Below are 288,358 nucleotides of genomic sequence, written 5' to 3'. Positions count from 1 at the left end.
GAATGTCCTCAGAATGAGTGCCATTGTGAGGGGCATCTGATGAAAGAACCTTGCCCTCCTCACTGGCAGCCACCACTCATCATGTCCCTGAAGGCTCCTTTGGATAACACTCATTCTGAGGGTATTCTAGGACGTTTCACTTCATGACTGTAGCTACAAGAACATGGGAGCAGCACTGGCGAGTTTCAGGCCCCCTGCCCTTGATATTCAGGAACAAAGGAAGCTGCCTTTTACAAAAGAAAACCAGTTGTCCATCCAGCACAGTGCCAGTCAATTTCACAGATTGTCAGTCACTCTCTAAGGACCTTTTGCAAAGCATATGCTATGGTCACCCCCTGAGCTATTTGCCCCACCTCTCACAAAATGCAGTTCAGTTTTGCTACCCAGTTCAGTCATGAACCTTCCACTAAACATGGGCCAAACTTCTGAAACCTCTATTAATACTTTATCCTTCAAGCTACTGGAAAAATAAGAAATAATCTCAATTTCCCTCCTTTGAGCAGCAGAGTTTGTCACATATCACAAGTGCCAAAATCAATATACCAACGGGGGAAAAAAGTTAATGATGTCATAATTCTTCCTTAACTGCATCACTAGAATTGAAAAGTTGCAATAGTCAAGTTCACCTTTTGTGTTGGGACTTTTAAAAAACAGTGCCCTCTACTGGTATTTTCTTGAAATCATGATTTATCAATAATCTAGAAAATAAACTATAATAAAACTAAAGGCATCGTTTTCAAACGTTCTTACAGTCTGTGATCTATAGCTCATTTAACTGCTTTGCACAAAAGAGGTACAATTTAATATTCAAATTTCAACATTAAGCAAAATACTTTAACATCAGACCTACCTAAGCTGTTGTGTTCTTTAAGAGCTTTCTCCTGAAGATGTTCTAACCGGACTGCAAACAGAATTCCAAAAAAACATATATTTCACAGTTTTAAAGAAAAAAAAATTATGATAAAAACATGTTTGAACTACTGGACTGACCTTGTAAAGCAGTTAGCCGTTCATTGGTGAAGTCATTATCTGCTTGCAAAGCCTCTATTTTTGCTTGAAGCTCTTGCTCTCTCTCTTCCATCTCTTCTATTTTGTGCTGCAATTCCTTTTTCTCAGCCTGTCCCTTTTGCTGGATTTCTTCTTGTCTCCCTTCAGCTGCCTGTTCAACACCATGAAAAACAACCCACAGATCAGTACCTATGGATGGCGATTCCAGAAAAAGAATGAATGCAAAAGTCATGTTAGTTCTGGAACCAAAACGTGCAGTTAGAAAGACCAAATGTACCTTTAGTTTGTCAGTGAGATCTTTAATTTCATTTACAGCCCCATTGTATTTGTTGGCCAATTCCCGCAATTCTTCCTGAGTCCGTTCGTTCATTTCTTTCAAGTGAGTACATTCATCTTCGGTGTTGCTTAAGCTTCGCTGTGAGAAGAAAAATTGCACATTGAAGCCAAAAATCTATTGAAACCAGAAACTTTTCTGTTACTCTGTTTTTAAGATTTATTATAACTGTGCAATGTATGAGAATTATAGCAACCATTTCCCAGAGAAATGTGCCAGACATCACTCCAACGGCTCTGCTGAGACAGGCCAGCCCCATCAGGCCTCCTCTCCTTCAACTGGGGACAGCCATTCCAGAAGTGGGGGAGCTGGGAAGCAGAGCTCACTACATCAGCTCTGCTATGGTAAGCCAGCTCCATCAGGAACCTCCTTCCACAGCTGGTCATTATAGGAACAACTGTTTAGAAACTGGTGCCTGCATTTTCATTTTCATTTCCTTCTTCCCTCCCTATCCCTTTCCCCTTAGGTGTCGTGCTTTTTTAGAATTTGCTTTGATTGTATGTAAGCTGCTCTGGGAGTCTTTTTGGCTGAAGAGTGGAGTACAAGTGCTCTAAATAAATAAACAAAATTACTCAAAACATTATTTTGCTAAGCATGCTGCCCTTGCCCACTCCCCAATCCCTGCGGTATTCCCTCCAATCTGTTCTAGGGGTGATGCACGGGGAATATCTGTTGCACAAGCAGAAGACATTGTGCAAGCTCAGGGTCTCCATTGGATTCAATCCTACTCTTCTAATCCTAAAAACAAGGGGCAATCAGTTTGAGTACAGTTTAATTTTGAACAGAGGTGTGCATAGTGTGAATTCAACTTTAATCAAAATAGCCCCGCCATTTTATTATCTTTATGCACATGCAATTTTATGGTGTATTTTTTTAAAAAAAAAATATTGTTTTTTTTAATGAATATTTATTGGGATTTTCAATAACAAAACAAAAACAAAAATAGACAAAAAAAATGACAAAAGTACAAAAATACAAAACTTAAAAACAATTAAAAACACATAGAATTTCAATTGCTTATTTTCCTTTAACTTGTTTCTCAGACCTCCTCAAACCTCCCCTTTTTATATTCCAATTTAAATTATTAGCTCAGCAAATCCTTATTACTTATTTCTCAGCTTTACTTAATAATTTATTTTAACATGTTATTATTTTACTGTTTCTCTTTCTTCCATTTCCTTAATTTATTTTTGCAAACCTTATCTTCATTTAGTTTAGACCATTTTAGAGACCAGTTTTAACTTATCCAAACTTAAACATCAATACTTATACATTAGTACTTATTCTTAAACATTTTTCCTAATTTTTTTTTTAAAAAATAAAGTGACAGTTCAAGTCATTAGTACGAGCATACAAAACAAAAACCTGAACACATACCTGAGAAAAATGCACAAGTCAGATACATACATTCCAAAGAAGAGTTGTTTGAGCAGGGAGAAAATACCTCCCTAACTTTGCAAGATAAAACCCTATTTTAAAAAGGGTTAAATCTCAGAGTCAGGAAATAAATCTCAAGACAAGCAAAAAACAGCAAATAATAATAAAAATGTTGACATATTGATGTTTTATTTTCATGGTATGGTGGCAAAACCCAGTTTCAGGAACATGGCTAAAATGCAAATGATAAATACCTCCACTTCAGAGAGTTTTCTGACCACTTCAATTTTTTCCTGAAGGACCCGCCTCAAGGACTCTTTGGCAGTTGTCTCATAGTTATGCTTGTCTTCCTGTAATGCTATAAGCTCCTTTCGCAAACTATCTTCTGTTTGATTCTGTAAGCAGAAATGCAACATGGTGGAAATCTTAAAGCCACATGCTCATATTACCATTTACAACAGTATTACATTAAGTTATGAAAATATTTCATCCATTTTAGGACTTCACTAGGGTTTTATCCTAGTAAAACAAGGGTTTTATTCTAGTAAATTTGGTATTCCATTAAAAGTTCCCCACCTTGTCCCTCATGATGTCTGAAACATTCTTACCCTTTTTCAAATGCTACATTGTCTACCATTCTTGAAGGCAGATTTACTTCTAAGAAGTCATGTCAATATACCATTTCAAACTGAAGCTACTATGCTTGTGCTATGCAAAATTCTAAGATTTTTCCTCATTAAAAAGAGAAAAGAAAAGGGGGAATGTTTCAGGGATGTAAGAGAGAGGTGCAGGCATAACACTGACTCCTTAACCATAGTTAACAGCTAACTTTGGTAATGCATACTCCCTTCCTTTTCAGGAAATACAGTCAAACCTCGGCTCCCAAACAGCTCCATTTTCAAACGATTCGGCTCCCGAATGCAAAAACCCCGGAAGTAAATGCTCTGGTTTTCAAACGTTTTTTGGAAGCTGAACGCCCGACATAGTTTCCGCTGAGTGCAGGAAGCTCTTGCAACCAATCGGAAGCCATGATTCGAATGTTTCGGAAGCTGAACAGGCTTCTGGAATGGATTATGTTCGACAACCGAGGTTTGACTATATTAAAGACACACGCATATGTAAACTATGGTTAAAGAAACATCAGCAGAGACCTTAACTGCAAGGTGTCTGCTGATGTTTGCTCAACTGCAGATAACACTAACCAAGGCTCCAGCTTAATCAGGATTTAAATCAAGCATTAAAATGTAATTTTAGACCTTGATTAAACAAGAATCATATTAACATTAACCATACTAAAGCTCTATGCTTATGTTTCACTTAGTTCTTAAGGCAAAATTAAGCAGGTAATTCACTCCCGAGGAAGGAAGGGGGAAGAGAAGATGCTATCATAGCAGGTGCCCAATCTCTTAACCAATGTTAAGATGATGACAATGCCACATTTGCAGCAGCCCAGATCTGTGAAGCAGAATTTGAGAAAACATGCAGTGAAACCACAGAAAGCAACAATGGAGTTACAGGATTCTGTGAGATGGTTACATCTCTCTTAATACCTTTGCATTTTTTCTTTCTTTCCCCATTCATCTGTGGTAATTCTTGGATACAAATGAGGACCAGAAAGGTGTACAAAGTCTCTGGATAGGCCTGCTCATAAAATCCTGCCTCACGCAGCTAAGCCACTAGTTGACACCCAAGATCTTTGGCTATCTCACGTTGATTATAAAAAACTGCTCTGCTCTGGCTATTTTAAGAAAGCACTGAATGACTATCCCAGATAAGCTCCCGCTGCTCTCATGGCTGCAGTGAAAATAACACTTCATGCACAGATTGCAGAGTATAAAGTCTGCATATAAAGCAGTCATTTGACTTGATAATTTATATGATGATTTAGAATTGTTTTAATGTGAATCAGTCAACACTGCTTTTGAGGAACAAAGATTAAAATAACTTATCTAATCAGAGTAAAATGCACACTAAATTTAAATATTTATTTAAATACTTTAAATGATGGATAATTTAAATATTTATCCAAATAATGGATACAGTGGTACCCTGGTTCCCAAACGGCTTAGTTGACAAACAAATCGGCTCCCAAACGCCACAAACCCAGAAGTAAGTGTTCCGGTTTGTGAACATTTTTGGAAGCCGAATGTCTGTTTCAGCTGTTGGCATTGTTTCCAGGGCCAATCAGCCAATCAGAAGCCGTGCCTTGGTTTGTGAACGTTTTGGAAGTCAAACGGACTTCTAGAATGGATTGAGTTTGAGAACCAAGGTACCACTGTACTCTGATTTTATGAGCACCTCAAGGTGGCTTACATTTAAATGAAGCTTCATCATGAAAACAATAAACTGAACGCGAAAACAGAAGGAACAGTGAGTGGCAAGACGAAACACATTTTTTCAGAACTAACATGATCCTGGTACTGCCACACTGAATGGAAATGGCCACTGGCTTAGAATGCTTTTAAAATGTCAACCAGGACAAATTTCATTATACAGTCATAGACCCAATAAAAGCAAACACCAAAATCATACAATTCCTTGAGTACACAGAGTTCGTTTCCTCCCTATCGCTGGCTTCTAGGTATCATTGCTACATGAAACCTCCATGTCTAGAGGAAGTATGTCACTAAATTTAAAGGTGATGAGGGGAGGTGGCAACAGTGGAGCAAATGGTTCCCTGCCCTGCTTGTAGGCTTCCTGTTAACATGTGCATGGTCACTGTGAGAAACAGGATGTTGACCTAGGTGGACCTTTGATCTGATCCAGAAAGGCTCCCTCTTATATTTGCTAAACAAATAATACATGTTTTGATATTATCAAATACTCCAAGTTCTCAAACTCTAAATCCAAGCAAACTACCTACTTTTGAACATGCTTGTAGTTGGTTTCCCATAACCTCTAACCTTGATAGTAGTCTATCTTCATCTATCAAAGCCTGTTAGAAAGAAATTCAAGCACATTCGTAAAATTAGCAGCATCTAATACAGTAAAAACACACAGTGAGTATTTAATAAGAACATGGGTTTTATGCAATACTATACTACCGGGGAAGCCAAGTGGTGTCCTCCAGATGTCGTTTGACTCCAACTCCCATTGCCCCTAACCACTGGCCATGCTTTACAGCATTGCTAACTACACTTCAGATTAGTTCACAGTAATCTATAGTTATGACAGATAAGTAGGTGCACTATCTGAAAAGGTCCAAAATCAACATCACACAAAATACCTGCCAACTAGTATCTGATGCCTCTTGTGTGACAGCAAGCAATCGCTGCAAGGTGGCCAATTTCTGTTCCAACATTTGTTCCCTATGTAAGGCTTCCTGCATTGAATAAGAACCAAAAAAAATCCTATTAGTACAACACAGTAGCAATAGATATCAGCACTTACAAAGTAGAGTTAAATGGTTTAAAAGGGTGAGAGATTTCAACACACTGTCTTTTGTACCTCAGTGTTTATAACTAGATACGATTATTTTGGCTGAGCTGAGACATCAATGAACTCAGGTTCCCATATATGCTTAGAATGTGCTCTGGCCTCTTACAGATGTTGGGGCCCATCTCACCGTAGGCTTTGTATGAGTTTTAAAGACAAAAACACTTCAAGGACTACTTCTGTTTCAAGGAAAAGAAAGCAGCTCAGCAGCTATCAAAGTTCAAAGAAACTGAAAGAACAAGGCCAATTTCTCACCAAAATGTTCAAAGTTATCTTTACCGAAAACCACTAGGTGGCATACTTTACCCTTCTTTTTTAAAAGGGCTTGGTAGTCAATAGGAATACAGTCAACCCCCAATTACGCAGGGGTTGTGTTTTGAGTAACCACGCACATACATGAAATCATGTATAATTGGAGCACCCATTGGAAAAGCCTGCAAACATCCTCTAAAACTCTGGAAACCCTAGAAAAATCCTTTAAAAAACCAGCAGCCCAGTATAAGATGGGCAGAAATGGTGGCCATGGTGGCACTCAGTCTTCCTCATTGATAGAGGATGATTTTCAAAAAAAAAGTGGGGTAGACCAGTACCCCAAGGTGCTCGGCTGTGGGTCAAATTCACTGGGTAGGGCTGGTGGTGTCTTGCAGAGGAACATGGTGATGGGCAGCTGGTGCTTCTGTCTCTTCAGCTGGTCAGGGCACACTTGGGCAGCCTCCTGGTCCATGGATGCAGCTTCACCACAGGGGCCAACATTCTTTAAATTGAAGTGACTTTGAAGCAGGCCAGCCGACCGGAGCTGGCTTGGAGCTCCATCACAGGAGTGCGCATACAGCCTGAGTGGCTTGTTGTGCAAGGTGTATCTGTCGACAAGGATACACTTGCAGTTCACGTCATCTAGCCACAGGTCCAGGGCCTCATGTACCTTCACCAGGGCCTCATCCCGCGCCTGGCTGGGACCTTGGCAGTTGTAGGTGTACAGGTACTCACTGCTCCACTGCCTGGATTTTCTTCTCCCGTATCCTAAAGGCACATATGCTGGGCTCATTCTTGCCAAACTTGCGTGCCACGGCACACACACTCATGCCATCCTGGAAGCAGTCCAGCACTTGCAATTTCTCCTCCAGCGTGGGCACCACTCGCTGCTTCTTGAGTTTATCGTCACCCAAGGAAGGTGATGGCGCCTTGCATTTAGGTGCTGCCTCAAAGAATGGCTTGAACACTCCGCCCCAAACTCTGCCAAACTCCGCCACAATCGTTCCCTCTCAACCTCCTTCCTCAACCTCCAACTCGCTACAGGCCTCAACAGTTGGTGCAAGGGCTCTCGTGACTGCAATTGCAAAGGCTTGTGAGACTGCTAGGTGCTGTTTTTGCACCTTTTCCTGACCTTTCTTGGCTCTTCTGAGGCAAGTTTAGCAATTTTTAAATTCACTTCTCTGTTCAGCACAACGTGCATATACATGGTAATGCGCATACTGAACACGTGTAAAGGGGGGGTGCCTGTATATCTTCTCCTTAATCAGCTCAAAATACAACTCCTTTACCACTACCCAAAAAAATTGGCTGCACTTAATAATTTTCCACACAATACTACTACAATCACCTATAACTATCCGGTTGTTTTTATGAAATGCTGCATTTTGATGCATTATTCCCCAAACCAGCTTCAATCCTAATTGAAACCTAGATGTTTTAAGCTGGTAATGTGTACGTAGGCCAAGAGAAAAGAGAGATTTATATGGCTCACTCTTGTCCACAGTCCAGGAAGAAATGGATCAAAGGGAATACAAAAGGGGTAATGCCAGATAGCCCCTCTGGGAGATCTGAAGTGCATTTAATTTTATTCCTTGTAGGCTAAGTATACTAGAACTCCCCAGAGATACATTTTACTAGGATACAAAGGGGAAATGCCAACTGAGAATGGGGCTTAGGAGACTTGCAAGAAACATGTTCACTCCTGCAACTTGGTGTTCCAATCTACCTTAAATTTCATTGGGTATCTTGCCCAAGTGGGTATCAGATATCGGGGGACTGGTTGGGGAGATGCTACAGCAGTTTGGGGGCAAGACTGAAAGATGCTGCATGTCCCATCTACTCTCCATCCCCCACCCCAGACCATTTCCCCATACATACTTGGGAGACAGAAGTTAGGAATGCTAATCATAACAGTGAGCTGAGATTAGGTTAATACTAGCATGCTACGGATACTAATTATGACTATAGTGCATGCAGGGCAGGGAAAACACTTGGAACTGCTTTCTAGAATTTCAAACATTATAACAAGAAAGTCCATTATATGCATGATGTCACTAGCTGATCCAGTCTCAGCCTTACTCCTAATATATTTGCCACACAGAAGCTCCTAACTGATTATGTAGAAGAACACTCAGTCAAACCTATACAATATAAAGGAACAGGAATTATACATATGCCCAAAAGAGAAGTTACCTGTAGATACTGAGAAAGCTGAAACAGTTCCTGAGAGTACATACTGGGAGTGTTAGCAGCAACCTGTAAAATTGAAGAACATATTTCTCTGAAACCCATAATACTTTCAATGTATATAAAATAAAATGAATCAACACATTCCCTTCTTTTCTTATTTTGGTTGTTTAATTCTCCTCTTAATCCATTCAAACACTTATGCAAACAAGTGAAGGCCTGTCATCAGTAGTTCACTTGATTTATGAAGTTAATAGCAAAACTGCAACAAAAAAAGGCTTTTATCCTCTAAAACTTTTGCAAGGACTTCCTTAATATCAGCATAAATGCAAGCTACTGTAATAAAGAAAAAAGGACACATGTATACATTTACAGAGCATCCTTATTTTGAGCTAACAGTTACCCCTATATTTCTTTTTATCATTGTTTGCTGGCCACCCTCAAATTATAAACTATTTGAAAGGTAAATAGAATTCCATTTTTTGTATACAGAACAGTTAGTATGAAGCAATCTGCTGGGGTTTTTTTTATATATATTTCAGCAAGCCTACCCAAGCCTAATTAAGTTGCCCATTTTTTAAAGATGTTTTATTCAATTTTCTTTCTTTTCATTTTTTGACATGCTGGTTTTATGTATATTTGTCTTATTTCTCTAGATTTCTGTTACCTTTCTTATGTTGAAGAAATTAAGCTAGTAAATTGCTTAGCAACTTGATAGAGCATATTAATATGATATTAGTCATGGTACTGGAATGTCCATTGTGCAAGAAACCGTACGCACCCAGCCAATTGTAAAAGAATATATGTATGTACCTGTAAAGCACAAGCCAGCTTTTCAGTCAGCACTGGTCTTTAATCTATATTTACAACAAGATTAGTTAATTAAGGATATCTATAATTAAATTATTGGGTACTGCACCCTTTAGGACTGTATACAACTATAGCACAGTATTGGAGGCTAAACATAAAAAACTCATGGTATTAAACATCCTACCTCTGACTTTTATATTTGGGTTGTCTGAGAAATCTTATGTTAAAAAAAGCTTTCAAGCCCTAACTGGATAGCCAAAAAACAACTTTGGCTTATCACTATGGTTTGTTTGGAGTAAAGCAAACCATGATTTTTGGTTCAGAATGCAATGCTAAGTCAGCAATCATTGTCTGTTTTGCCTCAGCATAAGAAGGGAGAAACAAAGCAGGTGCAGGCTTCTTGTACATTGTAAATGTAGCTTTTACACAAATTCCTACAATCACATATTAACTTTTAAAAATATATTCTTGGTTTTGTTTGTTACTATGTTATGTATTTTTTTGTTTGTATATTGTAAACTGCCATGCTATCCTTGGATGAAGGGTGGTACAGAAATTTAATAAAGAATAACAAGACTCATTTAGCTGCCCAGAGTGGCTGGGGCAATCCAATCAGATGGGTGGGGTACAAACAAACAAGATTTATTTTTCAAAAAGCAATTCAAGGGGCTGGGAATTATCGAAAGATGGGTTTTAGAATATATTGATTTGTACTGATGATTTTATAATGTATTTCAATTAATTGTGATTTCATGTAAACTGTGCTATTTTTACTGTTGTTAGCCACTCTGAGCTCGGCTTTGGCTGGGGAGGGTGGGATATAAATATATTATTATTATTATTATTATTATTATTATTATTATTATTATTATTATTATTATTATCATCATCATCATCATTATTATTATCATTATTATTATTATTATCTAGAACAATTTAAGACTGCTGATCTGTATGTGTCCTCCTAAGTCTGTACACATGTCCCTCATAAGTTTTGCTGTGTTGAATTTATCTTATATTGCTTTTAAGGCTTAAAAGGTAACATTTTTCACTATCATAACAAAAATTAAAAAGCAATTTGAGATGGCATAAATTTGTGCTTGTATAAAAAATGGAATGCGTGCAGCCCTCAGGCACATTTCTGTCTCAACGCTTTCTTCAAACCAATTTGCTGCATCCCACTTTTTGACTGACATCCTCAAAGCAGGACGCCCACACTTTCAAACAGTTTGGAAGTTATTGGGGGGGGGGTGAGGAGATGTACTCAGGAATCAATATTCACTTCATATGTCTTTCAAAGCACTTGGCTCTTTTTAAAAGTGTTGTTTTCACGTCTATGTGTCAGAAGTAAAGAAATGTTCTAAGACTTACCTTATCAACAGGACTTGGTAAGGGAGCATGGATGACACTGTAGAAGAAAAACATCACCGTTTAAAATATTATTATCCTTCTGTACCCTGAATAGGGTTTCATTGTCCCTGAAGGAGGAGATTTGCAACCTGTGGGTGCTTCTGGATCCAGCTTTGTCGCTGGAGGCTTTGGTAGCCTTAGTGGCTAGAATTGTCTTTTGCCAGCTGAGACTGGTATGGCAGCTAGGACCACTCCTGGATCAGTCAGGAAAGCCCAGCCACAGTAATTCATGCATCGGTTACTTTCAGACTGAATTATTGAAATGCACTCTGTGTGGGGTTCCCTTGCACTTGGCCTGGAAACGGCATGCAGTGCAGAATGCTGAGGCACAGTTGCTGACAGCCGTCGGATCCTGTCAGCATATAACACCTCTGCTCAGGCCTGCCCTGGCTGCTGATTTGTTGCTGGGCCAAGGCCAGCGTGTCACTTTACTATCAGTATATAAGGCCCTTAACAGCATGAGACCAGTTTAATTGAGAGATCGCCTTACACCACATCCAGCAACTCAACCACTTCGATCTGCAGAACTGGCATTGTTACAGGTGCCACATAAGACACTTCCCTCATTTTGAAGCTAATGAACTTTTAGCATGGTGGCACCCACACTTTGGAACTCCCTGCCTATGGACATCAGGCAGGTACTCTTTTCGGCACCTGCTAAAAAACATTTTGTTTAGGCAAGCCTATCTGGACGTGTAGAAGGCTGACATGTGTTTTAATCTGGTTTTTAACTTATCATTGGTGTTAATTATTTTTCGAAAGTTTTAAATAGTTGTTTTTGTGGGAGATTACAGTCAAACATAACTATGCATGAGTGCTAGTTAGTGCATGACTGAGTAAAGGACCAGAGCTGCATTGCTAAATAGACTCAATTAGGTCATGCCCCCTCGCCCCCAGAGAAGAAGTGAAGCTGCTTTCCTCCTTTCCCCTTCTTGCTGCACTGTGTAACCAACTAAGGAGGATGTGTGTAAGCTTGCTCCCAAGCTTACAGCATATTCTGCATTTTCTACGCAAATGTGTTTTTGCCTGTATTATCTTTGTTGCTGCATGGAATAAGGCATGACTGAGACTTTGAATCTGTAAGTAAAGCATTTTAAACTTAATGGCATGTGGTCTGCTCATTGCAAGGGGGGTAAAAAGAGGCCAGTTGCTGCGTGCAGCTGAATGGGTTAAAAAGGTCTAACATCCTATATTCCTAACATTAATGTGCCGCTTATTTTTATGAGTTTAATACTCTGCTACTGGGGTTCTCTGTATACTAGCCCCACTTTTTGAATATAGGCACCCAGACGATTCTTTTCTTGTTCACCCACACACATGGGTCCACAGGGATTCATATAGTTATTTTCCCGATTTTTTAAACTTTTTTTTTACTGGTAATTTTATTGTTCTTTCTTTTTGTAAGCCACTTTGAGGCTTTATTACAAACAAGCAGTATATAAATCTTGTGAAATAAATAATAAATAAATAAATCGGATGTCTCGAAACAGATGAGCACTTAGGGTCTTATACCAAAACGGGTGGTGATGTCCCTAGCTCTGCAATATTAAGGTCATTGTATTAGACAGCAGTTTTAGTCCTGGTATGTAGAAATTCTTAACCATCTGAAACATGTTTGATATTAGAACAACTGCAAAGTTACACTTACTCTGACCGTAGCCTAGCTTCCATACCATCTGGGAGAAATAGTTTTATTGTTGAGACAATGCATCCATGGGTGACTGGAAAGAACATTAACATTGTAAGTTCTAAGTAAGTATTCAATAAAATTAGTCACTGAAAAGTGGAAACAACGAAACATTCAATAACACTGACGTAATTCTGTCTGACAAAGAATAAAACAGTCAAGTGTACAAGCAAAGTTAAACAGAGGATGATGGGGTGTTGGTATCAAAAAGCTCAGACAGACTTAAGGCCCATGCCACTCTGTGATGTCAATCCAATTCTGAATTGTTCAGACAGCAGACACCAGAAAACTGTTTAAGACTTGGGCAACATTTCAGACAACTCTTGAGGATCACAAAAAACCACAAGCTTGAAAACCACAAGTTTTCAAAAGTTATGCAAAAACAAGTACATGAAAATTAGATCAGTTGCCTAACTGTGCAAGACCAACCTTAGATCACAAAGAGTAAGACTAAGAAACCCTATACTATTTCAGGCATGTTGATGAATTAATTTGGGGAACAAAAAAAATACTTTGCAACAATTAGAGGAGTCTGTAAAAAGCATAGTCAGAGATACATGATAATATGTGCTTGAGAAGAGCATTTCCACCTCAGGTAAAAGAGATCCGAAACACCAGGAACAGTATTTTACACACTTATAGTTTTTTGGTTCCTCTTCCAAAAGCAGCCCTCCTGACTCAAGCTCAAATGTCATAGAAACCTCTCTAGAGCATCAATCCATAAGATGTGAGGAGATGCCACTGAAATGTAGGTAAATTCCTTGTGCACAACAAGTTTTTGCATAAGCACACTGGCTTCATGCATTGTGGCAAAAGGAAGCTAAATAGAAAAGGTGGTTTTTATCCTAAGTGATATATTGATTTGAATTTAAATGCTGAAAAGAGAATTACCTGCCAAATTTGTTCAAATGGTGGTCACTACTTTCATGAGTAAATACATTTTGAAATACATCTAACCCAGCTAAAAGAAAAGCATACACTGTATGTTCCAGACTAGCCAGTTTAAAAACAAACAAACAAGTGTTAAATAGTGAGTTTATTGCCAATGTGCTATAGAGTGCTGGGCTCAGCTATGAAGCATGCTGGGTGGTCTTGGACAAAACATATTCTCCCATCCTAATTTCTTGTGGCTGCTGGAAGCCTGCATTGAAATGTTGATCTTGGAGAAGGGGCAAGAAATAAATAATAGTAAATAAAGTATCACATAGTAGTTCTATTGCACTGAATTCTACTTCTCCCTCTCATGCAATGCACTAACTTAAGAAAAACAAACAAGATGGGTATTTAGAGATAAATATCATCAAATACAACACCCAATGTACAAAAAGAAGTGTTGAGATTAAAACATGTTCAGACGTCCATGAAGAGCCAGTCATCCTGATGAAAAAGCTACAGGTTTCATTTTAAAACAATTGGGAAACATATCAAGTTTCTGATAGACTGCTTCCCTTAAATCACATTTTATAAAATGTGAAAATTATACAAGTCCACCGGTTTATTTTTCAGACGTTGCTGATTTCTGTAATGTTTTGACACTCGTCTGGAATTAAAAGCATTATCTGTTTGCAAAAAAGGCACCACAGGAATAGGCAACATGCAGAAAAGTAACAGCAAATCCAATGCTTATACAGAAGGTGTTCATTTATTTTTCTTTTATTTAAAGGACCTCTGTGCTCCCCTTCAGTAAAACTATTAGGGCTAACTAATAACATACCCTAAGTATGTAAAGGCGCTGCCACACTACATGGTTTCTTAAATGTGTATTTGCATTTGTGTGTGTTGTTCTTCTAATCAGCACTCATAAGGGAGGTGCAGTTTTGATTGGGACAGCAGCACAAATGGTTCTGACAAAAGCTGGAAGGGTTAAAAGCATCTCCACCAGCACCATAATACCAATCAGGTGGTATATCTGCCTGGATGCATGAAGATACTGCTTTTAAGAAGATACTGTAAAATACCAAATCTAAACTAAGTGCTTTGTTTTTCTTTAAAGCTTGCTTATGGATAGAACATACTTGAGATTCTCAACTTAAAAACAGAGGAAAGAAATTGATCCGTACCCTTACCTTTCCGCGTGTTCTCTGTCACATCTACGCCAAATTGAATGATATCACCAGACAGAATTTCACATGGTGGGCTTTCCTCAGATCCTCTGCTCAATCTCTGACTATTTATAAAGGTACCATTGCTACTCTTAGTGTCTTGAAGATAGAACTGTAAGAAAAAGAGATAAATTTAAGTCACCTGCAAGAAAAATGGTACATTAAAGACTAAAGGCAAATCCAATTTTAAAATGATCGTCAGTCCACAAATGGGTAAATAAAAATAGCATATGCATAATTATCCCACTACACATTAAGAAGTAATGATAATAACAATAATTCCTATTATCACATACTGTATTATATTATTATTATTACTACTACTACTACTACTACTACTACTACAGCACCATGAATGCTTTCAGATCAAACCAAATGTAAAGAGTTGCTTCCTCAAAAGGTTTAGAGTCTAATTTTGAGAGTTGTAGAAAAACAAAAGGGGGGGGAGAGAGGCAAGGAATGAAAGGAAGAATGTACAAGACAAGCGTAATATGGGATGAAGGTGAGCAAGCACAGTTACATATAACTGGGGTGACAACTAAACCATTAAAGCTAAATGCTTAATGGGTAAGGTGGGCTTTGAAAGAGATAGCAATATGTACTGGGTGGAGCGTCCTGGTTCAAGGACAAAAATGGGATATGTAATCATTTCAGAGAGCAGAAGACCCTTGGGTGACTGTGAGTGGTAGAGTTGGAGGAATGTAGGGATATGTCAATAAATAAACATGAAAAGATAGTTTGGGGAAGGCTGTGGGGAATGGAGGCAAATAGTATGGGAAACCAATGCAGATATTTAAGGAAGTGCATTGTATAGACTGAGAGATGAGAGAGAGAGGGTATGAGCTGGGAGCAGAGTTCTGGATGGAGCTGAGAAGACTAAGACAGTGTTTTACATGATACTAGCATTATACAAGGTGCCATAGTGTGGTAAGATAAAGTTAGGGCAAATAGTTAAAAGGAACAAAATAAAAAGTGATGGCTTCGTGGAGGTCAAGGGGAAGTGGCTTTAGTTGCTTAGTTTCCAAGTAAATCTATTAACACAAGTTCCTTCCTTTCTCTCCAGAAGCATCAATTGTAAAGGTTATGGGGATTCTCCAGATAGCACATAAAATAATGTTTTCACACCAAAATATATTTGCATACACTGGTTGCTAGGTGAGTGAATGCTTTTCAGTACGCTTTGGAATCTTTTACATACCCCAAACAGTAGTGGATTGAGAATAGAAGAATATATATTTTTAAAGAAACATAACAATGAATAACATAAAGCCGAGGTGGGGTGCCTTTGGTCCCCCAGATGTTCCTGAACTACAACTCCCATCCATACCACCAAGCATGGCCAACAGCGAAGGATGATGGTAGTTGTAGTTCAACAACATCCGGCATGCCAAAGATTCCCCGCACCTGACATAAAGTGCTGCATCATCCAAGTGAAAGAAATAACTTCTTATTTAACTGCCTGTTAAAAAGTTATGAGCTGCAATAATGGACATATTGACATACATGTAAATATCCTAAATATAAATAAATGGTGTTTAGGGATGCATAATTGAGAATCACTGCTACTCTCCTACGTCAGCACAACAATCAGATACAGTTCTTTTGAAGAGATTACTGGTTTAGATTTCTAAAAGATTTTTTGTGTGTGCGATACAATTATTTTTCTAGGAGTTTTTCAAGCAGGCTGGCACATGACCATTACAAAAACTTGCTCAAGTGCCACTCCTGACCCTTCTCCTTTGACATACTCTCTTCACATTCAGTGTTTTTGTCCCCAACACACACTTCCATAACTAGATCTCGCCCCATGGCAATAAATTAGTCATGTCATCACACACAGGACAGGAAATACCTATCAGACAAGCATAAACACAGCAGCTGTATCAAATGAACCAACAGGAAATTGAAACATCAAGCAAATTAAATTTACTTCCTTTCATTAGGAAAGAATAAAATACCTCAACAGAACAGTTTGTAGAGTTTGCTTATAATTTCTTCCTAGATTACACTACACCAGTGACCAGCAGCCTTATTTCTAACACAAACACAGCTAGTTTTCTTTAAAACAATAACAACAGTGATATAGATAGGTTCCATCACTTTACATCAAGCCTATACCATAGCTTCATTCAACTGTTGCCAAACATCCATTGTTTTAGTTGAGCTCCTCTCTTGTGTCTTAATCTTCTACTCAGTCTACTCAAATGCAAGTACTCTGAACATAAGCCTACCAGTGTTTATGGGGCTTAAGAGAAGAATAAATATTTTTACCAAAAAAGGAAAAAATGAACGAAAGCTAATTGTGGAATAGTGATTTCTTAGCGTCTGATTTGGAAACACCAGGTTCCTTGGTTTACCAGATTGCTGAAATCTTGAATATAAGTGGCAGAAAATCCTAGTGGAATCTGACTAAATAACCCATAGAGTCCTGTGATGTGGAAGTAATGGCAATGAATAGCTTTATTTTTCACCCTGATGTACCAGTAGTGTCACTCAGCAGAACTGTCACAGGTGGACAGTACACTGTAATATATTTGTTAAATACTTTGATCATAAGATTGTTCACATTCTGCCTGACTTTGGCCTAGTTCCCACAAACAAATGAGGTGGTAACTGTTCCTGAACTGAAACACTTCGACTGCAGGCAGAGGAATCACAGGGCTAAATGCCCCTCCATATGCACATCAGTGTGAACTATTCTAGTCTAGCTTTTTCCTCAATTTCGGATGTACAGAAAGTTTCATTATTTAGGATTTTTTTAAAACTAATGTATTTTTATCCCACCTTTCCACTATTTAAATGTGGCTTGAAACATGTTTGATGAAGTTGTTTATTTATTTACAGTATTAGATTTCTTACCCGCCCTGTACTACAAGGTCTCAGAGCTGGTTACAACAATAAAATATGTGCATATAAAACAAATAAAATAGTTACAACCACAAAACACAAAAAGTGCAAAAACATATTATCAGTCTCAGCAGGCTTCTACATAAAGATATCCCACCCTAACTCAGTGTTGTTGGACTACGACTTACATCATCCCTGACCGCTGGTCCTTCTAGCTAGGGATACTGGGAATTGTAGTCCAACATCAGCTAAGGACCCAAGTTTGAGGAACATTGCCCTAACTTTATGCCCTGATCTGCTTGAAACCTGTAAGCCAAGGGTAGGGAAACTTGCCCTGCACCAAGGCCACCTTCCCTTGGTGTAAGCAACATACCAACAGTAGGCAGTGCCAAACCCAAAGTGGACAGAGCCAGTATGTGCACACACACATTACATTCAGCTCTCTTGGCTTCCATGCTGCTTGCTAGAAAAGGGTTCCCTTTCTCACTGCTCATGGAGGAAGAGAGTGATCTGCTTCTCTCTCAACAGCTCCAGAGGTTAGAAAGGGTTGTTGTTTTCATACTGCACCACATGCATACTCAACCTCTTCCCCATTGCTGAGCTACAATATCTGACGGGCCAAGCTCTCTGAACGTTGTTCAATTGCCCATAGATAACAGCCCAACAGCAGGGAAAAGGTGGATGGGGAAGAGTCTGGAGTGCAAGATTGGGAAGCCCTGAGAGCAGCAATTGGCCTATGGGCTAGATGTTCCTCCTCTCTGCTGAAAGCACACACAAACGCTCTGTGCTGGCAGGCCAAGTGAGGTCTGGCAATGTATATTTGCTGACACCGCTGGTAGTTCCCACCTTAGGAGAAGTTCAAACCTTGGGCTATGTCTGCAAGTGTGTGAGGCAGAGCTTCAGGTGATTAGCCACTTCACATTCAGCAAAGCAACACAACCGCCAACAGCAAACGTATGCAAATTAGTTTAATTTGCATACTGTATGCACGTCAGAATTGGATTATTTATATCTAGTCATCAGACCATCACAAAGTACAGTAAAGGATTAACAGAATGAATGTAACACTAATAGAAGTTAACTCTGGCCCAAGTAAACTACAGTGGTGCCCCGCAAGACGAATGCCTCGCAAGACGAAAAACTCACTAGACAAAAGGGTTTTCCGTTTTTCGAGGTGCTTCGCAAGACGAATTTCCCTATGGGCTTGCTTCGCAAGACAAAAACGTCTTGCGAGTTTGCTTCCTTTTTCTTAAAGCCGTTAATACCCGGGGAATCCGCACTCCGCAAGACGAAAAGATCGCAAGACGAAGCAACTCGCAGGATGAATTAATTTCGTCTTGCGAGGCACCACTGTACAACATAAGCTAACTCAAAATGCTGCATTTCTTTGGCAGAGCAGAACAAATACAGTAGTTTAAAACAAATAGTCAAATGAAATATTGAAAACAGAAAAAATGAGATGAAATAAATCAATTCCTGCAAATCTGAATAAACCTAAATGAATAAAATGACTTAAATTTCTTAATCTCCCTGGCAAGATACAGAACTTTCTCTTAAAAATTTTCTCCACTAATTAGTTACTGCAGATAGAAAATCTGTAGTCTTTACAGCTGCAAACTGTATTTAACTTGTCCACCCAGTGGGTAAGACCCAGTGGGATCAGACCTCTCCCTAAGATTTATCTCCAGTATTGCTTTTTCAGTGCATTGTGTGTCAAAAAAAATCAGCTTTTCTTGGCACAAAATCTGAGTTTCCATTGTGTAGAATTTTGGTATTTGTTTTCAACCCACAAAGGTTGAAACCTTTAAATCAGACACAGAACTAATTCAATATACTTCAGGAGATGCACAGATGTTTTCTACTTTCAACACAATTATTCATCCTTCCATTCCAGCTGACCTATAGTATGTCTCACTTTTATTAGTTTCCAGCAAATGAAAGCTAAAAGTTGAATAACCTATACTGAAAAGAATGAAATATTGAAAACAGACTTTCATTCTAAAATAAGCATGCTAATTCTACCCAAGAGAATATTATACTAGTGCTGGTAAAGGAACAGGCTTCTAGTTCTGTTTTATTCTGACACACCCATATCACTGGAGCTTAACATTCCAGTGAGGAAAGAGGTAGTATAAATTTCCCTACCCTACCCTCAGGGGCAAGTGACTAAGTTGTGGATCTTGAAGATACAAAGATCTTGTGACACCTGGAGCAAGGAACACAAATATAATATAATTTATTGTAAATATAATTTCCCAGGCTGTTGAATACCTTGAAGAAAGCCTGGATGGCCACAAAAAGTTGGACCCCTGAAGTCACTGTACTTGAAGCAGAACATTTTAGATCTCTAGCAGCACTGAAGAGATCCATTAAAGAGATAATCTCTGAAAACCTGTGTTTTCTCTTTAAAAATAATGATGAAGAAACTGCAAAGATGACCCTGTTAAAGAACATCTCTACGTGGCAAAATAAATAAAAATCATCATATAATGATTGTATAAACTGGTGCTTTTAGGCAAGCAACTTGTATTATGAGACTCAAAATAAAAAGGAAGAAGAGTTAAAATCCTTGGTTTTTATACCACATACATTTTATCTCAGTGTTTTATTATGATTTCTCATTCCAAAATACAACCAGCCTTCTATTTTCTCAGCCAATTCTATGTATTATCAGTCTTCAATTATACCACATCTCTACATGTGAAAGAATGTTATAGGGCAAGGTGACTGTATAACTTCTGAGTAGAGTAGTGAGAATGCTACATTTAAAGCTTCCCCATACTACAAAATAAATAAATTCCTGCAAATACATATGATCCAAAATTTTCACGAGTTTTAACTTTAGGAGAGCATTCAAAGACAGAATTCTCCCTCCCCAAAGAGCGGAGTAGTGCAGTCCATCCTATCACCACATTCTACTACATGTGTAGACAGAGGCCTTTGGTAATTCCTCTTTCCATTAATCAGTAAGGGCCTTGAGGCATCATATCTGAATTAGGCTGCATATTTGCTCAATCAAACTCATCCAATGGGTCATTAGAATCTGATTTTCTGCTCGTTAAACTGCCCTCATTCAATAAGTGAGCAGCAGACACATAGTAGATGTTTTTTGAGTGCATAGCAGACTTATTACAACATGGCTTGTATTTTGCAATGTGACCTGGCAGTCCACTGTTTTTTAAAGGCTTAACATGCTCACAAAGTTAATCAGCAACACAGAATATTCTTGTCTACCTGAACATCAGTTTATAATATCTTTGGAAAATACCCAACTAGAAACTAACATTGAATTTAATGGTCTTCCGTTCTCCACAATTAGGCTGCAGTCCTTTATCTGAAGTCCTCGGAGTAAGTCTTTTTTAAACATAGTGGGACTTCTGGGTAAAAAGGGGCAGGATTGCATTTTAAGTGTCTGTCTCTATTGAATGATGCAGGTGGCGCTGTGATCTAAACCACTATGCCTCTTAGGCTTGCCAATTAGAAGGTCAACAGTTTGAATCCACACAATGGTGGTGAGCTCCCGTTGCTCTGTTCCAGCTTCTGCCAACCTAGCAGTTCGAAAGCATACCAGTGCAAGTCGATAAATAGGTACTGCTGCAGCGAGAAGGTACATGGCGTTTCCATCATGGACGAGTTGCACCAGAAGCAGTTTAGTCATGCTGGCCACATGACTGCGAAAGCTGCCTGTGGACAAACACCGGCTCCCTCGACCTGAAACATGATGAGCAACACACCCCATAGCAGCCTTTGACTGGACTTAACCGTCCAGGGGTCCTTTACCTTTATGTCTATGCTTTCGTCTTTTACTATGTTTCACCTCTTTCCTCTTTCACTTTTCCTTCCCTCTATTCAGCAGCTTCAGTTAGCATTCAGACTATTTTTTTCCTAAACATTTTTCTTAGTGCTCGTCCTCACTCTTATTTATCTTAATTCATTGCTCAATTGTCTCTTATCTGAACCTTCTTTTTAAGTTCCACTTATCTACCATTTCAAAACTCTGCCCTTTTCTTTTCTCATAGAACCGGTAACTCTGTTCCCAAATTTTTGACATGCTTTTTAAAAAACAATACACACACAAGATCCTGATACACATTTTCTGTTTTCCCCTTCCTTCCTAATATAACTCTTATAATTATTTAGAAACTTTGTATAAACTATACCTAATGCTTGGATTCCTTATTTAAACACTTGAAGAGCTGTAGTAGTTTAAGAATATGTTGAGATCTTCCTTCCCTCCCCACTGTCCTATTCAAATCTTACCTTCACCAGAAACCCACTTTGTGGCATTAATTAAGGAACCCACTATTGTCTTAGCAGTCTTGTACCCTCCCTGCCTCCATCTATAATATGAGACTGATAGTGCGGGCCTAGTCACAAGTCACAAAGATTATATTTTTAAACCTTCTTGATATATTAATTCATTCATCACTTCCCTTGTACAACTTTTCTTAAAAAGTAACTGCTATAAAAAATGAACAACAAAAGTAGCATTCATGTGATTACCACTCATTTAGCATTCAGGAATCTCAACAGCTGCTTAGCACAGGGAGAAAGGGATCTAGAATCACATTCTAATTCATCAGAACCATATTCAACAGCAATGAAATCATAAATGCAATGTAAGATACTTGAAGAAAAAATAAAGAAAACAGATCTCAGAGAAATGTTCCCATAAACCAGGGCACCCATTATGCAACACATACAGAACAGGGCGTGTTTTTTAAAAAAGCTTCAGAAGCCAATCTTAATAAGGAATGAAACTATGACTAGAAGCAGCCTTCACTTTTAACAAAAAACAACAACAACCAATAAATGCTACCAAGATGGAAATGTGTATGGAATCATGGCCTGGGGTGAGCAAGCTAATGTGTAAAAATGGTAATTAGATTTACTGTTATTTGCCTGTGTACACCCACATTCAATCATGACCATTTGTTTCCACATCTGTTACAAGCAAATAATTTCATCTTAAGTAAGGCCAGCCAGTTGCTAAACAACTTCTTGATTTAGCAGTAAGGAATGCAGAGTGACAAGCTTGCAAATTAGTGATGCGGATTGTAAACATCAAAATAGATGTGAGAGAGGAAAACAATTGGTGCAATGCTTTGATCAGCAGCTAATTTTTAAGAGAGACCATCTTTTGAACTAAGTAAGAACTGAAGGGCTTTGTTGCTTTTGGCCACTAGTCACTTCCATGCAACTCAGGACACAAGGAACTCTTAAATCCCCCTCCCCTTTCTTCTTGTGTGAACAGAGGCTTTGGCAAACCTCTCCCACCATGGGGGACATGATAGAGGTGTATAAAAGTATGCAAGGTATGGAGAAAATGGATATAGAGAAGTGTTTCACCCTTTCTCATAATACTAAAAGCAAGGGCCATTGAATGAATGAAGCTGAATGCTGAGTGATTCAGGACAAAGAAAAATAACTTCACAAAAAAATTGTCCAGTTGCACCTTAGAGACCAACCAAGTTTGTTCTGGGTCTAAGCTTTCATGTGCATGCACACTTCTGTATCTGAAGAAGTGTACTTAGAGCCAGAACAAACTTAGTTGGTCTCTAAGGTGCTACTGGACAATTTATTTATTTATTTATTTATTTCAACTGCATCAGACCAACATGACTACCTAACTGAAAAAAAGAACTTTAACACACATGATGGCCATCAATTTGGATGGCTTTAAAAGGAGTTGACACAAATTTATGAAGGACAAGGCTATCTAGTATCTGAGGCAGTATGTCTCTGACTACAACTTGCTGGTAACCTCAGCTGGCGGGTGCTGTTACTCTCACGGCCTGCTTGTAGACTTCGCACAGGCATCTGGCCAGTCACTGTGAGAACAGGATGCTGGACCAGATGGGCCTTTGGGCTGCCAGCAGGGCTCTTCTTGCATTCACCTTTTTCCTTGGACTCAACTCAAACCCCTGATGACCAGCGCAAGGGTGGAGAAAGCTCAGCTGACCTCCACTCCTGAAATGATTACAGGAGAAATATCTGGACTGACTGAGAAGAACTATCCAAGAGCAGCTTACTAATGTCAATGATAAGACAATCCCTATTCCCAGACTTACAGCATAAAAGACACAACACAAAAGGAAAAGAGATTGAGAGGGGAAATGAAAAAGCAAACACACAGACTAGTTCTTAGTTACAGAGTTATGATCATGACCAGCTGGAATGCAAGGAGTTCAGAGTACAGGAGTCAAAACTGCTGATCTCAGCTGAGCTGATGGAGAGGGCCAGGACTACAGTTCTGTCTCTCCTTCTGCTGTGGGTTGATTTGATTCCAACACACAATAGGACAGGAAGTGTCCATAGCAATCCTCTACTGCCCTGCTCCCATCATCAATTTGCATTCTCTGTCATCCACACACACAAGCCAAGCAAATTATCAAGAGTTATTAATATCTCACGTCAACTGATTTACTTTGCTGATTACAAAACAAAATAAAAAAAATCCTTCCAGTAGCACCTTAAAGACCAACTGAGTTAGTTCTAGGTATGAGCTTTCGTGTGCATGCACACTTCTTCAGATACAGGTATCTGAAGAAGTGTGCATGCACACGAAAGCTCATACCTAGAACTAACTCAGTTGGTCTTTAAGGTGCTACTGGAAGGATTTTTTTAATTTTGTTTTGACCATGGCAGACCAACACGGCTACCTATCTGTTTGCTGATTACGTCATTTAAAAGTGCTAAATTGGGATGGGCATAGAAAAAAATTGTTAGTGTATTTTCTAGCAATCATTCAGTACATAACCTTAGAACTTGAAATATACCAGTCATAACAACAGTATGTAGTGTCTTTTTTCCTTCTTGTAAAGTACACAGTTTTCTTTACTTGAAAAGTACACTTTACAGATTCTCTTATCCCTGTCACTGATTTTTCAAGGAAAAAACTGATATAAAGTTCTAATTTACAAGTAATTTTATATATCTGGCTGACTTGCAGCAAGACATTTGTCACCATAGCTACAAATTACTACCTAGACATTTTTCTCCTCCTAAAGTTTGTCATGTTGTCTCCATTAAGAATTGACAAGTATTCTTATGCCACGAATTCTGGACGGTTCCAACACAATTGCACTTTCAAGATTTTTCCATACCAGTTTTAAACATCTTCACCTTCAAAATCCACCAGCTTTCTTCATCAGGTTTTTGTTTTATTAAAAAAACACACCCTAAAATGTGGCTATAATTCCAGTAAGACAGAGTAAAGTACTATTTTGAAAGATTCCATCTTAAAGTGGACGTACTGCTAGCCGGGCATTTTAAAATCCCCAATTGAAAAGCAATTCCATGTCATTCCACTGCCTTGAGCACGTCTTTTTCCTAAAAAATTAAATATAATACAAATATGCATAGAGTAGTGTTAAGTTCTATTAAGAAAATAATTCACAAATTTTGGACTAAAACTGTGAATGGTTATAATCATCCATTACATCAGCCCTAAACCAACCTGGTTCCCCCCCAGATGCTTTTAACTACAACCCTCATCATCTGTGACCACTGGTCACACTTGCTATAGCCGATGAGAGCTGTAACTGATTCAACATACAGTGGTACCTCGGGTTACAGACGCTTCAGGTTACATATGCTTCAGGTTACAGACTCCGCTAACCCAGAAATAGCACCTCAGGTTAAGAACTTTGCTTCAGGATGAGAACACAAATCGTGCTCCGGCGGCACAGCAGCAGCGGGAGACCCCATTAGCTAAAGTGGTGCTTCAGGTTAAGAACAGTTTCAGGTTAAGAACGGACCTCCGGAACGAATTAAGTACTTAACCCGAGGTACCACTGTATTTGAGTACTGCATTATGCAATACAGGTTCTAAAGATTTGTTATAAAACTGCACACTTCATCTCTCTCCATCCTGTATTTTGAAACATGAGCATTCAGTTGGGAATATGAGCAATTAATTGGAAAGAGGGCCAAGTGCAGTTTCTCCAAGTACAGCAATTACAATTTTACTGCAAAAGTGCAACTTACTACCAATCTTGAAAATATGATCTTTTGCCTTGGGCAAATAACACATGTAATAAGCAAGAGCAAAATAATTTAGTAAATGAGAATAACCTCCCCTGTAACAAGCCTTTCTAGAAGCAAAGCATGGAAGAGAAGAAATGTGATTTCCAAAATATACAGCCAAGGCATTATCACATTTTCTTTAGCATCAACAAATAATAATATATATGGTTGACTGCTGTGAACTAAGCTGCATATACTGACATACACAATATGTTAGGGTGAAGCAGCTATGCAATAAAGTTCCAATTAGGTTTCCCCCTTGTAATATTACACCTCTAGGATCTCTGCCAGCCTTGCAGCCTTCCAAAACTGCTAAACGTGCCAAACCAGTATGGTGATGCAGACAGGTGCCTTTCTGTTATAAAGCAAAAGTGTCACTGCTTAAGCAGCAGCTGGCCCCCACACTCACAATTCCATTGAATAAGATGACTTGACTAGCCACTTTTTACATCATTTGGCACTGAAGACTTTTTTTTAGCAAGTCTGCATAATGTGACTGTTCCAAGGCTGCCAGAAAAGGTTTCATATGCCATTTAGCAGCAAAAAACAAAAACTACAAACTTATTCTTACCGTTGTTATGGCTCTTTATTAAATTTATATCCTGCCCTTTCTACTAAAGGAACCTAGAACAGCAAATCACCAAGTGGTAAAACAGTACAGTTAAAAATAAAACATATTTTAAATATTTTTAAACAATTAAAGAGCATCTAAAAATACATTAAAATGGGTTCGTATCCTCACAGCTATGTAATTTCAAGGTGCCTGGTTACAGTCTATTTCAGCCAGCAAGTGGATGGGTAAAAAGGGAAGTTTTTTTAAAAAAATTCCTGAATGTTAATGAGTGAGGGAGACACCGCACTGCAGTGAACATTCCACAAATAGGGAACTGCCACTGAGAAGTCCTTGTCATGGGTCTATCCCAGGGGTCAGCAAACTTTTTCAGCAGGGGGGCAGTCCACTGTCCTTCAGACCTTGTGGGGGGCCCGACTATATATACTGGGGGGGGGGATGAACGAATTCCTATGCCCCACAAATAACCCAGAGATGCATTTTAAACGAAGGCACACATTCTACTCATGTAAAAACACACTTATTCCCGGACCATCCGCGGGCTGGATTTAGAAGGCGATTGGGCCGGATCTGGCCCCCGGGCCTTAGTTTACCTACCCATGGTCTATCCTCAGGCTGCAACAACTGAAATGACTCTGTCAGGCTATAACTAGATGGTGCTGCAGGGACCTCCAATGGACTTGAAATCATTGTGACATCTAGTTCAGAATGGATCCAAAGAATAAGAAACAGTTTCTAGACATCTTCAGCACTAGAACAGTGTGTGTAGGTACTCTACATTAAACTCAGTTTTTACAACAAGCACTTGATTATGCCTGGTATTTTCTACTCCAGTTATTGACTCAATTCAAGTTACTTTTTTATTATGTCAATTCATTTGCCTAGTTTACATGCAACAATGCAACACAGAGCCATGGTTTTGTTGTTGACTTATGAACCTTGGCTTATGCTAATAATGATTTGTGGTTCCTTAGCTCAGCTGATTCAAAAGTGCTTCATAGCAAGCTTCACTGAACTACAGTCCCTGCTTAAGTCTTTCTTTATTGTAAAGAGCATTCAAATATTACCATGGTCAGTATTAATTCCAGCTTTAATATGTTTTTCTTTTTCTTTTCTTTTTTTGATGGAGCGCTTATGCTTTAAGAAGAGTGCCCTAACTCTAAAGGTCACTTCAAGCACTTTAAAGATTTAACTGGCAAAGATTAAATGAGGCATCACCTCTTTTCCTCAGCTATTCTAAAAATGGTACAACCATCAGAGAAAGGTTAAATATATAGTACAGAAAGGAGAAGAAAAAGGAGAGCTCTTTCTGTCTGCTCCAGAGAAGTGACTCACAGCACTGGTAGGCCTTGAAGAATGCCGAAGGTTGCATGATTAGGTTGATTAGCCTTATCATATTTGAAGGCCAGTATGCACCACCAGAAAGACTAAACAAGGCCAGAAGAGCCTACTGGACAAGAAAAACAGTTTTAGGAAATAAGCTTGTCATATTTTTGCAACTATGTATCTCAAAACTTTCTCTTCTGAAGATCTGCCTTCATGCCAGATGAATTTATAAGCCAGTTGCAAGTGGATAGAGCAAGGCTTGCCAAGCAAAATCAATCTCAGCCCTCACACTATAATACTGAGCTTAATGGAAAGATGGGTGGCTGGAAGGGGGCTACAACAAGCACCAAGCATATATGGCATGCAAGCCATCTTGAAACAAGAGGAGAGTAGCACCCATGCCTTGCCCCATGCCACCTCCAGTTCTGCCCAAATGTGGTCCCACAGGTGAATGCAGCCCTCGGCAGCAAAAAAGGTTCCCCAGCAGTATCCTAGGATACCTCCACTAAGTGCAAAAAAAAGGTTTTCCTTCGCACAAAATGTGCTGCCAATCTCTGGATATTTACTCCATTGTGAACCAGCTTGGCTTCAGAGGCCCTGCTCTGTGTCCCTTCACCATCAGACAAACAGTTGGCAGGCGCATCCTTGGGGAGGTCTGTCGGGTTCCTTCCATTCCCACATTTGAATAGGCACATGAAACTGTTTCAGCAGATTTATGACTATTGAAAGCGATGCATATGGATTGGTTAACTGATGCTACTATGAGACTGGAATGCTGCAGATTATTATGGCTCTTGATGTTGAAAGTTCGACAAATGTTAACTATATACTTTGACTATATGTTTACAGTAAAGCAGGATGAACATCTATTAAACAAATAAAAAATAAAATGTCATAGGAAAGTCACTTTATAATTATTTTCAGTCAAAGTTGGGGATACTGTAGAGGCCAACCTACAATGATATTTCCAGTCGTATGCCTAGAACTTTATTCCATTCGGTCATATGATTGCTTTCTCTCTAAGAGATCGGATCTAGTAACAGATTATATAGCTTGGAATGCATACTTTGCATTTTTTTCAGTGCTGATTTTTTCAAGCTTAGTTTCTTCCTACAATAATACATCTGTGTGTGATATCATTCCCTCTAATAGCAAACTCGGGCAGTTTGAGTGTTAGCAGGACTGATGCTAAAGCAGAGCCTCTAGGAAACTAGAGGGAGGCCTCAGCATGTACTGTACAGCTAAACCTCAAAATATGCAGGTAGAATATATGTTTTAAAACCCAAAGGCAGCAATCCCCACCCACCCCCACCAAGAAATAGCCCGCTAATGTCTAAACACTCCAGAAGTCAAGGAATATTGTGTAAGATGTTTTAAAAAAGGAAAAAGTGGAAGGGGACAGAGAATTGGACTTCTTCTGTTCCTTGCTGCTTAAATATTCTCAAGAAAAACAGCTAGCTGACTCCCTGAAAGCAAGAACTCCTACTAGGAGGCAAGGATATACATTTTGTTGTTGCAGGTCCCATTCATGACTCTTTATCTAAAACTATTGGAAAAGATTTGGCTGCTCATTATTCGTTTTTTGCTACCATTGGTTGATAGGATAAAAGAGACTAATTTTAAAAATACGTTAAAATAAATTTTCTTTCTTTCTTTCTATATGCACCACTTACTGTATTTTTTGCACCATAACACTCACTTTTTTCCTCCTAGAAAGTAAGGGGAAATGTCTGTGCGTGTTATGGAGGAAATGCCTACGGGTGACATGCCCACGGATTTTCCTCCTCTAAAAACTACGTGCGTGTTATGGTCGGGTGCGTGTTATAGAGCGAAAAATACGGTACCATATTTTTCTGTCTGTAAGACACCCCCATGTATAAGACGACCCCTATTTTAGGGGACTCAGATTTAAGAAAATGGGGAAGAGATGTATCTGTGTATAAGATGCCCCCTAATCTCTGACATTATTTTTTAGGGTGGAAACGTAGTCTTATACACGGGAAAATACGGTATTTGTCAAACTGGATTCTAAACAGTTTACAGCTATAAAATCAATTATAAAATCTTTCCATAAAGCAGGCTCCTTCACTGTATTCTGTTCAACATCTGCTAAAAACATTCTTGTTTAGACAAGCCTAGATGCTTAGAAATGCTGATGTGAATTTTAATGTGTGTTAGTATTTTTATTTATTTTATGTTTTATTGTCTTGTAAATTTATCTCTTTGTAAACCGCTTTGAGGGTTAGTTTTTTAATACACAATCAAGCAGTGTATAAATTTTATGAAATAAATAAAACATATGAAGCATTAAGGCAGTGTTTCCCAACCTTTTTTGGGCAAAGGCACACTTGTTTCATGAAAAAAATCTCGAGGCACACCACCATGCCAGATGGGGAAAGGTCACTTTTTACTTATGTAAAAAAAAATAAAAAAATAGTAACAGCATAGAAGGTAATGATTATCTCTTTGATGTCTGATGGGAGGGCATTCCACAGGGCGGGCGCCACTACTGAGAAGGCCCTCTGCCTGGTTCCCTGTAACCTCACTTTTCACAGTGAGGGAATTGCCAGAAGGCCCTTGGCACTGGATCTCAGTGTCTGGGCTGAACGATGGTGGCGGAGACGCTACTTCAGGTATACTGGACCGAAACCGCTTAGGGCTTTAAAGGTCAGCACCAACACTTTGAATTGTGCTCGGAAAGGTACTGGGAGCCAATGTAGGTCTTTCAAGACTGTCGTTACGTGGTCTCGGCGGCAGGTAGCAGCGCTCACAGCTTACGGACTGCACCGTGTAACAGGTGTCTGGCCCAGCAGCCTAAGGCGGACAAGCCACTGAAACAGGCATTCAGAATCCATTCATTTCATAAAACCTGCAGGGCTCAATCTCTGTGTTTGTGTATGTGTGTGTTTCTGTTTTGCCCAAGGGTCTGGGGGTGGGAGAGAGCTCTTTAGCATGATGCTTTTAAAACAATTAAATTATCAACAAACAAACCTGATGATACGAATAGCAACGTCAGGTGCTACCGGGGGGGGGGAGGGGGCCTACTCGGAAGTAAATACTGCGTCCAGGCGCAATTAGCGCTGATTTAAGGTGCACCAAGACTGCCTAAAAACCTCACCAAAGATATGCAACAAAGCGCTTCGTTGCAGAGGGGAGAGTTTGTGCACCGTGGAGGCTGGAGGGCTTCTATTCTACATGCGGGGGTTGGGGGGGCGAGGAAAATGTGCTCCGTGGGGGGGGGCGGGGAAGGCAAGAAAAGGAGCTGAGCTCTAACTATAGGCTCCCACGCTTGAGCACGCCCGACTCGGTGGGGCAGACCACCCTCTCTCCTGGAGGAGGAGGAGGAAGAGGAGGAGGAGATTCCCATCCACGGCGTGGCCTCCCGCGCTCCTGAACGGGAAATCTCTGCAGCCCAAGACTCTCCGCGAGGCAGCTCCTCCCTTCCTGCCTTGAGCCGCCGCCAGCCGCGCCCCCTCCCCAGTTATCTGCTGCCTGCCAAGCCCCGCCCCTCTTCATTGTCCTCCCCTTCTGTTTATTCCCCTTCCTCCATCCCTCGCTTTTTTCCCTCTCTTTCCTTTTTTTAAAAAAATATTTTCTCTTCCCCTTCTTTTTTCCCACCCTTTCTCCCCGCCCTCCTGGGTTAAAGGATTTGAGCAATGGGTCTGGAGGTGGAGCTCGTCGGAGGATTAGCCCGACTCGCCCGCCTCCCTCCCACGGCACACTAGGCAACGTCCGGCGGCACACTAGTGTGCCGCGGAACACCGGTTGGGAAACACTGCATTAAGGCATCCTTAATTAAAATATACAATGAATCAAGGCAGTTAAAAAGCATGACAATGAAAAAGTTTTAAAAACTGTTAAAACAATAAGATCAGAAGTTCAAGTTCAGGGGAAAGTTTGCCTTAAACAAGGGAATCCCCACACAGAGTACTTTACAATAATACAGGTATGAGGTCACAGTGGCCACACCTTGGCTTAGCTCAGCATGGCACAGCAGTAAAAGAGACCAAGGTGGAACAAAACAGCTGATGCTTCTCATTGGCAGCCTACCCACTGGTGCTATCTTGATGTGGCACAGTTTGACCTACAGTGTTTATTTATTATAGCAATTTATATAGAACTTAACTATCATAGTTTCTAAGCAGTTTACAAAAAAAAAAAAAAAACCCAGAAAAGGTAAAAATCAATCAAAACTATGAAATGAGACATCAATTAAAATGCCTGCTGAAATAAGAAATTGTCAGTAGGCACCATAAATTCAACAATAATGGGGTCGCTCTGATCTCAACTGGAAGGGAGTTCCATAAAATTGGGCCCACAATACTGAACACATGGCTCCTGGTGGCTATGAACCATAGAGCACAGCCAAGAGGGACTTCCCCCAACAGCCTCAGTGAGCAGGCACGGATATAAAGGATAAGACGGTCCTTGTTATGAGAACCACCTCATACAATGTGTAGTAAGTAGTAAGATTATTCACATCTCTAATAATTACTTAGCCCAAACCATTATGAAGCCCTTGTATCCTGAACATGTGGAAAAGTCTATTATTACGTTCTATTTAATTCTGTCTCTTGCATAAGCCAAGCAGGAAGGTACAGCTGAGTATGTGTTCTTAGTTGGTGTACCATACAGCTATATAAATTATATATAGCTTTATCTATCTCAGGCATAGGCAAACTCGGCCCTCCAGATGTTTTGCGACTACAACTCCCTGACCACCGGTCCTGTTAGCTACGGATGATGGGAGTTGTAGTCCCAAAACATCTAGAAGGCCGAGTTTGCCTATCTATCTAATAACCAAGGAAAGTCTTATGTCAGCTACTGGTTCTCCTTTGTAGAACATTTAAAACTGTCCTTTGTTCCCTGAAAAGTGAAAGCAACAGATGTCTATAACTAACTAAATGCTTTTATCTAGGCCTGCTATAGACATTTTCTCACTGTATTTATAGCTGTTACATTGAAGATTTTTCCCCTTGAAAATTTGTTGTACATGTGACCAAGAAATAAACTTAAAAATAGAATGGCAGTAACTAACTTTTACCACATACAGTACAGGTCTTAAAAACACTCGTATTGTTACCCTGCTTCACTACAGCTTTACTATACGTAGACAAATCTGGATGCAGTGAAGGATGCATGGCAAGCAACTTACTTTGTTTTAGCTCCTAATTTAATACAAGGACTATTATGGGACATTCATGATACAGAGGATCATCAAAATACCACTGTCATGAAGCCCAAACCACCACAATGTCATCAAGCACATGAAGCTGAAAGGATATCCGCCCTTGTCTTGTGGAAAACCTTTCCTAAAAAGTTGCAATATTGCTGCTTATCTGTTTCAACTACCCATATGGATGTGTGATGCACAATGAATCCAAGCAAGAGCCCAAGAATACAATATTTTTGGGGGGAGGTGGGGGTGGATAGAAGGATGTATGCCCATTATCTAAAGAATAACCTAACAGATTTATTAAATGAAACAGCCGAGTCTTTGTTAATATTGATCTGCCTTTAGGTACCAAATATACATTGCAGCATCTTATTTGCTTGTGCCTTACATAGCTCAGTACGTAATCTGTTAATGCCATCCCTAGCCTTCTTAAAATAAGTAGCTTTATGTTTAGCCGGTTCAGTAAACACTTCTCTCTTTAAAATGTCAAATTCTTCATTTATTTTGCTTCATATTTCCTTTCTTTCTTTCTTTCTTTCTTTTCTTTCTCTCCCTCTCTCTCTCTCTCTCTCTCTCTCACACACACACACACACACACACACAGTGCCCTGCTACTGCATCCACTTTGTATGGTGGTACATACCCTTGGTGCCACAGCCTCTAGTTTGATAGAATTTTGACAGAACATAAGGGAATTTTAAGTAATATTTCAGCAGGCACATTCAACTCATAAATTGAATTGTCCTTGTAGTCAATTCCTGATCCCAGCCTGTTGGGCCACCTTACACAAATCCTACATCTCCTTAGAACAGTTTCCTTATAATCTATATTTCACATGCTTACGTAAGTGCTTCAAATTCATTACAGTTGCTCTAGACCAAAAATAATAATAATCACGTCGTCCTCATATATTCTAAAATTAGAAAGACAATCTTTTTTCTTCTTGCTCCACTAGTAGTAAGGATTCAACTAACGATACCCTCTCTTCCTTCTGCGTTCCACCCCTGCCTCCCCCAAAGTTGGCTCAGGGCACAGATGGAGCAATCTGCTTAGCACTACAGTGAATTCCTCCCGTCATTCTTTTATTTTTTATAAGAGTTAGAGATGTTAGAACATAAAGAAAATTTTCTAAGGTGATAAAAATAGGGTTTTTGTTCATTTATACGAATTGTTTCATTGCATACATAAAGGAATCCTGTATTCGCAACAGTCACCCAGAGTCTGGACAAAATCAACTACCGTACATTTCATGATGCTTTATTTTGCTTTTGCTTGTTGTGTTTTTTGCTTCATACTGGTTTTTTTTTTTGTGTGTGTGTTTTTGTAAACCACACTGTGACAAACTTGGAGAAAACTGTCATCTCCATAGTCAGTTCTACCTTATGGATATACTTCTGGCAACTTAAGCACTTTTTGATCCAATCTACTACTATGGACAATTTTAAGCACATGCTCAACTCTTTCATTTTGATAAATCGGTAATAAAAATGGTTAAGTTTCACTGTATGTGTGAGCAATTTCATGTACAGTACTTCAAAACGTCTGCAAAAATTCAAGTAGTTATCTGTTAGTTCCACCTAAAATTACCATAATTATGAACCACAGGTAATTTCACCTGCTTTTTGATCCCGCTACTGCTCTTAAAACTTCACTACATAAAGAAATGCACCTACCCATACATTAAGGTTACCAACAGAGGCACTTCCTCAGGCTCCTTCATTCAGTATCCAGAGTATGACCATGAGAGAAGGGGCCTTTCCGCTGCTGCCTTCCTGGTTATGGAATGCTCTCCCTAGAAAGCTTTGTGATGTCCATATTGTGTTTCCAGCATTAAATTTAAGAACTTTCCTATTTCCCTGGTCCTTCTGTGATGTTTTATACCTTGTAGTATCGTTGGTGGTTTACTTCTTGCATATCTGTTACTTTTAGATGTTTCTGTTTCAGCAAGCCTATCCAGACACATGATTTAGTTATTTTGTTTTAAACACAGTTTTAAACATTCTAATGTCATAGTTTTGTCATTCTCAGTGGGACTACATAGAAACTAACCTTTGACCAGCTCTGCCCATAGATCTTTCAAATTACACTTGTGGGTTGTATCCAGTGTTAGTCATACTCACGAGCAGACTCACTGAAATTAATGGACACAACTAACTTAGATGCATTAATTTCTGCGGGCCTACCCCAAGTAGAATTTAGTTAGATGCAACACATACTGTATAATCTGGTGCTGCAGCACATCAAATAAAATTAACTCTGCAGATTTTCAAGTTTAATTTTGTGGGAGTAATTTGAAGATATTTGGCCATTTGCACGAAATGCTGCACCCACCATGAGTCAAAAGTTCAGAGAAGTTCAACAGGAAACATCTCTGAATCTTAGTGCCTGGGGCTAATTCACTCAGTGGGGAGAATTGGACTAATTCAATGTTTATTCATTAAAGCAAAAGCTTTTTTTTTTTATTCATTAAAGGAAAGGAAAACCTTAGGCCAATATGATTGAAAGCAAAGAAAAACTACATTTCTTAGATACTTAAAATTTATTTTTAAATTTATTTTATCATTTAGTCCATAGTCACCTTAAATGATTCATTGACCTCTTACATGGATGTATTCCAGGTTCATGCAACTACACCTATTTAAGCAGTCAACCAAAATTTATAGCAAGGAAGATATCAGATCATGAAGAAATACTGTATAGTAATGTATTTTTTAAAACAAGGTTACTACAGTTCCCATCATTCCTGCTGGAAAGGGCTGATGGAAATTTGAATAATCACCACTCTCCCATGTCCATTTTATTATTATGTTTTTTATTATTTTTCTTATCTATCCCTTACCAAGTTACAATCAACAGAACAGACAAACTCCTAAAATGTTTATCTCAGATCTCAGAGGCTAGGGTAGAGAGGTGTAGATAATGTGTTCACTAGATAATGAAAACTACATAACGCAAGTGCCAGGCACACCTCTGTGAAAAAGAACTTCCACAGCTCAGAGGTTGCAGCAGAGAATGCTCTCTTCTGGGGTGCCACCCTCAAAACCTCCAAAAGCAGTGAAACTACCATCTTCAAACTGAAGAGGGTCTGGTCAGAAGGCAATGGCCTTTCTGATACATGTGCTTGTCATTTAGGGCTTCAAACACTAATGGGATCACTGATGATACTGATTTTATTAACAATGCACAGAATTATTCATTGTTGGTTTGACTTATTACATAGATGAAACCTGTGCTTACACACTTAATGCTCTCAATTCACTTCTGAATTAGAAGGAACACTACAGTTTGCCATTACAACTGAAGCAGGAATATGGTTTGTATATGGTCTATACCAGGCATGTCCAAAGTCCATTTTGGGGGCCCAATCTGGCCCCCAAAGGTCAACAACTTTGGGGGGAAATCCCCCCAAAAATTTCAACAACTTCAATCAGCCCTCATGCATGTTCACTTCATCAAATCTGGCCCTCTTGGAAAAAAGTTTGGGCACACCTGGTATATACAAACCATAGTTTGTCTGCAAAGGTAGTTCACAAGCTGCAGGTTTACAATCCTGGTATGTGGGCAAACTACAGCAGCAGGGAAGAAGAAATGGGAAAGTGCAAGCACTGGGCTCATTCACAGAGTGTCAAACCACAGTTCAGCATTGCATCTCAGCCACCTTAGTATATCCCATTGAGAAGTATTACTTCAAACAAATACGGATCAAAATGATTCCTGAATGCTTGAAATTCTTTTATAAATAATGAAATTACTAGCCAGTGTCTTCAATCAGATATGAATTCTCTTAAAAGTTGCAAGGCAATTTTTCAGCAGGTTTTGAACAACGAAAAGCACATCTTTGAAGAAAATCTAGAATTTAGATTTACCTTCTAAAATAAAATAAAAATTGCCAGTCATTGGCTATAGCTCTCATGGTTGTTACATAGTATTTTGGGGGTACAAATAATAAAATTATTTGAAAGCCTCAGGAATTGGCAAAGCTATGCATTGTGTTGCAGGCACTAATCACATTATTCTTATCTAACGCTCCAGAAAGAACAAAGCCAAAATGGCAAATACAATTTGCAATACAAAATAAATTTATATGCAAGCAATACCAGCCTCTAGGCTTAGTTTGCAATTAGTTGGCATCACACACAGACACACGTTCCTGTGAAGTAACAGTATTGAACACTGGCCATCATCTTTATTAATGAGATAATCAACTATGCAATGGATTGCATCCAATCCTCTGCTGGTGGAATAGGACTTTCATTTCCTTCCCTGCATGTCCCAAAAATCAAATCTTGGGATCCCCCAACCCTCTAATGCTGATTTTGAGGGTGTACAAGTGGCTGGAGGGAACAGGAGAAGAAGCAGCTCTGTTGTATGCAGAGAAGTCCACTGAGCCAGCAGAACTACAGTGTTAGATAATACCCAATATCCCTAATTCAATAACCAATTTGTTCTCTCATTCCTCCCCACAAAAAATGGATAAATTGGAATCATCTCTTCCCTTTTTTCACTAGTTCATGCTAGTGCTCTTACAAAGCTATTCAGATTTCAAGCAAATTCTCAATCATAATGTATGCAAATTATACCTGTCACCAAAGCGGAGACAGCTAAGGAATTATAGCACAAGTACAACTTATTTTTAGATGGAGCAAAAGCATTTTGTAACTCTTGACTCATTTTGAATACTAAATTTTAAACTTACTTTTTTGAAGTACTTCTGATGTTTACTTTAAGACATAAAATCTTTTTCAATAACGTTATAAACTAATCAGATACATTTTTGTTTAAAAACAAATCATATACTGTACTTCTGAAAACAATTTCCTTAGACAATATACAATTCATAACAGAAAAGTTAAATAAAATTTTAAACTGGGCCCCAGCATTTGTGTTACTTATTATGAAAGTATAATTAGAAAAGACATGTGTATTTACTGTTGAACAGTTATATTACTACTGAACAAGGTTTGAAGCTTGGTAAAAAAAAAATACATTTCAAAGACAATCTCTTAAGTATCATAACAATAGTATAAGAATGCACCTTGAGAGATCAGCTAGGCTGCTTTCTGTATAGAGGGACAGTCTTTTGTCAGCAGTGTCACATAGGATGCAGTTCTATGCACATTTACCTGGTTGTTTTTGCTTTTTTACTGTTTATTTTAATTGAGTCCCACCAGGGATAAATATATAATAATAGTAATAATACGTAAATCGCCTTGAAATGGTGGTTTAGAAGGTGATCAATCAAATTTAATAATAATAATAAGCAGCTAGACACACACAGTGGGACTTACTGCTGAGAAAACAGAACATGCATACAATTGTGATGTCAACCACATTTCTCATTAAGAAACACAATTTTTCTACAGCTTGAGATAACACCCCCCAAAAAAACAAATTGCACCACACACACACACACAAACACACACATTTCCTACTTATTTTTTTGCAGACAAATGTTCTTAAATGCTTTTCAAAAAAAGACTTTACCTGAACAATGAAGTCTGAACTCTCAAAATTTTCCATGTGAAGATGGAACTCTGCTACTTACGCACCTAAACTTGTTAGGTGTTTAGCAAGCGTTGAGTTAAAATGAGGAAGTGATGGTGCATTTTTTTAAAATGCTGTGCAACCAAGTATGTGCAACAACTCCTTCAATTACAATTGTGTAAGCAAGAGATTCTCAGACTTTATAGAAGTGAGCCTTTGCAAATAAAGATCCAAGTGAAGTCTCCTGAAGGTACAACATATCCTGACGTTTCCTGGCCTTCCATTTTTCTGCAACCAGCATGGCTAGTAAAAAGCTTTGCAGCCTTACTTATAAGACTGAAACCCATAGCTAGCTAGCTGGGGAACATTCAGACATACAAACTAGCCAGACAGAGCAATCTAAATAAACCATGTTTTAGTGTTATATCTAAAACTAGCCACTGGTAATATGTAAAAGTTTAAATCATGTGGATTTCTTGTATGATTTCCATCAAAGCTATTTACATAGGTGAGAGATGTACCCACCATAAATCCAGATGACAGTGTGATTCACGCTTTCAAACACTGTAATTGAGATACAGGAAGCTGACCATGAGGAAGCATTTCTATACAGTGGTACCTCAGGTTAAGTACTTAATTCGTTCCAGAGGTCTGTACTTAACCTGAAACTGTTCTTAACCTGAAGCACCACTTTAGCTAATGGGGCCTCCTGCTGCCGCTGTGACGCAAAAGCATGATTTCTGTTCTCATCCTGAAGCAAAGTTCTTAACCTGAAGCACTATTTCTGGCTTAGTGGAGTGTGTAACCTGAAGCGTATGTAACCTGAAGTGTATGTAACCCGAGGTACCACTGTAGAAGCAAAGACACCACAAAAATAACACAGGCAACAAACTGACAATATGCAGTGTCAAAATTGTCTTGGAAAAGCTAAGCTGAGACAGGAGATTAGAAAAATTGGCATTCAAATTCAAGAAATGCAGTCCGATCCAAATAACTTTATTGTACTATCCATTGGTCATGACAAATCTGAATAAAAAATAAATACAAGCAAAAGGGGTGTTGCACCACAAGCAATGGTCTCTATTTAGGTATCTGTGGCTCCCTTGCAGTTCACTGGGTCTTCTTTCTGATCTTTTTGGCCACCAAAGCAAAAAGGGCGACTGAAGTGACTGAAGAGTCACTGAAGTGTTTACATCGCTAAGAAGCCATAGAAACTTCTCTGCCAGGGGAGACATCTTTCATGTATGGGTGGTGAGAAATTGCCTCCTGGGTCCCATGTATAGTGGGCAACATAGTAAATAGTGCAAGATGTCTTCCGCCTGCGCTTGCCCACATATACAGAGTCTGTTTCCGTCTAGGATATCAGAGGGCATTGGATTGAATTGGATGGGATTGGAAAGCAAAACTGTTCGACAACTATGGCTTTAAAACTATGCTGCATCATGAGATAATAAAGAGGAATTAAGACCTCTAAAAAAGCTGAGAGGATACCAGCCAAACAATGAGATGCCCCAATTGATCATGGGAGAATCAATATCTGATGAGCCACAAAGTCTGCTGTGCAGCCTTGGCCAAATCATTCATGGCCTGAAACCTACACAATCCTACATAGTTGTTTTCAAAATAATATCTAATTCCATATATTGACGAGTACCTGCTCGCCATCCGTAAATAATCAGTCTCACACCAAGATGGGTTGCAGAAATCTGGCCGCAGCTCTCTCAGAAGCTGCTGCTGCCCCAACCTTTATTGAGAGTCCCAGAAAAGATACAAATTCAAGGAGAGAGCTTTGCCTCCGTCAGCAGATAAAAGACAATACAATACATTAGTCTCATGTTCTCACACCAGACCACGCAGTTGATCATGTTATGCTACGTGGACCAATCATCGGATGGCATGAGCTGTCCACGCGTTGATCATGCTTCCAAGCAATGCTTTCTGCTATGAAATCATCCTTGCACTAATAAACTTTTGCCCATGCTCTTATGGACAAATGACCATATTCCCACAATATATGCTACCCTCAACTCCTTCAAGGAAAAGCAGGACACAAAAGGGTGTAAATTAATATTGTATTTACTCGATTCTAATGCTCACCTTTTTTGGCCAAATTACGTTGTGAAAATTAAGGTGCACATTAGATTCGAAGGCACATTTACATTCGCCAGCAAATACTTTCAAGGTTCTGAAAATTGAAGTGCACATTAGATTCGATGGCACATTAGACTTGAGTAAATACAGTATTTTCGGTTAGACCTCAAGGTCCCATTATAATCCCAAGAATACCTGTTATAATGATCAATATATTTCCATCCTCAACAGAAACAGAACTATGAATCTTTATCATATCAGAAAAGTTAAGGAGCTCCAAGGCAATATCCTACACATAGGGCAAACTGATCCACTAAAACAAAGAAGAAAAACTGGAGATGCATTAAAAAAAAATAAGAGTTCATTTCAAACTGCAAGATGGTGTTCAGTATGTGTAATTTCTGGCAAAGGAACTGAGATGCCTTTTTTTCCTGAAAAAAATGCACCACCTAGGACCACCAACAGAATCGCTGCTGAGAAAATACATCATGCAGCTTGTTGGATCAGAAATGGAACAAACAACAAAATGTTAAACAAGATCAAGAGAAAAACTTTTCTTCTCTTCCAGCATACTACTGTAGAAGAGATGTGCATAGAAGTTGAAGTTGCAGACATTATAATATATTCACTGCAATATACACAGTATATAGCATATTATGTGCCGTATAACACGGGTGAGCCAAATGTCTGCATTCCAAATGCCAATCAAAGAATGCAGATTTGTTGTGTTTACCAAATGCTGTCTGGGTTTTCTTCCTGGTAAAAGTTCTATTATTCTATGATTGGGTGATGCTTTGAAGAAGCCTTTAAGGATAGTCTCAGGAGCACTTCGAAGAAAGAAGTGAAAATTCCCTATGCATGTGCCAATCATCATGCACAGTCTTCAGATTACAACTACAGCCACTCTGCTGTATTTAAAAGCTACCTGTTATCTTAACATTAAGGCTCTCTCTCAACTGATGCTTGACATCAACACCTTCACTGTGACCCCTCCATCCAACTGATTTTATCCTCTAAAATCACACTTATTCAAATGTTTATAATGTACTTTATAATGAACGTTTTTTTATTAACTGGTCAACAGTAAGATGCCATTCACTGCTGCAGTTGCCAAGTTTCCAAACAAGGCAAAAGGCTTCCCACTGTCAACGATTTCAATAAAATAATTGATTTACAAATCAAGCAGTGAAAAAGAAGGTAGAATCTATGGAGGTAAACTTACAAATGTCAATACAGCTTCAAATATTTTAAAGGGCAAAATCCAAGTTGTCAATGAAACACCAGCAGAAGTCATTCAACAAAACCATTGCCCCTTGAGAAGACTCGCTATGTACAAGTGAAAAGAAAGAAACAACAGGAGATCCCTGTGACTCAAAATGCATTGATTCAAGGAATAAAAGCAAGCAAAATTAAAAATTCCCATAATCTAGAATAAAAGTTCATAGTTAAGTAGAACTTTACTTTCCCAGAAGTCATTATTAAATGTGATCAATCAGCAACTACAACACATACCATCCCTGATCATTGCCCCATGCTAGCTGGGATTGAGGAGACCTGTATTTCAGCAACATCTGAAGAGCCACAGCTTAGCCACCCCTCTTCTAAACAATGACAGTCTTAGGGCAAATCATGATCTATAGTAATCAGGTCAGTCCCCAAGATTTACACTGCAATAGGGTTTCCACTTACAAAAACAAACAAATATTTTATTTGGAAAGTATCAGACAAGCCTTTCGACAATCTTATCTGGTGTGTTAACTTTTCCATGAAAGCAGGTTCCCAAATATGGTGGTGCCAAGAGTTTAAGCAAATGGGTCACAAGCTTTCCATTGGCAATTTCCAGTAGTTATGAGTGACATCTCTTTCATGCAATAACCTTTTCAACTGTTAAGGAAAAAGCATAGTAAAGACACCAACACAGCATTAACAATTATAAAGTTGTTTTGTTAATTGTTTGGCCGCTCTGTGCTCAAAATCTGGATATAACCCCATGGGGGCTATCATATGATAGAATTAACCTTGTATATTGTAACATTACCACCAACATGCTGGACACATTTTAATTCCACCACATATACAAAATTGCCTCTTTAATTTTAGAGGAAATTGCAATTGAAAAGGCAGTGTCTCATAAATACAACTGGACCAACACCTACAAAGAAGAGCCTTTTTGACTAAGAGATTAAACACAGCCTTATCCATGAATCGGAAAGGGAAACTGGAGCTCAGCTGCTTCCTAAGTGTTTTATCAACTTGGAACTATACCTGATCATTCCCTAGGTATTCATAGTAGTCAAGATAAATGAGTGTGATCCAACAGTCACTCCATCAATGAAAGGATCTTCTGTTTATAGAAGGAAACAAATGAATTCCATTCCCTGAACGATTACATTGGATCCCACTCTACAAGACTTTTATCAGTTTGTACTGTCAAGATTGGAGCCAGGAATGCATCTTCTTTTAATCCCATGGATTCAGGATTATGTAACTAGATAATAGAAGTAATAGCTTCTTCTAAACAGGGTGTCTTTTTTATTTTACTACTTTTTAAAATCAATGCTTATTGTTGTAATAAACTTATGACTGTTTTTTGAGGTCTGCTTGAAAAGCAATACATAAATACCTTCACACACACACACACACACACACACACACAGTTTGTTCTTTGCTATGAGTCATGTCTTTGTCATGGATATTGAAAGCACTTTCATATAAGAATGCAGACCTCCTGGATTGAAAGCCAGTTTGCCCCAACCCCAGTGAAGAATTATTGGCACTGCCTTTAGGTAACTGCTACACCTGTGCTACGAAGGTGACAATCTGGTTTATTTTTAATCTCAACACTGAAACAAAGAGAAATACACCAAACTGGTGAACTTTTATCTTCGCATAACAACCCTATTGTGTGTTTAGCAATTCTTTTTACAGCAGTCACAAACACTGCAAGTAGCCTATGGCATGAATGTTTTTATACCGATACTGACAAAAGGTTTTACATTGAAAGAGAAGTGTAGAACCCTTTTTCTATATAGGGCCACCCCCAAACAGTGGCCAGAGGGCAATTAAACATTGACAGGGCCACCCCTTTGTTATCCCTTTCTACCATCATCTCATTTATCTCTCTCTTTTTCTTTCTGTTCCCCGCCCCCAAAAGGGATCACAAAGTGGGGGGGAAATACCTTCTAACATAAAAAAACCAACCTTGTTTGGTTGTTTCTTGCCAATCTCAATTTAACAATAAAACCACTGTGGATATCAAAAAGAATCTAAGTGTGTGTAAAAATATCTTCAGTGGCATCGGATGAATAAAGACTGAGTGAAGAACTTCAGACAATGCATTCATCACCGCATAGGAAATCTGCTTTGTCCTGGGATAAGCATGGAGATTAAAAAAAAACTGACCCTCAGCCACAAGCCAGGCCTGCCTACTGTCCCCAGCAGAGAGACTGAGTGTTTCTTGTTCTAGTGGTGTCCCATGCTTGCTTTCCTGTCCACCAGCCATGGGACACTTTGGGTGGGCTTCACCAAGGGGGGAAGCCCTGCAGAAGGCAATGGTGCCAGCAGGCCCAGCGACAGAGCAGGCAGCATGACCAGGGACCCCTTCCTGTCTCCAAGGCAGCTTTGCTCACTGCCCAGCTTGCCACTGCCTGTTTGTACATTTGCATACAATCCTTCAGTTAAATGGCTCCAAAGAAGCTGACAATAAAACAAATAATAAAATTAGCATGTTCTTTTATTTTTATTATGTTCTTTTAATGCTTTAAAAACGTTTAGTTGAAAACTCAGGCCTGCAGTTCATTCAGTGGATACAACCTGGATAGATCATTGCTATTTAGTGAGAGGTCCCCTGTACTTACATCTCTACAATCCTATGGATGTTTAACAACATCAAATAGGTACATTCTGAAATGGTAACAGCAGGAAACAGACTGAGCTAATTCTTCACTGCTGTTTTCCACTGTGTTGTAAATATAGTGTTTTAGCACTCCCGACAGTCAAAGAAACAGAGATTTCCCTTCTGCTCTATGCTTGCAGTTTCAAAAGGCACTTACAAACTGGGTATATCAATGTTTTCTACATATTCTTTCCTTGGTGTTGAATCTGACCCAGTTTATAGCTGTCCTTACCAAAATGCCACCCCCACGTATGTTATGATTAGCTTAAGAACTAATTAAATTATACCTCTTTTACATTTTGTGCTCATCCCAAATGAGTCATAGTAATTAACAAAGAACCACTTCCAATATCTGGTTAAAGTGGTGGGGCAATGGGGCAAATTTGCCACCCTGCAATTAGGCAGCAATGCTACACAAACCTTCATGTGGCTGAACCAGGCCTTAAGAGATTCAAGTGTACACTGAGAATATCCAAATACCTGTGTGTACTCTGCTGCTCACTTTTCTCTACCCAATATTTATGTCAAGAAATGATTCACTTCAAACATAATCAGCATTTAATTTGTGAGATAATTAATGGCTTTTTCTTTCTTTTAACACCTGGATTTCTAAGCCAGTTTCTTTAGAACAATCACATGTTCAAATTAAGGCAGACAGTAACTCACTTGTGTCTAGTAAACAGTGGTAAAGAAAATCATAAACGTGTATACAATATCAGCTTCAATTTTAATATGATACCCTAAGAGTGAAGTTAGGTGCGATATTTTAAAAACAGAAGTATACAATTGACTGCCTTAGCATTGTGTGCACGATCCTCAGGGTCTGAGATGAGAAACATCCATTTTCATTTTTAATTAACCACAATTAATTAGTTCATATAAACCCTACTTAATCATAAAACTATGGCTTTGTAAAAGAAGCCAACCTTCTAAATCATCATTTGAAGCTGGTTTCTTCCCTTAAGCCAGGATAGCCAATATGGGACCCTCCAATTGTTGGGATTGTAACTTCCATCATTCTTGATAACTTGCCATGCTTGATGGGACTGATGGGAGTTGGAATCCAACAACATCTGTAGGGCACTATGTTGACTACTCCTGCTCTAACGTCTGAGGATTATTCATTTAACATTAATCCATTGTCTGAGCAAAGCTAAAATGAAAGGACATCTTCCTAATCTATTGTGTCAAAAGTATGGAGATGGTGACATTGAATTCAGTAGTCCTAATGTGGGTGCCTTGGAGAAGCAATGTTTTTGCCTATTCTTCTAATCATTTATGTTACAGCCGAATATGAACTTTTGAATACACAGTGTCAATCTGTAATTTTGTTATGGAAGAAACTAGCTATCAAATACAACCTTATGTAAAATGTGAAATATTTATACGATCTGGAGGTAAACCAGAGAAACTAGCTATCAGCCAGAGAACTGTCAACCCACAACAGTTGGCCTGTTTCATTTTTCTTCTACTAACAAGAATGAAGGAAATAAAAACTGTTTCATTGCTATGAGAATGAGCTGCAGTGAACCTCAGGCTACTGTCACCGGCTTTCCCCTGGCTCAGTCAGAGATTGGAAGTGTTCACTTCCATTTTTTATTAACTGCACTTTAGTGTTATGTTCAACCCCTGAACGTAGTTAATCTTAACCACTTTTTGTTGAAATAAGTCAGTTTCACAATCCTCTTCTGCTCCTTTGCACCACAATAAATCAAGGTTTATCATGATGTCTGAAATGTAGTCATTATGTTAGATCAGGGCTGCAGAACCTTTGGCACTCCACATGTTGCTGCTCTCCAACTCCAATCATCCCTGAACACCTAGCCGTGTCATCTCCTGCTAGAGGGAATAACTAGATCTTCACAGATCTAGCTAAACTACCTGCACTATAAAACTAACCACTTGAAACCATGGGCACATTTGGAAATCTGAGAAATTGCTATGGGAGCTACCACAAATTGGCTGCCATGGAGCCTAGCTAGTCACAAAGAAGAAGTACGGTAATTTCCCTCACTATGGTCCTAGGATGGCCAAAGACATAGAACAGTACTGCATGAACTGTGCTAAATGCATCCAGAAAAGAACTTCCCTCACTGAGCAGCTAACCTTCCTTATATAACAGGCTTCCTCAACCTCAGCCCTCCAGATGTTTTGAGACTACAATTCCCATCATCCCTGACCAATGGTCCTGCTAGCTAGGGATCATGGGAGTTGTAGGCCAAAAACATCTGGAGGGCCAAGGTTGAGGAAGCCTGTTATATAACTACAGAAGCACTCTTGGAGTAAAGCCTGTATGGATTTCATTGCAATACAGTATCCTTGCAATGAAAGATCACTTTTCTCACTATGGCCAGCCAGGGACCTTGGTCTAGCCAAGGACCAACATGGCAGTCCTGCAGCAGAGATGCTATGCGAGAGAGTCTTGGCTTATTATTGATTGCTCAAAATGTATTCAATCAGATGAGGTTGAAGGTCCTTTTGCACATGGTAAAGGATGTTGTGTGACTTCCAAATTCCTGCAAGCCTTGCAGGTATTAGGAAGCCATACAACACTCCTTACCATGTGCAAAAGGCCCATCAACCTAAGAGGTTCAATAAAATTTTACTTGATATGCTTGGTTTATTAGAATCCACAAGAAAGGGAAAATGGAGTCAACACCTTATGCATGCATTCAATTGTACAATAAATTATGCCACAGGACTTTCCCCTTACTATATCTGGGCTACCTTTGTGTTTAGAGAAGCTGCTTGCTGCCCTATGGAGTCTGCAGATTTTATATATTCTGCACTGATGAAAGAACACTGGAAGAGGCCTATCAGCTAGCCTCTAAAACAGCAAGTCAATTTAGCATCCACAACAAACTTGGATATGATCAGCAGGTTCAATACTGGGACAGACAGGAGACCAGATTGTCCTCCATAATTTAGGAATGCCTGAAAAGCACAAAATAGTTGCCCAATAGAAATCTGAGCCATATCTGATTCAGAGAAAGTTCCTGAACGACTGATATACAAGGTGGTATCTAAAGGTGGGTGTGGTCCTGTGAAAATATTTCATAGGAATAATTTACTGCCCCCCAAAACAACTTATTGGCCAACCTCTTTAAACCACCCAGGGCAACCATAATTGTGCAAAGATGCAAGGCAGACACAATGACAAATATCTTCCAACGTCATGTCAAGCAACTTACCTGTAGACTCTCCAGGAACTCCACAGCTACTCCACTAAGAAAAAACTGTTTCTGATTAAGATGAACTGAGTTAACTGATAGTTTACCACCATTACTACTTGGATATTAAGCCTCAGTTTAAATCCTGAAGCAGAACCCTTTCAATCCTACACATCTACCTTCCTGTCATTTGATGACCCAAGAGGAATTGGTGCCTGAGGTTCCTGACCTGAAGGAAGAAGATTAAGTGCTAAAAACAACTGCTTATATTAAGGAAGAAAACAGTGCATCAATCCATGGACAGAGGGATAAAATGCTTTGTGAGCCTTCACCCCAAGCAACCTTAGTTGATCTACCATTTGAGAGAGGGCCAGTAACAATTTAAGAGTTATGAAACCTGTTATCAGGTTAATTTATGATGAATCTGCAATTTTACACCATACTTATACACCAGTAGCAGAGGGGTTTAGCTTTTAGAGTCATGTTAAAACAAGAAGTACCAAAAGACCCAGAAATGCCAGATTGCAAGTCTGCAAGTATAGTATGTGAGAGTTAAAGGAACGCGTAAGCTGTATTTCAGGTAAAAGAACATGTATGTATATCAATCTACCAGTTGTGCTATAGTTAAGCATATATACGGAATTAAATTGCTATACTTTGTTATGCAGCATAACTATCAGTTACTGATATATTTTCCTTGCCAATATCTTTGCTCATTGGAGCTCTAGAATCTGTCTGACTTTGATTGACTGAAAACAATGTCCTCAGTCATTCCAACAGCAAACTCAGGTACTAAGTGCCAACAACTATGTAATCAAAACGGGCTGCTAAGAAACAGGAGAGAAGTATCAGAATGCTTAGGAGAACCCTGAGGTTTGCTGAAGTAGAAGCCTATAGGAAAAACCTTAATGGGAACTAAACTAAACAAACAAACAAACAAACTCAAAATGCTCAAGGAGGATTGAGCATGCTCAGTAGCCATAAAATACTAAGTACAGTGGTACCTCGGGTTACATACGCTTCAGGTTACAGATTCCACTAACCCAGAAATAGTAGCTCGGGTTAAGAACTTTGTTTCAGGGTGAGAACAGAAATCGCGTGGTGGCAGCGCAGCAGCAGCGGGAGGCCCCATTAGCTAAAGTGGTGCTTCGGGTTAAGAACAGTTTCAGGTTAAGAACGGACCTCCAGAACGAATTAAGTTTGGAATGCACAGGAAGCAGCCATGGCTAGTTCTGAACCCTGAACAGAGGACCTTGCTGCAACATTTTGCTGCAGGTTCCATTTGTCTTTCCTAACTTACACTTCACTTGTATGTTAGCAAATGATGGCCATCAAATTGAAGTTAATAGGGGGAAATTGCCCATTTGAAGCCTAAGTCAAAAGTCATAAGGTAACATTTTGAGGTTTGGTTAAATTTAATTTTAAGTACTGAAGCGGTTCGAGTTCAGAACCAAGGCTGTGTGACTGTACTGGATCAGCTCCAACAATTACAGTATTAGCTCTGCAGTAGTAGCTACATTTGGTATCACTGCAGGAAAATCCTGATCAGTAGGCAGTAACATCCCTCAGCTATTAACTGCTGGCATCCACTCTCTTCCAGTTTCTTAAATAAAGTATTTTAACAGTGAAGTTTATTTTAGTTTAAGGTTACAGGCACAATTCCCTCTTCATTGCGTAAACCACACAAACAAAAAGTATCAGTTTCATTCCAACTGGGTGTTCTCTCAGTAAATTATAAACCAGCGTCTTGTTTGGTGTCTTCAAACTGAACAGGTTCAATGTCTGGAGGGGGAAATGCCTAAACACACAAGAATACTTCATATTATCAAAACTCTTAACTTCATTAACCCAAGGAATTGTATCAACTTCAGATTCTATATTTCACTGTTCCTTCCCTGCTTCTGATAGACAAAAGCTGACTAGAACAGGAACATGAATTATTTTACTAACTTTTTGCACTGGAGGATATTAGTCTGTCATTTTAAAGAACTAGTTATAAAGTTCTCTTTGATATAAATATCTTTATTGTGTTTCATGCTAGTTGTTTCCTTTAATACAGACAACGTCAACTTTTCAAAATTTTGTCGTTATGAATTTTCATATCACATACCGGTATTTTACTACACATGGGTTTGCCCTTCATCAGCTGACAAAGAACAGAGCAATGCTCAGTGTTAATTTACTATGCTTAAGTTGGGAAACACAACAAGTGACATTACAGGACAAGTGACATTTCAGGATCACCACAATCATGGTCATGAGCAGCTGGCTAAAGGTCACCTGTACAGGTATGCAATCTGTATTAAACTTTTCTATATGCTCTTTATTCTTTCTTCATTCTATGATGGACACTGCAGCACATAAATAGAAGTTCAGCAAGAGTAACTGAGAGCCAGGTATAAGAATCATCCTCCCCCTTACAGCCCTAGTCCACAAGAAAGCATACACATTGTATAACCTATCGTAGTCTCATCAACCACAAGGGCCAGCAGGAGCCAAAACATCCCACAGACTCCCAACCACAAATGAAATCTAGCTGGGCAAGTTTTTTTCTGAAAGTCAAACATCTGGGAATCAAAAGTTGCCCGTTTACCCACAGCAAGTCTGTCCCTAAGTGTATATTCCAACTACTAAGACAGTCAAGCTGAATGCATAGGTTTTATAAACGCATACAACTTTTCTGAACAACTTAGCCAAGACCAGATTCCTTGTGTGGTACACCTACCAAGCAAGGGCAAGTTCCCAATTGCCTCTAAGCAAGCAGCTTCTAATAAACGCAAGACAAATGAATTGCCATGGAAGACAAATCCACTACCCATGTGAGGAATTAGGGGTCTTGCATGGAGGGGCCTGGCAATGGAACCCAGGCACCTTATGCTTTAAACCACTATGCCTGAGGAAGGGAATACTAGCCTAGCCTCTGCTATCTTTCAGTTTCAGAACTGTGGGTACCAACTCCAAAGGCATGATAGAACAGGACCCATAGGGTTTGAAGCGGCCCTGTGATACTGCTGACATGGGTCTGGCTCCTAAGTCTGAGCAGCTCTTCAGGTCCAGTTGAGCAGCTCTGAATCCCCTCTTACCTGCAGGCTCAACTAATAGTTTAGCCCAGGCAGCTCTGTTTAAAGATAGGTCAATGTTCCAGCAACTCTACATGTTGCTCTATTGTTCTCCCTTATCTAACCTTATCCAATCAAAGACTGCCTCTCCCCATATACACCAATCTGGACATCTGTGTTCATCATCTGAGGCCCTTCTTCATGCGTCTCCTTCACAGTGTGACGCGGCAGCTAAAAAAGCCAATGCAATTCTGGGCTGCATCAATAGGAGTATAGCATCTAGATCAAGGGAAGTAATAGTGCCACTGTATTCTGTTCTGGTCAGACCTCACCTGGAGTACTGTGTCCAGTTCTGGGCACCACAGTTCAAGAAGGACACTGACAAACTGGAACGTGTCCAGAGGAGGGCAACCAAAATGGTCAAAGGCCTGGAAACGATGCCTTATGAGGAACGGCTAAGGGAGCTGGGCATGTTTAGCCTGGAGAAGAGGAGGTTAAGGGGTGATATGATAGCCATGTTCAAATATATAAAAGGATGTCACATAGAGGAGGGAGAAAGGTTGTTTTCTGCTGCTCCAGAGAAGCGGACACGGAGCAATGGATCCAAACTACAAGAAAGAAGATTCCACCTAAACATTAGGAAGAACTTCCTGACAGTAAGAGCTGTTCGACAGTGGAATTTGCTGCCAAGGAGTGTGGTGGAGTCTCCTTCTTTGGAGGTCTTTAAGCAGAGGCTTGACAACCATATGTCAGGAGTGCTCTGATGGTGTTTCCTGCTTGGCAGGGGGTTGGACTCGATGGCCCTTGTGGTCTCTTCCAACTCTATGATTCTAGGATTCTATGTGAGATCCGGAGGGTGGCAACATGAGAGCGGGCCTTTTCTGTAGTGGCCCCCCCATTTGTGCAATGCTCTCCCCAGGAAGGTTTGTCTGGCATCTTCCCTATTTATATTTAGGCACTGAACAAAAATGTTCCTCTTCAACCAGACCTTTGGTTGATTAATATTCTACAGCCTTTTAAATGTATTTTAAAAGTTATTATTTTGTTGTTTTTGTTTTAACTTCAGTAGTACCTCGGGTTACATACTTAATTTATTCCAGAGGTCCGTTCTTAACCTGAAACTGTTCTTAACCTGAAGCACCACTTTAGCTAAAGGAGCCTCCTGCTGCCGCCGCAGCACACTGTTCTCATCCTGAAGCAAAGTTCTTAACCCGAGGTACTATTTCTGGGTTAGCGGAGTCTGTAACCTGAAGCGTATGTAACCCGAGGTACCACTGTATTTGTTTGTGCTTTTACTTTGTATTTTTATCCTGTGAACCACCCTGAGATCTTGTGATGAAGGGCAGTATATAAAATAACCACCACCACCACCTCCCATCTGCTACTAGCTCTTAGACTGAAAGGATGAAAGAGAACCATGTGGGCATAATGCTGCAGTATGTTAAATGCAGCAGTGCCATGAAGAATGCATGTATAGCTCTATCCCATCTCCATTTATAGGATAAGAAGCAACTGCTCAGACAAGTAAAGCAGAGGGTAAGTGATAACTCCAGAATATTAAGTTGAAAGATTGTAGTAACCACATTAAGCCTGTATCCTTATTAAACAACAATAAATCTCACCAATAATGCCAACATTCAAAGGCATATATATTCAAAGGCATTCAAAGGCATATATATGCAATCATACATACCCAGTTAAAACACATTTTAAAAATATGTGTTGCCACAAGTTGCCAAAAGCTAAAAATTCGCAAGTAAAGACTGAAATCTTTGGCTCAATTTTCTAATTTTGTTACTGTTGGCCTGTCATTGATATCTCTTGGCAGATAACTTATAAAACAATAATAGTTAACAATAAGTATTCTTAAAAGGACCTGGAAATATTCTGAAAATAATAGTATGGAATATACCAGTCAGAAGGCTGACAAAATACTTTAGACCATTTCAGTCTACTCCCTCAAGCTAGGAAAACTATCTTTCAAGGTTGAAGACTTCTGCAAAGAAGTAAACCAGGCTGTTACACTGTTATGAGAATGAATGCCAGACAATGCATTTTGAAATGGTTTATTTTCCTTTCCACATAAAAGTGCTACACTATGTTAATGTTCTTTAATTCACGCTTCAACTTATGAAACTTATTTTGACTTGTCCCATCGTGTTTCACTACTGCGCAAAATATAGTAAGACTTTGAACAAACATTCTTAATGCACCCATGCTGTGCCAAATTAAGCAGCCAGCTGGTAATTTTGCTAATATATTAATTAGTAGAGCAGTCTTCAGCAAAACATAAATACTAAACATAGATAACATAAACAGCAGGTGATAAAGATTTACAAAGAGTAGACACATGAGAACATAGCAAAACATTTTGTTTTTTTATAGTTACTGAAAGCACTAGTTAAACCGAAGTCACTTAAGCTATCCCAGCTTTAAATTCCTTTCTTAGCATAAAACACTGATTTGAGTTTCCAGTTCAGTCCCTGCTGGACAAAATCAGGCACTACAAAGCCTCTAAACGTTTAAGCAGCAGATGTCCTCATTGGAAATACCTAGTAGAGGATAAGATGACATGTAGTGTATAGGTACCAACTTCATCTTACTTGCAAAAAAGAAAAAAATACCTTAGTGTATAAAAAAACTAAATTCCCCAATTCCTCTTGATATGTCCATATACACAGTCAGGAAATATTGTACAGTTCAATACTATACCAAGGTAAACCACAACAGATAGGAAAGCTCTACCTATATTTATGCATCAGCTGCTTAAAATCAAATTATCTATCACTAAAGCTGAAATATTCTTGCCAGAATACATAAAAACCAAATAAACCACAGAAACCAAATACAGCCACATTGCTTTAGATAACCATACTTTGGAGGGTGGATAGTTGCTATATAGAACAACTTTCTAATGCTCCTTTGGTTCCCATAAAATGTTTGAGGTTTGAATTACAATTCAAGAATACTAAGAGCTACAATTATTTCACTAAAAAAAACAAAGCAAGTATTTCAGTTAAGTACTGCACTCCCTGGCATGGCAAGCAAGAACTAGTTGCAACATTAGCTGTACCACTTGATCTTATCAAACTAGAATACCACAGAATTTCAAACCATTGTCATCCAGTGGACCAACAAGAGTTTTGGTATTTGGAGGCAGAAATCAATTTCCACCATAGTTCTAGACTCAAGACATACTGAACCAGGAAATAAATACTTAGGAGTAGGAATAAAAACTACTGAATATGCTGTTTGCACACCACAAAATATGTGTTATAGCAGTGTTGAGGGTCAACGGTATCAGCATTAACAATTGGGGTGGAAGTCCAAGTATCCTGAAGCCACTTCCCAGCTTTGATTATATGTCAGTACAATGACATCTCTCAAGAATGTTGGATGAACAAATGTAATCATTATTTTAAAACACTTTGTGCACGAGTGTTACAAATATAAATAGTAGCCAAAAATCTATCCTCTTATGCAATATTCCATTAGCTGAACTAAAAGAAAAGAAGAATGTAATTTGCCTCAGGTTGAATAATCATTTTGCTGTACAATTTCAGGTCAATTACAAAGACTTACTAAAGTCAACCAACCATTGATCAAAATAATAAACATCAAGCTCATTATACTTCTCCTTAGAAATATAGATTGCCTTACCTTTCCTGTCTTGTGGTCAAACCAGACAAGCGCATGGTTCCTAGACAAAACCTTACAGTCAAAGGTAGCGTTATTCTGAGCTGGTCGACATCGAGCCACTGAACGGCCGATTTTGACAGGTTCATCCAGGTAGACATGACGTTCTTGAAATGGGTGAGAGTTCGGGCGGCAAGTGAAGATAGCCAAGGCTGAAGGCATTGAGGATAGATATGTGGTGCCACACCAACCAGGGCAGAAGAGGAACTCTTCTTGATCCAAGCCACCCTCCACAGTTGATAAGCAAAATTTCCACAGCACTTTACATTAAAGCAGGGCAAACATTACCTGCAAGTGAGCTCTAACAACTCATACCTTCAGTGTGTGAACTAATGCTGGCAATAATCCAGTAAAAAAGCCCCATTGTTTCTTTTAATAAGGCCGGTAGTAAATCTAAGATGTTCCACTTCAATCCATCTCTCTCAAGAATATGAACAAGCATCTGAAGACTCAGAAATGAAACAGAACTTGTTAAATTAAGGTGGGGATGGCTATAGATCCAAGTGGATGACTCACACACAAAATACTTGTTCGGGATGCAATTGGCTCTGCTCTCTTCCGTAAACACTGCCCAAGATTTTCCTCAATAGAGAGAAACAATGGAAGATTCAGAGAGTGGGAAACAGAAGACTGGAGATTTACAAGACTGGAGCAAAAACTGGAGAGCCACCGGGAAGACTTTGCAACAAAGGCAGTTCAGCTGATCCAGAAGTAAGTCTGCGGTTCATCTTCTTCACCCATCAACTCACAGTCGGCAATGTGGGAGGATGCCCAACTAATGAGTAGGCTCTCTTCCGCCCCCCTCACCAAGATTGCACAGGCCCAGACTAGAATTTTTTCTTTCTTTCAGGGAGCCAACTGAGCCACCGATCTGATCATTCAGGAAGTGGCAGTTTTATTATTCCCCCACGGAGCTATACGGGGCTTAGTACACCTGGAGATGCATGCCAGCCATTGCACGGGGCGGTCTTCTCGAGGGAAGTGGGGGGGGGGATAAACTGACAGCAGGTTGGGGACGCCTGACGGAAGCCAGAAGTGCCGCGATCGCCCCGACGACGGTCCCGAGCAATGCAGATGCCTTGTCGGCGGAGGGAGCCCGGGGTTGTCGGGATGCTGCCTGGCGGGACTGGCGGAGGGTGGCTCCCGGAGCAAAGGCTGCGGACAGCGAAGGTGGCGCCTGCCTGACGAAGGCCGGTGGCAGCTCCCTCCGTGACTCTGCAGGTGGCTGCTGCGAGCGAGGACCGCGCTCCCTCCTTCCCTTCTCCTGAGGAGGGGAGGGGGGGAGAGAGGCGCCTTTCCGCCCTGCCCTGGCGGGGCTCGCCGCCCCGTTCCCGCCGACGGAGAGGCCTGGAGGCCGGGGCGCCTTCCGAGCGGGGCGCCTCCTTCTCTCTCTCTCAGGCGGCCGCCGGCAGCGAAAACTTTCCCTCGACCTGCGGAAATCAAAACAAACCCGGTCAAGAAGCCTCGGGGGCTCAGGCGGGGCCCGAAACCCCGACGACGACGCCTCTCGCCCGGCCCCGGGGGCTCCGCAGAAGCGCACGCAAGGCGGCCGGGAAGGGGCGGCTGCGGACGGAGCAGGGCGCCCAGCTCCCCTCCCTCCCCTCCCACTCTTACCTTCCCAGCAGCAGACGGAGCCGCCATAGTGACTGGAAACCTACCCGGTGTAGCAGCAGCAGCAGCAGCAGCAGCCGCGCTGCCGGGGAGGGGGGGGAGGGAGTTGGGAGGGGGGAGGAGGAGCCGCTCGGCGATGGGCCTGGCCAAACCGAGGGCTGACGGCCGCCCATCCGCTACTACGCAGGCGCCTGCCCGTCAGGTGGCACATGCGCACGGAAGTAGGTGAAGGGTTTTTTTTTTTTTTGCGCTCTCTCCTCCCTCCCCCGCCCCCGCCGTTGGCTCGGCTGGCATTTGCTGCCCTTAACCTAGCGTGGCCCGGCGAATCCGCTTCCGGGTACCCTATGTGGCTCTCTCTCTCTATACTGTATATATCTTATAAATAAGAAAGATGATGTAAAAGCCCCTTAGAGACCGAAGAAGAAAGTGCTGCAATTTAAATTTTGCAGATTTTACTTTTTGTGGGGGAGGGAATGCAGATAAGAGATCGCATTCAATATGATCGGGGTCGGGTGGGGTTGAAACAGGGTGGTTGTTTTCCCCCGGGGGTGGGAGGTCGAAATGAACGCGTTAGTGCCCGAAGGAGCAAGGGAAACTGACGCGACCTCCATAGGACTTAAGGAGATATCCTTGCTTCATATCATCGCGGCTCCACAAGTTATGTAGAGCAGGTGCTACGATTCCGGTAAATCTAGTGCAGCAGGAGCCGAAGGCTGCAATCTGGCACTCACCTGGGAGCAAATCCCATCAGTGGTGCAGTTAGCTAATTTTAGACTTGGGACTTAATGGACTCTCTTCTCCTCCTCCCCCCCCCCACCTGTTTTAGATGGTAATGTTATTTACTACAAACTTACTACAAATTCTGGAAACCAGCCCTGCCACATTTGGGGTCCCTCCTGCTGAATGGGGAACTTAACGTCTGGGACAGAGGCCTGGATTGGCAGCACTACTGAGGCCTATTGAACTCAATGTTATTCTTGTTTTCTCAGTGGACATGTACAGGATTTACTCAGAAACCGCATTTGCATGGACTCCAATCTAAGCGTGCACAGGCTTGTTGTTTGTACACTTGTACACATCAACAATCAAATTAGAAAGGACAGAGGCAAACTGTTACACTGAAGAAACCCAAACCCAAAGATGGAAGATAACTAGCTATTGACAGTGGCACTTTCAAAAATTATACTGTGAGGTTTATTTGGAACTAAGTGCAACTGAAATGCATACATAAACCCACTGGTGGCAAATACCTGCTCCCAGGTTACCTGTGAGGGAATGTGGCTGAAAAGAGTTCCTTCCCCACGCCACCTTGAGGAAGTTGGACACTTGAGGGTGCTTGAGGAAGTTTATGAAAGCTTACAGTATTTCCCTGTAGCTATATAGAGTTTCCAAATCTTGTAAGATTTGCTAGAGTCAATCAGAAGCTGCATTGGAACATAAACAGGGAGCTGCTATCCCAGGCTATCTTCCAGGAGAGAATGAGAGCACAAGGTTGCTTGGACAGGAAACACTCAGGGTTGTAGTTTTAAGGGACAGAAGTGACAAATCCCTCTTTGTGTAACACATTCTGTCGAAAACCACAAGTCCTGGAGAGCCTTAGTTCTTGCTTACATTTCCAGTGCACGGACAGGAGAAGCCATCAGAGTGCAATAGCAGCAGGAGGAAACAAGCACCATAATAATCAGGGACATGAGATCCCAAGGACAGTGGGAGGCAGTACTGCTGATAGGATTTAAGATGTATTTTCGGCCCTTTGCTATAAGCTCCCAGGACAGGTTACAACAATGTAACATACAATTATAAAAACAAGTGAAACAGTTATAATTATAAAACAAGTAAAACCATTCCAGCTAGAACAGGCCAGTATAAATTCCACAAAAGAGGTGGGTCCCACAAAACAAAATATCTTAACTGTCAAAGGCCAGGGGAAAGATGTGAGTAACAGCGCAGTCCTGTACATGTTACATAACAGTGCAATCTTGTACATGTCTAGTCAGAATTGTGCCCAGTGAAGAAACTACTTCTGGGTAGGTGGGGTAAGATTGCAGTCTGAATGAATTAGGCCTCTGATCTTCAGCATGCACAGAAGAACTGACAATAGAATCATAGAATTGTAGAATTGGAAGGGACCCTAGTTGTCATCTAGTCCAACCCCCTCCAATGCAGGAACAATGCCTAAATCAATGCAATAATGTATAATTAAGCAACAAAACAGCCTAACATAGATAGTTCTGTGGAACATTTTACTTCCCCAATTCCAATATATAATATGGAATAGTAAATCTCCCTAACAAAGAAAAAGGGCACTTACTTCTGCTTCCTTGGATTCATTTTTGTTTGAAAAACCTCATAGGGTGTATTATAGCACAACACTTTCTATTGTCTAGGATAGGAGTCAGAACTGGACCTGGCTAGGGGCAGAGTGTGTGTAGCAAATTTGACAGGTAGGTGGGACTGGCCACCTGTCAGCTACCTGACAACACGATGGTGATGTGGGGTGACCCGTTGTCAGTGTTCTGAAATCAAAGGGCAATGTCACAGCACTTTGCAAGCACCCACAAGCAGCTGATTGGTGGCACTTCAGAGCACCACTTTCAGCGGCCGCATCTGACGCCATATTTGACATTATTCATTTGGGATATTTTGTGTTCCAGGTCCCTTGCTCAGAGGTAAGCACAATTATGCTCATGGGCTTTATAACCTGGAAGTATATTGAACACCATAATTTTATCCTTGTCTACTCAGTAAACACCACAGATATCAGTGGGACTTACTCCCAAGTAAGTGCCATACTTCCATTAATTGACCTCAGTTTGGCAATTAGGCTTAGGAAAAAGCTCCAAGTCTTGTAAATGGGTGGGGTTTTTTTTGGTAAAATTAATCATTATGCTGCTGCCGGGCAGATCCTCCCCACAGGCCACTAGTTCCTCACCCATGCCATAGGCAGTACACCATCAAATACTTCATTTAGGATCACTCCCCTTTTCCTATTCCAGTATCCTGTCCTTGCTCTAGATTTCAAGGTTGATGCAAATACCCATGGCTCTAATGTGACAAATTCCATGCAAACTACCATTAAGGGAAGTGCTTTCTATTCCATTTACTATTGTATGTACATTGTTTCTATTTTCAAGTACTCATATAATTGCTAACGTTTGTTATTAATCTCAGGCACTTGTGTGTCATGATGGCACATTTTGTACTGTGTGTTTTTGTATTCTGAATTCCTTTCTGTCTTGGTTAAAGATGTTATCGTGTGTAAACATGGGTGTGTTTCTATGTGTGGCGAACAGAGAGGCCAGTTCTGCAAATTCTTACATGCTAATTGCCTGACTCTTACTGCATGTACAGTTCTCCTAATTTAATGGATCATATAATGAAGTTAAGCTACTCAAAATCTTTCTGCAGGTGTGTAGCTGTAGCAGTATGGCTTAATTATTTAAGCTGCAGCCTTTTTAGTAATATTTTTAAGCAACATTAAATATTAAGAATAAAATAATTACATATTGTAAACAATTAACTCAGTAAGGGAGTTCAGAATAATTTGGATGTGATCCAGTGAAGTAAACTAGAAAAGGGCTTAAATGAACTTATTCAGTTTGCGGAAACTGCCATTTAGAAATGGTTGGTTTTTGACAGATGTTGCCTCTTTTGCATCCTTACTGGTTGTTTGCCATGGTACACACCAGCTCAGGTAGAGTTGCCACCATAGACAAAGGAAAGGCTGCCACACATCTCTGTAATTCTATGATAGTCATCATAAGTAAGAGCCTAATTGCTCTTGTTTGTTATATTTACCATATATAGATGTATAATTTCATCTGCGCTATACATTTAAAGCAGGGGTCAGCAAGGTTTACCGACCATGGGTCAGATCACTCCCACAGAGATCGTCCGTGGGCCGGAATGGCACAGCACGATGCCAGAAATGGCTTCTGCGCATGTCTGCAGCGCCAGAAACTGATTCTCTGCATGCCCAGACGTCAAAAATCGCGCCTGCACAGAGGCAATTTTTGGCATTTGGAAATGTGCACACGTGATTTCCAGTATCTGGGCATACGCAGACGTGATTTCTGGTGCCACTTGGTGAGTCGCTGTGCTGCACTGATTTAGTGCAGCACACGGGACTCGCCAAGTGGGAGGCTCAGTTCAGGGGTGGCTCATGGGCTGGTAAAACTGTCTTCGTGGGCCGCATCCGGCCCATGGGCCGCATGTTGCCGACCCCTGATTTAAAGCAATATAATAGAATGGCATTCTGCAAAGGATCCTGGGAAATGTACTTTGTTAAGAGCGACAAGTATCAGAGTTTCCTGGGAAGAGGGGGTTGATTATTAAACCACTTTGGGAATTGTAGCTCTGTAAAGGGCATAACAACTAGCAACTCTCAGCACCTTTGACAAACTACAACTCCCATTATCCTTTAGGAAAAGCTGATAGTTTAAAGAAATATGATACTGCCAGATGGGGCCTAGGAAATCTTGAAGATGGAAAGGTTGAAGAAGCTTCAGGAAAAGGAAATGTGATATTCAGGTTGGGTTTTGTTTTCTTCTTCCTGGAAGGAATCTGGGGGGAAAACACATTTGTAGGAGCCATAAGACAGAAACAGCCTGAAGGCTTCTAGCAAAGGAAGAAATGAACGAGAGGATGAGGACGAAGGGAAAAGATAGGTCAAGGTTAATGGAGCAGGCTGCAGGACTGCAGATGGAGTGGAGAGAATCTACTTCAGGAGCAAGAAGCAGGGAAGGAGGTATGTGTAAGAGACTGGGTATGCAATGTGAGGAAAGCAAAGAACAGACTGGAAGGGTTAATAGAAATTCAATGCAGTTCTTGACTCCTTTTAAAAAAAATTACAAAATATTTGGCTGAGGCAAAAGTAAGGGCTAAGGAGTAGGAGTGAGGATCCTAAATGATGAAAGGTTCACAAATAAAATTAATATTAAGTATTTAACCCCACTAGTGATCAATTTTTTATCAATCATATCATTTTTTATTACTGTATTTTGTGTGTGCAATTTTGTAACAGAAAAATAAAAAAATAGATATTTGAAAAAAAGGAATATAACTATCATCTGGTATATCTAAGCATGCTTGGAATTATCTAGCTAAAAATAATATTAATTGCAAGGAAATATGTTTATGGTCAAGGTGTCATGTGTGTTTTAAAAAAAGGAATAATAGTCTGTTATTTTCAGTGTTCAGATTCTAAAGTTAAGGCAATATTTCAAAAGACTATACACAAAAAATTGGTAGCTGACATATCATGATACTTGACCTGCAAAATGACTTGAGGCTAATCAAGGGTCCAGAAAGTAATGTAGAATTTAGATAATAATTTATGGAAAGTTACGCAATACAGACAACCAGTTCTGACTACACTAATCTACTTAGACTTTGCTGCTGCCTGGCAGGTTGCCAATGATTATCAGCATTTTTTTGCCAGGAAAGCTTCCCATCATCCTTTCATAAAAACAAACTAGCTCAAATGCATCAGTTAAAATGCTTTAGGGAGAAGACAAAGCTGTTTGGTTTACAAAATGTCAGCAAATGTCCTCTTGTGCTGGCATATAGAAGGAAAGGGCAGTTCAAAATGTTTTGGTAAAGTACACGTCCAAAGTTTGCAATAAAAATGCAAGACACTAAGTAGATCGTGGCTCTACTTCAGAATAAAAAAATTAAGACATTTTGTAGGCTGCGGTTCTATAATTAAATTTAGTTGTCAGCTCTGTGTGAGAATAGAACTATGAAAGCTTGAAGGGGGTTGTCGCTATTTTACTGAAGCTTGAAATGGAGATTGGGGATTTAAAAGCATGTTTGCTTTTTCAGAATGAGTGAACATTTCAAAACAGTGTTTTAAAATTAATAGCTTCCATAGGGATGTGAAACCTGAGGCCTAAGACCCAAATGACGCCCTCCAGGCTTATCTCTATTTGCTTCCCTGTGACTCTCCCCAGGCCCACACCTCTCCCTGTACCTGATCTGCACCTTCCTCAAAGGCTTGTAAGATGTCATTGAACTGTGATAATACCTCCTGCTTGGCTGAATGGACATGTGCATGTGTAGAAACCCCCAAATTTTGTGTGGCTGAAATGCAGCTTCACAATCAAAAGTCAGCATCACAGCCATTGCTTCACCCAGTTTTTGCCTCTGGTCCCATGCATTACCAGGATGAACCCAGGTCTTCTTGTGCCCACAGCCAAACAAAATAGTCTGTGCATGGACAGCAGTGAGCCCTCTGCAGCAATTAAGCTTTCCTAGAAAGAAAGAAGGAGAGAGATTTTTGAAAGACAGGATTTTAACTAAGGGCCAAATGACACACTGCATACAAATGTGTGATCGCAACATCCAATATCTACCTTGTTTGAGGAAAAGGAGATTTAGAAGAGGGAGACCCAGGGTCAAACCATATTTGGCCCCTTAAGTAATAGTAATAGTAGTGATTTGTGATTTTGTAGTGATTTGTGATTTTGATGACTACATCTAGCTACAACCCGATCCCTCCCACCTGCAAGTATAATCACTAAAGAGAATTTTGTAGTTTGGGAGCAGTCATAGGTCAGTGGTAAGAATGCATGTTTGTATGCGTACTGTTATGGGCTTAGGGGCTGCTTGTGCGTAAATGGTTGAGTTCTCCACTCATGCTATCTGTTTCTAAACTCTCCCAGTCCGCGGAGCCATGGACGCATGGCTACCTCAATCGCTGGCAGAATCCGTCAGTGGGCGCTTCCGGAATTTACGCCAACATAAGAGTTCCTTAACGGAAACTCTCCTTCTGGATTCTCTGCGTGACAGTTTCCTACGCGGAGTAGGCGTCCCCACTGGAGGTCCTGAGACCTCTCCGCTGTTCTCACTGGAAGTATCTTGGAGCCATCCCTCCGAATGAGTTTCTGCGGGAACTCTCTCTCTCCCCCTGCTGGTTCCTTCCTCAGCATCCTAGGCTCTCCTTGAGCCCTTCCACCACCTGACTCTCCGATGGCAGTTCCCTGACACGTACATTCCCAGGTTGAGTCTCTAGCACAGGCTTCCTCAAACTCGGCCCTCCAGATGTTTTCTTGAGACTACAATTCCCATCATCCCTGACCACTGGTCCTGCTAGTTAGGGATCATGGGAGTTGTAGGCCAAAAACATCTGGAGAGCCGAGTTTGAGGAAGCCTGCTCTAGCATATCCATATTGTAGGATCCCATGTAGCAGGGCTGAGATAGTTCCCACCATTAGCCATGCTACATCTGAAGAACCACAGGTTCCCAACCACCACCATTTTACAATCACTGAGTGAGGCTTTCTAGATAGATTATATCTGGAACCAAGGAAACAGGTCCTTTTTGTTGGTTACCCTGCACCTATGGAATTCCCTCTCCCAGGAAATACACATAGGCCCCAATAGGTAAAAAGGTAGCATGACTAAACCGCTTTGGCGCAACGGAACACTGTGACGGAAACCAGAGCGCACAAAGCTCACCCCATTGCGGTGATTCGAACCATCAACCTTCTGATCGGCAAGCCCAAGAGGCTCAGTGGATTAGATCACAGCACCACCCGCTGTGACCCCGTTATTTGGACATGAACATGGAAGTTATTTTGGTCTGCTTTTTATTAATTGCTATGATAAATTAACTGCTGCTTCTCAATTTTCAGCAGGTATATTGCAGTTTTAAATGGGTGGGTAATATTTTATTTAGCCAGATACAGCTTGTCACGCTGGCCACGTGACCCGGAAGTGTCTTCGGACAGCGCTGGCCCCCAGCCTCTTAAGCGAGATGGGCGCGCAACCCCAGAGTCGAACACGACTGGCCCGTACGGGCAGGGGTACCTTTACCTTGACTTTTTAATATTTTATTTACATGCTGCCTGTTATCTGAAGAGCTGAGGGCGGTTCACAATATATTTTATGATGTTGATGATATGGTGGCAGTGCTCTTATGATATGATATATTGAATATGATATAAGAGTGCAATTGTCCTATGATGGAGTGGAATATACACAAAAAATGGATTCAGGGCAGCTAAATTATTTTATGGCAACTATGACAGTTGCAGCTCAAACCTGTGTATGCTTATTCAGAATCCAGTGCACAAAGGATTGGAGGCTTTTGTTTGTGATGGTATATTTTTATAAACATAACTGAATTGCCTTCAGCTGCATTATAAATATATAAACTGAAAACAACCGTTGTAGGGGTGCTTGTTTCTTGAGCTCTTTAGCGTGACATGTTTGTTTCTTCTGTTTCTGAATGATAACCCTGAAGTCTACAAAGTGGCAGGGATCCAAATAGATATGTTAGGCTGGGGAACTCAAGGGTTTGGACATACCCAATCATTTGTTTTGTTTTGAACAGCAGACCCCAATGCCATATCACAAACTGCTTTAAAATTCAAAAGAGATTTGCCATAAGCAAGAGGGATCTTGTTTGAGAAACACAATTACAAAGCCTTTATGAGCATGCAGAATAAATTAAATGATTACTTCCATACAGGGTTATCTTTTCTAGACCCAAATAATAAAAGCTTCCTTTTTGTAAGCAAATAAATAAAATAGTGAAGCTATTAAAATAAAATTTTCAGCTATTTTCCTATTTGGAAAAGCCAAATATATATACATTGCAATTTACCCAGAAGCAAGTCCTACTGAATTCAGTAACACTTATTCTCGGGTATCTTAGGGTTCAGTTCAAACTATAACACTGACTATATTTGTAATTCTTGTTTGAATAAAATTAACACAGGAATGAATACAGAGCCCTGCTGGACCAGACTAAAGGCCTATCTAATTCAGCATCCAGATGCCTATGGGAAGCTCACAGGTACAGTGGTACCTCGGGTTAAGAACTTAATTCGTTCCGGAGGTCCATTCTTAAGCTGAAGCTGTTCTTAACCTGAGGTACCACTTTAGCTGATGGGGCCTCCTGCTGCTGCTGTGCTGCCACCGCACAATTTCTGTTCTCCTCCTGAAGCAAAGTTCTTAACCCGAGGTACTATTTCTGGGTTAGCGGAGTCTGTAACCTGAAGCGTCTGTAACCCGAGGTACCACTGTATGGCATAAGAGCAATAGCTTCCTGCTGTTGTTCCCCAGTGACAGGATATTCTGATACACCCTGCCTCTGATTCTGAAGGTAATTTATAGCTATCAGAATTAGTCACTGCTACTTATCCCCCATGAATTTGTCTTTTCAAGGCATTCAGTTAGTGGCCATCACAACAACAAGTGAATAATATGTACCTTTTGCAACTGCCAATTTTTGTAATCAGGTTTATACACCCAAATAAAAAACACTGTATGAGAAGCCTGGCTCAGGCTGCAACACTAAATGCTCTTACTTTGAGCAAGCTTCATTGGAGTTGTGAGTAAACATGCTTTGGATCACAGTCTCAGACACAACCTTAGCACATTCTGTAGGAGTTAAAGGTTCTCATAGTCGAGAGTAGCCCCCTATAGGCAGCTTTAATTTCACACTGTTCCATCGCTTATACAGTATAAGTAATTTAATTGTAAAACCTACAAAAGCTAGAATGTACATTTGATTAAAATGCATTTTCTATTTGCAGTAGAAACATCTACAAGGGACACATTCCAGATAAAATGTTATTAGCATCATTTGTGAAAGCTTCCCTAGAATATAAGTCTAGATTGAAGAGAGAGAAAACATAGATGTGTGCTTCAAGGCACTAATCTAACTAGTTTTAATCTAGCTAATAATTAGAATGCAATTAATGGTTACATAATGCTAAAGGTTGACAGTACCTTTATCCCCAAGAAATAGACCTACCAGGAGACATAGTGAGGTGCAATTTCCTGGTTTGTTTTCATGTGCATGTTCATTCCTGGAAAATACGTCAAAGCTCTTTTTTAACCTTTACCATGTAAAATGAAAGAAATCAATAAATTATTAGAGCTCTTCCTCAGAGCTAACTATCAGAGCAACTATTCAATGTTTAATTCAATCATCTGTTTGTTGAAAAATTGATACAGCTAATCTTTGAAGCTCCAGATGAAAGTTCTGTAACGTGATTGTAAAACTTACATTAGTTAGTGTAGAATTAAAAAAATCACTTTACAGAATATGCATGGGGGGACACACCCTCTTTTTGGTGCCTTGTGAAACTGCCCTAACACCTTTACATTGGTGATAAGCAAAATGCCCCCCCCCCCTCATCTGGCTCTCAGAGCAGGTCTATATAATCATGTATGTGCTTGGCTAGCCAATCATTTATATTAGTTAATAACCCAATTTTGCACTGAGGAAAGCCAGAAGTATTGGCTCTGTCTTAGGGAAACTGTGCAGCTATGTGGTACGGCATCGGGTTTGCATGCAGAAGCTCCCAGGTTCAATCCCTAGTATTATTTTTTATTATTACTATTATTTATTAAGTTTTTATTTCACCCCTCACCCGAAGATCTCAGGGTGGTTTACAACATAAAAATACATACCATAATAACAAATAAAAACAATACCCCTCTATAGTTTAAAAGGCCATAGATTATTTAATTAGCCAAAGGCATGCGATAAGAGGAATGTTTCTGCCTGGTCCCTAAAGATGTGTAATGATGGTGCTAGGCGTGCCTCCCTGGGGAGAGCATTCCAAAGTGGGGAGCCACCACAGAAAAGGCTCGTTCTCATGTTGCCTCCCTCTGGACCTCTCATGGAGGAGGCACACAAAGAAGGTCCTCATATGGTGATTGCAGTTTCCAGGTCAGTTCATACGGGGAGAGGCGATCTGAGGCATCTCCAAGTTGGTTTGGGAGAGACCTCAGTCTGAAACCCTGGACAGCTCTACATCACAAAATTCAGAGAAGTGCAGATTTTGAAGGATGGCTATGTTTTGGTTCTCATATTCCTTTGAGAAGTGCAAATTAGGTAGTATCTCGCTAAAATGCAAACAAAGTTAAATTTCTCCCCCCATCCCAAATCCTAGTGCCTGCTATTTGTGTCAGGAGAAAAGCTCCCATTGGTGCCAGATCAGATACAATTTCAGTGATACTCTAGGCTTGGGTGCAGATCTGTGACAGGGATGTTATGGAGTGTAGAAAAAAAGTTCATAGCAGTTGCATAGATACATCCCAAATCAAAGAGAAGTATAGCAGCGGGAAGGATGGAATTTACCCATCCCCACATGAGTATTAAAAATTGCACCTTCAAATTGGGGAGGGAAATATATAGGTGTCGATATATATTCAGGATCAATTCCTGCAGATAAAGATGTAACGTATTTTATAAACCACCCAGAAAGCTTAAAGGGTAATAAAAAGCTTTGTTTGCTGTTATTTTGAAAGTTCCTTTGTAAGTTGCTTTGGAAAACCCTTTGAGAACAGAAGAGCAAGGTAGCAAATACTGTACCCTAAATAAACAAATGTGGGTTGTACATGAATTATGCAGTTAGAATTCTGCTTAATGTTCCTGGCTGCAAATATAGAAGAGAACTGTAGTTATTCTGGCTTCATTAAGGCAAAATCAAAATCGTTTGTGTGTGAGTGTGAGTGTGAGTGTGAGTGTGTGAGAGAGAGAGAGTGTGTGTGTGTGTGTGTGTGTGTGTGTGTCTAGAACACCAGAATGGGGAAGAGAAGCCTGCCTCAGTGCATGGGACTGGATCAGATGTCATGACCTTAAAGTGCTTCCCAGCCTTACGCCAACAAAGTTGCCGTTTTAAAGGGCCTTGAGCTAAATATAACCGGAGAAGCGCCTGGAACGCTCTATGGCTGGGTATTCAGGGTGGGGAAAAGGCAGATTTGAAAGTATGCGTAGGAAAACTCCTTCCCCTGAGGGTCTGTACCACCAACCCAGTGAACATAGCATATTCTTTGGGAGGGTTGTTTTAAAAAAAAAAATCCTTGAAGAAGCTTCCTACACCCCCTCCAAAGACGGACTAAATACTCTTCCCTCCTCCCTGCGGCCGCCAAAGGGCTATTCTCCTCCCCTCTGCTTGTCTCCACCCCTATGATGCTCATTTGGACTCTTCCACCTCCCTCTTCTCGGTCTGCTGTGGACGTTCCCATAGCGGAGCGGGAGGGGGGGAGGTTAGGGGCGGCCGCGGCCCCAGAGACCCGCGTCACGTGGCCCTCCCTCGGGGTTTCTGGCAGAACCGGCTGCACGGCGGCTTAGGGCGAAAGTGAGGGGGAATCCGGCTGCTGCTCGGGTGCCGGCGGCCGTTTCGGTGCGGCGCCGCCAATCGCCATGTCCCTGCGGAAGCCGGGCGATGGCGGCGGCGGAAGCGCGAGGCGGGCGGGCTCCCCGGAGGAGGCTCGGGAGCTCCCGGAATGCGCGCCGGGCGGGCGCCTGATGCCGCTGCTGCCTTGGGACCGCTTCTCGGCCTGGCTGCACTGCGTGTGCGTGGTGGGCTTCGACCTGGAGCTCGGGCAGGCGGTGGAGGTGAGCGGGGAAGGGACGGGGAAGCCCGCCTGTCCTCCCACCAGGAGAGATGCGGCGGGTTCTGGCTGCAGGTGGGGAGGAGGGCAGGCAAAGGCGGGGCTGGCTCGTTTCCTTTGCCCGGGGGCTGACACGGGTCGTGGGAACGCCGCTCCGCAAGGATGGAGTGGAGATCCTCCCGGCATCTCCCCGGGGCGCTGCCAGGCTGTCTTTGTTGATACGGCGGCTCTTAATCGCTTTTTTGGAGCATTATTCAGGATAATAGTACTGCTGTTTCCCGAGAAGAGGGTGCCTCTATTCCCCCCCCCCCCGTTTGCTGGTCTTGCTCCGCGTAATAATAGCAAAAGCAGACGCGTGTAACGTGTTTTGAAATGTGCGGAGTTTGGGCGGCTCTCCTTTTATCAGCTGCTGCTGCTGCTCTCAAGAGCCTCTACTTTCCTTATCCAAGAGGCTCCGTTGTCTGGAAAGCGGGAAAGGCGGCTGCTTCCTTAACGAAAGTGATAGCAAAAGAAATAAAATAAAAAACAGCGCTCTTGTTACAAGTTCCTTCAAGATTGGCTTGTTTGAGAAAAGTAGCTACTGTATTCCGCCCAGATTCCCTTCCCAAGTACCTTTTTAGTCCAAGATTTGTTTTTCATGTATCAAATGTAATACGTGACTGGAGGCAAAATACAAGGTTAATTGTGATATTTGGGTCTTATAATTTTCCTCATCAGTTCTCCAAAAAACTCAGTCATAAAAATTAGATAACTCTAAACCACCCTAACAGCTCTGTGAGGCAAGTTAAGCTTGGGAGACATGGGGTGGACTTCAGCATGTGCAAGCATTGCATCTTTCTGGATGGAATGATCCCGGTGCCTTTTTTCTCATGACCCAGTCAATTTTGGGGCACACAGGAGGAAGAGAAAAGGGAGGCTGTGTTGTGCAAGTGAAAGTCCTTGGGCTTCCACTGATGGGGTGCATTAGGAGAAGGCAGCTAAGGGTGATAAGCCCAAGGCTATACTTCATTGCTGAGGATCATTACACTGTGAGCTTCATTGTAAAGGGCCACTACAGTACAGTTGTCACAGCATCATGGTATATTAGTGTTTGTTCAGTGAGCCTGGGAAGTGTAAAAGCCATATCTTAACTCAAGTGAGGGGCAGGCCTGTTCTGCAATAGTTTTTGTTGGAGTTCGGTTCATATCCAGTGCACATAAGACACTGTCATCTATCTACATGCACCCTGATCTTCAGTTTTCATTGGCCTTCACCAATTTGGATTAACTAAGGGGGTGATTATTTAACTGTTTATAATCCACACTTTCATAAAATATATCAAGGCAGCTTACAATAAAAAAAATAGAATCATAGAATTGTAGAGTTGGAAGGGACGCTGAGGATCATCTAGTCCAACTCCCTGCAATGCAGGACTATGCAGCTGCCCCATACAGGAAGCAAGCCTGCAACCTTGGTGGTATCAGCGCAGTGCTGTAGCCAGCTGTGCTATCCAGCTACAATAAAGGCAGTCTACAAATATCCATAAAATATAATGAAACGTATCAATAAAACATCAGTAGATACTGGCTGATTAAAAATAAAAAAATCATATTCTGAAGGCTTGTCTAAAGAGTACAGTTGATAGAAGACTTCTGAAAGAAGGTAGGGACGGATCTTGCCACATCTTTAGAGGTAAGGAGTGTCACAGGGCACATAAAAGACTTAATTCCTATGTGTGATTTGTGTTTTCTGAACTTCAATCATGTTGATTTACATAATAGATTACAGCTGGTCCCAAACTTTTTACTCTAGGGGGGGAAGTATCCTGTAAAATAATGGATTCTATAACTCTAATGTATTTGGAATAGATTAAGTATGATAATCCAGTTTAACAAAATTGTGCGTGTCTTATGATCATAGACCACAGTCCCGAGTTCCAAATCTATTCATGTAGCAGCCCCGCCCCCCCGCCTGCCCGCCCGCCCGCCCACCAATTAACTTAGGGTATTTTCATTTGTTTATTTTTTACCTCTTGCTAGCAGCGTCTGAAAGAGAAAGAACCTCCAGTTGTTTGTCTCCTCTTGAGAAAATTAGCGTGCAATGGTCATTGGAGTGTTAAATTTGAATCTAGAAAACCCAAGATGTGTATTCCTGCCCCGCTATGAAGCTCACTATTTAACCTTGAAACAAGTCTATAAGAACAGCAAGAAACAACAAAAAGAGTAGCTTTGCAGGTGGTGGTCTAGATTGGGTCCCTTCCAACTCTACAATTCTATAATTCGAGTAGTATTGTATATTTAAAAAATCATAAATAACTAAAACGTGATAACTGCATATATGTCTCTCTGGCTCCTTGAAGGAATAGGTGATTCAAATGAACTAAATTAGTGTGTTTCACACGTCAGAAATGTAAACCTGTGGCTGTATTCAAAAGTAAGTTTTAGATTCTTCAAACATTTTAAAAATGCACTGTGGCACTTTCCATTTAAATACTGGTATCCTTTTAGATCCTTCTGTATAATTGAAAGCTGACAAATTCCAAAGCAAACACACTTTTAGCCTTAGCTAGCCTATATACATCCGGCACATTATCTTGAACTCCTTAAAATGATAATGTATGGTAAGCAGAGTTGAGGAAGTGGATGACCTCCCCCAACCACTGTAGGCAATTTTGACAGGTGGGTGCAGCCACTAACCTGTCAGTTACCTGACATCAGGTGAAGCTTTTTTCTTTGCCTGTGCTGTTTGAAATCAAACGGAACAAATTTTGCACATATTCTTGATCAGCTGATGGTCAGTTCCTGCAAACTCTGCTTCCTTTGCCATTGCACTTTGAAACCACATTTCATGGGCAAAGGCACAATGGTTTGTAGGCACAGAGAGTCAGCTGATCAGGAATGGCTGCAAACCCTGCAATCATTAGGTCTAGGGCAGGTGAGTGTCTAGCTAGGCTCATGGACTGGAAGTTCCCTAGAACTAATGTTAACTAATGAACATCCAAAAGACAAAATGCTTGCAAGCCATTATTCTGATCGATAAACTGAAATCTTGCAATGCAATATGGTCTTTTTGGTTCAGTTTAGAGTGACTGTCTTTGAAACTATGGAGGTTTGGAATGTACACAATCTCTTTGATGTTAATCCCTTCCTCCATTTCTAGGTTGGTCTAACTGTGATAGCTGAATCAGGCAAAAGGTTAATGGTAACCTCCAAAAAATTATTTATAACTATTATTTTAAATCGGTTTACAAGGCATTTGTAGGATAGCACTAACCATCGTTGCCTTCTTTCGAGATCATGGAGAGCTATGGCTTGAGCAACTTGCAAATTAAGGAGGGAAATGGTAAGCGAGAGGGGAGTCTTTGGCACATTCCTCATCCCTAATCTGCAGTTGAGCTATAGCATGTATTATCAGTTTAAAGTTTGCTATAATATAAGAAAGATATAAATGGATATAAGTATAACAGGTTCAGCTCATCTGCACAGAGCTATAAATAGCTGGAAAGAGTTCTTTGTGTTCCAGGTAATACCATGTACCTTGGAAGGTATTATGATTTATTAACAAAAATGGATGATATAAGCAGGAATGAACAGGCCAAAAATGTTTGCAGGGAAATGCATGGAGTTTGTTCCTGATGTTCCCTGGATATCGTTGCTGCCTTTATGTAATGGATTGGATTTTGAACTTTCCAAATGCTGTTTGCAGTGTAAAGTGAAGGGACTGGTCAAGAAAAAAAATCTATTGGATGTATGCAAACCCTTGCAAAGCTGCTGTGAATAAACCTTGAAATCTCTAGATGGGGGCTACTGTCTATAAGTGCATACCCCACCATTTATGAGAATATGTGGTCACAAGTATGCTAGTGCATATAACTTTGCACAATTCGTAATGCTGGTAGATTGCACCATCTTTTTGTCGACCAATGCAAGTTTTCTCATTTGCAGGTAATACATCCTCAACATGCAAAACTTACAGATAAAGAGGTGAGTAGAAGTTTTAAAATACATTTACGATGGCGCTTTTCTCCTGCCAAAATGTAACTTCTATTTTTCTCCCCTAGAAAACCAATATTTGCTATTTGTCTTTCCCAGATTCCAATTCAGGTAATTATTTATTAGATATTCATGCTGTACGCATATGAAAAATGAAATGCTTCTGTTAACTGTACTGTTAATACCATTGTCATTCTAATTCATGTTCAGTTTTATTAAGTGCATGTGATAGGAAAAAAACTAAACACTTATTCAAATCAAGGCTGGCATAGCTGAGGGGTCTGAGTATCTGGCCCTTCAGGGTATCTGCAGGGCTTTGGGTCCTTTGGATTCAAAGTTGCTGTGGCACTACCCCATTTCAGGACTTTCCACTAGCTGCCACCAGCAGCTGAATAGCCAGCGGTAGCTCTCTCAATGACGGGGTAAAGCAGCCATAAACATCCTGGGGTGGGTTGGAAGGTTACGATTGCACTGTAGAACTCCGTACTGCTGTTGGCGGGGGGGACGGGACTCCAAAATTAAGCACTTTGAAGTCCCATTGATTTTAAACACTTGCTTAAATGTCTGAATGGAATCAATGGGACTTCAAAGTGCTTAACTTTGACTGGATTACGTCCAGTATGTAGAAGGATTTGCAAGCGTTAAAGTGCTTTTGAGATATGAATTAATTAACGCAGTCTCATGTATAGGTATCAAATACATGTTCAGCTCTGATCTTTCTTTTTGTTAAAAAAAAAGTAACAAAGTAAATTCAAGCAAAATAAAACATTTCAAACTGGACGCCCCATGGATAGGATTTGAAAAAATAGCACTCAGTAGTGAACAGCATTTTTTCCCTTTATCACTTTGCAATAGTCTGTGATATTTTCAGTGTGGTTGGTTTTGGGCAATTCCAGACTCCGATTGCATAACTAGGTGCTTATCTACAAGTACATTACAGAAAGCCAGCAATTTACGCACATTTCACTTGTGCACGTTTAGCTTTATGGCAATTTTAAAAATGAGAAAAACTGGAAAGGGGGCAAGATTCTGGGAATAATGACTTTGACAATCCCACCTGCCATTGCACTCAGTGTGTTTTGACTATACATGATTTTGGCTTTAGGTGCGATCTCCAGAACATAAGCCCTGCGTAAGTTGGGGACTACTGTACATGCTTTTCATGTTGGAACATCAAAAAGAAATAAATTCTTTTAAATTATGAGGTGGTTAAGTTTGGCTGTTTTATTTATTTGTTTTAAAATGTTCAGCACCTATATTATACTTGCTTTTTCTTTATGAAAACAGGTATCACCAACCTTAGTCATAATCTCATTGTTGTTCAGAATCAGCACTGTTGATTCAGTTCTCACATTTCTTTTTATGTTTTTGGTTACATAATATACGTATGTCTGGAGGTTCCCTGGGTGTGGTGGTAGGACATGGCAGAGCACGTTGATGACAAAAGAGTATGGATCTGGAATTCCTAGGTATGAGCAGAAATGGGCCGTGAATCTGGTGGAAACATAGTCCGGCCTGTGCATCAGCCTGCCTCCCCATGCTGTGCTGCCTAATGGACAACCATTCCAACGAATGTGTGCTTTCTATTTTAGAGAGCAATTTGGTATACTACTAGCTACATTTGTGCTATTATTTCTTTCTAAGCAAATGGGCTAGAGGCCTATTTTGTCGTTGTTTTTTTCTAAGCTGGTTTTCTTTTCTTTTTATAAAGGAAAGGGTTGAGAGACACTGGCCTGCATAGGTCCTTCCATGATTTTGGCCCTGGCCAAACCAATAATTAACTTTTATAATTTTGTATTTTATTTCACCTTGTGTAATCCTGCACTCCATCACATGGAAAGTTTTCCTCTTTATAGTCTCTAAGCACTGAAGTTGCTTTTTGCCTTAGAATTGGATAATCAGTTCCCTGTGATGTAGTAAGTAGCCAATTTGTATGATACTGCATTAACAATGTTCTGGGGAATCTTGATCAAATTACATGTAACTCTCCTATTCAATTTATTGTTGAATAGTTCTTTCAAGACACATTATTAGCTACAGCTTTTTATACCAGTATTGCAACAAAAATCAGTTAGTTACAACTTGTGTTTCCCTTTAAAGTTGATTTCCCACCCCAAGAATCAAGGTCTCTATGATTGCTCTTTAGCAAAACAATAACCTGTTTTGGATCAGCATTTTACTGAAGGAAGAGCCTGGTTTGCTGCTGCTATAATTTCTTAATATTGAGCTAATGTTACAGTTAAATATTAACTGGAGAACCTTAGAGATGGAAATTTGAGTATGAATATGGAATTTTGGGAATCAATTTGTAGTGTAAATAATTGTAACCTTAAATGATGAGCTTTTACCCTTATGTGTACATTTTTGTTGTCCCGTAGCTTTTTTCTGAATATTAAAAAAAATAAAATCAAATGTATTTTTTTAAAAATGCCTATACACATGCCCCAAAGATTGCCCAGCCCATTGGATAAATGGTTCAAAGTCCAGCTCTTGTACTAAGATAGTGTATATATATCCTTGCAGTTCTTAATCAATATCTTGTTTAGCTTAGCATTATCACTATATAAACCAGCAAGTACTTAATACTCTTTGTTCTGCTTCTGAAGTGTAGAGCATGGAAAACAGAATGGTCATTATTCTGAGCCACTGGCAATAAGAGATGGGAGAAACAATCATGTTTTTTTGTAGACGTTTAAACAGTTTATCTACTTCTGTTTTATTTGTAATTACTCCATTATGGCATATCTGGTATAGCTCCAGCTCTGGCATATGAGATACAAATTTGTTGGTATTTCCTAAACCTTGTTCAGGTAAAATTTTCCCGTGCCACTGGATCCACAGTGTTAAATTGCATGGATTTAAATATAGTGCTTCCTAGTTGCTGCAGAGAGTGCAAGTTTAGTTGCTTTAACACAGGGGTCAGCAAACTTTTTTGCGAGGGGGCCGGTTCATTGTCCCCCAGTCCTTTTGGTGGGGCGGGCTGAGTGCGCAGGGTGGAGGGGGCTTCTCTCTCTCCCCCTCTCTCCCCCAGCCCTCCCCTCCCCCTGCCTACCTTCTCCGCCGCTCTGCCTGCCATTGGGAGCCAGCGCCAGCGCCTCTCCTTTCTGTGCCAGCTTTCCCCAGGTGGGTGTTGAGGCTTCCTATTAAAGTCCAGCCCCCTTCCTCTGCAGGGCAGGGAGAAGCCAGCAAGAGTGAGGGAGGAGGTGCCGGTGCTGTGTGCGTGAGGGAAGGAGGGGGGAAATCGTGAAAAAAATGGCAATCACGCCGATCCAAGTGGCAACTCCAGAACCGTCTGCAGGCCGGATCCAGAGGGCAATTGGGCCTGATCCGGTCTGCGGACCTTAGTTTGCCCACCCCTGCTTTAACAGGTAATAATACCGTGGCAGCTCTCGACGATCTCCCTTTAAGCACAGAATGTAAGCCGGGCAATGGGACAGGAAGCCACACCACATTAATACTGCCTGTGGAAACTTAGCAGAACTAAGACAGGAGCTTTATCATGACTCGTTTTCAACTATTCAAACCATTACCCCGTTTTCCTGTGGTTTGGACAGCAATGGTAGGAACTCCAGTACTGTTCAACCTCTAATGCATATTAGTGTAGACAGGCAGGAATGGACCCACTCTTGGTGTATACTAAGCATGTGTATTGTGTGTGCACTCTCTCTTTCTGCCAAGAGAGGAAAGTTAGAATTTGCAAAAACCATAGTATGCTGCTATATTAGTCTAATGGAGAAGCACAGCATCCTGCTTCAGCTGTCCCAGTATGGGTGCTCTCTCTGTCTTTCAGCTACACCAGACCTTTGTCTTTCTCCTACTGATGCACTCTAGCTGCTGTTAGACACAAAATGACGGGACATTTCAGTAAATGTATTTATTGATTGTATTTACTTTGTGTGTGTCCCCCCCCCCATTTCCTTTTGGCTTAGGTTGCCTTGGAGACACACAATTTTGTTTTAGATTTCGACAGTCTTCTAGCAGAAAGCTTTCATGGCATTGTCTACTGGACCAGTTTGACAGAGACCTACCCATTTACTTGAAGGTTGGGAAAGTAGCTTATCTTCACTTGGCCAGACATTATACTGTAGTGCTTTTCTGTAACTGGCAAGCAAGTATTGCGTTGATACTTCATAATGAAATTGTGAGGTCCATTCTGAAACTTGTTCTTCAAGAGGCACCGCTCAGCAAATAGCTGGTGTACTGAGTCATGTAACTTCTAATGATCAACATATTATTTCTGGTGGCATGGAAATATTAACTATTATAGCATATTTAATCTTCCGCAAATACTTCCATCCTTTGGAAATTTGTTTTCAGTGTTCCTATGTACAGTGTTTTCAAATGTTCTGTTTTGGGGAAACCCTTACTTTGTCAGTTTGTCTGCCAAATAATTCCTGATTATTGCAGGGGAGTATCTATGGTGAACATTCAGTTGTGTATCAGTTGACCATAAAGCAGCAATGGGGAACCTGTGATCCTCCAGACATTGCTGGACTCCAACTCCCGTTATCTCTGAGTATTGGTTATGCTGGCTGGGGCTGAAGGGCCACAGGTTTCCTATACATGCCCTAGAATACATTCAGCACACCCCTACGGTTGCAAAATGCAGAGGGTTCCAGGAACACCAAGTTGTAAACCATTACTGTTTACTATTGGTAACCTATTCAAGCCTTTAAGAGAATTTAAATCTCAGTAGTTTGAATGATTAGTATATTTATTTGAAAGTTTATTTTATTTTAAATATAGTTAGAATCACAGCCCAAGTTAGATGGAGGCATTTTTTATTTCATAGCAGGCTTGCTTTTATTTGCCTCCTTTCTGTGTTCAGATTCCTAGTTATAAAAATATAGCTAAACTATGCAAAGATGTTTTCAACAATCTCGGAAAACATTTGCTTCTAAGTTATAACAATGGATTTTCTTACCTTTCATATTCAGATGAGTTGAAGACTTAAGTATTTTTACAGTGCCATATATAGCATTAAGTAAAATGAAATATGAAAACTGATTCTCTTATGAGAAGGAGGCTTATTCTCATTTTATTTTTGTACATAATTGACTCATCCCTAAAGTTGAAATATTGCTCAGAAAGTATAAAGTATTATGGAATGTATTTGTTTTTTAAAAACAGTAAAGGTTTTGGTTTCTTTACAGAAGGATCCTGCATATTTTTATGGTTATGTATATTTCAGACAAGTACAAGACAAAACCTTAAAAAGAGGCTACTTCCAGAAGGTAATCTAGTTTTGGAAAGAAATAAGTTCTGTTGAAATCATATAATGTGTTTAAGAATGAGAGGTGAATGCCCTTAGTCTTGGCTGTTAATTTTCAGACTAAAACCAGCATGCATAAATGCAAAGTAATATATCCAATGTACAGTCTTGGAGATAAGTAAGTAAAGGAATCATTGGATTACAAATTGTGTAGTTGATTCGCTGGATTTACTGTTGACAATCTGGTTTATTTCCATATTTGCTTTTTGGCCCGCCCGCCCCCAATGCAGTGAACAACATATTTAATCTCTCCCTTTTTTAGATCTAGTTATGCACAAGTTTCCAAATGCATGTTAGTAGAAAAACCTTGAATCCCCAGGGGGAAACACGGGGCAGGGGGATATTGCAACTTGACATGGGGGACAGTGGCATTGCAAGGGGGGGGGCATGCGCCCTGGGTGCCATGTCTAGGGGGGTGACAAGAAGACACCCCGCGGGCAGAGGATCCTGCCACTTTCTGTGTGGTTTTCGAGTGGCACCAGCTGCAAACCGCTACATACAACACATGTACGGTGTTGCATGCATGTGCTGTATGTAGCGACGCCGCACATGCGTTGTACGTAGTGGTTTGCCGCCACCGCCGCCCCGAGCACCGTATGGACAGTGGTGGGATCCCTCTGCCACTGCTGCAGCTGCAAGCATAGGATCCTGCTACCATCCATACGGCGCTTGGACGGCGCTGGCAGCAAACTGCTACATACATCGTACGTAGCCACGCCACGCATGCGTCGTACATAGTGGCACAACGCGTGCGCAGCCAGCGGTTTGCCCCACCCCGGGTGTCGGTTAGCCTTTGTTCGCCCCTGATGGGGGATTGGTAAACAGGGAGAGATTAGCACCCATCCCTGCTGATGCTTTGCTCAAAATCACAGTCTTCCCAGTTTGCCCCATGGACTTTCTCCGCATTTAAGACATTGTCACATAATAGGTGCATCATGTTGGTTAGGAACAATGTTACTGCTTGTAGCAGAATAAAAAATAACAGCTAATTATAGGCATTATAAGTATTTAGTGAGGAACTGATGCTTAATTTATAACTCTAAATACCAGTACTGGCATGAGGAAAGATTAATTTCAGATTATTTTCTTTCTCTTGTACTAGTCCTTGGTTCTGATCAGCAAGTTGCCTTATAGCCACATTTTTCACACTGTGCTTGGAAAAATTGCACCTGAATATTTTGAAAAAAACGAACCTTTCTTGGAAGCAGGTTGGTAATATTGTTGCAAATTACAGTTAACTGCACATTTGTGCCGTTCTGGGGACCTTTTAAAGTTGCAGTGCACTATGAATATATGACATTCAGATGTGGGGGGGGGGGATGCAGCCGAGAAGATCAGTAGGTTGGAAGGTGTTTATTCATGTGTGGGATGCCAGTTTGCCCGCTGAGAAGCCATATGGCATAACAGAAGCTGTAGCCTTGGTCAGGGTGGGTTGTTGGTAGGTCTCATAAACCACAAATCTTAAGAGATATTTGTTAAGGGAGGGTTTGTTGTTGTTTTTACATGCAAATCCTATTGCTTTATTATTATTTTTCAGCATGTAGTGATATTGATCGATGGCCACCACCAGTCCCAGGAAAAACCTTACATTTGCCTATTATGGGCATTGTAATGAAGGTAATGCTGAGCCTCTTCCCTTCTTGTTTGCTGTATGAATTCATGCTGTGGCTTTGTAACAATGCAATGAACATTTTTCAAAACCGTAGTCCCTGTATGTTTGCGTTGATTTTATGCTTGTGAGGTTCACATAATGGATAGGAGCAGAGGGTGTATTTGTTTAGAAGGGATATGTATGAAAATTCTGGTATTCTAGAACTTGAATTTCCTCCATCATATTTAGACTTGTCAGCATGTGTTTCTTTATTCTCCTGAAGCTGGATTATTTCAGTGGGAGTAATTTAAACATGTAATTTACACTGACCTATTGAAATCCATATTACTGAAGAGTATTTATTTAGACCAGGCCCATAGCTGCACTCATGAAATGGACATTGTGTTAGTATTTACTTAATTTAAAAAAACAGATAAGTAAATTAACTTCTCTGTTATTGCTCTTAAGTACCGTATTTTTCGCTCTATAACACGCACCTGACCATAACACGCACGTAGTTTTTAGAGGAGGAAAATCCGTAGGCATGCCACCCGTAGGCATTCCCTCCATAACACGCACAGACATTTCCCCTTACTTTTTAGGAGGAAAAAAGTGAGTGTTATGGTGCAAAAAATACGGTAATTAATAGTGGCTTCAGTATGTCTCCCTGTTTGTTCTTTGCATTATTTCTTTAAAGACTTCAGATGTTCACAGGGCTAGTACCTATAGGTTGGGATGTTGAGATTGACAAAGGTATAGCTCTTGGTCATTTCAACCATTTAAAAACACCACCACCACAATGGTTTTTAGGGAAGAATATTTTAGTTTGTTTGTTACAATGCTGCACATTTTTGTGTTTTTATATTGTAAACCACCCTGTGATCCTCAGATGAAGGGTCATCTCAAAATTTAATAAATAACATTAATAATAAATATTTGTACCAATATAATTCTAGCTAAGTATTGCTTTCAGAAGTGGCTGGTGCCTCTATTAACTTGTCAATTTAGCATATTAGGTTGTTTGTATTATTCTTAATAATAAATGAAGCATATAATACTGTTTCCTAAGGTGCGGATTCCTACCTGCCACGACAATCCTGGAACAACCCAAGTATTACAGTCCACACAGCAGGTAGTGAATGGTTTACCTGCCACTTAAATACTCCATCAAAACAAGGGGCTGACTTTCAAATGTCATTTCCAGACCTTAAGTATAAAGGAATGTGTGTTTTGTAAATGAGGACTAGCTGTAGAGTTGCAAGTACAAAACTGTAGCATAGGAATTGGAAAGTGGAAATCTGCACAAACATTTTTTGCAGACATAGATTAGATTCCATAAGCTTTTCTGTCTGTTAAAGCTGAAGCATAGTACGGCTTGCCTCCAAGCCCTGTGTCTTAATTTAATCCTTAATACCTTAAGAAGTTATTTGAAGCCCCTTTAAATAATAAAATTCATATATTAACATATCATCCCTCCAGCACAGGCTTGGTCTGTAGGCTTGGTCTGTAGCCAGTGGCTAATTGAGGCCCTCTAAGCCTCCCTATCTGGCTCTTATGACTCTTCCCATACTCCTCCCTGGCCCTGTTGGTTTTTTCCCCCTTGCTCAAAAGTTTCATTGAACTCTGAGAAGGCCTTTGGCATGCCTGGATGGGAGATAAGAGAGATGTGTGCAGGAAGTAGCCTACTTTAGAAAAGTAAGGTGTGCTTTTCTACCGTAGCTGTAATGATTTAGAATGAGGGGTGAGTACCGTATTTTTCTCTCCATAAGACGCACCTAGTTTTTAGAGGAGAAAACAAGGGAAAAAAAATATTCTGAACAAAACAGTGGGTGTATGATTTTTGTGGTTCATGCTATGGCCACAGACATGTGATTTGACAGTTAGTTTGGGGTAGCCCAATGCAAAAAAGCCTGAGGATCCACGTGGCTCCGTTTTTGCACCATTGCGGCCCCACGCAACAGTGGGTGCGTGATTTCTTTGGTGCAGGCTGTAGCCATGGACATGCTGTGTGATCTGATGGTGAATTTGAGGTGACACAATACAAAAATCCTGAGGATCCATGTGGATCCGTGCTTTGTAACAATGTTTTTGCACCATTGCGGCCCCATGCAACAGTGGGTGCGTGATTTTTTTCGTGCAGGCTGTAGCCATGGACATGCCATGTGATCTGATGGTGAATTTGGGGTGACCCAATGTAAAAATCCTGAGGATCCATGGGCTTTTACCTCCCCCCTTCCCAGGCAGCCTCCTGTATTCTGTCCCTTATCTCTCTCCCGATCCCACCGATCAGCTGCTTCCTTTCTACACTCTCTTCCCTCTTGTTTGCCTTGGTGTCTTTTCCTTAGCTAGAGCAGTTTTTTGTTCCTTCTTTTCTTCTAATTTCTCTCCTCATGGATTTAGTCTTCGTCTCCTCTCCTTGCAAGTTTGCTGTCTTTACCTCCCCGCTCCCAGGCAGCCTCCTTTATTGCTAGTGTCCTTTATCTCGCTTCCGATCGCTTGCGATCAGCAGCTTTGTTTCAACACCCACTTCCCTCTTTCAAAAAAAAAAAAAAAAAAAGCATGATCTGCTTTTCACCCCTGGGCAATTTGGCTCCAGGGACTACGCATTCGCTCTATAAGACGCACAGAGATTTCCCCTTACTTTTTAGGAAGAAAAAGTGTGTCTTATGGAGCGAAAAATACGGTAGTTGAGGTAACCATGTTTGCTAACAATACCAAATTGTTCAGGGTAGTTAAACCAAAAAGGGATTGTGGAGAGCTCTAGAAGGATCTCTCCAAACTGTGTGGGTAGGCCATAAAATGGCAAATAAAATACAGTGTAAGCGAGTACAAAGTGATGTACACTGGATTTTAAAAATGTTAATTGCACATATATATGTTAATGGGATTGGAACTGGTGGCGAATGACCAGTAACGAAACCTTGGGGTTATAAGTAGATAGCCCATTGAAAATGTTGACCGTGAGCAGCAGTTGTGAAACACCATTCAGGGTATCAATTGAAGTATTCACTGAGAAAAAAGTAACTCTGAGAATGTTAGCCACTGTAGGCAACAGGCAGAGAAGTCCAACCCCATCCTCCCAGATTGGGAGGATGGAATGAGCGGAGTTATCTTTCTGCCCAGCTCTCCTGGCTCAGCCTCCTGCTAGCCACTGAACATTTAGGTGGGAAGTACCAGTGGGAGCCAGCCAAAGCCCCCAAATGGAGTGGGTCTGGGCCAATCTACCTGCTATAGTGCTCCAGGATGACACAATGTTCTTACTGCCTGCCCCATGCCTTCCTCCCAAGCTGCCATGAATAGTAGACTGTGGATGTAGCAGGGTCCCTGATGCTCCATAAAGCCCTGCTAGCTGGGAGCGGGTGGGTAGGTGAGGGAAGCTTAAGACAGCAGCCATAAGAGAGCAGGGCCAGTCAAGACTTTTGTGATATACTTAGTAAGAGAGTTCATCATCACTTTAAAAGTAGCACAGTACACCCGGCCTTTTATCACATGATCTGCTGCTAATTTGACCAAAAGCTTTTTGTTTTGCTTTTAGACAGACACACAGGTCTCCATTGCGTTACCTACTGTCCATGAAGTTGATCTCTTCAGGTAAAAGCTGGAAGGCATATTGGCTTAATCTTTCTGAAGTCCTGAAGCTGTCGTACCCCATCAAAGAGAGTTTCAAACACTGAGGGTTTTAATCACTGCCTAGCAAATGGATATTGAGCATAAGCGAGGCGTTGTTGGTAATCTAGAGCATACAAAAGGAGGGGGTTGTTTATAAACGTTGTGACAATTAATTTAACTTATTATTAATATGCCTGCAAATATGTATACATTTACCTGGGAGTAAGTCCCATTTAATCTGGTGGGGCATATTTCTGAGGAGACATGTTCGTTGTTCTCAGCCTCTCTGTTGAGTGCATTGAGAATACAGATTTTCATTACTCCTTTAATATAAACTCTGCCATTTCTCAGGGATACAGTTTGCAAGAGTGTAAAGGGAGAAAGTACTCCTATTCTTCTTGTCACTGGGCCACATTCCTGCAGCCCTGCCCAAATATCTTAGCACCTTTATGCTCTCTTTATAGCAGGTGCAACACAGTGAAATAATTATGTCTTTGGCCACCACATAACCTGGCCAAAGCTGGACAGTTGTAGTTGTATGGCCTCTGGCTGTAGATCTACCCACACTTTATATTTGGGACCTTCCTGTCCCTCCCTTTTTACACCCTTCAATAAGCCTCAACGGCCAGGCATATCTAAGACTCTCAAGATGGTTGTGAGCCAAGGTCACATTTTCAGTTGCATGTTTCTCCCCGCCTCTCTCCTTTTTGCTTTTCTTTGCTTCCACTCTCTCTGCTATAACTAGAGAGAAAATGAAAAGAAAAAAAGACTATTCTTGTAAATCTGTTTCAGATGTTTCTTGCCAGTGTTCTTTCACATCCAGATGCTATGGGAGCTCGTGTTGTTAGGGGAACCGCTTGTTGTCATGGCACCATCACCATCGGAGTCTTCAGAAACCGTTTTGGCACTTGTAAGGTAAACATATGGAGGAGTCGAAAAAGCTGCATGACTGTGATCTCACCATGAGTCACAGAATGTGAAGGCTCTAGCAGAATCCTAGGAATGGCTTGGTTTTCATTAAAAACGACAACACCCCTGCGAAAGTGAAGAAAAGTTTTGAAAAGCATGCAAAACCTTAATACTTTTAGGGGGTTTTTTATTACTGATAGTCTGAGAAGAGTCTTCGCAGGGTTTCCAGCCTCACCCTCTGCCTTTTTAGTGACCCAGAATGGTTCTTGTTTTCCAAGGCACTTAAAAGAAAACCACAAATTGTGCAAACCCCAAACCTTCAGGAAACACCTGCTACCCTACTTGCACAAGCTGATGTAATTTGCATTATCTTTTAAGCATGGAATGTGGATTAAATAATAATAATTACAGTGAATTTTTCTGAGAAGTTAATATTATCAAATGCTTCAAAATAATGAGTGATATCCAACATTGTGTGTTTGGAAGTGCTGGACTTTCCTCCACATGTGCCCCCAAAATTACTCTTGAGCATCCCCCGAACCTCCAGACCAGATTTATGGGGCATTGGGGGTGTCTACATGGGGAAGGAGAGGAAGGAAGTACTGTTGTGCAAGCAGAAATCTGTTCTCCCTGTGGATAGACACAATTGGATGTCAGAAGGACATGGATTGTGTTTCACCACCAATAGGACAGATTACCATAACTTCAATTGGTGGAGACTTGGAGTTAATCCCCTAAAGCTTTCGTTGATGTCTTTTTAATTTTAAACAAATACCTTTAAAGTACAGTGGTACCTCTGGTTACGCATGCTTCTGGTTACACACGGTTCAGGTTATGAACTCCGCTAACCCGGAAGTAGCTGCTCCTGGATGCGAACTTTGCCCCAGGATGTGAGCAGAAATCGTGCACCAGAGGGAGACCCCATTAGCGAAAGCACACCTCAGGTTAAGAACGGTTTTGGGTTAAGAACAGACCTCCGGAACGAATTAAGTTCGTAACCAGAGGTACCACTGTATTATTGAAAATAAGCGAGGTGTTCGAAGCAGCTTACAAACACTTCGAAAATAGAATTAAATTAATAGCAAGTGGGACTCGGGACAAAATGTTTTAGGGTGGAGAGTTCCTGTTCAGGGTTTCAGCGAACCAGCTGTGCTTTCTTCTTTGACACTTCATTCATCCCTCCCCCAGCACTCATTTAGTCTGCTGATACTTCTAACTAGTACAGTGGTACCTCGGGTTACATACGCTTCAGGTTACATATGCTTCAGGTTACAGACTTCACTAACCCAGAAATATTACCTCGGGTTAAGAACTTTGCTTCAGGATGAGAACAGAAATCGCCCAGTGGCGCGGCAGCAGTGAGAGGCCCCATAAGTTAAAGTGGTGCTTCAGGTTAAGAATAGCTTCAGGTTAAGAACAGACCTCCAGAATGAATTAAGTTCTTAACCCAAGGTACCACTGTATGCTGTTTTGGCCACATAAGGATCCACATTTGGAAAAAAATGTTCTCTATTAGGATAAGGGTAACAGTTCAGTAGCATGTATTTTCAAAGACAGTAGTAAAATAGCAACAATGTAGCAAAATTTATCTGTAAGAACCCAAGAGAGTTTCTTTTTTTCATCTAATGGATAATGTCAACACCAAGCTGACATCTCTGGGTAGGGGATGTTCCAAAATCATGGAAAAGACCCTGTCTCCAATTGATAATCTATAGAGTAAATTTATAATAATGTCTCTCTCTCCATTCGCACACTTTTCTTCTGTGTGTTTGTTTCACAGCTGTATCTCACCTCTGAAGTACTATAGTGATTTTAGGCCTTATTTTACAATACATGACAGTGAATTCAAAGAATATACCACTCGTACTCAGACCCCGTAAGTAAAATGGATTATACAGTTTTGATATTTAGACTCATCATTTAATCATAACTCTTGACTTTAAAGGATCCGTGTAGACTAGGGACCTCAGCCTAGGAAGCTTTAACAAAAGCCCTGCCCTTCAGTTTTCTAACAGTGCAGGCCACAGTCAACTGTTTTAATGGAGTCTCGTGTTGAGAGATGGAAAATAGAAAGCAGCTGATGTTTTGATATATTCCAGTATATAGAGTTTCAACTTGTACTAATACAAATTCTGATTACAGGACTGTCAAGACATCCTCCTAATCAGAATAAACATTTCTTAAATCCAGTAAGATCCTATATGGCAATAATATGAAAAATAACACCCAAGAGTGTGAATTGCAAGGGACTCTAGAAATAAATTCTGGGAAAACAGGTTGCCCCTTAACACAATATTGTCAAGAAAGTAATGGCCTCCCATAAAAACAGATTCAAGTATGTTTTGTCTTTTTTAAAAGAAGCATTGTAATTTTACATTATGTCATATTTTCTTGTAGAATATTGTGGACCTAAAGGGTTTTTTTCCTCTTGAGCAGCTTTGTTGATTACTGTTAATAATTGTCAAATGATTATATATTATTTAAAATAAATAAATTTGCAGTTAGGGACCTGCTTAAAAAAAAAAGATCCTATATGGTGTACCAGAATTCCTATGTATGGGTGACATTCAACTAGTTTTATGCAGAGTAGACCTATTGAAATTAATGAAAATTAATTAATTAGTCCTTCCTCTTTCCCCTTGCACCAATGAAAGGAGCTTTCCTCTTCATGGAAAGGCTACTGTAGATCCAAGCCTTAGTCTTTAGTTCATCACAAGGCTACTATTGGTGTTTTCTACAACAGACTATCCAGACTGCTTCTCTGGAATGTGGTTACTTTAAATCTATGCAGAGGTTATTGATCTTATTGATAATCTTCCATATTTCAGGCCTTCTGTCATATTGGGAGTGACGAATCCATTTTTTGCTAAAACACTGCAACACTGGCCACACATCATCCGAATAGGAGATATTAAACTGTCAGGTAATTTTTTTAATTGACTGAAGATTTCTTCTGCAGTGTACAGAGTATTACAAGTTACTGTCTTTCCTCCTTTAGCTTAGTTAAATGTGAACAAAATATGAAATAATAGGGGCATTATTGTTAAGGAGTAGAGAGGTGGTTTCGATTTAATGAAAATTTATAGGCTGGTTTTGCCTATTCAGTTGACTCAAGTCACTTTATAGATTAGACTTTGCAAAAACTGAACTGGAATAGGTATAAGTAGTGATAGGAAAAAATATGCAAAGTAATATCTTTTATAATGTATTTCCAACTTCTTTGAAATGTGATGAAGTGTACATTTAAACCAACAAAACTCTGCATCAAGCTGAATATTTATGTTTTCATCTATGAAAATATTTTGTAAGCTTGGCCATTTACAAAATTGTATTAAACTTAGGTTTTACATGGTTACACCAAAAGATGTGCAAGAACCTCTTGGATGAGCATGCCCAGGGCTCTTCAGATCTTAGTATCTGAGTGATTATACTCACAGTGTCTCTTTCTTCGTTTTGGCAGGTGAAGTACCAAAGCAGGTGAAAGTGAAAAAGCTAAAGAACTTAAAGACTTTGGATTCTAAGCCTGGTAATGTTTCATCACTATAACCTACTATTTGCAGAATATTGTTACGGGCCACAACCAGAGGACAATCCCATGGTGGTTGTTTTTCCCCCCATAGGTGTTTATACATCTTATAAGTCATACTTGAACAGAGATGAAGAAATCATCAAGCAGTTACAAAAGGTAATTTCAGACTTGTAGTTGAACTACTATATGAATGTACTCATAGTATAAAGTCTGTTAAATATTAGATAGCCTTATCAACAGTGTATTGCTATAGCTTGTGGTTCTTCTCGTTTACTGTGATTGCCTTTTTTAGGGAGTACAGCAGAAGCGTCCCGGAGAAGCTCAAAGCATAATCCTTCGGCGTTATTTTTTGGAACTGACCCAGAGCTTCATTATTCCTCTAGTAAGCTGCTATGTCTATGACACTTCTATACTGAACAGTGAACATAACCAAAGCTTTGTAATCTAAACCTTTAAGAAGCTAAAATAAAGTTATTAATCTGAAGAGTAGTCACAGTGGGTTCTGAGGCCAGCTTTTGAACGGCCGTCAGAAAATGCTTAAGAAATGTAATAATATGGATTTGCCAAACGCAGAGATTCAACATCATTATTTTTGCATCTGTTTGTTGTTCTAGGAACGATACGTAGCAAGCCTGATGCCTCTGCAAAAGAGCATATCACCTTGGAAGGTGAAAATACATTGATAACCTAAATATTCATTTTGTGAATAGCTGCCAGCTTCTGTGCTTATAGCTGTGTTTCTATCATAGAGCCCGCCACAGTTGAAGCCATTCAACCAAGAGGAATTTATGAAAACTCTTGAGAAAGCAGGGCCTCAGCTCACCTCTAGATTAAAAGGAGACTGGATAGGACTCTACAGGTAATGCTGTTTTATACCTTGACTATTGCTAAGATTACAGCCTGAGAGACATCCAAATTTCATGTTAAAAATATTTTGGAAGCAGCAAAAAAAAAAAAAAACCCTTGCCTCTAATGCTAACCGAACTGCTTTGTAAAATAATGTTATGGTTGTTGCCCCTTTTCTCTTACAGAAATTTATAAATATGTTTAACTTGTTTTTCACATTAATAGAGTCTTATATATCAGTTGTGGACTTTCTTGACTAATTGATCAACAGTTGGCTACCAGGCTAAGTTCAAAGTGTTAGTACTGATGTACAAAGCCTTATGTATTGTTTGTTTTTAAATTGCTTGTTTTGTGGGAAGAAGTTTATAAATGAAATAATAAACAAACCTTTTTGAGATGAAGCAAGAAGAATAGTATACAGTACTCCAAGTGTGGTTGCACTATAGATTTGTATAATGGCATTATGATAGTGATATATGCATGATATAGCATGGATTTAATCTTTTTTTTCCAACTGCTGGGTCAACCCCAAGGTGTTGTTGCTGATAAATCACCACCATTTTGGAACCCCTGAGCATATACAGTATGTGGGAAAAAATTTTGTAGCGCTGTGCATCATTTTACACTTGTTTACATTGTGTTACATTTGTCATTCTACTACCCAATTCACTCAATTTGGAGAGGTCCTTTTGGGGACTCCACTTTCTACATTATTATTATTTATTGAGTTTATATATCACCCTATACCCGGAGGTTTCACAGCGGTTCACAGAAAAAATAACAGCATATAAATCAGAATAAAAACAACAACCCAATAACACTCCCCCATTCAGAGAACTGTCCATTTAAACCTACTCTCTGCTGCCTACTTCACCGACACCTGATCCATAAGTGAACCACTCCTCTTATTCCATAACTGTTAACCTCACTCAGGAGTCTTTAGTGAGATACCGTGTCAAAAGCTTTTTGAAAGCCAAAGTACCTCATGTCAACCTCGATAGCCATATGCTTGGCGGAGCAACTTTGTAACTTTGATTTTGAAGTCTCACCTTGTTCCACTAGTAGAACTAATTTCCCCTTTGTCTTAAAGGCATTTTTTGAAATCTTACAACTTTGACGGTTGGTTCAGGACCCGGCGGAAAGAAATGACACAGAAGCTGGAGGCATTGCACTTAGAAGCACTATGTAATGAGGTCAGGAAAAACTGCTTTGCTTTAAGCTTTTTCTTCCTTGTCTTCTCTGTAGAAATAAAAAGCATAATTTGTCCAATTTAAATGGTATGGCCAGTGAGGGCATTTCCACACTTTTCATTTGCCCTGTGCCTAGAAAGCATGGGCCCCAAGCAGTTTTCCCCTTGTCCTACTCCTTCCCCAGGGAAAACCTACTATTTAGCTCTAAATTATGAGCAAACAGCAAGCTGGAGAAGACCCAAATACCCGTTTGCTCCGATGGAGCACTAAGGAGCAGCTTCCCCTGGGGGAAAGTAGTGGAACGAGAGGAAGTGTGGATAAGCCCTGATTGGAGGAGCATTTGTTAATGGCTGGGATCCAAAGGGCTATGCATATTCTCCCTTATGTACATTGGGTCTTTTCAGCTGCTGTCTTCTAACTTGAGTTCTTTGTGCCCTCTGAAATTCTCTCTCCAAAGTCAAGGGACCCCTGGGAGATCAGCACTGTCTTTGGTACAGGGGCTACCACTCAATAAAGTGGGCAATTAAGACATTTCCTAAAGCTCCAATAATAATAATAATAAATTCCCCCGTGCTGTCATTGTAAAGAAATTAACTGAATCTGATTTTTTAACATATTCTTCTGACAGGATTTGCTTTTCTGGAGTCAGAAGCATACTGAAGTGGAAACAGTGGATTTAGTTTTGAAATTAAAGGATAAAGTGGTAGGTAGACAAATTGGTGGGTAAATGTATTCAATGTACTATTCGTCCATTATCAGTACTTTGTGTTATGTTTCATTCTTACTAGTCTAGTCAAGTATCATCTACTCCATCAGAGCTTGAATTCACTAATGAGAGGTTTCCATCTCCCCCACAGACTCATTGCTTAGCTTGTACTTGTCATACTGGACCTGTCCCCAAGACCTGCTGGAATGCTCAATCACCTCATTTTCTGAGTACTATTATTAGGGGGAAGAGTAGTGATTTTAAAGAAGCTCCATTATTTGGCTTCTCTAGGAGAAAGGACAAAGCTACAGAGCATGATTATCAAGCCTCTCTAAAGGCCCATCATAACTCTTCATCTTTAATCACAAGGATACTCAGGAGACCTCTAGAGCAGATTCTCAGTCCTATGGGAAGAGCTAGTCTTACTTGACTTCTGTCTTAATTGGGCAATGGAAATAGCTCATAATTAAGATACTACAACCCCCTCTGTCAGAAAACATTTAACGTGAATGTTCTTCCCCTTCTTAGAATCATAGAATCATAGAATCATAGAGTTGGAAGAGACCACAAGGGCCATCGAGTCCAACCCCCTGCCAAGCAGGAAACACCATCAGAGCACTCCTGACATATGGTTGTCAAGCCTCTGCTTAAAGACCTCCAAAGAAGGAGACTCCACCACACTCCTTGGCAGCAAATTCCACTGTCGAACAGCTCTCACTGTCAGGAAGTTCCTCCTAATGTTTAGGTGGAATCTTTTTTCTTGTAGTTTGGAACCATTGCTCCGTGTCCGCTTCTCTGGAGCAGCAGAAAACAACCTTTCTCCCTCCTCTATGTGACATCCTTTTATATATTTGAACATGGCTATCATATCACCCCTTAACCTCCTCTTCTCCAGGCTAAACATGCCCAGCTCCTTTAGCCGTTCTTCATAAGGCATCGTTTCCAGGCCTTTGACCATTTTGGTTGCCCTCCTCTGGACACGTTCCAGTTTCTCAGTGTCCTTCTTGAACTGTGGTGCCCAGAACTGGACACAGTACTCCAGGTGAGGTCTGACCAGAGCAGAATACAGTGGCACTATTACTTCCCTTGATCTAGATGCTATACTCCTATTGATGCAGCCCAGAATTGCATTGGCTTTTTTAGCTGCCGCGTCACACTGTTGGCTCATGTCAAGTTTGTGGTCAACCAAGACTCCTAGATCCTTTTCACATGTACTGCTCTCAAGCCAGGTGTCACCCATCTTGTATTTGTGCCTCTCATTTTTTTTGCCCAAGTGCAATACTTTACATTTCTCCCTGTTAAAATTCATCTTGTTTGTTTGTTATCAGAAGAAAACCTGCACAGCAGCCAAAGTGATTCTAGGGAAATCCAGCACACAGCTATCATTTTCTGTGCATGCTTTCCACTCCTGACCAGAAAAGGGTGGGAGGTAGCAGGTTGAGCATCGATAAGCTTTCTTGGCTAGACTGGAAGGATGTGGGTTGCAATAGTCCATATCCTAGGTTCATTCTCTCTCTTATTTAGCACTGTTACTCCCTTTTTATTGCTGGCTTTGTCATATGTCTACTTGAGCCCCCCTTCTTGAGGCGGCTTACTTGCATTTTCTCCATGGGCACACTTGTTGCTTTCCAGCAGATCTAGGTAGCCATTCCTTTGTTAGCTTGCATTATAAAGGTACATCACTACTGTACTTCCAACATTTCCCTACCTGCAGCTTTACTTGAGATTGAAGAAAGTTACTTGCAGAATATGCTTTCTTGATAGTAAATCCTTCTGGTGGTCGCGTGTAGTTACTGAAGAGAACTGCATTTACAAACATTATTAGAGAATACTTTGTAGTTGTGTTTTCCATTAAATTTTATTTAAATCTGTTATCACTTCTGTTCAGTGTGAGAGACCACTTCAACCAAAGCTTAATTTTAAATAAGAACATAGGAAGTTTCCTTATGTCAAGTCGGACCATTGGTCTGTCTAGCTCAATATTGTGCACACTGACCAGCTGTGTCTCTGCAGCATTTCAGAGGAATCTTTCCCTAGACCTACCTGGACATGCCAGGGATTGAACCTGTGACCTTCTGTATGCAAATTCTCCCTTAAAAACCGGAAGAGTGTTGAAAGCTTATCTGTAAACAAAAAGCAAAATCAACAGGTGGCAGCCAAGGGTATGCCCCAAGAGAAGGTTCCAGCTACAGTGAGCTCAGCTTGCATGAATCCTGAATGTACTGAGGCCCTTTTAGTCTCAATTACACATGAACCACTTTGTGTCTCTTTTTGGATGCTTGCACTAATATTTCGCCAATGTGTGTACTTTCCTGATGCTGACTTCTTATGGATTCTTTTAAGATGACCATGGGTTTTTAATTGCAATTTCTGTGGTTATAGGCTGATGGAGAAAACTTACCTGTGAAACCAGGCACTGTGGAAAAGTTACAGAGGCACATTGATTCAATTATTCTTGCACTGCCAGAAGATTTACAGGGTATACTCATCAAAACGGGCTCAACGTGACTAACTGGACTTTTCTGCAGCCATATGTACCACATTGCACATTTGAAAGGTTGTAAAGGCACTTGCAAAGAACAGTGGACATGCAAAGTATAGACTGTGTTAATACTTAAAACATTATTTTAAGCAGCCCCTTAGGTTCAACTTGAATATGGAAGGAACTGATTTATTATTATTATTATTTTGCATACGTTTAAAATTAAGTGCTCTTACTGAACATCTGCATGCATCTTAAACTTCCACAATGCAGTGCAGACACTGCAGAGCTTCTTAAATGGGTGCTGATCTGCCCAGTTGTATTAAACTCAGGGGAAGCAATATTCCTGTTGGTTTCAATTACTATCACACTTAATGGAATAGCTAGTAGCTGTCCAGTGAGTACTTCGTCTTGATATTTTTACTTCCTCTTAAGATCTCAAATGCTAGTCTACTAAATATTATAATTCAGTTCAGTTATTACAGAGCTGATGGCCAAACCCGAATTCATTTATTCAATTTATATCCTGCCTTTCCTTCAATGAGCTCAAGGCACTGTATACGATTCCCCACCCTTTTACCCTCACAGCAACCTTTTGAAGTAGACTGGGCTGAAAGATAGTGACTGGTTGAGGGTCAGTGAGAGTCATTGCCGAGTGAACATTTGACCCCAGATCTTTCCAGTCCTAGTCCATTACTAACCACTAGTACACCACCCTGGCTCTCACAATGGTTTAACAATTGGGATCATCCCTGTAGTCTTGGACACTCCTCCATTTTCCTTCTGTTAGGTCCATGTATCTTCTCCACACATTCCTAATTACAATTGAAGCCTGCTCTAGTATTTCAACTGGGAAAACTCGGATTACTGCTTATCATAGTTTGCAGGGTGTATTGATTTCAAACAGTGGCGTAGCATGGGGGGTGCAGGGGGGGCCAGTCACACCAGGCGCAACATTTGGGGGGGGGGCGCTCGCACTCGCAACTCTCTGCCCCTACCTGGCTCACTCACTCTCTCTCTCACTGCAGTGCTGGCTGTGCGAATCCGATACGAGCTGCCGGGTTGCCGCCCACTGTGGAGGGGGAGGGTGCCAGGCGTGCGTTGCGCTGCGTTGCGGAGCGGAGAGAGAGCGAGGGAGGGACTATCTGGGGGAGGGACAGTGCAGCGGCCGCCCAGTGCAGCGCTGAGCACGGGAGAGAACCACACCCGACCAGCCCAGGCAGCAGCAAGAAGCTGACAGCGGCAGCAGGTTAGGGGTTAGGGGCGCAAATTACTTGCCTTGCCCCGGGTTAGGGGGCGCAAATTACTTGCCTTGCCCCAGGTTAGGGGGCGCAAATTACTTGCCTTGCCCCAGGTGCTGACAACCCACGCTACGCCGCTGATTTTAAATCAAGGCAGTGCAAATCCCAGTTTAAATCAGCAAGAAAAAAAGGCTGGTTTAAATCATTCTCATGGATAAATCTTATTATTTCCTAAATAATGGTGCAAATCTCACCACTGGGGCCCTACTAATTAATAACTAAATTAGTATTTATACTGTTTCATTCTTGTAACCAGGCCTTTTGCCTCACTACATATATTTTGTGTGCTTTCCTTCTTCAACCTTTTAAAATATTTGCATGTAGATTCTTTCTTGCACTTGGCACCGACGACAGTTTGTGAGGTTAAGTTTGGGAGTATAGGAAACTGAACACTGGACAATTGTCTTCTCTTCTCTCCAGCGTTGCTCCTTTCTGCTTCTCTATGCTTTTGCCAAGCCCTAGCCTCACAGAATCAAACAAAAGTAGCAATCAAAACTGAAATGCCCATGACTGATACTACAGAAGTAACTTGGCAAAGTGTAGGTGGAATGTAAATATTAATATCTGATAAATTATCCAATTAGTTCTTCATACATGGAAAAGCCTCCTTTAATTCAATGGATCTGGTACTGTATATGAATATATTCAGTTTACAGTGTAACTTTTAGAGCCAACATGCTTATATTGAGGTTATTTAATATTAACCTAGTTGGTATTTTAGACTTCATATTTACATTTTTAAAACTGAATTTCACATTTGAAAAAACAGGTGGGGAATTGAGCTTTTTAAACAACAAAACTGAAACTAAACATTGCTTTTTTAATCCACTTCGATTGTGTCCCCACCCAGGACTGAAACCCGATTCATTCTTAGTTCTGAGGCAGTGTGATTAGAGGTAACCATAGTCTATGCAGTTCAGATATTACAGCAGCTCAAGCTTATTTTAAACTATGGAAAGGAACATGGAAGCCCAGGGAAGAGGAGCACACAGACTTGTGATTTTCCTCCCTCTCACATCAGCTCTGAGACATCTGAATCAAATGACTTGAGATTACAGTGTGTAATAGTGAATTTACTACCTATCAGGTCACAGATCTGTTTCTAGAATATAAAACTAGTGGTGCCCCCCTTAAAAAAGAAAACATAATTAAAATTAAGTGGGTGCTTCTTGTCTAAAGTCTTAAGCTTCCTAGCATAAGTCTAAATTTTAAATTGCTGCACAAAGATTAAAATGGCAAAGGTTGATTAACAGAAACTTTGCCTAATGGCCATTCCAGAAAATACACATTGAATGTGTTGCAGAGTTTGTTGCACATAGACCAGGCTGCTGAACTAAATGCCTCTTATTTCCTTCCCAGGCACAAATGGGGAGATAAGAGTGCCTTGAGGACAGCTGCAGCCTTCTTTGTATGGTGGTGGTTAGAGAGAGCTACCTCACCTCCCCGGCCTCATGTTAGGAATTTATCTTTTCCAGCACCATTATGCACACATGGGGCTGATCATGTGCAAAAACCGCTTTGTGTGTGTGGATTGCCCTTGGTGGGTTGGGGTGATGATCGTTTACACCAAAGTATGTCAGTTAAATAGCAACAGGAATACTAACTTGCATCAAATCAATGTCCGTCCCAATTTTGTTAAGTGCATTAGGGGCTTTGCTATCATGTCATAATACTTAATTTTAACTGCCTTCAAAGAATGTGGTTATGTAAGAAGAGGCTGATTTTAATCTCCTGTTTCTCTAGGGAAGCCTTTTGTGATTCCCCGCTATAATAACCTTCAAGTATTCTGTCCACAGGTAAAAGCAACAGACAAGTGTGGACAAGTATGCTAAGTTCAACCTCCATGAGCTGGAGAACAAACTTCTGAAGCTGGGAGCCCTTCTGGGTTTGTGGATGCTTCCTGTGTGATTTTAAATTGGGGGTTCAAAAATCTTGAGACCTTTCACAAGTACAGGAGGCTCCTAGCTTCTGGGTAGTACACATTTAGTGCATTTCTTTCCACTCCACTTACTTTTACAGAGAAATAGAATACCTGAAGAGGGTTAATGTATATACTATAAATATATGCATAATGAGCCATTTCTCATTGTAATAAATTATTCTTGCTAGATGCATAACCTTTTTTTGAACACAAGAACATAGGAGTTTGATAACTCTTATGAAATAGGACTTGGAGGAACCTTCCAAGAATGTTATACCAATTCTAACATGTACCAGTATATTGTGGTATGTTACCATTAGGAGCAGAAATGCAACAGCTGGGTCAAGATTTAATGATGATCAATACTCCACCACATTTTATTCATTTATTTCAGGCACGTTGTAGGAAAAAGACAGCCTTTCTATGACATTTTGTACCATTGTTTAGAGTCTTTAATTTTAGCTATACACTACCCTCTGTATTTTTAAGAAGATGTATTTTTAATATTCACTTACATGAATTCCAAATCAGAAGTTGAGAATAACATGTATAAAAGAGGACTTCGACAATTATGCCACTATTGCATTAATATTTAACTCACTGTTTTGCACAACTAAGTAGCATTTTTAAAATACGGCCATTAAATCTTCATTAACTGAAGCATTGCATAGTATATTGGAACTAGCTACATTAGCTTATTTTCTAAATGTATTTTTTTAAGGCAAATAAATTTCACTTTTACAGAAACTTTGTCCGTGTTTATTCAGTAAACCACATGAAATAAAAACATGTATCCAGTGGAATTCTTACTATGAAGAACTTCATTCTTGCTTATAATTCTCCGGCTGAAATCCTATGCATAACTGTGTGGGACTTTTGACACTAGACTTGGGGAAGCAAGCATTGGGTCAAAGTGCATGCTACTTATCAGCAGCAACTGCCTCGAGTCCTGTGCGGCTTCCCCAACTTGGCCTGTCCCTTCTTGCCTTCTTTGTGGACCATACCAGAGACAGACGGTATCCACTTGGTGGTGCTCCATTGGCAGATGGAGGCTGTAATACTTCTGAATACCAGTTGCTGGAAATCACTGGGCAAGGGATGCAGGAGCGCTCCTATGCTCAAGTACTGTTTGCAGGTTTCCTACAAGCATATTGTTGGCTGCTGTGAAGACAGGACTACCTGGGACATTGGACTGATCCAGAAGGCTACTGTTATGTTCTCCCTTCCGTTTCCACTCGTGACAGTGTCAGGAGCTGGCTAGCTCAGCAATAAAATAATAAAGCACCTGATGGCGGTGAAGTTAACTCTTTATTCAAAGAAACAAAGCAACTCAGTCCTAGTGGTCACAGCAACCCTACCCTGTAGGTCTAGACCCAATGAAGCAGTTGCAAGGACTGAAGATCCCCACCTTCCCAAAGCTTTCTAAGGCTCCTTCCCAGGTTCGTTCCCCAGCAGCCGACAGCTCCATCACCTTGTCTCTCATGGCTCTGCCCTCTTCATTTCACTGCAAGTTCTAGGAGAGCAGGGGAGAGGTGAGCTGGTCACAGCAGGAAGGGGAGACTCCCTGGATTCTTCAGCAGCCTGCCTCACTTGTCTCCTGGCCCCACTCCTTGGCTCTCTGCCACAGCCTCTTCCTGCTCACTAAACCCTGTTACCTCTTCAGCTTCTGACACCTCTCTTAGTCTGCTCCCTCTTCTCTGACCATTCACCGTCATCCCACCACCAATCCACTGGCTCCGAGTCTTCTTCCCTGAGGGTTTCCTTGAGGGCTCTCCAGTTGGTGCCTCCCGCCACTCCTGCATCTAGCCAGTCCATGGCAGAAAGATGCCTTCCATCAGTAGAACAACACCAATTGAATTGTTACAGTGAAACATGAGCCCTTAGGCCAAGAGATAATAGTGCCAAATTATGAGACAGCAGGGCTAAATTTATCAGCAAGGGCAAGAAGGCCATTACTGCTAATTTAAGGGTGCATCTAGACCAACACATATTGCATTTTATTTGAGCTTTAACCTTTGAAGTCCAGGTACTAATAGTTGACACATTTTACTATTTTTAGGATAGATCCAATGCCGTCCTAATGGGCACAATGGAATTCCTCTTTCTCCTCTGCCTTGTGCCCTTTGATGCACCCAGTGAGTCCCCTAACCCTCTGGAGCAGATTTTGGGGCCATACAGAGGGGAGTCCTGTTTTCACAAAAGCAAGATGCCACGATAACAATCCATTATGATTATTTTAATTAAGTGCCTATTACTAAAAAGGAAAAAAATTCTTGAAATGACCTACAAGGATCCTTGGAACCAATAAATGTGCTGTGCAGTGAAAAAAATATGAGGGAAATCTTCATAATGCACATATTTTTTGACTGTGAACTAGCTTTAGCTAAAGAACCTTTAGTAAATGAGCACATGAGTGAAAACGAAAATATAGCAAAAGAACAAAAGAAGCTCTTTTAATTGAGAACAATGGGCATGGTGAGACAGTTGGAATTCTGTTCAGCTCATTTTCAAGAAGGCCTGTACCTCATTAAGAAGGTTCCAACCTTTTGTACAAAAAAAGAAAAGGAAAAGATGTAGACAGTGTGGAAAACGCTTGGTCTGGGTGCCCTGAAAAAGCATGTGACTTGATCAGCAGAGTTCTTGGCACATCAGTGACAAATAGCTCTAGTACAAGGTTGGTAAAGGGTGACATAAACAATACTTATTTTACAATAATAAAAAGTTGGTCCTTTCTAAAGTCTTTATGAAACTTAAACTGTATCAAAATTAAGTTATTAAGAAAAGTGTTATAAAAAGTTGAAGGGAGCTTTTATGTGGACATACCAGACACTGAAGAACAATACCTGGAGAGGAATGATAAGTGTGTTTCTGTGCTGTGGTAGCAGCATTCTTGCCTTGAACTCTGCCTCCACCTGTCAACTGCCAGCTGCAAGAATAATAATCAAACAGAACTACCATGAATCTATTTTTGCTGAGGCATCCCAGCCGACCTTTTCCCTTGCTGTAATATCATACCCTATACCAAAACAGTGATCCAAAGCAAACAATTTAAGGACACCTCTGTCTTGCAACACAAGTGACAAGACCTCATCATGTACAGTACTTCATTCTAGTGATTTTGTTACAAACCAGATTAGGATTGAGCAGAAGCTATTTCTCTTTTTGTAGATGGAGTTGAGAATTTATTAATATACTCGTATCAGATATTAAATTCCAAATAACCTGTAATCCAGCACAACTACTGATGGGCAATATTTCATAGCAAACATTTATTAACATTTGAGAAGTCTTGTTGCCCTTCCCACTTTGCTTTCATTACAAGCATCATTTATAGACAAATAAATATGCGGACCATCTACCTGGAGTTGTTTTCATTATGTAGGAATATGTCTCCTTTAAAATTCCAAGGAAATAATTAAACAGGATCCTGAGTTGAAAGGTGAACAGGCACCACTCTCTCAAATGCAGGCAATCTAAAATCATTATGGTCTTCTCCTTCATGAGAAATAACATGATTAACTACAGAAATATATAAGAGGGCGGAAAAGGATGTGTCTGTGTCATTAATCCTTCCAGATGAGCAAGAATTACTTTTGAGGGAAGCAGAGATTTGGGAATCCAGGATTTGATTTAATGTGACATTACCAGTTCCTTCTAGTATACTCTGGACAAGTCTCACAAGCGGCTGGTGCAGTGGTAAATCTGCTGTACCACTTCCAACGACAAGTACAGTCTCATAGGACTCCACCCTGCACCTAGAAATAGAGCATGTCAGGGAGAAGCAGAAGCGCCTAACATCTAGCTTTTTATATACACGATTTCCACCCCCAAACTCTGAAGTGATATAGTCCAGGACTGGGTTTGCAGCCACTGCATTTGCTGCTTTGTGGGAATGAGGTTTATGGCTGCCGGTGGCTCCACAGCTACCTTTGCTCTCTAACCATCCACACGAAGGGGCTAGGCCTCAAGCTCAGCACGAGGTGACAATGACTCCCAGCACTCCCTGCTGCAGAAACAGCAGACGGGAAGCCGATATAAGAAAAAAAAAGGGGGGGGAGACTACTACACTTCCCAGCACTCCCTGCGCCTCTTTCTCTCTCTCTCTCTCTCTCTCTCTCTTTCTCACACACACACACACAAGCTCTCCTTCCAGAGGGGCAAGCAGCCGAGCCTCTTGAGGACTACGTTTCCCATCGTGCCTCGCGAGCCGAAAACCAGACCCGCTAAGGCTGCGGCGGCGAGAGGCGGCCTGGGAGCCGTAGTCTTCCTGCGTGTCGTGAGGCCTGCTCGAGGTTGGTGTGGGTGGTGCCGCGGTGAGGATGTGGCGGGCGTGACGCGATTTTGTCCGCGTTGGAGCCGGGGCGGCCGTGACGTGGCAAAGAGAGAGAGAGAGAGAGAGAAGAGAGAGCTAAGAGAGAGCCAGGCTCCCCCGACACAGATCAGCCCCGGTGCGCGGACGCCGCGGTCGCCCTTCGCCCGCTCCCGAAGCTCAGCTGGTTTCGCCGTCTCTGCGGGAGCGAGAGAGGAAGGAGGAGACGAGGAGGAGGAGGAGGAGGAAGAGAAGTAGCGAGGAAGAGGGACCGGGGCCTCTTGCTTTCACCTTCCCCGCCGCCGCCGCCTTCGCACTCGGACCGCTCCGTTCTTGCGCCGCCGCCGCCGCTACCTCCGCCCAGCCGGGAGCCGCCATGGGCCTCACCATCTCCTCCCTCTTCTCGCGCCTCTTCGGCAAGAAGCAGATGCGCATCCTCATGGGTGAGACGGGCGGGCAAAGAGAGAGGCAGGCGCTTCAACCCCCCCCCCCCAATTCCACACCCGCTCCGCCCGGGGTAGCGAGCCGGGCCTGAGGCGACCCCACCCCGGGCAGAGGACCCGGCGGCCGGTTGCTTCCCTCGCTCCCTGTTCGCCTAGCGGGGGCGGGGGGGGACTGTTAGAGTCTTCGCGGGGGCTGGGATGGGAAGGCACAGCAGTGGGGCGGGCGGGCTGGCGGGCGCCAGGCAGGCAGCAGGCAGCATTGTTCGGGCCAGGCCTTGTGCTGTCGGGAGACAAGGAGAGGGAGGGGAGAGAGAGAGAGAGAGGAAGGGAGGGTCTCCATGGCCTTCCCCCCCCCCCGCCGCCCTCCTTGCAGGACGTTCTTAAGGAATCCACCTTGGGAGACATTTTTAGAACGAGCGGAATTTATCTTCGCCCGGGGCCTTCTGCTCTTTTCAGGATGTGGGTTCGTTTTCCGTCCCGATGGGCTTCCTGTGTTTCAAAATAAGTCCGGTGCCGTCAGTCTGATCCCTCGCTAGCCCTCGGCGCACACACAGAGCCTTCGCGTTTGTTGTGGTGATCGTAGGAATTGTTCTTTTAATACATACATACATACATACATACATACATACATACATACATACATAGACAATACACGCACCATTTTTTTTCCAAATGCAGAAATGTAAAGCGAAATGCGGTAATAATTATACTGCAAATAAAAATGGAAGAGTCAGTTACACTGACGGCTGTCTCCTAGTTTTTTTGTTTTGTTTTGTTACAGACAATTGTATTAGCATAACTTCCCCCCCCCTCCCCTGCCTCTCATCCTATCCCACAACACTTTTGGGATGGTGAATAATCAGTGTGCAGATATCCACATTGCTTCGTGCCATTAGTATTTGGGACAGGGTGGGTTCTTAGTATTTGTTAGTTTTTATTAAAATGAGATGCACATTTTGTATTTGCTTTTTTATGTATGGAGTTAAGGGGTATACCCTGCCTCTTGTTGGTTCGTTCAGTTTAAGATTACACAAATCAATACTGTACTGAGCTGGGTAGTTCACAGAAAGATGCTTATAACTCTTTGCCTGTATCCTGTTGATAGCCTGGTATGTTAACTAAGGATTTTGCCCTAATTATATACAGTGGCTGTTGTGAAAGGTCATTGGTTTTGAATTTGGAATTGCTCTGTGGTCTCAAGGATGCATGGCTGCAATTTTAAAATGGTAAATGTCACCCATATGTGCTTTGTCTTGTCTTGTCATCCTTGGGCAGTACAGCCCAAGCCTCAGATCCACCATGCTGGAGGGCTTTTGGATGGTGTGGAGATAGCCTTCTGTCCAACCCTGTGCAGGGGAACTCTCCTATATGCTTGCCCAAAGCTGGTGTTTTTTCCCTTGCCTTGGCCAGCATGAGCATCACACTGTGAATGCATTACTGGCTGTACTGCTCCATAAAGCTCCATTGCTGCCAGCCAGGGTTAATATTGCACCCTAACCCATTCCCCATCAAATTAATGAGTGCTAGTGTTGTTTTATCCTGGATCCCTAAGTGTCTATGGTCTAGACCAGGGGTCTGCAACCCGCGGCTCCGGAGCCGCATGTGGCTCTTTTACACCTTTGCCGTGGCTCCGGGGCGGATACTAGCGAGGGGAGGAGGCACATTGTGCGCCCCGACACTCCCCACTGTGGCGGGCGCTGTACTGGCTGTGACTTCGCATGGGGGGGGTGCGTGCGTTAGTCACGCACCGTCCCGACGTCACCTTCCTGCCTGCCCGCCCACTACATTGTAAGGGGCATGTACGCTGGTCACTGTTTTGAAGGGGAGTGAAGAACACACACACACAAAAAGGTAACTTGTTAATTTAACGTTTATTTCTATGAGGAGGAGTAATTCTGGGGGTCAAACAAAGAAATAATAAAAAAGTGACAAAAAAGTTATTTTTATAATGACGAGTTTTGTGGCTCCCAGTTTTTTTTTCTTCGGAAACAGGTCCAAGTGGCTCTTTTTGTCTTAAAGGTTGCAGACCCCTGGTCTAGACACAGCTTTTTAAAAACCGGCTCTTAATTGTCTCAAATGGTTGCTGTTAAGTACAACACAAGGGGTCTTTCCTGGCGGATCACTTTGCAGCCAATTGAACTATGTTAGTGAGAGAACTGTGACTTAAAATGGATTATTGTTATAATGCATGTGGGAATATCCTATGATTATGATGCTAAACATGCTGACATACCTCCCCTCAAAAAATTCATTTCAAATTCCAGAACGATAGTATGTAGTCACAAACTGTTTTGAGTGTTGAAGTTCTGTTTGGACTTCTGTTACCATAATCTGAATTTTAAAAGGCCAGTGTCTGTTCTAGAATTATCTCTTGTGTTTGTGTCTGAGATGATAACTCGTAAAGGGACACATTGGGCGCAACACTAAACAATGGTTTAATGCTATGCAAACAGGCCTACTTGGATTTGAGCACTCCCTCCTCCTGTTTCTTTGGACACATGCCAGAGAAAGAGATTGAAGAATCCATTTCCAGATTTAAAATAAATTTTGTTTGTCATTACATCTGACAAGCACAAACCATGGTTAGCTTAAACTATAGTTTATTGGAACAAGTCAAGATCAGTTGTGGTCTTGTTGCAATAAACCATCATTTAAACTAACTACACTTCAGGGTTTGGATTACTTCAAAGAAGGAAATGGAAGCTTCCAATCTCCTTCTCCTGGCATGTGTTGGAGGGGGAGGGGTGAAGTAGGCTTGTAGGTGTGTCACTGTAGGTGAAGTACTCTTCTTAGCAATTGCTGATGAGACAGTACCATGTGTGTTTAAGTTTTCATTTTGGCTGGACTACACATAGAAGTGAACTCAAAACCAGGTCATTTATCTCTTCTGCCAGTATTAAACATACTAAGTTGTATTCTGTGTCTCTAGTGGTGCTAAGACTTTTGGAGCCTTATCAACTACTTCAGAACACTTAGCATTCTCATGTTGCTTCCCACAAAGCAGCTGATGTTTGGTTTCTCCCTAGCAATTACTGATATTGTTAGAAATGGTACATTAGATATTTATATTGCTAATCTGAATGGTGATGCTTTGATTATAGTAGACAATCAGCTTTATAGAAAAGTAAAGTGGATCTTTCGTGTGTTTTTCAAAAATATGTCCAACCCATGCAAATACCTTACACACCAAAGATTTTCCTGTTACAGCTTCATCTGGACTGTCCTCAATTTTCCCTTCAGTCAAAACCTTCAGCACTTCTCAATGTATACTAAATAAGCAGCTTCATTTTTATCCATCTTTCTTTGCTTAGGCGTTAATCAACACAAAGCAATGCCTTCTAGTCTCCCTTATCTATGCACTTTGAAGGTCAAAAAAAGATGGAATCCTAGTCCTGAAGACCTCCCAGAGACCTCTGGGTATAGGGCGTTATATAAATTCAATAAATAATAATAATTATAGTTTATTTATCTCCTTTCTCACAGGGGACGTTTTAGGAGATAGGTACCACAGGAAGTGGTAATGAATCTTGCTTACATCTAATATGAACTTATCTGATGGTAACTTTGTTACGTAGCTTTAGATTACTGTAGCTTATATATTATATATCCAGCTTTACCACTGTTGGTGTTAAGAGCAGTTTGAGCATCTAGATCTTAGGCTCCCATTAAGGCATCCTAAATTGTTGTTGCCTTCAAACTCATATGATGTACAGTAGAGGCTTCTGCTGGAGAAGGGGGGGGGATTTTTTTGTTGATTCTTCCCTGCACCATTTCCCACATTATTCCAGAATCTCATCCATTGCAGAGCAAAAGGTCCCCACCTCCCCAGCAGGAGACTCCTAGGGTGAAGTACCTCTCAAGGGAGTTCTGAATCCCAGCCACAGGATTTACAGGTCACATGAAGATTAGATGACATGTATTCATGCACTTGACTTTTTCTTTATAAAAACCTCTTCTGTAAATATTTCTTGGCTTAACTAACAAAACAATTTTATAACTTAAAAAACCCAATTTATTCACATAAAACTGGTCATTAACCAATGCGATATCTTGGTTGCCTTCCCTGTTCCAGAATATAGAATTGCCCTGAAAAGGCAGGAAGGTAAAGCAAATGCGTTAGAAGCTGCAGATCTTAGATTTGTACGTTTTATATACTGTCAATATGTAAGAACATGCTGAATTTATTTTTCACTCAGCAGAGCTTGAAAAAATAGACAGCACATTAAACTTTCCAGGCTGTACGGAAAGTTCTTTAGATAACATCAGAAGAAAGCATTCTCATTTACCAAACACCAGAAGACAATATAATAAGCACTATTCCAAGATCCTAAATATACTGTAGGAAGGAAGACACTGCACAGGCTTCTCACATGCAAGTGAAGCACCTGTATGTAAAAGGATCTCAGTTGGACACAACAAAGCCCCCTTTTCATTCTTATGGCTTCTTCAAGTTCTCATTCCTTGACCAAGTAGAGGGGACTAGAAGGAAGCCTCCCATTCCCTGTAATAGCCTGCGGTGGTGATGGGGAATCATTTTCACTTTGTTCTGCAGTGGCATAGTTCATGCAGGTGCAAAAAAGCGCTATGCCCAACATGTATTCTCTTTAAATTGAAAAATTATCAGCCTGCTTTGTTAGCTTGAATCCTGAGAACTGTGAGTGGAAGTGTGGTTCCTTGTCCCTTCTTATTCCTTGTAACCCCACTAATCTCTAATAGCTTCTCTAGTTGGTTGTGCATGTTTGAGCAACAATCCCTGTGCCCCATAAAATGCTGTTCAGGAGGTTCCCCCCACTTTCAGATAAGCTGTTTTGTGGCTGCAGAAGGCTGTTGTGGTATGTGACAAAGGGGCAGTTTTCTTCCACTCAGTTCTCAGGGTAGCAGCCTCATTGTATACTGTAATTGCTAAACACTGCTTGGTGTGAAATAATGGATAATAGGGGAGATGCAAAAATAGAAAAGCCAGTTTTCAAAAAGGGAGTATAGGATAATTCTGATAGCTTATTCATGAAACGGAAGATACCTTGGTCAGTGCCATAGTCCTTGGGCTCTACCCTAGCAACTATTTGCTGAAGGTTTTTTTTTTAAATGAAAGATGCAGTAATTCTGTTTCGTTTTTATTTAGTGTTTTAGCATTCAGTCCCAGATTGCACTGTGCTAAGAATGCAGTGAAAATAATTTATAGCACAACTTTTTTTTTTTTTTTAGCTCAGACACTGCATTTTAATATTTCCTTAATTAACAATTAAATAGTCCCTAATGATTTACTATTCTGCCCACAAAATACATTTGGTGTACTCTGTCAGTACTGCAGGCAATCTCAGACTACATCTTGTCTTGCACTAGTAGAAGACCTATTCCACCACTATTTTAAGACTTATAAACTTGTTTTATTGAAAAAAAACTGTACTAAAGCATTTGTACTTGATCAGCTAACAGTAAAGTGGGGAAAAGAACTAAAACATTTTAGTTGCTCCATGTAGAGCTGGGTCCATAACCGTATAGGGTAGAAACCATAGGATTTTGAGCTTATATAATTTACAGCTGTAATTTATAGTAAACCAAGGTTTCTTGCACTATGTTATACAAGGATAATTTTCATGGTTTTCTTAAGTTTTAAGCAGTAAAAAAATGAGCTTTGGAAACCATTTTGGATGTGTGATCTAGCTACCAGGTGCACTTTCATTATTGTTTACTCATGTTCGAAATATTCTGAAGGTTCATGGAGAAGAAGGGAATTGCTCTAATGGGTGGGGCCTGCCACAAAATACTGCAGTGTATCCTCCACTCCTAGCAATAGTGATTCTGTTCATGCCATTACCTTTACAAATTTTGGGGTTCCCCTGACCTCTTGTTTCTCAGTTTCCCTATTTTGACTACAGCACTGTCAGCATTCCTACCCTCAGTTCACTGTCAGATGGAGTAATATAGAGGTCTCAGGATTCCCCCACCCTACATCCCACTCAATTATTAGAGAATAAACTCTTTTATGCTCTGATTGCTTTGTGTTAACCTCTGCCATTTACAGTGGTACCTCGGAAGTCGAACAGAATCCTTTCCAGAAGTCTGTTCGACTTCCAAAATGTTCGGGAACCAAAGTGCGGCTTCCAATTGGCTGCAGGAACCTCCTGCAGCCAATTGGAAGCCGTGCCAGACGTTCGGGTTCCAAAGAACATTCGCAAACCGGAACACTCACTTCCGGGTTTGCGGCGTTCGGGAGCCAAAACATTTCCTTTCAAGGCATTTGGGAACCAAGGTACGACTGTACTATGGTTTGTTAATAGCCAACACTGAGTTTGTTAGCCGTACTCTGAGGAAGCTACTGGGAACTTCATGTTATGTCCATATATAATACCAAGGACGTTGGTCTCATTTTTAAAAGCAGTAAAATAGTCACAGAAAGCCAAAAACTGCAATTTTCAGTTGATGTTACAGGTTGTCTGTCTCTGAATCTATTTCAGAGAGCCACATTTCTCAAAATTTTGGTTATCAGCTCTTATGAGTGAGGTCTAGTTTGGATGTAAGGCAAATAAGTGGCTTACTTGACAAACTAGGGAGGGAATTGCAGAGTACAATGAAAGAATGGAACATGTATTATATCTAGTTTGGTTTACATTGTATAAAATTATGCCTGAACTAACCCAGAATGGAAATTCTATTTTAAAAAAACATCTTTAAAAGTACCGTAATAACTAGCTATTTGATTTTAAAATGTACCACAGTCTTTGTTTTTCATTGTCAAAACAGATTTTATGAAATGGGGTGTTCATTTTATTAAACTAATAAACATTTGTTTTCTCTAGTTGGTTTGGATGCTGCTGGAAAAACAACCATTCTGTATAAACTGAAGTTAGGAGAGATTGTCACTACAATTCCCACAATTGGTAAGCAAGATCAGATACATATTGTCAATATGAACAACCGTTTTTGTTTTAAACTTTGAAACAAAAAATATATATTCTATGTTTTCAGGAATTGATATAGAGCAACTTGCCAGAGAATATGATAGAGGTAGAACTCCTGAAGTTTGTTCCCACACTATGTTTATGGTACATATTACTGGATTTCACAATTCCTGAAAGATTGTGAATTTTCCCTGAAATGAGGGATTCTTGCTTTGGGTAGCAAAGCCAACAAAGAGAGCATCCTGGAACCAATGTAACACTCGGGGATGAAGATGTATGTGATTGCTACATAGATTTTAGCAACATCTTCCATTTGCTTCCATTGCTTCCACTCAGATATATAGGCACCAAATGGCTCCTTAAACCAGGGTTACTTAACAGTTGCCAAAACGGAATGCCCACTTGCCATTTTTGGGTCAGGTAGCTTGAAAGTCATATTTTTCAATATGACTTGTCCTGAAATTCATTCTGATTGTGCAGATAAAAAAAACCCCAGATAGAATTCTACAGGATGTGCTGCCGGTGTGTGAAAACAGTCAAGATCTAGGGATCCCCAGGCATGTACCTCCAGACGGTGTAGACTTCAGGTGTCATCCTGACGTCTTCACTTGGTCGCAAGCGGCTGATAGCCATGTGCAAAATACTTCTGGTGAATTTGGAACACTGCTTGCTTCTAAGACCAGCTTTTCTTCTGCCAGGTCTTAATATATTTCTTTGTAATACAGTGGTACCTCCGGTTGCAGATGGGATCTGTTCCGGAGCTCCGGTCAGATCCTGAGGTTTCCACAACCAGAGGGACTGCTTCTGCGTATGCACACTTCCGGGTTTGCCACTTTTGCAACCCGAAATTTATGTTACCTGAGGGTAACGTAAGCTGAGGTGCTACTGTATAGACAAATTAAAGAAACCAGAATTGTTCTGAAAACTAACATGTACTAGTTTTCTGAAAATGTTTGGCAAATACCTGCTCTACATAAAGCTTAAAGCAGGAATATGTAAAACTGTAATTGCAGAGCTTGGTGACTTATATTTATTACATTTATTTCATAGTCCTTTAGGCAGTTAAGACACCCCATGCTCTCCTGGTCATTGGGCTCACATCTGCCTAGCTTGAGTAGTGCTAGAAAACTGGTTGATCGCTGGTCCTTATTGTCATAATTGTGTGTTTTTTTCCATTTAGGTTTTAATGTGGAAACAGTAGAATATAAAAACATCTGTTTCACTGTTTGGGATGTTGGTGGTCAAGATAAAATCAGGCCACTCTGGAGGCATTATTTTCAGAACACACAGGTAATTCCTCTGACATATGCTTTGCCAAATCCATTTTCACTCTCTCTTTTGTAGACTGGTGTAAAGTTATACTGCCTAGTAAAAAGATTTGTACTAATACCCTCCCACCCCCAGTATAATCCCAATAGCAGCATAGGCCAACACTAACTTTCAGTGCTACTTTAAAACACTGGAATTTTCAAATCGGCATTGTGATAATTTTCCTGAGACCATTAAAGCTACTGTGGACTTAACTAGTACTAAGGCACACAGAATCCAAGCTGTCCAAGGTTTTAATAGGCAATAATTTGCATTCAGTTAGGCCTAAAAGGAAAATATGGTTCCATGTGCTCTTTGTCACCCTTCCTCAAACTAATAAATAGGCTGTGCTTCCTCTCTTGCTCCCTGCAGCCCTCCATATACCTTCAAATTTTGCTTCAGAGGGTTGGGGGACCCTCAAACATATTTTGGGGGCACATGGGCTCTGAGTGGGCAAAGGAAGAGAGACATCTGTTTGTGCAGTCTTGCATTCCACCTTTTAATGGCCTTGTGCACATAGCAGGATGTATGCTCAAGTTGGTTCTTCAGAGGCCAAGCAAATAATGATCTGAGTTCAAGAGCCAATTATGTCCTTACCACAGACAGATCACTAACTGCATCAGTGAAAATAGTATACCTCTGGAGACTAATGGCCCCTGTCAGGTGGGTGGGTGTAGTTTATTGATGGTTCTCTCTCTTACATGTTGGGCTTGCAGAGTGAACAGCTGCCTCTCTCTGACCAGGCAGTTCAAATACTTTTTGCTGCAATTTTACAAAAATCTACCAGCAGTGAAACAGCAATGAGGTCTGTGGATCACAGCTGGTGGAAAACATGAGCCAAGCCTGACTATACACCACTTGGAGCATATTTTGAAAACCTATACTTGTGGTAGGGAAGAAATTTCATTCACCATCATCACTGCATCTGAACAACGTGACTTGGCACAACTGCTCCATGCAGCGCAACAACTATTATAGCCAAACCATCCTAGTGATGTAGAAGCACTCTTCTAGAAGCCTGCTGTGACAACTTTGTGAATTGTTTGCAAATAAAAATGCTTGTATTCATGTTGACTGGGATGACACTGTTGCAATAATTCCTCTGCTGAAGAGAGTATTGCTTTCTGCTGGAAGTTGTAATATGTTACTGTTGCTTTAAAAATAAACAATGAGACTAAACTGGCCCTTCTGAGGTGTTAGCCCATTGTGATAGAATAGTTCGCATGGATCTTTGGTCTCTGATACCTTCTGATTTCTTGCATATATTCCCATTTGTCATAGGAGTAAAGATTCATTAAATATCTCTATAATGGTGACTTCAGATTTTATTTGAATGGTATTTCAGATGTCAAACAAACTTGATGAGAAATACACTTTCTTTTCAGGGTCTCATTTTTGTGGTAGATAGCAATGACAGAGAGAGAATCCAGGAAGCAGCAGAAGAACTCCAGAAAATGGTAACTGCCTCTAACTCAATCTGAACTCCTTCTGTGTCTGACTACGATGGTTTAGTCCTCCATATCTAATAAAATCAAGAGGTTAATTTACAAAAACATCAGATATTTTAGTGTGGGATGTTAGGATGCACTGTTCTGTGTTTAGAGGCAATAATATGAGAGGTGGTCTTCTCAGAACTTCCCTATTGGGTTTCAGTGAAATCCTTCTTGCACCTATCACCCTAACTTGACATAGTGTTTCTTGTCTGAGTTGCTTACATGCACTGATGGTAACTAAATCAACTAGCTACTGAAAACTACTGGGAGAAATGTGAAGGACCAAAAATATTGCCAGCCTCGAACCCTCCCTAACTTGTATTTTTGGTGGTAACAACTATCAACAGGGGAAATAACTAGCATGGTGTTTCCTCCTCCAGCTTCAGGAAGACGAGTTGAGAGATGCAGTGCTGCTTCTCTTTGCAAACAAACAAGACTTGCCAAATGCCATGGCAATAAGTGAAATGACAGATAAACTAGGCCTTCAGTCCCTGCGCAACAGAACTGTAAGTACCGTAAGGCAAAAAATAGTTTGCCATGTGGCTTTCTCCCTATCTTGATATATTCTGTGGGTTGGAACGTATGAATAGCAAGTGCTTTTCTTTCCCATTCTATGTAAGTAGAAATGTCTAACAAAGGCTATCCTTGGATCCAAACTGTTGAGTTCCTCTGCTAGGTTTTAAATCACTGAAGGTTGTTCTTGGAGCTAGTACTGTTCTGTTAAAAGGGACGCGGGTGGCGCTGTGGGTTAAACCACAGAGCCTAGGACTTGCCGATCAGAAGGTGGGTTAAACCACAGAGCCTAGGACTTGCCAATCAGAAGGTCGGCAGATCGAATCACCTCGACGGTGTGAGCTCCCGTTGCTCGGTCCCTGCTCCTGCCAACCTAGCAGTTCGAAAGCACGTCACAGTGCAAGTAGATAAATAGGTACCACTCCGGCGGGAAGGTAAACGGCATTTCCGTGCGCTGCTCTGGTTCGCCAGAAGCAGCTTAGTCATGCTGGCCACATGACCTGGAAGCTGTACGCCGGCTCCCTCAGCCAATAAAGCGAGATGAGTGCTGCAACCCCAGAGTCGGCCACAACTGGACCTAATGGTCAGGGGTTCCTTTACTTTACCTTTACTGTTCTGTTATCATGCATTTACGCAGAGAAAATGACTACTATTTATCTTTTCTGATAGTCATAATTAGTCATAGTTCCATACAGTAAAGATTTTGTGTGTGTGTGTGTGTGTGTGTGTGTGTGTGTGTGTGTGTGTGTTTTAACTTGAGATGGCATCTGTCTTACCCCTTTACATTTTTGGGTGGTGGAATGTCCTGCTTGTATGTTCCTGTCTAAAGCAGCTCTATGGACTGACTACGTTCCCTTTATGCTGAGTGATGGCTCTTTAAGACCTTTCATTTGATGTTTCAGCTAGAGATTTCATAATGCCTGTGTTGCCCTTCTAGTTTTTCACTTTACTTGGTCTTTCTGCCGTGTTCTAATCTATGCCTTTGCCAAGTGAGCTTCTTTATGTTCTGATGTTTGAATTTGCCTTACATGATGGGGGGGGGATGAGAATATTCTCTTGGAGAGCTGTAACATGCTCAAAAATGGACTGTATGATATTAAATATTTCATTTTCTCATTCCCAACAGTGGTATGTTCAAGCTACCTGTGCTACACAAGGAACTGGTCTGTATGAGGGACTTGACTGGCTGTCAAATGAGCTATCAAAGCGCTAACTGGATGACTTTCGCACCAGGGACATGTTTGATATAAGTGGTCTAGGCTTGTTACATCAAAATTAGTTTGCATCTTGGTTATTATACAGTACAGTATCTGGAACTGGTTTGGGCAGGATATTACAGCATTTTGACTTATTTTGTTGCCAATTATTCTTCACCCAAGCTATATGTTGCCAGGGTAACAATATGCTTGGGTTAAAAAGAAAACTCCTTAATTTGGAAAAAGTGTATCTTCTGATTTTTACTTCTATTGTTAGCCTAAATGCCTGAATATAGTTGTGACTTTTGAAATCTGTTTGAATGCTTCTTGAGCCCCAATTAAATTAAGTACATTTTAAAAAGATTTTCCCCTTTTCTTCTTTAAGTTACTGATATCTTACTTCATTCCTTAAGACAGTCTGCTGACTTAATCTAGCATTCCATTTATATTTATTTCTCTCTCTTATAAAAACACTTCCTATTATTGTTCGTCAGAAAAATTCTCTAGAACACTATTCAAATATTCTGCACTGAGGAACATTTAATTAACCCCTTGGGTTCTGTCAACCCACTTTTGCCTTTGTGTGAATTGAATCTGATTGGTAGAACATTTTTGTGCCAGTTGCAACAAGCTCTTTGAGGTTTTCAATATTCAGCAGATTGTCTTCCTTTATATTGTATCTTTTTTTCTGTTGTTGCATGTTGCTTTTTGATATCAGCCTGTTTTGCCCAGTGTATAATAGTTCTGCTAAAGTTTACTGTTTATTGGTGAACATATCTTCATGAAGACAGATTTTGGAAAATTCTTCAGACTCAATGGATTAATTTCTTCATAACCTACTAAGAATTATTCTTAATAAAAATGAAACAGATGTATAGCTTTGTGTATGCTCCTTGAATCTTAAGTTTGTGGAACTGATAATATGAATGTGTGACAGATTATTCTTTTTCAATAAACGGAGTTTTTTCTGTACTTTGAACACAAACACAGATCTGAATAGCCTTTGAATTGTTTTCAATTTGGCAAAAAATTAAGATGGGCAGTTAAACTTGTGTACAGTGTAGTTGGTTAATCATCAAGACTAAAATCCTGTAAAAGTGTTTTTTGAAGCTGTAAATCTAAATTAAAATGTCCAGATATGAGAGTACTAACAGTTGAAAATTGTAATAAAGTACAAACTGCCCAAATAGTGTGTCAGTTTCATACTTAATTGGAGAGGACTGCATTGTGCTTGCTAGCAACCCTTTTCCTGTAGTTCACTTGCTTAGAAAATCTAACATCGTCTGTATTTTACTCTCATATCCATCCCTCTTTCCTAAGCTGAGTTTTCAGTGTTCCTCCCCCCCCCCCATTTTACTCCAGCCAAATTCGGAACTGGCACACTGAGAGGAAATACAGTAAACCAGAAATACAGTGGTATTTTGGTTCTCAAATGGCTTAGTTGTCAGAACAAATCGGCTCCCAAATGCGACAAACCCGGAAGTGTGTGTTCTGGTTTGCGAGTGTTTTTCAGAAACTGAACATCCAACATGGCTTTCACTTAAGTTCAGGAAGCTCCTGCAGCCAATCGGAAGCCACTCCTTGGTTTTTGTATGGTTTCAAGAGTCGAACGGACTCCCGGAATGGATAAACTTCAAGAACCAAGATACCACTGTATTAGATTCCAATGCTGTATCATTATTTGCAGTAAGGACCTCCCTGAATTCTTATTGTAGTTTAAGTTGGTATACAGCAGGCATGTCCAGCTCCCAAGAGACTGTGATCTACTCCCAGTATAAAAAAAACCTGGCAGTGATCTATCCATTGTCATTGGAGGGAGGAGGAGCGTGCGTGGGGTGGGTGGATTGCCCAGAGTTGAGCTTTTTTGGGGGAAGGATTGCACAGTTTTTTAGCCTTTCCCCCATAACTTTTTGTACATGATAAGGATCCCAGTCTACCAGGATCAGCCAGGGATCTACCGGTAGATCACGATCTACTGGTTGGACATCCCTGGTATATAGAGTTACAATAAGAGATTTTAAGTCCTCACCAGGCTGAGGGCACTTCATGCAGTATTTATGGGATAACTCATCATATAGGATAGGCACAGTTGCTTTTGAAATGTCTTGGATGTTCATATTTAATCTTTGTGGTCTAAACCAATGAGCCTAGGGCTTGCTGATTGGAAGGTCAGCGGTCCAAATCTCTGCGACAGGGTGAGCTCCCGTTGCTCGGTCCCTGCTCCTGCCAACCTAGCAGTTCGAAAGCACGTCAAAGTGCAAGTAGATAAATAGGTACCACTCCGGCGGGAAGGTAAACGGCATTTCCGTGCGCTGCTCTGGTTCGCCAGAAGCGGCTTAGTCATGCTGGCCACATGACCCAGAAGCTGTACGCCGGCTCCCTCGGCCAATAAAGCGAGATGAGTGCCGCTACCCCAGAGTCAGCCACAACTGGACCTAACGTTCAGGGGTTCCTTTACCTTTATAAAGTGAAAATTGGTGTGCTTTGCAAGAGAAACTCACAGCAACTTCATGCTTCTACAGTCTAAGGTGTGCAACATTGACTGCTCTACACGTAGGACAGAAGTCCAAAGCAGCAGTAAGTGTAAAGGGAACCATTTATTTTTAACACATCTGAATCATGCACTTTCTCCAGACAATTAATTGAAGCATGTGTTGAATTGCCACCTTGCAGAAACCCTGTGAGATAGCACATGCTTGAACAGAAATATGAACATGACATTTTGTGAAATACACAGCTTCTGCAGTTGTGTCTGGAATCTTGACACCTCTGTTCTTTTTGCATCTCTGATAATTACAATCCGCCCTGTTGCTTCTGTCATAGGGCCAATTAGTATTTACTTTGTGTCAGGTGCAGGGAACTTGTTGCTCTCTATATGTTGGATTACAGTTGCCATCCTTCTAGTTACAGGTAGGTAGCCATGTTTGTCTGCCGTTGTCGAAACAAAATTTAAAAAAATCCTTCCAGTAGCACCCTAGAGACCAACTAAGTTTGTTATTGGTATGAGCTTTCGTGTGCATGCACACTTCCTCAGATACACTGAAACAGAAGTCACCAGACCCTTATATATAGTGAGAGGGTGGGGAGGGGTATTACTCAGAAGGGTGATGGGAATGGGTGATTGGCTGATAACTGTGATAAACCTGTTGACTGTTAATGACTGCAATTGGTCTTACAGGAAAAAGCAAGGGGTGAAATGGCTAAAAATAGCTTTATCATTTATAATGAGATAAGAATCCAATGTCTCTATTCAGACCAGGTCTCTCCATGGTTTTAAGTTTGGTAATAAGTTGCAATTCAGCAACTTCTCTTTTCAGTCTATTTCTGAAATTCTTTGGTAATAAGACAGCTACTTTGAGATCTCCTGGGAGATTGAAGTGTTCTCCTTCTGGTTTTTCTGTCTTTTGATTCCCGATACCAGATTTATGTCCTTTTATCCTTTGGTGTAGGGTTTGACCATCCTTGACAGGAGTTGGAGGCCAAAAGCTTGAGGTCTCCCCATACCTGTTCAATATAGTGTCTATATAGTTTACCATGGGTGAGATCCACCATCATCACCAGACATACCAGAATCCCCCACTCTTTTCTCCCACAACCACCACATTCTTTATAAAAGAATATAAAATGTGGCATTGTTACACAACACTCGGGTCAGTAATAGGCCAAATCAGGAATTCACAAGAGGTGGAGAAGATTGACAGTAAAGGTTAAAGGTTATATGCTGCTGGGCTTAGTAATTCTTCCATCCTATGTTGGAGGTTTGCAGTGTTTGGGACATTCATGTTCTGAAGAGCAGCTTGAAACAAGTTGATTTACTACAGCCGTGCTAGAGGAGAAGCATAAATAAAACTGATCTACTGAAGTACGTGGTAGTGTAGGAAAGAATACAGCTGAAAGGCCAATGGCAAAGTAAGGTTTTGAAGCTTGTTGAATGTGGCAGAAGTAACACCAATTGGAGGGTGAATATTTCATGATGAAATTCACTAGACTCAGTGGCTGTATTAATATTACAAGAGTATGCCTATAATTTAGGTTATACCTATAATCATAGCATAGATTTGTTAGATCTTAAGTATTGCCAGTTTATTTTTTACATATGAGGGGTAACATAAAATGCATCAAATACGGGTTACCTTGTTCAAAGCTTGAAAACTATCCAGGATTCTCATTCTTAAAGAAGGTTCTGGAATATAATGCTGCACCCAGGAATGGGCATATATTTTGACTCTAAAATGGCAGACCCTCTCTGTTCCACCTCTTATATTTTTATATTTATATCACCTTTCATGGTATATAGTATAGCAGACAGTTTGTCAGACTGTATTTTCCATTTTCATGTAACAGAAATTTAAAAGTAAAGGTAAGCAGCTGTTTGCTTCTATTTGCAAGAAGTATGAACAAGTATCCTTCCAGGTTTCTTCTGGTTGATCTAGCAAATCTTAAATCCAGGAGCAGCTAATCTTTGTCCCTCCAGATGCTGGCAAACTAACTCTTATTGACCATGCTGGCTGGGGCTGATTAAATGCAATATCTGGATGGCCACAGGTTAGCTCCCCTCCTTGGACAAAAACATTTAGAGTGGTATTTCTGGCACCTATTCTTATTTAACACTCCTATCAATAGTGTGCTGAAACCACAGACGTTTAACTGCAGACACTTAAAATCAACCTGCAACAAGCGTAAAAGTGCTTTGGGGATTGATTGGCAGTAACGAGCAAGGTCAAGAAGCAAAGACATGGACTGTTAAAAAATAATAAGGCACAGTTAAAGGGGGATTTAAAGAGGGAACAGAGTGGGTGACTTACACCAGATTAACAACAGGCAGAGGTTAGGGAAAAACTTTGAATATGGATAAGTAAGGTGGGGAAGTCCATTTAGGCATTTTCCTGAACATGCAAGGCCCAACACAGATGGTTTAAGGGCCACACACACGAGCCCTGTCTCCAATATCACTGAGCTCTTTAAACCATCACAGATACAGCACAAAGGAGGGCTTCTAAGCATTTGTATGCATACAATGGCCCAGTCTGCATGCAGCACTAAGGCAAACCATGCCAAAGCATGAATGTGTGCAGCTATTCGCAGGCTAAACCAGGGCTGCTTCACCTTTCCCATGGGCCTCCTACTGCACATTACCAACAGCTGAGCCCTAGTTTGGCTTAGTGCAAGCCTAGGTAAGCCAAGAACAAACCTTGGTTACAACAAACCTTGGCATTAAGGCCCAGGTTCAGACAGACCATGGTTTAGCTCCAAGTAGTATGATAGCAGAACTGGGGGAAGATCAAATCAATTAATCCCTCTTAATTACTGTTATTAGCAGATAATTCTGTTATTTTTTCACGTGTTCATGCAAGATTGTACACATTGGGGCTGCCCACATTTTGTCTTCAACAGTTCTTGGAGGGGCCACTATGCTCATACAGCTGAGCAAAGCAATAGACTCATGTAACAAGGTACAAACATATCAGAACCTACAGTATATATATATATATATATATATATATATATATATATATATGAAGGTTTATACAGTCCACTCCCTCTTTCGAGGGCATTTGTGTTCCCATACTCATTTACCTGTTGCTTAAACTTGTGCTCTAGTCAACTTGTGACTACACTACTGCAACTTTCTCTTGTAGACTTTTCCTCCCATGTCACTTTTGCCAAATATATATCTAAATATATAACATGTACACAGATTTATCCTCTCACTCCAAAGTGGCCCTGTATCATACATAACATGACATTTTGAAGTGAATCATTTCTATGCTGTGAAGCATGCATACCTGAAGGAGTGTCTCCACCCCCATCGTTCTGCCCGGACGCTGAGGTCCAGCGCCGAGGGCCTTCTGGCGGTTCCCTCATTGCGAGAAGCAAAGCTACAGGGAACCAGGCAGAGGGCCTTCTCGGTAGTGGCGCCTGCCCTGTGGAACGCCCTCCCATCAGATGTCAAAGCGATAACTAACTACCTGACATTCAGAAGACATCTTAAGGCAGCCCTGTTCAGGGAAGTTTTTAATCTGTGATATTTTAGTGTATTTTTGGTTTTTATGGAAGCCGCCCAGAGTGGCTGGGGAAACCCAGCCAGATGGGCGGGGTACAAATAATAAATTATTATTATTATTATTATTATTATTATTATTATTATTATTATTATTATTACAACTGGAAATTCAGAACTTCATTGCATAGAGACACAGCCAACTAGAAAAATAAATCAATTGCAGTATTAAGAGCAAATGAGACAAACTGTATTTTTCAAGTTCTGTTTACACTTCAGTACATTATCAAAAGACTTCAGAATTACTGTAGATTACCTTTTACATACTCTGGGGCGGGGAAGCAACACTTTCACATATAATCATGATTTTTATTTATTTAAGCACAATTATTTTGGTTTACATGGACAGCCCCCCCAACATTGCCTGAGAGCAGGTAATTGTGTCAAATCATTTTTGGAATGCTAACTTTTGATATGGACATTTGTGTAGGGTCAACATAAGTGTATTCAATTTTGGCAGCTTGTCAAGGAATATCTTTTCAAAAGGCAACAGCAATATATTGACAGGGCATACTACTTGCTGAGAATACCAAAACCCTTCTAGTTGTTCCAATTCTTATATAAATTCAGTTTAAACAAAATATCCTTAATCAAAAACCATATGAAAAGGAAACAAGATAATTTAACTTTAAAAGAAGCATTAAACATTGATTGATTTCCTTATTAGTGTAAAAAAGGGGGAGTGTTTGCCATAAGAACATTCTGGTTGTGACAAGTTACAGAGAGATGAAAATCTGGTTTAACATTCCTAATAGGCATATAAACACATTTTATCCAATTATCTTTTGTAAAAGCTGGTAGCCAAGCCAGGATTCAAGTTGAATTCTCCTAAGTAGCCCAAATTTCTTGCTTAAGAGAAAGGAACAGATACCAACTTTTTTTTAGTCTACTTCCACTTTAAGTCACATATTAGTGCTATATGATCTGAAGGGTGTGAAACGCTTGGTAAGGCCTGATGAGTGGTTACTTCTTCATGACTTGGCAGTGGAATTACTTGTTCAACCTCTAAAGCATTTGCATCAATGAAAATGTAGTCCAAACATCCATGAAAGCCTCCAACGTAATTAGTATAAGCTGGTTCTCCACAAGCACTTTTCAGTCTGAATGGATGGGCTAAAGACATTGTGCACCGCTGCTCTTCTCCATTTGAGCCCCAATCCTCATGCTCTTCAGCAATGCTGCCACAACTGATGAAACTATATGCTCCACTTGATGGTGTGCTATTAAAATCCCCACAGAATATGACAGGAGTAGAAGGATATATGTCATGTGTTACATGCCTAATATGAGACAATGCTATTGCAGCTTGGATTAGACGGATGTTCCCACCTAAGGACAAAATAAAAATAAGGACCTATTTTTAACCTTCAGGTTTAAAGTCATTTCAACCAATAAGACTTAAAATTCAGCTTAAGTCATTCAACATCTACCCCAAACCGTCCGAGGAATTTTTATCACCACTTACAAATGCAAGCCATTTCAAAAAAGCCAAGGGTGTGTCAGGAGTACCTTGGTTCTCGAACTTAATCCATTCTGGGAGTCCGTTCGACTCCCGAAACCGTTCAAAAACCAAGGTGCAGCTTCCATTTGGCTGCAGGAGCTTCCTGTACTCAGTCAGAAGCCGCCTCGGACGTTCGGCTTCCGAAAAACATTTGCAAACCGGAACACTTACTTCCGGGCTTGTGGCGTTCAGGAGCAGATTTGTTTGACAACTAAGCCATTCGGGAACCAAGGTACCACTGTATTTCTTTTCCTTTGGAATTATACACATTTGTCCAGCAATTAGGCTAGGAAGCATTTTCCTTATTGAGGATACTCAGGATGTCAGTTCAGTCAACAGCTCTCATGAAAGGATTCACACATTGCATATGTATTACTACTTGATAACCCCAAGACTTGCTTTATGTGGAGCTGCCCGTGCATCTGAGCTGGAAATTGCAACTAATGCAGCAGCTGTTCACAGGAGAGTGTTGCACTGGTTGCCAGTTTGCTACTGGGCCAGAGTCAAGGTTCTTGTGCTAGTTCACAAAGCCCTAAACAACTTGGGCTCTTAGTACTGTGACCACTGAGATCCTCTGATTGGACACTTCTGACAGTTCCCCACATCAGGAATCATTCCTGCCTACTTTTATACGTCTCCAGAAAAATATGATATTCAGACAGGTCTTTGAAACATGGATTCTACCCCACCCCCCAGCTTTTACTGATGGCATTGTAATTTTGTTTGTTGTTTAACACATGCTGTATTTTTTATGAAAATGTGGACTAGAAATACTGAAATACATAAATATATTGAATTTATAACCCACCTCAGGGCCCAAAATATACCCTAGAATGGTTCATTGTATTGTTAACAGAATTACCTTTTGGGTGCCAGTATAGGTGGGTGTTGGCAACACAAATCTTTCTTGAAGAATCATTTGTTGACTGAAGAACAGAAACCTACAAGGAACATGGAAATTACGGTAAGCCAGAAAGTACTGTAAGCTGGCAACATGCATCTATCTTGTGTGCATTCAGCTTTACACATGTGGCGATAGATGTATGGATAGATAGCAGGTGGATAGATAGATAGATAGATAGATAGATAGATAGCAGGGTTCCAGGAAAAATGACTTGGGCAACCTCATCCACCATTGAACCCAATGGATTTTTACTACAGTATACATGATTTTCGCTTTAGGTGTGAAACCTGGCACGTAACTCCTGCATAAGTTGCAGGCTTACTGTATTTTAAAACTGACTTCTTATAACAATTCTGTGCTAATAAAGCTACCGGCCTAAAATTATAAATATGATGTGTGGGTCTCTCATTCACCCCACCCCACTGTCAACCAGCTGGACTGAACTAAGCTTACTCTACTCCCCTTTCTTTATATCCTGGCATCCATTTCCAAGCCATGTTCTGTTTACAAGTAGTGTTTGAAACTCCCATTGTTCTAGGCGCATTTTGCAACAGGGAATTTCATTTGCATGAGCAGTTTCCAAGCTCTGGGCGCAGTACCACAACTAAGATTTCAGATTAAAACGGCAGAGTGGAAGGAAAGGAGGACCTTTTTCTGCCTCCCCACTTCTGACTACTCTTTGAAGACTGAAGAAGAGACCCTATTAAGAATATTAGGGGAGTGGGCAGAGAAAGGCCTAGACCATGTGAAAAATCAATGTAATATTTTAGCCCCAGTTCATTCATTTTCAGCACTGTATTCTTGTTATAAAAAAGCGCACCCAGACATTTTGTTGTTGCACCCATAACCTAGGTTTAAGGTACCATTTAGTTCCTAGTTTTCATATCTGAGTTTCTAACACTGCTTACAAGTATTAAGTGGAACTCCATTTGGAATTGCTAGCTGTAACTCCAGCCGAGCAATCCTTCATTTGACATCAAAGTTGTAGAGCAGGAATAGGGAACCCTCTGGCCCCTGACCCTCCAGAGGTTGCTGAACTACAACTCCCAACATTCCTGACCATTTGGCTCTGCTGGCTGAGTGGATGGAGTTGGAGTCAAACAGCATGTGGAGGGCTACAGGTTCCCTACTTCTGCTCTAGAGGAAAAGAGGCACTAACAGATTTTCCTGAACATGGGGATTTAGGATACATGATTGATGGTCTATTTCTGATGGGTTTTTTAAAAAAAGTTCTGCTCATACCTAGCCATAGACCAGGGGCGAGGAACTTTCTATTCCCTTATGGGCAACCATCTGGAGGCTGAATGCCTGAGATGGGCTGGGCAAGAAGTGAAAGAAAGTGGCCAGAGCAATGGATGTGACTCTTACTATTATGCATCAGGCTACATTCTTGACACACACAAGAATCAAAGGTTTCCATATCCCCTCCCCCAACATAGAAATCTCAATTCAAGGCAAGCAAGAGGCATTGCTACAATTCAGACACATTCCAGCAAGACAAAAGGACCTGAAGAGGGCCTGGAACAGGACCACCGAGGTGTGTGGCCTGGGAAGAGTATTGAGGGGAGAGCAGTTGGCCCCAAAGCAATGGGATGTAAAGGGAAGCAGCCTGGTGCACCTTTCATGGAGAGACAGCTTTGAAAAAAGTGTACCTATTCAATTTCTGCATGAAAAGTACAGGAAGCCTGCCTTTCTCTCGATCTGGTCCCCTTACTCAGCTTAGAGCCAACTTCCGCCATTCCCTATCCCCCAAACCCCCTCTCCCTTTAACTTCTACCTGCAACACAGAGGACCGCTGGTGCACTTTTTCCTGCACCTCCGGATAGGGGGCCAGCTTGTCTCGCAGTTCTTTGTGCAGGGGATCCTCGAGGAGCGCCTGGTTCAAGGCGATGTCGTGCTGGCTGAGGAGGCTGAACTTGTCCCTTCGGTAGAAAGTGGCCAGGCCCTCGTGCTGCTTCTCCTTGATCTTGAAGAGGCCCTCCAGGCCGAAGGCGTCCAGCGCGGGGCCCAGGCTGTCGGCGAAGACGGACTTGTCCACCTCCTGCAGGCAGATGATGTCGGCGCTGTAGCCGGCCAGCTCCTTCTTCAGCAGGTTCTGCCGGTAGTCGAGCTCCAGCGAGTAGGGCGCGCAGTACGGGTACAGCACGGTCCGCGAGAGCTCCGTCTGCGCGTAGACGTCGGCCAGGACGTTGTAGGTGACGGTGCGGATGAGGCCCGGCCCGGTCACTTTCTTGGTGTACAGGTGGCGCGCGTCGAAAGTGCAGGCGCCCGGCCCGGCCTCCACGGGGCCGCTGCTCTCCACCTCGCGGGGCAGCCCGTAGCGCCGCTGCCCGTTGCCCGGCGTGCAGACCAGCTTGAGGCGCAGCCCGATGTGCGCGTTGCTGGGCGTGAAGACCCGCTCGGCGCCGCCGGGCGCTTCCACCCAGCCGCTCGGAGCTTCCCCGCCGGCAGCCGCCGCCGTCCCCACGGCCGGCTCGGCCTTCTGCTCCTGGTACCAGCGGAAGAGGCAGTCGCGGGGCGAGCCGAACTCGGCGCGCAGCTTGGGGCAGACGGGGAAGCCGGCCAGCAGCGAGCGCGGCAGCTGCAGCTCCGTCAGCGCCGGCGGGTTGCGCTCCACGCGGTAGCGGGCCTCCCCGATCTGCAGCACGGCGCCGTCCTGCCAGGCCTCGGCGTTGGGCACGTCCTCGGCCACGGCCTCGCCGTCCTGGGAGAAGAGGCAGACGGCGGGCGGCGGCGGCGGCGGCACGGCCGCCTCGGCCTCGGCCCGCGCCTTCTTGCTCTTCTTGGCCGCCTTGGCGTGGCCTTTGCCGGCGTTGTTGGCGATGCGCGCCAGCGCCCGGCCCAGCGGCTCCGCCTGGTCGCGCTGCATGTGCCGGGCGCTGCCGTCGCCCAGCACGAAGGACACGCTCAGCTTAGGCTCGGCCGGCACGCAGCGCACCACGGCCCGCTCCATGGCGGGCAGCGCGCCGCTGGCGGGGCCCGAACCGCTCGGCCGCGGCTGCGGCGCCCGCCGCCTCCTCAGGCCAGGAAGGGCTCTCAGCGTGCCGCGGAGCAGGCGCCACATGAACTCGCAGCCGCCACGCGAGCACCATTCGCGCCGCTCTGCCCTGCGCCTCCCGGCCTCGCTCTCCGGCTCTCCTCCGTTGCCAGGCAGGACTCAGCCACTTTGGCTGCCCCGCCCCGCAAGGGACCATGGGAAAAGCCGGGGCGAGAGGCGAGGAGGGCCGGAGCAGGAAACGCGAGGCCTGCTGGGAAATTGTGTCCACGCCTCCCTTAAAAGGGGGGGGCGGGAGCGTGGAGGGAGATGAACCCGGAAGTTGGTAACCTGTGAATCTCTCAATAAATCTTATGCGGGGGGTTGGAGTAGAACAAGCTGGCAGTGCCTGGTCGTTATTTCCCAGATCTCATCTTACGTATTTCGTATTTTGTTGGACTTGCAACAGAACGCTGCAGCCGTTTTCTATTAGCCGACGCTCCATGCTAGCTGAGCATGCCCTTTTTTGCGGGGGGTGGTGTCCTCCCATTTAGGGGATTTTTGTCTCTTTTTTGTTCTGTTACAATTCTTGGGGCTCCCGCCTCCAGCCCTGCTAAGACTTACCGCTTTGTGTGTGGTGGTAGTTCTCTACAGTATATGCAGATCGGATGTACAGTCAAATGTAGCCGTGTGCAGCGTTCAAGCTTCTCTCAAGCCTGCTGATACTACCCTTTTGTGCATGGGTTGTGTCATTTTGGCTACCTAAGGAATGACACAACCTGAACATCTGAACCAGAGCGAATGCGGGAACATTTCAACTTCCCAGAACACTGTTAAGGGGCCTTAGAATGCCTATCCTGGAAAAAATAATAATCTTTCATTACATTACTGTACAGCTTTATATTGCAATGCATAAAGAGTTTCAGTGAGTTAAATTGAGAAATAGTTCTTGCGTGACTTAGAAATGCCTGGATGTTATCAACAACTGTTTCATGAATTAGAATACAGTAATAGAATTGGTTCTGGTCCATGGGGTGATGAAACAGCAACAACAGAATTGTAGATTTGGAAGGGACCACCAGGGTCATCCAGTCCAACCCCTTGCAATGCAGGAATCTCTTACCCAACGTGGGGCTCGAACCACAACCCTAAGGTCCCATGACCCCTGACCATTAGGCCCAGTCGTAACCGACTGGGGTTGCGGCGCTCATCTCACTTTACTAGCCGAGGGAGCCGGCGTACAGCTTCTGGGTCATGTGGCCAGCATGACTAAGCCGCTTCTGGTGAACCAGAGCAGCGCACGGAAACGCCGTTTACCTTCCCGCCGGAGCGGTACCTATTTATCTACTTGCACTTTGACGTGCTTTCGAACTGCTAGGTTGGCAGGAGCAGGGACTGAGCAAAGGGAACTCACCCTGTCACGGGGATTTGAACTGCCAACCTTCTGATCGGCAAGTCCTAGGCTCTGTGGTTTAACCCACAGCGCCACCTGTGTCCCAGGCTCTACCAACTGTAAATTATGTAATTAGCACTATCTGTACTTTCTGCACTTTATTTCCTCTACCCCCCAGCATTGTAGCAAGGCACCCAGGGCTTACATGTGACCCTTGAGTGTCTGCGCTGCCCACAGGTGTGGGGGCCCTTCCTGGGTGTTTTCTTGGCACTGTGCCCTGCGCTGCTTTTTCCAGCAGTGCTTGGTCCGCTGGAGGGTGGCCATGGCTGAGTGGGAGGCGACAGCTGGGCCACCTGCAGGCCCATGGTTGGGCCACCCTCTGGAAGCTGCTGCCCAGTGCAGACCACCCTTAATTACAATACTGCTCACCCCACTGTTTATTTATTTTGATTTATTTAACCAGATGTAATACATTGCTCAATCAAAAAACTCAAAAGTTTTATATAAAATATTAATTTAAAAATACTGATAAAATCAGTGGGCTTTAAGAACGAAGATATAATAAAATTATCAAAATATAGATAAACTCAACCATTTTCTTGGTAGACTTACCTAAACAAATGTGATTTTAGTAGATATGAACAACAATAGAATGAAGTGGCCCCCGTAGTATGAATCAGCATACGATTTCCGCCCCCCTACAACCATTCATGACTCAAGATAGCAATTCATACGGATAGAAGTAGACTAGTCCATGAAAGTTTATGCCCTCACTAATGTGTTCGTCTTTACAGTGCCATAATACTCTTCTTTTTGCTTCAGGTTAACAATCCTCTGTTGGATTGAACCAAAGGCCTATATAGCTCAGCCTTAAGGTAACACAGTCTCCCACCAGATCCCTATTGGAAACCAACAAGCACTGAAATAAAATAATAGACAAAAGCAGAAGGGGCCCCACTAATCTGTTTTAGAATGCTGTTGAAAAGGCCTTCTCTTTCATTCCCACCCACTACATCTCTGTTGACAGGGGAACAAGAAGGGTATCAGAAACTGAGAAAAGGTCATGAGCAGTTTCATGTAAGATTGGAGGAGGTAGTTCTTGATATGCACTGATTCAACACCAGCTTGAGACAGTGCCTTGGGTTTAGCTTGAAAACAAACTGGAAATAAACTGATTCACAAACAGCACAATATGATGTTGTTGTTTAGTCGTTTAGTCGTGTCTGACACTTCGTGACCCCATGGACCAGAGCACGCCAGGCACTCCTGTCTTCCACTGCCTCCCGCAGTTTGGTCAGACTCATGTTTGTAGCTTCGAGAACACTGTCCAACCATCTCGTCCTCTGTCGTCCCCTGCTTCTTGTGCCCTCCATCTTTCCCAACATCAGGGTCTTTTCCAGGGAGTCTTCTCTTCTCATGAGGTGGCCAAAGTATTGGAGCCTCAGCTTCACGATCTGTCCTTCCAGTGAGCACTCAGGGCTGATTTCCTTAAGAATGGATACGTTTGATCTTCTGGCAGTCCATGGGACTCTCAAGAGTCTCCTCCAGCACCATAATTCAAAAGCATCAATTCAAAAGCACAATATGATATTTCCTGCTAAGCCCAGAAAAAAAACTCCAGCCACACCGTTCTAAAGTGGTTAAAGCTGTGGACTGTCTTCAAGGACAGCACCATCTAAAGTGCATTATAGTAATCCAGCTTGGAAGCAATTGAGGTTACAATCCTATTTACACACCTAGCTCCTACATTTGAGGAGACATGGGTATGATTCTACTGCAAAGTTTGGATGTAGGCCTATCAGTTCATTCAAACAGATTGCAGCGAACCACCAGAGTTCTGCATGTCAGAAATGTTATGTGGCATTGGGCCATATGGTAGAAGCAGTGTTTTTTATTAAATCCTATGACAAACAGCATTCTGTAACCTTTATATAAAGTACTTGTACAAAATATGAAAAAGCATGATCCAGGGCAGCAAACCTTGTGTGTGTGCCATCAAGCTGATCGTGAAAGGAACTGTAGTTCAGCGGCAAAGCACACTTGCATGCATAAAGTCCTGGGTTCAAACCCTGGCATCTGCCGGTAGGGTTTGGGAAAGGCTGAAACCCTGCATGGCCACTGCTCACAGTATAAGGCACCTTGCTATGTTCCTATGAAGACTTGGCTTCCCTCTGATTTGAACCGGCATCTTTGATAGCACGTGAAGCTATACCCAAGTCTACATCTGAACACCTGTAGGGTGCATTTCCTATACACTATGAAGTAAATGAAGGCACTTGGGCAGTGGAAGGATTGGTTTTGGGGCCAAAGCAACATGGCTGAGCCTAGCCACCTCTTTTATCAGGCATAGGCAAACTCGGCCCTCCAGATGTTTTGAGACTACAATTCCCCTCATCCTTGACCACTGGTCCTGTTAGCTAGGGATGATGGGAGTTGTAGTCCCAAAACATCTAAAGGGCCGAGTTTGCCTATGCCTGTCTTTTATCATAATTGCGATTGTGATTATGATTATAAAGGGAGCGTCAACAGCTCGCTTCAGCAAACCACGTCGTCTTCCAGCAGATCTGCGTTTCTTCCCCAGAAGCGCCCCTTTCTCCGGCAGCTCCGCTCAGCCTCCGGCTCCCTCTGTCGGGAGCCTTCCCTCGCTGCGCCCTGCGGACTCCATTATTCAGAGCCGGACTCCAGCGCCCGCTCGCGAAGGAGCCTGGGGGAAATGGCCGGCCTCCTGTCGCCATAGCAACCGAGGCGTTGTTGACAACGCGCTGCAGCTGCCGCCGGCGACGAACCGCGAAGCGTGCGTGGAGCTCGGCGTCGCCGCAGCTCAAGCCCGTTCCTGTCTCCCCCCAAAAGGGCAGCAGACCGCCCGCCAAACTTTCGCCCTTCTTGCGGGGCTCCGGCGCTGAGAAAGGTAAGCAGCCGGGAGGCAGGCAAGGCCGGAAGTCAGACCGGCAGTTCTTTATGGGCCAGGGGGCGGGGAGCCTTGGCACCACCAGCAAGTTTTTGTTTTGTTTTGTTTTGTTTTGTTTTGTTTTGTTTTGTTTTGTTTTACATATGCATGCTGCCCTTCATCTGTCCATCTCAGGGCAATTCACATACAAAGCATAAAAAGACAAGATAAAAATTCAAAATACATAATAAAAACTAGAACAGGACGAAACAAGAACCTTCTTGTTTATGAAACCCTCCTGGGTTTCATAAAACGAGATGAGCTGCTCAAAAGCAACATTCCTTTACCTCCAGCAACCCCACACATGCTGCGGAAGACAAAAACACTGCTCACAAGGTGATGCTGGTGCTAACTATTCAAGACGTGCCATGGCACTAACTGAGAAGAGGTTCTGGAACAAAATCCCAGTGCAGATGGATCTCCCCCTTTAAAACCAAGACAGTTACACGGACAGGGCTAGACAGAGGCACTTTTGCTTTCTCCACCCCACCCGCCATACAGCTGCTCCTCTGTCTTCACAGCCTCTGCAGAGGACTTGAAAAGTGACTGGACTTACATTGGTCTATCTGGCAAGCTTAGTGCTGCTGAAAGTGATTTGTTCTCCAGGATTGCAGATGGGAGTCTTTCCAAACCCTACATAAATATACCAGGGGTTGACCCTGTGGCCTTCAGTGAGCTACAAGATACTACCCAATCCTATGCATGGTTTCTGCTTGGAAGTAAGTTCCACTAAACCTGCAATCCTGTGCATGCTTACTTCAGAGTAAGCCACATTGAATACAGATGAATTTACTTGCAAATAAATACATATAAAATTGGGCTTGTAAACAGCCTTTGGGAAAGGACAGTTCTATCCACATCAAGCTCAGCTCCCTCATATTACATTAGTTGGCACAAGATTTCAGTCCTAAATGCTTAACTGGGAGTAAGCACTGTTGAACAGAAAATCACACTACCATCTAGCAGAGCTGTTCTGAAAAGTGAAGGGCTCTTGTCATTAGCCCCAGTCAATGGCAGACTGGATCACTTGCACACAAGTATGCAAGGCATTTTGAGGATAAAATTGCTTACCTCTGTGCTGAGATGGACTCTAGAGTAAATATAACAAGTCCAGGGAAGGTGTACAATTCGCTGGCTGGTCTAGTTTTATAGGCTCAGTTTCAGCTTTTGGATTCTGAGCATGTGGACAAAACACACAGTGGTATGGAGTATCATGTGCTCTCTGGACCCTTTTCCTATGTGACTTGGGTGAACAAGCCAGAAGAGGTTGCCTGAATGGGTCTGATGTGTGATGAATGCATTGCTGCAGAAGAAGTTGGTGCCTGCTACTCTGAAGGAGGCAGTGATGCAACCACTGCTTTAAAAACCCAGATTAGACCTGGAGGTTTGCAACAACAACTTCCTGGTTGCAAATATCCTCTTCTTAGGAAAAGTGGTCAAGCGGGTGGTGGCAGTGCATCTCCAGGCAGAGGCATAGCGGGGGGTGGGGCCTGCAGCGCACCTGGGCCACACAACTCTCCTGGGAGTGACGTGGTGGCTTGGGCGCCTGCAGACTCTGCTCTGCTCGAAATGGCAGTGTGGGGCTTGCGTTCGCCTGCCGCCTCCCCCTCAGCCACCCTACAGCTGAGGGGGAGGGGTTGAGGGGGAGGACAGACTCCTTGGAAGCTCCACATAGTGCATCCTGTCCCAGCTTGCCCCACCCCGTGGGTGGCTTGCCTCACCCCAGGGAACTGGACATGCACCACCCTGGGCACTCGAGTGGCTAGCTACGCCGCTGTCTCCAGGTACTCCAGGAAACAGTTTATGTAGCTCAATTCCATTCTGGGTTCAGGCCTGGTTTGGGAGAAGAATCAGCCTTGGTTGCTCTGATGGATGATCTTTATTGGGAAAGAGACAGGGAGAGAGTGTTCCTGTTGGTTCCTCTCGATCTCTCAGCTGCTTTTGATACCATCAGCCATGGTATCTGTGAGTAGGGAGCTGTGACACAAGAGTGTTGTACTCTCCTACAGGGTCACTGACACAAAGTGACATTTGGTGATACCTGCTTGACCCCTTAGGGTCTTTTGGGCTGTGGAGTACCATGGGGTTCTATTTTGTCTCCAATGCTATTTTGTCTCCATTTCTATGAAGCCATCGGGAGTGGTCATTAGAGATCTCTGAGATGTCATCAGTATGTTGATGATACTCAGCCCTGTATCTCTGTACCCATTGAATCAGGTAAGTCTGTGCAGCTGTTGGACCAGTGCTTCGATGCAGGGTGTGGAGTGGGTGCTGGATAAATTAAAGTGGAATCCAGAAAATATAGGGTTCTGTGGGTAGGTAGTTCCAAGGTCCAGGAGTTGGGGAGGTTGGCAGTTCTGGATACAGTTGCATTCCAGAGGTGCAGAGGAGCAGGTACATAAACTGTAAGTGCTCTTAGAACCATCATCATAATTGGATGCTCAAATACAAGTGCAGTTTAATCATATGAGCATTATTTCCTTGTTATTTTAGATGTCAGCTCCAGGAAAATCTTCACGCTCCCCTGATGACGACGACGACGACGCGTGGAATGTTCAGCTGCCACCTATAGCTTTGCCCTCCACATCCCAGGGTTTGACAGAAAAACAAAAAAAACTAATGCGATACCGAAGAGTCAAGGAACAGCAGAAGATGCTTAATCAGATCATGTAATATTCCTGTCTCTTTTTCTTATGTATTATATGTGGTGTTCTCAGTCTAAGACGTAAGCAGGGCCATACTGAGTATCCCCACACTCACCTCCAGTGACAAGCAGTCCCTCCCTCAGCATCAGATTATACAGCGTGGGTACCTGCAGAGAGATGGCCTTAGCGCATAGAGTTGTAAGTGTGAAAGCCCCTTTCATGCAAAAGTTTGTGCTGTATACATGGACATCAAGGGGAGGAGTTTATCAGTGCAGGGGGGGTGCTACTGCTTGTGGCCCTGATCTCCTCTTGTGTGTTGGTTTTTACACATGGGTATAGTGCCTGAACAGAGCTATTATGAAAGGACAAGAGTTCTCACATCACTCACTGTATCTTTTATCAAGTGGAAAGTTCTATGCGATGAGGATGGCTCCCATCCATGCCTTGAACTACTCTGCTGCCAGGAGGATACTGACATTTCAACCAGCCACTGGTGCTGGGCTTCTAACTGCTGCTAGCTATGCAGACATTGGCAGTTGAAAATGTGTATATCCACATTGTGAAAAGCTTTACTTGCTGATTTTTGTACATCATGATTCAATTTAATATTTCTATCCCGCTTTTCCAACAACAAATGTTGTGCTCAAAGCGGCTCGCAATAATCACAAACGCATTAAAAAAAGACATTGTGATAACTATACTATCAAACACAATAACATGTAAATAAAGCAAGCAACTTTATTTAATGATAAAAGCAAAAGAACAGACCAGGACAATTTTTATTTCCTGATCAGTTGGCAGTGTTACCAACCAGCCAGTTATGCTGCTTGGAGCAGCTTCACCTTGTTACGGGTACAACGGTTATCAACCCACACTTCATAATGCTAGTATGGTGTCTTCAAATCATTTGTGCCTAGATCACATTCAGATTGGACTACTGTAATTCACTCTGCATGCTGTGCCAAGCCATAATTGCCATATCTGATGGGGTCAGCAAACGTTTTCAGCAGGGAGCCAGTCTACTGTCCCTCAGACCTTGGGGGTCAGATGATATTTTTTTGGGGGGGGGATGAACGAGTACCTATGCCCCACAAATAACCCAGAGATGCATTTTAAATAAAAGGACACATTCTACTCATGTAAAAGCACGCTGATTCCCAGACTATCTGCAGGCCGGATTTAGAAGGTGATTGGGCCAGATCCTGCCCCTGGGCCTTAGTTTGCCTACCCATGGATTAGATGATCCACCTTGCCCTGAAAAAAAACCTCCCCCTGATTCCATATAAGATTAGGACTTGTGAAAATTTGTTGTCTGTTGAACATCAAGAGTGATCTTTGTTCTTTACAATATAAAGATTCTAATTTAAAACTTTCTAGTGTAGGTTATTTAGAGAATAGACCCTTTGTTTAGTTTTATTATTTGTTAACTTCCCCCTTGTTCCTTATTTCTCCATCCTTAACCTCAGTAAAGCTTCTTAAACTGATATTTTGAAATCAGTGACTGGGGAGTTACTTGGTAGCTGTCTCTTCCAAGATTGAAAATTCACCAGCAGCTCTTGGAATTTCTGCTCAGGAGGTAGAGTAGATTGGGACGTGATAGCAGATGTGTAAGCTGGAGTGTTACAGCTTGGTATTGCCTTCAAGCCAGTTGAGCATATCTGTAGCACCTTCCCCAGGCATGCGTTCCTCATGCATTTGGTTCAACATCTGAATACCTTCATGTGCTACCAATAACTGAAGTGCAGTTGTTATACAATAGAAGCATGGCATTTTTAGTAGTGGTGTCAGCTTTATGGAGTGTCTTTCAGGAATGCACACCTCCCCCAAACCTCAGGGAAAACAAGTATCATTTTACTACTTTGTAGTTTGATATTTCTTATTCTGGTGATTTGTTTGTTTGTTATTTAGTAAGTAAGTATACCACCCTTCATCCAAGGATCACAGGGCAGTTTACAGTATAAAAACCTCAAAAATACATAATATATTAACAATACCCCCCTCCCAGTTTAAAAGGTCATAGGTTGTTTAATTAGCCACAGCCCACTGCAGATATAATAGGTTATTTCTTTTTAAAATAACATTAATAAAAATATAGTAATCAAGCTGTTTAAAGTAGTGGCCTACTGTACGATGGGACACAAGATTTAGCCAATCAGCATTGTGTGAATTCAGATTCTACTCCAGTAAATAAAGATTTTCCTGGTCCTGGGGAAGATGGATACATGTGTGTTACAAGTCCGGTGAGTATACTTCCGTAGCAGGCTCACTACCAAAATGATGTACATCAATACACATACATTTTGTTACAGTCAAATGTATGTTTCAAACGTTTCAATTTAGGGTAGTAAACAGACACCAGAGGCACTCCAGGGAATTTAGAATACTGGGCTATTGCCTTCTGTTGTCTGATTGTTGTATGAATCATTAACTTTATTGGATTAGGATCTTACCTGAAAGTAAGTTCTACAAAGATACACTGAGAAAATATGGACAACATAATGAATTACTATCTAACCTGGCCCACCTTTACATAATTTCGTTTGATTATTGCTGAGTGCCTATATGCTGATGGAATAATTGTGGAAGGGGACAGACAAAAGACTAAGGGACCATTTCTTTTGCTGTATCTTGTATTTCTGTTCGAATCATTGTTTACAGTTTTCAGATTTAACTGAAAATTTTACTTCAGAGTTAAAGAGACCCAAAGAGAGTATGAAGACGCCACAGATGAATTTGTTAGAAGAGAAGCCCCGTCTCCTATTCCACAATTGCCTTTAACTGTACGTTTCTCATTTATTGAATAATTTCTTTGGGTTCTGTTGTTGTTGTTAGATTATTGCAACACAATATGTGTGGTGGGCAGGCACAGTGCATTAATGACTTACTGTCCTCTTGAACTCAACCCAGCCTCGCCCCTTCCTTTGTCTTGGAAAATCCCTATTGCAGGCCTGCATTAAGAACCTTGCCAAGGAGTTGGTTCTAAAAGCTGTTTTCCCTCATAATAACCAGCCAGATTTTCTGGTTTATCATGATTTACTGTGAGTTAGTAGCATGCTAATGCATGTTACCTCGTTGTTCCCATGCACCTGCATGGAACCTGAATTCTGTAGTAAAGTTTCATTAAACACATAATCCACAAAGATTTTTGGTATATCTAAGACCTACGCTCATGTTGCATCTTTGGGAGGAGGACAGAGTTACACGCAAAGCACACATTGCCTCAGCCACTGTTCAGAGTAATTAGATTATGTTCATGGGCATAGCTGGGGGCAGATGCCTCCCTTAAATCAAGTAAATAAATAAAAATATTTAACTAAAAGTAGAAACTGTAGAAAGATTTTGACAGATTTTTCTGAGCACTTGCGATCAAAAGGATCTCTGCAAATTTGCTTCCCTTGCCCTTTCCATTTTTCTCACCCTAGTAAATTTATTTGGATCCCTGGGTACGATTCAAGTAAGTTGTGTTCGTGGAATGAGGTCCACTCACACAACAGGGCTCCCCCACCCTCTGCTCCCTATATGCCCTCTGAACCCCCTAAATCTGCTTTGGATGCTTTGGGCAACCCACCAAACAGGTTTCAAGGGAGGCATGGGGAGGAAAAGGGGCAAAGTCTCGTTGCATGATCAGACCTCATTTCATGCATGCATGTTGAATTCTGCCCCATCTGTTTGCAGAGCTGTACTAGTTGAATGAGCTACACTATTGTAAACTTAAGATACAGTGTGAAACAGGGAGCTTAGAGGCAAGGAAGTGTTTAATAGGAAAGTAGTTTTCCTGCCTTGAGTGAGAGATCAGCGTTCTTTATTGTTTCCTGTCTTAGTAGGAAGTTGTGCCTTGAACTGGTACAAAAGTTTATATAAAGCAAAATCCTAGAAAAACCCATGCATATACTTTGGTTATTATGAATATTTTAATTATCAAACGTGTTCACGGGCATATGTGTTTCAAGAATAACATTTAGCATTTAAAAACTAATGTGTAGCCATCAATAGGGTGTATTGGAGGCAAATGGTGTTTCAGTCAGCGCCAGAGAAGCTTGCAGTTGCTGATGATTCTCAGCCCCTATTGACATCAGCAGCTCTTATGTGTATTGCATCTACCAACCAGCCAAGAAGTGCTCAGTAGCATGGTGCTGAATGAAATGACCTCCCCCAGCAGTTATCAGTAAAAACATGCCTACCCCCACTGGGTGCCACTGCAAACAAATGATTTCTTGTTCTATTTTGTGATTATTTCTTAATTTATATAACATATTTTTGTTGCATTTCCCCCACAGATGAACAGTGAGCAGAAACAAATAAGAGTAAGTGTTGTTTTTTTAACTTGTTGCAAGATTCTGATAGTAAAACACTTTCTAAAGAGTGTGTACATAAGGAATTAGAAATTATGTAAATATGTCCAATATCTATTTGCTGATCTCTATATGGAGAAGTAACATAGGCCTGGTTTGTAGGTCACAGTAAGCCAAACTATGGTTTACTGGGACCATGTGAACAAGTGAGCTGCTTTTCCCCTCCCTGATATTCTTTACTCATGCACTGTGTGCTGAGCTAAACCAATATAATTTATGCTGTTTTGTATTATAGGTGTTAGATTATATAGTCCAGCAACGTTTACTTTTTTACTTTTTTGCTAATACTTTTTTGCATTTAACTGAAAGAAAGTTGCCTAATTTTCTTAATAACGGATCTGGTTGTGCCCACCAAATTGTGTTCATGATCATTTCATTGTCATTGTCATGTCATTTCAGAACAACTATCTCTTTTTGAAGAATTGTGTTGAAAGTAATCCAGTGGTGCCTATTCAGCAAGAGTGGTTAGAGTCCATGCTCACTTTGGTACCTAATAATCTAATGGAAGGCAAGGGCAGAATGAAATTGGTGGAAGAGCTCTTAGCTGAGATAACAAATGATTATGAAATGAGCATGAAGAGATACATGGGTGAGTTCCACTAGCAAGATTGTCTCATGTCTATACAAGTTACATTCCACCTTATGTTTATGTTGATACTGCAAAACATCCCTTAGCAAGTTATTTTCCCCATATAATACCTACAAATGCTTTTGTAGAACATAAAACATATTTTATAGCTGGTATTTTATTTTAGAGAAGCAGTAATGTAAATCAAACAATAATAGTTTCAGCTACATAAAATCTTGACAAAAGAGATTCCAAAAACTACATTAATTTTTGTCTTTATCACGTTTTCTGCATTCTAATTTTCTTCAAAGCATGCTTTTATTTTTGTTCTTAATAATTGTTGGTATTTGCATAGCACATCACATACATCACCTCAGTACAGTAGCACCTCTGCTTACGTTACCGTCAGGTAACATAAACTTTGGGTTGCAAAAGTGGCAAACCTGGAAGTGTTTCGTCGCACGCACATGCTCAGAAGCACTCTACTGCACCGCGCACATGCGCAGAAGCAATCTGCCACCGCACATGCATGCACAGAAGCGGTCCTTCCGATTGCAGAAACCTCGGGATCCGACCAGAGCTCCGGAATGGATCCTGTCCGCAACCGGAGGTACCACTGTAGTGCTGTCAACAACTGTAGTCATTTATTTATTTATTTACTTTTATATCCTGCCTTTCCTTCAGTGACCCCAAGGCAGCGCACATAGTTCTCATTCCCATCTTACAATGATCCTGAGAAGTATTTTAGTCTGAGAGATAGTGAGTCCATGGCCACCTAGGGAAGTTCATAGTCTAGCATTCTAAATAACTTGCATCTTAAGCAAGTGTTTGGTTCTGGGGATCCACATGTAAACGCAAAAATGTGTAAAGTCAGGAAGCACCCCCCGGGCTGCCTACCTGGCTTTGAGAAGAAGGTATGAGGGTTCTGGCAGTGTTCTACAGCCATGTCCCCACTCAATTCACCAACCCTGGTGTAATGGTATAGTGTGGTTACTCGTGCGTAAACTGCTTCCACTTCAATTAGATGGTTTGCTCAAACATGTTTAGGGTTAGAGCTCGCCCTCCGTGACCTGTTAGTCACTTGCAGAATCTGCCAGTGGGCGTTTCTTGAATCTCTTCCAGCATAAAAGCTGCTTGACCCCAAGTCTCCGCCTATGTTCTCTGCTTGGAACGCGTCTGCGCAAGTAAGGGGATGGCAAGGGCGTGCCAGCGCTCTCTCCGCTGGTTTCGGTTGAAGGGTCTTGGAGCCCTGACACCGATTCCTCCCTCTCCTCTCTATTGGTGTCACGCTGAATTCCTTCCCCCCGACTGGTTCCCTCTCCGGCATTGCTCTGGAGCCCTGCCTCCGCTTTTCGCTCTGATGTCAGTTCCCTGACATCCACCTCCCCCCCAGGACCCCCTCCACCCCCGGCCTGACCCGGTGACGTGACCTTGTCCCCATCTTCAGCCGACGATGCAGGGAACCCTCGAAAGGAGCTGTCGTCATCGTCCGAGGACTCAAACCCCGCTTCCCACCCGCCCCGGTTTCTGATGGGAGGGGCTTCCCAATCTGATTCCTCCTCTCCTGACGACTCCCCTCCTTCCTCTGGGGACGCTGGAAAACCCACAAAATCCTCCTCCTCGTCATCGGTGGTGGCAAATTGCTCCTCCCAGAATCTCTCCAGAGGTTTGGGCTTCCTCGGATACCTGTTGTGGAACTCTTCCACTAGATACCCATCGTCTATTTCCCCTTCTGGAACCCACGTGTTTTCTGACTCGGGCTCCCCCTCCCACGCTACTAGGTATTCCACCTGTCACCCCCGCCACCGCGAATCCAGGATCTCCATTATCTGCTGGTGGTGTTCCTTCTCTTCCAGTGGTGGGTGTCTGAGCCCTTCTCCTCCTACCTCCCGGACTCTCCGCTCCTCTCGGTACGGCGAGAGCAGTGACCTATATGAAATACCGGGTGGATTTTCATGTTGTCTGGCAACTTGAGGCTGAATGCCACCGGGTTGACTTGCTGTATCACCTCGAAAGGCCCCAGCCGCTTCGGCCGGAGTTTCTTACACCCACCCTTGAAGGGCAATCCTTGAGTGGATAACCACACCCGGTCCCCCACCCTAATGGTCTCCCCTTCCCGGCGACGTTTATCCGCTTGCCTCTTGTACTCTTCCTTGGCCCTTTCCAGATTCATCTTAAGCTGCTGGTGCAGTGCTTCCATTTCTTCCACGAACTGCTCTGCGGCGGGCACGCTCCCCCCTTCCTCCCCCCTCCCGGGAAAGGCCCTGGGGTGACACCCATAATTAGCCAAGAATGGGCTCATCCCCGTGGACACATGCTCCGCATTGTTATACGCAAACTCGGCCAGTGCTAGCTTATCTACCCAGTCGTTCTGCCTCTCGTTGACGTAACAGCGGAGATATTGCTGCAATATGCTGTTCGCCCTCTCTGCCTGCCCGTTGGTTTCCGGGTGCCTCGCCGTCAAGAATCCCACCTCCACCTGCAATAAGTTCATAAGCTTCCTCCAGAACCTCGAGGTAAATTGTTTCCCTCGATCAGAGATAACCCTCGAAGGAGCCCCATGCAACCTGAAGATGTGAGTAACAAACAGTTGTGCGGTTTCCTCGGCTGTCACCGCATGAGAGCATGCTATAAAATGGCACATCTTGGTTAGCAGATCTACTACTACCATGACTGCTGTCTTACCTCTGGATTTGGGCAAATCTGTCATGAAATCTATTGATACCACCTCCCAGGGTCTCCCCGGCGTGGGCAAGGGTTCTAGTAACCCTGCCGGGGCTGCCCGCTCCCCCTTGGCTCTTTGGCAGCGGTCACACCCTCGTACATACTCTCGTACATCTTCCCTCACCTTCGGCCACCAAAACTCCCTAGTGACCAGTAACATGGTCTTGTGTTGCCCAAAGTGTCCCGCTGTAGGGTTGTCGTGAAGCTGTCGGAGCACCCTTTCCCGTAAGGCCCCCCCCCGGGCACATACATTGCTCCCTTGTAATACAGTAACCCTTCCCTTACCTCAAAGTCCCCCCGGTCTCCCCCATTTTCCCTTAGTTCCCTGATTCTGGTTTGGGCAAATTTGTCCTGGCGAATCAACTCGGTTAGTTCTCGTTTCCCAACCAACGCCCCCCCACAAACCCATCGTTCCTCAGGGAACATATGTCGAGCGTCCGGTGGTCTTCCTCCTTCCGTGTACTCCGGTTTCCGTGAAAGCGCGTCTGCTCTCACGTTCTCTTGCCCTGGCACGTACTTGATCTCAAAGAAGAACTTGGAGAACTCCTGTGCCCACCGAATCTGTTGCTGGTTGAGCACTCGCGCTGTCCTCCAGTATTCCAAGTTCTTGTGGTCAGTGCAAACCTGGATCTTGTGCTGAGCCCCTATCAGGAGATGTCTCCACTGGCGAAACGCGGCATAAATAGCTAACAGTTCACGATCATACACCGTGTAGTTCTGTTCCAATTCGTTCAGCTTCCTTGAGAAGAAGGCGCACGGCCTCCATGTGTCTTGGGCCGGTCCCGGCTGGAGCAACACCGCTCCTATCGCTCTGTCCGACGCGTCGGTCTCTAGCCTCATTGGTTTCTGCAGATCCACGTGCAGGAGCTGTTCCTCTGAGGCGAACGCCTGCTTTAGCCCCTCGAAGGCACGTTGGGCACCTTCCGTCCAGACGAACTTCTTTTTGTTCCTCAGACAATCCGTGATGGGTGCAGTTAAGTGGGCGAAGTTCTTGATGAACTTCCGGTAGAAGTTGCTGAACCCAAGGAACCTCTGCACATCCTTCCGGGTTTTGGGGGCCTTCCATTCCAGCACCGCCTGCACCTTGCCAGGGTCCATGGCTAGGCCTCTGTCTGACAACCTGTATCCCAGAAATTCCACTTCCTTGGCGTGAAACTGGCACTTTTCCAGCTTGACCCACAGTTGGTGCTCTCGTAGCCTTTTCAGCACTTCCCTGACATCCTGGACATGCTGTTTTTCATTGTCCGAATAGATCAGGACGTCGTCCAGAAATGCTACGCAGTTCTTGTACAGCAGGGGACCCAGCACATGGTGCATGAAGCTTTGAAAACATGCACAGCCCGACTGTAATCCAAATGGCATAACTAAATATTCAAAGGCCCCCAGGGGGGTGAACATGGTGGTTTTCCATTCGTCCCCCTCTCTCATTCGAATCAGATTGTAGGCCCCCCTAAGGTCCAGCTTGGTAAAAATCTTACCCTTCCTTACCCTGGTCAGAATATCATCAATTCTGGGCATTGGGAAGGTCACGGGTTCTGATACCAGGTTTAATTTTCGATAGTCCACGATGAGTCTCGGCTGATCCGTGTTTTTTTTATCCACAAAAAACACAGGGCTGCCCCCCACTGCCTTAGATTCTCTTATAAACCCCCTTTTCAAGTTCTTGTCTATAAAGTCTCGCAACTCCTGCATCTCTCTGTTGGACATGGCATACAGCTTACCCACTGGCAGCTGCGCCCCAGGGAGAAGGTTGATTTGGCAGTCGAAGGGCCTATGTGGCGGCAGCCTGTCCGCTTCCCTCTCACTGAAGACCTCTTGTAAGTCTGCGTACTGTGGCGGCACCTTCCCTTTCTGCTCCAGCGTGGTTGCTGCTGCTCTGGCCAACCTCACCCTGGGCTTCTCCCCTCCTGGACAGTGTTCCAAACAGTGGGCTGACCCGAAGGTGACTGTGCGTTGGTGCCACGCCACCACTGGATCATGTAGCACTAGCCAGCTCATCCCCAGTATTATTGGGGGTCCCGCCAGTGTGGCCACGTGAAAGGCTATGGTTTCTGTGTGCCTGGACACACTCATTCTCATTGGCGGGGTTTGATGTGTCACCTCCCCCCCAGCAACTCTCTGCCATCTATCGTGGTGACTTGGAGTGGAAAATCCAGTGGCAGCAAGTGGATCTGGTGCTCCAGCGCAAACTCCTTACTAAAAAAATTACAGGAGCTCCCTGAGTCCAACATTGCCTTCACCTTGACTGGGTGTCCATTTGGGAGTTCTAGCATCACCTCTATCGCTATAGAAACCTTGGGTGGGTCCGGTTGGGGCACTTCAATTAGTTGTTCGCTTGGCTGCTGCGCCCCCCTGTGGGCAGTCAAGCGCTGGCGTTTTCCTAGAGAAGATGGAGGAAGACTGGAAGAAATTTAAGATGTATCTACAAAAACATTGTAATTTGGTTGAATGTTAAGAAGGATGCTAGATTATAAAAAATTGGCCACCACTAAATTAGATTTAAATTTGATGATAAGTGAGATTAAAGAAAATATAAAATTTTTTGGAAGAATTGCTAGATTATATTTGAATGAGTGGACACGAGATTGTAAACAAGTTGATAATTTGTTTGGAAAAATCTTTTAACGATGCAAATGGGAGCGGGAGATGCGAGGGAGCCCAAAGAAGTGATGAAACTATGTTTGTGACAGAAGTAAGATTGTTTATTATTTGTGCATTTATATTCAAAAATTTTAATAAATATTTACATATATATAAAAAAAGCGCTGGCGTTTTCCTGCACCTTGTCCTCTGCCCCCTCCCCCTCATTTCCAGCGGCCCCCACCATCCCTTGCCAAGCCTTTCTTTGTGGGCAGACCCTGGCAAAGTATCCTGGCCGTTGGCAGAGGAAACATTTCTTGGAGTTTCTCCCAGCCTTTGCCTCCCTTTTGACTACTTGGTGGGCGCTCGGCACCTCGCGTGCGCGCGCCCCATCAATTTCCATTGGCACCACGTCATCGGAAGGCTGCCTTGGCATCTCAGGAATGCGGTAGTCAGGGCAACGCTCCCCTCTCCCTTCCCGCCTTTCCAAAGTGCGCGCTTCCTGGCGGGAGCCTATCGCCAGTGCAGATTTCGTCAGCTGATCCATAGTCTCCGTGCGGGGCGCGCGGGAGAGCTCATCTTTAACGGCTGGGGACAACCCCTCCTCAAACAGCATCCGTATGGGGGGGCTATCTAGATCCCATTCGAGCCTGTGTATTAACATCGCAAAGCAGGACCAGTAGTCTCTAACGGAAAGATCCCCCTGCTTGCATCTCATCAGCTCCCTCTGGGTCAGACTCTCCCCCAATTGGCTTGAATACATAGCGTCCATCGCCTGAAAAAACTTCCGGACGTCCTTCAAGGCGGGGTTCTGCGCAGCCATTAGGGGTCTAACCCATTCCCTCGCGCTGCCCTCAAGGTGCCCCACAATATAAGCCACTTGCGCCGCCTCGTCAGCAAAATCATCATGCTGCAGCTGCAGTGCGTACTCTATTTCTGTCCGGAATCCATTATATTCTTGGGGTTTTCCCCCAAATTTGTGTACCAGTCCGGGTACCTTCTTTGCCACTGGGGTGGGTCTCACCTGCGCGTCCTGGGTGCGCCTCTCGTCCAGCCGCGCCATCAGCAGTGCTATATGCCGTTCCAGCTCCTGGTTCCTCTTCACCAGGTCCTGCGCCCCCGCAGCTGGCTCCGCTGCCCCGGCGCCTCCTGTCTGGCTCATGTTTCCACTGCTTACTCACGAGTAACAGCAAGGGACTGGCAGATTGCTGTAATGGTATAGTGTGGTTACTCGTGCGTAAACTGCTTCCACTTCAATTAGATGGTTTGCTCAAACATGTTTAGGGTTAGAGCTCACCCTCCGTGACCTGTTAGTCACTTGCAGAATCCGTCAGTGGGCGTTTCTTGAACCTCTTCCAGCATAAAAGCTGCTTGACCCCAAGTCTCCGCCTATGTTCTCTGCGCTGAACGCGTCTGCGCAAGTAAGGGGATGGCAAGGGTGTGCCAGCGCTCTCTCCGCTGGTTTCGGTTGAAGGGTCTTGGAGCCCTGACACCGATTCCTCCCTCTCCTCTCTATTGGTGTCACGCTGAATTCCTTCCCCCCGACTGGTTCCCTCTCCGGCATTGCTCTGGAGCCCTGCCTCCGCTTTTCGCTCTGATGTCAGTTCCCTGACACCTGGTAAGCAGGATGCCAGTCTCTGGGGAGAAGCCATGAGAACTCTAGGGCACTGCCAGAGCCCTCACACTTCCTTCACAAAGCCTGGTGCCTGCCTTACCCAGCTTTAGCAAGGAAGAATTAGTGCTCCGACAGCATCCCACAGCACTCACTCACCCCTTCCCAAAGCCGGGGAAGGCTTTGATCGCAGCTCTGCATGAGTTGGTTTGAGAATAAATAAATGGAGAGTGGGTTTCTTCCACTCTTCATTTATTTATTCCCCACCGCTCCTACCTGCGCAAAGTTGTGATCACGTAAGATAGCTCAGTTGGTAGAGCCTGAGACTCTTCATCTCAGGATCATGGGTTAGAGCCCCACATTGGGCAAAAGATTCCTACATTGGAGGGGGTTGGACTAGATGACCCTCATGGTCCCTTCCAACTGTACGATTCTATGATTTAGTGATTCTAAATTCCGAGTTACCTGTACTACACCACTGCCATTATTATCATCCCTATATTGTATGTGGGGGCTGAGGCTAAGAGATGGTGGTTTACCTGCTTGTGGGTTTTCCAGGGGTATTTGGATGACCCCTGTTGGGAACAGGATACAAGTGAGTTAATAGTTAAGGCAAGACTTAAGCTTGGGATTTCATAGTCTCCACACTGCTGTCGGACTTGTATTCGACTGAGCGACTCCTCCGGTCTATTCCTCCGACGATGATTAATAACCTGAGCCTTTGATAAGGCTCCAAGCACGTTCCCCCATTATGCAGAGTATCCAGCACAGGGAAGGACAAGATAGTATGAGCTACATGGCTAAAAAGTTTTATTTCTCGCTACGCAGACAGAAAAGAAACATCCCCTCTCTGTGAGAGCAGAGAGCAACTGAACAACAAAGGAACAGGAAACCAGTAACATCACATCTGTCTCCTGTCTTCCGTGAGACTTCTAACAGTCTGGAATGTCTCTGGAATGCAAAACTGAGTCTTGTGATTCCAAGAGCACTGCACAGTGGCAACACACAGAAACCAACATCTGCACCCATACTTGACACATGTCAATATGTTGTTTTTTTTAAAAAAACCAAATCTCTGTTTACTTAACAAATGTGCTAATATAAAATGCATAAGCTGTTTTCCCGTAGTACCTGAGGGAACACATTAAAAAATGTAACAGTCCTGTTGATTTGGTTAGTAGGAAATAAAAAAAAATGAGGTAGAATTCTTTAAAGTAATGTTTCCTAATTTATAATATTGTTACTCCCTTCACTTGTATAAATGTTACAATTTATACATATGTTACAGTGCGAAGTGTTCTTGTCAAACCAAACGTAAAATTGCTTGAATATGAGAAAGAGGAACCTTTGCCGGTTGAACCTGTGTGAGTAAATTAAATTAATGAATGCTTTAGGGTCTAATCAATCCACCATTTGAATGTATACCCAGTACAAGGCACCCTACTCACATCTGTAGTTTGCTGGTGGCTAATATTGAGATGGTAATTCACTGTGAGCTGGTTTAGACATAATACTAAGTCATAGTTTTGTGTTAGAGACATGGGCCTACTCTTGCTTCCCCTGCTTTAGTGCAAATATAAGGAAGAGTTTGAAAGCATATTTTTTCCTGTTTTTTGCTAACCAAGTTTGTCATTATGTCCAAACTGGGAATTGCAATTAGTTTTAACTATGATTGCTCTGAACAATCTATGATTGTAAACCATGGTTTCAGCCATATTTAAAATTAACTACAATTTGTTCCAGTTTAGACATAATGACAAATTATGGTAATTTAAAAACAAAGAGCAGATTTTTAAAACATAATTTAATAGACGTTCCACATCATTATTCCATTTGAGTGAGCATATGCAGTTAGAGCAGCAAAAAGATCACTGGAATATGAGGCTAGGGGTTGAAAATATAATCTCTTGAAAATTGAATTTCCATGTCCTTGTATGGAGATGGTAGTTATACCTTTAAAATGGATTAAGACTGTGAACATGAAATTAGTTACAGCAGGAGGTGTGAGCGAGTTGTGAGGGTGTGACCCTTGACAACAAAGAGAGGAGGGGATACACTGGCTACAGCTTTAATCCCATCTTTTGTGATTAAATTTGTGGATGCCATGTGCAAGAACTAAAGTATGCCATAGGCCTATAACATCACCAAAGAGAGCATACTTTTTCATGTGTCTGCTGAAATGAATGCAACATGTGCAAAAACATGATGTTGCAATACTATCACTCGTTTAAATGGGTCCTATGCAGGGAAAGCTAAGGAAAGGTTGCCTCTGCTATGACCTGGCAGATATTTAAATGAGCAATGCTGTGGCTTGGAGTTGAGTACTCCATTGTGATGGATAACCACAAACTGAAACCTCTTTTTTAAAAACTGGAAACATTTTATTTTTTATTGGGAAACACAGCACTTTCTTTAAATGATCTGAAACATTTAATGTGCTGCAATAGTCCCCCCCCAATCCCCCTTATTTGTAGCATTTGAATTAAATGATTGCGATTATTGGAATTTCAACTTTTGAAACCACAGAGAGGCAGTATGCTTCTGAATACCAGTTACTGGAAACCACAGGGGGAGAGAATGGCCGCTCACCCTTCCCAGGTGGGTGGTGGTTGCGGACCTTTGCCCCATCCACCACCGCCAGCGGCAGAAGCCCATGTGCTTGCCAGCCATTAAGGGAATTACCCAGCCAGCAGAAGTACTGAGCTGGATTCCCTTCCAGAAAGTCAAAACTAAATGACTTGCCAGCCATTGGCTGTGTGTCATGCCCACGCAGGCAGCAATGCACAAAAAGCCGGCTGTGGCTGCTCTCCGCAGCACAGTCGACCACAGATCTTGCTTGTGGGCATCTCATAAGCATCCGGTTGACCTCTGTTGCTGGGCCAGAAGGGCCACTGGCCTAATCAAGCAGCCTCTCCTGTTCTTATGTTAGAAGTGTGCACTCTGTCCTCTTAGCTAGAAACTTTCTGAATAGTGAAGGATTTTAAGCAGTTGGTGAAATGGTGCAACTTAGATTCTGGCTCCTTGAGTGAGGTATATGATGAACCCCTTGCCTGAAAAGTGAGTTCAGGTACCAAGCCATCTTCATACATTGGTGATTTTAAAGGCAAAAATTATGTATGATCTGCTTCTATTTCTGATTAAGCTTTGTTGCATGGGCTTCTGTTTAATATCTTAATTTTATTCATTTCCTCCTCTCTCAGAGGATTAGACTTTTCCAGACCCTGGCATAAAAGCTTTCTACAAGCAAGAAAACAGATATTTGCAAATCTACATATTCTGCACCCAACTCTAAGAATTTTACTGGATATTGGTTATAAAACCTTTTCAAAGTTACTTGTAGTAGATGTGTCAAATTTCAGGTAAAGTTGATGTTGTTGCATTAATATTCTAAATATGGTGTGTACATGTAATTCTAATTAGGTTCACATAGCACTAAACTGCAGTTTATTTTATGTAAAAATTATATTTAATGTGTCATACTAGCACCACAATTTCTATTGAATTTCATTAGATTTACTCCCTAATAAGTGAGTTTAAGATTGGAGTCTAATATCTTTACATGCTAGTCATGTAAGGCAGCCAAAATGAAATGTTGCTGGACTTACGATATCCTATAACTATTATTTTTCTATATATTAATGGCAAACTCATTCTCTCTCTGGATCCTTATATAGTCAAAGGGGCACCCCTCATGCAAAAGAGTGAGGTATTGGCAGTCTTGGGGGAAACTCCACAGTTTTCAGAAGTACAAAAATATTTAGGGGAAAAAACCTAAGTGGGAGGGAAACCAAAAACAGCCCTGTGAGTACAGACCACGCTCAGCAGGCACAAAATGCTGACTGTTGAGAGATCGACAGAAAACTAAAAGGAAATAGGGAATGGAATGGAGTGTCCTGGAAGTGGGTATCACCAGCTGACTGGAATCCTGAATAGGAGCATGTCATACTGCAATGTTTTGTTGAAGGTCCTATTTGTGTTATCTTTGGTTTGGAGACTTGGCTTTTTTTTTTTTTTGCAACTGATGTGATTAAGAGTCTTGATATATAAAATATGGGCTCAGTATTTAATTCTTTAACATGACGTTTTCATTGTGTATATTGATCACATTTTTTTCTGCTAAACTACATAATTAGCTGTGTTTCAATGCAGCTTCCCTTTCCAGACCAGTCTTCTCTTCTTAATATATAGGTTGAGGGGCCCAATTGAGTATGAATCTCTTCAGAATGATGTGTCTATAAACTGCTTAAAAACTGAAGAAAAGTTATTAAACACATGGTACCCGAGGGTTATCAATCTCTTCACTAGAAAAGAAGCCCTGGAGGGTGTAAAGCCCGACAAAGTTGATAGTTTCTATAATTGTGTGTCTACACTTATGTCTAATCAGGTAACCCTAATTTTTCATGTCAGTAACAAATGTGTGTCCTATCCAGAGCCTCTGTTGTCCCACTGTGCATCTTCAGAAGTCCTGAGTTCCCAGATAATTTTAACAGAAAAGAACCCTCTGCCTTTGTTGAAATGCATACAAACCCTCTTGTGGAAGTAGAGCTTTCTGTGTGAATCAGAAATTATGCACCTGCTTTACTCTACTTCTATAGTATGTACTACTTTTGCAGCAAGAAGGTGGGAGAAGGGAACAGTAGGGTTGCTATATTTCAAGAACTATAAGTCCAGACACAAAAGTTGTTGAGCGTTTTTGGGGAAGTCAACAATAAATTTGTATTGGATGTAAATTTGTTAAAACTTTTGAAAACTAAGAAAAATTAATTGGCAAAAAAGAAAAGAAAAGAAAAAAGTAATTCTGTACCTGCAAGAGTTCAGTGCATCAGGGTGTGGGTATATGTATATGTATATGTATATGTATATGTATATGTATATGTATATGTGTGTATGTATATATGTGTGTGTGTGTGTGTGTGTATGAATATGATAACATTTATTGTCCCCGAGCAGCTGGAGATTAATGTTATTTTTTAAAAGCAGAAGAAAATAATATTTCACCATACAGTGTTAGGTGTCATTCTGAATATTCTGCATGAAACAAATTAGCATTTTAGTTAATTTGCGCTCTGAGTGTTTCAGCAGATTGACAGGTTATAAATGGTTTAAATTAATAAATGCAATTCTCTACCAGTGAGGGCCCCAAAGCAGACATAATATTTTGGGTGCACACCTGCCAGAGGAGTGGCAGCAGAGAATCCCCTCTCCTTAGCACCCGCAGGGGTGGTACAGATGGTTCCTGTGGTTTGTTGCTCTAAATTTTCATGCTTTACTTGATATTTCAGAATTTGCATTTTCATATAATTTGGAATTCTTAATGCTGAACTAGATTTTAGGCCTGGTGTATTAGAATAATTATTTAGATGTCTCTAGAATACTTGTTTGCATGGACTTGCTATGATTGGGAGTGGGGGTTAGCTTTATGTGGTTATTTATTGGCCATGTGCAATGAAATCTACCTGTGATTTATGTATTTTTTAGCTAAAGGAATTATTGAAAAGAACGGTTGAGGCTTATGTGAAACTATTTGATCTTGAAGACCAAAGACGTCTGCCTTTGTTTAAGATGGAGCTAACTTTTGATGATGAGAAAATGGACTTCTATCCATCCTTTCAAGATCTGGAAGATGCTATTTTGTTTATAGTTCTTTTGATTTCACAGACTCTGCAGGTTGTTTAATCTGTTGTTACTTTATTTCATAAATTCTTTAACAGTTTAAGTAACTTACACCTCAGGCCTCATATTCTATATATTTCAATTGAACACAGGTAATCTTAAATGTTACATGCCAGCTCCACTGTTGAATGTATTCATTAGTCACTTGTAGCAAAAAGCAAGGGTTTTCCCAGTAGGGAGTTTGCTGTGAAATCCCTGCTGCTCATACTTGGACATTTTTTTTGCATTGTCCCCACAATATCATTGTCATCAAATGCCGGCCCATACTTTTTATTCATTTTAGCAGATGGAGCTCTCCCAAAAAATCAAATTAATAAAAAATATTATATAGTGATACCTCGGTTTTCTAATGTAATGTGTTCTGGAAGACCATTTGACTTCTGAAATGTTCGAAAACCAAAGTACAGACAGTCACAAAAACAAATTGGTTGCAAGAGAGCTCCTGATATTAGCAGAAGCCACGTGGCATGTTTGACTTCTGAGGCATGTTCGAAAACTGGAGTATTTCTGGGTTTACGGCGTTTGAAAACCAAAATGTTTGTCAATGGAGGTATTCGAAAACTGAGGTACCACTGTACATCCACAGTCACTGTGGGGTGTAGAGCCTCATTAACACATTTTTGGGGTTGGTGACATTCTGATGGGTGTCCTGTGTCCCAACTTCTGTTTGCTGCTTATCTCAGCATGACTAAAACATTTTGTTTCTGGCAGACCACATGTGCTGAAAGCACACCCATATTTCAGCAACCTGATTTGAAGAAACTATTCTCTCTGGAGAAAACTGTAAACACATTGTGCTTTAAAAAAATGGCGGTCATGTACATGACCTCATTATTAGTATTGCATTATGGCTGTGGTTTATTCGGGGGGGTGGGAGAATGTGTGATTGTGCTGGTAGTGGTAAGGGCTATTCCTATGGGGTGTTCCTAATTCTTTGGGGCGTTGTCATCCATCTCACTCCAAACTACAGACTGATATAACTTTCACTCTGGTTCAAGACCTCAGTATTAAAATTTTAAAAACAAACAAATGGAAATTGATATTCTCCCCTTCTCCCAGAATACAGGCTTCCATTTTGCCTAATGAGAGATATCTATTCTTGTGCTGTTGTGCATTTTTAAAGGGGAAAATGTGCCTATACACAGATGCAGAAATACCTGCACAAATATCAGAATGGAAAAGGGTAGTGGAGGGTGCGGTAGGAGCAGCTGAGGGTAACGGACAAAATAATAGAGCCCAGACACATTCTGTGAAGCTGCACCCATTGGGCACGAAATGTCTGATTAGCAGCAAATAATCCAAACGGAACGTGTGGGATGTAATATGTTAATCAAGCACACATAACAGAACCTGAACAGCCCATTTGTACTATAAAGCTTCCATTTTGAAAGTACCCAAAGTGTGATGGCAGAATCTGTAGATGAAGCAAAATAGCTGAACAGTCAGATCCGAAACAAATTGCAAAGAGGCTTAGAGAACAATTTCATTTTAAAAAATCAATGTGCAGCATGTTTACTCACAAGTAATTCTAAGTGCATATTGATGTTGATCACTGTAAGGTGATATAAAACACTTCTAAAAGTTTAGTTATTCTTTTGGATGTGTTTTAAGGAATCATTGACAAGTTTATTTATTATTGCTTGTAATCATTATGAAATCGCAATTTAAAGGCCATAAAGAACTCTTGCGTGTTTTGAACAGAATGTCCAGGCAGTCCATTCCTGGCTAGCCGGTGGGACCACAGTTGCAACTATTGATACGGAACTTCCTGAGCATGTTATATCATGGGCAAACGCTGTACTGAGGGAAGCAATTAATGAAAACTTGAAAGGGCCAAAAGCACAGTTGGATTATTATTGTAAGTAATTTTAAGTGGAGCTTTGCAATATAATGGTCTCAAAATCATCATCATCATAATAATAATATTAATAAAATAATAATAATAATAATAATAATAATAATAATAATAATAATAATAATAATAATAATGATAATAATGATAATAATAATAATTTATTATTTGTACACCGCCCATCTGGCTGGGTTTCCCCAGCCACTCTGGGCGGCTTCCATAAAAACCAGAAATACACTAAAATAACCTTGCAAAATAATAGTTAACAAACTTTTATTGTGATTCTTGCTTTGCAGTAGACAAATATGGCTGGCTAGTAGATGGGACTGCAGATGATCGAATAAGAGAGTTTGTAACTGAGGAGCATAGTTTTGATGAATATACAGAGGTAATTTTCCTATATAATTACAGGTAAATCCAGCTTGCAAAGCTGTAGTTAAGTATGTTTTGTCTCTGGATTTCGCAGTCTTATGCCCACTGCACCCCCTTTTAGACAGCCACATGTGTGTGACTTCAGTTGTGAAGCACATAAGTAACATTTCTCTTCTCCCCCATTCTCTTTCTCATGCTTTACAACTGTTTATATATTTTGATATGTTAGATCAACCCCCATGTTTTCCAGCCCTGATTTAAAAAAAACCTATTCTTTTTCTATGTCATTTAAATCATGACATCATCTTGTCTGTAGGAATAAAATGGTGTTTTTTTTCTTCTGCCCTAGGGCTGAACATTTACATAGGAAGAAGTATAATTTTGTTGCAACAATATTTTTTTAAAAAAGGAAAAATAATTAAATTAACCCCCATAATCATGTACATGTCTTGTCCACTGCTTCCTGCCTGTAATAATAATAATAATAATAATAATAATAATAATAATAATAATAATAATAATTTATACCCCACCCATCTGGCTCGGTTTCCCCAGCCACTCTGGGTGGCTTCCAACAGAATATTAAAATACAATAGTCCATCAAACATTAAAAGCTTCCCTAAACAGGGCTGCCTTCAGATGTCTTCTAAAAGTCTGGTAGTTGTTTTTCTCTTTGACATCTGGTGGGAGGGCGTTCCACAGGGTGGGTGCCACTACCAAGAAGGCCCTCTGCTTGGTTCCCTGTAACTTGGCTTCTTGCAGCGAGGGAACCATCAGAAGGCCCTCGGCACTGGACCTCAGTGTGTGAGCAGAATGAAGAGGGTGGAGATGCTCTTTCAGGTATACTGGATCGAGGCTGTTTAGGGCTTTAAAGGTCAGCACCAACACTTTGAATTGTGCTTGTAAACGTAGTTTTAAAAGAGAAGAAAGAAGGCTGAGGTGACCAGCACCAACCCCGCTTCCATGAACTGACATAATCATACTGGCCCGGGTGCTGATGCCAGGCCTGTTTGTTGGTGCCTCCCATAGTCTGACCCCCTCTTGGTGGTTATTAAGGAGCAGACCGGACTTTAGCCCCAAGCTCCCAGCAGCACAGCTGACAGCTTGTGTTCTGCAAGAATAGATAAAATGTATTTGCTGCTATTGGAACGCCCCTCATCTCCTGCTCTCCAAGTCTAATTCAGTTGTACTGTATTAAAAGGCAGCGGAAGTTCTGAAGCTCCACATTCTGTCCTATCTGTAGCAAGAGAGATGAGACATTTTGGCAGCAGAGCACTGTGTGTATGTGAGTAGACAAAGGGAAGACGATAGGAGGCCAGAAAGAAGACTGCAGCAATCCTTACAACCACTTCATTTTATTAAGGGCAATCCTCCAGAGCAATGGATATGACTCTTACTTTTGTACGGTGTGCTGCATTCCAGTCATAGAGAAGCCTACACACACAAATCCCTCCAGGCAAGCATGAATCATTATCACAATTCAAGGATCCATGCCAGCCAGGCAAATTACTAAAGGAGGGTGTGAAGTAGGGCCAGTAAGAAATGTTGCCTTGGCAGAGTCCTGAGAGCTGGATAGAGAGGTCTCAAGGGTCACATTTGGCCTCCATGCCTGAGGTTTTCCACCCCTGGTATATAGGATTGTGGTCCTATTAAAAAACGTACGTGTTTTAAAGACTGCAGTTTAAATTAACAAATGTAATGTTCTTTTGAAGTTTATAGATGACTTTTTCAGTCTTGCAAAGGAAATAATGAGCTTGCCAATGATCGCTCATTTCCCTATGGTACGATTAGACTGTGAAGATTTGAAGCAAGGTTTGAGCGACAAGGCAAAGAGCTTTGCAAATAAATTATTGTACATAATAGCAGAAAATCACAAATCGGAAAATAAAATGTAAGTAAATCTTGTTATTAATCATCTTTCACTTAAAATAGTTTTTACCATATGCATAACATTGTTAATTCCACCCCACACCGTTTTGTGTATTATTCTCTAGAATAACCCTTGTAATTCACTATTGCTGCACACTGCGATCCTGGCCTTAAGTTCTGCTGTATGATGTCTGCATAGTACAGTGGTGACTGAAGGCAGGCAGGTGGGTCAGAAGGCAGGCAGGTCAACAGCAACTACTGTTGAAGAACCAGCTATTGAGCCAGGACCAATGACAGGCAGAACCAATGAGTTCTGCCAGAAGTGAGCCCGCAGTAAATCACACGGAGTAGGTTCAGTTAACTCTTGATTAGGAAAGTACTCTGTGCTAGGTCTAATGAGCACAGCGACTCTCTTCAGTAGGTCTTGCAGAGACTAAAGGTCCCTGCCTTCCTACAGCTGCCCAGGTCTCCTCCTCTCCATGGTTTCTCCCAAGCAATCTGAGACTATACCAGAGTGCCTGCCTTTGGTCCTCCTGCTTCATGCTTCTGGGAGTCCAGGGGGGAGGGGGGAACTTGTCACAACAGAAGGGGGAGATCCTTGCAATTCTTCATCAGCCTGACTCATCTCTGCCTCTTAGTTTCCCTCCTCTCTTGCTTCCCCTTCCCCTTCTGCTTCTGGACTTCTTCCTGCCCCAGACCCGCCCTCCTCACTAAACCCTGCTACCTCTTCAGCTTCTGACATATCCTCCCAATCTTCTTGCTCTTCTCCCTCTGACTACTTATCATTGTCCCACCACCAATCCCAGGGCTCCAAGCCTTCTTGGGGATTCCCAATTCTAGTTTTGCCTCCATCCTTCTCCTTGGTGAGTTCTACAGTTACAACACTAAGACCAAGGAGGAGAACTGGCCTAGATGTAAGTAAGAAGGCAGATGGGGGGAAAGGCTGGATGAAGGAAGACTGAAGTTGCTGGATAAGGCAATGCCCCTTCTAGGAGACCAGCCTCTGCTGGTACAGTATAGAATTGGGTGCTAGACTCCCAGTGCTCATATCTTTTTTCCAGCATGAATAACTACCCTTGCCACTGCAGTGAAGTGTTAGCAGCTGCTGGAATGACAGTGCCAGTTCTCAGTTAAACTACTGATTCTGCTTCTAATTGATATCTTAGTGTTTCGTATTTAACTGCGGCTCTTTTATATTTTCACATTACTAGCATTCTTGGTTTTGTATTTAGCATATGTTTAATTGTCTTATGTCATATTAAATGCTGATGATTATAATACTGCTAAGCATTTAGACCATAATTTTACAAATAATAATTTGTGCTTTCATATATTGTGAGCCACCTTGGAAGGCTTATTCCTGGAAGATGGCATTGCAAGTGCTGAAAATAAGTAAATCTGTAAATAAATAAAATTCTATAAGCAAAACAGCAACAACTAAGTTTTAAATGGTGCAAATGACTATGCAAATAGCTGGGGAAAGTTTGTGAAGGGAGGTAGGTCTACTTGACCTAAGGTGGGTAGCCCTGTGCCTTGAAAGATGGTGGAGAAATGTGCCATCCAATGTGTCAGTGAGATTGGCTATTGAAGGCCATTGAAATGCAAGTTGGGACTGAGACAAATAGTTCTGTCAAAGCTGCCTTCCATAGTGGTAGGTGGATGAACTGCTTTGAGTGGTGATACATTGCTTCCAAATGAGTTATTTTCACAGCTTATGGATTCTGTATTCTGTCTTGAAGCTTGAGCACTAGGTGGCAGTCATAGCCATGTGTGTTTCCCCCCATCTTCAAAGCTGCATTTACAGATACACTTACCTGGGAGTAAGCTCTGTTGAATTCAGTAGAGCTTCCTTAAATGCAATTACTCCCCCCCCCCCATTAGATAAATTAAATAATAATGTTTATGGTTCAAAGAAAAATCAAATTATGTCTCTTAAACTTCGGCATATATCAACATAATATTTTCTTTTAGGATATGCAAGGAATTTGAGACCATCAAAGTACGTGCATTAAAACCTCCCGAGACAACAGAAGAAATGATGGAAAGCATAGTATATATAGACAAGGCTAAAACCGTAGGAATCCACAGTTTATATGAAAGGATCAAGGTAAGGTATCATATACTTTTAGGGTTGGGTTGTTGTTTTTTAAAACTAAATGCACAATGATAGGTGGGATGTTGATTTAAAGCCATTTAACTTCAACTGGCTTTTCATTTTGTGCGGTTCCTTCTGCCTTTTGTCACTGTGTGTACGGTGAGCGCCAGCATAGTAGAACCCAAGAAGCTTTACTCACCAAGTAAACCTGCTCAGGCTGTACAGCTGCAACCCTATCCAACCTGAGGGATGGGTACATATAATCCTCAAGGAAATTACTGAACCATTTTGGTTTGGCTTCTTTCCCCAACCTGGCCACAACTCCTAGTGACTTTGGATGGCTGGGCAAAGGAAAAACAAATCTGCTGGACTTAACATTAGGGACACACACACACACACACACACAATTATGGGATAAGAGAGAAGGGAAAACAAACAATTGAAAGTTCTACATGCACTAAAAGGGGAGGGGCTCTTTCCTTAAGACATCTTGGGGTGGGGAGATGGAACACAAGTATGTACAGAAATCCCAACTATGCTGGGTTCTTGGGAAGGAAGGGAGAAAAGGAAGATCCCACCAGTCTTTCTCAATTGAACTCTGAAGCATCCCTTTCATTGTCTCAGTAAAGAGAGAACAACCCCCATCCATTCATCCAGGAGCAGGGTAAAGACTGCATCGCCTCACTGCATCCAGTTAGGAAGCTGCATTATCCCACTGGGTTCAGCTTGCCTTTTGAATCTCTCCCCTTTAAATATGTGGGCTCTTCTGGGGCAGCAGCAGCAGCTCCTGTTTGCTGACCCATTGTATTTAGTTGCTGTTCTGGAGGGGAAGGTGGGCAGTGGGCCTAAGAGCAACTCAGACTGTCTGGTGGGCTATAAGCTACTTGTGGGCCTCCTAGCATGAGGCCTCCTTTGAGGAAAGATAACTTTTGGACAGGCTGCAAGAAATGGTGGCTCCTGTTAATTTAAAAATAGATATAAACTATTTAACTATTTACTTTTCTAGGAAAGTCAACGGCGAATGAACTACCTCCTAGATGTTTTTACCTTTGACCCAGAAGGCTTGTCATTGAATGCCACTGTCCTACTATGGCCTCAGAATATTAATCCCGTCTTTGATGAAAATGATGAAGTAAATATATGCATTTTTATATCAGATACTACACTATGTGAAAAAAGCAATGCTTAGACTGCAGGGTTGGAAATACTGGTAATCTTGAGAGCTGATTTTGAAGCCTTCTGTGAGTCATGCCTAACATTAGAGGACAACTGAAGTTGGTCTGATATCGTGTAGTGTAGTGACTCTAGATAATGTTCACAAATCTTGATCCTCATGGATGCCTGCCACTAACTACTTCTCTGTCTTATAGCTTATTGAAAGGTCTAAACGTAAAGGTGAAAGTGACTTATTGGCCAAACGTGAGAAACTGATACTGGAAATAGATAGGCAAACTCGTCGTATGCATGAGTTTACAGAATACCAGGATTTGGATCGCATGCAACAGGTCTGTGGCACATGGTGTAAAGGGGATTTTTTACTTTGCATAAGGTATACACATTCTTTGTGTGTAACGATGAAGCTTTATCTATGTGCTATAGTGCTAATTAAATTTAGCACTTTGCTATTGAACATCATGATGGAATTTCGTTGTTTGGATCGGGGTCACAAAGCTTTTTAGGCCCAAACCAGGAAAACTGTTGTACACCCTGCAACCATGCACACATGACAACTGCATAAACAACATTAATCATAACCACACACTCACACTTTCACCAACAGCAATTAGTCTTGAAAAGAAGTGTTATTGACTTTTTTCAAGCCTAATGTGTGGGGAGGGATCTTCCAAGAGAGTGCATCTATGGAGTTAAGAGTCAGCCTCCCTGACCCTGTACTGCAATCTCCGTGAAGATCACTCCTCCACACAACAATTAGGCTTGAAAATAGCCCTTTATTGGAGCCAATATTTGCAGCAGGGAAGGAGTGAGTTATTGAACCTTACCCAGCAAAAAATCCATCCATAAGAATCCAACAGCAGCTCATACAGTGGTTCACTAGCACACTTCCAAATTCCACACTGAAGCTCCATTGAATGGTAAAGGCAATGTAAAGGGCCCCTGGACTGTTAAGTTTAGTCACATTTGATTGTGAGATGTGGCGCTCACCTCTGTTTTCAAGATAAGGGACTCAACGTCTTTACCAAAGAATGTTAACTGGCATAGGCGGAGGCATGAGGGCTAGTATATTTTCTCCTTGCAGGCACTCACTAGTCATCTTCATGTATGATATTGAAGTAGCAGTTACCTTTCCTCTACTTGCATCCTGCACCTTATAGAAAGGGCATTTGGTCCCATTCTACTATTCCATGGTACTCAGCAGCAGAAGCTGGTAGTCCACCATCAAACCACTCATCTCACAAGCAACAGCTGTCAGTCTCTCAAAGCCTCTTGAAAAGATTATTGCATTAAACTAGGGGAATTCACTATTCACATTTATTTAGAAGTAAGTGCTACTGAGTTCAGTAGGGCTTACTCCCAAGTACATGCCTAACTGAAGGCTAGTGCAGTTGGATTTGTCTGTTGCACAACATTAAAACTCTCCCATCTGCTAGCACAAGAGACTTGCACTCACAGGTGAGAAGATTGGATACAGCCTGTTGTCTTGTAATGTTAAGGACTACTACATTATTAAGTGAATTGCCCAGTATTTCTCAAGAGAGATAAATCTGTTTCCAGTATGTGACCGACATGAGAACAATGCAGAAACGCCTTCAAGATGCTGACGAAACTGTTGCCTTCATTAACAAGGAAGAAAAGCTTTTTAATTGGGAGCAGACTGAATACCCAGAGTTGGAGACCTTAAAAGTTAACATTGAGCCCTACCAAAAACTTTTTGCTTTTATATTGAAATGGCAGCGGACTGAAAAAAGGTAATTATATATACAGAAAGTGACTGAAATTTCAAGGGTGCTTTTATTTGTCATAGAAAAATGTGTGACCAAGTTTCTTTTTAAAAATTAAATTCTTCTTTGTTTTAAGTAATTCTGTTTGTCCAGAAGTATGCATTCCTGGCTAATGTAACAAGGCTGTAATTCTTGATGTCTTATGGTTTATATTTTACTTCACCATGTTATGTGATGGGTTTCTTTTTATGACCCATGATGCATTAAAAATGTTGTTTTTCTTTTGCTAGATGGATGGATGGTGCTTTTTTAGATCTCAATGGTGAAAGTATGGAAACGGAGGTAGATGAGTTTTTTCGAGAAATTTATAAGACAGTAAGGTTCTTTCAACAAAAGCTAAAGAAAGCTGAACTAGAGAGAAAAAAGTCACTGCAGCGGAGAGCAGTAGTAGAAGAGAGAGTAGAGGAAGAAAAGAAGGACAGCCCAACTATTTCAATGTGTACTGCAGTAATGGAGCAAGTTAAAGATTTCAAGGTAACTGGAGATCTATAAAAATAAGATGGCCTTAACATGGAAAATGTTTTAGAGTCTGTTGTACAAATATTATTTGAGAACTTGAAAAAATATGTGCCTCTTCATGAAAGCTCACAATCCCCCACATCCATAACACTGAATAATAAGATACATTAGAAATTATTTGAAGATCTAAGCTACGTCCAAGGGATAGCTCTGTCGACAGAATATGAGATTCTTAATCTGAGGGTTGTGGGTTTGAGCTCCACATTGGGCAAAAGATTCCTGCATTGCAGGGGTTGGACTAGATGATCCTTGTGGCCTCTTTCAACTTTCCAATTCTAGGATTAAAGATTTTAGATGAATAAAACATAATTTCCAAGTGATTTTAGTTACAACGGTGACAGTTGTTTTGCAATATTTTTTTCTCAACCAGGAAAATATCCCTTTGGTGACTATCCTTTGTAACCCAGGCATAAGGGCTCGTCACTGGAAACAGATGTCAGAAATTGTTGGCTATGATTTAACTCCAGATTCTGGAACTACCCTAAGAAAGGTTTTAAAGCAGAACCTGACCCCTTTCCTAGAGAAATTTGAAACTATAAGTATGGGAGCAAGCAAGGTAAGTACAAGCATAAGCTTTTCTGCCCCAGCACAGATGATTTATTATTTATTTAAAAGACTTCTATTCTGCTTCTTAGGACAGTTGCTTCAGAAAGTGATGTGCAGTCCATAAAACTGTCAAAATTGTTAATTTGACAATTGAGTTAATATAACTACCCAGCCTGGATAGCTCGGTTGGTTAGAGCATGGTGCTGATGATGCCAAGGTTGCGTGTTCAGTCCCATAAGGCAGTGTTTCCCAACCTTGGGTCTCCAGCTGCTGTTGGACTACAATTCCCATCATCCCTGACCATTGGTCTTGCTAGCAAGGGATGATGGGAGTTGTAGTCCAAAAACAGCTGGAGACCCAAGGTTGGGAAACACTGCCATAAGGGACAACTGCATATTCCTGCATTGCAGAGGCTTGGACTAGAAGATCCTCAGAGCCCCTTCCTGCTCTACAATTTTATGGTTCTAATATAAGATTTCACATATCTTTAAAAACCCATTGCATTTGAACAATAAAACTATAGGACAGTAGCTTCATTATCTGATATCCCAATTTAAACACCAATTATAAGAAGGCCATTTAATGTCCATTCTAAAAAGATGTGTCTTCAAACAAGGTTTGAAGGATATCAGATATGATGAAATTTCATACATAAGAATCTGTCTGAAATGAATAATAATAATAACACCATTTATTTCCCTATGATGTAGGAATTCTCATTGGAGAAAGCAATGCACACTATGATGGATACCTGGGATTCAATTTCCTTCCAAATAAGCTTATACCGTGAGACTGGTGTTAATATTCTGTGCGCAGTCGATGAAATTCAGACTATTCTGGATGACCAGATTATAAAAACCCAAACAATGAGGGGATCGCCGTTCATAAAGCCTTTTGAAAAACAAATGAAGGTATTTGTAAACTTTTATTTATACAGCTTATTTTTATTCACTTCCTTTGTAAAGTGTGTTTACATATACAGTACACTTTTGAGGCTCTTGAAGGAAGGTAACAATTTCTCTTGAGACTTTTAAAAAAACCTTAAATTCATAAATTTATTTTCAGATTTGTTTGTATCTCATCAGACCCCAAGAAGCTTACAATTCAATTATAAGTAAAATAGTGTGTCATTCATGTGTTTAAATCACTGCAACTAAAATATAACCCTACATCTAAACTTGTTGGGTTAGTTCAGATGAAACTGAAACTCTGGTAAGCATTAACCATGGTTCATGTCTGCCCTGATGTAAACATTAACCATGATTAAAACTAGCTGGTGAAGTCTGGGAAAAAAATTTGTGCAAGCAGGAAGAGAGTGGCCTTCTTCTCAGCCATGGTTAAGAGGTCAGAAGTAGTAGCTCAGATTGTCCCCAAAATTAAAGAATAAGGGACTTGTGAGTCAAATGTTTTGGCTCCCGAGCACTGCAAACTCGGAAGTGAGTGTTCCGGTTTGTAAACATAATCCGTTCTAGAAGATCGTTTGAGTTCTGAAATGTTTGAAAACTAAAAACTCAATATGGAAGTCGTGCGTTCAAAAACCAAAGCATTTATTTCTGGGTTTATGGCGTTCGAAAACTGAAATAGTCAATGGAGACGTTCGAAAACCAAGGTACCACTGAACCAACTGTATATATATCAGTTGTTTTATTTTCATGCCTTTTATTTTTGTCTTTTGCTTTACATGCCATGGATGTCTTACGCAAATAACTATACTGTGTTTTTTAAGGAATGGGAAGATCGCTTGATTAGGATTCAAGAGACTATCGATGAGTGGTTGAAAGTACAGGCTCAGTGGCTTTACTTAGAACCAATATTTTCTTCAGAGGACATCATGCAACAGATGCCAGAGGAGGGACGTCAGTTCCAGACGGTGGATAGATACTGGAAAGACATTATGAAATACTGTGCCAAAGACCCCAAGGTGAAGTAGTAATGATGAGCCTGTAGTTAGCAGGTGAAACAAACCACAAGTTCTTAAACTATGCACAAGAACATTTCAGGTTGTTCTTCTTTCTTTTCGTAGCCCTTGTGCCCACCACAAAGGTCGTATCTGCCAGAGAATACAAAATAGCAGTCAGAATTAAAATCAAGGCAGTCCTTGTTAGCACACAGAAGATCTTACACATACCCTCAAACAGAACTTTTTTCAGGGGCAACTTGCTGGAACTTACTTCCGGCACCTCAGGAGCGGGCCATTGGGAGGCATTCATGGTGAGTTCCTGCACCTCTTTTTCTGGAAAAATAGCACTGCCCTCAAGGCTCTCTGTATCCCAACCATATTTATGAGTTCAAAGAAAATGTAGACTGTAACTAAAAACTTCAGTATACTTGAGACTAATAATTAGATTTTAAAAATTGACAAAAGTTGTGGATGAGAGTTAGTGGGTCCATCTACAAACAGGCAGAGATCAGGTGGGCAAATACAATCAGTACTCACTGTCTTCATTTCTCCCCAATCTGCAGTATACTGGGGATCTTCCCCACCCAGTTCACATTCTCCACCCAGTGAAATTAATGGTGTGGGCTGCAGCAAAAAAGCAACAGCACTGCAGGCAATGGATGCAGGGTGGAACAGAAAACAATGTCTTTTTATATGACCAATAGATTGATATTTTGTTTGTATTACAATTTTATTCTCCACTGTAGTTGGTGTGCTTATTAAATACCCTGTTGTTTTTTAGGTTCTTGCTGCTACTTCATTGACGGGCTTATTGGAAAAGCTTCAGAATTGTAATGAACTTCTGGACAAAATAATGAGAGGACTGAATGCATATCTTGAGAAAAAGCGTCTCTTTTTCCCTCGGTATGCTGCGTGTTGACTGCCATTAAGCTAGAATAAATATTTATTATTTTCAATTAGTATTTGATTCCAAACAAATACATGCAGTCATAGAAACTTAATGCATTTGTACTTTCTTTGCAGCTTTTTCTTCTTGTCTAATGATGAAATGTTGGAGATCCTGTCAGAGACTAAAGACCCTCTCAGAGTCCAGCCTCACTTGAAAAAGTGTTTTGAGGGCATTTCTAAACTGGAATTTCTTTCCAATCTGGACATTAAGTCAATGTTCAGCACTGAAGGTGAACGGGTGGAGTTTATTTCAACTATCTCAACTTCTGAAGCTCGAGGTGCTGTGGAGAAGTGGCTAATACAAGTGGAAGATATCATGCTGAAAAGTATACATGATGTCATTACAAGATCGAGAATGGTATGTTTTCCATTAAATATATAGAATCTGATCTTGCCAAACATGCATGCATTTCGTTTATTTGATTTCAGGCTAGTTCTGTTCTGTTTTTAGAATCCTATTCTTTTTTCTTCTTGCTATTTAAGCAAGTTAAAAACTGAAGTTACTAGAGGCAGAATTGCACACACACACAAAAATCATAATGGAACAATGAAGTCAATGAGAATTTTGTATCTGTGAGGACTTAGCTCTATATTGTTCCACTTACTGTCATCCAACATATAAAACTGGATTGTTATAACAACTAATACATCGAATTCTTTCTTAGTAAAATGTAAATGAGAACAAAAGGGGGGGGGTTCTGATATACAGTCATACCTCATGTTGTTTCCACTTCAGGTTACGTGTTTTCGTGTTGCGTCCTGCGACAACCTGGAAGTACCAGAATGGGTTACTTCTGGGTTTCACTACTCACGCATGCGCAGAAGTGCTAAAATGTGTTGTGCACAGATGCTGCGCTTTAGTTTGTGTCAGTTCCATGTTACGGACGGGCCTCCAGAACAGATCCTGTCCGTAACACAAAGTTCCACTGTATTACGTTTATTTAAAGTGGGGGTGGGGAAGCTGTGGCCCTCTAGGTGTTGTTGGACTCATAACTGTCCCATCTGCCCAATTCAGTATGACCAATAGTCAGAAATGATGGGAGCTGTAGTCCGGCAACATCTGGGGAACTTTAATTTCTCCAGTGGACACTGCCCAGTCCTCCTCATGATACTGCTAGTGCCCCTGAGACACTCGCTTCAGATGAGTTCAATGAACCCTTCCCTATCACTGATCTAAAAGACTACCTAGATACAAATATTTTACAATACTGGGCACAATTACCTGTTTTTAATCTGTGGAAATCTGTAATGCGAACGCATTATAGAAGGAGGAGGGGGAGACTAGTGAATGACTTTTTTGCACTGGTTGATATGGAAGATGTTGGAGAGAGACCCAGACATAAACACTATACAGTGGTACCTCGGGTTACAGATCCTTCAGGTTACAGATGCTTCAGGTTACAGACTCCGCTAACCCAGAAATAGTACCTTGGGTTAAGAACTTTGCTTCAGGATGAGAACAGAAATCGCGTGGCGGCGGCAGCGGGAGACCCCATTAGCTAAAGTGGTACCTCAGGTTAAGAACAGTTTCAGGTTACGAACGGACCTCCAGAACGAATTAAGTTCTTAACCTGAGGTACCACTGTACTTTTTACAAGGGAGTGAGCACTGAGTGATTTCATAACAAATTGACTTCACCCACAGAGACACACTCCTCCTCCTGAGACTGATGGATGCCAACAACAACAACGATTTCATAATAGGTTGTATAAATGATTCAGCATAATAGTTTCAGTGCTTAGTAGTGATCCTGTTGGGTAATGTCTTTTACTTTTCCTAGGCATATCCAGAAACAGAAAGAAAAGATTGGGTGAGAGAATGGCCTGGTCAAGTAGTTATTTGTGTCTCACAAATGTTCTGGACAAGTGAAGTACACGAAGCCATAGCTAGTGGCCCAGAGGTATGGTGACTGCACAAAGCTTTTTGTTTCCTTTTAATGTTTCCTGGCTTTATTTTGGTACTTTGTTCAAACTGAGCCATATTTGATTTACCGTAGATGTTTATGGAATTGTCACCAGCCTCTTTGAATTAATAATGCTTGATATAATTTCATAAAACAAATATTTCATGTTAATTTTCCTCCTTTTCCCTTGAAGTAAAACTGAACACAACAATTAAAAATGAATCCTAATACTCAGGCAGGTAAAATACAACTAAATATTTGGAAGGACAGATAAATGTCAGATACTGAATGTGCACAAATGAGCTCTTGAAATGTTTCACCCTGTTTGTGGAGAAAATTTCCGGAGAAAAAAAGCCTGAGGATTTTTCACTGAAAATTGTCTTCTGAGGAATTTCAGCTCTAGTATATATGAGTAGCTGTTGTCCATTTTACCCTATGAACTCGCAATAGCATGAATACTTTTGTAATATTAAATACCAGCATCCCAATCCAGCAATTGTCTTTTTAGTACAGGAGCTTTAGACACACACACATACCGGCTTCTTCTGCTTCCGAGAGCTGCACCCATTTTGGTGCAGAGACCATGTTCTTGCTCCCAGAAGAATATGTGCTGATCATTCATTCATTATATACTGCCCTTCATCAGAAGATTACAGGGTGGTTTACAACATAAAAACACAAAATGCATAACATAATAGCAAAAGAACAGTAAATATGAATGGGAATGTGTTATGCAAGCCAGATCTACCTGACTGGGGCATCTATATTAAAAATTGGTATAGCAATCACTTATGAGCTTTTGAATAAATAAATCATGGGATAATAATATAGAGAGACCACTAAGCTTCCTCTTGGTAGTTGTTTGTGGCAGATAGAATTCATCAAAATCCATTTTCATTCTGCAGGGCTTAAAGAATTATTACGCTAACCTTCAGTTTCAGTTAAATGATATTGTGGAGCTGGTAAGAGGGAAGTTGTCTAAACAAACAAGGACCACACTGGGTGCTTTGGTTACTATTGATGTGCACGCTAGAGATGTTGTCCTGGAAATGGTTGAAAGTGGTATGTAACCTAATAGCTTGTTCTTGTTTGTCATAGAATAAATTAGAATATTAATACATTGCCTGATATTTCTCTGTTCCAGGAAATCATTGCTTTTTAAACTAATCTTCTCAATGTTAAAATATTGATTTTATTATTTTAAGACATACAGTGGCACCTCTGGTAAGAACTAGAGCTCTGTTCTTACCCCAAAACCATTCTTAACCTGAGGTGCACTTTCACTAATGGGGCCTCCTGCTTGCCGCTGTGCCGTGAGCGCACGACTTCCGCTTGCATCCCGGGGCAAAGTTTGCTACTGGGAACATCTACTTCTGGGTTAGCGGAGCTTATTACCCGAAGTGTTTGTAAAGAGGACGGTATGTAACACAAGGTTCCACTGTATACCCATTGCTTTAAGACGAATGCTTTTTTTTCTAAAAAAATTTTTTATGGGTACTCTCATTTTGACTCAAGAAAATCACCATTTTATAGTTCAAATCGGGGAAAATAAATACAGTAAATGGAAAAAAGTACAAAGATTCACAAAATGTTTAGGGGGTATGCGTACCCCTGCGTACCCCCAGAAAAAAGCACTGTTTAAGATGAAAGAAAAATTGGAGCTGACACCTGCAACTTCAAAACATTTTGTTTCCCCTTCCTACTTCCTTTCCATGGTATGCTGAGGAGTAGAGCCTAAGACATTTCCCATGGTTGTATTATTTCAGGTGTGTTGCATGAAACAGATTTTCAATGGCTTGCTCAGTTACGGTATTACTGGGAGTATGAGAATGTCAGAGTGCGCATCATCAATTGCAATGTAAAATATGCATATGAATACCTTGGCAACTCTCCTCGGCTTGTCATCACTCCTCTTACAGACAGATGTTACCGCACTCTGGTATGCTTTTTAATATTAAATTGCTAATAAGAATTCTTACAAATCTGAATTAGCTACAATGAGGCATATTCTCCACCAATGTTTATGACTATAGCTTGTAGAAATTTTGTCTTGCTGAGGTTCTCAGAACTACTGTATTAAACACTCTGACAATAAGGGAAGCACTCTTGACTCCATTAAATTCAATGGACTAAAGCATTAATGTTCTATTTACTGGAGACATAGTTTAAAATTTAAAATTGATTCTGATTAGTTGTAAATAAAATTGTGAGACAAGGCAAATATGGATCCATTTGTTCTAGATTGCAGATCTCTTAATAATGCAGCAAAAAAATGTCTTTTTAAATTGATCAGTGAATCGAAGAAAGTAACACCTGTGCTGTTGTAGGCTATTTCTTTAGCACTATGAAAAAGTTGAAGAAAATATAAAGTTGATGTTAGGAATGAAGAATGGAAATAGGAAAATGGACGGAGAAATAGAGACAATTGATGTGTATGTTTGCATTAGAATTTGTGTGGGTGTATTTTCCCAAGCGGAACAACAGAAACCTGGTATAAATAGATGAATAAATAATTAGATGAATAAATAATTTAGGGTGAGAGAGAGCAAAAACGAAAGAAAAGAAAAATTTGGTGGGAGTTGAGAATGCAGTGACAAAGTATGCAAGGCAATGTGTAAGAAAATAAGGGGCAGGATACATGTTTTCTACAATATTTCATCTCTGCCATATACAACTGGATGTAGGTTTTTTTGTATCCAAACATTGTGTGACTTCTGAAATATTTTCATGAACTTTTCTTACTCTTAGATTGGAGCATTTTATTTAAATCTTGGTGGTGCTCCAGAGGGCCCAGCAGGGACAGGTAAAACAGAGACCACCAAAGATTTGGCCAAAGCTCTTGCCGTGCAATGCGTTGTCTTCAACTGTTCTGATGGCCTTGATTACCTAGCCATGGGGAAGGTAAATTGAACCAATCTTTTATTGTTTGATTTCCAGTTTTTAAAGGTGGCACTGTTTTTCATTTTCAGTAGATGCTCATCTTTAACAAAAACATTTAAAAACAATAACACATACTTTGGTCACACAATCCAATTGTGCACAGAACTGTACAGTTAACTTCACAACTATCGGTTGAATCAAAGGCCATTGCGAGGGGAAAAGGGGCCCACTCTGAATCAGGTGCAAAGCCCAGGAGACCCCAGAGGGCAGCCCCCACCATTTCATCCCTAGGGGTGAAAGGAGACCAGCAGTGCCTCCTGTTCACCAAGAGGCTGCTGTAATTATTATTATTATTATTATTATTATTATTATTATTATTATTATTATTATTATTAATATCCCGCCCATCTGGCTGGGCTTCCGCAGCCACTCTGGGCGGCTTCCAACAAAATATTAAAATACCGTAATACAGAGGGATGTGTGTTCCTTGGAGGCCACAATCTGCTACCCCTGTGGATCCTGCTGCCCGAGGTGGTCATCTTGCCTCATGGGTTGGCCAGCCCAGGAAGGCCTTCTCTATTCCTGGAAGTTATAAATATCAACAACTACTAAGTATGTTGTCAAGGAGGGCATCCATCCTGATACTTTAGCTGCAGTCCTATGCAAACTTAACTTGGGAGTCTGAATAAACTTGCAGAGGATCTTTCTCTTTAAGTACAGTCGTACCTCGGCCCCCAAACACCTTGGGAGTCGAACGTTCTGGCTCCCGAATGATCGAAAACCAGAAGTGAGTGTTCAAGTTTTCGAATGTTCTTTTGGAAGCCAAACTTCCAGCGGGGCTTCTGTGGCTTCCAATTGGCCGCAGGAGCTTCCTGCAACCAATCAGAAGTTGCATTTTAGAAGTTGAACATTTCCGGAACGGATTCTGTTCGACTTTCAAGGTACAACTGTACTTCATCAATGCATTGTGCTTTTAAACTTTGAGGGGTCAGGATAGTTTGACAAGACAGAGGTTGCTAATGTGTCCAAACCAAACAAGTTCTGCAGGTCTTTTAAAAATTGCAATTGAAGCAGTATCCAGGAAGATAATTAATGCTGCTGCAATCAAAGAATACACATTTGATGTGATTCGCTTGGGTACTTGTTAAACAGATTCTAAGGCAAGTAATGTACTGCCAGCTTTGGAACTGATTTTAAAATGTTCTTGCAAAATTATTTTTAGTGTTTGAACAGCCCACAGCCACACATGAACTCATACAGCCCTTATAAGTTAAAGTACAGTTTCTCATAAGAGTGCTTTTGATCTGATTTAATTGGTTTCACTACTTCATCAGCTCTTATGGGGTTGGTTAAATAGCTGTAACTGGGAGTTAGGAAACATGAAGAGAACAGACCTCACCTCCATCACTGCCTCTCTGGTATTTATGTATTTATTAAGTTACCAGTAGTTGATCAGGAGGACTACTGCCATGATAGCTGTAAAGGGGAAATAATTCCTGCTTCTCCACAGAAATCATTTCCTGTACATAGTCTAGGCAAGCAACAATTATATAGAGGCACCCCAATTTGTTCATTTGCCTAATACAACTAGATTTGATGAGGCTGTAAGAATAGTAGTAAACAAATGTTCCCAAGGCATCACAATACTCCTTTTTACATCTTCGAACTATTGCTTAGTTATACAATGCCTGGCTTACCATTTTGTTTCTAGTTTTTCAAGGGGTTGGCTTCTTCAGGTGCTTGGGCCTGCTTTGATGAATTCAATCGCATTGAGTTGGAAGTCCTGTCTGTAGTGGCTCAGCAGATCCTTTGCATCCAGAGGGCTATACAGCTGAAGCTGGAGACGTTTAATTTCGAAGGGACTGAACTGAAGCTGAACCCCAACTGCTTTGTTGCTATTACTATGAATCCAGGTTATGCAGGGCGCTCTGAACTGCCGGACAATCTCAAGGTAAAATAGTGAAAGAAAAACCTTGTTAACTAAGAGTCATTTCAGATATTGCTTTTAAAAGCATGATTTCTCTAAGAATTGTTTTAAGATCTATGCATACTTCTAAACTCCTTTCAGGAGTGAGACTACTACTGGCTGAGCTGTCCCAAGGCAAGGTGAGCAGGGTGGGGGGAGGGGGGAGCCTTTAAAATAAGAGTTTGTCTTACACCACCCTTTTTCAAGTGTAACATCTGCTGGATTGCTAGGTCATGTGACTGAGCTGAATCAGTTTTGAATAGGAGTAAACCTATCCCTACCCCATGTTCCTGCCAAGCTCCACCACTCCTCCAGAATGTCCCCTTCTCATGACTGAGCTGGCTGAGTCCCAGTTGGGCCAGGATGGAGAACTGAGATACTCTGGCATATATTTGAGCTGGGATGAGGGATTTTAGTCAGTGTAGCCGCAGCTGAGCCACAGACCTGCCTATTCCAAACTTTGCACATCTCAGCGGATTTTGGGTTTGGCTTGCTCCCTATGCATGGCATATAAGTGGTGGTCAAATAGTAGCTTTCTTGCTCTGGATATTCTTGGAAAAAACAGCTCAGTAGGTTTTTTGTATGGTTCAGCTTGGATGGCAAGTCCTTTCTTCTTTAATAAGAGGGTGCTTAGCAGCTATGAAATGAAGTTTCCAGAACAATTGTATGAAAATTCATTAAACGTTTGTGGAGGTTTTTTTTTTGTTGTTGAAGTGAAAGACAAATGTATAAATAAGCATACTAGTGCCACTGAAAAAATATAGCCTTGAGGGGGACAGAATTGCCATACTTTCTTTCCCCCCCAATTTGTTCATATATTTTATTTTTCAATTTTTCAATTTTTTTAACAATCATACTTTCCTTGATGTGCCTTTTAGGTCCTCTTCAGAACTGTTGCCATGATGGTTCCTAACTATGCTCTCATTGCTGAAATCTCTCTCTATTCATATGGGTTTCTGAATGCTAAACCTTTATCAGTGAAGATAGTAATGACCTACAGATTGTGTTCGGAACAGCTTTCATCTCAGTTCCATTATGACTATGGTATGCGTGCAGTCAAAGCAGTGCTGATAGCTGCTGGCAATCTAAAACTGAAATTCCCTTTTGAAAATGAAGATATACTGGTAAGTGGCACATTATTAACTTGACTTTAGAAACAGTCATTAGTTCTCAAATGGACTTAAGAGCATTTTAGTATCTTGCTGTTTTATCCCATTCCAGTAACATTGGTGTAATTTTTCCATGTATGAAATTTAGAAGATCAGCTAGCAGATGTCTTTGTAGTTCAGTGGTCTAAAGCAGTTCAGTTCAGTGATGTCAGTACACAATGGACTCCTGTATGACCAGTGAGGGGTGCAAAATGAGGAGAGGGGGGAGCCTGAGTAGAGTCCCAGGGGCCACATTCAGCCCCTGGGTCTGATGTTCCCCACCCAATTTAAATGAATATTTTTTTGTGATGAATTATAAATAAAGTCAAGAACAGTACAGATGTACCTTGGTTTTCAAACAGCCTAGTTCTCAAACGTTTTGGCTCCCAAAAGATCAAAACTTGGAAGTGACTGCTCCAGTTTTTGAATATTATTTATAATTCATCACAAAATTGGTAGGGCTTCCGTGGCTTCCAGTTGGCTGCAGGACCTTCCTGCAGCCATTCAGAAGTCCCACTTTGGTTTTCAAACATTTTGGAAGTTAAACAGACTTCCGGAACGGATTCTGTTCAACTTCCAAGGTACGACTGTACTAGAAATACTACAAGGAGTCTTGTGTGTCCTTAAAGACTGACAGTTACATTGTGCCATAAGTTTTCATGTACTAGACTCTCAGAGTACCCCAAAATTATACACGTAAGGACTTTCCCCAGCAGTTGTAATACCAGCAGCAAGTGGGGGAGAAAGGTACTCCTTGGAAAAGCACAAGTGTTTTATGTGGCTTTGAACAATATTTGCTTTGTCACCTATAGTGTTCTCCCAGGCTGCTTAAGCAATCTGTGATCAACATAGAGATCAGCAAAATCCTCAGATGGATTGCAAGTGTTAGGTATACTGATTCAACATAACTAACACTTACAAAGCCCTTTCAGTCTAGAGGTCATAGAAGTGGTTTCCCATACCCATTATAGGAATGAGTAATGTTTCCCTTTCCCAGGCCTGTATCAAGATGGGGGAGCAAGTGAAGGCACATGCCCCAGGTGGCAGGTTAGGGGGCAGCAAAGCAGTGTATTGCTGGGTAGACCCGGCCAGAATAAAAGGAATCACTGAGCATGCATGTGCCTCTTTCCTCCCTGGTGACGATGTGCTGTGGCTGGCTACAGCCTAAACATTTCTTCTAATAAGCAGAAGTTCCATTTATTAGAAGGGGGAGGCTATAGAAAGGCCTACCTCCTTGCTCACCCCAGGAAGAAGAAGGTGAGAAGCTGCTGCGTCAGAGGGAGATGAAGGGAAAAAATGCTCTCCTTTGTTGTGCTGTCACTTCTGCCACCAAGAGAAGGAAGCCTGCATAGGCCATGAAGGGGGAACAAACATTCCACTTTGTGACTTTCCCATGCTGGCACTGCCACCAAGAGAAGGAATTGTGTGTAGGCATTCTTCTCTTGGTGGTGCCAGTGGTAGCAAGAGGCAGACATGAACATGCAAGGGAGGAGAGTAGCTGTAAAGACTTTTGCCTTCCCAAAGCTAGATATGTAGATCCAGCACTGCCCCATCCTCCCTCACCCCAACTAATTTCTCTTTCTTGGAGACAAGTTTTGATTCATGTTAGGATTGTATTGCTTTAACTTAGCAATGTGGTTAATTATCAGCTTGAAAGAAAAATAGTTGTAGGCAACACAGTGCAGTTGATGGAACTTTGTTTTTATTGCTGAGCAGCTTAATATTTGTGATATAAACTAGAACATTATTTCTGTCCAACTCTGCTGATGTTTCTCTTCCTTTGTTCAGCTCCTTCGATCAATCAAAGATGTAAATGAACCTAAGTTTTTGTCACATGACATACCTCTGTTTATGGGCATTACAAGTGATTTATTCCCTGGTATTAAGCTTCCTGAAGCTGACTACAATGTGAGTACATTTTTAGTGTATTGTTCTCCAGTAATTCTTTCAGTATTTGACAGTTTTAGCTCATGTGGTTGTCTGTTTCTAACTGAATGATGTGCTGTGTCTATTTTTTAAGTGGACTGTTTTCAAAAAACTTCAGTTCACCCAGTCTTACCATGAACCCAAAGTCTGCTTCAGAACTTGATGTGTTTGCTTATTTTATTTTCTCACATTTATATTCAGCTGCTCTTCAATCATGGAATCCAATGTAGTGCACCTGTGGTTCCCAGGTGGTCAACCATTAAGGAACTGATCAGAGTCAGACCTGCACAGCTTTAGCAAGGTGGTAGCCTCAAGTACCTTCAGACACTACTCTAGGACCAATTCTCTATTTGTAGAAGCCCCCCAGCATTTGTAATAGATAGCAAAAAAACTTCATCCTTTTGCAGTCTTTCAGTATCTACTTTAGGCTGCACTGCTACATATGTTGTTCTTTAGTTGTTTAGTCATGTCCTACTTTTTGTGACCCCATGGACCAGAGCACGCCAGGCACTTCTGTCTTCCACTGCCTCCCGCAGTTTAGTCAACTCATGCTGGTAGCTTCAAGAACACTGTCCAACCATCTCGTCCTCTCGTCCTTCTCCTTGTGCCCTCAATCTTTCCCAGCATCAGGGTCTTTTCCAGGGAGTCTTCTCTTCTCATGAGGTGGCCCAAGTATTGGAGCCTTCGCTTCAGGATTGGTCTTTCCAGTGAGCACTCAGGGTTGATTTCCTTCAGGGTGGATCAGTTTGAACTTTTTGCAGTCTGTGGGACTCTCAATAGTCCCCTCCAGCACCACAATTCAAAAGCATAAATTATTCGGCGATCAGCCTTTTTTATGGTCCAGCTCTCACTTCCATACATCACTACTGGGAAAACCATAGCTTTAACGATACAGATTTTTTGTTAGCAAGGTCTCTACTTTTTAAGATGCTGTTGTCATCGCTGTTCTCCCAAGAAGCAGGCATCTTTTAATTTCTACATACACTTACCTACAAATAATCCTCACTGAATTCAGTGGGTCTTATTTATGAGTAGATGTGCATGGGATTGCACTGCTACTAATCCTAACATCCATCTCATTCCTACTAGGATTATCTTCCTAGTCAAGTAACTTGTCACAAACGTCCCTCAAGATTTTCTTCAGCTTCCAGCTGCCACTGCCTCATGTCATTTAAAAAGAAGGTCCCCAGTCTAATGTTGGCAGTCTCAATATACATACATGTGCCCTATACATACCTGTTTAGAAATAAGTCTCTTTACTGTATTTTCAATTGCGCTTACTCCAAGGTGTGTACAGAATTGCAGTTCCTATGATTTTGCTCAGTTTTAAGGTGCTCACAGAGCTCCTTTCATTCTTATTTCTTCATTCAAAGTCTTTGTTTCTTAACTTGTTAACTATATAGTACCATTCTTTTTGTGGTTCTATGACAACATAGCAAAAATCTGTTTATTTCTGTAAATGCATAATTTCACCTTGTTTTGATGTTTGTTGAATTCAGATGACCATTCTCTAGCCTAGCTAAACTCAGCTGAAACACCTAATGGACAATTTGAGGTATATGAGTTGCATTTTAAGAAAAAGAAGGAAAACTGAATGTTAATCTTTTTTTCAAATGAAAAGTGTGTTTGTGTACATGTGCAAATGCATACAAGAAAGGAGAAATAGCTGAGATTTACCTTTTAAAATTGTATTCCAGGATTTTCTGGAATGTGCAAATGAATGCTGTAAAGCACACAATGTTCAGCCTGTTAAAGTTTTTCTAGAAAAGATGATACAGACCTATGAAATGATGATAGTTAGACATGGGTAAGTATAATTATGATAAATAATATTCATAGGTATGGGGTTCAGAAAATGGCAACCAACCTGATCAAAGGGATAGAACAACTCACGTATGAGGAAATGTTGCAGCATTTGGGACTTTTTAGTTTAGAGAAAAGGCAAATAAGAGGTGACATGATAGGGAAGATAAGAAAGTTATACATGGCATGGAGAAAGTATACTTCTATCCTTCTTGGTTGACCGTGCAACCAAGTTCTTCATGGAGAACTTTATTGTACAGCTGATCCCTGCAGAAAGTAGGGTTGAATTCACAGCTATGGGTGGTGAGTTGAACACTGCTGGTTTGGCTGCATGACTGAGTTCCCTTTAGGAAAATCAGTTACACCACTGATCCCTGAAGAAAGCAGCTTTGCAGACCTACCATTGGCCAAAGTCCTTTGTCCCATGGTTCCCAAGCAGAGCTGGTCTGGTTAAGTTGACATAGTTTCCCTTATAGCAGGGTAAAGAAAACTCACTGTATTTTTTGCCACCTCATTCCTTACCTTTCTATAGCTTTTACAAGGAGCTGAATGTTCTAGCTTTTGCAATAATAAACAGTTAAATGTATGTTCATGTTTAGTCATGAGACTTCTTGGCAAAAAAGGAAAATACTAAATAACAACTTCTTTTTATTTATCAGTTTTATGCTTGTAGGTGAGCCTTTTGCCGGGAAGACCAAAGTTTTGCATGTGTTGGCAGATACACTTTCCCTTATGAATGAACGTGGGTATGGGGACGAAGAAAAGGTAGTTCACAGAACTGTGAATCCCAAAGCTATTACTATGGGACAACTTTTTGGAAGATTTGATCCAGTATCTCATGAGGTAAGTTAATCACAAAATAGAGCGGAGGAGCGGGACGCGGGTGGCGCTGTGGGTTAAATCACAGAGTCTAGGACTTGCCGATCAGAAGGTCGGCAGTTCGAATCCCTGCGACAGGGTGAGCTCCCGTTGCTCGGTCCCTGCTCCTGCCAACCTAGCAGTTCGAAAGCATGTCAAAGTGCAAGTAGATAAATAGGTACCGCTCTGGCGGGAAGGTAAATGGCGTTTCTGTGCACTGCTCTGGTTCACCAGAAGCAGCTTAGTCATGCTGGCCACATGACCCAGAAGCTGTACGCCAGCTCCCTCGGCCAATAAAGCAAGATGAGCGCCGCAACCCCAGAGTCAGCCACAACTGGACTTAACTGCCAAGGGTCCTTTACCTTTACCTTTTTAGAGCGGAGGAGCAGGGAGAAATAAAAAGTACCTTACAGTAATGAACCATATAAGCCCTTGGGTGAGGTGTGAAGGGTTGGGGTTGGCAGTGGGGAGGGGAGGGGAGGGGAGGTGGCATTGTGAACAGTGTGGGCAGGGACAGCAACCCTTAGCATGAATACATATTCATACAAAGAAAGGTAGTATTTTTGCACATTCTCCACCTAGCTCATATTAACGGTAATATATCTGCGTTTTATTCTAAAGTGTGTCCAGAAAACAATTTAAGCTTAGCTTTTTTCTAGATGTTTATTTGCTTAGGTTTTGTCCATTCAGTAGAACAGATTACCATATTCAAATGATTTACACAATTGGGTTCTGTTGAATGCTTCCTTCAAATTTTAAAAGGTCTTTTTTCACTTATTTTAGTGGACAGATGGCATAGTTGCCAACACTTTTCGAGAATTTGCTTTAACTGAGACACCTGATCGCAAATGGGTTGTTTTTGATGGTCCTATTGATACCCTTTGGATAGAGAGCATGAACACTGTGTTGGATGACAACAAAAAGGTAATGTCTAAGTAATCCAAATACATCAGGCAATTGTAAAATTGTTCAAGTGTATTGAGATAAAACAGGTTGAGAAGTTACTCATTGAGCCTTGGCCCCAAATAGCTAGCTCTTTGTGTAACTACAGCACAAATGACATCACAGGTGCATATTGGGTTTGCTGGCTTTTAAAGAAGAAACACTTACAGGAAAGAGGAAACTGGAAAGAGTGCCAGTAGCAGAGCTGATATATAAGCAATCAGGTCTTTTGTCAAATCAGTCTAAAATTCATTCCATATCGTACACATCTAATGTTATCATCATCATCATCATCATCATCACCATCATTTCTAGCACTCATGTTTGTATTTTTGAGAGGCACTTTGTTTTCTAACCTTGTAGTACCAGATTTAACAATAAGTGCAAGTAGGAGCCAGCTTAGGACGCGGGTGGCACTGTGGTCTAAACCACTGAACCGCTTGGGCTTGCCGATCAGAAGGTTGGAGGTTCAAATCCCCACGACGGGGTGAGCTCCTGTTGCTCGGTCCCAGCTCCTGCCAACCTAGCAGTTCGAAAGCACGCCAAAAAGTGCAAGTAGATAAATAGGTATTGCTCCGGCAGGAAGGTAAACGGCATTTCCGTGTGCTGCTCTGGTTTCGGTGTTCTGTTGCACCAGAAGCGGCTTAGTCATGCTGGCCACATGAACCAGAAAAACTGTCTGCAGACAAATGGTGGCTCCCTTGGCCTGTAAAGCGAGATGAGCGCCACAACCCCAGAGACATCTGCAACTGGACTTAACTGTCAGGGGTCCTTTACCTTTAGAAGCCAGCTTACTTGAGCCAGTCAGCACACACACTCTTGGAAACCAGTCAACTACTAGGTTTTCTTAATTTGGGGTGGGGGGTGTCATCGTAAAACTAATATGCTTTAAAAACTTCTCTCCCAAAATTTCTCAGGACCCTGTGGCACTATAACGGACTAAATGCCAGGTTTTGTAAGTAGCAGAAAAAATAGCTTAAGAAGAGCCATACAGAACCAATGGATGCATATATATCCAGTATTTGGTACAATCTGCAGTCTTATATCCAAATCCAATTATGATTTCAGTATTTTAGGGCTTATTTTCTATCGCAAAGACTCAGTCATGCAACAGTTTCTGAGCTGCATTAAATCTGAACTTGGTACTTCCTCTTTCATTAAATAATTGTTCAGAGGAACTATAGTTTTAGATAGGATACTAAGCATCTAAAAACAACAACAGCAATACAGTGATAGTGGAGCAGAGCAATGGCCCAAAACTGGATATTAATAAATTAGCATTTTTCCAAATTTGATTATATAAAACAAAACAAATTCCTTCCAGTAGCACCTTAAAGACCAACTAAGTCAGTTCTTGGTATGAGCTTTCGTGTGCATGCACACTTCTTCAGATACCTTGTATCTGAAGAACTGACTTAGTTGGTCTTTAAGGTGCTACTGGAAGGAATTTGTTTTGTTTTGACTATGGCAGACCAACACGGCTACCTATCTGTAACTTGATTATATAAGATCCTGATTATCGAAGATCCTTACATTTCGATAAATGAGATAAGTCACAATACCTGAAAGAAGCTGGGTTGCTTCTGGTGCATAAAAATTACAGCAGTCTAAAACTGGGTGTGGGTTTTGTTTTTTGTTTTTGTTCTTAGCTTTGTTTGATGAGTGGAGAAATCATTCAAATGTCCCCTCAGATGAGCCTCATCTTTGAAGCTATGGATCTGTCTCAGGCTTCGGTATGTTAAAGGCAAGTTCAAATAATTCACAGGACTTGAAATTGGAGACATAATGAAATTTTAAGAGAGATAAATATTATTATCCTGCAGCCTGCTACAGTCAGTCGTTGTGGAATGATTTATTTGGAGCCTTTACAGCTGGGCTGGTTGCCACTTGTAACATCTTGGTTGAGTACACTTCCTGAACCTCTGGACCAAAAGGAGTATCAAGAACTTTTTGAAGATCTCTTTAATTGGATAGTACCACCAGCATTAAGAATGCGTCAAAAAAAATGCAAAGTAGGTTGTTCTAAAAATAATAGCTTAGTATGTCTATTGTTAAGTACATGGGTTGGATCTACAGGGGTTTTTTGTTTGTTAAAGGTGTTAAGAGTTGATAGGAGACTGTAATGCTAACCCTCAGCTTCCAGAGTTCTCACTGTGACAGGCAGGGATCCTGCCAGCAAAGATACTCATGGAGGAATCTCAGTTCTCCCTCAGTGATTCCTTTCCACAGCCTTTGTCTGGAATAAATTCCTATCTCCATTAAGGCTCAGGCAGTGATGGAGTGATTGATAAGGCATCCCTTGAGACCAAATTGAATTTCCTCCTTTGGTTCTCTGAACTGTATCAAGTTAGTTTAAAGATCTTTTAGAAGGGTACTGGCTGGTACCTCTCTGAAGAGGATCCCGACTAATCCAAAAAGAAAATTGAAGTGTAGGTGGGTTACCATGAGGCAAGACACAGCAATAAAAGCAAGAACCTTTACTGAACTACATAACTGGGAAACAGGGGCAAAGCAACTGCTTATATACATTCTTGAAAACCACTGAATACATAACAAAATAGTACAGTGGTGCCCCGCAAGACGAATGCCTCGCAAGACGGAAAACCCGCTAGACGAAAGGGTTTTCCGTTTTGGAGGTGCTTCGCAAAACGAATTTCCTATGGGCTTGCTTCGCAAGACGAAAATGTCTTGCGAGTTCCTGCGGGGTTTTTTTCCTCCCCCCCCCTTTTCTAAGCCGCTAAGCCGCTTATCTGCTTATCCGCTAAGCCGATAAGCCGCTTATCTGCTTATCCGCTAAGCCGATAAGCCGCTAAAAGCCGCTAAGAGCCGCTAAGAGCGCTAATAGCACTAATCCGCTAAGCCGTCAATGGGCTTGCTTCGCAAGACGAAAAAACCGCTAGACGAAGAGACTCGCGGAACGGATTAATTTCGTCTTGCGAGGCACCACTGTAAACACAGTTTTCAGGCAAAGAAACAGAGAGAAAGTAGAAGCATAGAAGGGGTCTAGCTAGACAGGAGAAAGAAATAATCCACTGTTGATGGAATTGGCTCAGGGTAAATAAAGAAATGTTCACTCTTACCATAGTGAAATCTATTGTAAAACATGTTAACTGAGGTGAAGGAATTAATGTTGAACTAAGACAACTTCAGTTGGTTTGTTGTAGTATTTTTAGTAAGTATTTTGTGATCTTTATCAAGTCTATACGGAACACACACACAAATATTAATCAGTACACATTTTTAAAACAAAAGATTATTGACTGAAATGTTCTATAACTGATTAAGTTCATGAGGCATTCATATATCTATATATCTATATCTATCTATCTATCTATCTATCTATCTATCTATCTATCTATATATCTTTTACTTTTATAGGAGCTGGTTCCCACCAGCAATAGCAATAATGTGGTTTCTCTCATTCGGCTTATTGAAATGTTGCTTAGTGACGCAGTGGAGAAGGAGCCTACCAGTCCGCACATCCGCAAATGGATTATGGTTGGTCTGATGTTTTTATCTTTTCACTTATTTGAGCAAACTGTTTGAGTTATTTCACCCCAGTTGAACTGGATTCATATTTAGTAGTGTAGCTGGCGGGGGGGGGGTGCACCCCTGACAGCACTTACCTTGGAGGTGGCGCACTAGAGCCCAAGGTGACATGGAAGTCCGGGAGCCCCAGAGCCCGGCACACTGCTCCCAAAAACAGTGCGGCCCGGGGCTCCCAGCCACCAGAGGGCAGCCGAGAAGGACACAACTGGCACCCACACGCCACCTCCCCCTTCAGCTGAAGGGTGCCCTGCAAGAACATGGTGGCTCAGGCCTACGCTGCTTTTGCAGGCAGCACTGGCGCACACACACCACTTCCCCCTCAGCCGCCCTCCAGGTGGAGGGTGCTGGGACACAGTTTTGGCAGTGCTACCTGCCCTACCAGCTTGCTCTGCCCCCATGGGCAGTGTGCACATCTGCCCCAGGCACCCCAGCGGCTTCCTATGCCACTGTCCATAATTGACATGTTATGTTTCTCTCACAAGATTCTCATGCTGGGGGAAGGAGTAGAGGTGTGTTTTGCTGATTCTTTCTCCTCTTTACACCCTGAAAAGCTGCTGCAGCTGTGGACCTTCTGGAACAGCATATGGTGTGGTGCTTGGGGCTGCAGTGGGAAGGTAGAATCTGCAAAATTGCCTTCAGTTAGCAGGTTGCCTTCAGTTAGCAGGTTGCCTAGAATCTGCAAAATTGCCTTCAGTTAGCAGGTTGCCTTCATTGGCTCTCAGGGCGTTCCACAAAATGACAAGAGCCCTTCTATTCACAGAAGGGCAAATCTAGATCCAGCCTGCAAGAGATTCTGAAATGGGTAGCTTATGGGTAAACAGACGTACAATTGCAGTCACCATAAGTTTATTAAGTAAGTCCCACTAAGTTCAATATCCAGAAAACTGGCTGGAAGATTGCATCCTCAAAATATTCTTTTTGCTATATAAATAGTATAACTTTAAAGCCTTTCAGGTGAGATTTGCCATGATTACATTGTCGTCCTCATAATTTCTTTCTCTTTTTAAAAATGGAAGGGTTGTTTTGCTTTTGCCACGGTCTGGTCCATTGGTGGAACCTGTGATGGTGATGGTCGGGTTCTGTTTGACGCCTTTATGAGGGATATTATAGGAGGGAAGATGGACGAACATCCGATGCCTGCAGCTGTGGGGAAATGGGAGCATCCGTTTGAAGAGAGAGGCTTGGTGTATGATTTCATGTTTGAGGTATGGAAAAAATTATATAATGATTAACAGATATTTGAATTTCTTAAATATTTCATTAGGAATGAATAGCTGTTGAAAGCCATAGAATTTGAAAACATGAAGCTGCGTTATACACCTATATATGGTACATCCATAAAAGCTTTGCTTTCAAATATGGGCATAGCCAGGATTTACTTTAGGAGGGGCAGTCTATGTTTGTGGGTGGAACAGAACTGATTTATCTGCAATGCAATTGGTCAGTTAAGTATTTTTATTCATTTATTTGATCGGGGGGGGGGAGCTGCCCCCCGCCCGGCTTTGCCCATGCCTTCAAATGGTTTTGCATTACAGTGGTGCCTCGCAAGACGAAAATAATTCGTTCCGCGAATCTCTTCGTCTAGCGGTTTTTTTGTCTTGCGAAGCACGGCCATTAGCGGATTAGCGCTATTAGCGGCTTAGCGGCTATTAGCGGCTTAGCGGCTATTAGCGGCTTAGCGGCTTAGAAAAAGGGGGGGGAAGGGTAAAAACTCGCAAGACTCGCAAGACGTTTTCGTCTTGCGAAGCAAGCCCATAGGGAAATTCGTCTTGCGAAGCGCCTCGAAAAACGGAAAACTCTTTCATCTAGTGAGTTTTTCATCTTGTGAGGCATTCGTCTTGCGGGGCACCACTGTACCTGGGAACTGCATGACACATACAGTTGGAAATACTGTATGGTATCTGTACATTCCCACTGTTTGCATTAAAAGCAGTTAGAAGAGGGCTCATGGATTTGATACTTGGGCCTCTTGATCTGCACTTTCCTTAACACCGAAATATGTATGTATGTTTATGTTTATATATAAACAGGACTGCATAATAGGAGCAAGGTTGCTGAATTATGTGCCTGAATAATTACTGCTGTGTTGTATATGTGTTAAATAAACCTAATAAATTGCTAAAATATCACTTACATTTATTTTTAAATAGATATTTTGCAAAAAGGACTAAAAGTGCATTGCTGCTGCCGCCTCCTACAAGAAACCCAATGAGACAGGAGAGAAACAAAAGAAAACTCTGTTCCTCTTCTTTCCCTTCCTCCTTGTTTTTGTAATATGCAGTAATGAGGAATGGCTACAAACAGAGTGTGGAGACAATAGATGTACCTTTCCCTTTTTGTTTTGTAACACAAAAAACCTTAATAAACTTTTTAAATAAAAAGTCAGCTTGCAAGGCGGAGGCTTTATCTTCTTTCCTTCCTTTTCTCTGCAGAGATAAGAAAGGAAAGGTTTTTGGAAGTAGCACAAGCACTAGTTTGCTGCTTCTTGCAAAAACTGAAGAGAACGAGACTTCTCATCCTTTTCTTCACAGAGAAAAAAGGGTATTTACTCCTCCCAACTGGTTTTTTGCAAGGAAGCTGCAGTGAGGCCAAAGCTCAGTTTGAAGAAGTGAAAACACATTTCTTTTCCTTTTTGGGGACGGAGGAATTTATTATTTATTAATTCATTGCATTTGTATCCCACCCTTTTTCCTCCTTGGAGCTCAAGGCAGTAGACAAAGTTCTCCTCCCCATTTTAGCCTCACAGCAACCCTGCGAGGTAAGTTAGGCTGTGAGAGTAAGTGTCTGGCCCAAGGTCACCTAGGGAGTTTCATGTGGATTTGAATCCTAGTCTCTTCCAGCTCCTAGTCCAACACTCCAACTAATACGCCACTGTGCTTTATGACAAGTAAGGCTTTTTATATAAACACAGCTGTGCACACCATATGTAGGAGCAAGAAGGAGAGTGATCTTATTGAGCCCCAGTACTAAATATTATTACTTCTTAGGAAATTCAAAAATACATTGCAATTTACCCTAAATATGTAGCAAATTATATATTTTTTAAAATTCATTTTTATTAAATTTTGCACTTTAACAATCCAATCCAATCACATTAAATATTCCAGATTATACATATACATATCAAATAATCTGAATATTATGCCAAATTATAATTTTATAAGAGGACTTCCCATGTTTCAAGTTCGGAGGGTACAATGTTATACATCTATAATGCTGATAATTTTGAAACAATTGCTTTGAGATTCAATTAAATGTTTTAAAACAACTAACTGCTAAAAGCATCAAGTTCTAGTGAAACTATTTTGAATATATTTTGTCAGTACCGTATCTTTTGCAAAACTTTATTTCTGCATTTCTTCTTAGATGAAAGGCAAGGGCCGTTGGATGCATTGGAATGAAGCCATTAAAAGCATCAATTATAATGATAAAAATCTTAAGGTTCAAGACATTATAGTCCCAACAATGGACACAGTGAGATATACCTATTTGATGGAATTGTGCATTAAATATGGAAAGTAAGAAAAATTGCTTCCTATAATAGTGAAAATGTTTTCATTGTTCATGAGATCATACTATTCTAATAATGTTATCAATACTCCAAGAAATACTCTAAGAAATAAAAACCCCAGAAAAACAATCCTCTTAGATTTGTGTCCAGCTGGGGTTTTTGTGTGCTCCTTAAGTTTCCATAATAATAAATTGGGGGGTTAATTCTGAAAATTGTCATCAAGAAGTAGGGTGCTAAGTTTCTTTGAATTGTTCCCAACTGCACTTTTTAGTATGTATATTCCAGCTCAAAGCCATGGCTCTTGCCCAAGATTTATGTGAAAACTTTCCCATTTGCTGAAATAAATGGTATAGATGCACACAGTTGAAGCTAACTGCATGCTGTGTGCATATTTAACCCCGGTTTAATGTTGGGGCTTAAATGCACTGATCCATCTTATTCAAGCTGTGCAGGCTACTTGGGATCCCTGCTGATACACACACACACACACACATACACATACATATATATATATATCAGACAAATTGGGCCATTATAAGATGTGGAATAATTGGATGGCTCAAACTGGACTTTGAGAAACAGTAAAAAAAGAAGTGCTGGATGAACATGTTTGTGGAGAGTTTCATGATTTGTTTGCCACCACCAAAAAGGCCCTCTCTGATAGCCTGACCTCCAAAGTGGAAGTATCCAGGTTCATTTGAGGGAAAAACAGCCCTTTGGATACCACTGTTTATGGCTTTAAAGGTAAACTATCACTTTGTATTGTGTCTCAAAAGTAAGTGACACTAGTTAAGAGTTTAGAAACATTAATCTACACTAGTCTGGTCTTAGAAATATTCTTTATAATTTTATAATTCTTAGTTATAAACTCTGAAATACTTACTGTTCATATAAAAAAACTTGAGTTGTGAATAAAATTATGGGGACCAACTCTGTAATATAATTCAGGAATTGTAGCTAAGAGTCTTTTGCCTAACATGTACTTCTACATCCCATTTTATTTATAGTTGTTCTCTTATATTTCTGTGATCTTAGCTATATATTCATGGAAACAGAAAAATGCCATATGTTTATAAATCGCTGTAAAAATGCTACCATCAACAGTCTTTATTTGCTGATAATTATGTTTAATTTCCAAACAATATGTATACACTAATGAGAAACTAATACAAATATATGAATTTCTTTCCAAGACCGCTGCTTTTTGTGGGACCAACAGGTACTGGAAAATCTGTATATGTGAAGGACAAGCTAATGAACCATGTAGAAAAGAATCTCTACTTTCCATTCTTTGTTAATTTTTCTGCTCGAACCAGTGCCAACCAGACTCAGGTTGGTAAAAATAAACAGCAGTGTCGCTAGGTATTTTAAAGATCTTGTGCATTAAGCCAATGACACAAATTGGCCTCTGGGGTAAATTAAGATGGTGAGTTGCTGGAGTTCTATAGGCCCTGCGCTTTACATGACACTCCACTCTGCAAGTATTTTTTTTAATTAAAAGGGGGAGGGGAGAGGCAGGAGATTTAGTCTCGGTGTAGAAGATCCCAGGGCTTGAGCATATAACATTAAATAAATATAAGAGGTACATGTCATGTGATTAGGGTATTTTGGCACCCCTCTGAGAAACAATGGAGTGCGCATCTGGGGTGAAGAAGCACTGGGACACGAACCTGCACAGTGTGTATGGAGGTCTTGGGCTGCCCAGATGAAAAGACCCCCCTCTTGGCCACACTGATGTGGTCCAAAGGAAAGCAGAGCAATATGCTTGGCACCAGTTTGGCTGCAGGAGTTGCCAGAAGGCGCCATCCAACCATCTTAGAAGACTACCATCTGAATTTCTTTACAGTTTACTCCCTAGCCCAAACATCCCCAAACTCAGCCCTCCAGATGTTTTGGGACTACAACTCCCATCATCCCTAGCTAACAGGACCAGTGGTCAAGGATGATGGGAATTGTAGCCTGAAAACATCTGGAGGGCCGAATTTGGGGATGCCTGCTCTAGCTCTTTCTTCTCCTGAAGTTGTCCCACAAGGCAGCAGAGGTTTAGGATCAGAGTTTTTCTTCTTCTAGATGGGTTACCTTCCCAGGTTGATGAGCCCCATCTGCCACTCATTCCCCTCTACAGCATGTGCAAAAACTGCCTTCTTGACCATTGGACCCACTATTAGTCTCATCTACTCAATTTACTGAAGCCGGTCTTTCACATGTCCAGAAAACATTTTTCTCAGATGGAGACTCACCAGTAGAATAGCATTTTACCTTTGCTCAAAAACCTTTTTGGGAGTTTTACCACTTCATATGAAGTAAAATATATTAGCTTTTCAGTTACAGATAGGTAGCCGTGTTGGTCTGCCATAATCAAAACAAAAAATTCCTTCCAGTAGCACCTTAAAGACCAACTAAGTTAGTTCTAGGTATGAGCTTTCGTGTGCATCTGAAGAAGTGTGCATGCACACGAAAGCTCATACCTAGAACTAACTTAGTTGGTCTTTTAGGTGCTACTGGAAGGAATTTTTTGTTTTAGCTTTTCAGGTTGGATTATTCTTATAACCACCATTTTTTTAATCAATAAAAATTCATTAGGGTGGATCTGTGCAAGCTACATTCACAAGCAGGTAATGGGTCACTTCAGTCAATCAATTAATAAACCTTTAGTGGCATACATAGAAAACAGGAATATGTGGGTTAATGGGCCACTTGAAAACAATAATTCCCCCCTTTCACTGTTTTTAAGCTTGAATATTTGCACAGCTGTTTAAGTCCTAGGGTTTTATTAAATCAAGTAGTGAAAGTCTTTTCAAGAAGCACATGGAAAACATTTTCAGAAAAAAATGACAAATAGGGACAAACTGAAACTCCTTACTGCTTTTGATGCAAATGGGCCCTCAGGCAGTTTACAACTGCATATTTCATTATATAATAAAATTGTAAGGCTGTTGTCATGCTGCAGTTTGTATGGCTGTCAGCAAGCGGCCATGGCAACTCCTGTGTGACAACAGACCAGCAGGCAGATGAGCTAACAAGCATGGTTGTGGAGTAGGTAGCCCAAGTGAACTGTTCAAAAGAGGAGAAGGAGGTACTTCGGAAGTGCCTCTCTCCCATTCAATATGACTGGAGAAGCACTTAACAAAGGATGGTGCTTCAGAAAGCACCAAACCTTGGCTTTTGGTTAAGCTTTGGCAATGTGATGTGAGAGTAAAAAGGACTCTTTAGAAGCCCTGACATTCACAGTTTTGGTCAAAACAAAATAAAAAAATTCCTTCCAGTAGCACCTTAAAGACCAACTGAGTTAGTTCTAGGTATGAGCTTTCGTGTGCATGCACACTTCTTCAGATCTGTGTATCTGAAGAAGTGTGCATGCACACGAAAGCTCATACCTAGAACTAACTCAGTTGGTCTTTAAGGTGCTACTGGAAGGAATTTTTTTATTTTGTTTTGACCATGGCAGACCAACACGGCTACCTATCTGTAACTATTCACAGTTTTGGTAAGCCAAAGTTTAATGCATCATGTGAATGCAGTCAATATAAATTAATAGAATAAACTTACCTTTAGACACACCTGTATTTATTATAGAATACATGCTAGAATTTGATGGATTGGATCCAGAGAAAAGCATGGATAACAAGCTGGCAGAAGCTGATTTTCCTGCTCCCTTCTCTCTCCAATAGATCCCAGATTCCCCTGAGGGTTGCTGAATGGGGTGGGATGATGAACAAACTTCTGCGAGTGGGATGCAGTGAAGAAGTCGGCTTTCACCAGCCCCGTTATGCACACTTTCCTCTGGAAACAACACTGACTGTTCTTTTGAATGAGCTGGTTTGTTAAGAAATATGTCCTGCTTTTGAATTTTAGAACATTATCATGGCCAGACTCGACAAGAGACGGAAAGGAATATTTGGCCCACCTATGGGAAAGAAGTGTATAATCTTTGTGGATGACATGAATATGCCTGCATTAGAACAGTATGGAGCACAGCCTCCTATTGAACTTCTGAGACAGTTTTTTGACCACGGCATCTGGTAACTATTCAGACTAAATTATTTTTATGTACATAGTTAAAAGAAAAGTGTCATTTTTATCAGTTTGCTTTTATGCAATGCATTAGTAAACGATTTGTGAACATTGGCCAAAACTTTATTTGTAAGTCCCAGACTACTGATATTCAGAGTGTCCATCTCTAATTTTCATCTTCATCTAAGGTTCTTTTGTTGTTCTTGCTGAAATTAGTCATAAAAGTAAAGGAGGTATCCTATGTTAATGTAATGTGTTCATATAATTATTGCTGCAGAATACAAACCCTATGATACTGTACATGAGAGATTTCCAAGTGCATAAGTACTGTTCTATTTATAATTGTCTGATGATCATACTTCCATTTCTTTTGAAGGTATGACCTAAAAGATACAAATAAAATTGTATTAGTTGAAATACAGTTGATGGCTGCCATGGGTCCACCAGGTGGTGGAAGGAATCCAGTCACACCTCGTTTTCTGAGACACTTCAACATTTGCACGATTAATACCTTTAGTGATGAAACAATGGTCCGGATTTTCTCTACTGTTGTATCTTTCTACCTCAGAGCAAATGAATTTATCCCAGAATACTTCACAGTAGGAAACCAAATTGTCAGTGGCACTATGGAGGTACGATGCCAATATATACACTACATTTCTGGTTTACCTGCACAGGCAGAATATATAGGTGACTTCCAGGCGGGTCAGAGGGTCTCAAAGGCATATCAGTTCTGAAAGGCACGTAGCTGGTGTTTTTTTTTAAAAGAAAGGCACATGAAAAGGCTTCTGAAATTAAGATTTCAGAGGGCAGTTCAGATATTAGACATGTGTATGTCTGCACGTGCAATTAAAACTCCTTTTCTTGACTCAAAGTGCTTTTTACTGTTACAGATTAATTAGCCTAACAATGGACTAACCATTTAAGGATGGTTAGTCCATAGTTAAGGATGGTTAGTCCATCTATCTGCCTATTCCTGGCTAGTTTCCAAGGGGGAATAGTTTCTAATGCTTTGCTACTTTCTCCTTTAGTTTGTTCTTCATGTTTCTGCTGCCAGTGGAAGGATTGCAAGGCAGTCTGACTCTCTAGGAAGGGAATGCCAGTGTCTGGGAGCAACCACTGAGAATCCCTTCTCTTCCCCACCTCCCAAATCTGCCTGTGAGGGTGGAGGGAATGAGAGAATGGCCTCCCCAGAATATCTCAGAACCTGGGCAGGTTCATATGGGAGAATATAGTCCATCAGATAGCCTAGCATTAAGCCATTATGACGACTGCTTACCTTCTATTGTTCAATCTGCAATACTGATATTGTTCAACTTAATGCCATGTAGTATTATTCAGTTCTTCATATATTATACACAGCTATAGAGGCTCCAGTACTGACATTTCGGCTGTTTTCTGCAGCAATTTAAGGATGTGTCAGCATAGAGGATATTCAGGAATCTGATGCTCTTATTCAGCATCCAGTCTTCTGTGGTCCTTCCCTTTCATTGTAGCTCATTTATGGTCAGTGTGGACATTGTCCCAAGTGCAGAGCAACAACAATGCAGTTTTTCTTTTAGATTCTGCATTCACATTTTTTTCAGGGAAATATTCTACATGTACTAAACCAAGAGTGCAAGAAACATCTGTGTGCCCTAAGTATGAAAAGTGTTTAAGTACAAAACTTAATTTAAATAGTTTTGTTAATTTTTCTTTCAATCTTCAAGGTATATAAGAAGGCCATGGACAACCTGTTACCAACACCCGCCAAATCCCATTATACATTCAATCTGCGTGACTTTGCACGAGTTATCCTAGGCTGCTTGCTCATCAAGAAGGATTCAGTTGTAAACAAGCATACAATGGTGCGTCTTTTTGTACATGAAGTATTTCGAGTATTTTATGACCGCCTTGTGGATGACACTGATAGAGCTTGGCTGTTCAAACTAATGAAGGATATTGTGAAAGAACATTTCAAAGAATCATTTGATGCAGTGTTTTCACATCTGAGACAAGGAAATGCACCAGTGAGTATTCATATTGTTTATTACAAGACGATCACTCTCTTTTTCTCTCCCATAATTCATGCCTATTTCTGCCTGACTAGTTTTATTAGAACCAGAGCAAAACCATACCGCCTTGTATCATTCCATGTGCAAAAAGCAATCTTGTCTATTGGGGATTAGGAAAACACTGATATTATTTATGTACATATAGATACATAAAGTATCTCAATTGCTGTAAATAAGTCTAGCAATTCAGGATGTAACACTGGATAAGTAACAGACAGACACACTGCTGAGCTGACATGCATTTGTCACAGATATAGTCAAGGCACTGGGCCGTTGTCATAGCAACTGACTTGGCTAAGCTTGCATCTGTGATTATTTCACCTATGGGGTGATTTATGCTACTGAAGGAAATTAACTCCTGCTCATGTCCAGTTATTTCAACAACACACACACACACACACACACACACTTATAAAATAATAGATGTTTTGGTTGACACAAATAAATAAATAAATAAATAAATAAATAAATTTGAGACCATATGTGTCCCATATATTTATATTACCAAAACATCACAGCTGGGTTGCCTCTGCCCATGAGGCCAGATGCAAAATGTCAACGACTGAAACAGCAAATATATATAATTGTATAATGTTAAGAAAACAAAACAAAAAAATGAAAAGAGGAATAACTGCTATTGTGAATGTGCCGTTTGCTTTTTCTGTATATATTTAAGACTGATGCCTCTTACAATTTGATACGGTTACTGAGAACCCAAATGGGTTGGGTTTTGACTCCCCTCATGTGACGGAGGCAGGAGAGCAATGAACTCTGGGAGGCAGGCTCAGTCCCCTTCAGTTTTTTCTCTCCTGCCTGACGGATCAGGTCGTTTTCTCCCAGCTCTCTCTGATCTTCTCTGTCAGCTAAGTGGTTTTACCTTTAACAGTACTTCATTTCTACTCCTTTTCAGTTCCCTCCTATATCCTTTCACTTTAAAGTATTGTGTACGTGTCCGTTTTCAAACTTTACTCGTTTCTTTTCTGATCTCCGCTCAGGAAAAACAACAACAAAGAAACAAACCTTTCCCGTTTAGGTCCTACTTTCACTTTCCTTCCCATTCCCTTGCTTCCTCTAATTGACTGCAGGCAAGGTTTTTATTATTATTATTTATTTTATTTTGGATCCCTAAGGTGCCAACGGTTTTTTTCTCCAAAGTGACTGTCGGCCTCTGCAACTGTCCTCTGCCATCACTGGCTCCTTAGCAATGGTTGCCACCACATTCCAATTGGGTTACAATTTCTCTCTCTCTCTCTCTCCTGTGGATAGCATTTGTGCACTCCAATTGAGGATTGGAAGTGTGTTTTAGTCCACAAATGCTTCTGCTACAATAAATATTCTAGTTTTTAAAAGGCGCCTATGTTATAACGGGGCCTTTATTACCTTCTTAAAATAGGTTGTTAAGACATTTGGATTTGATATCCTGCTTTATCACCACCTGAAGGAGTCTCAAAGCAGCTAACATTCTCCTTCCTCCCCCCAAACAAACACACTCTGAGGTGAGTGGGACTGAGAGACTTCAGAAAAGTGTGACTAGCCCAAGGTCACCCAGCAGCTGCATGTGGAGGAGCGGGGAAGTGAACCCCATTCACCAGATTACGAGACTACCGCTCTTAACCACAACACCACACTGGCTTCTTATTTGTTTATTGCATTTGTATCCTATCTTTTTCTCCAAGGCACCCATGGTGGCTTGCATAGTTCTTTCCCTACTCGTTTAAGCTCCACAACAATCCTGTGAGGTAGGTTAGGCTGAGTGGCAGTGACTGGCCCAAGGTCACCCAGTAAGCTTCATGGCTGAGTGGGGATTTGAACCCTGGCCTCCCAGGCCCAAGTCTGACACTCTAACTGCTCTGTTGTAGACTATATTCTATTTATTTTCTGCCAATAGGTAACTGAGGAAGATATGAGAAATCTGTTGTTTGGAGACTACATGAATCCAGATCTTGAAGGAGATGAAAGACTTTATTTTGAAATTCCAAGTGTACAAATGTTTAGTGATGTTGTGGATTTGTGTTTGGATGAATATAACCAAACCCATAAAACAAGAATGAACCTAGTAATTTTCAGGTGCATACTTTATTTATTTATTTATAATGATTTATGTGGTACTTTGTCTTAGGGTTTGTATAGATTATTTCTCTTTAGAACTGTGGTATCTGGGGCTGATTCTTAGGGTGCTTCCACACAGAATTTTACTTAAGATGATCCAGGCAGAACTTAATCCAGGCAGAACTTGTTGATTCTCACCAACTATTTGTACAACCTGCTGAAACATGTCAGCTGTTTCAAAAAGGCCACAGCTGGTGGTATACACATGCATTACTGTGAAAAGTCTTAGTAAATATCCTCTCAAATATCCACAGTGTGTTTGCTTTAAATTTAAATGCACCTGAGGAGACACCTACTCCTACAACTTATAAGGTAACAGCAATCTTTCATGATCTGGCCAAAAAGTCTTAATCCAGAGTAGTAGTATTAGTAGTAACAACAGCAACAACAATTTATTACTTATACCCTACCCATCTGGCTGGGTTTCCCCAGCCACTCTAGCGGCTTCCAACAGGGGATTAAAAATACATTAAAGCATCGGTCATTAAAAACTTCCCTAAACAAGGCTGCCTTCAGATGTCTTCTAAACGTCAGATAGTAGAGAGAGAGTAGTGAAACTCCCTTCCATGCTCCCTAAGGTCATACAGTCTGAATCGGATAGCCCAGTGAAATATAATAAGTCAATGCCATATTTCAAATCCAGACAGAAAAGTTGTTGAGTTTTTTGAGCTTTTTTAATTTTTGCCCAAACTTTTAAGGAAATTTGCACTTCCGACATAGAAGTCAGATTTTCCTGGACATAAAGGTGATTTCCTCCCGGGCAATAATAAATACTTAACTAACTGAGATTCTACCCCCTCCCCCCCCCAACATAAATCCTAGCTATGCCCATGAACTATAGCAAAGTGTTAGTGCTGCCCACTTAAGCCAAGGTGAGGGATTATCCAAAGAGTGAGACAAATGAGAATACCCTCTGGGAGTCTGTATAACTAAAAGCACTAGTTTTGTGATCTTTGTTTTTAATAACGATGTATATATTTTTTTGTGATAGGTATGTGCTAGAACATTTGTCTCGCATATGCCGTGTGCTCAAGCAGTCAGGAGGTAATGCCTTACTTGTTGGAATGGGAGGAAGTGGGCGTCAGTCCATGACGCGTTTAGCTACATCTATGGCAAAAATGAATATATTCCAACCAGAGATCTCTAAAAGCTATGGAATGAATGAGTGGAGGGACGATCTGAAGGTAAAGATTTATATATGCTGGCGTTAGTCTGGAATCAATAAGCTTTATATTGCTCAATGCTGTCTTATTTATTGGATGCGAACTGTAACTTTACAAGTTGGGAGCCTAGGAAAACTCGCAAGAAGATGCAGTCTCCCTTTCTACCCAAAGTGATTTCTAGCAGGAAGAATGAATTGGTTGTGGGAAAATAGTGGGGGGTGGACTCCAATCTGAGCAGTACAGTGTGAGGAGTGGAGTTTACATGCCAGTTTCCCATGTTGTATCACCAGTCCTGAACCTGAGTGCTATTAAAAGGGAATTAAATGCAAGAGCAACTTGCTCCAGCAATTCCTGTCCTGAACAGAACAGTAAAGGGAAGAATTAAACTTCTTAAAGCCAGGTAGTTAAAAACCATTCATAACTATGAACTTCTGCTTGAAGGGAATAAACCTCCCCACAGCTCTTGCTCTTCCCCTGGCAGGTAACTGGGATGTCCTTTCCACTCAAAAGACAACTGATTCTTGCAGCAGGGAAGAGGACCAACCATCGCCATCAGAAGATTTACCAATCAACTTCTCATTTCACTGTTCTGTTTTTTACACAAATAAAACATTTCTGTACACCTAGCGTAGGCGTACGCAACACATTTCATTAGGATGTGCACCCAGGAATATATATTTTTTAATGCAAGCATTTATTGAATACATTTAAGTACATTTATTGTACTTAAATATTTGTTGTTGCTTTTAGAATCTTTTGAGGAGTGCTGGCGTGAAGGGCTTGAAGACAGTATTTCTGATCACAGACACACAAATTAAGGAAGAAGGATTTTTGGAAGATGTTGATAGTGTGCTTAACACTGGAGAAGTCCCAAACCTTTTTGCAGCTGATGAAAAGCAAGAAGTTATGGAGGTGCTATGATGAGAAATGCATAATTTACTACTACTCGTAAAGTATAATGTTACAATTAAACATTGCTTTAAAAAAATATGTAAACCTACTGCTTAGAATTCAGTTGAAACTATTAATTTCAATGGATATTTTTAAAGAAGGACTTGGCTGAGTAGAACCATCTGCTTTTCTCACACGAGTAGCTGATTGTTTTTAATTGCTATGTGCTATTTCCCTTTTAAAGATTAAGCATTAAAGAGGAATATTTCTTATGCTCATAATGAGGTCATTACACCTGATTAGGAGCTCTTATAAACTAGTTTAACAGGCATGATTTTCTTGCATATTAACAAAGATTGCTGATATCTACCGGTAACGCACAATTAGAAATATAATTTCTTTGTCTTATCCTGCATAGATTATACTACTTATTTTTTATTACTTTTCAGAATCACGTTTTAGAATTTTTGTAATTCTTTTTGGTACATTTATTATCCTTTAGGGTGTTCGTGCAGTAGCCCAGGCAGGCAGTAAGCATGAAGAGCTCAGTCCCTTGGCTTTATTTGCTTTCTTTGTGAACCGCTGCAAAGACAATTTGCATGTTGTGGTAGCCTTCAGCCCAATAGGAGATGCTTTTCGCAACCGACTGAGACAGTTCCCATCTCTCATCAACTGCTGTACTATTGACTGGTTCCAGGTACTTAAATATGATAGGTACTTATGTACTGAGACTTCAATATAGCTTCCTCAATATAGTCTGGCCTATGGAAGCTTGCTTTCGCCTCTCTTACATGTTCTCTCACGTTGCAAGAATTACGTATTCCTCCTCCCATAGAGAGTAATCCAGCTTTGTAAGTACCATGTACATCTGTTACCAGGTCACAGTGAATTGGGGGAAACTTGTGCTATAAATGTAAGGCTGCTTTTGTAAAAGCAAAAAACTAAAAACTCCCTCCACAGCAAATTGTCTCAAAGCACACTGGTTTGTATTATAAAGTGTGCCATTCACAGGCAATCTGACATTCAACTCTGGGGATCTTTTGCTGTTGAGAGTTGGGTGCACTCCAGAGTTTGGCACCCCAAGAGTTAACACAGACAACAGAGATAAATCAGAAGTAAATCTGATTATATCAAAAGGGAATTAGCATGTTTACGAAAAATCTTAAAATCAATAAACAGCATGCTTATAGTAGGCTAAGTTTAGAAGAGGTTAAACCTATGTAAGAGTTGTTCTTAAAATATGCCTGGAAATACACAGGAAAAACTAGGATGCAGTCAGGAAAAGGCAGTGGGGGATGTTGGTTGAAGGGGTAAGGTGATACTAGAAAAAGAAGATTTGTGTTGACTGCTGCAGCTTGTTTGTCAGGGGAATAAGAAATCCAGAAAGTGGAGTACAGACATTGACTTGCAGGAAAATAATATGAACCATTCCTCCTTTCCCGAACTGCTAGCAGCAGATTTCATGAAGAACTGCTGCTGGGGACATACTCAAATATGCTGTGCTATGCTTAATAATGAAGAGAATATCACAAGTAGTGTTTCTATTATTATGTTTTCCAGCCATGGCCTGAAGATGCTCTTGAGCGTGTGGCTATTAAATTTTTGGAAAGGCTTGAACTCACAGACAATGAACGTCAGGAAGCTGTTCCCATCTGTAAACACTTCCATACTTCCGTGTTGTCCCTTTCTGAAAGGTGGTCTTTTTAAAATACATTCATAAAGCAAGCTGTTGTAAATAAAAGGGGAGGAGGGAAATACTAGAAGGGTGGAGAAAAGTCTTTTTATGACTCTGATCAATAACATTAAAATAACATTGCTAAACAAAATTAAAATTTAGTACAGAAATAAACAAAATATTTTAGAAGTAATGCTTGAACGCATTATGTAAGCCAGTTTTAGATTATCTCATTTATATGAATTGAATGTACTCAGAGTAAATAGACTGTGAGTAGCAAGAGCCTCATCCTCAACTCAGGATCAAATTAGAAGCATGAGGTGTGTGAATGGGATCTCTTGCATTATTTTTTTAAGCAAAGAGATGGAGAGATTCAGATAAATATTATGATGCTGGAGTGTTGCCTCCCTCCTCCCCATATTCCTGATTTAGATCTCAGCCTCTCTTACACACACATGATATTTGTGTATTTTCCTCTGCATTGCAAATCTCAGCTTCATAGGGGGATAAATCAGGTAAATGGGCCAACGTGTTTGCTTCTCCCATGCACCACCTCAGGTAGGAATGGAGAATAAATTAAAAAACAACACAAGATTCTGTTCACAGATTATCTGTGTCATATCTAGATTGACCCTTAACTAAACTAATGGAATAGGTTTTGCTAGTGAGTCATTTTGTTATAGCTTTCCCAGATTGTCTTTGTACAACAGCCTCACCATCCTTATTCAAAACTGAAAGTAATATTCACCCCACTAGTAATAAATAGCAGGAGATAGGCTTACTCAAGGGAAGAAGAAGCCTTACAGATTTAAGGGGGGGAAAGGAGGAAGACACTTGGGAATTGCAGAATCAGTAAGTAACACAACTGCATTTCTAGAAAAAAGTCATTGTCTGAAAAAGCATTTAGTATCATAGGCTTGCAAAGTTTGACAAATGTTCAGATAATATCAGATGCTCAATGGAACAAATAGATCCTTCCGTTTTAATACCTGGTAGAGTGAAATATTTCTTTCTCATTCCAGATTTTTGAACCAATTGGGACGACATAATTACGTTACTCCTACCTCCTATCTTGAACTTATTGCTTCCTTCCAACAACTTTTAACTCAGAACCGAGATAATGTCATGAAAGCAAAGAAAAGATATACTAATGGCTTAGATAAACTAGCTTTCGCTGAATCTCAGGTATGTCCATTGTAACTAAGGTTGCTTACCCATGCCTGGTTTTCATGTAGTGTGAAGCTGTGATTTGTTCAAGTATTGGCATAAGCTCAACACATCATCACCCTAGTTACTATGTCCTTGCAGCTTTTCAGCTGCTCTGGGCAACAGACAAACCATACCATATTATTTCTCTGATGCTGGTCATAAACACTGATACTATTCTCTGCAGTGTAGTCCAGAATCCCAACTATCCAGAAGGGTGGTGAGGAGATGTGGGTGGGGCACTGCAGCTTCCCAGGCTTCCCCAAACAGATTGTTGCTCATGCTTAACAAGAGCAAGAAGGAAGGGGTGAGGCTCAGGAAGTGTGGTGCAACCATAGTTGCACTAAAACAAACCACAACTTAGAGAAAACACAGCAGGTAGCCTGGTTTGTTTTGCCCTTTGTTTTCATTTATTTATTTCTGTATGCTCTGTGTTTCACTCCTAAAACTTGTTGATTGTGTTGAAATTAGTTTTATTCTATCTTTAGAGCATATTATATTCTGTACTCTCTTCTTTTTTTGGTAACTGGATATTTAAATGTAAACAAGTCTAAAAATATTTCAAATGAATGAATCAATCATGGGTTGTCTTATAATACTTTGCTTATGGCACTATCTGATGTTTGTTCAGAAGTAAGGCCCATTGCGTTTAGTGGGACTTCCCCCTAAGTAAGTATTTCTTAATGACACATTTAAATGCTTCATTTATCTTTCCCCCCCATTTGCCATACTTTTAAACAACTCATGGAAAATTGCTCTTCATTTTAGGTTGGTGAAATGAAGCAAGAATTAGTTGATTTGCAGCCTAAGTTGGAGCAGGCTAAAGTGGACAATGCAAATATGATGAAGGTAACGTTTCTGCTCCTAAAGATGTATTGATGCTGCAGTGCACACAGTGGTCTAAATGATGCTGGTGTAGCTTAACTGGGCATCTAGCAAAGGGCAGCTGGAGAATGTCCAATTTGCTTTATTTCATGCCAGTTGCAATCCAGTATGCTATTTGTTAATTAACAGGTTAGGTCTAGATTTCTACACACACGTGCACTTTTATTGAAATATCAGCTGCGGCCCTTTTTGTAGTAATTTCACTCTACCACACTGCACCCCAGGGAGAGTGTAACAACAAAGTGTGCCTCTAGCTGTATTATATCAGCTGATTGGAATCAGGGCTTAGAGTTTTATGTAAAGTTCTCCTTTATAATATCAATTCATCTTTTCTAAAATAATAGCTTTTCTGAATAAATTAACAAAGAAATCTGAAGGAGCTCTATGGGACTATTCTACTAAATGGAAGATTTCATTTCATATCTTCTTTCTTTAGATAATTGAGAAAGAATCTGCAGAAGTTGAAGCAAAAAGCAAAACTGTAAAAATAGATGAAGAACTTGCTACAGAAAAAGCAACAGAAGCCACAGCACTGAAGAATGAATGTGAAAGTGATCTTGCAGAGGCCATTCCAGCCCTAGAGGCAGCATTGTCTGCACTTGATACACTGAAGGCAAGTTAAATAAATAGAATAAGAGCATGACCTGGAATAGCATTATTTTGATATGGATGAATTGAAGGGGAGGTCCCAAAGCTCAGCAGTAGAGTACATACTTTGCACATAGAAGGTCCCATTTTCATTCCCTGACATTTTCAGTTCAAGGATCAGGTAGCCTGTTATTGGAAAAACCTCTCCCTAAAGCCTTGGAGAGCCATTGCCAGTCAGAGTCAAACTGCAGGTTATGTTAATCGTGTCCTCCAAATCATGGAGAGCCACGTGTTGCCGTGAGATCACCAAACTGCCTTCTTGTTGCTGGGGCGCGCCCGTTTGGATGACCTCCTTGCCTCATTGGTCACCCCTTTGTTACTGGGGCAGATTTCTGTCGGTTGGGGTTTGATTAGCACATAAGGGACTATTTAAGGGGCTGCACGTGGCGAAGTACTTCCTCTTTTGCATCGTGCAGCAGATCTCCCGCCCGCCCTCCCTATAATTTTAGGTTGTGTTTTTGACCTTGCTATGCCTGTCTAGGGGTCGTTTGTTTTGGGAGCAGGGGCCCAGTAGGAATTTTGCCACTTGGCTGATTGGCTGGTGCCATTTGGCTTTTGCCTACCGTGTAACAAATCATCACAACTTTGTAAGGTTGGCAGTTAGGCACTGGTTCATCCTTTGGTGGAGGGGATTATAGATTGGTTGTGCTTGCCCCTCAATTTTGTTGCTGCTGTTAGGGAATTCCATTAAAGGAATCCAGGGGCTCGATTTGCTCTGTCCGATCCCCTCTCAGGCGTAGGGCCGTGCCAGAGTTCCTGGGAACATCTGGGGTGAACTAAGAGGCAGAAATCCGCCTCTATGCTCCCCCAGTATGTTTTCCCTTACTGACCTCTGGAGGTTCCAGTTGTCAGTCCTGTTCCTGCCGGTGCAGGTTCAGGTAGTCCGAACCAATGCCTAAGCAACCACTCACATGCTGTAAACAATAAAGTTGTGGCCAAATTAATGCCAAAAATCCTAAACAAATATTCTGTTTCCTGTGTGATTTATTTTGGAGGGGGTTTGGGGGTCTTCACACGCAAATCACTAGGTTTCCCTTGAATACAAGATTTTTTTCTCCCCCACATAATCAGCATGAAGATTCCATTCTTGTTCGGGACGCTGGTGTGTGGGATAGGGGACTTTAACCCTTTGGTCCCTGCTGTCTGGATCAGATATTGCCATCCAGGCCTGTTGTTTGCATGATGGTGGTGGTGCTGGGGAAGTTCCTATCAGAGTGAATGGGGCTTTCCCCCATACAAGTCCAGGTGATTAATGTATCAGCAATTTGTAGAGTTAACTTCTTGTAAAGGGTTCAGCTTAGCTTTACTCTTTTGCCTGCTCATATTTTAATATATGAAGATAAAAATGAATTAATTGGACCATGGATTTCTAAAGATTCCAGCTGCTATAGGTTGACTTATAAATAAGTCACATAAATGTTATGTGTTGACTTATCATATTATTAGGTAAATCCTAGATATAGGTGAAAAATTCAACATGAAGACTGATTTTGTTTTAATATATCATGTTTTAAGGCATTATATGCTGTAATAGAAGTCAACAATCTATTTCATTCTAGCCTTCAGATATTACAATTGTGAAATCAATGAAGAATCCACCATCTGGTGTTAAACTTGTTATGGCTGCCATCTGTGTCATGAAGGACATAAAACCTGAAAAAGTTGCAGATCCTTCAGGGATTGGAGGAAAGGTAAAAAAGCTGACAGTAGAACAACAAATATCTAATTACAAAATTCCTAGGATGTACAAAGGGAATATTTTTGATCTTCAAGCATGGAAGTCTTACTTCCTCGTGCAGGAAGCTTCAGCTTCCATCATACTGCTCAAAATCTCATGAAAAATGTGAATTAGATTGTTAATTAATATCTCAATAGTTCTTTAGAATCTTTTGTATTTTCTTATTTTCTTTTGTGTTGAAATATTTTACATACTGCTTTAACTTTCTTTTAAAGATTTTAGACTACTGGGGACCTAGCAAAAAACTTTTGGGTGACATGAATTTCTTAAGAGATCTGAGAGAGTATGACAAGGATAACATTCCAGTAAGTTTCGTATGTATGTTCTTATTTGCTAGAGAGTCATTGTGAAAGTGGTTTCCTTCCTTCCAGTTTTCTTTTTTTATATCAATTTTTATTAATTTTTCAGTTTATGCATCTCAAAATAAACATTTTGCATAATACCATGTAACAATTGACTTCCCTCCTTCCCCTTTCATAGTTCATTTTACTTATCTTTCATTACTGCATATTTTACTATAGCCAATCTAATTGTTTCTCCATTTTACATCCTTCAAATATTTACCATACTGTTCAATTTATCTAAATGCTACCAGTGTTTAATTGTACACAATTATTTTCTAAATATTCAGCAAAAAAATTCCACTCCTCTTTAAATAAATATTCTTCTTGCTCTCTTATTATATAAATTAAACCTGCTGCTTCCGCAAATTCTATCATCTTAAGTCGCCAATCTTCCTTACTAGGGATCTCGCTCTTTCCATCTTTGGGCTAGCAAAATTTGGGCTGCCGTGGTTGCGTACATAAATAATGTGGTAAACAGTGGGTCTTCCTGGGGAAACAGCAGAGCAACTAAAAAAGCTCTTGGGAAACATGGGACAAGCGGAAGTGTGGCTGTGCATGTACTCCCTTGTTGCATGCATTAGCAGAAACTGAATTACTGGATCCTAAATATAAATTTATATTCAACTGTATGTAATGTATTTTTCATATAGGTATCTGTGATGCAGAAGATTCGTGCTGAATATCTAACTAATCCTGAGTTTGATCCCCCTAAAGTGGCTAAAGCATCCTCAGCAGCAGAAGGTTTATGTAAATGGATTATGGCAATGGAAGTTTATGACAGAGTAGCAAAGGTATGATTATTTACCTTATTTTTTCTCAACATTGAAAATTATTTCATAATGCTAATTTATCCTCTAGGATACTCACATACACATCTGATATATACTGCATCTAAATATAGTGGTTACCAGCCATGGATAGACTTATCCTCAGTGATTTGTCTTATCCTTTTCAAGTCATAGTGTACTCATGCTAGAATGGGCTGAAAGTGTCTGAAAGATTCTACTACTGAGCAGTGGCAGAGCGTAAAGAAACGCCGCCCAGGGCAGGATGCACCCCTGGGAGGGGTGTGATGCAGAAGGTGCCCCTTGTGGCTCTCCTTGCAAAACAGTGCAGGGGGTACACTTGCATGCCACAGTCCAGCAGAGTGAGTGGCAGCATAGCCACCCACCCTCCTCTCTCCATTGGGTGCAGAGAAGCAACAGGTCTCTCTGTTCCTCAGGTCAGGCTTGACCCATGGAAGAGGTGCTGTAGCTGGGCACCTCGCATGCCTGCAGCCTCTCTTCCCCTGGTTCAGGGTTGATTTGGGGTGGAGCTGTCACAGCTGGCAGCTTCTCTCCACCATGGTGGAGCTTTGTGCAACACAGCTCAGCTAAGGAGAGAGGCAGCAGAGAGCTGCCAACTCTCCATTCTGCCCTGGGGCAGACGTGACCTGGGAGCAGAGCTGAAGCAGAGCTGCGTCTGGGCCCAAGGAAGCTTTCTGGGCAGCTCCCTCGCACGCTGGAGTCTGTTGTGGGGGTGCCTGGTCGTGCCCCTTCCAGAAAATGCACCCAGGGCAAAGCCCTGCACCCCAGCCCGCCCGCTACACCTCTGCCACTGAGGGTGAGTAGATCTTGGTCTTGCCAGTACTGAATGGAAAGCTGGTTGGAAAGCCCATATATTCTCTGAGGGGAGGGATACAAAAGTGGCAAATAGACAAACAGAAGGAAACAACACACTGACCAGTTAGCTCTTAAAATCCTGCATATGATTTTTTTGTCCAGTATACATTAGCCATAATAGGCATCTGGGTGAAAAAGGCCCAAGGTGCAGTATGCAATTAAAAAGTAAAATTGAATTTACTTCCAGTGTAACCAGAGTTTACAGAAAATTTAAATGTAGAAGCTAGCTAAAGAAGAAAACTTAATTTTTCTTAGGACATAAGTCTTAACCAAATGCCCGGTGCATGGAAGCAAGCAATGTAACCCACTTACCTGAGAGTAAATCCCAGCCAGATACACCAATTTCATGTATTTTTAAAGATTCATTTAATATTACTTTATCACCCTTAGTAAAATTTAGTAAACTTTTATTAAATGCATCTAATAGGTGGTTGCTCCTAAGAAAGCCCGTTTAGCAGAAGCACAACAATCGTTGGCACAAACGATGGCATTACTTAATCAGAAAAGAGCTGAACTTCAAGCGGTTGAAGACCGTTTGGAAGCATTGCAACAAACCTTTGTTGAGAAAACTGAAGAAAAAGCTCGCCTAGAATTTCAGGTGGACTTGTGTGCTAAAAAGCTGGAAAGAGCAGAAAAGCTTATTGGAGGACTTGGTGGAGAAAAATCAAGGTCAGATGAAAATACATTGTACCCATTCTAGCAAGAACTAGATTTAAGATGCACATGTTGTATAAAATAAATTATATTTAGTAGAATACACAAACATTTTAAAATGAAAAAGTTAGCTTACATAAGTAAAAAATGTCCCCAAACATTATCTGTATATCAATTGTTTAAATAACATACAACATGATTTTTAAATAAGATACAAATGCCATTTTTTCCCATGTAACTGGAATAAATGCTGATGAAATAGGCTATTCTTTTTTACCTAATTTAATATTGTGTTTTCCCCTAGGTGGTCTAATGCAGCAAATGACCTTCAAAAGACATATGATAATTTGACAGGAGATGTCTTGATATCAGCGGGAGTGATAGCTTATCTGGGTGCTTTCACTTCTGGATTTCGACAAGAGTGTGCAAAAGATTGGAGCAAGCTATGTAAAGTAAGATTGTGTGAAACTAGTAGTTTTCATCCAGTGTGCCGTGGGACCCTGGGGTGCCTTGAATGATGGTCAGGATGCCACAGACAGCACTGGCCTCTGTTCCTCTCTCCTTCCCTCCCTCCTCTGATGCCCTCTCGCATCTCTGCCTCCCAAAACTTGCACAGCTGTTTGTTGCAGCAGCCCTGGCTACAAGCTCCCCAGGCGAATGATGCCTCTGGGGCTGGCCAGGGGGTGCTTTCCAGCCCCCTGTGGGGCAGTGCGAAGAGGCACCTCTCTTTGGGGCAGAGGGGCAGCTCATAGACCAGGAGTGGCAGCTGCGGGTGCCCAGAGGACTCCCAAGGAGAGGGGAGAAGAGAGGAGGCTGAGGGAATACTTCGCAAGGGAGGGTGTTCGAAAAAGGGTGAGAGGCTGCCAGCTCTGCAGGCAAGGGGTGACACAACTGGGCTCCTGAGCGCCACAGGGGTGCCGCAGAAAGAGTGTAGTTGGTTGAGGCAGCCGTGGACCCATAAAAGTTGAAAACCTCTGTGTTAAAGTATTGTTATTAATCTCCAGAACAAAGTTCTCTCCTAGTGCTGGCTCTTTCAGTAGATCTCATATCTACGTACAGGTCAGGGAACAGTGAAATGTATTTTGTTGATTATGGTGGGTGACTTTCAAGTGTTTATGGGGATTTTTAAATTAATGGAATTAAATAATTATTGATGGCTTTGATAGTGTAGCACTATGGCAATTGTTACATTAGTGCAAACATTTCAGCTTGCCAGGTGGAATGTCCTCTCCCTCTCTTTCTTCCATGTACTATTTTGGGGGCTTTCCCAACACCCCCTGAGTCAATTTGGGTGTGGGGAGGTAGAGGTGATGGGGGGGGGAGTCCTATTGTGCTTGTAGAAGTCTATGAGCAGGCTTCTGCTAGCAGGACTTGTTAGTTGAATCTTGCCCTTTGAGTTGCATCCATTGCTAGTGCTGCTTTGAGTAGATCCATTAAAAAGAATGAACATGACTAATTTCGGTCCATTTATTTCAGAGGGTCTACTGTAAGAAGGACTAACATTGAATACAACATAATGGGACGCATGGCCTGATTCTTTGTCTCTTACTTTGCTTTCTTGTTGATTTAGTGTTATCTGAAATGTTTGGATATACTATAATAATAATAATAATAATTTATTATTTGTACCCCGCCCATCTGGCTGGGCATCCCCAGCCACTCTGGGCGGCTTCCACAACTACCAAAAATACACTAATATGTCATACATTAAAAACTTCCCTGAACAGGGCTGCTAGGAATGTGATTGACTTGTCAACAGATGGAAACAATATATATAAATAACTGGAGGAAAAGTCAGCAGCTTTCAAGAATGTATGGCCAAGTTGTATGCAAGGATTCCCGCTTCCTGGGCCACTCTTGTCAGTCCAGGGAAACACACTCGAGTAGGTTTTAGGCATTTTAATGTGGTTTTGTGGCTTTAGCCAAAAACAAAACAATCCCAACTCAAGAAATACCCTCTGAGAGCTTATTAGCCAGAACATATTCTTAAAAGTTGGGTTGCATTCAGCTGATTCTCCATCTTAGACGTCTTTTCAGTTCAGCGGGTGTTTCTGTGAATGGAATCTGGGAAGCCAATTTTTGCAGATTCTCTCTTCTGCAGCCTCCTGTGCCCTGTCAACTGCTCCAGTATGGTTGGGGATGTCGGAAATCAAGCCCATATCAGGAGAAACTGGCAACTCTCCCAGGCACCCGGCTTGATCTCCTGTTGACCTCCCTGGCTGCATTCCCCAGCAAGATCCAGGCTAGGTCGCAATAGGCGATCCTTCTCAGCATGAAAAGAACACCCCTCCTCTTTCCTGCCCCCCCCTGGCAGGGGAAAGAGATAGACAGAAATGTATTTACATGCCTTTATTTCTGTCTTTGCAGCATTACAAAAAACATGACTGCTCTCTTCAAACTCCAGCAGTCTAGTGGTAAAACCTTCCTGCACTTCCTGTACAGCTCATATTACACTCTGAGCTAATTCCGGTGCTTCGCACTGTGAATTGACTGTCCCTCTGTTTCCCACGGGCAGTCCCAACATTCCCATTATGTTTTGCTTTCAAGCTAGCAGTTTGCAGCTGCATTGCTTCTATATTGTAACAGGGGACCCTTTGAAACATGGTGGGGGGTGGTGCCAGGGGAGGCTGCAAGGGCATTTGTGAAAATTGCCCCTTTCCTTACCATTCAGAGAAGCCTCCACTGGAGCCAAGAGCCTACTGTGCATAATTGGATATAACTCATTGTAGTGACTTGGAAAAATATTTTTGTGATTGCCTGCTGTGTCCTTTCCTCATTTTCTGTCACCTGCCCTGCTAGAAACTGAGGTTCAGTGCAAGCCATTAACTGGTTTTATATAAATTGTTCATAAATACTTGATATTAAGGAAAAAAATATTTGTCTTTACAGGAGAAAAATATACCTTGTTCTGAGAGCTTCTCCCTGAGTAAAACACTTGGTGATCCAATAAAAATTAGAGCCTGGAATATTGCAGGTCTTCCAACAGATCAGTTTTCTATAGACAATGGTGTGATTGTCAACAACTCTAGACGTTGGTAGGCAATGCAAACCTATTATTTTGCTAAATTAAACTAAAATTAGCTTACTGCAGTAATATTTATACTTTCCATAATTCTGATTCAGATTTCTAATATTCTTTTTATGATGGCCAAAATTGTCCTCAAAATGATTTAAATATGTATTTGACTGCTTGTTGAGAATATAAAGTGTCAAGTATGGTACATAAAATAAAAATAATCATGACAGCCTGAATACATAGAACATAGGAAGCTGCTTTATTTTACAGACCACTGGCCCATCTTGCTCAGTATTTTATATAGCAAGGAGCCTGTGGTCTTTGCTATTGGAAAGTGTTGTCTGATTTAGTGTTATCTGAAATGTTTGGATATACTTTTGCTAGGAATGTGACTCCAATATTGCTATTGGAAAGCGAATGTCCAATGTATGGATGAGCTGCCAGTCAATTTGGACCAAGGGAGAGAGCAGGAATAAGGAACTAATGATGGAGGGTCCTTGGGCATTTGCAGCAAAATTGATGAGGAGGGTGTGTGTGTGTGTGTTGCAAAATATTGTTACAGGTAGGTAGCTGTGTTGGTCTGCCGTAGTTGAAACAAAATAAAAGAATTCCTTCCAGTAGCACCTTAGAGACCAACTAAGTTTGTTATTGGTATGAGCTTTTGTGTGCATGCACACTTCTTCAGATACACTGAAACAGAAGTCACCAGTCCCTTATACAGTGGTGCCTCGCAAGACGAAATTAATTCGTTCCGCAAGTTTTTTCTTCTTGCGAGTTTTTCGTCTTGCGAAGCACGGTTTCCCATAGGAATGCATTGAAAATCAATTAATGTGTTCCTATGGAGACCGCTTGCCAGGCTGGTGGTGCGGAGAAGGGCTTTTCTCCCCACCGCAAGCCTTCAGGACAGGTACGGGAACAGAGAGGAAGGCGCGCAGCGCTTCTCCTCTGTTCCCGGGGCTTGCGGTGGGAGGAGGGTTTTTCCTCCCCACGCCAACATTCAGAACAGCATTCTGAAAGTTGGCGGTGGGAAGGAAAACCCTCCTCCCACCGCAAGTCTTCAGGACAGCCATCCCAAGGCTGGCGCGGGGAGAAGGTCTCTCCGCCCCACCGCCAGCCTTCGGAGCAGCCATCCCAAGGCTGGCGGCGGGAGGAGGTCTCTCCGCCCCACCGCCAGCCTTCGGAGGAGGTCCGAGGACAGTGGGGAAGACGCGCTGCGCTTCCCCGCTGTCCCGGAGATTTCCCTATGGGCTTTCGTCTTGCGAAGGAAGCCCATAGGGAAATTCGTTTTGCGAAGCGCCTCCAAAACGGAAAACCCTTTCGTCTAGCGGGTTTTCCGTCTTGCGAGGCGTTCGTCTTGCGGGGCACCACTGTATATAGTGAGAGGGTGGGGAGGGGTATTATTCGGAAGGGTGGTGGGAATGGGTGATTGGCTGATAGGTGTGGTAAACCTGCTGACGACTATTAACGACTGCAATTGGTCTAACAGGAAAAAGCAAGGGGTGAGATGGCTAAAAATAGCTTTATCATGTATAATGAGATAAGAATCCAATGTCTCTATTCAGACCAGGTCTCTCCATGATTTTAAGTTTGGTAATAAGTTGCAATTCAGCAACTTCTCTTTACAGTCTATTTCTGAAATTCTTTTGTAATAAGACAGATACTTTGAAATCTTGCATAGAATGTCCTAGGAGACTGAAGTGTTCTCCTACTGGTTTCTCTGTCTTGTGATTCCTGATGTCAGATTTATTGTGTTGATGAAATGAAACAAAATATGGGGAAAATATATTACGTCAAACTTCATGGGTTATCTGAAAAGAGAGGCTGACTTTGATCACATTCTCCTCAGCGATGATATCCTCAGGCTTTTACCTCAGGGTAAAAGCATTTGGTTTGCATTTCACTCAGTTTGCCTATGGATCAAAAAGGCAGAAAGGTGCATATAGCGGCAAAGCAAGCTAAATTTTGATGGAGTAGGGGAATGCCTGAAAAACTGCAGCTATTATTTTAGCTAGTAATTTAAAACAATTGTAGTCTTTGAAGGGGAAAAGAGTTACTGACTCAAATGCCAAATCAATTTCTGAGAATGAAAAAAATATATATTGTAAAGGTTTACCCTAGTAGTCATAAACTAGTAAATCACTCAGATTATGAATCCAGAGATTCCAGTTACCGTAAATTTCGCTCCATAACACGCAGATTTTTCCTCCTAGAAAGTAAGGGGAAATGTCTGTGCGTGTTATGGAGCGAATGCCTACAGATGGCGGGGGAATCTGCTGCAGTTGTGAGCAGTCCGTGGCTTGCTTTGAAACAGCAAAGCAGGTGTAAGCGGCTCCTGTCAGCGAGCCGAGCCGGGAGGAGGGAGAGAAGCAGAGCGGGCTTGGCTGCTTTAAAAAAACCCGTCCTCTATGTTCCTCTCTCCTCCCCACAGAGCTGCTAAGTAGCAGCGAAGCTTTTCAGCCAGCCTAGCCGGGAGGAGGGAGAGAAGCAGAGCGGGGTTGGCTGCTTTTAAAAAAAACCGTACTCTCTGTCCCTGCCTGCAGTTTTTTGCTGTCCGATTTTGGATTAGCCACTGTAGGGGCTGTGTGTGTGTGTGCTTGAGCTATAGTTCTCCTCCTCCTGCTTCCCCTTCGCTCTCCCTGCGCCCCTGCACTCTCCCTCCGACTTTAGAATTGACACTCTGTGTCTGTGTGTGTGTGAGAGAGGGCTCCTTCTCCTCCTCCTGCTTCCCTTCACTCTCCCTGCGCTGTCCCTCCGACTTTAGAATTGACACTCTGTGTCTGTGTGTGTGAGAGAGAGGGCTCCTTCTCCTCCTCCTGCTTCCCTTCACTCTCCCTGCACTGTCCCTCCGACTTTAGAATTGACACTCTGTGTGTCTCTGTGTGTGTGAGGGCTCCTTCTCCTTCTCTTGCTTCCCCTTCACTCCCCCAGCGCCCTGCGACTTTAGGGCCAGTTCCCTCTCTGCGTGTGTGTGTGTTTTGACCTCACTGCGCTTGTTGGGGGAGAGTGTTGGTCGCAATTTTTCTTGATTTGTCTCAGAGTGGTTACTATCATGGTTTCCTTGCCGGGGAGGAGGGAGAGACGCAGAGCCTGCTTGTTCTAAAGGAGCAAAGCTGGAGAGGAGCCTCTCCTGCATTATCAGCAGCATCCTTCTCCACACCCCCCACGCGAGCTCCTTGTCCCTTGAGTTCTTTTCCTTCCCTCCCCACTTAAAACGTGGTTACAAAGCACGGATCCACATGGATCCTCAGGATTTTTGCACTAGGTCACCCCAAATTCACCATCAGATCACATAGCATATCCATGGCTACAGCCTGCACCAAAACACACACGCACCCACTGTTTCATGGGGTCGCAATGGCGCAAAAACGTGGTTACAAAGCATGGATCCACATGGATCCTCAGGATTTTTGCATTGGGCTACCCCAAACTCACCGTCAGATCACATGTCTGTGACCACAGCATGAACCACAAAAATCATATATCCACTGTTTCATTTAGAATATTTTTTTCTTGTTTTCCTCCTCTAAAAACTATGTGCGTGTTATGGTCAGGTGCGTGTTATAGAGCGAAAAATACGGTATATAACCATACTGTGGATTCTATTGTAAAGTTCCCTTTGAGATCCAGTTCAAACGCATACCACCACGAGTAGATAAATAGGTACCAATGCGGCAGGAAGGTAAATGGTGTTTCCGTGTGCTCTGGCACTGATTACAAAGTCACATGCGCTAGAAGAACTTTAGTCATGCTGGCCACATGACCCAGAAAAGCTGTCTGCAGACAAACGCTGGCTCCCTCGGCCTGAAAGCGGAGATGGGTGCCGCATCCCATAGTCAAATTCAACTGGACTTAACGGTCCAAAGGTCCTTTACCTTACCTTACTATTATAATGTGTTTTTAAAAAGTAAATTGCTATAGGCAGTAATTGATTATTAAGCATTCATTCTTTTTTTAAAAAAATGAAAATCTGATATGTTGCAGGCCGTTAATGATTGATCCCCAGGGTCAAGCAAATAAATGGATAAAAAATTCTGAAAAAGAGAACAGGCTGAGTGTAATAAAATTCACAGACACAGACTACATGAGAATTCTAGAAAACTGCATTCAGTTTGGAACTCCACTTCTGCTTGAAAATGTTGGAGAAGAAATTGATCCTTCACTGGAGCCTCTGCTTCTTAAATCAACTTTTAAACAAGGTACAACAAATCATTATGATCTCCAAACTATATTGGAGTATTTATTGGATATTTCTTGTACACTTTATTGCATTGTGTAATGCTTTTCTTTTTATTTCTTAAATGCTGCTCCATAGCAACAGATGAAGGTAATACAAGAAAGCATGTTTGAGTTTAGATCTTTATTTTATGAAATAGTCTGCATGCAGTGTCTTGTATAATAATAGATTGAAATAGAAGAACCTTAATACTATTTTCTTTAAGATCGAGTTACCATACTGCATATACAATAATCAGTAATGTTTTGTGCTGCTTTGATCACTCTTTTCTGATAAGCAGCAATTGCAAAGTGAAGAGAGCTAGAAGGACCTATCTTAAAGAAGGACCAAACTTAATTTCCTTAAACAGTTGTATAAAGGATAATATTTTGGCAGGTGCAGATATTCTTGTCATACACTCTGCTAGTTTTAAATAAAAATAAGAAGCCTCACACAGGGACGTGGGTGGCGCTGTGGGTAAAACCTCAGTGCCTAGGACTTGCTGATCGTAAGGTTGGCGGTTCGAATCCCTGCGGCGGGGTGAGCTCCCGTCTTTCGGTCCCAGCTCCTGCCAACCTAGCAGTTCGAAAGCACCCCTAAGTGCAAGTAGATAAATAGGTACCGCTTTATAGCGGGAAGGTAAACGGCGTTTCCGTGTGCGGCACTGGTGCTGGCTCGCCAGTTGCAGCTTCATCACGCTGGCCACATGACCCGGAAGTGTCTTCGGACGGTGCCGGCTCCCGGCCTCTTGAGCGAGATGAGCACGCAACCCTAGAGTCGGACACGACTGGCCCGTACAGGCAGGGGTACCTTTACCTTTAAGATGCCTCGCTCTTTTGCCAGTGACTCAGCTCAGTCACAAAATTTGGGTTCTCCTGAATGCATACAAAGTAATTTATACCAGTTTTAAAATGTCTAAGAGGGAAACATTTGCTTAATGCCACCAAAATACACACTAATAGCAGTAAGGAAGTAGTTTGCTTCCTCTTCCCTGCTGTTGCGCCAATGAAAGCTCCAGTCTGGCCATGTGAGAAGTAAATATATATACATCTTTCTGTTTAATTCTGGTGCTGCAGAAGAGCCCATAGAGAAAAACAGGTTTGTTGTTGCAGTACCAAGGACAACGCCCAATGAGCTACTTGCGCCAACAAAGGTTGGAAGCACACTGAGTCCTTTTGAGGCTCCTCCTCCAGTCCATCTCTCCAAGGCTCTGTGTCCTCATGGAGAACTATTCTTTTAAAGTACCAACCCTCTCATCTGAAGATAGGCATTTCTGCATTCCAGAGCCTCCCCATCTGGCATGCTCCCTGTCCTGTTGGGCTGGAGAGGCATTGTGGAAGGCATTCAGTTACTCATACCCAAGGGAAGGTGTCTATGAGGGTTTCTGGCTGTGGTTCTATAGACCATAGTGTTGTGAGAATTGGTTCAGTGGTCTTCTGCCTGCCAGTCTCAGGTTCAGTGTGACCTGATTACCAGCATTAGGTAGAGCAAGGAACCTGGTCTGGCTCCTTAACAGCACTGTAGCCTCCAGCTCGGTGTTCTGGTCACTGCTGACAATTTCTCTTGAAGCAGGAAAGTAGGCAGATTTTAGACACCTAGGTCCCAGGGTTCCCATTAACTGTTCAAGTCACCCAGCCACAGGAACATGACTTGAATTCATGTTGAGACTTGGAGAAATCAAATGGATTCTCTTTAGTTTTAGCTCCCTTGAATTAAAATAAACACCAGACTTTTCTGAAAGCAATGCAGAATGCTGCCTAGCTCCTCTGCATTTCTCCACTGCACGATTCGGATGTTATTCTGCAATTAGGAAAGCTTGATTGCAGAATATATATTTTTTGTGCATAGGAAAAACAACTAAATATGTTTGTCTTTTCAACTCCAGGGGGCATGGATTGCATTCGGCTTGGTGAAACAATTATTGAATATTCCTTTGATTTCAAATTTTATATTACCACCAAATTAAGAAATCCACATTATTTGCCTGAACTAGCTACCAAGGTTTCTTTACTCAACTTCATGATTACTCCAGAAGGACTTGAAGATCAGCTTCTAGGCATTGTTGTAGCAAAGGAAAGGTAAATGTTCATATTCTCCACAGGGCGTTTTTGAAGGGTGGCAGGTGATGGGCTTCAATGTGGAGTGTGGCTCCTCCCTGTGCAACTAGCATAGTATGTAATATTTGATATATATCCTTTTTTTAGACCAGAATTAGAGGAGGAACGGAATGCTCTGATTCTCCAGTCAGCCAGCAATAAAAAACAACTAAAAGATATAGAAAATAAGATTTTAGAAACATTGCAGTCTTCTGAAGGGAATATTTTAGAAGATGAAAGTGCCATAACGATTTTGGACTCTGCCAAACTAATGTCTAATGAAATTACAAAGAAACAGCAGGTAAGCAACTTCAGGGTTCATAAGTGATTGTTGTATTAAATGAATGGTGCACTGTTTGTGAAGTTATCCAAGCTCAGGCTTGGAGCTGAACCTCAAGAACCTGTAAAACCAAGAACATAGAAAGCTGCCTTATCCCAAATCAGACCAATGGGCCAACCTCTCTGCATACAAAGCAGCTTCTCTAATACAGAGCGTTTCACTGTCTCAAAAGTAGCTTTAATAGGTTGCTGATGACTAGAATGGGACCCATCTCTAGTGTGGTCTGCAGTTACTGTATTGTGAACATAAATTTCTTTACCTTTAGTTTACATGGGTAGAGCTGGTAGGGAGGTAGGCAGGTTTGTAGAAATTTCCTTTTTAGATAAGTGCAACGACTGATATTGCTTGGTGAATCAAAAAAACTGAGGGGACTGCGCCTGCCTCCCAGAGTTCTTTGATCTCCTGCCTCCATCACGAGCCCCAAGCCTCTTCAACTTAGATCAAAATCTGAGTGGGAGAAGAATACCTGCCAAGCCCCCCTCATGCATCTCTGTGCCCTTCCTCATCCCTAAGCATTATCACTGCCCCCAGCACTCCCAAATCACACTCCTTCCTTCCATTAAGGTTAGTGGTGGCTGCACAAACATAGGAACAGGAGATACTAAAAAAAATAGGAACTTTTTCACTCTGCTTCTGTCATTCTATTGCCCTGGCTAACAGCATGATTGAGCGCAGAGAATTACTGGAACTGCTACCCAGAACTTGTAGGAGTCATTTTTGAAAACTACAGTTCCCATATTCTCCTTACCCTGTAACACTATTAACAAGGGCAGTGGAGGAGTGTGAAGGAGGCAGCCTCACCTGTTGTTACTTCTGCTCTCATGCTGCTGATGTAAATAATGCAAAGCAGGGGTGGGAGACCTCAGTCTTGGGGTCAAAATAGCATGCAGAAATACATTATACTAGGCAAACTTGCTTTGCAAAAGTGTTTATACTAGAAGAAATTCACACAAAAATGCTGATAAAATTCTAATGATCTTTTAAAAATTGAGAGCTGGTGTAGAAATGTGGAGAACTGAACTTAAGATTGGCAAAGTGAGAAACACAGAGAAACTGAAATAGACAGGTTTGCCCATCCACAGGTGCTTGTGTGTGAAAACCTCTGGCTTTGTCATAGCTGGAGTGACTGTACAAAGATAAGAGTCACAACCATTGCTCAACACATGTTTGCATCTCATCTCACCCTCCATGTTATGTGTCCTCTGAAAGTTTGCCCACAATGGAATATAACCCTCAGGGTGAAAACATTTTCCTTCCCCTGGTGTAAAGGATCTGGTTCCTCTGATCCCTGATTCCAGGTGTCCTTCATTCACATCAATATGCTTTGTATGGATACATGGTACTCTATCCCACAGTGGGAGTCGGATCATAGGACTTGCTGCACAAGCCATGACATTATACTGACATTGCACGGACCATTGCTGTATGAAAATATAATGAGAAAAAAGGTTTAGGGCCAGCCTTCTACACTGTTGTTTATTGAAAACAAGAGGAAGTGCCATATCATGCGCTACATTTGGACATCATTTTATTAGTTTCTACTAATAAATATATTCTCTTTAGATTGCAGAAAAAACTGAAATTAAAATAGCACAGTCTCGAGAAGGCTACAGACCCATTGCAAAGCATTCATCTGTACTGTTCTTTAGTATTGCTGATCTGGCTAATATTGATCCTATGTACCAGTATTCTCTCAGTTGGTTTGTAAATCTTTACATCAACTCTATTCATGACAGGTGAGCAGTTACTAACTTTAGTTCTTTAATTTCTGTTGTGTTTTGAAATACTGAAGCCAATTTCTAAGCACATGTACCATATTATTCCATGTATAATATGCCCCCCATGTATAAGACAACCCCTATTTTTTGGACTGCAACCAATTTTTGGGGTGGGGGTGGGGGGATGCCGAAAGTTTGTTTATTTATTTAGATCAACATTTTAAATTGAATATACATATATGTCATTTCTTTTCTATTTTTAGCAACAAGTCTAAAATCTTGGAAAAAAGGCTGCGATATCTGAATGACCATTTCACATACAACTTGTATTGCAACGTTTGCCGTTCCCTGTTTGAGAAGGATAAGCTGCTGTTTTCATTTTTATTGTGCTGTAATCTTCTAATGTAAGAGGCTCTGTTTCCTGGAATCTTTTGATTAACTAGTAATACATTGATTTCTTTAGGCAGGAGCATCTTAAAAACAAGAAAAGCAGCAGTTATCTTCCAAGTACCAGTGTTTTTGCTCTTGGAAATTATTGCAGCCAAGGAACCTGCTTGCACCACAACTAATGAAGTAGGAAGTGTAATTGGACTGTGCAGATTAGCCACTCTAGCTATTTTGTCAGATTGTCTCATTTCTCAATTCTTTGCCTCTTTTCTGTCCACACGTTTCCTTTCATTTTTCCATAGACACTTTCGCTGCTTCAGTCTTAGAGGGTGCTTGACTGTTGAATTGAACAGGGGTCTTCCAGCTTGTAATTCCACCACTGGATCCTATTGGTGAAATTGCACCTATTGGTGAAAGTGCTTCCCCCAGTCCCTGTACAACCAACTATGCTACACAAGAGCATTAGTAAGTGTAGGTAGGAGTGAATAAAAGCAGATGGAGGCATTCTTTCCAGAGAACTACTGACTGTCAGAAAATGTGTAGTAAGTTTGTTACAAGTGGGACATGAGCTCTGACCCAGTTTCCCAGAACAGCATGTCATTTTAACTGCAGGAGCAAAAGTTTATAAATCAATACATGAACATTATTCTGTGATTTTTTTAAAAAGAAAAGATTATGTCACATAATTGCATTTCAAACTAGAATAATGATGTAGACATAAAACAACATTGTTTTTTTTTTAAAATAGGGCTAAAAAAGAAATAGAGCACCAAGAATTTATGTTCTTATTAACTGGAGGAGTTGGCCTCAAGAGCAAATACAAGAATCCAGATCCATCTTGGATACAAGATAAAAGCTGGGATGAACTCTGCCGTGCAAGTGATATGACTGCTTTTAAAGGACTACGGTAAAACAGAAAATCTGCTGTAACATTACTAGTTTTGTTTCCTTGGGGTACAAGCCCTCTCCAATAAATTTAGGGGGAAACGAGTGCTAGGATGTGGCTTTCCTATAGTCAAGGTCTGTATAAGGTGACCTTAGAGCCCCTCTCCAGCAAATAACAAGTAAGTGGACTTCTGCACCCTGCCCTGGGCCCCACCCCATATACCATATTTTTCCATGTATAAGACTGGATTTCCCCCCTAAAAAATAATGTCCAGAATTTGGGGGTGTCTTACACACAGATCTCCCCCATTTTCTTAAATTGGAGTCCCCAAAAATAGAGGGTGTCTTATACATGGGGGCGTCTTATAGACAGAAAAATACGGTACATACTGTTAGTGCAGTAGTGATATTGCCATTGCAATCCTCCTGCCCTACAGACCATCTAAATTCAATGAAGCAAGACATAACAACTGATACATGGCAACAACTTCATTGGCTGCAGATGTAAGAGGTTTGGCATAGGTAGAACCACCCACTTCTGGCCTGCCTACTGCCCAACAAGCATGATGATAGGACTTCTGGCACCACAGCAGCAATCTGTGCTGGGTGCCTGAGGACCTAGAGCAATTTTGAAGCTACCACGGGGCCCCACGCTCCTTGTGGGTCGCCCACAAACACCATGGACTCTAGAAAAGGTTGACATCTGGAAGAGCTCTTACTAAGTGGAAAGCTGAAGTCTAAGCATTTCTAGTTTACACTTTCTGTAGGAGTCATATAGCTGAAGAACTCAAAGAATGGCGTAAAATCTATGACAGTAAAGAACCCCAAAATGTTCCCTTACCAAAACCATGGAATACAAACCTGAATGAAATAAAGAAGATGATTGTTCTTCGATGCCTGAGACCTGACAAGGTAAAATACATGAACATAATTTCAAAAATGAAATAAAATATAAATGCGTTATTGGTTTCCTTAAGGCTATTTCAAATATTCAGATCAATTTAATATTAGTTTCTTTAGGAAGATTGCTCTTAAGCTATGAGCTGAGTCTACCTATGTGTGTATTACAGTCATTGACTACAAGATTTAGATTTCTATTTCTTCAAAGTCCCTAAATAGTTACAGTTTAGTGGTCCTAGATGAAACAAGCTAGATTTTATGTTTTTTGCAACAAAATCCTATTTTATGCTGAAGATTTCTTTTAAAACAGATTTCACCTGCTATAACCACCTTTGTGACTGACAAACTTGGAAAGAAATTTGTTGAGCCACCACCATTTGACCTAACAAAAAGCTACTTAGATTCAAATTCTACAATCCCACTCATCTTTGTTCTGTCTCCTGGAGCAGATCCTATGGCCAGTAAGTTAAATGTTGCGGTGCATTTTTCTTTTGAATCAGTCTTCCAGTTAAGGCTCTTATTCACCATGTGTTTCTGAAAGATTAATTTGAAACTCTGTATATTTTAAAATCAATAAAGATTACTTAATATTTTTTTACACAAATCTGATTGTTAGTCATCTGCATTGATAAGTGTAAATGAAATGATACAAATAGCTTCAGTTTTGTATTTTGTACTCCGCCTTTTCCAATTAACACAGAATAAAATATTAACACCTTTCATGACAGGTCTTCTGAAATTTGCAAATGACAAAAATATGATTGGAAACAAGTTTCAGTCCATATCTCTGGGACAGGGACAAGGACCAATAGCGGCAAAAATGATTAGATCAGGAATGGAGGAAGGGACTTGGGTTTGCTTACAAAACTGCCACCTTGCTGTCTCCTGGATGCCAATGTTAGAGAAAATCTGTGAAGAGTTCAGTGCTGAAACTTGCAATGGTACTTTCAGACTCTGGCTGACTAGTTATCCATCACCCAAGGTACTTTTATTTCCCAAGGATCCATTAATGAGTGATGTAACAACCTATAAAATCATGTTGTAGGTTTTCCATGAGTGCCAAACTGTCCCATGGGTCTTCATTTCCCCCTGGCGTCCAAGGCAGGAAATGCATGAGAGTTGAGGAATTTGCAGCTACTTTCTTTCCTCACTTAGTCCATCTCCTGCCTTCATCTGCTTTGTCCTGTGACCTCTTTGTCCTGTGACCTTGGCTCCTCTTCTTTGACGATTTGTGTGAGTGTCTTGTCAACTGCGTACTTATAAAGCAATTTTATATTCTGTACTAAATAAGAGGTCCGTAATCTGTATAAATGATCATGCCTTTTGCTAAGTTTTTCAGCTCTTCCTTTTTTAAAGAGAAGGATTCTCTAACACCACCATCTGAGTCAGTGTGCCTACTTTGAGTAGGACTAGCATTGAATGCCACCCTTTTTATACACAGGGTGAATATATTAATGTTGCTTTTATTAAATTCTCTTATCAAGGCCTGTTGTTCTGTAACAGTCAGAGGTTGAAAGGAGAAGCTTAGGAAGTCCTTTTAAAGCCCCACCCTTTCCCATTTGGGGCATGACTTCTCCATGATAGCTCCTGGGACAAACTGGGAGGCCCCGTAGACCAGGTTTAGTCGGGGGGGGGCAGAGTTTCCCTGTCCCCGGTGTACTTTAAGGTTCTCAATTGTTTGTTTGCATCTGCAGCTTTTACCTGCCACACACATCTGATACTGCCTGTATGCAGCCTTGTGGACATCTGGCAGTCCTATTTTGTCCCTTGATCTGAAGACATCTTGTGTCTGAGATATCAGGACACAAAAAGAATAGAAATATTAATTATATGACAATATGTTACATTCTTGTTTTGAACCACTTTCTATATCAAATAATTGAACAGAAATCATAAATAATAATGGAAATCTCCTAATGCGTTTCTGTTGCCATACTTGTTTTTCCTAGTTTCCAGTAACCATTTTACAGAATGGTGTTAAGATGACAAATGAGCCTCCTACAGGCCTTCGGTTAAACCTGCTTCAGTCCTACGTCTCCGATCCTCTTTCTGATCCTGCCTTTTTTGCTGGGTGCCCTGGAAAGGAACAGGTAAATTTTCTCTCAGAAGTTGTTAACATGTTAAGCATCCACAAAGCTTCTGGGCTGTTTTGCTTGCCAAATATTGTTGTCTTCAGTATGACCTTTAATTTTAATGTTTAAATTACAGCAGGGTTGCATCTTTCGTGGGAGTTACATTTGAGGGGATTGCAAGTTAAACGTTTTGGCTCCCAAATGCCTCAAACCTGGAAGTGAGTGTTCCGGTTTGCAAACGTTCTTTGGAACCCAAATGTCCAACACAGTTTCTGCAGCTTCCGATTGGCTGCAGGAGCTTTCTGCAGCCAATCGGAAGCCGCGCCTTGGTTTCTGAACATTTTGGAAGTCAAATAGACTTCCGGAACGGATTCCATTTGACTTCCAAGGTACAACTGTATAGTCAAAACCATGCTGGAACTTCCCCCATGCAACTATCCCTACCTTTCTGAAACCAGCACATTGAGCAGGCCTTGCTTAGGGGGCTATGAGAGGCTCCTGCATGATCTCGTGGGAGCCTCCCAAAACCCACAAGAGACCTTCCCAGATTCCAGTAAGCAAGTCTGAAAGCTGTTTCCAGGCCTAGGAAAGAGCAGTTTTGTGCAATATTAGTTGGCCAGTTGCCAAGCACGTGAAGCTGTGATCACACAAGTGAAATGTGTGCAAGTTGCAAGTCAACTGTACAGTATAGACCTATATTTTGCATGGATGTATGGTGCCTGTATTCTCCATAGTTTGTTTTACAATAGCTTCTGTCCACGTATATTCTATCATCTACCTGTTAGCATATATTCTCCCTCTGCTAGACAAATAATTTGTAGGCTTTCCATTCAGCTGCCTTCTACTTAGAAAATGAGGAGGAGGCCTATCTCATGCTTCTTTCAAATAGATCAGGGCAGCAATAATACTACCACCCATTTTATTATCGCTGAATATAGTGTAAAATACTAATTGCAATAGAGAAAAATAAACTTTCTTTTTGAGTATCTGTGAAGGAATAGAACTTTCAGTCATGTTGCATTGTGTAGTACAATGGTTGATTTCTCCTTTAAAAGCTCTCCTGCATAGGAGAGTCAAAAATTGAAAGCTAAAAGTTAAAGGGGATGTTCTGCCCAGGAAATTATGCTCAGGGGAGGGTCAAAGGAACTCTAGGAACTTGGAAATGGAGGAGACATAGGCAATTGAAGTTCTGGAGGTTAAAGGATGTTTAGTGGATGCAGCCAGGGAAAAATAAAGATATCCACTTAGGTATGGACTTACTGACTGCAACGGGACTCCTGAGATGTATCAGTATCATTCAGGATAATGAGTGATATCATTTAGCATATTAGAGTTGCCATATTACAAAAGGTGAAAATCCGGATACAAAAGTTGTTGAGCTATCTAAAAGAAGAGAGAGAGAGAGGAGTTTTTGAGCTATTTTTAAGGAAAATTGCTGACACTGCTGACATGGGTTGCCATACATCCAGATTTCCCTAGACATTTCAGCAATTTCTGCCCAGACACTGTTCCTGACAGCAGATTTCCGGCTGTGTCCGGGAAATTTTGGATGTATGGCAACCCTAGAGTATATATTTAACCTAGATATATTTAACCTAATATATCTAGTAATATACATGTATATAGATTGTAGATTGATATACTTTCTTCAGCTTTGGTTACATTGTCCTATTTCCATTTGTTTTTATTTCCTAAAGCGATGGGAGAAACTGCTCTTTGGAGTCTGTTTTTTTCATGCTCTTGTTCAGGAGAGGAAGAAATTTGGGCCTCTTGGATGGAATATTCCATATGGATTTAATGAATCAGACTTGCGTATCAGTGTAAGACAGCTTCAGGTAAAGATATTTATTCCTTCTGCAGCACATCTAGGCCTTGGTAAAGAATCGTAAATAGGTTTCACTTGTGCATTAGGGTCCCAATGATGGTACAAGTGTTCATCTGACCTTTTGCACAGGTACCAAGACTTGTTGTCAACAGCAATTTGGTGATGTCTGGGAAGTTCTGTGTAACACAGCTCCACTGTGTAAAGGAATTTGGGGTGGTTTGTGCAAAAAGGGGGGAGAGTGGGTGGCAGTTGTTCTTTATGAAAGATCCTGAGGGATCTCAAAAAACAATACCAGAGCCAGTGTTAGCTAGAACAGTGTTCAAGATTTGCTTGTTTGTTTGTTTGTTAAAAAACACAGGACTGTAAGTACACTTGCCAAATAATAGGATGTTGCTTAATCTGTAGCTGCAGACTATAGTTTCTGTATGCTGAAACAAGCCTTTAGCAGTTGGCTAATCAGCAGTTAGATATGCTATGTTAAAGTTATTCAAATACTAGATTCTGATCAAAGAGTTCATATATGAATTATGCACCTTTCCATCATACAAACCATCTGCAAATTAGAGCAAATAAGAATGTAAGGTATTATTGTCATGTATAGCCTGGATGCTTATAACAGTAATTTCAGAAGCTCCCTATGCAACTTCATTCGTATATTCAGCAATGGTTATTTAAATAAAGCAACTGAATTATTTTGAAAATCTAAATTCAATGTGGTTCACAAAATTTCTATATTATATGTGGGGTTTCATCCAATGCTAGACCTACTTAAAAACTGAAATGAATGAACAGGTTTAACTTAGGTCCACTCACTTCAGTGGATCTGCTCTGAGCAGAACTAGCATTGGATATAACCAGTAATATTGATAAAATGTGATATGCATAGAATAAATTCATCGATATTGCCCAAACTTTGCTTATCTGTTGTATTATGAGCAAGCCATATCATAGTGCAAAATTGTTTAAACCCACTATTTTATTTCCAATTTCAGTTATTTATAAATGAATATGAACATGTTCCATTTGAAGCAATATCTTACCTTACGGGTGAATGCAACTACGGAGGGCGAGTGACAGATGATTGGGACAGACGCCTACTACTAACTATGCTTGCTGACTTTTACAACCCAGAAATAGTTGAAAATCCTCAGTATTTCTTTTCTCCTAGTGGCAGTTACTATGCCCCACCGCGGGGTACCTATGATGACTACATTGAATTTATTAAGGTACTGTCTTGTTTCTCTGTACTTGGGTCATATACCAACTTTACTTAAAATAGGGGTAGGGAATGAGACTTGTGGGACAAATCTTTATCTCCCAAACCCCTGTGGGCCAAATTTAAGGTCACACTGATGTTAGGTGAGGTGACACTTTGAAGCCTCAACAATTGCCTTATCCTTGCGACTTCAAAGTGCTGTGCAGGTCTCTGTGTAACGGACTTGCAAGGAGTCTGGTGTGGCCTTTTGAAGCTCTGATGCTCAGTTGATCTTTGAAACTTCAGAATCCTGGTCAATCAGCTGATCACTGGAGCTTCAGAAGCCAGGTGTGTGTCATCTTTGAAACTCTGCAAAGGGCTTCTGAATCCCTATTAGCTGATGGGCAGTACTACAGAAACCCCTTTTGGCCCAGCCCAACCGACATTTAACTACCCACAACTGATATTTGACATCAGGTGATTGTTAGGTGAGTGTGGATTGGTCACGATGACTTAGTGAGCCAAAGGGGAGGTCTGGCAGGCCTAACTAACCCCCCAGTCTTGATGATCCCTGTCCTTGACTTAAAGGGACTCTTTCTGAAATACTTAGTAGCAATCCAGTCTATAATGTACTTCATGTGGTTTGTCCTAGAATCTCCCTTTCAGTCAGCAGCCAGAGGTGTTTGGATTGCATGATAATGTAGATATCTCAAAGGATCTCCAGCAAACAAAAATCCTCTTTGAATCTCTGATCCTGACACAAGGAGGAAGCCATCAAGGAGGGTCTTCAGGTGGTGGTGACACTGCTTTGTATGAAATTGCAGATGACATCCTGAGCAAGGTATTTAGTCTTTCCTAGAGAAATTTCATGCTCTACAAGCACAGACCCTTCCTTACACAATGAGTTTTCTTTGCAGAAGGGGGAGACTTTGTGATATTTTTGTATTGGTACCAATGCTGAAATTGATTGTGTGTTTTAGGAGTACTGAAGCAAGCACATAGTACAAGATTCATAGCAAGATCAGTTTCATCCTTCAAATCTATAACTTCAGAAAAGTGCTACTTTTCTGTTTCAGTCACCATCAGGTTTCAGCCCCACACGGGAACCTGGTTAGGATTCCTGAAACAACCACATGTTCATTGTGTTCATATTGCCCCATCAACAATGAGACTTAAAAAGAGTAAAACGACAGTATTAGTCACAGCAATATTAATCTGTGCCTCACTGGCTCATTCGCCTGTGTTGCTTGTTTGTGTATTTGCACTACATATGTCAAATGATTTATTGAGTTCCGCTGTGGTCCCTAAAAAGCCACCTTCAATTCCCATCTGAATTATATGACAGCACAGAATTATCTAGAAAGTGTGCAAAGAGGTAATGGTGGTGATGTTGGCAATAAGAATTTGACCATCATTCATTCAGCATGAGCTTTCATGTCAACTGATTATGTTAACACAGAATTAATAAATGAAAACCTATTTACCTATTTACATTTGTCAAAATGGAAACAAATATGTCAACATTTCTAGCTTCCAAGTGATTATGATATTGAAGCTGCACTTCTCAAGTATCCTGTGAGATATGAAGAAAGTATGAACACTGTGCTAGTACAAGAAATGGAGCGCTTTAACAAGTAAGGGGAATTATTTTCTATACTTATATTTTACGGCATTTTTTTTTTAATATATTAAACTCCCATGGATCTCATTAATCCATGTAATCTTACACTAGAAACAGTTGATTTTGTAGTACAGCCATCATAACATTGTAGTATCATTTTTGAAATTAGTGGATACAACAATTGCAGGCCATTTATAAATGGTAATTTTAGTGATATATCTGTGTTTGTGTTTCTGCATATTTAGTTTAATACGAACCATACGTACAACTTTGGTGAACTTGAAGAAAGCCATTAAGGGACTGGTTGTGATGGATTCTGAACTGGAAGCCCTTTGTGGCAGTCTCCTCGTTGGAAAAGTTGCTGAGAACTGGGCTAAGCGTTCATACCCAAGTCTGAAACCACTGGGAAGTTATATCCTTGATTTCCTAGAAAGGCTGAAATTCTTACAGGTAAAGCAAGAAGTATTGTGTTACTAAATACTGTAAATTTCTAATAAATGAATTAGTTTAATAAGAAATAATCATAACATTTGGAATGTATTTTGGAAATCTTGTCAGTAAAGGAGTTTTTTACCAGCATAATTTACTTACATAAGTTTGTAAAATATGATATATATATAGCCAGTAAGTTAATCTCCTGTTCTTCTTCTAAGGAATGGTATGAATCTGGAAAGCCCTGTGTCTTTTGGCTGTCAGGGTTCTTCTTCACGCAAGCATTTTTAACTGGAGCGATGCAGAACTATGCACGAAAATACACTGTTCCTATTGATCTACTTGGATATGAATTTCAGGTATAACAAGCTGCTTAAGCCACATTTTTCAGATTGGATACAGCTTGCTACTAATCTTTGGTGTTCATATGCTGTAAAGGGTTTTATACCTGTTCCTCTTTTGTTGTGTGAAGTCAAGCACTTGTTCAGTAATATAGCTGACACAGATCCAAAGAAAACTAATTTCACATGCCCAAGGGGACTTTGGCTTATATTTCTCAAGCAGTTGCCAGGCCAAGTGGTCTACAACTTTTGAAGTTAAGGGGACTTTCAGAAGCAATTGTGCTTACTTCCATACTAGAGCCCTTTAATGCTGTTATAGGAGGTTGCTTTTCCATAATTAGCTGGAAGTGGAATTAAAACAAAGCATTTAATATAGTGCTGTTTTATCCAGCAGTGCCCTTTTCCGTAACCAAGATCCTTCCACAAGGGTTACTCACAAATAAGTTGTTGTTGTTGTTGTTGTTGTTGTTGTTGTTGTTGTTGTTGTTTAATCGTTTAGTTGTGTCCGACTCTTCGTGACCGCATGGATCAGAGCACGCCAGGCACTCCTGTCTTCCACTGCCTCCCGCAGTTTGGTCAAACTCATGCTGGTAGCTTCGAGAACACTATCCAACCATCTCGTCCTCTGTCGTCCCCTTCTCCTTGTGCCCTCCATCTTTCCCAACATCAGGGTCTTTTCCAGGGAGTCTTCTCTTCTCATGAGGTGGCCAAAGTATTGGAGTCTCAGCTGCAGGCAGAGAGCCTTTCCATGGTTAATTAAAAGTTCCTATTAGCAGGGTTGTTGTTTTTTACTACTACTATTACTACTCCACTACTACTACATGTAGCGGTATACTGCCCTTCTGCCCATGGGAGCCTTGGGTGAACAATCTTCCTATATACATAAAAATGTAAGGCTATCATTGGGCAGCCCCCATTGGAGAATTTGTAGTGCCTCATCACAATTCTGTATTTGCGTGAAGTCAAGGCGGAGGAGGGGAGCAAAAGAGAAGGCAGGTTTTAAAATGGCAGTTTTAAACGACAGCAGAGTTTTGAATAAAGCAGGGATGGAGGGGACACTGAGGAGCTGTGAGGATATGCGCGTGTGTAAAGGAGTTGGGAGGGAATGGAAGGTTCCAAAAAATATTAAAAATGTTAAAAGCAATAATACATCTCTAAAGCCAGAAAACGTAGGGAAACAACATCAAGTTGCTAAGATTGCCATCAACCATCACGTTTCAAAAGTCCAGGTGAACCAATATGCTTTCAGTCTTCTCTTCTTCTAAACACCATCAGGCATACCTCCCCGAGGAGAGAGTTCTACAAACAAGGGGCTATCACAGGGCTCACAGCAGTCAGGCACTGGAGGCATACTTCCTGTGCTGTCAATGTTCTGGTTCTTCAGCAAGCACAGCAGATGAAGTTTTGTGAGTCAAGGGTACCTTCTAAGTTGCAGAACCAGATGGTTTGAATGTTGTCAGCTATCTCCATAGGCTAGTCCAGACCCCCCAAATCTTTGCCTCAGAGACCGAGCAGCTCATTGCTGGGAGTAGCTGCTGAACAGTATTGAAAAACCCTTGCTCTGTCATGCCACATCTGGTTTTCTCCTCTGCCTGCTCCAAAACCAGCCCATCATCCCATCTTAGCCCATGTTATGACCCTTTGGCCCTTCAGAGACTTGCCTGCCTGTTCCTGAATCAGATCCTCTCTGTGCCCTGGTGCACACTTTTGTCTCTGAATGCAGTCAATGCCTGTATAGCAAAATTTGTTTTAAAATGTAGAGCAGAAGAGGTATAAATTCTGCTTTATTGCAAGACTGTTTGGGGCAAGTAAGATGCCACTCTTTCAGCCATTGTCAACAAGAAGCAGGAGATGGGTAGGGCCTGCAAATAGGAAATTTTAAATTAAAGACATAGGAGCACTGAAAAGCCCCTCTAATGCTTTGGCTGTTTGTGTTGGAAAGTTTGGTGCCATAATAGTGTTTCTAACACCACCATTAATACCACAAACCATCTGAGAAAACAGAGCAGGATAAAAAAAATGGAACTGCAACTTTATTTATTCTTTGAAAATGTATTTCTGTTTTGTTTAGGTTATTCCTAAGGACACGTCTAAAGTTGCTCCAGAAGATGGTGTTTATATTCATGGATTGTTTTTAGATGGAGCCCGCTGGGACAGAAAGAAGTTAGTAATTCAGTAAATGTGCAGTTAATTGGCATGTGTTAAAGTGCTTTCCCATGTCCTTCATGCATGCTAATATTTAATTTCTTTTAATATCTTGACATATTTTTAATATTGAAATAATATTTTAAGACTACAGTACTTTCCTCTATCAAATTAGATTGAAAAACAATATGAATGTATTTGTTCTACCCATCGAAACACTTTTTATAAATATAGTCATGTATATTGACTATATTGATTTGAAGACAAACTTCTGCTTGAAATATTTGAAAACATTCTCAACAGTAGCAATATTCATACAGCATGTTACAATATCAAATCATGATTTTAAATTATTTTTAAACCGGCAGAGGGTGTCCTTTTTCAGCCTGAGCACCAGATGGCAGAACTGTCCTATCCACTATGGGCCACTTTACAGTGGTGGGTGGGGCCACTCACTTGTCTATTCAGTGATGTCAATATTATGATTTTTTATTATTAGATTTATATCCCATCATTCCTCCAATGAGCTTAAGGCGACATACATATCCCCCTCTTTCCCTGTGAAGTAGGCTAGGCTGAGAGACAATGACTGGCCCAAGGTTACCCAGTATGGATCATTGGTACATAGGGATATGAACCCTGGTATCCCAGGTTGTAAACCATCATTTTAACTGCTTGCTGTCAGTGATGATCAGCTCATTGGCAATGACAGCAAGCTCTCCTTTGTCCATCTGCAGATGCAGCCAAGCATCTAGCAAAACTGTCTCCAAAAGAAAGGTTTGTAGGTTAGGGCCAGCCCAAGACATTTTGACAGCTGAAGTAAACCACAAAATGGGACCACTACCCTTCCACTGGCAAAGAAGGGGTGAGTGAAGATCTAAATCAGGAACCAGCTCATTAGCTCATTAGAGCACCCAGAAAACTATTTTGGAGCAGTTGTTTTTTGAAGTTCAGGTTTATGACATATTTTAACTTCAATCTTCCTTTCTTCACAACACTTTTTTCTTTTTCTGCCCCCTTATTTCTATTACACTTTCTTTTTCAGGTCTTCCTTAGTATCTATGCCAGTATTATGTGTGTTGTGTACAATTGTTTTTCACTGTTCATTTTTTTTCCTTTCATTAGAGGACTTCTAGCTGAACAATATCCTAAAATACTCTTTGATGCAATGCCAATTATATGGATAAAGCCAAGTAAGTAAATTGAATATTTGGCAAATAATTAACTGGAAATGTCCCCTCCTTCTGTATAGTAGATCTCTTTCATCTTCAGTGACCTCTTAGATTGCTTTGTTTGCACTTTCTGACTATATATTTTATTTTTTCTGTTTTCCTAAATATCTGGAAATCTTCTTTGGAGAATAGATTTACTTTTTTCCTTCCTGTGTATTCTTTTGCTGACTTAATTTGAAATGCATGTTTTAAATCTGAATCCTGGACATAGTTTGGAAACTAACATAAATATTTTTCTTTTGCTAGTGACTGGTAAACAAAGAAGAGTAGCATTTTGTTTCATGTTCGTCCATGTAGTGTCCTATTCATTAGGATAACATAAGCATGACAAATGAATTATAATTACAGTGGTGCCTCGCAAGACGAAATTAATCCGTTCCGCGATTCTCTTCGTCTAGCGGTTTTTTCGTCTTGCGAAGCAAGCCCATTGACGGCTTAGCGGATTAGCGCTATTAGCGGTCTAGCGGCTTTTAGCGATCAGCTGAGAGGCGGCTTATCAGCGGAACAGCTGATAAGCGGCTTAGCGGCTTAGGAAAGGGGGGGGAGCGAAAAAAACCCGCGGGAACTCGCAATATTTTTTCATCTTGCGAAGCAACCCCATAGAGAAATTCGTTTAGCGAAGCGCCTCCAAAACGGAAAACCCTTTCGTCTAGCGGGTTTTCCGTCTTGCGAGGCGTTCGTCTTGCGGGGCACCACTGTATTATTTAACCTATTTGTGCATTACTCCTGAAAAAGAAGCAATATATATATTAGTTATCAAAGGGCCATTATTTCAGGGCTAAATGTGTAAAGAGTCTGGTTGGATTGCATGTGGGTGAACCTAATGGTGAACTTAATGGGGTAAACAGAATTGTAATTGGGTCTGTGGCTCCCAAGTCAAATCTATGGGCTCACTTTCAGACTGTCCTTAAATAGATGTTATGTGATTATTATCCAGCACTGCATTCTTTTACTTCAGCATCTCTGTTAAACTTTAATACCTTTTGACAATTCAGAAGTTAATGGTATTTGGAAATCAATGTATTGCTGCATATACCTTAAGGTCAGTTACTCAGCTCTCTACACATATAGGAGCTTGGATGTACATGAAGACATCATTCAGTATCAAAGCTGAAAAGCCAAGCAGCAATGTCATCTGTAGTACCTGTTACAGGACTACATGACACCTGCCTTCCCCACTCGGGTGCCTTCCAGATGTTCTGGACTATTTTTTACTATGGGTGGAGGGCTGGCTTTTTGAATGCTCTCTGATGTTAAGCTCAAGCAGACTCTGGGTGCTGTTGGATCCAGTCCTTACTTTGGCTGCACTGGTGTCATGCAGAGTTCCTGTCACTGGTTTAAGATGGTGCCCAGTTCCTGGATGAGGGTTAAATTTAATTTCCTAGATATGTTTATGTCTCATTCGATTTTTTTTCTCTAATTCCTGCCAAACCACATCAACAGCTTACAGAGCTGAAAGAATGGGTATATTTTTGAACAAACAAATAGACGTAAAAGAAAAACAAGCAAACCAAACTCCCTGAACTAACTTGTCAAGGAGAAATCTAAGCTAGAGTCTCCTCCCTGACTTGCAGATTTGGTAGGTGAAGGATTTTTAAATATACCCTTGGGGCAGCCCTTATGACTTTGATAGCCCTCCCTGCAGCCTGAATTCATACAGTCCAGCAACAGATGCATCATTTTGGGTGGCTGTTCTTTTCTGCCTCTTGATCAAACTGATTCTGCTGTGTTACAGGGTAGCCTACAAATTGTTGCTTACATAAGGTTGAACAGTAATTTTTTTCCAGGCTCTATGGAATAAAAAAACATATTTATTTAGCACTGAAATTATGCAATACAGTATTCTCAATATTTTTTAACAGAGCATAATAAAAATTATTTTTTTTCCTCCTTACAGCAAAAAAATCAGCCATAAAAAAATCAAATGCTTACATGTGTCCACTCTACAAGACAAGTGAGCGTAAAGGAACCCTTTCAACCACTGGGCATTCTACTAACTTTGTCATTGCATTAATGCTATTAACTGACCAACCAGTCCAGCACTGGATTAAGCGAGGGGTTGCTCTACTTTGCCAGCTGGATGACTAATGTTGAAAAACTCAGAATCAAAACATGACAAGACGGGGGGATTTCTTCCCCCAAGTGAAGAACTTTGTTGCTGATGTAGTTTGATCATTTGAACTTCTAAATTGATTGCAGTATTTTGCAATTAAAAATTAAACGTGATTGTTATTCCTTTGTAAAGTTACTGATGTATTCTCCTGTTCTTTTGTAACAATATTGCCAGTTGCTAGGATAAAATAATGGCTTACTTAATGTATCAACAAGGCATTTTGAGGTTGTTGAAGGATCACTTTCCTGTTGCTTACAGATGTTGGTTTTCCCCTCTCAACTCTTAATGTCAATTCAACTTGCCCAGAGCAGTAGTGTGGATTCAAAAGAAGTGGTGCAAGGCATCACATGAAAAGCAGAAAAAACAGGTGCACAGGGTGCTATTCTGAGTAATAGCACTAGCAATTGCCTAGCATCCTGGAAGAAGGGAGTCTATATAACCAGTGCCAGTTACCCACTAGTGAGCACCTTCTGTGGTGCAGCATCTGCTGCCAGCAGCCAGTCACTCAAAGCTCAAGGAGAAACTGTGGGAAGGTCTCTCTCCCACGCAGATGGTGGAGAAAGAATGGTAAACTAAAAAGCTGCAATGTGACATTGTACTGGCCAGGATTAGTTGTGCCCACTCTGGCACAGCGAACGCAAAGATATGTAAATAAATTAGAACCTGTTGGAAATTTGTCCTAAGCATTTGTCTAACTAAAGTTAAGCACATTTACGTACTATTGATCTCAATGGTAATTGAGAACCCGTTGGTTTATCTTGCACTAAAATCAGTGGGACTTTAAAAATCCTCAAATTTGGGTGCATCATGTCCCCAGGTTTATGAAAAGTGTAGATAATGATATGTTGTCTGATATTTATCAGTTTTTAATGTATTGTGTTTTTGAAGCTGTTTTAATTACATTCCCATGCATTTAAGATATTTCTGAGTGGGTACTATTGAGAAATGTATTTCCTTTAGCAATTCTTGAATTGTGATGAAAAATGTCTGGCCTTCTGATCTTTTTTTTCACATGTCAGGTTCATGTCTCTGAATTCTGCTAACCTTCGTGTAATCCTCATGGGGAAACTTGTGGGCATGCATAACAGAGTGTCTTATGGTCAGGTATTTATAGTAAGTTATTAATGGATATGGGCTATGCAAGAAGCAAAGGATCATTTTTCAATACATAAAACGTCACACTTCGTTTTAACATTTGCTTAGGGTGTGAGGTCTTCTCTGTTTCAAATGTGGAAGAAAGGTGAGGAGGATTTGTGCTTTTTCTTAAATCTTTTTAATGAAATTCTAAAAGCAACAATAAAAACTTTAAAGAGTATATATGTACTTCTGGCATTTTTTAAATCCTATTGCAACTGTAGTACCAAAAGCCTCTACTTACCTGCATGCTTTGCTTTAAGCCAAAATTATTGATGGTAAAATGTTTGGTAGCTTAGTAGATAAATATTTTCTGTTTCAAACCGCCTCTAGCCACCTGCTTAGTTTCAAAATGTTTGTAATACTTTTTCAAATATCTGTTTGGTATCCATGAATAGTAGAAACCTGAACCATCTTACCATAGGGAGTGTTGCCTGAACAGTAATAGAGAATAACATTTCACCATATTTGCAATATGCATGGCAAATATTAGTGCTTTCATAAAGTAAGCAGATCTGTATAACAGATGTAAATACTTGTCTGTCAATAAGGAAAAGCTCTGAAGCTATATGTTACTATACTTTATTTATGAAGTTAAATTCTGAGCAGTTTTACTCTGGAACTTTTTTTGGGGGGGGGTTGTTAATGGGTGCAATCCACTTTGTGTCCTACATGCCTTCCAGAGTACTTGAAGAAATTGCAAAGATGTCCACAACATCTAATGTTATGAGAGAGGAAGAAAAACTTTTCTCTATCCACTTTCTCCATGCTATGCATAATTTTGTAAGCTGCTATCATGTCACTTCTTCTCTAAACTATAAAGTCCCAAATTGTGCAACCTTTCCTCATAGGGGCTTTGCTCCAGGCTCCTGATCATTTTGATTGCCGTTTTCCGAACATTTTCCAACTCTACAATGACCTTTTTTGAGGTGGGGCAAGAACACAACAGCTGTATGTTCCCCAATAGTTCAACAAGTATTGAGCAAAGCAATAGTAAAGGTCAAGAATAGATTTCTCAGCATCGTATCTGACGTGATCCCTTTTTTCCTACCATGGGAAAAATCTGACAGTGGGCAGGAAATCAAGTTGTTGCTTTTTTTAAAAAAAGAGATCAATTGAGATTTTTAAGTTAAGACATCTCTGCTTTTGTTCCAGCTCTATTTGTTTCTAATTCTATATATTTATTTCCACATATATAGCTACTAATGTTTCTGGAAGTGCAGAAGAAACAAAAGAATTAGAAATCGTCTTTGCAGCACAGAACAGCTATTTGATCCTACTTGTTTCCCAAGATATGTGGTTTTAGCATGTACAGTACTACAGATATATATGATGATGTTGATGATGACATTCCAACTCAGTATGTCATTCAGCAAAGTTTGCAGGACATTCATAAGAGTGAGAAAGAGGCGACAGCAAGAAATGACAGGTATGTATGTCCTTCTAGATATTATTGAAACTTTTGAATGTGCGGCTTCAAAACATAGCACTGGATGCCAGCACTGGTGTAGCCAAGGGGAGGCAGGGGGAAGATGCTCCCCCTAAATCCATCAAAATCAACACAAATCTGAGGTTCTGCCTCCCTAACAAAAATCTTAACTACACCCATGCTGGAGGCTATAAACTCTTTCAATAGTGTTGTTATCGTGACATTCAATGATTTTGCATAATAGTGTTATGTACATGGGTTTTTCTCCATTTTGTGTATTTGTTTGAGTGTGAGTGGTTATCATGCTATATGTTATGGCTAGAGAAGAACATAGTCATTTTAGTAATGATTCATCCAAAGTGAAGCATTGTACATTCATTAGCCACACTTTTACGGTTCCTTTCCTCAGAAGATTCAGAAGTCTTGTTCACCTCTTGCACTGGAAAGAGAGGCAAGCTGTCTCCACACAGCATCGTTATCATCATTATCAGTTAATTTAAGTTTCTCCTGACTTTCCTCTCAAAGTTGCTCAGGGTGGCAAACAACAAGGTAGTAAAACATTATTTTTTTAAAGTATTTTAAACATTTAGAAACAATCACATACAGACCCTCATAGCTTCAGCTGCAAGATGTCTAAGGCTATGGGATGCCACCAGAGAGAGAGAGAGAATGAAAAAATTTTATGGCTGGCAGTTGCATTAATGATGAAACCTATATTCTTGCAAAGTATGTCCACTACTAAATGCTGCCATCAGAGGTGCCATTGTGTGTCTTTGAAATGGCAGCCTTTCCCACACTGTTCCGAACCTCCTGTCAGAATTCTGGTGACACAGACAGCAAAGGGCTTTTAAATCCCATTTATTTCAGAGGGAGAATTAAGCCCTCCAGATGATCTATGCTGCTGCAGCTCTTTAAGACAGGGGTCAGCAGACTTTTTCAGCAGGGGGCCCATCCACTGTCCCTCAGACCTTGTGGGGGGCCGGACTATATTTTTTTGGGGGGGGGATGCAAGAGCACCACGAGCCCCGGTGGCTGCTTACCTGTGTCTTGTGAGTGGCAGGGGCTGGCGGCAGCAACGGAGGGACGATGAGCGGCGTGCGAAAGGGCTCCGGAGAGGGGTTGCTTAAAATGGCAGCCGCTCGAGCGCTGCTGCTGCTGGCACCAACAAAGCCCAGCCCCCTTTCTCCTCTAGGCAGGGCGGGGAGAAGCCAGGAGAAGGGAGGGAGGAGGCGCCAGCGTGTGAGGGAGAGGGAAAGAACGCATGTGTGTGCTGGTGATCCACGCAGCGATTCCCAGACCGTCCGCGAGCTGGATCCAGAAGGCAATTGGGCCTGATCCAGCCCACGGACCTTAGTTTGCCTACCCATGCTTTAAGATATCTGAATGGGAGACCTGCAGGGAACCATGAGTGAATTAAATGTCACACTATTATGAATGTTCGGTCTGCACAAACATTGCCGCTTGCCAGATTGAACAATCTTCTCTCTTCCCCAGATTGGCAAAGGCTGCTTGAGTCTTAACATACTTTGGCGGAGTTGCCTGCAGCGTTCAGTAGCTCTTGGAAAGCACTGCCCATAGGCCATTGTTGAGCTTTAGGGGGTCAAATATTTACACTTTAATTTTTCTTTTAATTTGCAAGCAGATATACTGCTGTGTGACTAAATAAGTCCCCTAAATGTGCAGATATCATTACCTTATTTTTAGTGCTCTTGTTTTATTTCTAACCTGATAACTGACCATCCAAGCATGGTATTAGGGGGGATGATTCAACAAAAAACACCAGAAGAAACTGAGCCAGATCCAAACGCCTAGAGGGTAAAAAAACAAACATATTAAATGTCTATTTGGAGTGATAACAAGTGAGCATTGTCTCTTGTTTCTTTTCCGGTCTGGGGGAGAAATATCCTGAAGGAGCAATGCTAGGAGGCTGTACAACAAGAGGGAGAAATGAATAGTTTTGTCTGATTTTAATTATTATTTTTGGTTGTCTTTCAGCTTTAGTTTTGCTACAAGTACAGATCACAGGAAGATCATCACTGCCATTCGGACAGTTAAGTATCTGCTTTGATTTCTTTGGGAAATTAAGTGGGATTCCGACACAAAGAGGAGTACTTGATTTCCTTTATTTTGCACGGACTTTTAAAGAACTGGATTCATTAAGTGATAATGAACCATCAAGTGATGTACATGGATGTGTACAGTGCTTTTTTCCTTAAAAAAATGTTTAGGGGTACTCTCAATTTGACTCAAGAAAATCACCATTTTATAGTCCAAATCAGGAAAAATAAATATAGTAAATACAATGAAATTGACCAATCACCGCACTAGATTCCAACTCCTCCTTCACACATTAAACACTCGCTTCGGTCTGAGACTCAGGAAACACCTTGACAGGAAATGAGGCCACCATCGGGGGTAGCAACGGAACTGATGATTCACCACGCTATTCAATGGAACTGACGATTCACCGTGCTAGAGAAGAAACTTTTTTTAAAAAATAGTTTCTTCTCCTGTTAGATTCACAAAATGTTTAGGGTTTGCGTACCCCTGCATCCCCCCCAGAAAAAAAAGCACTTGATGTGTGAAACTTCCCCCTTCACCATTTTAATTAGAGTTCATTAGGGTTAACAATGCTCATAAATATATTTGGACTTAAAAAGCATGAAGGGTGCATTATTGTGACCTCTTTTACACTTAACAGGTGAAGAAGAGGCTTTGCTTAAGTTAATGAGGTGTGGCTCTGCTTTTCGGGAAGCAGACCAACAAGGGTGCCTTCCTTTACATGAAGCTGCAGCACAACCCAACAAGAATATTCTAGAAATAACTCTGAAAGGTAGAAGGATCTCCCCCCCAGCTTTGTTCTCAAGTCAGCTTTGTATGCTCACTTGGTGCCAAAGCCATTTGTCTCTCCTGATTATCTTCCAGCTTCACATCCCGTGGTGTGGCAACTGACAAACCTGAAAGGGGAAACACCTCTGTTTGTAGCAGTGGACAAATGTATTGAGAAAAACGTCAAATTTCTCCTCATCAATGGTTTTAATCCTGATGTGAAGAATGAAGAAGGAGATTCTGCTTTAATTATTGGTAAATCAAATTGCAGAGTTTCATGTAGTGATTTTTTTTGGATGCTTTTTGTGTGTTTTTTAAATAATGTGAGTGTATCAAACCTTTTTCTCATTTTGAGAAAGACTCGGGGGACAATTGTCTATTTCAGTACTGGTCAAATGGCAGACCTGAATTTGACTCATTCCACTGCCTTGTCTTACCTTTTCCCCTCTCTGAGCCATGCTGGGACTAGGGAAGGAGTCCAAGCTCTAGACAGCGGTGGCAGGGTTGAGGTTTGTGACTGAGGGACAGCACTCAGATCACCTTGCCCTTTCTTATTTCCCCTTTTGTTTGCAGGGCATCTAGGTGTGCTGCAAAGCTCTGTGCCATGGAGACCCAGCCATACACGATTTTAAGTTGCCCAGAGGCCCTCTCTACCTTTATGAAAGGGCGTGCTTTGGATAGGAAGCTCCCATTGGCCCACACAGTATTGTCAACACTGAGTCACTCACCAGGGCTTCAGGAAGGAATCTTTCCCAGCCCCACCTGGAGGTGCCTGGGATTGAACCTGGGACCTTTTACAAATAAAGCATGTGCTTCTCCCCATCCCTTGATCAGCTAAGATCAAGCGATGCCTGCTGCTTCCCTCTTTGGTTGCAGCCCATTCAAAGGGAGGCCCACCATGAATTGGAAGGAGTTCGGGAGGAGTTTCTTCAATCTCTGAAAAACCCTGCAAAAGTTGCACAAGACTGTCAATATTAGTTGCATTTTGCTAAATTTGGGACTGAACACAAAGTCTGATTCTAATTTTAGCCCTTCGCAGTGCTACGTGACCTTTATTGCTGCATATAAATAGCACGAGGCAGCCAAGCAATGGTTTCTCCCGTCTTGGTTTCACAAGAGAGGGAAGCTTTTGGATTTGATGTCTTTTTCATTAACCGTGTAAAATGCTGCTCTTTCTTAACATTTTACAGCAATTAAACACAATTCGTACGAAATTGTCTCCTTGCTGATACAATTTGGTGCCGATGTCAATCTCCAGTGTGTCAACAAGAGGACAGCTTTACATGAGGCGGCCAGGCTAGGCTTCAAAAACATGGTGGAGCTTTTGCTTTGGTCTAAAGCAGATCCGGATCCACGGAGTGCATATGGACTCACCCCTCTAGCACTGGCAGCACAGAATGGGCATACAGAAATTCTGGAAATTCTATTGCGTAAAGGTGAGGACTTTCATACAATTACTTGGAAGTTCAGTGGTGCACCTAAGGCTAGTTTTTCTGGTAATTGCCAGAGCAGTCCTGTGATAGAATGCTGTTCTAACTAAGGGAACACAGGTATAGAATTTAAAATACTCTGTACGGAGTGGATAGCAGAGATTTTTGTCCAGGCATATACATATATGTTTTTTCTCTCGGTCTTTGAATGCTCATTCACAGCAGCCAACCCATAATTATCTGTTGATAGCAAATCTGAAGGAGCCAATGCTGATGGAGAGGTGTATACACTGGGAGTTTTGCAAAACTTTGCTGGGTGAGCAAAGTAAGAAAGACCTTTGCTTGAATGTGCTCATTCAGCATTCTCAGTTGGTATATCTGGCAAGCATCTCCAACACACATTTATGTTTTGTGTTCACGGATACCAATTCAGCTACTACAAAAAAGGAGCCAAGAGACATAAAACATAAGGTAGATATTACATTACAGTGAGCATTGAAACATTGGAATGAAACTCAGTGTATATATTCAGGACACGATTGAAAGTTCATAGACCACTGTGGCTCCTGAGCGTGGGAATTTTGTAGACGGCCCATTCTGGGTGTGGTTGCATTTGCATTCTAGTTTGGGGATACTAGTGGCAAGTTGATTCTTTAGCTCCATCATACTTTCAGAACACAGATGTAAGGCATAAAGGACACAGAAAGGATGAATAAGGTTTTAGAGGCATCAGGAAGCAGAATGGGAACTGAGACTGTAGTAGCAATTTGATGTATGTGTGTGGATGTGCAAAAAGAGATCTGCTGGTTTGTGAATGTGTTAAGCCACTTTTGCCTACAAGAGCCCTTTATTCAGGACTGGTCCTGTTGCAGTGTAATACTGATCCCATATCTCAAAGTTGTTGCAAAAAAACCCAACTTATTCCAGCACAACTCTTTCTGAAAGAACTAGAATTCACATTATAGCAGTCTAGGGTGCTATAATGAGGGTGCTAATTACTATTGCACTAAATCTCTGTTGCTCTTCCTCCCTTAGGTGCCAATGTTCTTTCCCAGGCATCTGATTGTGCATCCATATTATTTGAAGCTGCTGGAGGAGGAAATCCCGATTGTGTCTCTCTTCTACTAGAGTATGGAGCTGATGCTAATGTACCAAAGCATTCAGGTCACCTGCCCATTCACAGAGCTGCTTATAGAGGACACCTCTTGTGAGTTATGAAAGCCAACAGGTTATACAATTGGGATGGAGGTGGGTGGGGTTAGTGGAGTTAGTCATATGCCCTGGGCATGTCAACACTGCCTTACAGGTTGGCTCTCTCCCAAAATCTGCCTTGTGACATAACTATTTGTGGGAGATGAGCAGGGCAATAACTTATCATATACTCACCTGCAAGTTTGATGTAAAAAACCTAATCAAAACCTGAAATGATGGTGATAATGATGATGATGATGATAATAATAATAATAATAATAGTAATAGTAATAATAGTAATAAATAATTTTATTATTTATACCCCACCCATTTGGCTGGGTTTCCCCAGCCACTCTTGGCAGCTTACAGCATATATACCGTAAATTTCGCTCTATAACACGCAGATTTTTCCTCCTAGAAAGTAAGGGGAAATGTCTGTGCGTGTTATGGAGCGAATGCCTACAGATGGCGGGGGAATCTGCTGCAGTTGTGAGCAGTCCGTGGCTTGCTTTGAAACAGCAAAGCGGGTGTAAGCGGCTCCTGTCAGCGAGCCGAGCCGGGAGGAGGGAGAGAAGCAGAGCGGGCTTGGCTGCTTTAAAAAAACCCGTCCTCTATGTTCCTCTCTCCTCCCCACAGAGCTGCTAAGTAGCAGCGAAGCTTTTCAGCCAGCCTAGCCGGGAGGAGGGAGAGAAGCAGAGCGGGGTTGGCTGCTTTTTAAAAAAAACGTACTCTCTGTCCCTGCCTGCAGTTTTTTGCTGTCCGATTTTGGATTAGCCACTGTAGGGGCTGTGTGTGTGTGTGCTTGAGCTATAGTTCTCCTCCTCCTGCTTCCCCTTCGCTCTCCCTGCGCCCCTGCACTCTCCCTCCGACTTTAGAATTGACACTCTGTGTCTGTGTGTGTGAGAGAGAGGGCTCCTTCTCCTCCTCCTGCTTCCCTTCACTCTCCCTGCGCTGTCCCTCCGACTTTAGAATTGACACTCTGTGTCTGTGTGTGTGAGAGAGAGGGCTCCTTCTCCTCCTCCTGCTTCCCTTCACTCTCCCTGCGCTGTCCCTCCGACTTTAGAATTGACACTCTGTGTCTGTGTGTGTGTGAGAGAGGGCTCCTTCTCCTCCTCCTGCTTCCCTTCACTCTCCCTGCGCTGTCCCTCCGACTTTAGAATTGACACTCTGTGTCTGTGTGTGTGTGTGTGAGAGAGAGAGAGAGGGCTCCTTCTCCTCCTCCTGCTTCCCGTCACTCTCCCTGCGCTGTCCCTCCGACTTTAGAATTGACACTCTGTGTGTCTCTGTGTGTGTGAGGGCTCCTTCTCCTTCTCTTGCTTCCCCTTCACTCCCCCAGCGCCCTGCGACTTTAGGGCCAGTTCCCTCTCTGCGTGTGTGTGTGTTTTGACCTCACTGCGCTTGTTGGGGGAGAGTGTTGGTCGCAATTTTTCTTGATTTGTCTCAGAGAGGTTACTATCATGGTTTCCTTGCCGGGGAGGAGGGAGAGACGCAGAGCCTGCTTGTTCTAAAGGAGCAAAGCTGGAGAGGAGCCTCTCCTGCATTATCAGCAGCATCCTTCTCCACACCCCCCACGCGAGCTCCTTGTCCCTTGAGTTCTTTTCCTTCCCTCCCCACTTAAAACGTGGTTACAAAGCACGGATCCACATGGATCCTCAGGATTTTTGCACTAGGTCACCCCAAATTCACCATCAGATCACATAGCATATCCATGGCTACAGCCTGCACCAAAACACACACGCACCCACTGTTTCATGGGGTCGCAATGGCGCAAAAACGTGGTTACAAAGCATGGATCCACATGGATCCTCAGGATTTTTGCATTGGGCTACCCCAAACTCACCGTCAGATCACATGTCTGTGACCACAGCATGAACCACAAAAATCATATATCCACTGTTTCATTTAGAATATTTTTTTCTTGTTTTCCTCCTCTAAAAACTATGTGCGTGTTATGGTCAGGTGCGTGTTATAGAGCGAAAAATACGGTAGTAATATGTCAAACATTAAAAACTACCTGATACAGGGCTGCCTTCAGATGTCTTCTAAAAGTTATGTAGTTCTGAAGGGAGAACGTTCCACAGGGAGAGTGCCACTACCGAGAAGGCCATCTGCCTGGTTCCCTGTAACTTCTCTTCTTGCAGTGAGGGAACCAGCAGAAGGCCCTTGGAGCTGGACCTCTGTGTCCAGGCTGAGCAAAGGGGGTGGAGACGCTTCTTCAGGTATACTGGGCCAAAGCCATTTAGGGCTTTAAAGGTCAGCACCAACACTTTGATTTGGGCTCGAAAACGTACTAGGAGCCAGTGAAGATACTTTAGGACTGGTGTTATATGGTCCCAGCAGCCACTCCGAGTCACCAGTCTAGCTGCCGCATTCTGGATTAGCTGTAGTTTCCAAGTCACCTTCAAAGGTAGCCCCACATAGAGCACATTGCAGTAGTGCAAGCGGGAGATAACCAGAGCATGCACTGCTCTGGTGAGATAGTCCGTGGGCAAGTAGTGTCTCTCTGCAGTCCTCCATACAGGTTCTGCACTTGCACAGAACCCTTGTACAGAAGCTTTGAGGGCTAACTCAGTAAATGTTTTGGGTGCAAAGGTCCACCAATTCAACTGAAGTGCATTCCTGAGCAGACAAGATCAGCAACTTCCCACTCATTTCTTTTCTTACCACCAATACCACAGCAACATTTGTACTTTTCTCCTTTCCTTGTAGCTACAAACTAAACCAAACTTCCTCCCCACCCTCTTTTTCATATATTTCCTCAATTTGCAGTTTTATTTTGGATATATTTATGCATTTTCTTTTTCCTCTTGGGATCTTTGTCTGCCCATGTGTCTATGGCACCATGTTACATCTTTTGAAAAATGCAGAAGTTGTAGGAACAAACTCCCAACACATGCAGCTACAACCTCTCCTCTTTTGCCTGAGTGAGAAGCAACAAATGACCTATTGTCCCCATTGTCAAAAATTCATCAAGCTGGAGCTTTCTCGAAGAATATTTTGATTCGATTTGTTTTGCTCCCTAGAGTTGTGCAGATCTTGGTTCCAGTGACGGACAGTGCTGCCATCAAGGAGAGTGGGATCAGTCCAGTTCACTCTGCAGCCGCAGGTGGACATCCTCAGTGCCTTGAGTTCCTTCTCAAATCTGGATTTGATGCCAATTTTATGTTGCATCAGAGAATTCGCAAAGGCTATGACGATGAGAGGAGGTCAGCCTTGTATTTTGCTGTCTCTAATGGGGATATTGACTCTGTTCAGTTGCTCCTGGATGCTGGAGCCCTACCAAACCAAGACCCAGTTAACTGTCTCCAGCTGGCCTTGAGAATGGGCAACTACGAGCTCATTTGTATCCTGCTTCGCCATGGGGCCAATGTGAACTATTTCTGTAGGGTTAATACAACACATTTCCCATCAGCTCTGCAGTACACGTTGAAAGATGAAGTAATGTTAAGGATGTTGCTGAATTATGGGTACAATGTTCACCGCTGCTTCGATTGTCCTCATGGAGCCAGTGTGCATTCCCAGTACATATTTGAAGGCTGGACCTCAACTGTTATCAAAGACACAATGGTGAGTCCTTCTGATGGGAGGGAGGACTGCTTACATTTGCACCATCTTCTGATTTGCCCCTACAACACCCATCAGGCTATTTTCCCCCAGCTGGGCTCCAGAACTGTGAGTCTGCATAGGAGTGGGAAGTATTTTTAAAAAACGACGACTGGATATTGTCACAGTGGAAGAAATAAGCACCCTGTGTATTAGCATTTCAAGGCAAATAGGGAGCCTGATATATGGGACTGCAAAATCAAATGCTACCTAAAGATGGCACTCCTTAGAGTAAATGGCTAGTACTTGGTTATCCTGTTTGCAAATGGTGTTATTTTTTTCTGAACTTAATTTGCTGTATGGCTGGTTTGCTTTGCTGCAGTTTTGGCCAGGGCTTTACTGGGTTGAGTCCTCTGGGGCACTTTAATAATGCAAAATGCTGAATGAACTGGTCTCAAATGCTCTTTTTTCTTCTCTTAGTTCTGTGAGGTGATAACAGTAGCGTGGTTAAAGCACCTGTCTGGGAAAGTGGTGCGTGTGATGCTAGATTATGTGGATCATGTCAAGATCTGCTCTAAGCTTCAAGTAGTACTTCAAGAACAAAAACTCTGGCCAGAAATCCACGAAATTTTGAGTAAGTGTCAAATACATTTTAGCATCTTGAGAAATGTAATATTCAAATACGAGGGACAGAGCATGTTGTTGTCCTCAAATTACCAGTTGCATCACATTTGAGAGTTCAAACTTGTGGTCCTTGCAAGGGCCTCCCAGAATCCCTAGATCAGACCTATTCTTCCAACATTCAAAGCATAGGAGCTCCAACACTGGAGCCTCCCTTTCTGCAGCAACCTTGGTCCAACCAATGTCAGTGCTCTGAAGTCAGCAGCCTCCAAAGGGATGTGGCAGGCAGTGGTTGGAGCCAGTGGGAGGAAATGCTACATGTAATGGCAAGGTTGGGTAGGGATGTAGTAGTGCAACATTTGTATTTCATTTACCACCACCCTTAGAAGCTTAAAATATCATTAAAACAATTGCTGGATATGGGTACAAAGATCCACCAGGTTTGGTTTTGATAAATGTGACTCAAAGCCACAATACTCAAATGTAATTGTTGTGGGTCATACTGACATCACCCATGTCTCTATGAAGTCACCTAGACTGCCTATAATAAACCCTTCACTGTATTGTAAGGAGAGAGACATGTACACTTGTGTTATCCAGACTTCTGGATAGAAGATGACTTGTCGGCATGGTGCACATGTCAAGGTAAGCCGGGAGCAAACCTTGGCTACAGATCATGGTTAAGGAGGAAAGAGCTTGACCACAATCTTGCATTCATGTCACCTTTGCTTAGCTGCTGCACTACATTAAGCTAAGAGGACTAGGGAGGATCAAAAGTGCTGTGATCTTCTCAGCAGCCACCAAGTTCATGTTAAGCCATGGCTTGGCTTAGCATTATGCACAAATGTCAACATTGTGGACCAACAACCTCTCCAACTTACTGAGCAGAGCAGAAAAATCTTACAGGTCCATCATTTCTAAGCCCCTTTGTGCCTGCCAGGACTAAAAGAGAGGATATGGAGTGATTTTCTGTTTTCCGTCTTGCCTATTTGGCTTTAAATGGGTGGGGGTGGAATCCTTCCACTGAGAAGGAAAATAACTTTGCAAGTTCCCAGGTTGGCACACTTTTTTGGCCTATCTAGGGGGATGGTGGGGGAACAAGGGGGCTTGGGACTCAGCAAATCCAAAATATCCCCAGCACACTGCCAATGGATCACTAATGCACTGCATGAGTGATACAATAAGGTGTGTATTCAAATGCTGAGTGCATTATTTATATCCTACTCAGCACACTGTGTACTTGCAAGAGTCAATCCACAATGGGATGGCTGAGCTGACATCTGCTTTTCTGCCTTGATTAATCAAGGCACTGGACCAGTTGTCACAGCTCACAATTTGCAAAGGTTACACTAGGACAGAGGCTACACAAGACCAAAAAAAAGTTTGATGTAATAAAACTAATAGCCTTTTTAATATCACACTTTGCAGTGTTCAAAGTGTTTTCCGTTACTTCTCAATTCAGCCTGAGAGCTTTTTCCTATCCATGCAGAACAATCTGTTTACTCAAGTGTAATTCGCACTGTGTTCAATGGCCCTTACTCCTCGGTAAGTAGGCATAGGTTTGCAACTTGAGAGTATTACAGTTCTTCCTATCTTGAGAGCCATTTATCTCATCAGATGTTGTTCACAACTCTGGGAAGCAAATAAGTCACTTCTTTTTAAAAAATAGGAAAGACAGTGATTTATGCAATGTCGTGCTTATAGATATCATTGGCTGTCCTGTGATTTAATCCCAGGTACCCACTCCCACCAGATCAAGAAGTTTCAAAAGCAGGCCTAACGATAAATGCATGTTCTCTCCTCCTCCAGCAAACACCCGTTCTCTGCAACATCTTTGTCGTCTGAAAATCCGCAAGTGCTTAGGACGTTTGCGTCTACGCTGCCCTGTCTTCCTTACATTTCTGCGATTACCAAACCGTTTGAAAGACTATATTCTCTATAAGGAATATGATCTCTATGGACAAGGAAACCTCAAAGGAATTTACTAATGCAGGTATATATAGAGTTGTATTGGGAGGGGGTCCTATACGTAATTCTGTGCATGTTTAAGTTGTAGCTATCAGAGTCCTTCTGTTTGTGAAAGAGTTGATTTAGCCCAAGTTGTGTGGCAGCACAGAGACCACAAAGAACGAAGCTTAAGTAATGCAAAGTACTGCAATTTCTTCCCCTTTTACATCTCTGGATGTCAAACATCCCAAGGTATAGAGACTGATCCGCTCATTCTTTGCAAATTACATATAAAGCAGATGGATTAATAAAACCCCAGTCACATCAGGAGGGACATGGTTTCAGTTTCTCCAATCTAACCACACTAAAATAAAATTTTATATATATATATATATATACTCTTACAAACAATAAGTGCATGTTTCTTGTTCTACTGGAAATAAATAAAGACATTATTCCAGCTGTTAACTTTTTTTATTAAGTACAATAAATGATCTCTGACTATATTAAATATATGAATAAGATTCCTGAATGACTGACAGACTTAAAATACATTTGACAAAATTTCAGGATCTTTTTAATTTTTTTGGATAACATGATGATGGTGATGACCTTTTAGGGAGCAATTGCAAACAAAATATATTTTACATAATCATTACAGAAAACCATCTTCTAAAATTGACTGGACTTTGCCAAGGTCCTTCCCAGATAGGTTTATTAGTATCTAGATTTCAGTCTGCAGTTGACAATACCAACTTGACAATCACTGGATATTATTAACAAGTATTCAGGGAAACTGTATTAGATTCTTAAAACATTGCAAAAAATCACAATCACTAGAACAGGACCAAACCATTACATTACTGTAAGAATTTGACCATCCACTACATTATAAAAGTCACCCATAATAATCATACAAGCAGGTTTGCTTGCATATAAACCTCACTATAGATCATTGTTCCTTCAGTTGTGTGCTGGTTTATTCTTTCTACCAGCTTAGAGCACATGATCTTAGTCTACTGGTTGCAAATTCAATTTTGCAGAGTGAGGAGTACTCACATAAGGATCTTTTTAAAAAAGATGTTCAGAAATAGTAATTAAAAAATTAATCTTCACCAAACTTGGGTGTTAGTGTTTTTGTGTTGTTGTTTTTTTGGCAGAGAACACAAGTGAGAATGCTGATCTGATTTTTTTTAACCTCAGATTCACATGCAAACAATTAAAAGGAATGCATTTCAATTACAGCATGTTAGGGAAGAGAGGGACATGCAAAAATATTTTTTGTTTTGCTATATTTCTGGGTAACACAGAAAAGCACATCTTAGGAAGCTCACTTCTCACAAACATTTAATAATCTTCCTTTCTTCAATTTTTGGCCTTGAAACATTGATCATTCTAGTTTACAAAACTGAAGTATAAAAGATATAATAAAGCAATTGTGCTCACTGTGGAGTTTAGCTGTTCTGCTCCTTGACAGCACAATCCTATGCATTTTTACTCAAAACTAAGTCCCACTTGAAATGTGGTAGCTTACTCAAAGACCTAATCTGACAATGGGGGGTGGAACTGTTTCACTCTTTATTTCAAAAATAAAAGGGAAAATTTGCTTCATGACATTACCTTACACCCTAGAATCTTCCAATATGAAGATGTTCTGGGTAGGAAACCTCATTTTTAACAAACAATTTGAAGTGTGGCACAGGTGAGCTATGCACCGTGACCATTCCGACCAAATTGCCAGATTTTTAGATACAGCGATCATATCCAATAGTAAAACTAATGCAAGAAATAGAATGAATTTGCGCAGTGATCAGATTTTTTTTTTAATGCCAGCTAGCATCCAAAGGCAAGAAATGCATAAAAATTCAAGCAACTAGGTTTCTGTGCTCTTTCTCCTGGCTAGTCCAGTTCCTGCCTTTTGTCTAGCCAATTGTGCTCTTAGTCTCCATTTGTTTCTCAAAAATTGTAAAAATAAAATACAATGGTCAGTAATGTGTGTTTTTTTGCCCACTATCCATCTCTAGAAGCAGAACCAGTGGATATGCTCCCAGTTCCATGGCTGAAGGATCTTATGCATGCTTCCCTTCTCCCCAAATATTCCTCACTGCTTGCACTCTGGAAGCTCCAGGAAGGAAAGGCACAACCAATTCTTGGCCTGGACATGTGTGATTCTCAGGAATGCTTCATTTATTGGCGTCACACCCTTGGGCCTTGCCACCTCAGCCACATCTACTGTTACAGGACCCAGTATTACAAGAAGAACCAGAGCGGTTGAGACAGACAGCATGGTGCTTGAGCAGCAACGTTTAAGTCTAAATGACATCTCAATGTGGAACCCATTGTGGAACCTTCAGAAAATTCTTTTGGCCTTAAAGCATCCTCCTGTTGAGTCACTGAAGTCTATGCCTCTCCTGCTCCTGTCCTTCCAGGTAGTGTTCTTAGTTGCAATCACATTGGATTCAGAGCTAAGTGCTTTTTCTTTAGCAAGATATCTGTGCTTTTTCATAAGGACAGTGTGATACAAAGAGTTGTTCCTTCTTTTGTGCCAAAGGTTATCACTAGCTTCCATGGCAAACACTGTCAAGGTTTGCCCTGATCTTGTCCATTCCCTTGGTGTGAGAAAGGCAATAATGTACCCTTTTAATGCCCTCCTCACATCAACAGAATGATAGACTTTAGACAAACAAAGCCTCTTTTGTGTCTTTTCATCCTACAACCTTTAGTTAATAGGTGCCATCCGCTATCATAGCATGTTGGCTTATAATAGCATTTATTTCATCCTATGAAGCATTAAATTTACCTGTACCAAGAAACATTATGGTTCATTTAAGTAAATTTAAGACAATAACAGCAGCCTTCGCTACAAATGAATCTATTTTGAGACCTGAGTGATGGGTTGATCTTTACCAAATGCAATCACAAAGCATTATAAAATTGTTACTTATGTCTTTGGAGGCATGTGATATGTCTTGAAGACCTAGACAGCATGCTTTCCCCACCTTAATATCACCTGCTTTTGTGCATCCCACTTGCTGAACTATCATTCAAGAAGGTGGCACTGTTGATCTCGCCTGAAACATGTCTCCTTGATGATAGTCCATCAAGGCCTCGGTAAGGGCAGCTGTCAGTCAGCATTATCTTCAAATGAATTTTCTTTTAATGTATTGTTATCTGTAACTTGTAATTTGTTTTACAATTTCTACTTTTTAACACGTTCTTCAAATTTTATGTTTATTTCTGTTTGATATATAACTGTGATGGGGAAGTAGGTATGGTAGCAATGCAAATTCTGTTACAGTGGTACTTCAGTTCCCAAATGCCTTTGAAGTCCAACATTTTGGAATTCAAATGCCAAAAACCCAGAAGTAAATGCCTCGGTTTTCGAACGTACCTTGGAACTTGAACAGGAAACACAGCTTCCGTTTTGAGTTTTCCATATTGAGGCTTGCGTTTTGAAGCTTCCGCTTTCAGTTTTCGAACATTTTGGAACTCAAATTATGTTAGAAAACCAAGGTACCACTGTATTTCTATTTTCATGTATCTTTGTGTCCTGGTCATGTCGTGAAAAAGGCTGACTAGGACAGAGTGAGCAGAGTAACCTACTTTCTTGAATTTGATACATTTCCTGCCTTTCTCACTTGAGGGATGATTACCCAAGAGAAAAACCTTTCAGGTTAGACCAGTGGCCCCTTTTCTAGCAAGTTGTGGGACATGTACACACTACATAAACCAGATACTTGCAAATTCATGGTTAGATGTCTAGACTTTGACAATGGGAATTCCACTATTACGCAGGTATAAAGGTACTCTCCCTTAATGTTTCGAACATACAGATTATATATGGGAACAATTGACAGGTTTCAGTTCCACAAAGAGCATTAAGCACTTTGAGATCAATATTTAACAGGAAGATAAAAAATAACTGCTTATATAAATGAGAAAATTTGGTATTATACACATTATAATACAGTGATTTAACATACATGTATACACACACATATACATATCCAAATTTCAGGTGACAACTGCTAGAGGTTAGCTTGAAACATGAGAACAATGCAACTCATCTGTCTGATGAAGTAAACTGGTTATATCAAATTTTATATTTTCTGGGAGCACTGTTAAATATGGCTTTAAGGGCTCAAAAAAGTGGTATAATTTAATATAGATTTGCCAACTGAGCTGCCCCCAAAAATGAAAACTTAACTAAAATTAGTCTACCTTACAATGAAGAGAACTACGAACTATATGGGTGGCATTCCCTCAATCTTATTCTAAGGGAGACAGAAGAGGATGGCACTACTGCTCAATGGGCTCCTGCAGTCCATTTGGTTTACTGGTGTGATATCCCTCTCCTTCAGATAGCTTAGAACAGAAACACCCCCAATGTGTATGAAAAAGCTTCTTAACACACATTACAATGAAGTGTTATAAAGGCCAAAATGAATTTCCCCTCCCCAGTTCTCTGGAGAAGGGTGGAAAAGGTCTGGCGTATTCTGAAAAGTCCTGAATATTGGCTGCTGCATTTTCTTTTGCTACAGAAAAGCTAAATTCTCCTTTGGGTTTACTTTTCCCCAAAGTTAGGTGTTCTTGGTAACTGAAAACCTGCTGGGGTTGAAAGAAGTGATGCATAGATTTTGCAAAGCTTGGGAAGAATATTGGTTTCTTCTCTCACCTTGTTTCTAAAAAGTTACTGAATATATTTTGTTGATTTCTTTTAAGAAGTGATTTAGATAAAAGGCAGACCACATTAGAAAGTAGTGAATCAACAGGCTGAAATTGATTTCTTTATGTTATCTACTCACAATTTGAGTTGGTTGCTGATGCAATGAATGGGTTGGGTATTATCTCGTCATGTGACAGAGGCAGGAGAGCATTTAGCGAGGGGCTCCATCCCACTTAGCAGTGTGCGCCTCAGAAGCGACCAAGCACCAGCCAGGGAGCTGGGAGGGGGCCCTCAAGGGAAGGGCCAAGGAGGAAGCAAGCTGCTCCATGGTGATGGAAACGAGCCCGGCTGGGAGGTGGGCGGAGGCAGCAGCACTAAAAAGCCGAAGTTTCACTTGCACATCAAGACACTGACGGATCATGTGGATTACAAAGCCATTGACATTTGCTGACTGTGTTGGCGATGAACTGCCTTTAGGATGGGAAACTGTTTATGATCAACAGATTGGTGTTTATTACATGGACCATATCAATCTGAACTAGACCAGGAGGAGGAGGAATGAAGGAAAACAGAAATCAGGCCTGAGAACTGAAGTCACTGTCAAGAGAATGGCCACAATCTCCTCAGGTGAGGGTGAAATGGAGAGGGAGGGAAAGTAAAAAGCCCCTGAAAACATCGTCACACTCTGGAAGAACTTGTCGGCAAAACCCTTGCACGGAATTGTATCTGCATGAAGACCAATGCCTGCCATTGTCTACCTGGGGCATCTCCTCTCCTAAACCCCCCCCCCCCCCGTGGGCGAGAGAAGGACCTCTGGTGGTGAGATGGCTGTCCTTAGTTTCTTGTCTCCAGTTATGTGCATTTCTGACTGGTATCTTTGCCTTGATTATGTGCATTGCATCGACAGCCAGTGTGAACTGGAAAGTGTGGCGTGTAGAAAACGTCAAGGGAATCGGCTCTGGAAATATCTTGATAACCCTGCAAAGAGCTCAGGGAGCATCTCCAAGCGATGATGTTGGCCCTTCAATCCCCTGGTTTCCTGATAAACAAGGAGAAGAGCTGCCTTGAGCCATCACAGCAGCTTATCAATCTGGAAGCCAAGCTGGACACAGTCAAAGGTTTGGTGGCTCTGTCTCCAGAGTGCACCAAGATCAGAGCAGCAGCATCTCTGCTGAAATCTACCAAGGAAATTGATACCAAGCATCTATCGATAATCATGAGCCTCTGTATGTCAGCTTCTCAGATCACACCCATCACCTTCAATGGTTTCTGTTTCCTCATCAATGGGCAATCACTCACAAGCATTGCTGTGTGCTCAAGTTACCTCCGTTGGTCAGGCTGCCAATGAGATGGTGGACGGCAGAATCCAATCTACAGAACGGAACTCCCATTCGTGATCCAGAGAACTGTGATCACCACAGATGCCAGTTTTCAGGGTTGGGGAGCTCATTATCAAGGTCACTTTGTACAGAAATGCTGGTCACCACAAAATCAGAAGCACTCCATAAATTGGTTGGAGCTAAGAGCTTCCAGGTTGGCGATGTTTCATTTTGCACATCGACCATGTGCTGCTGCACACAGACAATTCCACCACAAAATCACACAGGCAGGGTGGGACACGATTGATTTCTCTGCAAAAAGAATCATTGCTCCTCTTCAATGGGGGGGGGGCCTTAGTCTTGCAGGGGACAGCACTTTACAGGCAGATTGGTTGAGCAGCTCCCTTCTCGATCCGGGGGAGTGGATGCTCAACAGGCAAGTCTTCCACCTGATTCAGGAGTATCTAGGTCCATGTCAAGTGGATCTGTTTGCAATCAAGTTTCATGTTATTTTTCCAGGTTCAAAGACAGTCAAGCGGAAGCATGGGATGCCTTGATGGTACCTTGACCAAAATGTCTCCTTTCCCCCACAGTCAATTCTGCAACGTGTTCTCCAAAAGATCAGAATAGAAAGAGATCATCCTGGTGGCCCCTTTCTGGCCCTGCAGGCCTTGGAAGTTGGAGCTCCAAGAGCTAGGCATCTCACCTCCTTGCCATCTTCTGGTGCTGTCCTACCTACTGCAGCAAGGACCCTTGTTCCATCCAAATCCACAGTGGCTATGTTTGACTGCATGACATTTGGATGCAGCCATCTGAAACATCAAGGGTTGGATACAGCTGTCATCTTCACCAATTTGGTCTCATGCAGACCTTCCACTGTGTGGATATATCAGGCAACCTGGACCAATTTATCAACTTGGTGTTTCTACAGTGAAGCTGTGTCCACATAGAGTTTCAGTTCTGGACATTTCCGGAACTGAAGCTCTATGTGAACTATGTTACACTTTCAATGCATGGGCTACAAAATGGTTTGAAACCAAATGCTCTAAAAAGGCAAGTTTCCGCAACACCTTCCGTTTGTGCACTACAGGTCGTGCCCCCATTTCACAAATTTGCAAAACTCATTAGTTAAATGCTTTTTGAGGGGGACATTGTTTTCCTTCCTGGAGTTTGCATATGGTGCTGGCAGCACTGCAGAAACCACCGTTTGAAACTTTGTGCAAGATATCTGTAAAGCATCTATCCTTTAAGGTTCTCTTCCCCGTGGCCATTATGTCCGCATGTCGAGTTGTCTGTATTATTGGTAGCTAAACATGTCCAGATCCAAAACATCTGAGAGAGAAAGCGTGGCACAACTTTGATGTTTGCCTTACACTGAAGGTGTATATTGAAAGGACATTAGAATCACTGACTCCTTGTTCATATCCTTTCAACTATGGGTATAAGGGTTGCTCCTTCCACCCTTGCAAGGGCTTGCACACCTCTAGCGTACGAGTCACTCAAGTTGCCGCAGCCATTGCACATATCGGCTCATTCCACTAGATCATGGGTAGGCAAACTAAGGCCCAGGGGCCGGATGTGGCCCAATCGCCTTCTAAATCCGGCCCACGGACAGTCCGGGAATAAGCGTGTTTTTACATGAGTAGATGTGTCATTTTATCTAAGAGGAATCTCTGGGTTATTTGTGGGGCCTGCCTGGTTTTTTTCTTTTCCAAAATATAGTTTGGCACCCCACAAGGTCGGAGGGACAGTGGACTGGCCCCCTGCTGAAAAAGTTTGCTGACCCCTGCACTAGATCAGCAGGAACTTCAGCTGTGTTTATAGTTAATGCTCCTTTATTAAAGATCTGTAAAGCAGCTACTTGGTCCTCACCAAGTACATTCACCAGGCATTACAAAATGGACCTGTCTGCTTTGGCTGACGCTACCTTTGGGCACGCAGTCTTTCAACAGGTGCTTTAGTCACTGTAACTGCAGTTCGGACCCGCCCTAATTGGGAAAGCTGTGATACGTTCATCCCATTCATGGCATCAGCAATTGAATCAAACAAAACAATTGGTCTTATCTGAAGAGTAGATTTGATAGGCTACTGATGACACGAATGGGACCTATCCCTGGTATAGACTATAGTGATATTGATAATTTGGTTAGTTGCTTCATTGTTTCATACTGAGCCAGGAGAGAGGCAGGCATATGTAGAGAATTTTCATTCCTACTGTAAGTTCAATGCCTGTTGGAGTTTGGCGAATCCTATAAAACTGAGGAATGACCGCACCTGCCTCCCAGAGTTCTTTGCCCTCCTGCCTCCGTCACATGATAAGATAATACTCAACTCATTCAAGTCATCAGCAACCTATCAAGTCTGCTCTTCAGGTAAGACCAATTGTTATTTTTGCATAAACTAAAGGATCTGACTATTGTAAAAACAGAAGCACTGTTTTGTATTGATAGTATTACTTTGCTGAAGGAAAAGGCCAATGCATGTTTGATATAACTAAACTTGTCATGCACTTGCAATTAAAAATAATCAAGAAGAAGAGGGTCAGCATAATTTTCCTCACTGATTCAGCAGGTTTACTGTAAATGCACTTATGCTGTATGTGGAATTGTTCAGTAAGTCTTGCTAAATGGTATTTAGAGAAATTGTGCAAATATGGGCATGGATCACAGAATCAGTTTTATCTAAAATAATAGTTGGCAATGTCTCCATACAAATTGTTCTTCTCATCTATTTGTATTTGTTACAAAACAAATTCGTACATTACCAAAACACATACTGCAATTGCAGCCTAACTTCTAATATGTGCTTTAATGTCTCTGACACCCTCCACACCAAAGTGCTTTGAAGTATAATGCAGAATAGCCAAGGGCAGTACCACCAAGTACATTCTCAAGTAAAAATAGCATTGCAGCATTACCAGTTTTCCTGAACTTTTCTCTACTGGCAATTCATTTTCAGACATGTTTAAACTACAAGCAAGCACACTGTTTCTGTTCTCCGTAATCTTTGGGAATCAAAATGAACTTTGAAAAAATAAGGACTAACAAATTTATTATAGCAGAGCCCTTCGCAGACTCCACTCCACTTCATAATATTAAATTTGTTAAGTCTTTAAAAGAGTCAAAGGACTCTGTTTTTGCCACAACACACTAAATGGTTATCCAATGCAGGTTGAAAGTGAAGACGAAAGCTTTTGTCTATTATGCTTACCTTATACCAATTTTTTCCTCATGAAATTATCTGCACAGCAAGGCAAGTGAAGAAGAAAAAAAGATCCATATATAGCCATGTATACTTCTGCTAAGTTTCACCATGGTACCTTATGATATGGAAGAAAGTCCATATTCACATCAAGCTGGCTGTTTAAGAAAAATCAAAGCACAATGGAGTTTCATCTAATAAAGCAAACCCACCACCTTTGTTTCTCCGACTTTCCATGTCAGACAACAGGTCCGAAGACTTGCACACCAGAGTCACTTCATGCTTCAGATTCTCGTTTCTTCTTTCCATCTTCTCCCAAATCACTGTCTTCTGACTGACTACTGCTAAGGACTACAAATTGTCCCTCCCCAGTGCTCTGGTTGGATCTACTAGAAGCAGCTATTAGCCGGCTTTGCTCTTCCAAATCCTGAAAGCAAGCATTCAGTTTTAAATGGAACTTTCCATTGTAAATTGCATTTATACAGATTTATGCTGTTGAAACACTTGGAATACCAGTCTAGATTTTGATCACCACATCCCCCAAAAGGTATTACAGAGCTGGAAAATGTGCAGAAAGAGTGGCCTACAAAGGAAGTTTACAACAATGCAAGATTTTTGTTTTAGAAAAAAGGTGAACAAGGGAAGTAAGGGAAATACAATATGGTTTTATAAAATTATGCATGGCATGGTGAAAGTGATTATATTAGAATCAGGAATTGTTACCCAATGAAGCTGAATAGGAAGCACTTCTTTACACAATGCACAACTAAAACTATGGAATTTGCTACCACATGATATGCAGTAGCCACCAACTTGGATTACTTTAAAAGGAGATTGGACAAATTTATGGAATATAAGGCTATCAATGGCTGCTAGTCATGATGGCTGCTGCATACTACCTCCAGGATCAGTGACACCATGGCCCAAATTCAAGGGATCTTAAGCGTTAGCAGAAGCCACTGCCAGGGCTCCCTCGAGAGCTTTCCCTGCCTCCTTTCACTGAGCCTCCCTCAAATCCACTCCAGAGAGTCAGGAGAACTACTAGGAAACTTTATAGGGGGAGGAGAGTGTGGAATGTTCTGTCTGGCAAGCCAAAATCAGAAGGGTGTGACAAATTTCTCACCATGTCTCTGAATACCAGCTGCAGGGAAACCATGAAGAGGGCTATTGCCATCATGTCTAGTTTGTGGGCTTCCCAGAGGTATCTGGCCAGACACTGTGGGATAGGATAGGCCTTTGGTCTAGGGCTATTCTTAATGTTCTTATATGTAATAGGCATACAAACAGTGCAATGATTTTCAACCATAAAAGACTAGCAGGAATTTTACTATGGCCACCAAACCACAAGTTATAAAACTGGACAATTCTTGGAAGACTGCAGGGCATGAAGACAACCAGCCTCCCATACTGCTTGCCTTTTCTCCAGTAACTAGTTTTCAATGCTTCTCAATGCTGATGTTCTACAGGCCTCAATTAATTCACCCAGTTCCCTTTTAAAGCCATCCAAGTCTGTGGTTATCAGCATGTTTTTTGATAAAGTTCATTTAAAGTCAATTTCCAAGGAGGAGAGAGTACCCTTAAAGGAAAAAGTAGCGGTCTGCCGGGGAAAAAACAATAATCCCTTCACAATATATATAACGTATAAAACATATGTGGCTTCTCTTTTTTAAATTTCCTTAAGTTCTAATCTTTTTTGTCCTCATAAAAATCTATCTACTTTCTTAGCACTTTCATCTCCTCTGAAAGCCCAGGCTCATGCAAATTCTAAAGCTAAATTTGCATTGTAGTTTAGTCATTAGAACAAATCTGTTTTCTTGCATACAAGTTCTTTTCCAGGAAAAATTTTGGCAAACAACATACCTTTTCTATTTGTTTCTGTTTACTGAGTTCTTTTTGTTGTTTCTCTTTCACTCTATCCATTTCTTTCTGCTTTTCTGATGTTCTGCGATCCTGGAAAATTAAAAAAGGCACAGCACATTAATAATTGTTAAAGTAATTTACCACATCATAAATACTTGATGTAAAATTGCATTAGTATGTTATATATTATGTTCCATGGAAAGTTTCACTTCAGAGAACTGATGTACATAGCAAATATTTTTAATAAATATCTGCTGCTGCCCTTCAAAATAGAGGAACTGCCTGCATGATTCTGCATAATTCTTCTGCACCATCAGATTACAGCAGAAAAGCAATAAACTACCAGACCAGATAATTTCTAGACTGGACAGTGTTGGCAACACTACCAAATACTAGTTTGAAAAGGAATTTCCTGCCTACTTTGCAATGCTGCAAGTTTTTTGTTGTTTTTTTAAACGAAAACTCAGCATGATTTCACAGTGACCACTTGCCATGAGTTAATAATACTTTAGCAACAGATAGTCATGAAGCATGTTCTCAAAAGATATGGCTGGGAAGTGGGTAGGGATTTGTAAAGCCAAAAAACCTGGAAAAGTGGTTTCAGGCAGCATGTCTAGTTCTTAATTTGAGACAATGGCCTTTAAAGGCCTAAGGAACTCTGTTCCTATAAATCAGAGATGTCCAACAGGTCGATCGCAATCTACTGTTAGATCCCCGGGAGGTTTTGGTAGATTGCGGTCAATCGCTGGGTCCCTTTTCTTAGGATTGGTAAAAAAGAATCCGGCTCCGGCCCCCTCGCCCCACCCTCCATTGTTGCTGGATCTGCAGAACGGAAGACGGAGTTCACTCAGTGAGGCTGTTTGTTTCCCCAGATCTGCTGGTGAGTGGCTGTTCCTCTTTTTCTCCCAAAACCCATAAAAACGAGGTTTTCCTCCTCCCTAAATAAAGCTCAACAACCTTGCCCTGTACCCCTAAAAATCGTGGCTTTCCCCCTCCCTAAAAAAAAAGTCAACAACTTGGACCTGAAACCCCCCAAAATGGGGGTAGATCACTGCCAGTTTTTAATTCTGTAAGTAGATTGCAGTCTCTTGGGAGCTGGCAACCCCTGCTGTAAATACATTCCTGTTCTCCAGCTCAGGGTGGTTAAATGAGGAGTCACAAGGACACTTCTAATTTTGCTTTGAAGTTAATACGGTTTTTCTTCTCCAACTCCTGATAGCTAGCAACTCATGCCAAATGCAATGCAGATCTGGACTGCTTTACTAAAGTGTTTGCTTACAGGTATCTCTGTAAAAGTCAGTGATATGGATGCTCCCCAAAAGTTAAAATTGGAATTAAAAAAGAAATCATAGAATAATTTGCAGCTTGCATCAGAAAAGTTTCTGATGGCCTAAGGAGTGATCTACTTTAGCATCTTTATTTTACTTGTATTTAGTAAACAAAACTAAAAAACTTTCAAACTGCCAAGCTTGCTTAATATATTTCCAACTGGAATCCATTCACTGTTAATAAAGAACTTATGAAACAGAAATGTTTCTGCAGGAAAAAAAGCACTGGAAGAAACGCAGGCCCATAGCACTGGTCATAGTACATTTAAGAAGAAACTGGTTAACAGAACATGCTAGAAAAGGTTAATAGTCAAAATATATTGTGTTATTGAAGATGCTTAAACTGATGCATTCAGGTTCCTTTCAGCTCATTCATTCTGCAGTGCCAACATAATGCATACATATTTTACATCAAATGAAAATCTTACCAATTCAGCATGAAATGCGATCTGTTTTGCAAGTCCCACAGAATCACAAATCTAAATGGGAGGGGGAAAAGGAACACACAGCAAACATGATCAACTGTGACCATCTTTAAATATATAATTAAATCACATTGCTGCAAGTATAGAATAGTTCAGCGTATTGGAGAACTTTAGCTGGAGCATGATAAATACCTTTTCCCCTTCATTATTTGATTCGAATATATAGCAGACTGAAGTTGGTCTACTGTCTGCTCTTCCTGCTGAAGTCCGAAGCACAAATCCAAAAAGCCGTTTGTTTTCCTGGTGTGTGGCATACAGAACTACATTTGGCAACGGAAACTGTTAAGAAAAAAATGAGAGAACTTTAAAGCTCATTGAATACCAGATAAACATATTTAATGTTAGTTGCTGGGCCAGATGGGAGTTGTAGTTCAGCAACATCTGGAGGCTGCTGTTATAAGTGTTACAAGTTACAAATGCTGGTGTAAATGTGACACTACTGAATGGATGTTATATGATAAATATGTGGAACCTGAACCTGTTAAGGTGTGGTAAAAGTACACATAGTAAACGGAAGGTAAGCTTGGGTGCAACTTATAATTGACAGAAAACAGAGAGTGTATTGATGTATCATGAAGCATGTTTCTATAACTGCTTTGATTTTAGCAACTCACCCTGAGTCTTGTAACTTGCGTCTGAGGGTCAATTAACCTAAAAGTGTTAATTTAAGAAACTATAAGTTATGGTACAAAGAAAAAGAGAACTGTAATTAAACACTGACAAATGTGCTGGTTTGGAATGAGAATACTTACTTTAAACAATCACATGTGACCAACAAATGTGATTCTGTCATTCTGAAAATGTTGTGTATAGCTCGAGCTGCTAGTATTTGGCGCATTGTTTCATAAACAACATCAGGACTTTCATCCGACTTCACCTCCATGGATCCAAGGAATCTTACAATAAATAACTGATGTAGGATAGAATCTGGAGCAAGCACATATTAAACAAAATGATATGAACAACGTCTGGGCTTTCTAGAAAACCAGTGGCCTTGGCCTAACAGAATAACAATACACTGCCCCAATTTTCATACATTTAATTAAATTTCAATTACTTTAAAAGGATATAGCAAATTTAAGCATTCCCCAATCTAAGGACAAGAAAAGGCGCTGTCAAATGAAAGCTGTGCTTCCTTGCCTTTGGAGATGAAGACAGGAGTATGCAAATCTGAACTTAGTATATTGTTTATCTCTGTAGATCATGGCATAAGTACAAGAGTGACATAGGTTAAACACGACATGAGATTCTCCATCTTGAACCTTGCTTGACCTTGGTACAAGCCTGATGCTGGCCTCATCTCAGGAAATACTTCATACCTTGCAAATCAAGCTGCTAGCAAAGTCTATCCAAACTCCTGAATGGAGGCCTTCAAGCTAATGGTACAGGAGGCAGACAAAGAGATGGTTCAGTTAATCGCTCACCATCAAAAAAAAGTCTTTCACCCTTTTGTCAAGCAAACAGGATGGCCAGTTTTCAGTTATTTTCTCCTTAGGATGAACAAGGTGTGAAATGGACAGGAACACTGGGGAAAAGACAGGAATTTCTAGTCTCAAAGCCCACCCCACTTCCCTACTAGGAGGCATTAGCTATGAAAAGTATTAAAACTCCAACTAGGAACTGTTTAATTCTGTTCAGGCTCAACTGCAAAAGTGTTTGCCAACACTTTTCATCAACACATTTAGAAGAAGGAAGAGGGGGCTACAGAGATTATAATTAAATACATCTTCAATTTAAGTACAGTTTTGCTCTACCTTCTGTTTCTGATTTGGTTCCTCCAGATTCTCCAAATGGATTTGTTCGTCTGTCAATAAGAATAAGAATAATAAGAAGAAAGTGATTCTTGCACACTGAATCCCAATAATCTAATTCTGTATTATAACAAAGCAACGATCAATATTTTAAGATCATGTGATGATACATGCAGCAATGGATTTCACAACACAAAATTATTGAAGATCTATTCTACTGAAGAACTGCTGCACTTCAGTAAAAATCAAGTGAAAAGATCAGCAGCTTGGAGTACCATCCCAAAGTTTCAGCTAGAAGATCAAAAGCAACCCATGAGAAACTTTTATGTACCTCAATTCTAGTCTGACAAGTTAGCTAATTTTCTTTCACTTGAAAAATACAATGCAAGATTGGAAGTTGCAAACAGAGCAAAAGGCCATCTTCTCCAGTCAAGAATGCATACCATCCCATTTATTTGTTATACTATTCAGTTATAAACAACTACCATTTAAAATACAGCTTTCTGAAAGCATTAATTGGATTTAGTCTTAAAAGAAACATGGGCTACACATGACTATCAGCAGACGTATCATTAATTGTAGAATTATACTTGTGAAAATTCTCTAGGCTTCTAGTGTGTATCACAGGCAAATGAAAAACTTTAAAAATTGGGTCTTATTTTGTTAATACTTTTGAATATAGTGGGTGGTATTCAACTAAGTTTTATTCAGATTAGAGTTACTGAAATTAATAGGCCCAACTTAGTCATATTCATTAATTTCAGTGGGTCTACTCTAAGTAAAACTTAGCTGAATACCACCCAATTGTTGTATAACGCATTCAGAGCTTATGTTTTCACAATAGTAGGGAAAAAGGGGGAAAGAGCAACTTTCGCTATGTTAATTTTAAACAGAAGCCCCTTAAACAAATAAGCAGCAAATTATTGGTTATCTCAGTTAAACTGTGATGCCAATTTATTTATAGCAGTTTCTCAGGCAACTTTAAAAACTGCTGTCTTTTCAGGGATAGGGACTACTAGACTGAATTTTCTGACTGAAGTTTCCAAGTGCCATTCAGAATTACAACCAGAATGCATCTGCTCAACACAACTAAATGTATCGGAATACTGGCCTTCAGCTTTGGGGTCAGAACTAATTGAAGTCTGAGACATTTTCAGCATAGTTCAAGAAATTCACTCAGTTTAGCAATGATCACTCAGTTCTGGACTTTTCACCGAAATAGCTTGTGTCTCCATTAGAGCAAAGCTCAAGAAACTGAGCTTCATTACTGTCATTGCACCTTGGTAGTGGTATTCAAATGAGTTCTTGGGAACTTTGTATCACAAACATTTTATTTCAAATATTAAACATGAACTCACATTTCTTCTGCCAACAATTCTCTTTGAGTCAGTTCTCTACCTGTTTTGAACTTTTCTTAGCGGTAACTGAAATTCACTCATTCCTTTAGCTCACAAAAATCCCATACATCAATCCAAGTCATAACTGTCTCAGTCAGCACTTGGCTGTCCCATTATCTATCACGAGGGTGCCTAAGGCACCACACAAAGTAGAAAGCAGTGGTTCTCCTCATGCTAATTTCTGTCCAGAGCAGAAGAGTCCTAGCATATTTGCAGAGCCATAAGACAAGATGAATCTTAACAGGGAGAAATGTAAAGTATTGCACTTGTGCAAAAAAAATGAGAGGCACAAATACAAGATGGGTGACACCTGGCTTGAGAGCAGTACATGTGAAAAGGATCTAGGAGTCTTGGCTGACCACAAACTTGACATGAGCCAACAGTGTGACGCAGCAGCTAAAAAAGCCAATGCAATTCTGGGCTGCATCAATAGGAGTATAGCATCTAGATCAAGGGAAGTAATAGTGCCACTGTATTCTGCTCTGGTCAGACCTCACCTGGAGTACTGTGTCCAGTTCTGGGCACCACAGTTCAAGAAGGACAATGACAAACTGGAACGTGTCCAGAGGAGGGCAACCAAAATGGTCAAAGGCCTGGAAACGATGCCTTATGAGGAACAGCTAAGGGAGCTGGGCATGTTTAGCCTGGAGAAGAGGAGGTTAAGGGGTGATATGATAGCCATGTTCAAATATATAGAAGGATGTCACATAGAGGAGGGAGAAAGGTTGTTTTCTGCTGCTCCAGAGAAGCGGACACGGAGCAATGGATCCAAACTACAAGAAAGAAGATTCCACCTAAACATTAGGAAGAACTTCCTGACAGTAAGAGCTGTTCGACAGTGGAATTTGCTGCCAAGGAGTGTGGTGGAGTCTCCTTCTTTGGAGGTCTTTAAGCAGAGGCTTGACTACCATACGTCAGGAGTGCTCTGATGGTGTTTCCTGCTTGGCAGGGGGTTGGACTCGATGGCCCTTGTGGTCTCTTCCAACTCTATGATTCTATGATTCTACAAAGACATGCAGTATTTTGAGTCAGATACTGCCTGCTCCTGTTTTAGCTTTAAAGCTTCTCTATCACTTTCCTCATTCTCCATTAAGACTAGTCCATGTTACAAAACTGCATTTATTGGAGCCTTGTAGATTTACTGTAGGTACTGACTGCTGCTTCATTTTTCATATATGTAAAAGCATAAGTTACTTATCTGATAAAAAGCAAATGCTTAAAATATTCAAATTTAAAATAAAACTATTGGGGATAGGTAAGAAAAATGTATCTTTAAAAACTGTCAAAATTTATCTTCCTAGGAGATGTGACCCTAGAAGCCTAGATCATTTTCACTAACCTTTTTAAGCTTAGAATGACAGTCATCAGTCTGCCATCACCCCCTGGAGGCAGCGCTACCACACTTCTCTTGAGTTTCCAAGAGGAAATGCCCAAAGTGCTGGGGCAAGCAAGCAGTAGGAAAGGAAAATATGATTTGGGGGGGGGGGTGTTTAAAAACCAAACAGGTTAAAGTTTGCTCAGAAGGATGAAAGAAGTCTGCTGCAAGAATTAAGACATTGCACATAGTTCAAGCACACGCTTTTCCATTTGTGCATTATTTTGATTTTGCATCTCTTCTATTACAGGAGGGGCCCTTGCAAATCTGGCAATCCTAGCCCTTAAAGGACTAAGCCAGAGGCTGTGGAACCAGACACTTTCAGAAGCCAGCCCCCTGCCCTTACCTGCATGCATTCCTCACAGAGTTTTAAACAGGTAATGGCCATGTCAGCATACACCTTAATAGTGGCTACATGCTATTCTGGTTTCACTCTTAACCAAAGATTTGATATTTGCTTCAAGCCTTTAAACTTAATTAAAAGCAAGCCCTATTTAGGACTAAACATAGTTAAAGCTGATGAAAGTAGTTGATGTTAGACTGAAAGCATACAGCCATGGTGGGAGACAGCAAGCTATCCCACAGCATGCTCCTCATCCCATTAAAGTAGCACTGGACATGTCTCCCTTATTGTCTGCAATTTGGTTTCCCCATTTTAAATTGCTGTAATACGTATTTTATTTTCTGTAACCCACTTTTGAGTGGTACAGAAATTATTATCAAATAAAGGATTGTGAGCATTAGTCTGCATAGGCTCAGATACATCAGTGAAGGACATTATATATTGTAAATCAGCAGCATTTGCTTCAGTTGTGTTTTGGCATATGCACATCCTTTGTTGCTCTTATCTTACCTGCCTGCCTGCCCTGAGGATTTTGCTTGGCCAGGTTGATCTTCGCTTACTGGAGAAATAATGTCAAATTGTATAGGAGTGTCAGGTGCAACGAGAGAGTCCAAGGAAAGAGCTGATAGAGATGCTGAATCAGATCCCAAAGACCCAGTGCTGCTAGTACGAGTCGTGGGAGGACGAGCCTGTCTAAAAAAAACATAAAACCACACAAGTAAGAACAGAAGGAATTGTCTCAAGCTATACAACGTTTTATGTTTCAGTGGATTCTGAGGAAATCCCTAGTCATCATCATTGTCATCATCAATAATCACTTCCTTCCCACTTACCAATCTGAAACTACCTGCCAGTCATCCCACTTCAAGTCAGTATGATGGTTTTAAATAAACAGTTTCAGGATCATGGAAACACCCTAAATCAGGATTGCCAATGCCCTCCAGATGCTGGACTATAATTCCCATCATCTCTGCCCACAGGCAGAGCTGGCTAAGGCTGATGGGAATTGGGTGTCCAACAACATTTGAAGACAGCTCAAAGCCTATCCAACAGTTACCCTCACCATCAATTCAGAAACCTTAAAAGAATGTTCATGAATAATAAGCAAGGGCCTAAATAAGATAATGTGATAATTCCTCAGATCATGTCCAGATCAAACAGGCTATTAAAGTGACATACCTACAGCATCCATTCCATCAAGCTGTAAGAGAAGTATAAAGATAGGACTGCAGCTCCCTTCCATTAGCTCTGCTTAAAGACAAGGAACTTTATACTGCTCTCTAAATGTTCCCATTCCTATTGTTCTCTGCAATATCTCTGAGAGGAAATGCATGGCAATTCATTGCAAGCTTTAAGTAACCTTCAGTGATATTTTAAAACAACCCCAAATAACCATCCAAACTTCACTGGCTCCTGGAGAAATAACCAGGATTGACTGAACAAAATCTTTAAACAGTCTGCTGTTTTACAACTTACACAGCTGGTCTCATGCTCTCATGTCTCTGCTGGAAGGAAGGAGAGGGGGTAACAGCTTCTAAAGCCGACTGATTTACACGTGCAGCAATTTCCTACGTTTGCAAGGAGGGCGACAAAAAAAGGAGTTTCCTTTCAGTTAAATTTGAATATACACTTCTCACTGACAGTCATATAGAGGCTGTGTGCCAACTGTATTTTACCCTCTCAAAATTATTTTTATAAATAATTATATTTAAATCTTTACCCTGCTCCATTGTAAGCATTTTGGCAAATGCAGTAGACACATAAGGGTGCAAATGGCGTATTTCTAGAATAAAGAGCCTTACTGTACAAGAAAACAATTCACATCTCAGAGCTGCTTCGCATATTTCTTTCCCCAATACAGAGTGATCTTTATAGTGAAAATGCAATTTATGAACATCTAAATAACAGCAGAGGTGCATTTATCACATACTGATGAAGAAGCTGATAGATACAGGCACCATCCCCCTACTTACACAGGTGTTATTCACGCAGCGGCCTGGAACATAAGTATAAGCTGACTTTTTCAGCACATTTTTATGCTGAAAAAGTCCCCCTTGGCTTATACTCAAGTGAGGCGGAGGTGGACAAGTGGCCCAAAAGGAGCCCTTTCTTCCCACTGCTCCTGCCGCCACTGCCTGCCTCTCGCAAGGGCAGGCACAGGAGCTGTGATTGGAAGAGGCGCTGCACTGTGCCTCTCCCAACCGTGGTTCCTATGGCTGCTCTTGTGAGCAGCAGAGGCGGCGGTGAGATGAGCAGCCTGAAAGGAGCTCTTTTGGGCTGCTCCTTCCTCCTCCTCCGCCTTTGCCGCTGTTGGTGGCAGAGGAGGAACAAGCAGCCCGAAAGCAGCCCTTTTGGGCTGCTTGTTCTTCCTCCACCACTGCCACCACCACCAGGTTTGTGATGTGGTGAACTGGCTTATACTCAAGTCAATAAGTTTTCCCAGTTTTTTTGTGCTAAAGTTAGGTGCCTCTGCTTATATTCGGGTTGGCTTATTCTCGAGTATATATGGTAAGTGGGGAGCACCCTCTAAATGCCCTCTGCCACTTTTTCTCCAGTCCACACCAAAAATACTGTTTCCAGCACTGAGACCAGCTGGAACCTGGAGGATGCACAGAAAGGTGGCTGCTGCTGCTGTGCTACTACACATTTCAGCTGTTAGTTGGGGAGGCTGAACAGCTTAAACAAAGCCCCCACTGTGTCTCCAATCTCTTTGGGGGTTCCACCACCCTCACTGGCATCCTCTTTTGGCTCCGGGGAGACTCTCCTTATAAGCCACAAAGACACTCCAGCTCTCTACCACCATTTCCAGGTTTGAATTGAATTATTTATTTACCAGTGCTGCATATATACATGGTCACACACGAGTCAACTGTGTGTAAGTAGTGGGGGAGAGCCTGTATAGCGTTTCTTTTCTTCCAATCTTATTAATTTATTGGCAGGAAAAAGTATAAAATATTTAAAATGGAGCAAGTAAAATTAACCTTGAATAATTGAGGCTGTCTCATTATCAGTACTCTAACAAATTCCATTCATTCTCTCCAGTACAAAGCATTACATTTGACTTCATTATGGCTGAGAAGGAGAAACTCCATGAAACTTTCCCCTCTCCATCCAATTACTGCGCATTACAATTTGTATCATTTTCTAAAGACACAAGTGCAAAATTATAGGTAAATTTTAGTAACTGATTTTTGCCATGCAAGCCTTTGGTATGTCAAGGATTCATTTACGGTACTTATAGCTTCAGACTTTATTCCAAATCAGTGAAGAAGAGTGCACGATGAATGAACTGACAAATCAAAGTTACAGCTATAGTTGTGTCTCTGAGGCAGCTTAACACTGAAACAGAAAAGCTGAACAAATGGAAAACAAAAACAAGCAAGTAGCTCTAAATCATAGTATGCTTAGAAAGCAGTATAAGTTGCTTTAAATTGTAAATGTAGGCTTAAACCTGAAGTTTCATACTCCGTACGAGAACTAATTTATAAAACACTCCTCTTAATTTCCCAGCACAGACTAGATTAGGAAATTTCATTAAAACACAAATTTAACTTTTCATTTATGTTTATAAATAAAATTTACTCTGACATTAGAAGAAATAAATCACATTACCTCTGGGTTTTCACTTAGATAGATCTGTTTGGAGATGTTGTTTATTGTACATATCCACTGAAAAAGAAAGCCAATAGGTGCAACTAAGTTTAAAATAGTGCAAAATCTTCTTCCATATTTTTCACTCCATTTTCTCCATGTAATTTGTTTCCTCTACATCTTCATATTTAACTTCTGAAGCAGCTAATTTTTCAGGGAATTTAAAAATGTGATTCATCTGACCACATGGGGGCAGCAGTGGAAAGTTTAATCACAGGAAACCAACAGTATAGAGATTCCAGATAATGCTCTTTTTAAAATAAAAATTATTGAGCAAGCTGTTCATACCTGGTCAAAAGTACAAATAATTCCTTACAATAACCTACTAACAATACTCATTTCAGTTGTTCAAAATGGTACACAGAATAAGTCTAATAATAAGGTGAAGAATTAATCTCATTGTGCAAGCTTTTCTTGAATTACTTGGAATTTAGTTGGTTCTGGAAGTTGAGAAATCCAGTTATGACTCCCTGGGTACTTTTGATGATGCCGTCTTTTTATCTGCTTTAATAAGGTGTGCTGAATTGGTTTTACTGTGGTGGTGTTTCAATGTGTACTGTATTTTAACCTGCTTTGACTGGGGCCACAGTCAACTTTGTCAGATGCTCATCTCTTTAAGTCTTCGAAGCGCCACAAAACAATCTGTAATTTTAGCACTCATTCTTGTGCAGCAGCTTACCTCTTCATAATCTTTTCTGCTCTCTGCCTGAAGAATTGAAGACCTGGCAGAAAAGTAAGTAAAAATGAACAGATTTAAATGTATTTCTCAAGGGAAATAATATAATATAATATAATATAATATAATATAATATAATATAATATAATATAATATAATATAATAGGAATTTTGATACTATTTAGGCAGTGTATTTCTTTACTAAATATAGGATTGACACTTTGCTGCTTTCTAAACTATAGATAAAACACTCCAGATAAAATACACTCCAGGTGTATTTTTCACATTTGGAAAGTTTATCTATGTGCCATGGGGCTTACCAAGTCCCAGGGGTGAATAGCACATATCCAGCTGCGTGCATGAGCTAAGCAACTGAGACAGCCACTCACTGATACAAGGGTGGTAAAAGTCAGCAATCTTGAGGTGTCTATTATAACAAGAATTTGGCCCTGCCTGGGGTTGTGCAATACTGTCCTCTCAGTAAAAGAACAGAGGTGGCAGGCAGGCAAGCGGCAGGTAATGAAGAGTTCAGTAGAAAATAATCTGGGGCTAGATAAACAAAAATAATTTTAACTAAGAATCTAAAATGGTAATATACCCAATATAAACATTTGTTTTAATGAGCCTACTCCAAGTAAAGCTTGAATACAGCACATCCTCTCATTTTTTTGGACTACAAAATTTACTTAAAATTTCAGTACACAGTATGATATTAAGTCCTGATCAACTGATTTGATTTAATATAAACACTTTAGATTTTACTAAAAGTTTTACATGCCTGCCATTTTCTCCAATCTGATGGACAAAAAATGAAGCCTCCCTCCCTTCTATCCACACATTCTCTCTTTAGTAATCTCCCCACACCCAACCCAAAGTGCTTTCAATTTTCTCTCTAACAGCTGCATTAGTTAAAACAAAAGAAACAAAATACAAACTTTTTGCCATCAAAAGAGGTTATCTGAAAGCAGTATCTTCTGTCTTCACAATCCACAGCCATTACTGAACAGTTGTCTATATCCATAACAAGTCCTCCAGCTACATCACCTCTTGCCTGACTCATTAGGTTTCCACCCTGAGTGAAGTAAAATTGTCTGTCCCAGCTGGAAGACACCAGCCCCGTTTTACTGAAATAAAAAAAAGAGATGAACTTAATATTTTACTAGCTGGAGGTGAGCATAGGCAGGCATCTCCACACAGAAGAGCTTTCACAAATCCAAGGCCTGGTGTAAAGTTCATATCATCACTTCCCAATCTAACAAGAGTGTGCATGGCAGCTATTTTATCAGTCAAGTGCCTTTTATCAGCTCTGGTTGATAAGACAGTTTTGGTCATACCTGGACTGATATAGCTGTGCCACTGTGGTTCTGGCACTGGTATCCTCAGTGCTGGATTATTACAATGCAATACACTCTATGTAGGGGTTCCCTTGGGCTTAGTCTGGAAGCTGCAGCTGATACAGAAAGCAGCAGGTAGGTTGTTGATTCAAGGTTTTGCTTTTAGCATTTAAAGTTCTCAACTTGGGACCAGGTCTCCAAGGAGACTGGCTGACCCCATATTTCCCTGCCCAGCAACTGTACTCCTGGAATGGGGCACTGATGAGTGTACCACATGCTCTAGAGATGCACTTAGTATGTACTAGAAACCAGGCTTCTAGTGTTGTAGCTCCAGCCCTCTGGAATAAGTTACCTGAAATTAGATAAGCACCTAGCATCTTGGTATTTAGGGCACTATTAAAATATTTTTGCTCAAGAATGCTTTCCCTGAAGTGTGGCCCTGTCATGTTATGGAATATTAATGAAATAATTATAATAAATTATTTTACTGGTGTTCAGTTTTCCGACTTTGTAATCTTTTGTATCTTATCTGCTTTAATACCTTTTGGCTGTGAAGCTGCTTATAAAACTGCAAATAAAGAACATAAAAAGTCTCTACCACATTAAGACAAAAGCATACGCATTGCATTTCAACTTTGTAATCTAAGCATTTACTGGCATTCTAGCATAGTTCTTTAAAAATACTTTGATTTCAAAAGTTCTTTTTGCAAGTTCTTCTATTAAATTTTCTGCATCAGTTGCCATGAAATGTAAGTATGTCATTTCAAAATAGTTTATTCAACATAGTGTTAAGGGAAAAATTAGAAACTTAAACCATTTCAAATATTTGGAAGACATAGGAAATACTCCTATTTTAAAATGCACATAGCAATAATTCAGGTCCTACAAACTAGCTTAGGCTGTTGCAATTCATACATAGACAGAGGAAATTGATTCTTACTTTCTTGCATTAAGATAACCAGCTTTCCGAGTAAGGTGCCGCTGGACAGGAAATTTTGTAGGATCAGGATCAGGCAGGTACAATGGGTCACTGGCTGCCTCCAAGTCTCCTATAGTCTGCTGCATAGTCTCTACTTCATGGTCCATTTCCCTACGAACACTAAACAAATTGTGCAAATGCATTAGTTTAACTGTAATAAGTATTTTTTTAACAAAAAAAAAGACGTTAAACCATTCATTTTAAAAGAAAAAAGTTAACTTACTCCTGAACACTTGTCCCAATATTTGTTAAAAATTCTTCCAGTTGTTCAGAAAGATTTTCTGAGCCCATCTTAAAGAAGCTTATCTTTTAGAAAGGAGAATCAAATCATTTAACAATTAACATTTAGGTGTGTATAATGGAAATTAAGATTCTATTTTTAAAGAAACAAAAATATAGCTACAGACGCAGAGCAGGATAATCAGTCACACTATATGATTAAGTAAAGAGTAAACTGAGAAAAACACCACCCCTATAAGAGACTGTATTCACAATTTCTTCTAACTAAAATAATAATCCCCACTAATTACAAGGAGGAAGAACTATACAGACTGTATAGTGTTTTAACTTCTGTTTATATATGCCTTTATCTCCTCAAAAAGCTTAGACAGATTCAGTCTCCACAATTTATCTAAATGTTGGGAGTCTCCCCACACCTCACCCGTCACACTCAAGGACTGGTTCTGTCGATACTAAATGCAAATGGTAGCACAAGGCAGTCCTATTTCCTCGTGTACTGAATTTTCATGCAACTGGCATATTTATTTTTGAGGTTTTAATATTTTAAAATTGTTCTAAGCATCAAAAACACTCCTATAACACTAGCACGCCTAGACGTAAATCCCAAGTACACTTATTATTTAACCAAAATAATTTTATGTACACATCTCATTTCACAGACATTCACCTGAGCTTGCATGTATCCTAACAAGGGTTCCAACATAGCAATTTTCTTCTTATACTGCAGAGTATTTAATGCACAGAAATAATGCATCATGGTCTGATGTTGTTTCTTCCGGGAAGTATATACATCTTCTGTAACCTCATACTTGACCTGAGGAGAAACAGAATTTCTGACTCAAGGCAGTGTATTGTGCCAATGAAATAATTGTTTTACATGACATTTATTAAGTAACAACTCTTTTTTTATTTTATTATTAACATGTTATGTTCACAAACACTGTCCTATATAACTAAAGTTACACAAACCATAAAACAATTAAAATAATAAATTAAGATCAACAGAGCAATAAAGCCAATCCCAAAGCAAGCTTAACCAAATCCTTCCAAAACCTTGGAGAACAAGAATGTTCTAAGTATTCCATCAAGGATGTGGCCACCTGTGCCTCAAGGGAGAACTAGTGCCCAGAGTCAGGCACAACCACCAAGAAGGCCCAGTGTAACCTCCACATACAGCAAGCAACACTCACCAATGAGACAAGAAGGGCTCCTTCAGCCAATCTCAGAGCTCAGGCCGACTGATATGGGTAAAGATGTTGCATCAAGTACGTAGGAGCCAAGTTGTGCAGAGCTTTGTATGTTAACATACACCTTAAACTAGGCCTGGCAGCATATAGTGTTAGATAGGCTTCACTATAGAACATATGCACCAGCTCTCTTCTGATCGGCTTCATCATCAAAAGCTCAGTAGAAAACCAAGGCACAATTTAGGCTCTGGAATGTCAGGTGTTTAACAGCAATCCCGCCAACTGCCTCTCCTCTCCACCTCACCATTCCACAGCAAAACCAGGGCCTCAGCAGGAGCATCAGACGTGTTAAACAGAAAATCCCCCAGCAAATTCAGGAACTCATGAGATTTCATAAGCCTCTAGGGGTAGATCATACTAATCAGTCCCCTCATACCTATGGAGGGGAATTGGGTGTCAAGTAAAACTATACTAGGAAACAGTCCATCCATGAGAAAGTATTAAGGACAACCACCCCAATCACAGAACCAGATAGGTCACCAGCAATTGGGCCACTGTATGAATATAATAATACCCCACTCATCTGGCTGGGCTTCCCCAGCCACTCTGGGCGGCTTCCAACAAAATACTAAAATACAGTAACCCATCAAACATTAAAAGCTTCCCTGAACAGGATGCTGGACTAGATGGACCACTGGCCTGATCCAGCAGGCTGCTCTTATGCTCTTATGACATAGTCCCATGGTTGCCATGGAGGCCATGAATTCCTGAGCTGGACCTAAGAAGACAACCTCAGTGTGGATGCTTAAGTCCTCAGTACAACTGTCTGTGGATTCTCCAACACCACCTTTGAGACCACCTCAGCCAGCTTTGACAGGAAACTATTGGATAGTAGGGTGGGTGGTATACCTAGAGGGTGCCTTTTTTGTCTCTTTGGTCCAGCACTAAATTCCAACCCTCAAATTTAGCACTCAAGCACACTAGCTTCCTGTAAAAGAGATGACATTTTGATAGATGCAACACCCCCTTCCTCTACCTTTCAATCTATGCTGGTGCTGCTCCAAATTACCCAGGAGAGGGTAATTTGGAGTTGGTCCACCCAACCAGATCTCTGCCACAGCAAATCAGCCTCCTTATTCATGACCAGGTTGTAGTTAACAGGCATTAAGCTCTGGAGATTTAAAATATAAACACCTCATGTTTTTAAAAAAGGACTAATGCCTTCTCCCCATTCTGCTGTATTGAAATACGTATTTTCAAAGAAAAATTCCACATGACACATTTACAATGGAACAATATATATTTTCTATGCAAGACTGTCTGAACTGCTGGAGGTGTGTAACAGTTAATATAATTAAGCATGTGCATCATTTAAGAATTACCAGATTTTGTAGCCATTCTATAACATGAAATCTAAGTGCTGTATTGAAAATTTCTCAAACCTTCTCATTTTCTCTTTTTTTTGACAGTCGACTATATCTGGTGATGGCAGTATCATGATCTGCAAAATGAAGTTTACACTGCATTTGAGTAGCAGCTACAAAACAATTTAAGTTTAAGGGACCCTCAGGGTCCCTTCCAACTCTACAATTCTATAACACTGTAAGTGCTTAATTTAAGGATAAAATAAGCTTCTCTTCATAGAAGCTATGGTTCACTACCTACAACAGAATTGTTTAAATTATGAAATGCCATAGTAGGATATTTTAATACACAATAGCTACTAAGATTTCCCCCCATGTGTTTAGTTATTCCGGAAGTATTTTAATAGTTTTTGAGATGTTATTATGGTAAGAGTTTGCTAGCAAATTGAATGCCAAGGGCTTACCAACCTGTAAAGAGTTTCCTCCCATCCACTGTGTTTAAAATAACTATGTCTTCAAACTTTCAAATTAAAGGATGCCTACTTCAGCCAACAAATTAGCAAAAAAAACCCACTGAAGCTAGAAATGGAGACTATGTTAATGCTTCACTTCTCTCAAAGCTCTGCACAACATCTGTAAAGCCTCACTATTTTCAAGAGTTCAGCCATACGTCATAACATTAAAGAAGTGCCAGAGAATTAACATTTAAGGTATACTTACCATTGCTTGAGATCTGAAAAACTTCTTTCAAAGTCAGAATCTCTGAAATGAATGCATTTTATTTAAGGAAGCACATAATATCAAAGCAGTTTTGCTAATTGTACTATAAAATATAGAAAAAGACTTGATTTAGGGTTTATAATTGGACAACTGAACATTCAGTACAGAAAACCAATTTTGCAACTCTATTTCTGAAAAAAGATCCAAGTAAATGTGCACAAGGGTTCAGCCTTATATTTCTAAATGTCTAATAGGCATTGACTACTGCCCATTTTCTTTTTTCAATTAGCCTACTTTTCCACTCAAAAGTGACTCTGAAGACCAAAAAACTGCAATGAATAGTAATTTTCAAAGTATCTAAAGTATAATACTGGAGTTCTGTTTACTGAAACCAGAGTATGTTATTAATTCAAATTATGTGAACTGAAGCATGATCAACTTCTCTGCATCATTTGTGACAGTAACTACCGTACCTTTTAGATCTCTTTCCTTGAACTGGGTAATGGGAAACATCATGGCATCAGCTAATTGAGTTGATAGTACTGCATGACAAGAACTCAGCTAAGGAGAGGGAAAAACCACAAAGGTACACAATTTTATCTGCAGATAGAGATTTCTCCTGTTTCACAAATACTTCAACTAATGCAAACATCAAGTTTCAACTAAAGGTAACTTATAAGTCTCCATTAAAAACAGACAAAGGGGGCACAATCCAGCCAAAATTAAGCACTTCGACATTCTAGTAATGCCAATTAAAGTTACGTACAGCCACCCCATTTGCACACCCTTATCTGGAAGCAAGTGTCACTGAACTCTGAACAGATATGCACAGGGTGGTCCTTACAACTCATTTCCTTCATAAAGTCTGTCCTATTCTTTCGACCTTCAACAGGTTTTAGTTTATTTATTTGTTTCCTAAAATTTGGTTGTAAATTGATTGTAAAAACTTCAAAGTGTTTATTCATGGTATTTGTGTAAGTTAGGTAGCAGGGTCATTTGGACAGGGACTGCCTTATGAATTTTGTACAGCAATCAAGGATCTAATTATTTCCCCCTCCTCAACCCCACCAATCTCTCACACCTGGCCAATGTCCCTTTCCCAACACCTGACCAAACTCCCCACCTCCTCCACTCATCCCACACCAAATCCCAGCCTGCTTCTTTCACATCTTGCTCAAACAGCTCTTCCCACACAGGTTGTTATGTGTTTAATGGAGATAGGGTGCATGAAAGAGTGATTTGCTGAAGCACTCTCTATGAAGCATCCTCACATTCCTGGAGCAGCACTTAAAGAATGGTGAGACGTGCTTCAAATAGTGGTTTGGAAAATTTATCCCTGAAGTGCTCCCTCCCCCCCAACACATTAAGCATCTCTTCTTCCTCAGCAGCTGACCTAGGCTGGCTCTCCACCCCCCGCCCACACTTGCTCATTTGTTTGCCTGCTGCTCTCTTGTTGCACTGAAGCTGGCATGGCTGCCTGTGGGTGGCCATGCAAACTATATCATCACACCTACAAAACTATAGTATAGGGAGATATAAAGCACAAGGAGGCTTGCCGATCCGAAGGTCGGCGGTTCGAATCCCCACGACAGGGTGAGCTCCCGTTGCTCGGTCCCTGCTCCTGTCAACCTAGCAGTTTGAAAGCACGTCAAAGTGCAAGTAGACAAATAGGTGCTGCTCTGGCGGGAAGTTAAACGGCGTTTCCGTGCGCTGCTCTGGTTCGCCAGAAGCGGCTTAGTCATGCTAGCCACATGACCCGGAAGCTGTACGCCGGCTCCCTCTGCCAGTAAAGCAAGATGAGCGCCACAACCCCAGAGTCATCCGCAACTGGACCTAATGGTCAGGGGTCCCTTTACCTTTCCCTCATTGACAAGTACATTCTGGAGATTAAAGTAACATTTAACATAGGCTAAAAGCTTTCTCTAACAGTCATCTGTCTCTTCAACCATGAAATGCTGTCACCAAAAGAACATAACTATTAAATTTGACTTCTTTCAATTTATCAGGAACTACGCCATTTAGCACAATGGGGTACCAATCCTAAACAAGGCCCTCTGGTACAATTATAGCACTAACCATGAATAACAAGTAGGGCGTTACTCTTAAATGAACTTAAAGAAATGCAGAAAACACACATGCTCTGTTGCTTTAGAAGCACAACAGGCCCTTCCTAATTTAAGGCATTCTACTGAGACTCTTCATTGAAAGAATCAGAAAAGGGGAAGAGTCACCAGTTTTACATAAAAGGCTCAGTATGAATTGGACTATTGCAAACCATCACTATGATTTGTAAATACACAAATGTGAGTCTGAAAAAGAACAGCAGCACACATAAAAACTTACCTCATCTATCACTTTTGCAAATTGCTGCAAAGTAGAATTCATAACTTCATCATCACCTCCCAAGGGAAAGCGCTACCAAAACAAAAACATATATTTTACTCAGAAGTTAACCTCCGTTTACTTTTCTTATAAAGATTTAGAACAACACTCCAAAGCTTTAGTAAAATATGCTGGTATCTAATAGCACTGATATGCTCAAAGAATGGAAATTCCTGGATGATTATAGGCCAAGAAAAAATGTATTTATGGAACTTTTTTGAATGAACATACCTGACAAAAAGACAAGTTAGCTGATGTTAGTAGAATGCCTATGTTGTTCTAAAACTGAAATGTTAAATCTGCTTATTCGTGGTGGTTTTAACTTGGATGCTGTTTCTTTACTAGTCAGGTTCTGTGTTTTTAACAGTAAGCATGACATGAAGAAATTAAGCAAATGGAGCTTTCCCTGCCTGGCACAGAAATAAAGAAACAGGAAACACTTCACCTCCTTAATTCCCACATGACTGGCTACTTTTAAAGCTGAGGTAGTGAATGTCTGTTGCTGAACTACAGTTCTGATTTTCACTGGCCAGACTGGCTGGGGCTGATGGAAGGTGGGAGTCCAACAACAACCAAGGAACACCAATTCCCCGCCCTGCATTAAATGAACATAAGCTGACCCAGTATAAGAGGCTAGCAATCTTCAGATTGTAACATAAAATTGTAGAGTTCTAAGAACATAACCCAAATATGTTCATTCATACCTGTTTCTCATATTCCTTTAGAAGCTTTGAAGTCAAATGTGTTGCTGCACTTAATTCATTCTGGTTAAGAAAAAAAAGACAATAAATATGCAGTGGATGTAGCCTACCTTGATTTCAGCAAGGCATTTGACAAGGTGCCCCATGATATTCTTGTAAAGAAGCTGGTAAAATGCGGACTTGACTATGCTACCACTCAGTGGATTTGTAACTGGCTGACTGACCGAACCCAAAGGGTGCTCATCAATGGTTCCTCTTCATCCTGGAGAAGAGTGACTAGTGGGGTGCCACAGGGTTCTGTCTTGGGCCCGGACTTATTCAACATCTTTATCAACGACTTGGATGATGGACTCAAGGGCATCCTGATCAAATTTGCAGATGACACCAAACTGGGAGGGGTGGCTAACACCCCAGAGGACAGGATCACACTTCAAAACGACCTTGACAGATTAGAGAACTGGGCCAAAACAAACAAGATGAATTTTAACAGGGAGAAATGTAAAGTATTGCACTTGGGCAAAAAAAATGAGAGGCACAAATACAAGATGGGTGACACCTGGCTTGAGAGCAGTACATGTGAAAAGGATCTAGGAGTCTTGGTTGACCACAAACTTGACATGAGCCAACAGTGTGACGCGGCCGCTAAAAAAGCCAATGCAATTCTGGGCTGCATCAATAGGAGTATAGCATCTAGATCAAGGTAAGTAATAGTGCCACTGTATTCTGCTCTGGTCAGACCTCACCTGGAGTACTGTGTCCAGTTCTGGGCACCACAGTTCAAGAAGGACACTGACAAACTGGAACGTGTCCAGAGGAGGGCAACCAAAATGGTCAAAGGCCTGGAAACGATGCCTTATGAGGAACGTCTAAGGGAGCTGGGCATGTTTAGCCTGGAGAAGAGGAGGTTAAGGGGTGATATGATAGCCATGTTCAAATATATAAAAGGATGTCACATAGAGGAGGGAAAAAGGTTGTTTTCTGCTGCTCCAGAGAAGCGGACACGGAGCAATGGATCCAAACTACAAGAAAGAAGATTCCACCTAAACATTAGGAAGAACTTCCTGACAGTAAGAGCTGTTCGACAGTGGAATTTGCTGCCAAGGAATGTGGTGGAGTCTCCTTCTTTGGAGGTCTTTAAGCAGAGGCTTGACAACCATATGTCAGGAGTGCTCTGATGGTGTTTCCTGCTTGGCAGGGGGTTGGACTCGATGGCCCTTGTGGTCTCTTCCAACTCTATGATTCTATGATTCTATTTCCTACTTTGCACTGATAATGAAAATATACTGTAGATTTCATAAAAACACCACACAACTGCAAAGAGTCACTCTGGGTGCAACATTATGGATTATTTAACCATGGTAAGGTGGTGCTTAGCTATTAAGTAAAAAAAAGATCTTTTTTGTCATATCATAAATTTCACACTTTTGAACCAGAAGCTGCAGATACCAGGCATTTCTAAGTTAAACCAACAATACATGATCACACTTAGATTGCTGTTAAGTCAATGTAAAAGGGACCATCATTCAAAACAAAAGGCAGTATCATTCTCTCTAACAGCAAGATTAGTCCCCTGCCAATCAGTTTGGAAGAAAACCCAACAAATGAGAAGGAAGCTTGCTGCATCCCTGGGGGAACGACAAGGTATGTAGAAGTATACATATATTAAAAACTACACCCACAAAGGGGGCAGTTAAATAGTAATAATTAGGTGTGCATGCATGAGCTCATATGTGCTGTGGTGGTGGGGAGAGAGGGAAGAGGGAGAGTGGAGTTCAGGAAGGCAGTTATCATAGCTTTGGGAGCAGCCTCAGAACTCTGAAAGGAGCAGCTGGATAGTGCTCCAGAGCAGGTGAACAAGGTAACCAGGAGGAGAACAGCAGCTGAAAAAATAAGGAAATAAAAACCAAGGAAAAGACACATATTCACATGGAATGTCGGTACAAGGCAGTTAGTAGTTGGAGTGTGAAGTAATGGACAGAAAGGGAAAGAATAGAAAGAAAAAAAGAACCAAAGACACATATAGAATATAGAAAACATAAAACACACTATTTTGGAGAGCTAACTCAAGAGTAGCTAACATATGCATTCTGCAATAATCACCCTACCTGTGCATCATAAATTCGGTGCATGGCTTGATACAGCTGGCTAATGTATCTGGAAATGGCTGCAGCATCTTCTTCAAATACACCCAGCAAGGAACGGGTCTAAAAATAACAATGTACATTCATAACATTAAAATTATAGTGTAGTAGCTAAGATTTTAGTTTCCAGGGACTCAAAACATATTGGAATAAAATGTATTGCTACTAGGCATTTGACATGCGTCTAGCAGTCATGAAGCAGAAAGCACCTCCTAAGACACTACCACACTTCTTCAGATACACTTCTTCAGATACAGATACACTATCTGTAGAAGTGTGCATGAACACGAAAGCTTATACCAAGAACAAATTTAGTTGGTCTCTAAGGTGCTACTAAGGGACACGGGTGGCGCTGTGGGTAAAACCTCAGTGCCTAGGACTTGCCGATCGTAAGGTCGGCGGTTCGAATCCCCGTGGGGGGGTGAGCTCCCGTCGTTCGGTCCCAGCTCCTGCCCACCTAGCAGTTCGAAAGCACCCCTAAGTGCAAGTAGATAAATAGGTACCGCTTTATAGCGGGAAGGTATAAACGGTGTTTCCGTGTGCTGCGCTGGTGCAGGCTCGCCAGCTGCAGCTTCGTCACGCTGGCCACGTGACCCGGAAGTGTCTTCAGACAGCGCTGGCTCCCGGCCTCTCAAGTGAGATGAGCACACAACCCTAGAGTCGGACATGACTGGCCCGTACGGGCAGGGGTACCTTTACCTTTACCTTTAAGGTGCTACTGGACAAACGTTTTATATATATTTTGACTGTGTCAGACCAACACGGCTACCTACCTGAATCTAGAATTATGGATAATAGGTTCATCGATGGCTACATGCTGTAATAACAAGAACTTGAACTCGTGTCTTTGAAGACAGCTTATGCTTCCAGTTAGGGGAACCTGATGACAAACAATGGGCACAGCCATTTCCAGCATGTCCTCCTTGTGAGCTTTCCATCCACCTAGCTGCTAATGAAGACCAAGTACAAACGGCTCAGGTTACAAACGCTTCAGGTTACAAACTCCGCTAACCTGGAAGAGTTACCTCGAGTTGAGAACTTTGCCCCAGGATGAGAACGGAAATTGTGTGCTGGCGGCGCAGCAGCAGCAAGAGGCCCCATTAGCGAAAGCATGCCTCTAAGAACAGTTTCAGGTTAAGAATGGACCTCCAGAACGAATTAAGTTTGTAACTAGAGGTACCACTGTACTGGAATATATAGCTTCTGGTCTATGTAATACACACACAAACAAACACAGAGGGGGAGAGAGGGAAATACTAACTTTACAGCTTCTGGTTCAATTTAAGATGTCCCATAAATCTCAAGTTTCAAAGAGCATAAACTTCTGTATTTACTTCTTTTTTGGGGGGAGGGGGAATAAAATCATTTATTCTATATCCTATATACTATTAACAAACTCATAGGTCACATCCACATTTTACATTTAAAACACATAGCTTCTTCCCCCAAACAACTGTGGGAACTATAATTTGTTGAGGGTGCGGGGAATTGTAGCTGTTAGGGTAAACTACAGTTCCCAAGATTCATTGGGGGAAGGCATGTGCCTCAAGTACATGAATGTGATCATAGTCAAGCGCTGACCCTTAAATAGCCAAAACAGCTATTTAACCTTTATGTTTGCAGAAGTACAAAAAAACTTTAAACCCTATGGTGCAGACCTATTAACAACCGTGCATACTCAGTGACCACAGATCATTGAGCAGCTGTTTGAAAAAGGGAGGGATGGAGAAGGAATAGGGAAGCTACAGTCCTCCATGTTGTTGGACTCATCAGCTCAAGCCAACATGAACAATGATCAGGGACATGGATGTAGCAACGATATATTTTGGTGGGCAGGCTTCATATTAGTGGGGGCAGAACCTTAGTTAGTTAAGTATTTGTATTGATTTACTTGCTGGGGGGGGGCAGATGACCCGCTGCTCCCCCTTGGCTATGTCCATGGTCAGGAATGATAGCTGTAGTCCAGCAACATCTAGAGGGCCACAAGTTCTCCCCCACTGGCCTGCTATTTTCTTATGCCTATCATAGATCATTATGGATTCCAAAGAAGGCATGAAATCTATTTCAAATGCCAACACCTATACAGTAATGTATGCCCTACTTTTTGTATTGCTGACAATGAGCTATTTAGAAGTGTAGACATTAAAACTGGAGCCACCACCCGAGTTCTATTTACTTTGGGATTTAAATTGGAATGACAAACACTACCTTGGTGTGCTTGTAAACTACTAATCAGCTTACCATGGACACTTGCCTAACATCAAACTTGCTGTTCTTTTGGTGCCAGAAAGGACACTACATTTTTAGCTCATCTTTTATTATTCAGCTATATGAATTTTTACTTGATTGGGCAAACACCATTTTAAATATTTATGTTTTTATTTGTGGAACTGTTTAAATACTGCACCTCTGGAGTAGTAGAACAGCCTTTATGCTGCTATTTGAGTAGGAGGAGGAGGAGGAGGAGGAGGAGTTTGGATTTGATATCCCGCCTTTCACTCCCTTTAAGGAGTCTCAAAGCGGCTAACATTCTCCTTTCCCTTCCTCCCCCACAACAAACACTCTGTGAGGTGAGTGGGGCTGAGAGACTTCAAAGAAGTGTGACTGGCCCAAGGTCACCCAGCAGCTGCATGTGAAGGAGCGGAGACGCGAACCCGGTTCCCCAGATTGCGAGACTACCGCTCTTAACCACTACACCACACTGGCTCTCAGTACAGTGGTTTTTGTCCTAACATGGTAACAATACTATACCTAAAGGAGCGTCTCCACCCCCATTGTTCTGCCCAGACACTGAGGTCCAGCGCCAAGGGCCTTCTGGCGGTTCCCTCACTGGGAGAAGCGAAGTTACAGGGAACCAGGCAGAGGGCCTTCTCGGTAGCGGCGCCCGCCTGTGGAACACCCTCCCACCAGATGTCAAAGAGAGAAAAATCTACCACCAGACTTTTAGGAGACATCTGAAGGTAGCCCTGCTTAGGGAAGCTTTTACTATCTGAAGGACTATTGTATTTTGTAATCTTTGTTGGAAGCCAACCATAGTGGCTAGGGAAACCCAGCCAGATGGGCGGGGTATAAATTTATTTATTTATTTATATTATTATTATTACTGTAGTACTGTCATGTTGAATGATCTCTCCATCCTTATCTTATGCATGTTCATCAAGAAATGAGCTCAGTGGAAAATAATTTTGACAGATATTGGGATTATAGCCTTATCTATTCATTTTATAATTTATGTGTTTGCTTAAGCAGTGAATTTAAGTAAGCCACAGTTTGTTCAGTGTGTGTTGCCTCCAATCTTTCAATTTGTCATCATGACAAAATCAGAGTTGATCCAGTTCTGCAATTCAACAGAGCTTCCATTGCTGGTTAAATGAGACAGTGTGAAGTTAAAGTGTATGTGTAACAAACTTCAGTTATCTTATATAGGGGTGTGTACTAATGGATATGCTCTCAAAGGCCCCTTTGGACTCTGGAAGAGAAATTATTTTTCTGTAGAATGAGTCCTTATGCTATGCAAAGCAAGGGAATGAAACTTCACACTTTGCAGATACAAGAATTTAGAATAAAAAAATGAGGTTGTGATAAATGACCCTGTATGGGTACAAATTCCTGTGATGCCAACAGTACAATCCTATGCTTACACTTTATCAGTTGAATGCTCAAGCTTGAGAACTTTGCTGAATGTTTTTGTCTGCTTGCATGACTGATCTTACCACTTATGCCAAAGCTTACCACTTTCAGGGAAACCTGTTTATGCTAGTTTGATGAGGAACTTCTGTAAAGGAATTCTTGTACATTGCAGAGGGCATTGAAGCATCAGTAGCATGCACAGTTGATTCAAGAGTAACGCTGTCCAGGTCTATATCACCACACTGAGAATACATTCTAGATTCCTAGAATATGTCAAACTGTAGCTGAGAGTTGTAAAGCAGCATTCCTCAAACTGGTTCAAGGACCGACAGTGGCCTGCAGCCCACTTTCTGGTCCTGCCTCAATGCTACAACCCACCCCCTGATTGTACAGTAGACTTTTGGTTGGCTAGATGCTAGCAGCAGCAGCTCCCTCATTCAGAGGAGGAAGGACCCCTAAATTTGTTTTGGGGCTTCCTCCAACCCTCCAGACCAGTTTGGAGAAGTTCATTGTACTCAATGAAGTCATTCCACAAGCACAATGATTTTTGGATGTTAGTAATTGTCAGCAGATGGTGCTAATTTCTGCATCTATCCAACCCCTGCAGCACAATTTTGTGATTGGTGGACCTCAGTAATTTTTAGTTCTCAAATGGGCCCCAGGGGGTAGCTTTATAAGGAGACTGCTAGTAATGAGCGCACTTGCCCACATTGCTGATTTTCTGAATGAAGCATCCTTAAATTTTTGAGGAACCCCAGAACACAGTTTGAAAACAACTTCATTAAGATATAGGAAATTATGCATCGTACCCCTAAAATCTGTTGTGCTTCAAGGTCTGATTGTTGTTTGTTAATCAAGCTAGCAGCAACTTGAATGCCTCTGGTCTCTAGAGAATCCTTTTTTGAAACATTTTATACTTTAATTCTTGCCCATTTACATGTTTAGGGGGAAATCACCATCCATCTTATTGATGCATGATGAACTAAAGCAGGGTAGCAAACACTGTGCCCTCCAGATATTGTTGGGTTAGAACTCCCATCATTACCAGCAAGCGATGGTGGGAGACATAGTGCAACAATATCTGGAGTGCATTATGTTGACTAACCCTTAACTAAATAAACCCCTTTTTAAATTTCTATAATTCTGGAAGGGATTTTAAGATAAGGTAGATAAGGTAGAAGTATCTTCTAGATTTAATGAATATCTAGACTAGGTCTAGATCAATTCTATATTTTATATGTAGTCCATCTCTTACTTAGTATAAAAACTCAATCTAACAAAGTTGCATCTATCGTACAACATTTGCACATTAATGTTATTGCTGTGGCCAAGACCATAAACAGGAGACTGCAAAGCACTACTCTGAAAGCTTGTTTAGATGAGATCACAGGAAGTGTAAAACATCTCTTACACAGCAACATATGAGATAATGAAGCCAATTATTCAAAAGAAACAGAAGATGCTAATCACCATCATCTCTTTCCAATCTGGTCACATACCGACTCAGTGGTTGAAACAAGGTTTTCAAAGCATTACTGTATATTGTTACATATCTTTGCTTTTTTGAGAATCAACAGGCAAGCATCTGTCAAGTTTTCTTGAGACAGTATGTGGTTCACAAGAATTTTGTTATATTTCAGTTTTTAAAAATGAATGTTTAATTGTGTATAGGAATGGACTGCAAGGTAACTGTACCTGAAAACAATCACACTTACAAGAAAACAAAATTCAAAGTAAATGTGCATAAGGCAATGGTACATTATTAAACGTAATCTTTGAACAGGTGTCCCTACAAGGCAATTGAGCTAACACTACATGTAAGGCAACAGTTTTAAAGTCACTGATAAACAAATCCACCAAATGTAGGAGTAAGGGTGTAGTGAGGAAACTGAGGCAGCAATTTCAATAATTGCACAGCAATTTAAGGCAGGAACAGATTTCACTGGGCTCTACTGCCCTTACTAGACTGTGTCCCTTGACTCTGTGGGACCTGAGAAAAAGACCTTCAGTGGGGTGGGGGAATACAATACTGTATAAAAATCACGATAACGCTGAAAGAGCTCTTATGTCCCACCCTGTACATACCCTCCAGATTTTATACTCGACAGAAGCAACATCCCCATTTAACCCCCAACAGCCCAAACATGGGGAAAGGAGACAGTGCTTCCTTTACACTAGCCAAGGACTTTAAAAAAAAAAAAGGAGTGGGGAAGGCCTTTTGGGTTTGATTATTTTTGTGCCTAAGACAGTCGCGTGATTATGCTTCCTGATTAAGCGCCCCGTGGCGACTTGGAAAAGGGCAGGGGGCCGTCCCCAAACAAGTCTAAACGCTGAGCCCACGCAGAAGACCATTTCCCCACAGATTTAGCAGAAGCACTTCTGCATGCGAGGTGCAGCAAACCCTCCGTGTCACTTGGAGAAGATGCTACAGAGGGCGAAGCGGAAAGACCAGACCGCGGCGGGACAGTTTTTGCACAGGCTCCTTGTAGCTATGGAGTCGCTCGTGAGGCGGCGGTCGGCGACGGCGCGGGGGGGAGATAAGAGAGGAAGGAAGGAGGGAGGGAGCGAAGTGTTACTATTCCGGGATGGTGGCAGCGAGGGATGGGGCTCCGCAGCCCACCACCAGCCCGCCCGCCCGCCCGCCTCGCGGCGCCGAGGGCCCTCAGCTCGCTGTCTCTCCCGCCGCTTCCCCTCCTCACCTGGGGGCTGTCCTCCAGCGTCTCCTCGATGGGCAGCTTGTCTATCCCAGGCATGTCGGCGGACGGATCTCCACAGGCCGGACCGGCCCAGCTGCCCCCTCACGCCGCACCCAGCTGACGGCTCTCCACCCTCGCGCTCTCGCCCGGCCGCTCGCCCGCCGCCTGGCACCTCCCCTTTCCCTCCTCCCCGAGCAGCCACAACAGGGAAGCTCAGGAAATCCCGCCCCGGCACTTCCACGCAGCGGGCCGCGGCTGCAAAGGCCGCCGCTGCCGCCGCCTCCTCCCTCAGACGCGGCGGACCGCGCGCCGCCTGCTTCCCATTGGCTGAGAAGGCGGCCACTCCGAACCGAAGCAGCAGCAGGAGGAGGAGGCGCGCGGCCTCTTACTTATTAATCCGGATCCACAGGCTCGCTCTTCTCCTGGCCTCTCCTGCGGGGGTTGTTGCGCCGGGGCTGGCGGCCCTTCCTGCACCGCCTTCCCCCGCCCCGTGTGGCCCTCAGAGGGTGGAAGGGAAACCCTCCCCCTGGTTATTGCGGCTGGTCGCCCTCTGGGCGAGGCTCACCTGGGAGCAGTTCCTCACCGGTCACAGCGGGGCTTCTCCATGAAGCCAGGGCAAAGGATGGCACAGGCACGCCATGTTGCGTGTCATCCCAGCCGCCGCTTCCGATGCCCTTTTCCCCCTCCCAGCCTCGACTCTTAAAATTACAGCTTTGCGGCCTAGCACACATCTCTGTTGCTAAGTGGATCTTTAAAACACGTTTTTATTTGTGTGTGGATTTTTTGGCTTTTGGGGGGGGTTACTTTACAATATTATTTTATTCGTTGGATACGAAAGGAGAATGGGTCGAAATGTATTAAGAGGCATGCAGAGCCTGGGATCTGCAAATTCCAGATGGATCTGAAAATGATGTCCATAGTATTAATAACTGCCAGCTGGTTGTTAACTCTTGTCTGCACCATTAGGAGGAGGGAGTATGCTCTGCTTATCCAACATTATGCTTACCTAGCCAACAGCAAAGTGTCTGAGGCCAATCAAAAAGAATTGATCTTATATTAGTACAGTACTGTTTTTAAAATACAGTTATACTGACCACTTTAAGAATACTGTTGTGAGTTTGCCAGGGTCAGTCTGGATGACACCCATGGGTCCCTTCAAACCTGTGATCCAGTGTATGTGGGGGTGGAATCTCTGTGAGGAAACCAGTTGAACCTGTTCCTTTGGTAAGGTAATGGCAGGCAGTATAATAGTGCCGTTTACATTAGCCATATAGACAAGTGGGGTTAACTCTGCCCCTACTTGGAATCAAGATCACCTTGTAAGGTAGAAGACTGGTAGCCAGGTTCTTGTGGGTAAGTTTTGGATGATACTGGAAGCTGAAGAGACAGGTATGTTATGCCCTGTGCTGGACCCAAGCACTGTGGCTTGGAGCTTCCCTGGAACCCAATGGAGAATTGATATGTTTGTGTGTTAATGCTGTGAGCTGATCTTATGCTTAAATTGTATATATGTGTAAATGCAACCACATATCCTAAAGACACCAAAATCTCTATTGACCTTCATTCCAAGAAAATAGAACCCTAGGTAAGCACAGAAATCCCAGCAGTCTCATTGCTCAGAGACTGGGATACATTAATACAGTATATATAAACCCAAGTCATTATGATAAGAATTACTCCGTTATCAAATATTTACCATGTGTAATACAAACTGACTTAGAAAAAGTAACACCTTTAATGAAATGATTAACTAGCAGTGTAATCTAATGTCTACTCAGAAATAAGCACTACAGTATTGAATTCAGTGGTTCTTACTCCCAGGTAAGTGTATAGAACTGCAGCCTAGGCCATTATGGTTTTTTCCTGGTTTGACCTTTCCCCCTCTTTTTATGTATACTGAGATGGCACTGGCTGGGCTGCCAGATACATCAAAATAGTACATCAAAATAGTCCAATGTTTCTTTTTAAAAAATTTAGGAAATAAAGCATAAATCAAAATTCCAATGTACTGAAGTTACATTACCACCAGAAAGCATAATAAGGCTGCATTTGCACTTACTCTCAAGGTGCAACCATGTTTTTTAACCCATTCCAGAGTAAAATACTTTTCTGCGGTAGTGACTGCATGTTTAGGAAGATAAGGGACACTATCATTAGTTACCCATACTACATTGCCATTCACTCTTTACATTTTAATAATAATGATGATGATAAATTTTATTTGTACCCCGCCCTCCCTAGCCGAAGCCAGGCTCAGAGTGGCTAACATCATACAAATAACAGTATACATAAGAAACAGGCCTCAATTAATTAAAATACATCTTAAAATTAATTCAGACAAATTAAAATCTGGACAAATGGCAGTTATCAGGTTAAGACAGAGCAGTTAATACTTGCCAGGACCAACTGTTTTCACTGATCATATAAGGACCTGTGAACAGGCTGGTGTGCCTCCTTCACCTAAATCACAATAGAGGTGAGGAACCTCAAGTTAGGCAGGCCAAATGGAGCCCTCCAGCCTTCTCTATCTGCCTGCAGGACTCTTTCCAGGCCATACCTTCTCCCTAGCTCCTCACCCATGCTCCTCATCCTAGGCTGCACCCCTCACCACCCCTCCTCCTGCTTGCCTAGACTGAATATAAGAGATACAGTTCACTGGCAAAATTGGAACAAGTATAGCTAGATAGTTACACCTTGAGAGCATTGCTCACTTGAAGAGTCCAACAGATAACAAAGGTTCTACAATAAACATTCAAATACTGTTTTATTTGTAAATGTATTCCCAAAGAAGAGCAGAGTTTGTATACATACTGGATTTTTAAAGTTGAACATGTTTATGGGATGTTTTGCACTGCTGCAGATTGCTTGCTGTCTTTTTCCACATTTCATTGCTGGGTTTCCATCTGGTACGGAACAGAGTGCTCTTATTTCCCTGGGCTGTTGTGCATATCACACTGAACCAAACTTTGGCTGAGCCCGGATGTGTGGCTTGGTTGGAGCTCATACCTAATTTGCTTTTCCCTGGTCCTTTTTAAGCCTGTGCTGAAATAAGCCAAGGATCGGCTTCATATGCTCTCTGAACTCAGGCTTGTGCTTATCCTGTCTCCAGACAAACACTGGTTACAGCTCGTGGTTAGTCCAAGGTTACCAGATTTTTTTCAGTGAATCTGGGGACACTTTTCAACTTCAATAGGAATGTTAGGATTTTGTCAGGGAATTGATTTGTAAATCCAGGGACTGTCCCTGGGAAACGGGTACATCTGGTAACCTAAGGTTAGTCTGGAGAGAGCTTAACCACAAACCTGGGTTTGGTCAGCATACTAAGCCAAGGCAGCAAAAAAGGACTTGCAAGGAGCAAAGCAGGCTTTAGTAGTGTGTCATACATAAAGTAATTTATTTCTCTAGTTTTACCTTCCATGGAAGCCATTCTCAGAAAACAAACTATGATAAATGCAAATATTAACTGATTATTAACTCAAAATAATGTAAGCTTATTATTCATAGATTAATTAAGCTCTCATTTTTTAATTTCTTTTGAATAAGGAATTAAAGAGACTTTAATGTTTTTAATAACTATAATTTACCTTACCCCCAAAGCTTACACCAAGAAATTGCCAACACTAGATGGCAGCATTATAGAGCTATTATTAATGTTAATGTTCTTTTCAGTACAAACTACTGTAGAAGAAAAAGCAATAATTTAACATTCATTTTAAAATAAAAAGTGGCACAAAATGGCACAACAATTCACCTATGCGGCTAAACTGTTATTCCCAACTCAGGGGAATTCTGTGGATATAGCGTATCTTGATTTCAGTGAGGCTTTTGACAAAGTCTTCCATTATATTCTTTCAGAGAAGCTGGCAGAATGTGTGTTGGGCAAGGTGGATTTACAGCTGGTTAAATGACCAAACCCAGGGTGCTCACTAATGGTTATCATCCTGGGGGAAAGTGACAAGTGGGATGCCACAGGGTTCTGTCCTGGGTCTGTTGTTGTTCCATAATAGGATGCAGATGACACCAAACTGGGAGGGGTAGCTAATGCCACAGAAGACAGAATCAGAATTCAAAATGACTTTAACAGATTGGGACAAATAAAAAACTACATTTAGGTAGGAAGAACCAGCTGCACAAATATAAGATGAGAGGCACCTGGACTCCCAACAGTAAATATTAAAAGGATTTAGAGGTCTTAGACAATAAGCTTAACATGAGCCAACAGTGTAATGCAGCAGCAAAAAAACTAATACTATACTAGGCTGCATGAACAGAAGTACAGTGTCCAGATCGAGGGAAGAAATAGTACCACTCTATTCTGCCTTGGTCAGACCACACCTGGAATACTGTTTAGGGAAGCTTTTAATGTTTGACAGCCTATTGTATTTTAATATTTTGTTGGAAGCCGCCCAGAGTGGCTGGGAAAACCCAGCCAGATGGGCAGGGTATAAATGATAAATTATTATTTTTATTATTATTATTATTTATACTGTGTCCAGTTCTGGGTGCCACAATTTAAGAAGGATATTGACAAGCTGGAATGTGTTCAGAGGAGGGCAATCAAGACAATCTTGTTTTCTCCTGCTCTGGAGGTAGGACCCAAGCCAATGGATTCAACTTACAAGAAAGGAGATTCCAGCAAAACATCAGGAATAACTTTCTGAATGTAAGGTTGTGGAGTCGAGAGATGAAACTGAGTTTCCCATTCATACTTTATTGGAAAAAATACAATAGCCCAAAGATAAACAGTACTGATGCATTTAATAAATGTATTTAACTTCAAACCTTCTTTTATATGCTTTAAAAAGGTAAAGGACCCCTGACAGTTAAGTCCAGTTGCAGACGACTCTGGGGTTGCGGTGTTCATCTCGCTTTACTGGCCGAGGGAGCTGACGCTTTGTCCACAGACAGTTTTTCCGGTTCATGTGGCCAGCATGACTAAGCCGCTTCTGGCGAAACCAGAGCAACACATGGAAACGCCGTTTACCTTCCCGCCGGAGTGGTACCTATTTATCTACTTGCACTTTGACATGCTTTCAAACTGCTAGGTTGGCAGGAGCAGGGACCGAGCAATGGGAGCTCACCCCGTCGCAGGGATTCAAACCACCAACCTTCCGATCGGCAAGCCCTAGGCTCAGTGGTTTAGACCACAGCACCACCCGTGTTTTTGCTTTTTTGTTATAAAAACTAGGATAGCAAAAGCTAATTATTTATGATACTGTACCTAAATTCCAATTGACTTAGCACATAAAAGCAACTCCCAGACACAAGGTTGGGCAGTGTATATGGAGGTCCTGGGCTACCCAGATGACAACACCCCCACTCAGCCTAACTGATGTGGTCACTGGTGGAGGAAGAGGAGTGCGGGGGAGCACACCGCCCCCGGCAGTGCGATCCCGGTGGGGTGCCATCAGGGCTGCCCACGCTGGGCGCGACGCCCCTAGGATGCACATGAAGCTCCGGCACTGGATGTGGTCAGAAGGAAAGCAGAACAATATGTTTGGCACCAGCTTGACTGCAGGAGTTGCCGGAAGGAGTCATACAAGACACCATCCATAACAGATTCTGATATAAATAGCTGTACTTTGCAACTTGGAGTAGACCCACTGAAATTAATGGAAAACTACTTAACTGATTCCAGTGGCAGATAGGTAGCCGTGAACTGACTTAGTTGGTCTTTAAGGTGCTACTGGAAGGAATTTGTTTTGTTTTGATTCCAGTGGGTATACTATGAGACTGACTAATGTTAAATACCACCTCCCCTCTAAGCTACAGTAGCATACAGGGTACAATCCTGCTTTTTTAAAACAAAAGGTTCCTCTGCTATTGATTTCACTGGGATTGTTCTCCAAAGTTTTGTACAAGTATTTGTTGGGCTCCTCTTAGAATATCAGCATAAAATTACATCAGCATAATACAAGTGCTGGGGGCTGGGGAGAAGCAAACAAATTTCTACCTTTTCAAACTACTTAGTTCAACAATTCCTGTTAACTAATCCATGCTCTTGGAAGACAATTACACTGAGCTCTGACAACATTGCCAACCCATTGCAGTGTGCCTTATGCCGAACACCATTGTTATATTATTGACCATGTTCACTATTACATATGCATATGAAAAAACAGAAGCTTTTTCATCAGGATTACCCTAATAGCATTAAGAGATTATTTTTAAAATTTCATTGGAAGAAAATTCACTTAAATGAGATTACTTATTACTTGACTGGTTTCCTATCATGCTGTTATGTTTAGGTAAGTGGAGTCCATTAGAATGCTGTTTTTTTTAAGAAACCTGATTTTATACATTAATGACTTCAAATAAAAGAGAAGTGCTATATTTGTGCGCTGGTTCTTTTGAGAAAGTTAAGTCTGATGCTCTGGTTAGACGAGATAACACTTTTTGTCCCTCTTGGTGCCCCCCCTGGTGTCACCATTAGTTGCTAATTACTTGCAAACAAATAAACAATTAACTCCTCGTGCCTCTTGGTGGGAGAATCTTCATTGACATGCTAAAACTTTCTAATAAAAGATTTTAATTAATGACGTGGCGAATCCAACCCCCTTGTCAACAAAGCTATAAGGAGGAACTGGGAAAGAAAAACCTGAACTATGGTGCATTTGGTACCTAGGCTGACAGTACAAGAATGGCAAGCAGATCACTCTGTCCTCTTAATGAAACTTCTCACAACCATCAGGACAAATCCAATCTTGGGGAAAGCAAAAAAGCATCTTGTTCATTTTCCATTGAAAGCATTTTGGGGTTAGAGCGGAAAAAAGATGGCACAACTGCTGCAAAGCCACACAGGCCATGGATGGATAAATGCAGTGATTTAGGTAAGAGGGAAACCTTCATTTCTGTTTTCTTAACTTTTCAACCTGAGTTCAGGGCTTTAAAAAAGATAATTAACAAGCAGTGCGCATCCATTAAATAAGCTGTAAAGAAAAAAATCAGGTTATCTTTCAGTTTTGTCTTTCTTAGGTTTGAAACGTATAGCCCAACATTTCATGGTATTAAAACACTGCATTTGTGACTTTTTCAGGAGAGGATTGCAACCCTTGTCTACGGTTTCCTGCCATTTCCTATGCAATCCCATTGTTTAATGCGATCAGCTACCCAGAGGCAGAAGAAAGGGTTCAGAAATGCAAAAACTATTTTTCAGTCAATGAAAAGCTTTCTTACAAAAGGGAACTGAGTTGGTACAGAGGTAGGAGGCCAAGAACTGCATTCACTCGAAGCCAGGTAGGGATTGAGTACATTTAACCTATTCATAAATCTAAGAATGGATGTTTTGCTTGGGGCATTGTTTAGTAAGAGGGTATTTATTAGCAAGAATCCAGAAATGCCTGTTTCACAAAAGTCTGTACAATCATTCATTTACTGAATAAAAATACATATAGATGTTAACATGTAATCATCAATGTTGTTCAGAATAGCTTAGTTGATTACTGTTGATTTGTACTTAAGTTTAGAATCTGACCTTGGTTTTTATCAGGCAATTCAACTTTATTTTTTGCTGCAGTGAACAATAAATAAATAATAGTGTTCCTCTTTATTCTCGTTAGATTGAAGTACTGGAAAATGTTTTCAGAGTGAACTCTTATCCTGGGATTGATGTTAGAGAAGAACTAGCTCAAAAATTAGATTTAGATGAAGACAGAATCCAGGTAACTTTTGAATAGCATTATTTGTATCTTTCTGTGATCATGTCTGTATGTCTGCTTAACAGATCTCACAGTGGTTGGAAATAATAATTAACTGCAGAGATTCTGTCTCCTACTGATTTGGGATTGCCTTTAGAGCACTTTATGGGAGAAAACCGGACACTGCATATATTTGCACTTTCTAACTCCACATATATTTGCCTAAATATAAACTTACTATGAAAGAAATGAATTTTATTTAACCTGAAAGCATGTATGTTGCCAGGATTTAAGACTTGGAAGTGTGATGTCTTGATTGTATAGCGAGAGGTAACTCATACAGAATTCAATGATGTTTACTCCCAAGTAAGTGTGCTTAGGATTGCAAGAGAATGTAAAATTATGATTATATTAGGAATTTATATCAGCAAAAACTAAGGCTACAATTCTAAGCATGCTTGCCAGGGAGTAGGCTCCATTGAACACAGTGGGGCTTACTTCTGAGTAAACATGCATGGGATTGGGTGCTGTACATTTTTCAAACTTCTGTTTTAGTGGAATGAGATACTTAAAATAGGATTTGTTATAACTACAAAACGATTAAGGTGCATTTAGCAATCTTAGACTTATTATTAAACATTTGATTTAAAATTCCACATAATTTTAAACTTTGTTTTATCTGCCTTCAAACAGACTGAAGTTATGTCTTACTA

The 288,358-nt window shown here is 41.3% G+C and overlaps 8 protein-coding genes and 5 long non-coding RNA genes across 36 annotated transcripts in view; 6 read left to right on the top strand and 7 right to left on the bottom strand.

The window, feature by feature from the left end:
- SLMAP (sarcolemma associated protein) overlaps nucleotides 1–55,695 on the bottom strand; it is a 90,515-nt gene extending 34,820 nt beyond the window's left edge. For 7 of the 18 annotated variants that reach the window (XM_081850995.1, XM_081850983.1, XM_081850997.1 and 4 more), the window contains exons 1-12: nucleotides 55,560–55,695; nucleotides 53,910–55,375; nucleotides 14,561–14,714; nucleotides 12,462–12,534; nucleotides 10,775–10,811; nucleotides 8,600–8,662; nucleotides 5,946–6,041; nucleotides 5,583–5,654; nucleotides 2,974–3,114; nucleotides 1,286–1,423; nucleotides 991–1,159; nucleotides 851–901 (exon numbers count right to left, since the gene is read on the bottom strand). In XM_081850995.1, the coding sequence (XP_081707121.1) occupies nucleotides 851–901; nucleotides 991–1,159; nucleotides 1,286–1,423; nucleotides 2,974–3,114; nucleotides 5,583–5,654; nucleotides 5,946–6,041; nucleotides 8,600–8,662; nucleotides 10,775–10,811; nucleotides 12,462–12,534; nucleotides 14,561–14,714; nucleotides 53,910–54,107 (1,192 nt within the window). In that variant the 5' untranslated portion in view covers nucleotides 54,108–55,375; nucleotides 55,560–55,695. The remainder of the gene's footprint in view (nucleotides 1–850; nucleotides 902–990; nucleotides 1,160–1,285; nucleotides 1,424–2,973; nucleotides 3,115–5,582; nucleotides 5,655–5,945; nucleotides 6,042–8,599; nucleotides 8,663–10,774; nucleotides 10,812–12,461; nucleotides 12,535–14,560; nucleotides 14,715–53,909; nucleotides 55,376–55,559) is intronic. The other 11 variants (XM_081850996.1, XM_081850999.1, XM_081850998.1 and 8 more) reach the window with 4 other exon arrangements.
- A 5,193-nt stretch (nucleotides 55,696–60,888) lies between these two features.
- LOC309336004 lies at nucleotides 60,889–67,433 on the bottom strand. Its single transcript, XR_014153852.1, has 3 exons — nucleotides 67,098–67,433; nucleotides 65,320–65,374; nucleotides 60,889–61,807 (listed from the first exon to the last, which is right to left on the bottom strand). It is a non-coding gene; the product is annotated as an uncharacterized lncRNA (long non-coding RNA).
- Nucleotides 67,434–67,544: 111 nt separating this feature from the next.
- DENND6A (DENN domain containing 6A) lies at nucleotides 67,545–92,916 on the top strand. Of its 2 annotated transcripts, none has more exons than XM_081851170.1 (20): nucleotides 67,545–67,917; nucleotides 71,837–71,875; nucleotides 71,953–71,995; nucleotides 75,814–75,926; nucleotides 77,038–77,118; nucleotides 78,259–78,364; nucleotides 78,694–78,773; nucleotides 79,817–79,879; nucleotides 82,283–82,338; nucleotides 83,149–83,271; nucleotides 85,046–85,141; nucleotides 86,094–86,188; nucleotides 86,726–86,791; nucleotides 86,886–86,950; nucleotides 87,087–87,176; nucleotides 87,409–87,462; nucleotides 87,544–87,653; nucleotides 88,731–88,833; nucleotides 89,459–89,533; nucleotides 91,919–92,916. In XM_081851170.1, the coding sequence occupies exons 1-20, from the start codon at nucleotides 67,723–67,725 to the stop codon at nucleotides 92,042–92,044; spliced, it is 1,779 nt and encodes a 592-aa protein (XP_081707296.1). In that variant the 5' UTR covers nucleotides 67,545–67,722; the 3' UTR covers nucleotides 92,045–92,916. The 2 variants fall into 2 exon arrangements, with proteins under 2 accessions (XP_081707296.1, XP_081707297.1); XM_081851171.1 differs by lacking the exon at nucleotides 67,545–67,917 and adding an exon at nucleotides 71,112–71,234.
- Nucleotides 92,917–95,976: 3,060 nt separating this feature from the next.
- On the bottom strand, nucleotides 95,977–99,358 carry LOC309335791. 4 transcript variants are annotated; one of them, XR_014153725.1, is made up of 5 exons: nucleotides 99,168–99,358; nucleotides 98,886–98,995; nucleotides 98,600–98,759; nucleotides 98,064–98,166; nucleotides 95,977–97,783 (listed from the first exon to the last, which is right to left on the bottom strand). It is a non-coding gene; the product is annotated as an uncharacterized lncRNA (long non-coding RNA). The 4 variants fall into 4 exon arrangements; XR_014153726.1 differs by having other exon boundaries at nucleotides 95,977–97,904; nucleotides 98,084–98,166; XR_014153727.1 differs by lacking the exons at nucleotides 98,600–98,759; nucleotides 98,886–98,995.
- Nucleotides 99,359–99,567: 209 nt separating this feature from the next.
- ARF4 (ARF GTPase 4) lies at nucleotides 99,568–112,591 on the top strand. Its single transcript, XM_081851040.1, has 6 exons — nucleotides 99,568–99,992; nucleotides 106,793–106,873; nucleotides 108,075–108,184; nucleotides 109,588–109,659; nucleotides 110,076–110,201; nucleotides 111,335–112,591. Exons 1-6 carry the CDS (start codon nucleotides 99,926–99,928, stop codon nucleotides 111,419–111,421), a joined length of 543 nt encoding a protein of 180 aa, XP_081707166.1. The 5' UTR covers nucleotides 99,568–99,925; the 3' UTR covers nucleotides 111,422–112,591.
- LOC309335795 lies at nucleotides 100,800–104,204 on the bottom strand. The gene is made up of 2 exons (XR_014153734.1): nucleotides 102,021–104,204; nucleotides 100,800–101,547 (listed from the first exon to the last, which is right to left on the bottom strand). It is a non-coding gene; the product is annotated as an uncharacterized lncRNA (long non-coding RNA).
- A 4,328-nt stretch (nucleotides 112,592–116,919) lies between the features above and the next one.
- On the top strand, nucleotides 116,920–118,075 carry LOC309334548. The gene is made up of 2 exons (XR_014153159.1): nucleotides 116,920–117,200; nucleotides 117,582–118,075. It is a non-coding gene; the product is annotated as an uncharacterized lncRNA (long non-coding RNA).
- On the bottom strand, nucleotides 117,634–123,106 carry PDE12 (phosphodiesterase 12). Its single transcript, XM_081848879.1, has 3 exons — nucleotides 121,648–123,106; nucleotides 119,829–119,907; nucleotides 117,634–118,794 (listed from the first exon to the last, which is right to left on the bottom strand). The coding sequence occupies exons 1-3, from the start codon at nucleotides 122,932–122,934 to the stop codon at nucleotides 118,352–118,354; spliced, it is 1,809 nt and encodes a 602-aa protein (XP_081705005.1). The 5' UTR covers nucleotides 122,935–123,106; the 3' UTR covers nucleotides 117,634–118,351.
- Nucleotides 123,107–126,904: 3,798 nt separating this feature from the next.
- DNAH12 (dynein axonemal heavy chain 12) lies at nucleotides 126,905–227,773 on the top strand. 2 transcript variants are annotated; one of them, XM_081848786.1, is made up of 74 exons: nucleotides 126,905–127,145; nucleotides 129,678–129,853; nucleotides 132,519–132,609; nucleotides 134,107–134,133; nucleotides 134,581–134,770; nucleotides 142,954–143,029; nucleotides 144,866–145,024; nucleotides 145,854–146,049; nucleotides 147,144–147,332; nucleotides 149,040–149,196; nucleotides 149,487–149,578; nucleotides 151,275–151,453; nucleotides 153,403–153,538; nucleotides 154,533–154,658; nucleotides 154,897–155,031; nucleotides 156,260–156,453; nucleotides 156,717–156,960; nucleotides 157,376–157,561; nucleotides 158,262–158,462; nucleotides 159,278–159,472; nucleotides 160,233–160,354; nucleotides 160,475–160,757; nucleotides 162,180–162,299; nucleotides 163,208–163,364; nucleotides 164,069–164,241; nucleotides 165,051–165,203; nucleotides 166,894–167,133; nucleotides 168,027–168,272; nucleotides 170,085–170,204; nucleotides 171,920–172,029; nucleotides 172,685–172,868; nucleotides 173,667–173,807; nucleotides 175,475–175,558; nucleotides 175,649–175,837; nucleotides 177,204–177,323; nucleotides 178,391–178,579; nucleotides 180,741–180,892; nucleotides 182,079–182,217; nucleotides 184,741–184,907; nucleotides 185,276–185,531; nucleotides 186,609–186,908; nucleotides 188,842–189,020; nucleotides 190,054–190,246; nucleotides 190,976–191,137; nucleotides 191,619–191,813; nucleotides 192,677–192,810; nucleotides 193,814–193,976; nucleotides 194,766–194,846; nucleotides 195,319–195,495; nucleotides 197,090–197,221; nucleotides 197,484–197,573; nucleotides 198,263–198,403; nucleotides 199,701–199,942; nucleotides 200,232–200,379; nucleotides 202,817–202,962; nucleotides 206,925–207,139; nucleotides 209,042–209,234; nucleotides 209,361–209,553; nucleotides 211,156–211,328; nucleotides 211,574–211,714; nucleotides 212,446–212,604; nucleotides 213,350–213,494; nucleotides 213,793–213,943; nucleotides 214,211–214,464; nucleotides 215,432–215,572; nucleotides 217,252–217,389; nucleotides 218,372–218,605; nucleotides 219,227–219,415; nucleotides 220,105–220,208; nucleotides 220,441–220,645; nucleotides 220,849–220,986; nucleotides 223,040–223,131; nucleotides 224,239–224,306; nucleotides 226,243–227,773. In XM_081848786.1, exons 2-74 carry the CDS (start codon nucleotides 129,678–129,680, stop codon nucleotides 226,431–226,433), a joined length of 11,901 nt encoding a protein of 3,966 aa, XP_081704912.1. In that variant the 5' UTR covers nucleotides 126,905–127,145; the 3' UTR covers nucleotides 226,434–227,773. The 2 variants fall into 2 exon arrangements, with proteins under 2 accessions (XP_081704912.1, XP_081704913.1); XM_081848787.1 differs by lacking the exon at nucleotides 191,619–191,813.
- On the bottom strand, nucleotides 185,001–188,418 carry LOC309334552. The gene is made up of 2 exons (XR_014153163.1): nucleotides 188,334–188,418; nucleotides 185,001–185,282 (listed from the first exon to the last, which is right to left on the bottom strand). It is a non-coding gene; the product is annotated as an uncharacterized lncRNA (long non-coding RNA).
- ASB14 (ankyrin repeat and SOCS box containing 14) lies at nucleotides 227,625–249,299 on the top strand. Its single transcript, XM_081848880.1, has 11 exons — nucleotides 227,625–227,698; nucleotides 228,792–229,021; nucleotides 231,017–231,072; nucleotides 231,723–231,854; nucleotides 231,947–232,105; nucleotides 233,041–233,286; nucleotides 234,316–234,487; nucleotides 237,495–238,038; nucleotides 238,495–238,648; nucleotides 240,445–240,628; nucleotides 242,607–249,299. The coding sequence occupies exons 2-10, from the start codon at nucleotides 228,900–228,902 to the stop codon at nucleotides 240,621–240,623; spliced, it is 1,764 nt and encodes a 587-aa protein (XP_081705006.1). The 5' UTR covers nucleotides 227,625–227,698; nucleotides 228,792–228,899; the 3' UTR covers nucleotides 240,624–240,628; nucleotides 242,607–249,299.
- Nucleotides 249,300–249,360: 61 nt separating this feature from the next.
- APPL1 (adaptor protein, phosphotyrosine interacting with PH domain and leucine zipper 1) lies at nucleotides 249,361–280,211 on the bottom strand. Its single transcript, XM_081848868.1, has 22 exons — nucleotides 280,012–280,211; nucleotides 273,647–273,745; nucleotides 271,545–271,604; nucleotides 270,802–270,873; nucleotides 268,932–269,019; nucleotides 268,459–268,500; nucleotides 267,817–267,875; nucleotides 265,855–266,001; nucleotides 265,171–265,253; nucleotides 264,909–265,067; nucleotides 263,570–263,758; nucleotides 262,638–262,680; nucleotides 261,920–261,976; nucleotides 259,784–259,875; nucleotides 258,818–259,000; nucleotides 255,196–255,245; nucleotides 254,194–254,368; nucleotides 254,056–254,092; nucleotides 253,574–253,720; nucleotides 253,385–253,435; nucleotides 251,629–251,718; nucleotides 249,361–250,195 (listed from the first exon to the last, which is right to left on the bottom strand). Exons 1-22 carry the CDS (start codon nucleotides 280,063–280,065, stop codon nucleotides 250,046–250,048), a joined length of 2,127 nt encoding a protein of 708 aa, XP_081704994.1. The 5' UTR covers nucleotides 280,066–280,211; the 3' UTR covers nucleotides 249,361–250,045.
- Nucleotides 280,212–285,722: 5,511 nt separating this feature from the next.
- Nucleotides 285,723–288,358, top strand: part of HESX1 (HESX homeobox 1) — a 6,489-nt gene continuing 3,853 nt past the window's right edge. For both annotated transcript variants that reach the window (XM_081848908.1, XM_081848909.1), the window contains exons 1-3: nucleotides 285,723–286,838; nucleotides 287,045–287,244; nucleotides 287,568–287,669. In XM_081848908.1, the coding sequence (XP_081705034.1) occupies nucleotides 286,649–286,838; nucleotides 287,045–287,244; nucleotides 287,568–287,669 (492 nt within the window). In that variant the 5' untranslated portion in view covers nucleotides 285,723–286,648. The remainder of the gene's footprint in view (nucleotides 286,839–287,044; nucleotides 287,245–287,567; nucleotides 287,670–288,358) is intronic.

This window comes from Podarcis erhardii, assembly GCF_964252035.2.
Source record: "Podarcis erhardii genome assembly, chromosome: 2".
Classification (NCBI taxonomy): Eukaryota; Metazoa; Chordata; class Lepidosauria; order Squamata; family Lacertidae; genus Podarcis; species Podarcis erhardii.
This window is presented reverse-complemented; position numbering and strand designations above follow the sequence as displayed.

Bases quoted from the DNA above. Each gene is read 5' to 3' on its own strand.
- DENND6A (XM_081851170.1), top strand. From the start codon at position 67,723: ATGTCCCTGCGGAAGCCGGGCGATGGCGGCGGCGGAAGCGCGAGGCGG. The intron at 86,951-87,086 runs GTAATTTCAGAC...TGCCTTTTTTAG, and splicing joins TCATCAAGCAGTTACAAAAG to GGAGTACAGCAGAAGCGTCC. The intron at 89,534-91,918 runs GTAGGTAGACAA...CTGTGGTTATAG, and splicing joins TGAAATTAAAGGATAAAGTG to GCTGATGGAGAAAACTTACC.
- ARF4 (XM_081851040.1), top strand. From the start codon at position 99,926: ATGGGCCTCACCATCTCCTCCCTCTTCTCGCGCCTCTTCGGCAAGAAG. The intron at 99,993-106,792 runs GTGAGACGGGCG...TGTTTTCTCTAG, and splicing joins GCAGATGCGCATCCTCATGG to TTGGTTTGGATGCTGCTGGA. The intron at 110,202-111,334 runs GTAAGTACCGTA...CATTCCCAACAG, and splicing joins AGTCCCTGCGCAACAGAACT to TGGTATGTTCAAGCTACCTG.
- PDE12 (XM_081848879.1), bottom strand. From the start codon at position 122,934: ATGTGGCGCCTGCTCCGCGGCACGCTGAGAGCCCTTCCTGGCCTGAGG. The intron at 119,908-121,647 runs GTAGAAGTTAAA...TGTTCCTTGTAG, and splicing joins AGCGGTCCTCTGTGTTGCAG to GTTTCTGTTCTTCAGTCAAC. The intron at 118,795-119,828 runs GTAATTCTGTTA...TTTTGTCCTTAG, and splicing joins CCTATACTGGCACCCAAAAG to GTGGGAACATCCGTCTAATC.
- DNAH12 (XM_081848786.1), top strand. From the start codon at position 129,678: ATGTCAGCTCCAGGAAAATCTTCACGCTCCCCTGATGACGACGACGAC. The intron at 160,355-160,474 runs GTATGCTGCGTG...CTTTCTTTGCAG, and splicing joins AAGCGTCTCTTTTTCCCTCG to CTTTTTCTTCTTGTCTAATG. The intron at 172,869-173,666 runs GTAAGTTAATCA...CACTTATTTTAG, and splicing joins TTGATCCAGTATCTCATGAG to TGGACAGATGGCATAGTTGC.
- ASB14 (XM_081848880.1), top strand. From the start codon at position 228,900: ATGTACAGTACTACAGATATATATGATGATGTTGATGATGACATTCCA. The intron at 231,855-231,946 runs GTAGAAGGATCT...ATTATCTTCCAG, and splicing joins TCTAGAAATAACTCTGAAAG to CTTCACATCCCGTGGTGTGG. The intron at 232,106-233,040 runs GTAAATCAAATT...AACATTTTACAG, and splicing joins AGATTCTGCTTTAATTATTG to CAATTAAACACAATTCGTAC.
- APPL1 (XM_081848868.1), bottom strand. From the start codon at position 280,065: ATGCCTGGGATAGACAAGCTGCCCATCGAGGAGACGCTGGAGGACAGC. The intron at 263,759-264,908 runs GTAAGAATCAAT...TTTTTATTTCAG, and splicing joins GGTTATCTTAATGCAAGAAA to TAAAACGGGGCTGGTGTCTT. The intron at 250,196-251,628 runs GTATGTTGTTTG...GCTTGCTTTCAG, and splicing joins AACAGAAACAAATAGAAAAG to GATTTGGAAGAGCAAAGCCG.